Genomic DNA, 288,358 nt, shown 5'->3' with positions numbered 1-288,358 from the left:
CTGACTCTCAATATGTAGGCTGAAGGTATCTGACTCTCAATATGTAGGCTGAAGGTATCTGACTCTCAATATGTAGGCTGAAGGTACAGTATCTGACTCTCAATATGTAGGCTGAAGGAGTCTGACTCTCAATATGTAGGCTGAAGGAGTCTGACTCTCAATATGTAGGCTGAAGGTATCTGAATCTCAATATGTAGGCTGAAGGTATCTGACTCTCAATATGTAGGCTGAAGGTATCTGACTCTCAATATGTAGGCTGAAGGTATCTGACTCTCAATATGTAGGCTGAAGGTACAGTATCCGACTCTCAATATGTAGGCTGTATCTGTATCTGTCAGTATCTGACTCTCAATATGTGGGCTGAAGGTACAGTATCTGACTCTCAATATGTAGGCTGAAGGTATCTGACTCTCAATATGTAGGCTGAAGGTACAGTATCTGACTCTCAATATGTAGGCTGAAGGTATCTGACTCTCAATATGTAGGCTGAAGGTACAGTATCTGACTCTCAATATGTAGGTTGTATCTGTATCTGTCAGTATCTGACTCTCAATATGTGGGCTGAAGGTACAGTATCTGACTCTCAATATGTAGGCTGAAGGTACAGTATCTGACTCTCAATATGTAGGCTGTATCTGTATCTGTCAGTATCTGACTCTCAATATGTGGGCTGAAGGTACAGTATCTGACTCAACATGTAGGCTGAAGGTATCTGACTCTCAATATGTGGGCTGAAGGTACAGTATCTGACTCTCAATATGTAGGCTGAAGGTATCTGACTCTCAATATGTAGGCTGAAGGTACAGTATCTGACTCTCAATATGTAGGTTGTATCTGTATCTGTCAGTATCTGACTCTCAATATGTGGGCTGAAGGTACAGTATCTGACTCTCAATATGTAGGCTGAAGGTACAGTATCTGACTCTCAATATGTAGGCTGAAGGTACAGTATCTGACTCTCAATATGTAGGCTGTATCTGTATCTGTCAGTATCTGACTCTCAATATGTGGGCTGAAGGTACAGTATCTGACTCAATATGTAGGCTGAAGGTATCTGACTCTCAATATGTGGGCTGAAGGTACAGTATCTGACTCTCAATATGTAGGCTGAAGGTATCTGACTCTCAATATGTAGGCTGAAGGTATCTGACTCTCAATATGTAGGCTGAAGGTATCTGACTCTCAATATGTAGGCTGAAGGTATCTGACTCTCAATATGTAGGCTGAAGGTACAGTATCTGACTCTCAATATGTAGGCTGAAGGTATCTGACTCTCAATATGTAGGCTGAAGGTACAGTATCTGACTCTCAATATGTAGGTTGTATCTGTATCTGTCAGTATCTGACTCTCAATATGTGGGCTGAAGGTACAGTATCTGACTCTCAATATGTAGGCTGAAGGTACAGTATCTGACTCTCAATATGTAGGCTGTATCTGTATCTGTCAGTATCTGACTCTCAATATGTGGGCTGAAGGTACAGTATCTGACTCAACATGTAGGCTGAAGGTATCTGACTCTCAATATGTGGGCTGAAGGTACAGTATCTGACTCTCAATATGTAGGCTGAAGGTACAGTATCTGACTCTCAATATGTAGGCTGAAAGTATCTGACTCTCAATATGTAGGCTGAAGGTATCTGACTCTCAATATGTAGGCTGAAGGTATCTGACTCTCAATATGTAGGCTGAAGGTACAGTATCTGACTCTCAATATGTAGGCTGAAGGAGTCTGACTCTCAATATGTAGGCTGAAGGAGTCTGACTCTCAATATGTAGGCTGAAGGTATCTGAATCTCAATATGTAGGCTGAAGGTATCTGACTCTCAATATGTAGGCTGAAGGTATCTGACTCTCAATATGTAGGCTGAAGGTATCTGACTCTCAATATGTAGGCTGAAGGTACAGTATCCGACTCTCAATATGTAGGCTGTATCTGTATCTGTCAGTATCTGACTCTCAATATGTGGGCTGAAGGTACAGTATCTGACTCTCAATATGTAGGCTGAAGGTACCTGACTCTCAATTTGTAGGCTGAAGGTACAGTATCAGACTCTCAATATGTAGGCTGAAGGTATCTGACTCTCAATATGTAGGCTGAAGGTACAGTATCTGACTCTCAATATGTAGGCTGAAGGTATCTGACTCTCAATATGTAGGCTGAAGGTACAGTATCTGACTCTCAATATGTAGGTTGTATCTGTATCTGTCAGTATCTGACTCTCAATATGTGGGCTGAAGGTACAGTATCTGACTCTCAATATGTAGGCTGAAGGTACAGTATCTGACTCTCAATATGTAGGCTGTATCTGTATCTGTCAGTATCTGACTCTCAATATGTGGGCTGAAGGTACAGTATCTGACTCAACATGTAGGCTGAAGGTATCTGACTCTCAATATGTGGGCTGAAGGTACAGTATCTGACTCTCAATATGTAGGCTGAAGGTATCTGACTCTCAATATGTAGGCTGAAGGTACAGTATCTGACTCTCAATATGTAGGTTGTATCTGTATCTGTCAGTATCTGACTCTCAATATGTGGGCTGAAGGTACAGTATCTGACTCTCAATATGTAGGCTGAAGGTACAGTATCTGACTCTCAATATGTAGGCTGAAGGTACAGTATCTGACTCTCAATATGTAGGCTGTATCTGTATCTGTCAGTATCTGACTCTCAATATGTGGGCTGAAGGTACAGTATCTGACTCAATATGTAGGCTGAAGGTATCTGACTCTCAATATGTGGGCTGAAGGTACAGTATCTGACTCTCAATATGTAGGCTGAAGGTATCTGACTCTCAATATGTAGGCTGAAGGTATCTGACTCTCAATATGTAGGCTGAAGGTATCTGACTCTCAATATGTAGGCTGAAGGTATCTGACTCTCAATATGTAGGCTGAAGGTATCTGACTCTCAATATGTAGGCTGAAAGTATCTGACTCTCAATATGTAGGCTGAAGGTATCTGACTCTCAATATGTAGGCTGAAGGTATCTGACTCTCAATATGTAGGCTGAAGGTACAGTATCTGACTCTCAATATGTAGGCTGAAGGAGTCTGACTCTCAATATGTAGGCTGAAGGAGTCTGACTCTCAATATGTAGGCTGAAGGTATCTGAATCTCAATATGTAGGCTGAAGGTATCTGACTCTCAATATGTAGGCTGAAGGTATCTGACTCTCAATATGTAGGCTGAAGGTATCTGACTCTCAATATGTAGACTGAAGGTATCTGACTCTCAATATGTAGGCTGAAGGTATCTGACTCTCAATATGTAGGCTGAAGGTATCTGACTCTCAATATGTAGGCTGAAGGTATCTGACTCTCAATATGTAGGCTGTATCTGTATCTGTCAGTATCTGACTCTCAATATGTGGGCTGAAGGTACAGTATCTGACTCTCAATATGTAGGCTGAAGGTACCTGACTCCCAATTTGTAGGCTGAAGGTACAGTATCAGACTCTCAATATGTATGCTGAAGGTATCTGACTCTCAATATGTAGGCTGAAGGTACAGTATCTGACTCTCAATATGTAGGCTGAAGGTATCTGACTCTCAATATGTAGGCTGAAGGTACAGTATCTGACTCTCAATATGTAGGTTGTATCTGTATCTGTCAGTATCTGACTCTCAATATGTGGGCTGAAGGTACAGTATCTGACTCTCAATATGTAGGCTGAAGGTATCTGACTCTCAATATGTAGGCTGAAGGTATCTGACTCTCAATATGTAGGCTGAAGATATCTGACTCTCAATATGTAGGCTGAAGGTATCTGACTCTCAATATGTAGGCTGAAGGAGTCTGACTCTCAATATGTAGGCTGAAGGAGTCTGACTCTCAATATGTAGGCTGAAGGTATCAGACTCTCAATATGTAGACTGAAGGCATCTGACTCTCAATATGTAGGCTGAAGGTACAGTATCAGACTCTCAATTTGTAGGATGAAGGTATCATAAACTGAAAGAATCCACCAATGACTTGTCAGATCCAGTGGTAGTAGAGTTATATATGTGGAGAGTGCAGTTGGAATGTAACACATAGTCCTCTGGTGACCTCTTCTGGTGTGGTTTAGATACAGGAACAGAAAAATAGCAACAGTGTGTTGCACTTACAGGAAGTGCTATATAGCTACAGTGTGTTGCCCCTACAGGAAGTGCTATATAGCTACAGTGTGTTGCCCCTACAGGAAGTGCTATATAGCTACAGTGTGTTGCCCCTATTGGAAGTGCTATATCGCTACAGTGTGTTGCAAATAAAGGAAGTGCTACGTAGCAACAGTGTGTTGCCCTACAGGAAGTGCTATATCGCTACAGTGTTGTCCCTACAGGAAGTGCTATATAGCTACAGTGTGTTGTCCCTACAGGAAGTGCTATATAGCTACAGTGTGTTGTCCCTACAGGAAGTGCTATATAGCTACAGTGTGTTGTCCCTACAGGAAGTGCCATTTAACAACAGTGTGTTGCCCCTACAGGAAGTGCTATATAGCTACAGTGTGTAGCCTCTACAGGAAGTGCTATATAGCTACAGTGTGTTGTCCCTACAGGAAGTGCCATTTAACAACAGTGTGTTGCCCCTACAGGAAGTGCTATATAGCTACAGTGTGTAGCCTCTACAGGAATTGCTATATAGCTACAGTGTGTTGTCCCTACAGGTAGTGCTATATAGCTACAGTGTGTTGTCCCTACAGGAAGTGCTATATAGCTACAGTGTGTTGTCCCTACAGGAAGTGCTATATAGCTACAGTGTGTTGTCTCTACAGGAAGTGCTATATAGCTACAGTGTGTTGTCCCTACAGGAAGTGCTATATAGCTACAGTGTGTTGCCGCTACAGGAAGTGCTATATAGCTACAGTGTGTTGCCTCTACAGGAAGTGCTATATAGCTACAGTGTGTTGCAAATACAGGAAGTGCTATATAGCTACAGTGTGTTGTCCCTACAGGAAGTGCTATATAGCTACAGTGTGTTGTCCCTACAGGAAGTGCTATATAGCCCCAGTGTGTTGTCCCTACAGGAAGTGCTATATAGCTACAGTGTGTTGTCCCTACAGGAAGTGCTATATAGCTACAGTGTGTTGTCCCTACAGGAAGTGCTATATAGCCCCAGTGTGTTGTCCCTACAGGAAGTGCTATATAGCTACAGTGTGTTGTCCCTACAGGAAGTGCTATATAGCTACAGTGTGTTGTCCCTACAGGAAGTGCTATATAGCTACAGTGTGTTGTCCCTACAGGAAGTGCTATATAGCTACAGTGTGTTGTCCCTACAGGAAGTGCTATATAGCTACAGTGTGTTGTCCCTACAGGAAGTGCTATATAGCTACAGTGTGTTGCAAATACAGGAAGTGCTGTATAGCTACAGTGTGTTGCCTCTACAGGAAGTTATTTTTGCAAGAGTGTTTTGCCCCTACAGGAAGTGCTATATAGCTGCAATGTGTTGCCCTACAGGAAGTGCTACATAGCTACAGTATGTTGTCCCTACAGGAAGTGCTACATAGCTACAGTGTGTTGCCCCTACAGGAAGTGCTATACCACTACAGTGTGTTGCCCCTCCAGGAAGTGCTATATCGCTTCAGTTTGTTGCCCCTACAGGAAGTGCTCTTCATGTATTTCGCTACACTCGCATTAACATCTGCTAACCATGTGGATTTAACAAATACAATTTGATTTAGCGTGTTGTCCCTACAGGAAGTCCTATATAGCTACATGTAACAGTATAACTTTAGACCGTCCCCTCGCCCATACCCGGGCGCGAACCAGGGACCCTCTGCACACATCAACAACAGTCACCCACGAAGCATCGTTACCCATCGCTCCACAAAAGCCACGGCTCTTGCAGAGCAAAGGGGAACCACTACTTCAAGGTCTCAGAGCAAGTGACGTCACCGATTGAAACACTATTTAGCGCGCACCGCGAACTAAGCTAGCCGTTTCACATCCGTTACATACAGTGTGTTGTCCCTACAGGAAGTCCTATATAGCTGCAGTGTTGCCCCTGAATCACGCTTCAGCACCAGGCAGTCCGACGGATGAATCTGGGTTTGATGAATCTGGGTTTGCTAGGAGAACGCTACTTGCCCGAATGCATAGTGTCAACTCTAAAGTTTAGTTTAGGAGGAATAATTGTCTGGGGTTGTTTTTCATAGTTCGGGCTAGGCACCTTAATACCAGTGGAGGGAAATCTTAACAGTACAGTTACATTCTAGATGATTCTGTGCTCCCAACTTTGCTGCAACAGTTTGGGTAATGCCCTTTCCTGTTACAGCATGACAATGCCCCCCGTGCACAAAGCGAGGTCTATACAGAAATGGGTTGTTGAGATCGGTGTGGAAGAACTTGACTAGCCTGCACAGAGCCCTGACCTCAACCCCATCGAACACCTTTGGGATGAATTGGAACGCCAACTGCCAGCCAGGCCTAATCGCCCAACATCAGTGCCCGACCTCACTAATGCTCTTGTGGCTGAATGGAAGCAAGTCCCTGCAGCAATGTTCCAACTTCTAGTGGAAATCCATCCCAGAAGAATGGAGGCTGTTATAGCAGCGAAGGTGGGAACAACTCCATATTAAATGCCCATAATTTTGGAATGAGATGTTCGAAGAGCATTTTGGTCTTGTGGTGTAAATAAAAAAAATATGATACTTAAAATAAAATGTATCTTTGCTCCAGCCAACGAATATAAAATGTATCTTTGCTCCAGCCAACGAATATAAAATGTATCTTTGCTCCAGCCAACGAATATAAAATGTATCTTTGCTCCAGCCAACGAATATAAAATGTATCTTTGCTCCAGCCAACGAATATAAAATGTATCTTTGCTCCAGCCAACGAATATAAAATGTATCTTTGCTCCAGCCAACGAATATAAAATGTATCTTTGCTCCAGCCAACGAATATAAAATGTATCTTTGCTCCAGCCAACGAATATAAAATGTATCTTTGCTCCAGCCAACGAATATAAAATGTATCTTTGCTCCAGCCAACGAATATAAAATGTATCCTCTGAAAAGAGAGGATCCGTGGTCTACTAAATGTAACATATTTTAATGAGGGTTTAATTAAACAGATATATATATAACAACTATCCCAAAGTTTTTGAGCCATATTGAAACAAAAGAAAAGTTACAAAACACATAAACATTGGAAACTTGTCTTTTGAACTTGGCCACTAGGGGGCGCATGCGGACTCCCCAAACAGACTTTTACTTTATGAATGTATTACTTCGGAATGGACCAGACCTTTACTTTATGAATGTATTACTTCGGAATGGACCACACCTTTACTTTATGAATGTATTACTTCGGAATGGACCACACCTTTACTTTATGAATGTATTACTTCGGAATGGACCACACCTTTACTTTATGAATGTATTACTTCGGAATGGACCACACCTTTACTTTATGAATGTATTACTTCGGAATGGACCAGACCTTTACTTTATGAATGTATTACTTCGGAATGGACCAGACCTTTACTTTATGAATGTATTACTTCGGAATGGACCACACCTTTACTTTATGAATGTATTACTTCGGAATGGACCAGACCTTTACTTTATGAATGTATTACTTCGGAATGGACCACACCTTTACTTTATGAATGTATTACTTCGGAATGGACCACACCTTTACTTTATGAATGTATTACTTCGGAATGGACCAGACCTTTTTGGACATAACACTTTATATATATTCATAACAAATGTCATAATACATATTTCTCTAGAGGTGAAATAACAGTGTTGGACTACAACCAATTCCAGTGACATCGCTCATCATTTAGCTCAATGAGCAAATCAATGAGCATTACACTGTATGATACAAGAAATATTTAGATTTCTGCAATGAGCTCATCGATTATTGCATTATTACATTTTCCTTTTTTTTTTGCATTGAAAGGGTGGAACCCAAGATAATGAAACAGTTCTCCATTCGCTGGTGGATCGAGCCTTCATTTAGCCTCCAGTACAGATCAATGGTGAAACAACTCTCTTCAAACATCTAACAGACTTGAGAGGTACAAGAGAGCCTGGACCTTTGTCCGAAAGTTTGAGCTCTATTATCTTGCTGTACATCTGGAGATATTTTATCATGCTGTTGATCCCAAATGGAGAGATCACGATCACAATCAAAACCATCTCATCGTTGTGTTCTACAATGTTCTAGAGTTTTCTACACCATGTTTTTGAGGTGCTCTGGAGTGTTGTAGAATGTTCTAGAGTGTTCTACACCATGTTTTTGACGTGTTCTAAAGTGTTGTAGAATGTTCTAGAGTGTTCATGAATCTGCTAAACCATGTTGTTGAGTTTGGTCCACTCAAAGATGTCCTGCTCACACACAATGTCTGAGTTGATGAGCAAGTAACGGTCCCCGACACAGAAGTGTTTCTGGCAGGCCGCGCATTTAAAACACTCCAGGTGGTAGACCTTGTCCCTCACACGCATGGTCATCTCAAACGCTCTGATTCTCTTCTCACAGCTAGCACACAGCCCGTCCTGTCCAAACAGCCTGGGAGGGAAGGGAGATGAAGGTGTATAACTTCCATGGATAAGCATTAATAAACCATTATAAAGAGTTTACATGCTATTAACTAATTAATATTTTGTCATATTTGTATGAATTTTGGAAACATTTAAAATAATTTATATGTAGGCGTCATATGGGCAGGATTTCAATTACTTGTTGACTCTTGGGGGTGCCCAACAGCAAAATATCTAACTCTGTTTATGGGGGTGAGGGCATATGGTAAATGTCAACTGTAAAGTGTCTAACCTGAGATAGTCTCTGCGACAGAGCTTACGTCCCAGTTTGTAGTAGAGTCTTCGTCCCACCTCTCCCAGTCTGCAGCCACACAGGTCACAGCTCAGACAGTCCTCATGCCAGTACTTCTCTATGGCTTTCAGGAAGAACCTGTCCCCGATGCTCTGCTGGCAACCCCCACAGTTCAGGAGGGACGGGGCCATCTGTAACACCTCGTCCACCGGCTCCCTAGGGGGAACGAGGACAAGAGACAGATGAGGACATGGAAGAATACAAGTCCATAATAAGAAGGCTGTGTGTGTGTGTGTGTGTGTGTGTGTGTGTGTGTGTGTGTGTGTGTGTGTGTGTGTGTGTGTGTGTGTGTGTGTGTGTGTGTGTGTGTGTGTTCTACCATGTAATATGCACATATTATTATTATTAGTTCAACCCACAGGATGGAGCCATTGACCTATATACCAGTGAGTGCAGCACATAATCCCTATGACCTGTTCATACAGCCAAAATATGTACTGACAAAAGGGTCACGACATTCAGCAGCCTTTTAAATAGACATATTGTTCTTTATAATGATCCCTTTCCCATTTATTGGTGCTTCCTTTTTCAATGGGTTCTTTCATGATGTTGTATTTGAACTGGATTGAACTCTGAAGAGACTTTGGAAACTGCCACTGGCCTATTCCGTTTGCCTATTTCCAAGCAACTATTGTAATTTACGTAATAAGACATTCTACAGCAGTATCAAGTCAACATTGAAGGTCCTTGAATCTATTATAGCCTATTCTATTATATTTCAAGGAAACAGCCGACTGGTACGTCACTTACTCGTTAGCCTCCATCGTCTTCCTTTCAATTGCAGATGACATTTTCCCAGTATGTTTTATTTCTCTGGTTGACAACAAGATGTTCCCGCTTCTCTTCTCTGTGATCAGTCTGGCAGGCCCACACCACGTTCACAGTTAAATCTTCAGAACACGCGTATAACGGTAAATGTCGAAGGGACACACACTGCACCTGCTCTGATATAATGTCGCCCTAGACGTCAGTTGCGCGCGGAATTTGCCTTCATTTTATATGACATAATTCCCATCAGCAGTCTATGTCCAACGAAGATCATCCTGACATGTGACGCATTTTCAATGATGGAGGCTATTCTGTATATTTCCTCAGGCAATTGAGAAACCGCGGTGAAATTCGGTGTAGCCTTCGTCTTTCAGAAGTGCATTTTTTTAATCAATTGCGACTGTGTATATGTCTTCAAACCCTAGAATAATTAAAATCAGCAAAGGTTGCTTGACTGAGTCTCCCCTTCCTCTTCAGTTCTTATTTATATTCCCTTCTTCTCCAGACGCGCTCTGTCCTGAGAATGAACGTTACCGCGGTTCCGTTATTGAGCGGCTGCGTCGTGCTTTTAAATACCAGCTCCGGCCCCCTAGCTCGGTCTCTGGTTTCGTTTCACCCTTCCTGCTCACGACTACTTGACAATGGGGGGAAATCGCTCTTAAAGCGACAGATAGCCAGCCCAGAGCAGAGCTCGAGAGCTCAACTCCTTCATGCATGATTGAAGAAGTAAGTCGTGACAGAACTTGGGGTCACGAAGTGTTGTCCTCGAGTTCAAGTGGTGTTTATATGTCTAAATGGCAACACAAGTGAGATAAATAAAAGCCTTTTAGCTTATTTGTGTGAAACATTCTCACTGCACTGTGTGGTAGTCTTATTAGTGCCTGTTTATTTATTGTTTGTTTCATTCCTAATAGGTCAATTACCCAACAGTCAAAATACAATTAGGAGCAATCATAACATAAATACACTGCTCTGGGTACAGCAGCTCCTGGTGGAAAACTCCAGGTTGGATTATCATGAGCCTTGATGGTGCGTCTATTGCCTTTTATTGAAAAGCATGTTGAAATGTGCCATGGTATGTGTTCTTTTGGACAGTGCTTTTTCCCAGAAGTTTTATGATATCACATTGGAGGAGTAACATTTGCGTTATAGGAGCATTGGACTTATATATATATCATTACAGTCTGAAAAGGGATCTACAACTCCCATGTCCAAAAAAAGGTTTATTTAACCAGCAGAAAGACTCCCTATCTCTCTCTGTATAATCTGTGTTCTTACACCCATCCTCAACCAACGTCCTCAGGGAGCCTTCCTCTTATCTGCTGCCAGGGTCCCAGGCTGACTGTTAGAGGGAGGGAGACACACACAGCAGTTGGACTGAGCTGAGAGATAAAGCACCTTGCCTACTGCAACACCCGGTTTATACACACTTGTCAGGCATTAATAATCAATCATCATCAACCCCAATTTCCACTGTTACACTACTGCTGATGGTGGGTGGACCGAATACAGCCTGAGAGTGCCAGTCTGTTTGTGCTATCATGCCAACTCATTGTCACTCATTGTCATGCCACTCAAGCTGGCACTCAGGCTAGGCCGAGTGTACTCCTCCCCAGGCAGATGCTTGGTTAAATGTAGGTCGATCACAGCCTGTGGCTAGATTCTGGCTGTTAGGTTGTGTTGTGGGTATTGTTGTGTAGGCCCAGTGGCCACACAGAGACAGAAGCAGAGCTGAGAAGGCCCTGGAGCACAGCTATGTCTAGTGGAGATCTAATGCAGAACAGCTTTGAGAGACAGAGAGATTACTATTCAGAGTTACATGATCACAGAACGGAACACAATTCACAGTTAATGAGTTCTAGAACACCAACCAAGACATTTGGTTAGACAGGAATCTTAATTAAGAGGCTAATGAGTTCTAGAACACCAACCAAGACATTTGGTTAGACAGGAATCTTAATTAAGAGGCTAATAAGTTCTAGAACACCAACCAAGACATTTGGTTAGACAGGAATCTTAATTAAGAGGCTAATGAGTTCTAGAACACCAACCAAGACATTTGGTTAGACAGGAATCTTAATTAAGAGGCTAATGAGTTCTAGAACACCAACCAAGACATTTGGTTAGACAGGAATCTTAATTAAGAGGCTAATGAGTTCTAGAACACCAACCAAGACATTTGGTTAGAGAGGAATCTTAATTAAGAGGCGAATGAGTTCTAGGACACCAACCAAGACATTTGGTTAGACAGGAATCTTAATTAAGAGGCTAATGAGTTCTAAACACCAACCAAGACATTTGGTTAGACAGGAATCTTAATTAAGAGGCTAATGAGTTCTAGAACACCAACCAAGACATTTGGTTAGACAGGAATCTTAATTAAGAGGCTAATGAGTTCTAGAACACCAACCAAGACATTTGGTTAGACAGGAATCTCGGAACCTTTATTTGAAATAGGGTTTTATCTTATGACAAGTGATTTGGAGAAGAACAATAGACTTTGGAGTTACACCTTGTAACGGCTTTCTAGTGGTGAAGGAGAGTCGGACCAAACTGCAGCGTGTAGATTGCGATCCATTTTTAATCAAAACAAACGTAAACACAAAATAACAAACACTACAAAACGTAACAAAAACCGAAACAGCCTATACTTGTCAACTAACACAGCAACAGGAACAAAGACACTAAGGACAATCACCCACGACAAACTCAAAGAATATGGCTGCCTAAATATGGTTCCCAATCAGAGACAACGATAAGCACCTGCCTCTGATTGAGAACCACTCCAGACAGCCATAGACTTTGCTAGATAACCCCACTAGCTACAATCCCAATACATACACACCAAAACCCCAAGACAAAACACACCACAATACAAAAACTCCATGCCACACCCTGGCCTGACCCAATACATGAAGAAAAACACAAAATACTTAGACCAGGGCGTGACACACCTTGACTACGTTTTTTTCACTTTAAATTGTATGTCAAACAAAAATCATTGAGTTAAAATTTTAACAAACCATACAACTCTACACACAGGACTACTTTTAACAATTTCCTCAGAAAAGTGTCCAAAAACTAATTTTGTGGAAGAACTGTGCAGATGCAAACTTTGGTAATGGAAATACGGTCAAATCTACCTCAGGTTTTTATAAGACTACTACTGCTCTGAATGAAGATTTCTTTGAAACCCAAAACCCAATTTGATGAGCTCCTATTAACTTTACATGTTGGTGCTCATGGATCCTTTGATGGAAAAGGGGAATCATGATGCCCTTATCCAGAGAAACCAACAACACAAGCTTCATCATATACAGTGGCACACAAAAAGGTGCTATCTAGAACTTAAGAAGGTTAATCGGCTGTCCCCATAGGAGATGGGGAGAACCCTTTTGGTTCCAAGTAGAACCGTTTGAGTTCCACGTAGAACCCTTTCCGCATAAGGTTCTACATGGAACCCAAAATGGTTCTACCTGGAACAAAAATGGGTTTTTACCTAGAACCAAAAAGTGTTCTCCTATGGGGATGGTTGATGAATACATTTAAAATACCTTTGTCTAGGACTGTAGTCCAGTCTTCCAAGGACTATAGCCAAAGTCTAAGCCTAAGTCTAAGTCTAAGTCTAAGTCTAAGCCTAAGCCTAAGTCTAAGCCTAAGTCTAAGTCTAAGTCTAAGCCTAAATCCAAAGACTTAGAGACAACGCAGTCAGCATATCCCCAACAGTTGGTGCTGCTGTGAAGATGAATCCACTAATTAAAACCATTCACCATTTCCTGTGGATTTGACAGGGCAGGCCTAGAAGGATGTGCAATAACTAAAGGTGTCAGCATGCTTCAGTTCGGCTGGTGCCTAGCGAACCGAACGAGTGTGCTCGCATACTCCCTTAAAAACCTTTGTTTGATAAACAAGGGGAAAAAAGCGGCAATAGTACTGCTTGTCCATTTTGAGACGCCGTAGCCAGTATGCACTTCCTCAAAATAGTCTGAATTAATCTAAAATAACTCAAGAAATCTGTCATACATTTGTTTTTGCAGAGTAGATCTTAGTTGCGCAATTTTACATCACAGAAGAAGAGCTGAGGCTTTCCTGTGAGGGGTCAGGCCTACTTTTTCTACTGCTTACTCTCAATCGCTCCACTGACTCCGCTGTCTGACTGCAGTTGGCTCAAACTGACGAGGCTGGCGGCTGACGAGGCTGATAGAGCACTTGAGAAAATTGAGGTCTGTACATTAGGGCACGCAACAGGAAACAGAAAGTGAGCCTTTCTTACTGTGCAAGTCTAGATAGTCCCTAAATGTTTCAGTCCATTTTGGTGCTAAAAGTGGGAATCAGCAGTTGAAACAGTAACAAAGTGCGTCCCCGTCACTGTTTCGGTAAAAGGTTGAGGGATGGCCCTGGAGAAATGTAACCACTCTCAAATTTAAAAACAGAGCTATAGATGCAAGGACTGACCATCCATGATATCATGTTTTGAGGTTATACCATAATTGTTTACATTTACTTTGAGGCATTTTTAAGTGATATTCTTCAATAATCATTGGGTACATACTATCATTGATTTACATGTCCATAAATGGATGTCACAACTGCAGAATGCAACTTTAACGACCACAACCCTGGTTTGTTGTTCTATGTAGGTGGAAAGGTGGGAAGGAATCCATTAGTCCTCTAGGGTTTCCTTTACTGCTTCTGGTGTATGGTGTATGACATGACAACACGTTATATTACCATGGTAACGTGACAACACGTTACAATATACTGTAACTACATGGTAACATGTTATAATATACTGTAACTACATGGTAACACATTATATTACCATGGTAACGTGACAACACGTTACAATATACTGTAACTACATGGTAACACGTTATATTACCATGGTAACGTGACAACACGTTACAATATACTGTAACTACATGGTAACATGTTACAATATACTGTAACTACATGACAACACGTTATATTACCATGGTAATGTGACCACACGTTACAATATGCTGTAACTACATGGTAACATGTTACAATATACTGTAACTACATGACAACACGTTATATTACCATGGTAACGTGACAACACGTTACAATATACTGTAACTACATGGTAACATGTTATAATATACTGTAACTACATGACAACACGTTATATTACCATGGTAACATGACAACACGTTACAATATACTGTAACTACATGGTAACATGTTATAATATACTGTAACTACATGGTAACATGTTATAATATACTGTAACTACATGGTAACATGTTATAATATACTGTAACTACATGGTAACATGTTATAATATACTGTAACTACATGGTAACATGACAACATGTTATAATATACTGTAACTACATGGTAACATGTTATAATATACTGTAACTACATGGTAACATGGTAGCATGTTATAATATACTGTAACTACATGGTAACATGGTAGCATGTTATAATATACTGTAACTACATGGTAACATGGTAACATGTTATACTGTAACTACATGGTAACATGGTAACATGTTATAATATACTGTAACTACATGGTAACATGGTAACATGTTATAATATACTGTAACTACATGGTAACATGACAACATGTTATAATATACTGTAACTACATGGTAACATGTTATAATATACTGTAACCACATGGTAACATGTTGTAATATACTGTAACTACATGGTAACATGTTGTAATATACTGTAACTACATGGTAACATGCTATAATATACTGTAACTACATGGGAACATGTTGTAATATACTGTAACTACATGGTAACATGTTATAATGTACTGTAACTACATGGTAACATGTTATAATATACTGTAACTACATGGTAACATGACAACATGTTATAATATACTGTAACTACATGGTAACATGTTATAATATACTGTAACCACATGGTAACATGTTGTAATATACTGTAACTACATGGTAACATGTTATAATATACTGTAACTACATGGTAACATGTTATAATATACTGTAACTACATGGTAACATGGTAACACATTATAATATACTGTAACTACATGGTAACATGGTAACATGTTATAATATACTGTAACTACATGGTAACATGGTAACATGTTATAATATACTGTAACTACATGGTAACATGGTAACATGGTAACACGTTATAATATACTGTAACTACATGACAACATGACAACATGTTATAATATACTGTAACTACATGGTAACATGTTATACTATACTGTAACTACATGGTAACATGCTATAATATACTGTAACTACATGGTAACATGTTATAATATACTGTAACTACATGGTAACATGTTATAATATACTGTAACTACATGGTAACATGACAACATGTTATAATATACTGTAACTACATGGTAACATGGTAACATGTTATAATATACTGTAACTACATGGTAACATGTTATAATATACTGTAACTACATGGTAACATGTTATAATATACTGTAACTACATGGTAACATGTTATAATATACTGTAACTACATGGTAACATGTTATAATATACTGTAACTACATGGTAACATGTTATAATATACTGTAACTACATGGTAACATGTTATAATATACTGTAACTACATGGTAACATGACAACATGTTATAATATACTGTGACTAAATGGTAACATGGTAACATGTTATAATATACTGTAACTACATGGTAACATGTTATAATATACTGTAACTACATGGTAACACGTTATAATATACTGTAACTACATGACAACATGACAACATGTTATAATATACTGTAACTACATGGTAACATGCTATAATATACTGTAACTACATGGTAACATGTTATAATATACTGTAACTACATGGTAACATGTTATAATATACTGTAACTACATGGTAACATGTTATAATATACTGTAACTACATGGTAACATGTTATAATATACTGTAACTACATGGTAACATGTTATAATATACTGTAACTACATGGTAACATGTTATAATATACTGTAACTACATGGTAACATGACAACATGTTATAATATACTGTAACTACATGGTAACATGTTATAATATACTGTAACTACATGGTAACATGACAACATGTTATAATATACTGTAACTACATGGTAACATGGTAACATGTTATAATATACTGTAACTACATGGTAACATGTTATAATATACTGTAACCACATGGTAACATGTTGTAATATACTGTAACCACATGGTAACATGTTGTAATATACTGTAACTACATGGTAACATGGTAACATGTTATAATGTACTGTAACTACATGGTAACATGTTATAATATACTGTAACTACATGGTAACATGTTATAATATACTGTAACTACATGGTAACATGTTATAATATACTGTAACTACATGGTAACATGTTATAATATACTGTAACTACATGGTAACATGGTAACATGTTATAATATACTGTAACTACATGGTAACATGTTATAATGTACTGTAACTACATGGTAACATGTTATAATATACTGTAACTACATGGTAACATGGTAACATGTTATAATATACTGTAACTACATGGTAACATGACAACACATTATAATATACTGTAACTACATGGTAACATGGTAACATGTTATAATATACTGTAACTACATGGTAACATGGTAACATGTTATAATATACTGTGACTACATGGTAACATGTTATAATATACTGTAACTACATGGTAACATGGTAACATGTTATAATATACTGTGACTACATGGTAACATGGTAACATGTTATAATATACTGTAACTACATGGGAACATGTTGTAATATACTGTAACTACATGGTAACATGGTAACATGTTATAATATACTGTAACTACATGGTAACATGGTAACATGTTATAATATACTGTGACTACATGGTAACATGGTAACATGTTATAATATACTGTAACTACATGGGAACATGTTGTAATATACTGTAACTACATGGTAACATGTTATAATATACTGTAACTACATGGTAACATGTTATAATATACTGTAACTACATGACAACATGACAACATGTTATAATATACTGTAACTACATGGTAACATGTTATACTATACTGTAACTACATGGTAACATGTTATAATATACTGTAACTACATGGTAACATGTTATAATATACTGTAACTACATGGTAACATGTTATAATATACTGTAACTACATGGTAACATGTTATAATATACTGTAACTACATGGTAACATGTTATAATATACTGTAACTACATGGTAACATGTTATACTATACTGTAACTACATGGTAACATGTTATAATATACTGTAACTACATGGTAACATGTTATAATATACTGTAACTACATGGTAACATGTTATAATATACTGTAACTACATGGTAACATGTTATACTATACTGTAACTACATGGTAACATGTTATAATATACTGTAACTACATGGTAACATGACAACATGTTATAATATACTGTAACTACATGGTAACATGGTAACATGTTATAATATACTGTAACTACATGGTAACATGTTATAATATACTGTAACTACATGGTAACATGTTATAATATACTGCAACTACATGGTAACATGTTATAATATACTGCAACTACATGGTGATGCAGAAACAGATCTGGCTACCAAGCTTTCTGAACTTAAAGACAGTCAACCCTGTTGAATGGATATGATCTAGTATACAGGACTGTTATCCACGGGCCGAGGCTTTTGGTGTCTAACAGCAGAAAATGGGAAACAAACAGTTAATGATCTTTGCTAGATGACCTTTTGGGAAGTGGTGTCACTCATATCTGGCTTCCTGTTTTGTGCTGTTTGGCGTTGAGAGAGAGAGCATTATGGAGTTGAAGGCTGTTGGGTGGAATTTCAAGGCAAGTGGAAAATATAATGGGTCGGGGCTATTAAGCGAACAGTAAAACTATTTGTCGTTGATACCACTTGTAACTCTCTGTAATCATATAGTGAACTATGGAGATTAGGTCAAGCTCATTGATCGGCACGAAAGTTGGGGATTTTATTCGGTCACAACTAGCCTGGGCCCAGATCTGTTTGTGCTCTCTTCCCAACTCCTATGGTCACTGTGTTATAGGAGTTGGCAAGACAGCACAAACAGATCTGGGGCCTGGCTAGGTCACCACATGGACTACATCCCATACAGAACCTTTTATTTAACCTTTATTTAACTAGGCAAGACAGTTAGGAACAAATTATTATTTACAACGGTGGCCTACCAAAAGGCAAAAGGACTTATCGGGGTTAGTTTGGCAGCTGGAGTGAAAGAGGAACGATTACAATAGAGGAAACCAAGACTAGATTTAACTTTAGCCTGCAGCTTTGATATGTGCTGAGAGAAGGACAGTGTTCCGTCTAGTCATACTCCCAAGTACTTGCATGAGGTGACTACCTCAAGTTCTAAACCCTCAGAGGTAGTAATAACACCTGTGGGGAGAGGGGCATTCTTCTAACCAAACCACATGACCTTTGTTTTGGAGGTGTTCAGAACAAGGTTAAGGGTATAGAAAGCTAGTTGGACACATGTAGACTCCTTGTTTTCTTCTATTTAAAGCATACATCAACTGGCACGACACCGTGGTCATCCTTCACAGACTGTCCACACACACACACACACACGCACGCGCACACACACACACACACACGCACACGCACACACACTCAAGCACACGCACACACACACACACACACACACACACACACACACACACACACACACACACACACACACACACACACACACACACACACACACACACACACACACACACACACACACACACACACACACAGGCCTATTTCCTGTAACTAGAGAGAGAGTGCTCTGGACACTGTGGTGAAATTACAAACTCTGGAGCAACAATAGCCAGGCTACAGCTTCCTGTCTATAATCTGAAGCAAATCCATTATTGGTTTATTTTTGTTACGTTTAGTTCACTTCTCTTGGATGAAAATCCATCGGATTCATTCTGCCTTATTACACCATTACCGTGGTGAACTTTCAGAAAATAGACTGGAGAGAGAGGAGAATCGAGTTGATGGTTTGACAAACTCCTGCTGATAAGGGCAGAGGTCAGAGGTCAGAGCTTTAGCCAGGGTTGTGTTAATTATGCATAGAATGGAAGAAAGCATCCTGGAACAGGAGGGGACGACCTGGACTTGTCCAATAAGACATTGTATTTCTTGCTTATTGAACATTAAGAAATAAATACAGTAGTTTAGAAAATGGAGGACAAAAAGTACAGCCCTGCTGTCTAACTGGAACAGAGCAGGTTACCATGGAGAGGAAATGAGTCACTGGTTGAAAGGGAGCTTCACTTCCCTTAGGGAACCTCCCATAATCAGTATTATCACAAAAAAAAACAGCCTTTCAATGGGCCAATCAAAGAGCAGCATGTTAACTGCTTCCTGAATAAGCCAAACAAAACCTCATGAAGGCTGATTCCACATTCTTATGGACTCTGGTTAGTTTGTCCTGTTGGAGAGTTTGATGTTAAATACAGGCTCTGTCTTGAAGAAACAACATCCGAATGTATTTCAGAGGGACGTTCATTTTCATGGGAATAGAGAACACCCCATAGACATTGAGATAGTTTTATCTCCATTTTTTTTCCAAATGGAGGAGAATTGTTTGTGTAGGCAACTGTCATGTTTCCAAATTGTGGAAATGCCAATAATTATGTATGTTATGGCTGGGTTCTGCTGCCAATGACTGGAACGAATGGCAAAAATCGCTGAAGCTGGAGACTTATATTTCCCTCACTAACTGTAAACATCAGCTATCTGAGCAGCTAACCGATCACTGCAGCTGTACATAGTCCATCTCTAAATAGCCCGCCCAATCTACCTACCTCATCCCCATATTGTTTTTATTTTCTTTCCTGCTCTTTTGCACACCAGTTTCACCACTTGCACATCATCATCTGCTCATCTATCACTCCAGTGTTCATTTGCTAAATTGTAATTACCTCGCTACTATGGCCTATTTATTGCCTTACCTCCTCACACCATTTGCACTCACTGTATATAGACTTTCATTTTTTTCCCTACTGTAATATTGACTGTATGTTTGTTTACTCCATGTGTGTTGTTGTATGTGTCAAACTGCTTTGCTTTATCTTGGCCAGGTCGCAGTTATAAATGAGAACATGTTCTCAACTAGCCTACCTGGTTAAATAAAGGTGTTCTCAACTGGCCTACCTGGTTAAATAAAGGTGTTCTCAACTAGCCTACCTGGTTAAATAAAGGTGTTCTCAACCTGCCTACCCGGTTAAATAAAGGTGTTCTCAACTAGCCTACCTGGTTAAATAAAGGTGTTCTCAACCTGCCTACCTGGTTAAATAAAGGTGTTCTCAACCTGCCTACCTGGTTAAATAAAGGTGTTCTCAACCTGCCTACCTGGTTAAATAAAGGTGTTCTCAACTGGCCTACCTGGTTAAATAAAGGTGTTCTCAACTGACCTATCTGGTTAAATAAAGGTGTTCTCAACCTGCCTACCTGGTTAAATAAAGGTGTTCTCAACTGGCCTACCTGGTTAAATAAAGGTGTTCTCAACCTGCCTACCTGGTTAAATAAAGGTGTTCTCAACTGGCCTACCTGGTTAAATAAAGGTGTTCTCAACCTGCCTACCCGGTTAAATAAAGGTGTTCTCAACTAGCCTACCTGGTTAAATAAAGGTGTTCTCAACCTGCCTACCTGGTTAAATAAAGATGTTCTCAACCTGCCTACCTGGTTAAATGAAGGTGTTCTCAACTAGCCTACCTGGTTAAATAAAGGTGTTCTCAACCTGCCTACCTGGTTAAATAAAGGTGTTCTCAACTAGCCTACCTGGTTAAATAAAGGTGTTCTCAACTAGCCTACCTGGTTAAATAAAGGCGTTCTCAACTAGCCTACCTGGTTAAATAAAGGTGTTCTCAACTAGCCTACCTGGTTAAATAAAGGTGTTCTCAACTTGCCTACCTGGTTAAATAAAGGTGTTCTCAACTAGCCTACCTGGTTAAATAAAGGTGATCTCAACTAGCCTACCTGGTTAAATAAAGGTGTTCTCAACTAGCCTACCTGGTTAAATAAAGGTGTTCTCAACCTGCCTACCTGGTTAAATAAAGGTGAAATAAATACAAATAAAATGTAAAAGCTGAGGCATAATGTTCAATTCATCCACACCTTTGAATCAACAAACCAATAGAAGAAAATCTGGATAATCCAAATAGGACTTGTGACCAAATAAACTTGATATCACTTTTAGTAACTGGTGTATGGCCATTATTTTAATTTAATTGAACTATGCAGTAGTAATAGCAGTAGTAGTATACACATAAGGTTCAGGAACTCCACAATACGTTTGAGCTAATATTCTATAATAGGTGCAGGAACTCAAAAGAGTAGAACATTTGATGTGCCGGTCCTCAGTTCTGGTGAGCCATGGTGCACAATTTAAAAGCAAAAACAGGTCAGGAATCTTGGTCACCAATCTGACAGTCATAGGCCTACGGTATACAGTACAGTTACTTTCCATGGCAAGTGTTTGGGGAAGCTACTCTGAAAATATAGTACCAAACTACCAAAATATATACCAAACTACCAATTACTTCACATTGGAATAAGTTAAGTTTAACATTAATAAAAATATATAGTTTACTTAACTAAAGTTACCTTGATAAAGTAGTTTACTAAATCCAAAGTACTTTGCGAAAAAGTATCGTATCTAAATCTGAAACGTCATAGAATACAAATGGCAAAAAAAAAACAGATCTGGAGTCAGATGTTAACAGAATGTGTAATTTAGCCTATTAAAAACTAAGTTTCTAGTGAGAATTAGGCAAGTCTAATGCTGAAAAAGAAAGGAAATTCTTGCCTAGTTTTGTCATATTTTCTCTTCTGTTTTGCAATAAATGTAGTGTGTAGTTCCAATAGTTAGCCAGTAATTAGCCACTTCATGGCAAAAAAAGAGTAAATAACTACTGAAACACTACCAACATGTTTATTTCGTTTGTTCAACTACTACCAAGCTTCTGCAAAAAGTCAATGAAAAGACTCGTTGAACTATATGTTGTTCAGGACTCCCAACACTGTCCATGGCTCATTACTGCCCCCTGCTGATCTACAGTAGATACATCGATCTCATCACCAAACAGCTTAACACTCAAAACTGTCGACTCAACAATGTCACAATGTCATGTAGCTAGCAATAGGCTACATTAATCTGAAAAACTTCAATTTAAATCACTGCATAATAACAGACACTGTAGGAGCATTGTACAGTGCATTGTACTTAGCTTGAACAAATCAATACAAGTTATTTAGCAGATTTTGCAGATTTTTGTGGGGCGAACATTTGCTATGCACATTTTTTGGGCCGTATTAGAAAATGTTCTATCTGTTATGTACATTTGAATATTTAATCAACATCGCAATAACAGTCTTTCACAAGCTCTATATTGTGTTTTTATCTCCCAGTTGATTTGTTTAGATCAGATCAGTCTGGTTCGTTCAGTCTGGCATATCGTTGGACAGCCGTAAAGGGTCCTTCTTGTTTATAAAGGGTTCCTCCACTAATCACACTGTCTCAGTTGTCGGTGAGGCCGGCTGGGCGGAACCTCACTTTTGAAAGAGAAAATAAAGCAACACAATAAAAAATAAAAAATAATATATATTTTTTAAACAACCTTGGCTATTGCATTTCTCTCGTGAATAAGCTTCCCCCAGTGGATACATAGAGCATAAAGGTAAGGGAATATAAAGCTAGCCAAATGAACCTATGAGACAAGGAAAGCATAGCTTATTCTAGCTAATGATATGCTAACTTTAGCTAGCTGAGTTATGGGCCAGTGTGGCTGTATCACAGCTAAAGTTCCTTGTTAAAGCGATGATTTATAGCTAGCTAATGAGCCACAATTGCTAAATCGTTTAGTTATTAACTAGCTAACGTTACATCTACATTGAATTTTCTCCTTTGATCATAAGTGTGATGTATTTTTTTAGCCTAGATTTAGCTAATGTCAGTTAGCTGGGCAATCTGCATGGTTGAACATCTGCTAGCAGGTAGCTAACGGTACGGGCCATATAGACGATAAGGCTCTTGGTACACGGGCTTTATGCGATGATGGGCTCATTTAAAGTTAGCTAGCTAGCTTATCATCTCGGTGACTTTGAGCTGGACGTGTTAGCGAGCTAGGTCAACTAATATTCTTGAAATTGGTTAACAAGTTCATTAGTTATTTTTATTTTTTTAAATGGTCCGGCGGAGCTGGCTGGCAACACTTGGTCTCGTTCAATCAAGTGGATCGTGTATGTAACTAACTACTTGTTGGACTTCGATTTTATATTCCACCATGACGCTCATTGTGCACCAATCCAACGCTGCATTAAAACGGTTATACTTATTCCTCCCTCCTGGGCAAGTGAAATGGCTGAAATTATGTGAACTTTCTTATGCTCAACCACGATTTGGCTACACCGGTAGTTATTTTGTTAGATGAGTGGGTGGTTTCCTGGATACAGATTTAAGTCCAGACCTAGACTAAAAAGCAAACTTGATGAGTGTCTGGGAAAACTATAAAAATCCATCCATTGTTACTCGTCTCCACCTCCATAACTAACTTATTGATGTAGCTTTCGCTTTGTCTATTCAGATGCCCTCAGCAATGAATGGTAACAGGACAGTGCAGTCGGCCAGCCCAGATGTGGGATCTGCTCCTGGACAGATCACCTTGGGCGGAGGGCAGTCCTCTGGGGCCCAGACCGAGGCAATGAAGCAAGTCCTGGGAGTCGTCGACAAGAAAGTCCGGAACATGGAGAAGAAAAAGGCAAGTCTCCTTTTATTTTTGGGGAATGAAACTTCCACAATTGTGATGAGGGTGAAAAGTGCCTCTACCTTTTGATACCTCCATATTTGTAAATGTTATTTAGCTAGTTTTTATTTTTTAAGCTAGCTAGTCAAGTCCGTTACGAACAAATTGTTATTTACAATGGACAGCCTACCGGGGAACAGTGGGTTAACTGCTTTGTTCAGGGGCAGAAAGACATTTTTACCTTGTCAGCTCGGGGATTCGATCTAGCAACCTTTCGGTTACTGACCCAACGCTCTAACCACTAGGCTACCTCCTGCCATTGAGCAACACACCTAGCTTGGGGTGTAATCATTAGTTCAAAATGTTTTGCAATGGAAATGAGAGTTCAGGCCTTGAATTTTGTGGTTCTAATGCAGCCTAAAAAAAAATCTATGCCTTGTGGCCGTTGTGCTCTTGGGCTGAATATAATAATTAATATTCCTTTCTCCCGGCTGATGATCGCTCTGAAGCACCTCACTCGCATGGCTTTCTCAGATATCTCAATTCTTATTAGCTAATGCCATCATGTGACTGGGTTCTTTTCACACCCATTGCAGACTTAGGCAACAAGCGAAGATTGGCACATCGGACGGGGATGCAACGGCAGTATCATTATCGAATTCCAAGGCGCATATTGAAGATGTATGAACTGTCCACGTTGACCTTTTTGTCAGCCAACAAAATGAGTAACGAAGCACTAGCCTGTGTCAATCTACTATCTCCCCTAGTAGAAAAGTTGACCTATTCTGTTGGTCAACTTGTCGTTCTGTGCGAGAAATAAATATTCCAAATAAACTCTGGGACAGTTGTGGGACGATAGATCCCCAATTAATACAAGCCCCTGTTAATTTTTTTTTTTTTAAAGCAATGAGACTGGTGAAACAGATCAGAATGTTTAACCTTAAAAATGTTGTTCAACTATTAGGCTATTTCTTCACATTAGAAAAGCAGCAAATGCGCGCACAGCAGTAGGCTATAAGCACAAATGCGCGCACGGCAGTAGGCTATAAGCACAAATGCGCGCACGGCAGTAGGCTATAAGCACAAATGCGCGCACGGCAGTAGGCTATAAGCACAAATGCGCGCACGGCAGTAGGCTATAAGCACAAATGCGCGCACAGCAGTAGGCTATAAGCACAAATGCGCGCACGGCAGTAGGCTATAAGCACAAATGCGCGCACGGCAGTAGGCTATAAGCACAAATGCGCGCACGGCAGTAGGCTATAGGCACAAATGCGCGCACGGCAGTAGGCTATAGGCACAAATGCGCGCACGGCAGTAGGCTATAGGCACAAATGCGCGCACGGCAGTAGGCTATAAGCACAAATGTTCCATTGTGCAGTTTGTACAAAACAACGAGCTCAAAAGCTTGCCGCAAATGTGAGCGGTTTCATATGACCGATGAAAATGTTGCATCTTCCTTTCAAAAAAAAAAAAAAGACAACTAGCATGGGTTGATGACTAGGGTTGATGACTAGGGTCGATGACTAGGGTTGATGACTAGGGTTGATGACTAGGGTTGATGACTAGGGTTGATGACTAGGGTTGATGACTAGGGTTGATGACTAGGGTTGATGACTAGGGTTGATGACTAGGGTTGATGACTAGGGTTGATGACTAGGGTTGATGACTAGGGTTGATGACTAGGGTTGATGACTAGGGTCGATGACTAGGGTTTAATGACTAGGGTTTAATGACTAGGGTTTAATGACTAGGGTTTAATGACTAGGGTTTAATGACTAGGGTTTAATGACTAGGGTTTAATGACTAGGGTTGATGACTAGGGTTTAATGACTAGGGTTTAATGACTAGGGTTTAATGACTAGGGTTTAATGACTAGGGTTTAATGACTAGGGTTTAATGACTAGGGTCGATGACTAGGGTCGATGACTAGGGTTTAATGACTAGGGTTTAATGACTAGGGTTTAATGACTAGGGTTATCGTTGGTTTGCTGGACAACTAAAGAATGATGAAAACATGAAATACTCGTTTCAATGGCATATGAGGAAGTGTTTAAAAAAATAAAATAATAATAATCCACTTAACATTCCTATGGTCGGACCATGGTAAGACCAGCCTCAATGATAAAGAAATGTCCAGGTTTTAAACCATTTTACGTTTATGGTTAAATCGTGTTCAAAATGTTGACTGCCTCTGCTCAGTTTGCAGTGTGCAACAGACACTGACCCTTCTCTCCTAATATGAATGATTTAGTGCCTTCAGTGTGTCCACAGACTCACGTCATTAGATGTTTAATATTAGACATGATCCTACATTATATTTGTCAAACATGACTGGCGTTTAGTGGTGTGTGTGTGTGTGTGTGTGTGTGTGTGTGTCAAGTCACTTAAAAGAAATATGTTTGGATACATTTTCGGGTGCCTCCATGACAGGTTGTACCCAGTAGGCTATCAGCTACACTTTGACATGTTGAATTAAAAGGCCAAGCCCTTGTAGGCTATTTATGTACATTTACCAAAACGTACATTCACAGAATAGTGTTTTTTTTTGCCAATGAAGCCACTTATGCACTTCCCCCAGAGTCAGATGAACAGGAACAACTACCATGCTAACTGTTCCTGTAGGGGGGCGGGGCACCCTGGCAGACTGGGCACCTCTTGAAGGCCAAATGGTCTTGCTCCTAAAACCACAAAATTCCAGGCCTGCGGGAGTATCTATTGAGACAAATTCAGCTAGGTCCCTTCTCGTTTGGTTTCTAGTGATACACCCCTTGCTCTTGGGCTGATCTGGGTAATGCTTCCAGCGTCTTGTGTGTCGGGGGACTTATTGAATTTTAAAAAAAGACTGCAAACAGACACATTTTCTGTTTTGATGGACAACAGTTACTTACTTGCATGGTTTTTCTATTGACGCATGTGCTACTGCACAGGTTCAGTGCCAACATCATTGTGCTGATCATGACAGCAGTTTCCTCTCTGACAAAATCAACCAATGCAAATTGCATTATCCAATTCCTTCCAACTGTGTTTTTTGGAGGGGAGGAGGAGGGTGCTCTAAAATAGACACAGCTGTCCTAGTAAGTCATCATTGCTGCAGACACAAGCGTCTTGCTTTCTGGGTCTCACTGCTTCGTTGCAACATCATCACGTCGTCTTTGCCGACATTGTACAGTTGCACGATGAAAGTGCAGTTCCTGGCCAGCTAGCTCAGGGGTTTTCAAACTCTTCTTGCCAAGGGATCCCCGCCCAGGCAAACCGACGACGCAGGAATCCCCATATGTTAGGAGTAATCAACATTTTTTTTTAAATGAATTGATATGGGAGGCAGTTTTATTTTGACCTGGAAGAGGAAGTGTAAACTCTATCAGTCTATTAGCTAGAAGGATATCTTGGCGGTGAGCAACTTTTTTTGTCATTTTTTTGTCGTTTTAAAGCTAATTTCCTGCATTTTGGCCATGGCTAATGTGGTTTCTCTGCTCAAACATAACACAATCAATGGCATGTGCACTGAATAACACAACTTTGTATCGATTGTCCCTCATTGTCTAGCTTTTATTTGATAGTTTTCAGACGGTACTAGGATCGCAGTTGGGGGAAAACACTGGACTAGAGTTTACACACGTGGTGTTAGCCAAAGCTGTTCTGAAGAAGCTTGTGTCCATCTCATTTAACCTACTAGCTGTAAAGGCACACTTGTATTGTGTTGCTCAGAGGTGTCCAACAAACCTTGCATTTTTGTTCGTGTACCGTTACCATGGGATTAGCAGTTGAACCTGGGGATGAGGTTACCATTGGATCTCTGTTGCAGGTTTTAGTGTTTTTTTTGTTGTCGTTGACCTGATCATACACTTTAAACAACAACAAAAAATCACACTAATCCAGGAATGAGGATCGGGGCATCTGTTTCCCACTTCAACCAACAACTGAGACATTTCAGCTCTTGTTTAAAGTAAAAAAAACGTTAAAAAAACCTTTATTTAACCAGGCAAGTCAGTTTAAGAACAAATTCTTATTTTCAATGACTGCCTACCGGGGAACAGTGGGTTAACTGCCTTGTTCAGGGGAAGAACAACAGATTTGTTTTACCTTGTCAGTTCGGGGATTCAATCTTGCAACATTTTGGTTACTAGTCCAACGCTCTAACCACTAGACTACCTGCCGCCCCTCCACTCTAACCACTAGACTACCTGCCGCCCCTCCACTCTAACCACTAGTCTACCTGCCGCCCCTCCACTCTAACCACTAGACGCGCGCACTAGACGCGCGCACTATATGTTTTGAATTATACCATCAGATCAACACCCTGTTTGTTTCCATTGCAACATACTGTAATGGTTCTTTCTGTTTTATAGGGCAAGCTGGACGATTATCAATCTAAGAAGAATAAAGGGGAACGTCTCAACCAGGACCAACTGGTGGGTCAATTAACCAATAAGGCCCGAGGCGGGGGGGGGGTGTATATGGCTTAATATACCACGGCTAGGGGCTGTTCTTGGGCACGACGCAACGCGGAGTGCCTGAATACAGTCCTTAGCCGTGGTATATTGGCCATATATCACAAACCCCCAAGGTGCCTTATTTGTTGTATTTGCTGTTTATAAACTGTTTACCAATGGAATTAGAACATGGAATGAAATGTTTTGTCATACATGTGGTATGTGGTCTGATATACCACGGCTGTCAGCCAATCAGCATTCAGGGCTCGAAACACCCCAGTTTATAACGTTCAACAACATGCTGTATAAGTCATCTGTAGTCCCTCAACTAACATCACTGGATTGGTGTTTGCAAGCGTTCCACCTCATTGCTTTTCACCAATTAGCCTTCAGTTCAGTGCTTCAAGGAAGCAGGAAGAAGGGATGCAATGCATTGTAAGACTTTGAACAGTATATGTTAGGCTTTCTGTGTTAACCAGTTTCCTCTCGCTCTCTCGCTCTCTGAAGGATGCCCTGACCAAGTACCAGGAAGTGACTAATAACCTGGAGTTTGCCAGGGAGTTACAGAAGAGCTTCCTGTCACTGGGACAAGATGTAAGCAAGACGCTTGACCACTAAACTGCTCCAGGGTGCACTGCTCTGGCTGACCCTAGATTCCTGGGGGGGGGTGGTGTTTCTTTTGGAGTTTAAAATAGAAAATGGCTGGGGGTCTCTGGTGCTGGGGGTCTCTGGTGCTGGGGGGGTCTCTGGTGCTGGGGGTCTCTGGTGCTGGGGGTCTCTGGTGCTGGGGAGTCTCTGGCGCTGGGGAGTCTCTGGCGCTGGGGAGTCTCTGGCGCTGGGGGTCTCTGATGCTGGGGGTCTCTGGTGCTGGGGAGTCTCTGGTGCAGGGGGTCTCTGGTGCTGGGAGGTCTCTGGTGTTAGCCCCATGTCTTTTGGCATTGATATGGCTAACACCAAAGCTCCTGTATGCTAGAGGTACCAGGAGACTGATTTTTTTCAAATATTTTCATAACATTTGTGGTGTGACTCCCTGCCTGCCTATCTGTCTGGGAAATGGTACCGGAGAGTTGGCTCTCGGACCAACCGGCTCCCCAAGCCGTAAGACTGATTAAATAGCCAGACCACAAAATAGTCAATGAGTGGTACCAAAACTATCTGCACTGACTCTCTTGCATGAACCATGCGCATACTCACTAGACTATACAGTGTGTTCAGAAAGTATTCCAGAACCCTTGACTTACTAACTTTGTGTTGTTGGGGAAGGGCTCGTAAGCAAGAATCTCAGGGTAAAGTCTGTATCAGTCGTATTCGGGGCCAACGTGACCAATGAATTGTGATTTCTCTCCAGATCCAGAAGGCGGTAAAGAAGGCAGCGCGAAGGGAGCAGCTCCAGAGAGAAGAGTCTGAGCAGAAGAGGCTGAAGACTGTCCTAGAGCTCCAGTTTCTCCTGGACAGGCTTGGAGAGGACAGTGTGAGGCAGGAGCTGAGACAAGGGGCTGCCAGTGTTGACACACCCTCACTCCTCACCGACACAGAGCTCACTGCCCTGGACGAGCTCTATAAACTAGTGGGACCAGAACCAGACCAAAACACCAGGTTAGACAGTGGGAGAAAATATATTTGTATGGATGTTTTTGTTGTTTTTCTAGGCTACGCTGGGGCGGCAGGTAGCCTAGTGGTTAGAGTGGAGGGGCGGCAGGTAGCCTAGTGGTTAGAGTGGAGGGGCGGCAGTGTAGCCTAGTGGTTAGAGTGGAGGGGCGGCAGGGTAGCCTAGTGGTTAGAGTGGAGGGGCGGCAGGTAGCCTAGTGGTTAGAGTGGAGGGGCGGCAGCGTAGCCTAGTGGTTAGAGTGGAGGGGCGGCAGCGTAGCCTAGTGGTTAGAGTGGAGGGGCGGCAGCGTAGCCTAGTGGTTAGAGTGGAGGGGCGGCAGCGTAGCCTAGTGGTTAGAGTGGAGGGGCGGCAGCGTAGCCTAGTGGTTAGAGTGGAGGGGCGGCAGGTAGCCTAGTGGTTAGAGTGGAGGGGCGGCAGCGTAGCCTAGTGGTTAGAGTGGAGGGGCGGCAGGTAGCCTAGTGGTTAGAGTGGAGGGGCGGCAGCGTAGCCTAGTGGTTAGAGTGGAGGGGCGGCAGCGTAGCCTAGTGGTTAGAGTGGAGGGGCGGCAGCGTAGCCTAGTGGTTAGAGTGGAGGGGCGGCAGCGTAGCCTAGTGGTTAGAGTGGAGGGGCGGCAGGTAGCCTAGTGGTTAGAGTGGAGGGGCGGCAGCGTAGCCTAGTGGTTAGAGTGGAGGGGCGGCAGGTAGCCTAGTGGTTAGAGTGGAGGGGCGGCAGGTAGCCTAGTGGTTAGAGTGGAGGGGCGGCAGGTAGCCTAGTGGTTAGAGTGGAGGGGCGGCAGCGTAGCCTAGTGGTTAGAGTGGAGGGGCGGCAGCGTAGCCTAGTGGTTAGAGTGGAGGGGCGGCAGCGTAGCCTAGTGGTTAGAGTGGAGGGGCGGCAGCGTAGCCTAGTGGTTAGAGTGGAGGGGCGGCAGCGTAGCCTAGTGGTTAGAGTGGAGGGTTGGCAGGTAGCCTAGTGGTTAGAGTGGAGGGGCGGCAGCGTAGCCTAGTGGTTAGAGTGGAGGGGCGGCAGCGTAGCCTAGTGGTTAGAGTGGAGGGGTGGCAGGGTAGCCTAGTGGTTAGAGTGGAGGGGCGGCAGGTAGCCTAGTGGTTAGAGTGGAGGGGCGGCAGCGTAGCCTAGTGGTTAGAGTGGAGGGGCGGCAGCGTAGCCTAGTGGTTAGAGTGGAGGGGCGGCAGCGTAGCCTAGTGGTTAAAGTGGAGGGGCGGCAGCGTAGCCTAGTGGTTAGAGTGGAGGGGCGGCAGCGTAGCCTAGTGGTTAGAGTGGAGGGGCGGCAGCGTAGCCTAGTGGTTAGAGTGGAGGGGCGGCAGCGTAGCCTAGTGGTTAGAGTGGAGGGTTGGCAGGTAGCCTAGTGGTTAGAGTGGAGGGGCGGCAGCGTAGCCTAGTGGTTAGAGTGGAGGGGCGGCAGCGTAGCCTAGTGGTTAGAGTGGAGGGGTGGCAGGGTAGCCTAGTGGTTAGAGTGGAGGGGCGGCAGGTAGCCTAGTGGTTAGAGTGGAGGGGCGGCAGCGTAGCCTAGTGGTTAGAGTGGAGGGGCGGCAGCGTAGCCTAGTGGTTAGAGTGGAGGGGCGGCAGCGTAGCCTAGTGGTTAAAGTGGAGGGGCGGCAGCGTAGCCTAGTGGTTAGAGTGGAGGGGCGGCAGCGTAGCCTAGTGGTTAGAGTGGAGGGGCGGCAGCGTAGCCTAGTGGTTAGAGTGGAGGGGCGGCAGCGTAGCCTAGTGGTTAGAGTGGAGGGGCGGCAGCGTAGCCTAGTGGTTAGAGTGGAGGGGCGGCAGCGTAGCCTAGTGGTTAGAGTGGAGGGGGCGGCAGCGTAGCCTAGTGGTTAGAGTGGAGGGGCGGCAGCGTAGCCTAGTGGTTAGAGTGGAGGGGCGGCAGCGTAGCCTAGTGGTTAGAGTGGAGGGGCGGCAGCGTAGCCTAGTGGTTAGAGTGGAGGGGCGGCAGGTAGCCTAGTGGTTAGAGTGGAGGGGCGGCAGGTAGCCTAGTGGTTAGAGTGGAGGGGCGGCAGCGTAGCCTAGTGGTTAGAGTGGAGGGGCGGCAGCGTAGCCTAGTGGTTAGAGTGGAGGGGCGGCAGGTAGCCTAGTGGTTAGAGTGGAGGGGCGGCAGGTAGCCTAGTGGTTAGAGTGGAGGGGCGGCAGCGTAGCCTAGTGGTTAGAGTGGAGGGGCGGCAGCGTAGCCTAGTGGTTAGAGTGGAGGGGCGGCAGCGTAGCCTAGTGGTTAGAGTGGAGGGGCGGCATCGTAGCCTAGTGGTTAGAGTGGAGGGGCGGCAGCGTAGCCTAGTGGTTAGAGTGGAGGGGCGGCAGCGTAGCCTAGTGGTTAGAGCGTTGGACTAGTAACCGGAAGGTTGCAAGTTCAAACCCCCGACCTGACAAGGTACAAATCTGTCGTTCTGCCCCTGAACAAGGCAGTTAACCCACTGTTCCTAGGCTGTCAATGAAAATAAGAATTTGTTCTTAACTGACTTGCCGAGTTAAATAAAGGTTAAATAAAGGTTAAAAAAAATCTGTCAAAAATCTGTCAAATACATACCATCAACATGATGGTCAACTTGGATGTTTAGAAACTGGGGTTTCACCTTGTTTGTTTGTTGACAACTCCGATTTGAGAGGGAGTTGCAACTCAAGCCTGACCAAGACATTTGTGTCAATGTTGCACTCCATAAAACTGCAGGAGCATTGAACAGCGTGTCAGAGGGGGGGGGGGGGGGGGGGGGGGGGGGGGGGGGGAAGAGAGATTATCTTTCTTTCCTCAAGTTCCAACTTTACCACTCCCATTGCAGATTTACTGACCAGTACGAGGAGGCTTCTCAACACCTCATGGATCTGTTGGAGGGGAAGGACAAAGCTGTGGCAGGAACTACATGTAAGTCTAACCAACAACTGCCTGGGTGTGTTCAGTGATGTTGCTGAGAGGATTCTATATTCTAGCTGACAACTATTTCTGTTCTACAGCATACTTATCTTTGTTGGCATGTTCTTTAACTTGATTTACATCAGGCCCCTCTGCAGTCGTCTCTGCATCGATGGAAGCTACTGAAAAGCATTTGATTTTCATTAAAAATCTAAAATAAAAAATCTAAATGCCAGTGACTGTAAAGTAGCATTGCTGGGGGGGGGGGGGGTTCGGTGTTCCAGTTTGGCCATAGCTTGTTCCCCCAGATCTAATACATCTGGGACCAGGCTAGTTTGGCCATAGTTTGTTCCCCCAGATCTAGTACATCTGGGACCAGGCTAGTTTGGCCATAGCTTGTTCCCCCAGATCTAATACATCTGGGACCAGGCTAGTTTGGCCATAGCTTGTTCCCCCAGATCTAATACATCTGGGACCAGGCTAGTTTGGCCATAGCTTGTTCCCCCAGATCTAATACATCTGGGACCAGGCTAGTTTGGCCATAGCTTGTTCCCCCAGATCTAGTACATCTGGGACCAGGCTAGTTTGGCCATAGCTTGTTCCCCCAGATCTAGTACATCTGGGACCAGGCTAGTTTGGCCATAGCTTGTTCCCCCAGATCTAGTACATCTGGGACCAGGCTAGTTTGGCCATAGCTTGTTCCCCCAGATCTAATACATCTGGGACCAGGCTAGTTTGGCCATAGCTTGTTCCCCCAGATCTAGTACATCTGGGACCAGGCTAGTTTGGCCATAGCTTGTTCCCCCAGATCTAATACATCTGGCACCAGGCTAGTTTGGCCATAGCTTGTTCCCCCAGATCTAATACATCTGGCACCAGGCTAGCTTGGCCAATGACTTTGTCTAATATTTGTTCTCTAGACAGGAAAGACATTAATTATTCAGGAAGACATGCAGTCTTTTAGTTACACAGTAGGTGGCAGGATATTGTAGCAAATGGATTTATAACTTGGAAAAGACTGAAAGGATTCTGTGAGTGTGTTTGGGCTTTATACTGCCAGCTCTCAACAGCCAGTGGTAACTATCCACCGTCTTGTCACACAACTATTTGATGACAAGATTTCTCCTTCATATCCCGAGGTGTCTTGTCTTCAGGGAGATATCTTGGAAACCTAAAAGGCAACCCAGTTCCTGTCTGTTCTGTGATTTCCATGGCCTTGTACAGTAGTTTGAGGGTGCATTCTATATGAGTCATCAAATCAAATGTATTTATATAGCCCTTCGTACATCAGCTGATATCTCAAAGTGCTGTACAGAAACCCAGCCTAAAACCCCAAACCGCAAGCAATACAGGTGTAGAAGCATGAGTAGTCATGGCTATATGAGTGGTGGTTTGAGATTGTGTTAGGTTTAGTTGGCGGGGGGGGGGGGGGGGGTTTATTGCTGAGGTCTTGGGGGACACACACACACACACAATGATTTTGGAACTAACATATCCTGATTTCGATAAGTATTCAACCCCCTGGGTGAGCTTTGGAAGTGGTTACAGCTGTGAGTCTTTCTGGATAAGTCTCTTAAGAGCTTTTCTCACCTATAAGAGGTCGAACGATAAAAAAAAAAATTGGGCCAATTTCAAGTTTTGATAGCAATCGCTAATCAGCATTTTTAGACACTGACTAGATTGCACTCCATGGGGAGACTGCGTGGCAGGCTGACCACCTGTTACGTGAGTGCAGGCAGCAAGGAGCCATGTTAAGATGTTAGCTCGTATTAAACGTATCTTATATCAAAATAAAACAAATCAATCTTAACATAATCGCTAGTTAACTACACATTGTTGACGATATTACTAGTTTAACTAGCTTGTCCTGCGTTGCTTCCAAATGATCGTTTCCAGATTTGACCATATTCATGACCAAAGGCTCGTATTTCTGTGTGTTTTTGTTATCTTATAATTAAGTCTTATGATTTGATAGAGCAGTCTGAGTGGTGGTAGGCAGCAACAGCAGGCTCGTCAGCATTCATTCAAACTTTACTCCGTTTGCCAGCAGCTCTTAAATGAATCGTTTCTGGATTTGACCATATTAATGACCAAAGGTTCGTATTTCTGTGTGTTTATTATATTATAATTTAGTATATGGTTTTATATTTGATAGAGCAGTGTCTGAGTGGTGGTAGGCAGCAACAGGCGCGTCAGCATTCATTCAAACAGCAGCTCTTAGCCATGCCTGAATCACAGCGCTGTTTATGACTTCAAGCCAATCAACTCCTGAGATTAGGCTGGCAATACTAAAGTACCTATAAGAACATCCAGTCAAAGGTATATGAAATACAAATGGTATAGAGAGAAATAGTCCTATAATAACTACAACCTAAAACTTCTTACTTGGGAATATTGAAGACTCATTAAAAAGGAACCACCAGCTTTCATATGTTCTCATGTTCTGAGCAAGGAACTGAAACGTTAGCTTTCTTACATAGCACATATTGCACTTTTACTTTCTTCTCCAACACTTTGTTTTTGCATTATTTAAACCAAATTGAACATGTTTCATTATTTATTTGAGACGAAATAGATTTTATTTATGTATTATATTAAGGTAAAATAAGTGTTCATTGTTCATTCAGTATTGTTTTATATATATATATATATATCTCTGATATTTTAATCGGTATCAGCATTGAAAAATCCTAATCGGTTGACCTGTACTATACAATATTTGCTCATTTATTATTTGAGATTCTTCAAGCTGGTTGTTGATCATTGCTAGACAGCCATTTTTCATGTCTTGACACAGATTTTCAAGTCCACTTGGAAACATTCACTGTCGTCTTGGTAAGCAACTCGAGTGTAGATTTGGCCTTGTGTTTTAGGTTATTGTCCTACTTGAAAGTGGATTTGTCTGTCTGGGAAAACAGATTGGATTTGTGATTATCTCGATTCCGTTTCTTGTTAGCTTCGCTGGTTAGATTTGTCCACCATTATATTGTATATGTCAACAGTGTAGTGTGTTTAAAAAAGAATTGAGTTTCAATTGTTACTGATGACTCCATCACAGTTTGTGTTGGCATGATGGTTTGAAAAGGGGGTATCAGATGGTCCCTTTTGACATCAGCAGTCTCTGCCTAGCTGAGTTGAAAACATCGGCTAGGCATCGGCTAGGTGCTTCTACACCTGCATTGCTTGCTGTTTGGGGTTTTAGGCTGGGTTTCTGTGCAGCACTTTGAGATATCAGCTGATGTACGAAGGGCTATATATATATTTTTTGATTTGATTGATTTGATTCTTCTCAAATGTAGATGTCCACCATATTGTTTTGTACAATTGACATGTTTGTTAATGGTGTTTCTGATGGTATTCTCAATTCCTCTCCCTACCCAGACAAAGCTCTGAAGGACAGCCTGAACCGAGTGCTGCTAAGTGGGTACTTTGACCAAGCCCAGTCTCACCAGAATGGAGTGTGTGAGGAGACTGAGGAGCAGGCCGTCGCTCTAGTGGAGGAGACCGAGGAGCAGGCCGTCGCTGTAGTGGAGGAGACCGAGGAGCAGGCCGTCGACCCAGGTCAAAATCTTTGACGTTGGCGTTTAGAAATGTGCACGGGGTTATAAATTGACCAATGTTATACATATTATGTTAGCTGAATGAGTCTCTTTCCTTGACCATCCTTACAAATGTGCACTTATTCCCCCATTTTTTTTATTTTTTATTTTTATTTGAATGACTAAGCAATACCAATGTTAGCGAAAGTACACTTCAGTTGGTTAATTTGTAATCGAGCTGGAAGCAATACAAATGTAGTTAGCTTAAGTACACTTTAAAGTTAATTTGTAATCGAGCTGGAAGCAATACAAATGTAGTTAGCTTAAGTACACTTTAAAGTTAATTTGTAAGCCATACAAAATGTAGCTGTTAGCTTAAGTTTGTAATTGTTGTTTTATTTTACCACCACAAATTTCCCAATTGGGACAATAAAGATGATTGATTGATTGGCTTTCGTCCTGCGTTCTGAAAGTTATTTTCTCTTTCCAGAGGGCGAAATAGTTGAAGAGTACATAGAGCCCATTGAGGTGGAAGCTACAGAGGTGAGAGGCTTTCCTATCCTGGGTCGTGTTGATTAGAGCTCCGTTTTGGCCAAACTTAAAACGATTAAATAATGGCCCAGCATTTTGTGACGGAAAACTAAAATGAGTGCTTCTTATTGGACAAATTTAATTCAGAATAGTACCTCTCAAGTTCACTGATTTCGGGACGATTTCTTCCGTTTAGTGCCTACTGAACACGACCCTTCTATTTCAGTTCTTATGACTCGGCTGGTTTGTGACGGCGGCCATCTTGTTTCTGTCTTTCAGTTCGTTAACAGACAATTCATTCTAGACACCACATACAGCGACAAGGAGCAAGGAGATGAGTGGACCACTGAAACGGAGGTATTTATGCTGCTCGCCTGTTCCTGACTACCGCATCCTTCGTCCTCCATTTTGTATTGACTCTAATGTGTCCTCTTCACTGACAGTCCACTGGTTCTCTCCCTACCATCACACAACACTGATGGGTATCTTTTTTTGTTGATATAGAAACATTCATAATTTAATAAAAATGTATCTGGTCATTAACAGACAGCATCTGTTAAAGATCCATTGAACATGCTCCACACAAACCAGGTAGGTTGTAGACCGGGTCGGGAGGAAGGGGTTACATTGATTACAAAACAACATCAGTTACATTACCAGCTAACATATTGTAATCGGATACTTAAATTTAAAAAAAAACGTCTAAAATTACTTTTTAAATTCATAAAGGATGTTTGCGAAAGTTGACACCTTTCTGTTTTCGAAATGACATTCAAATCCGCATTCGGGGAAAAAAAGGTGAACGATTCTGACAAGCTAGGGGAAACTGATGACACCAAATACATTTGGATCGCGGGAAAATGGCAGGAATGGGCTTTTGTCAACTACAGTCCAAGATATGTCTTCCAATGGTGCCGACTGCTGTCGGCATCCGAAGATGATCCAACTTGAATATACGGCTTGGATGTTAGGATGACCGCAGCAGGGATGCAAATTAGTCGCGTTTCGGCGAAATTCGCCGTTTTGAATCCAAAATAGGTGACCTACGTGATTCGTGTAGATCTGATTAAGTTTTTTTTTTTGTGTGTGTGTGTGGGGGGGGTTAGATCACTACTGGCTGAAAGCGAACGAGTGATGCGCGTTTGGCGCACTACTGGCTGCTGTATCCAACGCTCAGTCAATCGTTTACATAACAGAATGCAACGCAGCACTCGACTGAAGAGACGACCAATTTACTAGTTGCAGCAGCACGTCCCCTGAACGATAACGAAGAGGTAACGTTAAGGTGAGAAGCCTGACCACGGAGACGGGGGTGAGAAGGTGATGAAGCGTACTTCATGAACTGTGACTGGGAAAAACTACTGGCACTTGGAAAGTTTGAAATAAGGGAGAAAGTGTGGTGGAACAACAATTTAATTTTTCACACGCAAATATCACTTTTCGGTATTGCACAAAGCATGCCATTCCACGAGAGCAAGCATTTATTTTTCAACTCAAGCCCAATCAGTCCTCCATGACGACAAAATCACAATCGACAGATTAGGCTAATGATTTCTTAGTTTGTGGGTTATGCTCAGGTCGAACAATGTTTTCCCTAATCTATTTCCAAGTCCAATTTTTGAAGCCCCACAAGTATTAAATGAAATGACTGAATCTGACAGACGTATTTTTTTTTAAGTATAAAGATATAGCCTTAATGGTATTACATGTAGGAGAAAGCAATGAGTTAGAAGTCTACATGACCAACACAAAGTAAAATGGAACATTGATTTATCCTGCAAAAAAATTGATAATATTGTTTGTCTTCTAATGCCTAATCTAAAAGTAAACTATTCTGATTACTTTAGTTTGGGTAAAAAGTTTAACTGATTACAACTACTAGATTACATTTAGAAAGTAACCAACTCCGGTTGTAGAGCGCCAGTTTAGGGTTGCAACATTCAAAAATATTTTTTTTTTTAAACGTTCCCATAATGCCCTTTAACTTTTTTTTTTTTTTTTTTTTAGTTCTTGTTTATAGATCAGGAAAGTATCAGGAGATTTTCAACCCCAGGTCCTCCTGGGTTTCCATGACAACCCCTGACCATATTTTCCCCCATTTATTTATTTATTTATTTGTTTATTTTTTCTCCAGGTGGTGAGAACCATCCTGCAACTGCCTGTACAGTCAGCCCCTCCCCCTATCACCACAGAGGCCCAATCCCTGAACAGGGCCACGCCCCCAGGCACACCCCCTGCAGACTCGGTGGTCAGGAAGCAGGAGGTCCAGAACCTCTTGTCACAGATGCAGGGACCTTACAACTTCATGCAGGTGAGGATTTAAACAACAACTCTATTTAAGACTGTTTTCCCACAGCGCTAAAGCCCAGGCATTATCTCTGACTGGTGACAGATGCAGGGGCCTTACAACTCCGTGCAGGTAAAGAAGCTGAGCTTTTCAGATTGAGAACTTTCATGTCCTCGAGGCAATTTATTTTGCAGCAAAGGGCATACAGACTATCTCATATTAAACTGTAAAAGACAACCGAAAAACTGATGTTTACTAAAAAACTGCAGGATAGTGCAAAGATCTTTTTAAAAAATTAGGGCTATGACAATATCACGATATTCGTTAGTGTCGTGGGAAGGAAACGGAACGTAACGCAGATTTTAACTTCTTTATGAAAAGCAACCTTAATGTTTCAATCAAACAACGTTGTTGTTGTCCAGAATCACTTGTATTTTAGGGACGAACGATATATCGGTTAACGTATCGGAATCGGACGATATTAGCTAAAAAAATGCCAGCATCTGCACCGGCCCGATGTCTAAGTTTAACACCGATGTGCAAAACCAATGTCAAAGTTGACGTGCCTGTGTAACATAGGTAGATGACGTGCGTACCTGTATAACGTAGGTAGATGACGTGCCTACCTGTATAACGTAGGTAGATGACCTACATACCTGTATAACGTAGGTAGATGACGTGCCTACCTGTATAACGTAGGTAGATGACCTACATACCTGTATAACGTTTGGTAGATGACCTACATACCTGTATAACGTTTGGAAGATGACGTGCCTACCTGTGTAACGTAGGTGGATGACCTACGTACCTGTGTAACATAGGTGGATGACCTACGTACCTGTGTAACGTAGGTGGATGACCTACGTACCTGTGTAACGTAGGTGGATGACCTACGTACCTGTGTAACGTAGGTGGATGACCTACGTACCTGTGTAACGTAGGTGGATGACCTACGTACCTGTGTAACGTAGGTGGATGACCTACGTACCTGTGTAACGTAGGTGGGTGACCTACGTACCTGTGTAACGTAGGTGGGTGACCTACGTACCTGTGTAACGTAGGTGGGTGACCTACGTACCTGTGTAACGTAGGTGGGTGACCTACGTACCTGTGTAACGTAGGTGGGTGACCTGTGTAACGTAGGTGGGTGACCTGTGTAACGTAGGTGGGTGACCTGCGTACCTGCGCCACTCCAATACCTTGACTTTGTCCTTAGCCTCCTAGTGCAGAAATCCCGTTAACGGGATCAAATTCGACAACATCCAGTGAAATCGGAGCGCGTCAGATTTCAAAAAGGCTTTACGGCGAAAGAACACCATGCGATTATCTGAGGACAGCGCCCCGCATTACAAACATTTTCCAAACAAGCAGAGGTGTCACGAAAGTCAGAAGTAGCGATAAAATAAATCACTTACCTTTTGAAGATCTTCCTATGTTTGCAATCCCAAGGGTCCCAGCTACACATCAAATGGTCGTTTTGTTCAATAAAGTCCTTCTTTATATGCCCAAAAAATCTGTTTAGTTTACGTGCTTGATTCAGTAATCCACTTGTTTCCGTCGTTCAAACGTTACCAATAAACTTCGTCCAAACAAGTCAAACAATGTTTCTAATCAATCCTCAGGTACCCTAATATGTAAATAAACAATACAATTTAAGACCGAGAATAGTATTACCGGAGATAAATAATGAAGTGCGCGCCACAATACTACAGTCAAAATGGGAGCCACCTAGAAAAATGACAAATTCTAGCTCATTTATCAAAAACCAAGCCTGAAATTCTTTCTAAAGACTGACATCTTGTGGAAGCCCTAGGAACTGCAATCTGGGAGGTATTCCTTTTGATTTTCCCAATAACAAGGATTTCAATGGGCAGACAGCTCAAAAAAATTAAAAATCTGAATGGATTCTCCTCGGGTTTTCACCTGCCATATCAGTACCGTTTTACTCAGACATTATTTTAACAATTTTAGAAACTTCAGTGTTTTCTATCCAATACTATGCATATCCTAGCTTCAGGCCCTGAGTAACAAGCAGTTTACTTGGGCACGTCAGTCATCCGAATACTGCCCCCGGCCCTCAAGAAGTTAAGCTATTTTGCCACAACTTTGGAAGTATGCTTGCGGTCATTGTCCATTTGGAAGACCCATTTACGACCAAGCTTTAACTTCCTGACTGATGTCTTAAGATGTTGCTTCAATATATCCACATAATTTTCTACCCTCATGATGCCATCTATTTTGTAAAGTGCACCAGTCCCTCCTGCAGCAAAGCACCCCCACAACATGATGCTGCCACCCCGTGCTTCACAGTTGGGATGGTGTTCTTCGGCTTGCAAGCCTCCCCCTTTTCCCTCCAAACATAACGATGGTCATTATGGGCAAACAGTTCTATTTTAGTTTCATCAGACCAGAGGACATTTCTCCAAAAAGTACGATCTTTGTCCCCATGTGCAGTTGCAAACCGTAGTCTGGCTTTTTTAGGGCGGTTTTGGAGCAATGGCTTCTTCCTTGCTGAGCGGCCTTTCATGTTATGTCGATATAGGACTCGTTTTACTGTGGATATAGATCCTTTTGTACCCGTTTCCTCCTGCATCTTCACAAGGTCCTCTGCTGTTGTTCTGGGATTGATTTGCACGTTTTGCACAAAAGTACGTGCATCTCTAGGAGACAAAGTGCATCTCCTTCTTGAGCGGTAGGCCGGCTGCGTGGTCCCATGGTGTTTATACTTGCGTACTATTGTTTGTACAGATGAACGTGGTACCTTCAGGCGTTTGGAAATTGCTCCCAAGGATGAACCAGACTTATGGAGGTCTACAATTTTTTTTCTGAGGTCTTGACTGATTTCTGTTGATATTCCCATGATGTCAAGTAAAGAGGCTCCGAGTTTGAAGGTAGGCCTTGAAATACATCCACAGGTACACCTCCAATTGACTCAAATTATGTCAATCAGAAGCTTCTAAAGCCATGACATCATTTTCTGGAATTTTCAAAGCTGTTTAAAGGCTGTCAACTTAGTGTATGTAAACTTCTGACCCACTGGAATTGTGATACAGTGATTTATAAATTAAATAATCTCTGTAAACAATTGTTGAAAAAAATACTTGTGTCATGCATAAAGTAGATGTACTAACCAACTTGCCAAAACTATAGTTAACAAGAAATTTGTGGAGTGGTTGAAAAACGAGTTTTAATGACTCCAACCTAAGGTGTATGTAAACTTCCGACTTCAACTGTATATAGCGTAGGTAGATGACGTGCATATCTGCAATTGAAGTCGGAAGTTTACATACACCTTAGGTTGGAGTCATTAAAACTCGTTTTCAGCATTGATGTTTTGTATGGTAGAGTTGCGTCAAGTCGATCACCGTCTAATTTTTTTGTTGTTGATACGTTAGATGGGTCAATGTTAGCCTGCTGAGCTAAACTCTAGGCTAAGGCCGTTAAGTGCTCAGCTGCTCTCTAGCAGGTCAACTGTGGTATAGATTAGGGACGGGCACTTCTTTTCAGATATCTGAATAGTCAACATTTTTCTATTGACTCTTAACTAATTTAGAATGACTCAAATGCACGTGGCAGATGTAGACATCGGTTTGGCTAACCACACCAGCAAAAGATGTGGTTTTCGCCATGGTAGAACTGATTCTGTTTTGCATTGAACTGTGTCGGTTATTGTGGCAATTCTGTTAAGTGAACGCCTGTAATTCATCGACCCTGCCAAGGCTTTCGACTCTGTCAATCACCATATTCTTATCGGCAGACTCAGTAGCCTCGGTTTTTCTGATGACTGCCTTGCCTGGTTCACCAACTACTTTGCAGACAGAGTTCAGTGTGTCAAATCGGAGGGCATGCTGTCCGGTCCTCTGGCAGTCTCTAAGGGGGTGCCACAGGGTTCAATTCTCGGGCCGACTCTTTTCTCTGTATATATCAATGATGTTGCTCTTGCTGCGGGCGATTCCCTGATCCACCTCTACGCAGACAACACCATTCTGTATACTTCCGGCCCGTCCTTGGACACTGTGCTATCTAACCTCCAAACGAGCTTCAAAGCCATACAACACTCCTTCCGTGGCCTCCAACTGCTCTTCAACGCTAGTAAAACCAAATGCATGCTTTTCAACCGCTCGCTGCCTACGCCCGACTAGCATCACCGACCTAGAATATGTGGACATCTATAAGTACCTAGGTGTCTGGCTAGACTGTAAACTCTCCTTCCAGACTCATATCAAACATCTCCAATCTAAAATCAAATCTACAGTCGGCTTTCTATTCCGCAACAAAGCCTCCTTCACTCACGCCGCCAAACTTACCCTAGTGACTATCCTATGTCGTGGAAAATTCCTGTATTTACCAAATCATGAGAGCAAACCACACACAAGTCAGTGTTAGTTATCACAAAGTCCATCTTTAAATATATGAGCTCCATCACAAACCTGTGACTCTCAGATCAATTCAGTGTCTATCAATGAATTCTCTGAGGGTCCCTTACACACATTGCAACTGAGATCCTTTATAGCAAAGACACACATAGCCAGACAGCATTGGCATAATTGATCGTTCAGCTTTGTCTCCTAAACTATGTTCTTTTCTCAAACTCAGAACCAAAACAAATCCTCCATATCAACAGGCATATATCAAATCCATCCTATCTTGACAAGATCACAGACACATTGACTGGCACACAGACATTGTGGAGCCAAGAGATACACGCTTGACCTCTCCCCTCTCACCGGCCCAAATAACTTAGTCTTGACATAGAACAGATAACTGCAACCCCGCCACAGTATAAACATTCTGATGAGAAGTAACTTATAAACATATGATGAATATAAAACATCTTACCTATGTTACAAACTAATTCTGATTATTCCCCAACACCTACCGATCCTCGACATCGGCGATGTCATCTACAAAATAGCTTCCAACGCTCTACTCAGCAAACTGGATGCAGTTTATCACAGTGCCATCCGTTTTGTTACTAAAGCACCTTATACCACCCACCACTGCGACCTGTATGCTCTAGTCAGCTGGCCCTCGCTACATATTCGTCGCCAGACCCACTGGCTCCAGGTCATCTACAAGTCCATATGCTAGGTAAAGCTCCGCCTTATCTCAGTTCACTGGGCAGCTAACCGAGCAGCTAACCGATCGCTGCAGCTGTACATAGTCTATCGGTAAATAGCCCATCCAATTTTACCTACCTCATCCCCATACTGTTTTATTTATTTACTTGTCTGCTCTTTTGCACACCAGTATCTCTACCTGTACATGACCATCTGATCATTTATCACTCTGCAAAATTGTTAATCTGCAATATTGTAATTATTCGCCTACCTCCTCATGCCTTTTGCACACAATGTATATAGACTCTCTTTTGTTTCTACTGTGTTATTGACTTGTTAATGGTTTACTCCATGTGTAACTCTGTGTTCCTGTCTGTTCACACTGCTATGCTTCATCTTGGCCAGGTCGCAGTTGCAAATGAGAACTTGTTCTCAACTAGCCTACCTGGTTAAATAAAGGTGTTCTCAACCAGCCTACCTGGTTAAATAAAGGTGTTCTCAACTGGCCTACCTGGTTAAATAAAGGTGTTCTCAACTAGCCTACCTGGTTAAATAAAGGTGTTCTCAACTAGCCTACCTGGTTAAATAAAGGTGTTCTCAACTAGCCTACCTGGTTAAATAAAGGTGTTCTCAACTAGCCTACCTGGTTAAATAAAGGTGTTCTCAACTAGCCTACCTGGTTAAATAAAGGTGTTCTCAACTAGCCTACCTGGTTAAATAAAGGTAAAAAAAATATATATATATATTTGTAGTGATGGAAATAACACCCCGACTTCAGGGCATTCTGGTGGGCTAAATGTCCTGCAGCTCAACGCAGTTATGAAAAACTACATTCAAAGGTTTTTGTTTTATTTAATTTGATGTCATGGTATATCCTTGTAGGTAAAAATGTCATGGTATATCCTTGTAGGTAAAAATGTCATGGTATATCCTTGTAGGTAAAAATGTCATGGTATATCCTTGTAGGTAAAAATGTCACCAAGGATAATTTAGACCTAAACTGCCTTTTTTACAAAGGGGGGAAAAATGGCTCAAATCAATACAAATGTCCAGATATTCGATTTAATCGTGCCCGTCCCTAGTACACATAAGAAGCATTGTGCTGCTATCTGGTTGACTGGTTCAGATATAGAGTGTTGGGCTGCTAGCTGGGTGACTGGTTCAGATATAGAGTGTTGGGCTGCTAGCTGGGTGACTGGTTCAGATATAGAGTGTTGGGCTGCTAGCTGGGTGACTGGTTCAGATATAGAGTGTTGGGCTGCTAGCTGGGTGACTGGTTCAGATATAGAGTGTTGGGCTGCTAGCTGGTTGACTGGTTCAGATATAGAGTGTTGGGCTCCTAGCTGGTTGACTGGTTCAGATATAGAGTGTTGGGCTCCTAGCTGGTTGACTGGTTCAGATATAGAGTGTTGGGCTGCTAGCTGGTTGACTCTGGGACAGAGAGCGTTTGGCTCCTAACTGGTTGACTGTGGGACAGATATAGAACATTGGGCTCCTAGCTGGTTGACTGTGGGACAGATATAGAACATTGGGCTCCTAGCTGGTTGACTGTGGGACAGATATAGAACATTGGGCTCCTAGCTGGTTGACTGTGGGACAGATATAGAGTGTTGGGCTCCTAGCTGGTTGACTGTGGGACACATATAGAGTGTTGGGCTGCTAACTGGTTGACTGTGGGACACATAGAGTGTTGGGCTCCTAGCTGGTTGACTGTGGTTTCTCTATTTGGACCTTGGACATGATGATCAATGAAGCATTTTTGATATTCATGTTTTATGCTTCCTGCCTCAGGACTCAATGCTGGAGTTTGATGGGCAGCTCATCGACCCGGCCATCGTATCGGCCCAGCCCATCGACCCAGCCATCGTATCGGCCCAGCCCATCGACCCAGCCATCGTATCGGCCCAGCCCATCGACCCAGCCATCGTATCGGCCCAGCCCATCGACCCAGCCATCGTATCGGCCCAGCTCATCAACCCAGCCATCGTATCGGCCCAGCCCATCGACCCAGCCATCGTATCGGCCCAGCTCATCGACCTGGCCATCGTATCGGCCCAGCCCATCGACCCAGCCATCGTATCGGCCCAGCTCATCGACCCGGCCATCGTATCGGCCCAGCCCATCGACCCAGCCATCGTATCGGCCCAGCTCATCAACCCAGCCATCGTATCGGCCCAGCTCATCAACCCAGCCATCGTATCGGCCCAGCCCATCGACCCGGCCATCGTATCGGCCCAGCCCATCGACCCGGCCATCGTATCGGCCCAGCCCATGAAGCCTCCAACACAGAACATAGACCTGCCTCAGATGGGCTGTCCCCCAGCCCACCCAGAATCCTGCCTCTCACCACACACTGTTTCTGTACAGCCTGAGCCCACACAAGTGAGTTTACAGAGGGGTTTTACCACAGCATGACAGCAGGTTGTCCTTTCCAAAAGCACCATAACATCATCATCCCACCTGGCCATATACGATCCTCTGTTTCTCCTACTGCGACCTTGTTTATTACTTGATATCTCTGTCTGTAACTCTATTGTCGACCACGTGCTTGTGGCGATTAATCCGTTTTCCCTTTTAGGGATTGTTGGAAAGTACTACTGTCTGAGGTGTGGTAGAAGTGTGATGTCTCAGTCCTCTGTTCTCCCTAGGTCCCCATGGTGTCCCCCACGCCCGAGGTCTACTCCACGCCGCCTCCCATGTTCCACTCGTCACACACAGCAGAATCCCGACCGCAGACCGACTCCATCGACACCATCCAGGTAAATAAAGGAAGTCCTGGAATATTGTTAGACTGCAGCCACCCAAAAGCCATAGGCTGTTCTCTTTGCTTCTGCACGGCAAGTGGTACCGGTGCATCGAGTCTCGCACCAACAGGCTCCTGAACAGTGGAAAAACACGCTTCAGCCCAGCTTAAACAAGAAAAAGGGGAATCGGGTGCTCGACTGAGGGACTTGAAAATCACAAAATCATTCCTTACCCCCAGGAGAATTCAACCGGTGACTGTGATCCCTTACCCCCAGGAGAATTCAACTGGTGACTGTCATTCCTTACCCCCAGGAGAATTCAACCGGTGACTGTCATTCCTTAACCCCGGGAGAATTCAACTGGTGACTGTCATTCCTTACCCCCAGGAGAATTCAACCGGTGACTGTCATTCCTTAACCCCAGGAGAATTCAACTGGTGTCTGTCATTCCTTACCCCCAGGAGAATTCAACCGGTGACTGTCATTCCTTAACCCCAGGAGAATTCAACTGGTGACTGTCATTCCTTACCCCCAGGAGAATTCAACCGGTGACTGTCATTCCTTAACCCCAGGAGAATTCAACTGGTGACTGTCATTCCTTACCCCCAGGAGAATTCAACCGGTGACTGTCATTCCTTAACCCCAGGAGAATTCAACTGGTGACTGTCATTCCTTAACCCCAGGAGAATTCAACTGGTGACTGTCATTCCTTACCCCCAGGAGAATTCAACTGGTGACTGTCATTCCTTACCCCCAGGAGAATTCAACTGGTGACTGTCATTCCTTAACCCCAGGAGAATTCAACTGGTGACTGTCATTCCTTAACCCCAGGAGAATTCAACTGGTGACTGTCATTCCTTACCCCCAGGAGAATTCAACTGGTGACTGTCATTCCTTACCCCCAGGAGAATTCAACCGGTGACTGTCATTCCTTAACCCCAGGAGAATTCAACTGGTGACTGTCATTCCTTACCCCCAGGAGAATTCAACTGGTGACTTTCCAGGAGAATAACAAAAACAGTCGCATTCTGTTTGAGTAAATCTGATTGATTGAAAACAAACAAAAGGTTTCCGCATGAATCGCCTTCATCAGAGCCTTGAGTAGGAAGAAGGTGGGTGGCACCTACATACCCTCACAGAGGGGTGTCCCGCTCATCAGGTCAATAGAGTAGCAACTAGATGGGCTTGTCCTAATGAGTATAATCATCATTTGAAGATTCCTACACACACACACACACACACACACTCCACCTGAATAACAAGAGACAAAACATATGAGAGACCGCTGTTCATTTAGAGCCTTAGTCTCGACACGATCTAAGCAGTCGATCCACAGTGCCCCTCTGTCACAATTTCCACACAATATTATAATACCAGTGTAACGGTTCTCTTGTGGTGAAGGAGAGTCGGACCAAAATGCAGCGTGTAGATTGCGATCCATGTTTAATAAACAAACGTAAAACACTAATCAAATATAAACACTACAAAACAAAGAACGTAACGAAAACCGAAACAGCCTAAACTAGTGTAAACTAACACAGAGACAGGAACAAGGACACTAAGGACAATCACCCACCAAACACTCAAAGAATATGGCTGCCTAAATCTGGTTCCCAATCAGAGACAACGATAAACACCTGCCTCTGATTGAGAACCACTTCAGACAGCCATATACTTAACTAGAACACCCCACTAAGCTACAATCCCAATACATACACACCACATACAAAAACCCATGCCACACCCTGGCCTGACCAAATAAATGAAGATAAACACAAAATACTTAAACCAGGGCGTGACAACCAGTGTGGAAAAACAAACCCTAGCAGATTTCTCACATTTTGTCTTTTAGGGCTTGACTCTCATTCTCGCTAGTGAGCCATGATGAGCCATGACTGTAGCCGTGTTCCAGGAACCTCCTTTAAAAAAATGATCACAGCACATTGGCTATATGCCTGGACTGCCAATGTTGTTCTCGGACCAGACTATATTTCAAAACTAGAGCTTTGATAACAAAATAGCTCAGTTGTATCACTTGCGAGTCATAGCTGAGCATAAATTGAAATAATTAGCTTTTTAACATTTTTTACTGGACTTGTACCTGATGTTCAGTCACGTTGGCAGAAGACCGCAGCAGAGGGCCTCTCACGGTCCTCTTTCCTCTGGTGAGACTGCAACTAAAACAAGCGTTTCTATTGGACAAGTTCGGGTAGGTCCCTCTCCTTTTCATTCCATTTAGCTTCCATTTAAGAAACCTTTTGCACCAGAATCGGTGGAATGAACACACCTCTGACCAGAGAGGGGGGACAGTCTTCCAACTGATGGCGACACTCCAGGCGCATTGCATTATTCCTATGACCTGAGGAAATAGACAATACGAGATGCTAACAATAACGCAGGCCTATCGATACACTTGGCTACTCATTCATTGCAGCTGTGGAAGTAGGGAGAAGCACTGTTGACAGTGCTGAATAAAGCTATCCTGGTCAGCTGGGTAGGCAGAGTTGGTCTCTTTAAGAGACATTTAAATGGTTCAAAATGGGAACACTTTGGCTACCTGACGCACAGGGCTTCTGAATCAAGTGCACCCACCTCTCGCCGACAGGGCTTCTGAATCAAGTGCACCCACCTCTCGCCGACAGGGCTTCTGAATCGAGTGCACCCACCTCTTGCCGACAGGGCTTCTGAATCAAGTGCACCCATCTCTCGACCGACAGGCCTTCTGAATCAAGTGCACCCACCTCTCGACCGACAGGGCTGCTGAATCAAGTGCGCACCCACCTCTTGCCGACAGGGCTTCTGAATCAAGTGCACCCACCTCTCGCCGACAGGGCTTGTGAATCAAGTGCACCCACCTCTCGCCAACGGGGCTTCTGAATCAAGTGCACCCACCTCTCGCCGACAGGGCTTCTGAATCAAGTGCACCCACCTCTCGCCGACAGGGCTTCTGAATCAAGTGCGCACCCACCTCTTGCCGACAGGGCTTCTGAATCAAGTGCACCCGCCTCTCGCCGACAGGGCTTCTGAATCAAGTGCACCCACTTCCAACAGCGTGAGACTAATAAAAAACCCAAAATAGTAGCGAAAGCCTTTCGTTGGCTTTTCTACAGAAACACTTGGTGATCTGCTAGGAAAGCCTTGAAGATCGACTAGTCTTATTGCAATCAACCCGTTGGTGACCACTGGTCTAAGGAATTGACCAGTAGGGATATTGCATTTTTAGAGGTTTAGGATGTTTACTATCATAGGAGCGTGTTCCGACAGAGAAGTTAGTGAGAAATAGTCGTTTCAAGCGTATCACCGTACCTTTAAAACAAAATATATATATATATATATATACGTTACACAAACATTGGTGAGGTCTAGGGAATTGACAGAGGAAGTGTAATGCTCTTCTGTAAATAATAAATGGAGTTTAGTGGAGTTGGTACAACACATCTACTCAAGTTGTCCTCTGTGCCCCTCCAGACTACCAGAATCTCATCACTCTATCGGAGCCACATAATTAGTGGCGATAGAACAGCTTCTATTGTCAAAACGTTGCTAAATAGATAACAACCTGGCTACACAGACGGAGTTGACCCATGTACACTGACACACTTGCTTCCGTTCAGCCACGAGCATTAGTGAGGTCGGGCACCGATGTTGAACGATTAGGCCTGGCTCTGTCGGCGTTCCAATTTATTCCCAAAGGTGTTCGATGGGGTTGAGGTCAGGGCTCTGTGCAGGCCAGTCAAGTTCTTCCACATATGGGATTCCTGTTTTCCTGAAACCTGTTTCATGAAGCTCCAGACGAACAGTTCTTGTGCTGACGTTGCTTTCAGAGGCAGTTTGGAACTTGGTTGTGAGTGTTGGAACCGAGGACACGATTTTTACTGAGTTCTAAAATAAGCCATTCGGCGAGCCAGGCCTAATCGCCCAACATCAGTGCCCAACCACACTAATGCTCTACTGGCTGAATTGAAGCAAGTCCCCGCAGCAATGTTCCAACATCTAGTGGAAAGCCTTCCCAGCCGAGCGGAGGCTGTTATAGCAGCAATGTTCCAACATCTAGTGGAAAGCCTTCCCAGCCGAGCGGAGGCTGTTATAGCAGCAATGTTCCAACATCTAGTGGAAAGCCTTCCCAGAAGAGCGGAGGCTGTTATAGCAGCAATGTTCCAACATCTAGTGGAAAGCCTTCCCAGAAGAGCGGAGGCTGTTATAGCAGCAATGTTCCAACATCTAGTGGAAAGCCTTCCCAGCCGAGTGGAGGCTGTTATAGCAGCAATGTTCCAACATCTAGTGGAAAGCCTTCCCAGAAGAGTGGAGGCTGTTATAGCAGCAATGTTCCTACATCTAGTGGAAAGCCTTCCCAGAAGAGTGGAGGCTGTTATAGCAGCAATATTCCAACATCTAGTGGAAAGCCTTCCCAGAAGAGTGGAGGCTGTTATAGCAGCAATGTTCCTACATCTAGTGGAAAGCCTTCCCAGAAGAGTGGAGGCTGTTATAGCAGCAATATTCCAACATCTAGTGGAAAGCCTTCCCAGAAGAGCGGAGGCTGTTATAGCAGCAATGTTCCAACATCTAGTGGAAAGCCTTCCCAGAAGAGTTGAGGCTGTTATAGCAGCAATGTTCCAACATCTAGTGGAAAGCCTTCCCAGCCGAGCGGAGGCTGTTGTGGCAGTAAAGGCGGGGTACCAACTCCATATTAACGCCCATGATTTTGGAGTGACATGTTCGACAAGCAGGTGTCCACATACAGTTGGTCACGTAGTGTAGCTAGGTGGGGACAACCACCATCTCTCCCTGGTGAAATACATGTTAAAGCCATTATTCCTTCCCATCCAGGTTTCCCTGTCGTCAGAGCAGCCCCCTGCCTCCTCCTCTCAGACCCAGGAGGTCTTCCAGTCTGTCAACGGCCCCAAACCCCCACACAGCTCCGGCATCAATGTCAACGCAGCACCATTCCAGTCCATGCAAACAGTAAGGTCACACACTTTTGGATACTTGGAGACGCACACACACACACACAATGGCTCACATGTTATCTTTCCTGAGACCAGGACTCTACTTTTATTTATTACTATTTTCTTTGGGGGGGGGGGATTTTACACGCAAAACCATTCTGTGATATTAGGAAAAGAAGCTAGGTCTGACACCCTATGTTAACATTACTGAACTAAGAAGAGCATTGGTTTGATTTGAGCCATGCATACGCATACCACTGAGGCTAAGCTTCCTGCCATCCAGGACCTACAGTTGAAGTCGGAAGTTCACATACACTTAGGTTGGAGTCATTAAAACTCGTTTTTCAACCCCTCCACAAATTTATTGTTAAACTATAGTTTTGGCAAGTCGGTTAGGATATCTACTTTGTGCATGACACAAGTCATTTTTCCAACAATTGTTTACAGACAGATTATTTCACTTATAATTCACTGTATCACATTTCCACTGGGTCAGAATTTTACATACACTAATTTGACTGTGCCTTTAAACAGCTTGGAAAATTCCAGAAAATGTCATGGCTTTAGACGCTTCTGATAGGTTCATTGAGATCATTTGAGTCAATTGGAGGTGTACCTGTGGATGTATTTCCAGGCCTACCTTCAAGCTCAGTGCCTCTGCTTTGACGTCATGGGAAAATCAAAAGAAATCAGCCAAGACCTCAGAAAAAAATTTGTGGACCTCCACAAGTCTGGTTCATCCTTGGGAGCAATTTCCAAATGCCTGAAGGTACCACGTTCATCTGTACAAACAATAGTATGCAAGTATAAACACCATGAGACCACGCAGCCGTCATACCGCTCAGGAAGGAGACGTGTTCTGTCTCCTAGAGATGAACGTACTTTGGTGCGAAATGTGCGAATCAATGCCAGAACAACCGCAAAGGACCTTGTGAAGATGCTGGAGGAAACAGGTACTATATTGATATAACCTGAAAGACCGATCAGCAAGGAAGAAGCCACTGCTCCAAAACCGCCATTAAAAAAAGGCAGACTACGGTTTGCAACTGCACATGGGGACAAAGATCATACTTTTTGGAGAATTGTCCTCTGGTCTGATGAAACAAAAATAGAACTGTTTGGCCATAATGACCATCGTTATGTTTGGAGGGAAAAGGGGGAGGCTTGCAAGCCGAAGAACACCATCCCAACCGTGAAGAAATCGGGGAGCACGGGGGTGGCAGCATCATGTTGTGGGGGTGGCAGCATCATGTTGTGGGGGGTGCTTTGCTGCAGGAGGGACCGGTGCACTTCACAAAATAGATGGCGTCATGAGAAAGGAAATGTATGTGGATATATTGAAGCAACAGTCAGGAAGTTAAAGCTTGGTTGCAAATGGGTCTTCCAAATGGACAATGACCTACTTCCAAAGTTGTGGCAAAATAGTTTAAGGACAACAAAGTCAAGGTATTGGAGTGGCCATCACAAAGCCCTGGCCTCAATCCTATAGAAAATGTGTGGGCAGAACTGAAAAAGCTTATGCAAGCAAGGAGGCCTACAAACCTGACTCAGTTACACCATCTGTCATGGGTGAATTTTGGCCCATTCCTCAACTTATTGTGGGAAGCTTGTGGAAGGCTACCCGAAACATTTGACCCAAGTTAAGCAATTTAAAGGCAATGCTACCAAATACACTCAATTAGTATCTAAACTTCTGACCCACTGGGAATGTGATGAAAGAAATAAAAGCTTAAATAAATCTCTCTACTATTATTCTGACATTTTCACCTTAAAATAAAGTGGTGATCCTAACTGACCTAGGACAGGGATTTTTTTTACTAGGATTAAATGTCAGGAATTGTGAAACTGAGTTCAAATGTATTTGGCTAAGGTGTATGTAAACTTCAGACATTAACTGTATATAATGTCCGAGGAAAGCCCATAAATATGTCAGAGACTCAAGTCTCCCAAGTCATAGACTGCTAGTCATAGACTGAACCGGCAAGCGGTTCCGGAGCTCCAAGTCGAGGACCAAAAGGCTCCTTTTAAACAGCTTCACCCCACAAACCATAAGACTGCTGAACAATTCATCAAATGGCCACCCGGACAATTTACAATTTGCTTTATCTTGGCCAGGTCGCAGTTGCAAATGAGAACTTGTTCTCAACTAGCTTAACTGGTTAAATAAAGGTAAAATTAAATTTAAAATAAGCATTGACCCCCCTCCCTCCCTCCCTCCCTCTTTATTTTGTACACTGCTTGCTACTCGCTGTTTATTACCTATGCAAATGTCAGTTCACCCCTACCTACATGTACAAATGACTTCAACTAACCTGTACCCCCGCACACTGACTAGGTACCGGCCCCCTGTATATAGCCTCGTTATTGTTATTCTGTTTTTATTTTTTTAACTTTTAGTTTATTTGGTAAAGATTTTCTTAACCAACAGCGCAGTTCAAGAAGAGTTAAGGGTTTCACGGCGTACTTGTATTCGGCGCATGTGACAAAGTTTGATTTGACGAGCTACACTTGGACAAGGTTGAGTAGCAACAGATTACGTTCCTTAGTTTGTGGCAGGGATTGGCCTGAAACACAAGTCCCAGATTGTGACTAACCCTGACCTTTTCTCAATCTTTTCAGGAAGTACCTATTGTTCATGGTTGAACCACAGTACTCACCAGGCTGCCTTATTCCCCTCAGGTATTCAACCTCAACGCCCCTGTCCCACCAGCCAATGAGACGGAAGCCTTGACCCAGGCCAGCCAATACCAGAACAGTTACAGCCAACAGGGCTTCAGCAGCCAATCACAGCAGACGGAGATGCAGACAGAACAGCTGCAGTCTGGTGAGCTAGCAGGGTTAGAGCAGTTTTTGGCTCTTTTCCCACTTCCGAGCAAAACCATACACCATTGTGCTACTGTAACCATCCTGGAAGTACAATGTGAACACGTTGAACAACGATATTTCATGACTGGTCTTAAAATTGCCATTTTACATAAATATATATATATATTTTTTTTTTTCCTGTAGTGGTTAGTGCCTTCCACTCCCAGGACCTATCCCTGCCCAGCCAGGACTTGTCCCACGGGCAGCAGCTCAGCCAGCAGGGTACAGGGTTTGGCCCTGGGGCCAGTCACCAGGCCCAGTCCTTCTACAACAGCAGAGGCATGACCCGCGGAGGGCCACGTAATGCCAACGGCTACAGAGGTCCAGTATCGGTCCTCTACAGTCACTGTTAACTACTGCATTTTTATATTTGACCTTTTTATTTAACTAGGCAAGTCAGTTAAGCACAAATTCTTATTTTCAATGACGGCCTAGGAACAGTGGGTTAACTGGTCTAGGAACAGTGGGTTAACTGGTCTAGGAACAGTGGGTTAACTGGCCTAGGAACAGTGGGTTAACTGGTCTAGGAACAGTGGGTTAACTGGTCTAGGAACAGTGGGTTAACTGGTCTAGGAACAGTGGGTTAACTGGTCTAGGAACAGTGGGTTAACTGGTCTAGGAACAGTGGGTTAACTGGTCTAGGAACAGTGGGTTAACTGGTCTAGGAACAGTGGGTTAACTGGTCTAGGAACAGTGGGTTAACTGGTCTAGGAACAGTGGGTTAACTGGTCTAGGAACAGTGGGTTAACTGGTCTAGGAACAGTGGGTTAACTGGTCTAGGAACAGTGGGTTAACTGGTCTAGGAACAGTGGGTTAACTGGTCTAGGAACAGTGGGTTAACTGGTCTAGGAACAGTGGGTTAACTGGTCTAGGAACAGTGGGTTAACTGGTCTAGGAACAGTGGGTTAACTGGTCTAGGAACAGTGGGTTAACTGGTCTAGGAACAGTGGGTTAACTGGTCTAGGAACAGTGGGTTAACTGGTCTAGGAACAGTGGGTTAACTGGTCTAGGAACAGTGGGTTAACTGGTCTAGGAACAGTGGGTTAACTGGTCTAGGAACAGTGGGTTAACTGGTCTAGGAACAGTGGGTTAACTGGTCTAGGAACAGTGGGTTAACTGGTCTAGGAACAGTGGGTTAACTGGTCTAGGAACAGTGGGTTAACTGGTCTAGGAACAGTGGGTTAACTGGTCTAGGAACAGTGGGTTAACTGGTCTAGGAACAGTGGGTTAACTGGTCTAGGAACAGTGGGTTAACTGGTCTAGGAACAGTGGGTTAACTGGTCTAGGAACAGTGGGTTAACTGGTCTAGGAACAGTGGGTTAACTGGTCTAGGAACAGTGGGTTAACTGGTCTAGGAACAGTGGGTTAACTGGTCTAGGAACAGTGGGTTAACTGGTCTAGGAACAGTGGGTTAACTGGCCTAGGAACAGTGGGTTAACTGGTCTAGGAACAGTGGGTTAACTGGTCTAGGAACAGTGGGTTAACTGGCCTAGGAACAGTGGGTTAACTGGTCTAGGAACAGTGGGTTAACTGGTCTAGGAACAGTGGGTTAACTGGTCTAGGAACAGTGGGTTAACTGGTCTAGGAACAGTGGGTTAACTGGTCTAGGAACAGTGGGTTAACTGGTCTAGGAACAGTGGGTTAACTGGTCTAGGAACAGTGGGTTAACTGGTCTAGGAACAGTGGGTTAACTGCCTGTTCAGGAGCAGAACGACAGATATGTACCTTGTCAGCTCAGGGATTTGAACTTGCAACCTTCCGGTTACTAGTCCAACGCTCTAACCACTAGGCTACCCTGCCACCCCTCCACTCTAACCACTAGGCTACCCTGCCAACCCTCCACTCTAACCACCAGGCTACCCTGCCAACCCTCCACTCTAACCACTAGGCTACCTGCCAACCCTCCACTCTAACCACCAGGCTACCCTGCCAACCCTCCACTCTAACCACTAGGCTACCTGCCAACCCTCCACTCTAACCACCAGGCTACCCTGCCAACCCTCCACTCTAACCACCAGGCTACCCTGCCAACCCTCCACTCTAACCACCAGGCTACCCTGCCAACCCTCCACTCTAACCACCAGGCTACCCTGCCAACCCTCCACTCTAACCACTAGGCTACCCTGCCAACCCTCCACTCTAACCACTAGTCTACCTGCCAACCCTCCACTCTAACCACTAGTCTACCTGCCAACCCTCCACTCTAACCACCAGGCTACCCTGCCAACCCTCCACTCTAACCACCAGGCTACCCTGCCAACCCTTCACTCTAACCACAAGGCTACCCTGCCAACCCTCCACTCTAACCACTAGTCTACCTGCCACCCCTCCACTCTAACCACCAGGCTACCCTGCCAACCCTCCACTCTAACCACCAGGCTACCCTGCCAACCCTCCACTCTAACCACCAGGCTACCCTGCCAACCCTTCACTCTAACCACAAGGCTACCCTGCCAACCCTCCACTCTAACCACCAGGCTACCCTGCCAACCCTCCACTCTAACCACCAGGCTACCTGCCGCCCCTCCACTCTAACCACTAGGCTACCCTGCCAACCCTCCACTCTAACCACCAGGCTACCCTGCCAACCCTTCACTCTAACCACCAGGCTACCCTGCCTACCCTCCAATCTAACCACCAGGCTACCCTGCCAACCCTCCACTCTAACCACCAGGCTACCTGCCGCCCCTCCACTCTAACCACTAGGCTACCCTGCCAACCCTCCACTCTAACCACCAGGCTACCTGCCGCCCCTCCACTCTAACCACTAGGCTACCCTGCCAACCCTCCACTCTAACCACCAGGCTACCCTGCCAACCCTCCACTCTAACCACCAGGCTACCTGCCGCCCCTCCACTCTAACCACCAGGCTACCCTGCCAACCCTCCACTCTAACCACCAGGCTACCTGCCGCCCCTCCACTCTAACCACTAGGCTACCCTGCCGCCCCTCCACTCTAACCACCAGGCTACCTGCCGCCCCTCCACTCTAACCACTAGGCTACCCTGCCGCCCCTCCACTCGAACCACTAGGCTACCCTGCCGCCCCTCCACTCTAACCACCAGGCTACCTGCCGCCCCTCCACTCTAACCACTAGGCTACCCTGCCAACCCTCCACTCTAACCACTAGGCTACCCTGCCAACCCTCCACTCTAACCACCAGGCTACCTGCCGCCCCTCCACTCTAACCACCAGGCTACCCTGCCAACCCTCCACTCTAACCACCAGGCTACCCTGCCGCCCCTCCACTCTAACCACTAGGCTACCCTGCCGCCCCTCCACTCTAACCACCAGGCTACCTGCCGCCCCTCCACTCTAACCACTAGGCTACCCTGCCGCCCCTCCACTCGAACCACTAGGCTACCCTGCCAACCCTCCACTCTAACCACCAGGCTACCCTGCCAACCCTCCACTCTAACCACCAGGCTACCCTGCCAACCCTCCACTCTAACCACTAGGCTACCCTGCCAACCCTCCACTCTAACCACTAGTCTACCTGCCAACCCTCCACTCTAACCACTAGTCTACCTGCCAACCCTCCACTCTAACCACCAGGCTACCCTGCCAACCCTCCACTCTAACCACCAGGCTACCCTGCCAACCCTTCACTCTAACCACAAGGCTACCCTGCCAACCCTCCACTCTAACCACTAGGCTACCCTGCCAACCCTCCACTCTAACCACTAGGCTACCCTGCCAACCCTCCACTCTAACCACCAGGCTACCTGCCGCCCCTCCACTCTAACCACTAGGCTACCCTGCCGCCCCTCCACTCTAACCACCAGGCTACCCTGCCAACCCTCCACTCTAACCACCAGGCTACCCTGCCAACCCTCCACTCTAACCACCAGGCTACCCTGCCAACCCTCCACTCTAACCACCAGGCTACCCTGCCAACCCTCCACTCTAACCACCAGGCTACCCTGCCAACCCTCCACTCTAACCACCAGGCTACCCTGCCAACCCTCCACTCTAACCACCAGGCTACCCTGCCAACCCTCCACTCTAACCACCAGGCTACCCTGCCAACCCTCCACTCTAACCACTAGGCTACCCTGCCAACCCTCCACTCTAACCACAAGGCAACCTGCCGCCCCTCCACTCTAACCACAAGGCAACCTGCCGCCCAGTATCTTCAATATACTACAGCTTTCTGTTCGATTTTGGAGTTGATGATATTGTGTTTGAGAAGTGAGACTTTTTAAAATGGCAGTGCATCTAACTTGAGTACCGCTCCATTCCAGGGTGTGACAGTTACCGGTCTACCTTCACCAACACTCCTAACTCTGGATACCAACAGGCCCAGTTCAACACACCTAGGGACTACTCCAACGGGGGCAACTACCAACGGGGGGTAAATAACTTTTGACCTTATCACTCACACAGGATGGATGTTGAGCTAACATGCTCAGGACCAGTTTCCCGGACACGGATTAAGCTCTGGACTAAAAAGCACTTTAAATAGGGGGAGCTGTTATTTTTTATTTTTTGGTAGTTCAAGACTAGACTTAATCTGTGTCTGGGAAGTTGGCCCTCAAAGTTGTCCTTCCCTTTGCCATAAGGGATCTTGGATGGTCGCAAATGTTCTGTTTGGCATCTATAAGAGCAGGGGGTGGCAGGTTGCCTAGCGGTTAGAGTGGAGGGGTGGCAGGTTGCCTAGCGGTTAGAGTGGAGGGGCGGCAGGTTGCCTAGCGGTTAGAGTGGAGGGGCGGCAGGGTTGCCTAGCGGTTAGAGTGGAGGGGCGGCAGGGTTGCCTAGCGGTTAGAGTGGAGGGGCGGCAGGGTTGCCTAGCGGTTAGAGTGGAGGGGTGGCAGGTTGCCTAGCGGTTAGAGTGGAGGGTTGGCAGGGTAGCCTGGTGGTTAGAGTGGAGGGTTGGCAGGGTAGCCTGGTGGTTAGAGTGGAGGGTTGGCAGGGTAGCCTGGTGGTTAGAGTGGAGGGGTGGCAGGTTGCCTAGCGGTTAGAGTGGAGGGGCGGCAGGGTAGCCTGGCGGTTAGAGTGGAGGGTTGGCAGGGTAGCCTGGTGGTTAGAGCAGGGGGTGGCAGGTTGCCTAGCGGTTAGAGTGGAGGGGTGGCAGGTTGCCTAGCGGTTAGAGTGGAGGGTTGGCAGGGTAGCCTGGTGGTTAGAGTGGAGGGTTGGCAGGGTAGCCTGGTGGTTAGAGTGGAGGGGTGGCAGGTTGCCTAGCGGTTAGAGTGGAGGGGCGGCAGGGTAGCCTGGCGGTTAGAGTGGAGGGTTGGCAGGGTAGCCTGGTGGTTAGAGCAGGGGGTGGCAGGTTGCCTAGCGGTTAGAGTGGAGGGGTGGCAGGTTGCCTAGCGGTTAGAGTGGAGGGGTGGCAGGGTAGCCTGGTGGTTAGAGCAGGGGGTGGCAGGTTGCCTAGCGGTTAGAGTGGAGGGGTGGCAGGGTAGCCTGGTGGTTAGAGCAGGGGGTGGCAGGTTGCCTAGCGGTTAGAGTGGAGGGTTGGCAGGGTAGCCTGGTGGTTAGAGCAGGGGGTGGCAGGTTGCCTAGCGGTTAGAGTGGAGGGGTGGCAGGTTGCCTAGCGGTTAGAGTGGAGGGTTGGCAGGGTAGCCTGGTGGTTAGAGTGGAGGGGCGGCAGGGTTGCCTAGCGGTTAGAGTGGAGGGGTGGCAGGTTGCCTAGCGGTTAGAGTGGAGGGGTGGCAGGTTGCCTAGCGGTTAGAGTGGAGGGTTGGCAGGGTAGCCTGGTGGTTAGAGTGGAGGGTTGGCAGGGTAGCCTGGTGGTTAGAGCAGGGGGTGGCAGGTTGCCTAGCGGTTACGAGCGGTGGGCCGGTATCCCAGAGCGGACTGGTTTTGTGTTCCTTCTCTTTGTCATTTTACTGAAGAGTCTCATTCTATTTGTTAGGAATCTATAAAGGACTACTCTCTAAGAACTGTCAATAATGTTTTGTCCCTCTTCCTCTGCCGCTTCAGGACGGTTATAATCAGGTAGACCGTGAAATGCTGAATCAGAACTACAAACGTGGTGCGGGTCAGGGATCCAGAGGTGTGTCTCGAGGAGGCAATGCCCAGGCCATCAGGTCCTGATCGGGCCTGTTTGACTGACTCCGACTGCTGGTTCCAACTCACTCCTTGTCCTTGGCCCTAAGGGATCACACACACCGTACTGAATGTTGATCTGCTGTTTGTTCAGCGACCACCTGATCGCTGGTGGACATGTGACATTTTCGTGCGACTCTACGTGTAAAATCTGTTTGCAGTCAGCACTCTGAACAGAGGTGTTAAGTACTCTCAGCTAGAAACTGGTTTGTCTGAGCCTTAAAAACGTCTGGAGACGTAAAACCGGTGTAGTGGTAGACTGACTTAGGTCTCTCTCTTTTGTTGTCCTGAGTGGGACAAGGATGCAACAATCGCATGTGGAGTTTCCACCATATTGCGTCTTACAGATCTGTAAAAAAAAAAAAATGTAAGGGTCCAAGGTGGTGGGGGGGTGTATAAGGAGCGAATTGGGACAGGTTTTGACAGAGCGACAACATGCCATACCTCACTTTTTATTTGTCATGTGGTGTTCCTCATTAGATTGTTAACAAATAAAACCAATAAAAATCCTGACTTTTGGATTAAAGTCATGCCTGCTTTGACATTTAAAAGAACAACAAGATTTGTTTTAAAATGACTCTGAATATACAAGCCAAGCTGTAAATCCGACAAATGGGTTTAAGCATTCCCTGTTTTGAAACAAATATACCTGTAAACTTGAAAGTTTTCATTTTTATGAAATAACACACATACTCACTCTGTCACTGCTGGTCCGAGTCCCCAGGAGTACTTCTCTGTTCTCTTGCCCAGTCCCCCAGGAGTACTTCTCTGTTCTCTTGCCCAGTCCCCCAGGAGTACTTCTCTGTTCTCTTGCCCAGTCCCCAGGAGTACTTCTCTGTTCTCTTGCCCAGTCCCCCAGGAGTACTTCTCTGTTCTCTTGCCCAGTCCCCAGGAGTACTTCTCTGTTCTCTTGCCCAGCCCCCAGGAGTACTTCTCTGTTCTCTTGCCCAGCCCCCAGGAGTACTTCTCTGTTCTCTTGCCCAGCCCCCAGGAGTACTTCTCTGTTCTCTTGCCCAGCCCCCAGGAGTACTTCTCTGTTCTCTTGCCCAGCCCCCAGGAGTACTTCTCTGTTCTCTTGCCCAGCCCCCAGTAGTACTTCTCTGTTCTCTTGCCCAGCCCCCAGGAGTACTTCTCTGTTCTCTTGCCCAGCCCCCAGGAGTACTTCTCTGTTCTCTTGCCCAGCCCCCAGGAGTACTTCTCTGTTCTCTTGCCCAGTCCCCAGGAGTACTTCTGTTCTCTTGCCCAGCCCCCAGGAGTACTTCTCTGTTCTCTTGCCCAGCCCCCAGGAGTACTTCTCTGTTCTCTTGCCCAGCCCCCAGGAGTACTTCTCTGTTCTCTTGCCCAGCCCCCAGGAGTACTTATGTTCTCTTGCCCAGTCCCCAGGAGTACTTCTCTGTTCTCTTGCCCAGCCCCAGGAGTACTTCTCTGTTCTCTTGCCCAGCCCCCAGGAGTACTTCTCTGTTCTCTTGCCCAGCCCCAGGAGTACTTCTCTGTTCTCTTGCCCAGCCCCCAGGAGTACTTCTCTGTTCTCTTGCCCAGCCCCCAGGAGTACTTCTCTGTTCTCTTGCCCAGCCCCCAGGAGTACTTCTCTGTTCTCTTGCCCAGCCCCCAGGAGTACTTCTCTGTTCTCTTGCCCAGCCCCCAGGAGTACTTCTCTGTTCTCTTGCCCAGCCCCCAGGAGTACTTCTCTGTTCTCTTGCCCAGCCCCAGGAGTACTTCTCTGTTCTCTTGCCCAGCCCCCAGGAGTACTTCTCTGTTCTCTTGCCCAGCCCCCAGGAGTACTTCTCTGTTCTCTTGCCCAGTCCCCAGGAGTACTTCTCTGTTCTCTTGCCCATCCCCAGGAGTACTTCTCTGTTCTCTTGCCCAGTCCCCAGGAGTACTTCTCTGTTCTCTTGCCCAGTCCCCAGGAGTACTTCTCTGTTCTCTTGCCCAGTCCCCAGGAGTACTTCTCTGTTCTCTTGCCCAGTCCCCAGGAGTACTTCTCTGTTTCTCTTGCCCAGCCCCCAGGAGTACTTCTCTGTTCTCTTGCCCTGCCCAGCCCCAGGAGTACTTCTCTGTTCTCTTGCCCAGCCCCCAGGAGTACTTCTCTGTTCTCTTGCCCAGCCCCCAGGAGTACTTCTCTGTTCTCTTGCCCAGCCCCCAGGAGTACTTCTCTGTTCTCTTGCCCAGCCCCCAGGAGTACTTCTCTGTTCTCTTGCCCAGCCCCCAGGAGTACTTCTCTGTTCTCTTGCCCAGCCCCCAGGAGTACTTCTCTGTTCTCTTGCCCAGCCCCCAGGAGTACTTCTCTGTTCTCTTGCCCAGCCCCCAGGAGTACTTCTGTTCTCTTGCCCAGCCCCAGGAGTACTTCTCTGTTCTCTTGCCCAGTCCCAGGAGTACTTCTCTGTTCTCTTGCCCAGTCCCCAGGAGTACTTCTGTTCTCTTGCCCAGCCCCCAGGAGTACTTCTCTGTTCTCTTGCCCAGCCCCCAGGAGTACTTCTCTGTTCTCTTGCCCAGCCCCCAGGAGTACTTCTCTGTTCTCTTGCCCAGTCCCCAGGAGTACTTCTCTGTTCTCTTGCCCAATCCCCAGGAGTACTTCTCTGTTCTCTTGCCCAGTCCCCAGGAGTACTTCTCTGTTCTCTTGCCCAATCCCCAGGAGTACTTCTCTGTTCTCTTGCCCAGCCCCCAGGAGTACTTCTCTGTTCTCTTGCCCAGCCCCCAGGAGTACTTCTCTGTTCTCTTGCCCAGCCCCCAGGAGTACTTCTCTGTTCTCTTGCCCAGTCCCCAGGAGTACTTCTCTGTTCTCTTGCCCAGTCCCCAGGAGTACTTCTCTGTTCTCTTGCCCAGCCCCCAGGAGTACTTCTCTGTTCTCTTGCCCAGCCCCCAGGAGTACTTCTCTGTTCTCTTGCCCAGCCCCCAGGAGTACTTCTCTGTTCTCTTGCCCAGCCCCCAGGAGTACTTCTCTGTTCTCTTGCCCAGCCCCCAGGAGTACTTCTCTGTTCTCTTGCCCAGCCCCCAGGAGTACTTCTCTGTTCTCTTGCCCCATAATGTGATTTTGGGTTCTAAAAAAGTATTGTTTTTAATTGTTGTTTTTTAAAGAATCTCTCAATTCCTCAGTTTGTAAATTGGTGTTGCATCGAAGGGTTTCAATAAAGATGATGTTGCATTATCCTTGATTTGTGGTCGTTGCGTCCAGTGTCGTCTATTGCTGAGTGATTCAGGAGCAGCAAGGATCGAACAAGATGGTTTCCTTGTTGAATTGTCTTCTCCATAGAAAAGTGATTGCAGCAGATGGATGACATGGAGTTAAAACAGGAGATGTCTTTATGGAGAGTGTGGATTACTAGAACATGTTTCCAATACACCCGATTTGACGATCATTACAAATTCTGGTGTGTGTGTATATTTCACATTGATGTTGGGTGACATGTGTGATATATATATATATATATATATATACTGCTCAAAAAAATTAAGGGAACACTTAAACAACACAATGTAACTCCAAGTCAATCACACTTCTGTGAAATTAAACTGTCCACTTAGGAAGCAACACTGATTGACAATAAATGTCACATGCTGTTGTGCAAATGGAATAGACAACAGGTTGAAATTATAGGCAATTAGCAAGACACCCCCAATAAAGGTTCTGCAGGTGGTGACCACAGACCACTTCTCAGTTTCTATGCTTCCTGGCTGATGTTTTGGTCACTTTTGAATGCTGGCGGTGCTTTCACTCTAGTGGTAGCATGAGACGGAGTCTACAACCCACACAAGTGGCTCAGGTAGTGCAGCTCATCCAGGATGGCACATCAATGCTAGCTGTGGCTAGAAGGTTTGCTGTGTCTGTCAGCGTAGTGTCCAGAGCATGGAGGCGCTACCAGGAGACAGGCCAGTACATCAGGAGATGTGGAGGAGGCCGTAGGAGGGTAACAACCCAGCAGCAGGACCGCTACCTCCGCCTTTGTGCAAGGAGGAGCAGGAGGAGCACTCCATGAGCCCTGCAAAATGACTTCCAGCAGGCCACAAATGTGCATGTGTCTGCTCAAACGGTCAGAAACAGACTCCATGAGGGTGGTATGAGGGCCCGACGTGCACAGGTGGGGGTTGTGCTTACAGCCCAACACCGTGCAGGACGTTTGGCATTTGCCAGAGAACACCAAGATTGGCAAATTCGCCACTGGTGCCCTGTGAATTTCAGATGTGCTCAGTGTGAACCTGCTTTCATGTGATAGTCTGGAGACGCCGTGGAGAACGTTCTGCTGCCTGCAACATCCTCCAGCATGACCGGTTTGGCGATGGGTCAGTCATGGTGTGGGGTGGCATTTCTTTGGGGGGCTGCATCCCTCTATGTGCTCGCCAGAGGTAGCCTGACTGCCATTAGGAACCGAGATGAGATCCTCAGACCCCTTGTGAGACCATATGCTGGTGCGATTGGCCCTGGGTTCCTCCTAATGCAAGACAATGTTAGACCTCATGTGGCTGGAGTGTGTCAGCAGTTCCTGCAAGAGGAAGGCATTGATGCTATGGACTGGCCCGCCCGTTCCCCAGACCTGAATCCAATTGAGCACATCTGGGACATGTCTCGCTCCATCCACCAACGCCACGTTGCACCACAGACTGTCCAGGAGTTGGCGGATGCTTTGGTCTGGGAGGAGATCCCTCAGGTGACCATCCGCCATCTCATCCATCAGGATGCCCAGGCGTTGTAGGGAGGTCATACAGGCACGTGGAGGCCACACACACTACTGAGCCTCCTTTTGACTTGTTTTAAGGACATTACATCAAAGTTGGATCAGCCTGTAGTGTGGTTTTCCATTTTAATTTTGAGTGTGACTCCAAATCCAGACCTCCATGGGTTGATAAATTTGATTTCCATTGATAATTTTTGTGTGATTTTGTTGTCAGCACATTCAGCTATGTAAAGAAAAAAGTATTTAATACAAATATTTCATTCATTCAGATCTAGGATGTGTTATTTTAGTGTTCCCTTTATTTTTTTGAGCAGTGTATCTATACAGTGGGGCAGCCACCAATTGTGCAAGTTCTCCCACTTAAAGATGAGAGAGGCCTGTCATTTTCATCATAGGTACACTTCAAATATGATAGACAAAATGAGAAAAAAAAATCCAGAAAATCACATTGTAGGATGTTTAATGAATTTATTTGCAAATTATGGTGGAAAATAAATTACACCAGTCTAATCTCAAGAGTTGATAGGCTTGAAGTCGAAGAGCTGCTGGCAAAACGCTGCTGCCTACCATCGCTCAGTCAGACTGCTCTATCAAATATAAAATCAGACTTAATTATAACACACAGAAATACGAGCCTTTGGTCATTATTATGGTCGAATCCGGAAACTGTCATTTCGAAAACAAAACGTTTATTCTTGTATTCAATATAAATCCATGTATTCAACGCTGAGTCCAGTGGGCTAAATCAGGGTCACACAGTGTTTCTTGGTAGTCATAAATAAATATACTTAGAAACCAAAGACCACACACATGGTTATGGGCTTACAAAAGACACCTGTATCATGTCAGATTTGAAATGTAATTACATTTTGAGTGCGTTTGTAAATTTACTCTGGCTATCTACTCGGATTTCAGAGCACTCTAGTCTGCCAGAGCGCAGAATAGCTGATGAGACCGGTTTCAGTAAACGTCGGCAAAAAAAAGCGTAATTAAAAATTGTTGCCAGCAGCAGTTACAAACGCTCTGGATAACATGAAAACAGCTTAACCAGCTCTGCTAGGGCGAGTAAAATGGTCAGTGAGGTTCTCTCATTTGTGTCTGGAAATAGCTAGTAAACGAGCCAATGTTTGCCAGTTAAGTTGTCCTGTGTGCCGTTGTGAGGTCAAAGCGTCCAGTGTGCGCTCTGAATTTATGAACGCCCTGAGAGCGAAACTCTCTGAATTTACAAATGGACAATCTGAGCACACATTGAATTTAGAGTGCTATCTGAGTACACTCTGCACTCCAGATTGAATTGACGAAAACCACCTTTATATACATCACAGAAGACTGAAATATAACACAACCGTTTGACATAAACACCCGATAGAGTTCAAAATCACAATAGTTTGATAGTTACAGTGACAGACAACCAATATCTCCTTCTTTACCATGATAATGTCGCTCTTCTGTATCTACTAAATAATGGATGACTGTGAAGCTCTGCGGGGACCAGACAAAAGTGTTTTTATACACAGTAAGGGGAACAGTATTATTTCCTGTCCGATTATCATGTACTATAGATGTTCAAATCAATGCATCATGGACTCAGAGAAACAATCTGTAAAATCTTCGTTCTCGTCCAGTGTCCTTTTCGGACCACTGTGGATCGCAGTCATTCTGTGTTAAATAGATATTCGTTTCTCAAAGGTTGAGAAGCTGACGAAGCCATTGAGATGGGAACTCCGGAGTAGATAAAGGATAACAAGCTAGCTGTTGGGAGTGAAATGTCTCGGCTTCTCGAACTGGCTGGCTATTTATTTTCACTTCTCAAAAATAACTTTGTCTTCAGCCAGGTCAAAAACAAGATATATTGTAGACTTGATTACTTAGCACTGTCGGCAGCTGTCAATAGAATACATCAGCTTCATCCAATGCACATTTTACTGGGAAATAAATGTACTCAAGGATCTTTGAACCTGCGCGATTACTTTTTCAGCGCAGATGCTTGCTTTTTGTTTTCAGTGCTCATTTCCCTGTTGCACCACTACGTTGCAACCGTGAAACAAGTCCCCCATTCCACCGGAAGCTAAATAATAGTTCCACAACTATATTCACAAACGCACATCACCAAAGAACAAAATAAGACAAGTCTCAAAACATTTAAGTGGAATGATTTAATCATCTCAGCAAAGTAAAAAATAACATTAGAATCAGGGCTTTTCATCTCACATGCACAGTTCCTTTGAGTTCTCAACTTTATTTATTTTACTCTGAATATTCCAAGACCCTTAAATTTATCTGTTACAAAATTATTATTTTTTTTCTTCTCCATAATGTATTTTCCCTCTGGTACCCATTCTCTTTGTCATGTTACAGGTCATCAAATACTTTTTTCCTGGAGGATTTGTCCTGCTTTCCAGTTTGGTAAATGTGAGATGAACACTTGTCCATAAGAGAGAAGGATGTGGAATGAAAATTAGACCATGTATAAAACATAGAAAAATAGAAAGAAATAAAAAAGGCAAGCGTGTCTGTGGGGATAGTCCTGCGTTCATTCTGGAGGCACTTTGGCACAGATTAATACCCTCTTAACCCGTATGGGTAGAGCGCAGGGACATGGGAAGAGTAATACCTGGCTCTGGGTGAATTCACACTACTGAGCCAAGCTCTACCTACTGCACTGGCCTGGTTATACATCTAATGTAAAAAAAATAACATATTTGAGCCAGCACGGTGCGAGAGTGTGAAAGGAGTATAGTACCTCACGACAGGGCAGGATTGGTTTGTTTGACACTGGGTACACACTGTAGTCAGCCAGACGGACACACCCACTACTGTACTGTAGTACAGGCAACCCTGAGGTGGGGGGGGGGGTGGGGGGGTGCCAACAAGTGGCAAAAACATTTCAACAGAATGAGAAATTATAAAACATCAAGTCAGAAAAGCAGTGAACTTTTAACACAATCGGGTGGGATTCTTTCATTTATGGAGAACAATAAAGGGAGGAAGGAAGATCTCTGACTGAGGTCTCGATAAATCTCTGACTGAGGTCTTGATAAAGGCAGGTCCCATCACAAAAGAAGAGCAATCCTTGTCTGTCCTCTCTCTCATCATAATTTCTCTACCTCCCCCCTCTTCCTCAATGAAAGGAGAGCCGCCCTTGTCCTCTCTCCCCTTCCTCCTATTCCTATCCTCTCAAAGGTAGAGCTCCTTGGCTAGGATATGATGCAGTTTCTCCCGGAGGACTCTGAAGCGGGGTCGCACCAGGGGGTCCAGGGTCCAGCACTGCTTCATGACTTCATACACCACCTCAGGACAGCCGTCCGGGGCGTCCATCTTGTAGCCCTTCTCTACGCGTGGTACCACCTCCTTCAGAGGCTGAGGGAGGAGGAGAAGGTTGGGATGAGGAAATCGGAAAATAATAAAAAGGTGAAGAGCGGAGTGGACACGGGAGTCATTTATAGAGGGTCAGAGTGGACACGGGAGTCATTTATAGAGCATCAGAGTGGACACGGGAGTCATTTATAGAGGGTCAGAGTGGACACGGGAGTCATTTATAGAGGGTCAGAGTGGACACGGGAGTCATTTATAGAGGGTCAGAGTGGACACCTTTCAGATTTACTACATCAACTCTTAACTGCTTAGATTCATATATAGTCTATAAGCTGTCACACACTTGCCAATCTGTCCAGGCAAAAAATATACTTACAATTCTGGGGTAAGGCACTCGGCCAAAGGAGTAGATCTCCCACAGCAAGATCCCATAGCTCCACACATCTGACTTGGTGGAGAATTTCTGTTGATCAAGACAGCATTTCAGCTCATGTGTAACACATACAGTACATCATTAAAATGGTGCCAATCAGCAGTACAATACCATCGATATATTCTAAAATCTCAAGTCGACCTCTAACCCCTACACTCCCTGTAGATCTCAGAGGATAAGATAAGTGTAAGCAATATGGTGGGAGCTCCATTTTGTCCTCTTGATAGGCTAGATGGATATGCTACCATATTGCTTTACACCTATCCAATCTCCTCCAATCAAACCAAGCTCCAAGAGCAGGGGGTTGGGCAAACCTTTTGGCTCAAGGAGAACAGTAACAACTAGTGAACTGTAGGTGTGCATATGCCTGCAGAACATTTTCACATCGACACAGTAACAACTAGTGATCTGTAGGTGTGCATATGCCTGCAGAACATTTTCACATCGACACAGTAACAACTAGTGAACTGTAGGTGTGCATATGCCTGCAGAACATTTTCACATCGACACAGTAACAACTAGTGAACTGTAGGTGTGCATATGCCTGCAGAACATTTTCACATCGACACAGCAACAACTAGTGAACTGTAGGTGTGCATATGCCTGCAGAACATTTTCACATCGACACAGCAACAACTAGTGAACTGTAGGTGTGCATATGCCTGCAGAACATTTTCACATCGACACAGTAACAACTAGTGAACTGTAGGTGTGCATATGCCTGCAGAACATTTTCACATCGACACAGTAACAACTAGTGAACTGTAGGTGTGCATATGCCTGCAGAACATTTTCACATCGACACAGCAACAACTAGTGAACTGTAGGTGTGCATATGCCTGCAGAACATTTTCACATCGACACAGTAACAACTAGTGAACTGTAGGTGTGCATATGCCTGCAGAACATTTTCACATCGACACAGTAACAACTAGTGAGTGAACTGTAGGTGTGCATATGCCTGCAGAACATTTTCACATCGACACAGTAACAACTAGTGAACTGTAGGTGTGCATATGCCTGCAGAACATTTTCACATCGACACAGCAACAACTAGTGAACTGTAGGTGTGCATATGCCTGCAGAACATTTTCACATCGACACAGTAACAACTAGTGAACTGTAGGTGTGCATATGCCTGCAGAACATTTTCACATCGACACAGTAACAACTAGTGAACTGTAGGTGTGCATATGCCTGCAGAACATTTTCACATCGACACAGTAACAACTAGTGAACTGTAGGTGTGCATATGCCTGCAGAACATTTTCACATCGACACAGCAACAACTAGTGAACTGTAGGTGTGCATATGCCTGCAGAACATTTTCACATCGACACAGTAACAACTAGTGAACTGTAGGTGTGCATATGCCTGCAGAACATTTTCACATCGACACAGCAACAACTAGTGAACTGTAGGTGTGCATATGCCTGCAGAACATTTTCACATCGACACAGCAACAACTAGTGAACTGTAGGTGTGCATATGCCTGCAGAACATTTTCACATCGACACAGTAACAACTAGTGAACTGTAGGTGTGCATATGCCTGCAGAACATTTTCACATCGACACAGCAACAACTAGTGAGTGAACTGTAGGTGTGCATATGCCTGCAGAACATTTCTGCCCTTGTACCATATACCTACCCCTTGTTTTGTTGTGAACACAAAATTGATATAATTTATATCATCACAGACACAGTCAAACACATACACAGATCCTGCATCTCTACCCTTGTAAAGTGCAAACTTAAAAAGAGATATATATTATATGACTGGAGACATGCAAAATGTAAAAAGCAGATGTGTAAAAAAAATTAAAGATTCTAAAATTTGAGTGAAACATCCGTTTCCTTTGGAACAGTCCGTTTCTGAAAGCATATTAAGGAACAATTCTCATCTCCGTTGTGAGCCATATTTACAGTTATCCAATCACCTCAGCCCAAATCTGACTGATTAGTTATTACCTGTATCCAGGTGCATTGCTGGATCATTCTCACTGCATCACCATCACCTTGGAAAAGCATCATCCTTGCCTACCCCAGTCACGGTTATATGAGTCTTAAAATGTGAACAATGGGTCTGGGTCACCTATCTTGGCAAAGGAATCAAAAAAGTCTATGGTCATCTTTGATATTGAGATTCTCATAAACAGCTGACAATTGGTCATTTATTAAATTTGACCTGTGATGGGATTTGTTGTAATTCATGAATGAGAATGTTTTTTTCACACACATATCTGGACCTGAATAAAAACAAGCACCATTTGGGCTTTTGTAATGTTTGGGAACTTTGTTTACATTCAGTGAGACGTAGAACTGGTGGTCTATTGTTTCCGTTTTGGACTTCTCCTTTTAAAACACTGTGTCACATTAGATGTCGATGAGCTACAATTGTGTGTGTGTGTGTCTGTGTGTGTGTGTGTGCGTGTGTGGTAGTGCTTTCTCACTCTGTCATTGAGCATTTGAATGAACCCCCTTGCCCGTATAAAGTTGACAAGTTTTACAGCTTTAACACACTTTTACACAGGGCTTCCTGATGAATAATACAGTGAATAAATATTCATTTCGAGTTAGAGTAAAAGAAAGCCCTGTCTCGTCATCTTTTTAGTAGGCCAATGTTTTACCGGTTAGATTTGTTGATACGTTTTGTCAGTTGGCTCCAAGGTAGATTCCGTTTGTTCCCATCATCGATTCCATCGTAATAAAGTTCCTCCGTTATTTCAAAGTTCTCATTTTTTATTCCTGACAAAAAAATGTCAAGTTGAGCGGTGTCTCTGATGTCAGTAGTCTCCTCCAGTAGAAAAACGATCGACGCCATCTATTTTTTTTCCTTCAACCTCGGGAGATTAGCTTCTCCTCTATGACCCCCACAGGCAACAGGTGATGTTCTGATAAACTAATGGTCTCCAATTGGTTTTTTACTCTCAGGACAAAAATTCTACTTTGTACTGTCGCGACCATACACTCTTTCAGCAAACTCCCTTTTCAGCAAAAGGTTTGCTTTGCGATTTTATCTGCCACTATGTATCTCGCCTTAGTTACGGAGTCTTGAGTAGAACACCGTTTCAGCAAACTCCCTTTTCAGCAAAAGGTCTGCTTTGCGATTTTATCTGCCACTATGTATGGGGGCCGTCCTGGGTGCTTTATGGACTTAGTTACGGAGTCTTGAGTAGAACACCGTTTTAGCAAACGTGTTTTGTTGGGCTTTTAAAATTAGTGGCAAGTTGAGGCCTTCCTTGCCTTTTCCTGAGATTTCTAGCGTAGTTATTAGCATGCTTGCTTGAAAAATAACAATTGAGATTATATTCCTTAAGGAGAAGTTTATCTAAAGTTTCATGCATAACACGTGTATTTTCATCAACGTTTATGATGAGTATTTCTGTAAATTGATGTGGCTCTCTGTAAAATCACCGGATGTTTTGGAACTACTGAACATAACGGGCCAATGTAAACTCAGATTTTTTAAAATATGAACTTTATCGAACAAAACATACATGTATTGTGTAACATGAAGTCCTATGAGTGTCATCTGATGAAGATCATCAAAGGTTAGTGATTAATTTAGCTCTCTTTCTGCTTTTTCTGACTCCTCTTTGGCTGGAAAAATGGCTGTGTTTTTCTGTGACTTGGCTCTGACCTAACATAATCGTTTGGTTTGCTTTCGCCGTAAAGCCTTTTTGAAATCAGACACTGTGGTGGGATTAACAAGACGTGTATCTTTAAAAGGGTGTAAAATACTTGTATGTTTGAGGAATTTTAATTATGAGATTTCTGTTGTTTTGAATTTGGCGCCCTGCACTTTCACTGGCTGTTGTTGAGGTGGGACGCTAGCGTCCCGAATATCCCAGAGAGGTTAAACGGCAACACTTTCTTGGCATATTATTAGTAAAACAAGTATTTTGCTGTCCATTCTTCTTTAAAACAACATTCAGTCCACTTCTCATTTTCTCAGCACTCATTTTTCACGTCAAAAGTTGTCAAGGAATGAAGTGGCTGTGATGACGGAGCGTGCCGCCAGGCCACAGCACCATCTATTGGAAATACAGAGCGCGCCGCCAGGCCACAGCACCATCTATTGGAAATACAGAGCGCGCCGCCAGGCCACATCACCATCTATTGGAAACACAGAGAGCACCGCCAGGCCACAGCACCATCTATTGGAAATACAGAGCCCGCCGCCAGGCCACAGCACCATCTATTGGAAATACAGAGCGCGCCGCCAGGCCACAGCACCATCTATTGGAAATACAGAGCGCGCCGCCAGGCCACATCACCATCTATTGGAAACACAGAGAGCACCGCCAGGCCACAGCACCATCTATTGGAAACACAGAGAGCACCGCCAGGCCACAGCACCATCTATTGGAAACACAGAGAGCACCGCCAGGCCACGATCTACAGATTCCTCCCTTTCTGAACACTACCCAGGGTAAACTTTCCATACCACGGCTCAAACTCGGGGCCCTCTGCCTCGCTAAAACGTGACCGCCCTCCTTGACAAAATTCAAACCAGTTGAGCTATGGAAAACGATCAAATTCGATAGCGACATTGAGAACATTTCCAGCTAGCTCGTTCTAGCCTACCTTTTCCCTCAGAGCCTCTGGTGAGGTCCACTTGATGGGCAGTTTGGCCGTGTCCTGATTGGATGAGGCCTCTTTGGTCAGGCCAAAGTCGCTGACCTTAGCGATGTTTTCGTCAGACACCAGAACGTTTCGCGCCGCCAGGTCTCTGTGGACAAAGTTATTGGCCTCCAGATACTCCATGGCCTCACACACGTCACTACGGAGGAGGAGGAGGGGGGAGGAGGAGGAGGAGGAGGGGGAGGAGGAGGGAGAGGAGGAGGAGGGACACAGGCAACATTTAGTTTAATTATTTAATGTACAGTTTAGGAGGAGGAGGAGGAGGAGGAGGGGAGGAGGGAGAGGAGGAGGAGGGGGAGGGGGAGGAGGGGGGACACAGGCAACATTTAGTTTAATTATTTAATGTACAGTTTAGGAGGAGGAGGAGGAGTGGAAGAGGAGGAGGGGGAGGAGGGGGGACACAGGCAACATTTAGTTTAATTATTTAATGTACAGTTTAGGAGGAGGAGGAGGAGGGGAAGAGGAGGAGGGGGGACACAGGCAACATTTAGTTTAATTATTTAATGTACAGTTTAGGAGGAGGAGGAGGGGAAGAGGAGGAGGGGGAGGAGGGGGGACACAGGCAACATTTAGTTTAATTATTTAATGTACAGTTTAGGAGGAGGAAGAGGAGGGGAAGAGGAGGAGGGGGAGGAGGGGAAGAGGAGGAGGGGGAGGAGGGGAAGAGGAGGAGGGGGAGGAGGGGGGACACAGGCAACATTTAGTTTAATTATTTAATGTACAGTTTAGGAGGAGGAGGAGGAGGGGAAGAGGAGGAGGGGGAGGAGGGGGGACACAGGCAACATTTAGTTAAATTATTTAATGTACAGTTTAGGAGGAGGAGGAGGAGGGGAAGAGGAGGAGGGGGAGGAGGGGGAGGAGGAGGGGGAGGAGGGGGAGAGGAGGAGGAGGGGGAGGGGAGGAGGGGAAGAGGAGGAGGAGGAGGAGGAGGGGGGACACAGGCAACATTTAGTTTAATTATTTAATGTACAGTTTAGGAGGAGGAGGAGGAGGGGAGGAGGGAGAGGAGGGGAAGAGGAGGAGGAGGAGGAGGGGGGACACAGGCAACATTTAGTTTAATTATTTAATGTACAGTTTAGGAGGAGGAGGAGGAGGGGAAGAGGAGGAGGGGGAGGAGGGGAAGAGGAGGAGGGGGAGGAGGGGAAGAGGGAGGGGGGACACAGGCAACATTTAGTTTAATTATTTAATGTACAGTTTAGGAGGAGGAGGGGGAGGGGGAGGAGGGGAAGAGGAGGAGGGGGAGGAGGAGGAGGGGGAGGAGGAGGAGGGGGGACACAGGCAACATTTAGTTTAATTATTTAATGTACAGTTTAGGAGGAGGAGGGGGAGGGGGAGGGGGAGGAGGGGAAGAGGAGGAGGGGGAGGAGGAGGAGGAGGAGGAGGGGGAGGGGGAGGAGGGGAAGAGGAGAGGGAGGAGGAGGAGGGGGAGGAGGAGGAGGGGGAGGAGGAGGAGGAGGAGGGGAAGAGGAGGAGGAGGGGGAGGAGGGGAAGAGGAGGAGGGGGAGGAGGAGGAGGGGAAGAGGAGGGGGAGGAGGGGAAGAGGAGGAGGAGGAGGAGGGGGAAGAGGAGGAGGGGAAGAGGAGGAGGAGGAAGAGGAGGAGGAGGAGGAGGAGGGGGGACACAGGCAACATTTAGTTTAATTATTTAATGTACAGTTTAGGAGGAGGAGGAGGAGGGGAAGAGGAGGAGGGGGAGGAGGGGAAGAGGAGGAGGGGGAGGAGGGGAAGAGGAGGAGGAGGGGGAGGGGGGACACAGGCAACATTTAGTTTAATTATTTAATGTACAGTTTAGGAGGAGGAGGGGGAGGGGGAGGAGGGGAAGAGGAGGAGGGGGAGGAGGAGGAGGGGGAGGAGGAGGAGGGGGGACACAGGCAACATTTAGTTTAATTATTTAATGTACAGTTTAGGAGGAGGAGGGGGAGGGGGAGGGGGAGGAGGGGAAGAGGAGGAGGGGGAGGAGGAGGAGGAGGAGGAGGGGGAGGGGGAGGAGGGGAAGAGGAGAGGGAGGAGGAGGAGGGGGAGGAGGAGGAGGAGGGGGAGGAGGGGAAGAGGAGGAGGAGGGGGAGGAGGGGAAGAGGAGGAGGGGGAGGAGGAGGAGGGGAAGAGGAGGGGGAGGAGGGGGAGGAGGGGAAGAGGAGGAGGAGGAGGAGGGGGAAGAGGAGGAGGGGAAGAGGAGGAGGGGGAAGAGGAGGAGGAGGAGGAGGAGGGGGGACACAGGCAACATTTAGTTTAATTATTTCAAGTACAGTTTACACTGGCAGTGAGGTCTCTGTTCAAGTTGTTGGCATTGAGATACTCCATCGCCTCACACGCAAGTCACAATGGGGGGGGGTGGGTCGACATGTAAAGAGTCTGACAATGCTAACCAAACTTGACGATGTTACAATTCCAACTGGTTGCTCTAAGCCACTGTCAACAGACTTCTGATAATATTATTGAAGATGTACAGATCAATCATTATCATACTCACAGTGAGAACTTGAGTAGACAATCCCCGAAGATCACTGTCCGGCCTCTGGAGCGCAGGTAGTCCACTAGACTGCCCTATAAAAGAGAAGTCTTCAGTGCTATCTGGTTCTTCATTTCTATAAATATATATATATATATATTTATTTATGAACTCCCTTTAACTTAACTGAATCATAAAGAGCCAACCTACCTTGGCCATGTACTCGCTGACAATAAACAGGCTTCCCGTCTCCTCAACGATGACACCTATCAACTGAACCAGGTTATTGTGTCTCAGCTGCCTGCAGAAGAGGACCAACACACATTAGCAAGAGTTCAACATTTTAGAAAAGCTGTTTAAATAGCTGCACAGTAAACCAACACGTTTCATTCCACCAAAACCTCACAGATCAAGCGAACACTGATCTAAGAAAACAATAAGGATGTTAAACACTTGACCAGAGTTGTGGTCCTCTCTCAAAGCTCTGAAACTAACCAGAGTTGTGGTCCTCTCTCAAAGCTCTGAAACTAACCAGAGTTGTGGTCCTCTCTCAAAGCTCTGAAACTAACCAGAGTTGTGGTCCTCTCTCAAAGCTCTGAAACTAACCAGAGTTGTGGTCCTCTCTCAAAGCTCTGAAACTAACCAGAGTTGTGGTCCTCTCTCAAAGCTCTGAAACTGACCAGAGTTGTGGTCCTCTCTCAAAGCTCTGAAACTAACCAGAGTTGTGGTCCTCTCTCAAAGCTCTGAAACTGACCAGAGTTGTGGTCCTCTCTCAAAGCTCTGAAACTGACCAGAGTTGTGGTCCTCTCTCAAAGCTCTGAAACTAACCAGAGTTGTGGTCCTCTCTCAAAGCTCTGAAACTGACCAGAGTTGTGGTCCTCTCTGAAACTAACCAGAGTTGTGGTCCTCTCTGAAACTAACCAGAGTTGTGGTCCTCTCTGAAACTGACCAGAGTTGTGGTCCTCTCTGAAACTGACCAGAGTTGTGGTCCTCTCTGAAACTGACCAGTTGTGGTCTTCTCTCAAAGCTCTGAAACGGACCAGAGTCGTGGTCCTCTCTCAAAGCTCTGAAACTAACCAGAGTTGTGGTCCTCTCTTAAAGCTCTGAAACAGACCAGAGTTGTGGTTCACTCTGAAACTGACCAGAGTTGTGGTCCTCTCTTAAAGCTCTGAAACTTACGTCATAACTGAGGCCTCTGCGATGAAGGCCTGTGCCGTGGCATCATGCTTGATACACTTCACAGCTACTTTGGTCCCTCTGTAGTCTCCCACCTTCACATCTGAAGAGAGAGAGACACAGACTCAGGATGGGTGTTTAACCCTTCCACATCCTGGAAATTCTTGGCTCAATAGTCATGGGTGGCCAATGAGCGGCACACTCTGTGTAAACGGTTTACACACCCATCCTGCGTCTGCGTAAGTGAGAATGAGAGCATCCATTTAAGACCATTTTTCACACACACTCCAACAGAACAGATATTGGGTCCAGTGAACTGACATCCCAGAACAGGGTGTGACGCAGAGGAGTGACTGAGCCCCCCCCCCCCCCCCCCCCCCCCCCCCCCGAGGGCCTAACATCCCCATAAAACCGCAGACATACATGGACAGGCACACACATACTTGCCTCCAAACTCTCCCTTGCCTATGGACTGCTGAATGTTGAGCTCCTTCCTGTTCAGAGCCCAGCCACTCCTAGAGAACTCATCCTGGGCTGCCACAGTTCCCTCCTCCAGCTTCGGCTTGATCAGTTTGGTGCAGAGACCATCTGCGTCTTTGGTATAGTGCTGAGGACAAGGAGAGGACAAGGAGAGAGAGAAGGCGTAGGTCAATAACATGACCCAGGAAGGGTTAAAGGTTGTGAATACTGGTTGATGCGTTAGATTTTAACCAGGTTTGGGGTCAATTCAGGAAGTAAAAATAGAGTTGATCCCAACCCTGGTAGGAACCTTAGGATTTATTCAGCAGGACCTAGCAGTAACCAACAGAGGGCAGCATTGTTAAAAACAGCAGAGCATTGGTTGGGTAAATATATATATATACATATATACGCATGTCATCAACATGTGCTTTAGGTCCATGTACAGTGAAGGAAGAGAGAGGGGGGTTTAGAAGGAAGGAAGGAAGGAAGGAAGAGGGGGGTTTAGAAGGAAGGAAGGAAGAGAGAGGGGGTTTAGAAGGAAGGAAGAGAGAGGGGGGTTTAGAAGGAAGGAAGGAAGAGAGAGGGGGGTTTAGAAGGAAGGAAGGAAGAGAGAGGGTGGTTTAGAAGGAAGGAAGGAAGAGAGAGAGAGGGGGGTTTAGAAGGAAGGAAGAGAGAGAGAGGGTGGTTTAGAAGGAAGGAAGAGAGAGAGAGGGTGGTTTAGAAGGAAGGAAGAGAGAGAGAGGGTGGTTTAGAAGGAAGGAAGAGAGAGAGAGGGTGGTTTAGAAGGAAGGAAGAGAGAGAGAGGGTGGTTTTAGAAGGAAGGAAGAGAGAGAGAGGGTGGTTTAGAAGAAAGGAAGAGAGAGAGAGGGTGGTTTAGAAGGAAGAGGGTGGTTTAGAAGGAAGGAAGGAAGGAAGGAAGGAAGGAAGGAAGGAAGGAAGGAAGGAAGGAAGGAAGGAAGGAAGGAAGGAAGGAAGGAAGAGAGAGGGTGGTTTAGAAGGAAGGAAGAGAGAGAGAGGGTGGTTTAGAAGGAAGGAAGGAAGGAAGGAAGGAAGAGAGAGAGGGTGGTTTAGAAGGAAGGAAGGAAGGAAGGAAGGAAGGAAGGAAGGAAGGAAGGAAGAGAGAGGGTGGTTTAGAAGGAAGGAAGGAAGGAAGGAAGGAAGGAAGAGAGAGGGTGGTTTAGAAGGAAGGAAGGAAGGAAGGAAGGAAGGAAGAGAGAGGGTGGTTTAGAAGGAAGGAAGGAAGGAAGGAAGGAAGGAAGGAAGGAAGGAAGGAAGGAAGGAAGGAAGGAAGGAAGGAAGGAAGGAAGGAAGGAAGAGAGAGGGTGGTTAGAAGGAAGGAAGGAAGGAAGAGAGAGAGAGGGTAGTTTAGAAGGAAGGAAGGAAGGAAGGAAGGAAGGAAGGAAGGAAGGAAGGAAGGAAGGAAGGAAGGAAGGAAGGAAGGAAGGAAGGAAGGAAGGAAGAGAGAGGGTGGTTTGGAAGGAAGGAAGAGAGAGGGTGGTTTAGAAGGAAGGAAGGAAGGAAGAGAGGGGGTGGTTTAGAAGGAAGGAAGAGAGAGAGAGGGTGGTTTAGAAGGAAGGAAGAGAGAGAGAGGGTGGTTTAGAAGGAAGGAAGAGAGAGAGAGGGTGGTTTAGAAGGAAGGAAGAGAGCGAGAGGGTGGTTTAGAAGGAAGGAAGAGAGAGCGAGGGTGGTTTAGAAGGAAGGAAGAGAGAGAGAGGGTGGTTTAGAAGGAAGGAAGAGAGAGAGAGGGTGGTTTAGAAGGAAGGAAGAGAGAGGGGGGTTTAGAAGGAAGGAAGAGAGAGGGGGGTTTAGAAGGAAGAAAGAGAGAGGGGGGTTTAGAAGGAAGAAAGAGAGGATGGTTTTGAAGGAAGAAAGAGAGGGGGTTTAGAAGGAAGAGAGAGAGAGGGGGTTTAGAAGGAAGAGAGAGGGGGGTTTTGAAGGAAGGAAGAGAGAGGGGGTTTTGAAGGAAGAGGCTGGTTTTGAAAGTGAACGCCGGATCAGGTGTCTTCAGGGGAAATGATCTAGAACCTACCACTAACAAATCGTTTCAGAGGCCAGAACACCTCACTAACAGCGAAACCATGTCTGTATAGTCAACAACGGTGCTCAGTGCTCACACACTGCTTGCAAAATAATAGACGGCTTTTTTGACCAAGTGGAAAGCTCATTGGTACCAGCTTGCTTTAGAAGCCGGTCCCAATTCCTTCCCTACATTTTTCCCTTGGCCCTTTGATGTTTACAGACCTGTAAGGTGGACGCAATATGGTGGAATTTCCACAAATACACTGTTTAAACCCATCTAGAATATTCAGATCTACTACAGTCAAAATGGTAAAGGGCCAAGGGGTCAGGTTTAGGGGGGTAGGGAGCGATTGGGTGGCTTATATATATATATATATCTTCCCCTGTACCTCTACCAGCTGCATGAGGTTCTCGAAGAACTCGTCCTCGTCGATGCTGAGCTGACCCTCCTTGTAGACGATACGGTAGTGCTCCACCTTGCCGTCACAGCTGACACACAGAGTGTAGTCTCCGGGGTAGTTGGTGCTCTCTCTGACCAGGAACAGGCCCGTCTCTGGGGGGATCAGGAGACTCTCTGCCTGCTCCCTGGTGATCTTACCATGGAACCATCTGGAAATGGGGGGCAGGGTCAACATTGTTGTCAACAGTTGTCACAAAGTGCTTTTCTTTTTACAACAAAGAGTCTCACACACACACACACGCACGCACGCACACACACACACACACACACACACTTCTCAGAACTGAAGTATGTGGCTAAATGTGGGAGATTGAAAGGAACCAACAGGAAACCTTGCAGACAGACAGACAGACAGAGATAGATAGACAGACAGACACACAGCGGTGCTGGAAACAGACAGTACACTACAATTACAGGGCTGAGTAGACAGAGACAGGACTCGGCCCAACTGGGGGTTAGATTCACATAACACACTGCCACGACAAACAGCCTATCTGCACTGCTCAATCACACAGAAACATACTGATACACAGAAACACACTGATACACAGAAACACACTGCCACGACAAACAGCCTATATGCACTGCTCAATCACACAGAAACACACCGATACACAGAAACATACCGATACACAGAAACATACCGATACACAGAAACATACCGATACACAGAAACATACCGATACACAGAAACATACCGATACACAGAAACATACTGATACATACCGATACACAGAAACATACTGATACACAGAAACATACTGATACACAGAAACATACTGATACACAGAAACATACTGATACACAGAAACATACTGATACATACCGATACACAGAAACATACTGATACATACCGATACACAGAAACATACCGATACACAGAAACATACCGATACACAGAAACATACTGATACACAGAAACATACTGATACACAGAAACATACTGATACACAGAAACATACTGATACACAGAAACATACTGATACATACCGATACACAGAAACATACTGATACACAGAAACATACTGATACATACCGATACACAGAAACATACTGATACATACCGATACACAGAAACATACCGATACACAGAAACATACCGATACACAGAAACATACTGATACACAGAAACATACTGATACATACCGATACACAGAAACATACCGATACACAGAAACATTACCGATACACAGAAACATACCGATACACAGAAACATACTGATACACAGAAACATACTGATACATACCGATACACAGAAACATACTGATACATACCGATACACAGAAACATACCGATACACAGAAACATACCGATACACAGAAACATACCGATACACAGAAACATACCGATACACAGAAACATACTGATACACAGAAACATACCGATACACAGAAACATACTGATACACAGAACATACCGATACACAGAAACATACTGATACATACCGATACACAGAAACATACCGATACACAGAAACATACCGATACACAGAAACATACCGATACACAGAAACATACCGATACACAGAAACATACCGATACACAGAAACATACCGATACACAGAAACATACCGATACACAGAAACATACCGATACACAGAAACATACCGATACACAGAAACACACTGATACACAGAAACACACTGATACACAGAAACATACTGATACACAGAAACATACTGATACACAGAAACCGTTCAACCTGAGTATCAGTCACTGAGCGGTGAACAACAACTGAAAGTCGTAAATGTTTCATAGTTTGACTTCACTTTACATTGAACGTGTTTATTCTTTAATTGATGAGAGCCCTTACAAAAACACATTCTCGCCACTGGCGAGTCCTGCAGCAACACCTCGCCACTGGCGAGTCCTGCAGCAACACCTCGCCACTGGCGAGTCCTGCAGCAACACCTCGCCACTGGCGAGTCCTGCAGCAACACCTCGCCACTGGCGATTCCTGCAGCAACACCTCGCCACTGGCGAGTCCTGCAGCAACACCTCGCCACTGACGAGTCCTGCAGCAACACGCCACTGACGGGTCCTGCAGCAACACGCCACTGACGAGTCCTGCAGCAACACGCCACTGATACACAGAAACATACTGATACACAGAAACATACTGATACACAGAAACCGTTCAACCGGAGTATCAGTCACTGAGCGGTGAACAACAACTGAAAGTCGTAAATGTTTCATAGTTTGACTTCACTTTACATTGAACGTGTTTATTCTTTAATTGATGAGAGCCCTTACAAAAACACATTCTCGCCACTGGCGAGTCCTGCAGCAACACCTCGCCACTGGCGAGTCCTGCAGCAACACCTCGCCACTGGCGAGTCCTGCAGCATCACCTCGCCACTGGCGAGTCCTGCAGCAACACCTCGCCACTGGCGAGTCCTGCAGCAACACCTCGCCACTGGCGAGTCCTGCAGCAACACCTCGCCACTGGCGAGTCCTGCAGCAACACGCCACTGACGGGTCCTGCAGCAACACGCCACTGACGAGTCCTGCAGCAACACGCCACTGACGAGTCCTGCAGCAACACGCCACTGACAGTGTATCCATGGGAAGTAATTTCAGTACAACATGGAGTGATGACTGTACTTTCCCCCGACTCAGACTGGTTTAACCAGGCTATGGAGACTGTACTGTACTTCAGCTGACTCAGACTGGTTTAACCAGGCTATGGAGACTGTACTTACGGCATTAGACTCAGACTGGTTTGACCAGGCTATGGAGACTGTACTTACGGCATTAGACTCAGACTGGTTTGACCAGGCTATGGAGACTGTACTTACGGCATTAGACTCAGCTTGCCCCCTTGCTTCACCCCTTCCCTCTTCTGGACGTAGTTAGCTGGGATGGTGCCTTCTCGACCTGCTGTGTTCTTCGCTTTGTACCAGTTGGGGTCCTGAGACAAAACATGTCACCGTTACTCCGATTAGAAGATCAGGGTTGACTGAGTAAATAACGTAGTGAGATTAAAAAAAAAAAAAATATTCTTTAGAATTTCAAGAAACACGACAAAAATGTGAAAGATTAAGCCTACGTTTCTCCTTAAAACAATAAACCATTTGGGTCTGTTTTTCTAGTCTCGCTTGCCAGAGACAATGGCAGCTGTGGTGAAAGACAACCTGCTTCCTAAACACGGAGAGTTTAGGTACGTTACCTTAGTGACAACGATAATGGTCAAGACATCTCCTTTGTTGAAGGGCAAGTCCTGCTCCGTGGTGCCCTTGAAGTTGTACTTGGCCATACACTCTGTGCCCCGTGGCCATGATGGGGTCTGAGGGACAGGAGCGAGTGAGGAAAAGGTTATCACAAAAAAGCAAAAGTGGAATTGATTTATTTTATTTATTTATTCTGGATTGAAAGTGAAGTGACCTCAACACTGCAATAAACCAGTTCAATGACAATAGGTGGTGTAGTGCAAGGGGTTCTGAAACGTCTCCTTGGGGACCACCAGACGTTTCATGTACCTCAACAGCACACCAGATTCAACTACTCCGGGGGCCAGCACACCCGATTCAACTACTCCGGGGGCCAGCACACCCGATTCAACTACTCCGGGGGCCAGCACACCTGATTCAACTTGTCGACTGATCATCAAACTCCCTGAATAGGTGAATCAGGTGAACTGGTTCAGGGCTACAACTAAAATCAAATGACATGTTGTATATAGTGTAGTGTTTTCTCTATTCAACATGAAGCCATCTTCGTCTGTGATCTCATGGTCTCACCTGGGATTCAGACATGCTGAACAAGGCAGTGGGGTCTCCTGACGCAGGCCTCACACACTAGACGTTACCATAGCACACTCACACACACACACCTGTGGAGAGACAAGAAGCGACCGTTACATACAATACAGTAGACAACCACCACCTAAACTCAACATTCAAAATGGGGCAGTCAGTAGACCCATCTGAAAGTAAAACATGTGAACAGGGAGGAGTATAAATAACAGCCGGCTGTAGAAAGCAGAAGTAAGTAGGTCTTTTGATAATTCTTTTTTTTTTTTTTCCATCTCACTTTCGCAACCGTGGGTTACCAAGTTTCCATGACGATCCAACGGTGTCACCGTGTGGTGATGGGGGGGGGGGGGGTGATCTTTGGTTCAAATCAATAATAACCATACTCCTGAGTTATCGGCAACATTTTAGTTCGGCCCAATCTAATACGGTAGACGGAACTGCAGATTAATGCTGCGTATGTAGAAGACGATTTATGGTCATTCCTGGAATCTGCATTGGGCCGTACAATATTTAGATGTGATGCGGCCTCCGCAGAAGTCAAGGCATCCCTACTTCTTCTTGCGCTCTGCAGAGCTGTTGTGAAGGAAGCTGTCAAAAGTAGTGAGTTTATACAGGACGTACCCCCCCAATCATGTCAATGCAGAGCCCTCCACATTTTTACAGAATTTGGGAGGCACACGGCAATGCGATACGTACGGAGCTCGATTTGGCCTCTGCAAGCCTCTAAAGGTACCGCAATTGCGTCACACGTACGGAGCCTCTGGGCCAGAGCTTAAAGATGAAAAAGAGATTCTCACTAGTAAATGACCAGTACGAGGGCTGTTCAAATAGATTCTTCACAGGAATATGTGGTAAACATAGAGAAAGACAGAGATATCATCTTTATATGTCCCATTATGGCGTCTGAGGGCACGGGCAGCGTCACCGAGGGCTCCGCGGTGATTTACTGCCATCTACATCACAGTTATGGAATATGTGCTTTCAAGTATAATTCATTGGTTTCTGATGACCCGGATAGAGTCATGTGATCCTTCATTCACCCACAGGAAGGCCCACCCAGTTGACTATTTTAAAATGGTGAAACCCTCATTCACCCATAGGAAGGCCCACCCAGTTGACTATTTTAAAATGGTGAAACCCTCATTGGCAATGTCCATGCCAAAACAGTTTATATCCACCTAGAGTCCTCTATCCAACTCTATGGTGGCAAATTCCCACTTGGTTTCAAACACAGTATATCTCCTCCTACTCAGTTTAAAACTAGCCTGGTCCCAGATCTGTATAAACAACTCAATGACCATAATAGTTGGCAAGAAAATACAAACAGATCTGGAACCAGGCTAGTTAAAAGCAACTATGAACCAAAACCTAAACATATAGTTTCATTCCATATGGGAAAGACATCTGGATTCCTTTTCTCACCAAAACAGAGTTGATACTTTCAGCCCCAGTGAATCTACTGTAGGGTTAATATAGTTCTCCTAAACACTGGAATGGAAACCAGTGGTTGGACCATTAAAGGATTCTTCTCATTCTTCATTTTCTAGGTAGGCAGACACTAACCATAGGGAGTGAAGCGTTTTTTAAAGCATATTTTATTCTAACAAAAAATTGGCCACAGTAAATGACATATGGATGTATTGACATAGTATTTATACACAAAACAGAGCAACATGTAGAAGCATAGATGATGTCATTAACAGAACAGACAAACCCATTCTAGTAATTCTGTTTCCATGCACACGGGGGGGGGGGGGGATGCACGGCCCATGAGTGATGTCATCATCCCGGGACAAACCACTTCCCAGCCAGGGTCAGTTGCCATGGATGAGTCCTGGGCTGTGTTCATTAGGGACCACATGAAAAGAAACGACTGAAAACAGGGAGAGACTACTTGGTCCTATTCCAATGTGAAATGCACATTTTCACTATTCCGCTGTTTTATAAAAGGTTTTCTGTTGCATGCCCTAATGAACAGGATCCTGGCTGCTGAGTAACAACGTGAGATCATTTCCTCCTAGAGACATATCACAGAGAGAACCCATTACAGCTAGAGAGGACTGCCAATGGTGAACTTCCTGTACGACAGAGAGCCAAGACTGATTAATCCACACAAGGGTAGGTTCACAAAAAAACACGCTTAGAGAGAGAGACAGAGAGAGAGAGAGAGAGAAAGAGAGAAAAGAGCGAGAGAGAAACACTAACACACTGAATCCTCAGGACCAGAACATCTAATCAATCAGAATAAAACAAATTACAACACAGTCAAAACAAAACTACATTGCTTATTGTGAAACACAAACACAAAGCAAAATGCAGTGCTATCTGGCCCTAAATCGACTGTACACCGTGGCAAACTATTAGACCATGGTTACTGATCAAAACCTTGACAAAGTATAGGCTCAGTGAGCACAGCCTTGCCATTGAGAAGGGTAGACACAGGAAAACCTGGCTCCCTGTAGAGGCAAGGCTGTGCAACCACTGCACCACAGCAGAACCTGAGACGGAGCTGCATTTCCTGACAAAATATTTTAAAAATGAAACAATTAGTGTCATTTCCCCAAATTATAAACCCTGATTCAAGGTTTCAATTCAAAAGACCTCTCTGATGAGGATAGGCTACCCGTCCTGTTGGGGGAGGACGCAGAGAGCTGTGGGTTGGCAGAGCACTACATTGCTGCCTGCCATAAGTTGAGGGACAGTGTCTGACAGACCAATCAACCTGCACATGTACTCTACTGTATGCTTATAGTTATTGTTCAATGTCTGGTTATTTTGACCCTTGGTTATTGTTGTTACTGTCGTCCCGGTTGTTTAGACCCTTGGTTATTGTTGATTCTGTCGTCCCGGTTGTTTAGACCCTTGGTTATTGTTGTTACTGTCGTCCCAGGTGTTTAAACCCTTGGTTATTGTTGTTACTGTCGTCCCGGTTGTTTAGACCCTTGGTTATTGTTGTTACTGTCGTCCCGGTTGTTTAGACCCTTGGTTATTGTTGTTACTGTTGTTATTGTTGTTACTGTTGTTATTGTTGTTGCTATTGTTGTTATTGTTGTTGCTGTTGTTATTGTTGTTACTGTTGTTATTGTTGTTATTGTTGTTGTTGCTGTTGTTATTGTTGTTACTGTTGTTATTGTTGTTGTTGCTGTTGTTATTGTTGTTATTGTTGTTACTGTTGTCCCATTGACAATGTTGATTCTTATTATCTTCATATTGTAAATATCCAAAGTAAGCTTTGGCAATATGTACATTGTTACGTCATGCCAATAAAGCAAATTAGAGAGAGAGACAGAGACACAGAGAGACAGAGGACAATCCCCATACTTTAATGATGACAGCTTCTCCATCCTGGTGGGGGAAACTCAATGGGTACATAGTCAATACATAGTCAATGTTAGGCTTCGAGGGGACTCCTACGGTAGGACACCTATAGCTCATCTCTTAGCAGTAGTACTGTAGACTACTTTATCACGGACCTCAACACAGTCTCTCTTAGAGCGTTCACAGTCAGCCCACTGACATCCGTCAGACCACAGCAAAATCACAGTCTACTTGGACAGAGCAATGCTCAATCATGCCAAATGCTATCTATAGAAGGAAAGTAGTGTGGAAACCTACCAAAAAACAATTAGGCAACAAATTCAATCCCTTCTAGACCTTCCTGGACAAAATGTTTCACTGTAATAGTGACGGTGTAAACTTGGCAGTAGAAAACCTAAACAGTATATTTGACCTCTCAGATTCTCTATCAAATCTAAAAAATGTAAGCAGACAACCTAAGAAAAAAAAAAGCTACAACAATTGTTTTGATGAAGAACGTAAAAACCCAAGAAAGACCCAGAAAACCTGAGTCTACACCTTCACTAGGGTGAATCACTAAAACAATACAGAAATACACTACGGAAAAAGAAGGAACAGCACGTCAGAAATCAGCTCAATGTAATTGAATAATCCATAGAATCTAACCACTTCTGGGAAAATTTGAATGAAAACAAACATGCAGAATTACAGTGGGGCCCCACTGTATCTATCCAAAATGGAGATGTCTGGACAAACCACTTCTCCAATCTTTTTGTCTCTATAACAAAAGAACAAACAGCAAAAGCATATACATGATCAAATACAAATTATAGAATCAACTATTAAAGACCAGAACCCACTGGATTCCAGAACCCACTGGATTCCAGAACCCACTGGATTCCAGAACACACTGGATTCCAGAACACACTGGATTCCAGAACACACTGGATTCCAGAACCCACTGAATTCCAGAACACACTGGATTCCAGAACCCACTGGATTCTCCAATTACATTGAATGACCTACAGGACTAAATACAAACCCTCCAACCCCAAAAAGGCCTGTGGTGTTGATGGTATCCTCAATGAAATGATAAAATATGCAGACAACAAATTCCAATTGGCTATACTAAAACTCTTTAACATCATCCTTAGCTCTGGCATCTTCCCCAATATTTGGCACCAAGGACTGATCACCCCAATCCACAAAAGTGGAAACAAATTTGACCCCAATAACTACTGGGGGATATGCGTCAATATGAAGGAAATATTTGACTATGTACAGACTCAGTGAGCATAGCCTTGCTATTCTTTAGGCAGACCTGGCTCTCAAGAGAAGAGCCACTGCCCACAAAATGAGGTGGAAACAGAGCTGCACTTCCTAACCTCCTGCCCAATTTATGACCATATTTTAGAGACATATTTCCCTCAGATTACACAGATCCACAAAGAATTAGAAAACAAACCAGATTTTGATAAACTCCCATATCTACTGGGTGAAATTCCACAGTGTGCCATCACAGCAGCAAGATTTGTGACCTGGGCAAAGTCCCCCCCCCATCATAGCATAGGCCAACATCATAGTGTAGGGAAACTCCGTGGATAGGCCCAACATCATAGCATAGGCCAACATCATAGTGTAGGGAAACTCCTTGGATAGGCCCAACATCATAGCATAGGGAAACTCCTTGGATAGGCCCAACATCATAGCGTAGGGAAACTCAACCCTACCCCCTAACCCCACCCCCTAACCCCACCCTAACCCCCTACCTCTAACCCAACCCAGCCCTTCCCTTTACAGGAAGACACTACACAGCCCTTCCCTTTACAGGAAGACACTACACAGCCCTTCCCTTTACAGGAAGACACTACACAGCCCTTCCCTTTACAGGAAGACACTACACAGCCCTTCCCTTTACAGGAAGACACTACACAGCCCTTCCCTTTACAGGAAGACACTACACAGCCCTTCCCTTTACAGGAAGACACTACACAGCCCTTCCCTTTACAGGAAGACACTATACAGCCCTTCCCTTTACAGGAAGACACTACACAGCCTTTCCCTTTACAGGAAGACACTACACAGCCTTTCCCTTTACAGGAAGACACTACACAGCCTTTCCCTTTACAGGAAGACACTACACAGCCCTTCCCTTTACAGGAAGACACTACACAGCCTTTCCCTTTACAGGAAGACACTACACAGCCTTTCCCTTTACAGGAAGACACTACACAGCCTTTCCCTTTACAGGAAGACACTACACAGTCTTTGTAGTCTGGTCCTACTGATCTCAGAGTGTGTGTGGGTCAGACATACTTTAGTTGCAGAGGTCTGAAGTGCAGTCGAATCTCTGCTAGCCTTGGTTCCTGACTGACAATTCAGCAAAGTGAACTCAGCCTACATACTTTCTGATGGACACCACCAGGCTTCCACCTTCACTAGGGTGAATCACTAAAACAATACAGAAATACACTACGGAAAAAGAAGGAACAGCACGTCAGAAATCAGCTCAATGTAATTGAATAATCCATAGAATCTAACCACTTCTGGGAAAATTTGAATGAAAACAAACATGCAGAATTACAGTGGGGCCCCACTGTATCTATCCAAAATGGAGATGTCTGGACAAACCACTTCTCCAATCTTTTTGTCTCTATAACAAAAGAACAAACAGCAAAAGCATATACATGATCAAATACAAATTATAGAATCAACTATTAAAGACCAGAACCCACTGGATTCCAGAACCCACTGGATTCCAGAACCCACTGGATTCCAGAACCCACTGGATTCCAGAACACACTGGATTCCAGAACACACTGGATTCCAGAACCCACTGGATTCCAGAACACACTGGATTCCAGAACCCACTGGATTCCAGAACCCACTGAATTCCAGAACACACTGGATTCCAGAACCCACTGGATTCTCCAATTACATTGAATGACCTACAGGACTAAATACAAACCCTCCAACCCCAAAAAGGCCTGTGGTGTTGATGGTATCCTCAATGAAATGATAAAATATGCAGACAACAAATTCCAATTGGCTATACTAAAACTCTTTAACATCATCCTTAGCTCTGGCATCTTCCCCAATATTTGGCACCAAGGACTGATCACCCCAATCCACAAAAGTGGAAACAAATTTGACCCCAATAACTACTGGGGGATATGCGTCAATATGAAGGAAATATTTGACTATGTACAGACTCAGTGAGCATAGCCTTGCTATTCTTTAGGCAGACCTGGCTCTCAAGAGAAGAGCCACTGCCCACAAAATGAGGTGGAAACAGAGCTGCACTTCCTAACCTCCTGCCCAATTTATGACCATATTTTAGAGACATATTTCCCTCAGATTACACAGATCCACAAAGAATTAGAAAACAAACCAGATTTTGATAAACTCCCATATCTACTGGGTGAAATTCCACAGTGTGCCATCACAGCAGCAAGATTTGTGACCTGTTGCCACAAAGAAAAGGGAAACCAGTGAAGAACAAACACCATTGTAAATACAACCCATATTTATGCTTATTTATTTTCCCTTTTGTACTTTTGAAATGTCTTTATTCACTTGGAACTTCTGTGAGTGTAATGTCTGCTGTCGTTTTTTCTTGTTCATTTAATTTTTTGCTGCACAGCTAGAGTGACTGGTAGTGAGGAGGACCTACGACATTTCCCTTTGAAAACACCTTTCATCCATGGTTACTACGCTACAGACACTCATTTTAAAAAACGCAAGTCGGGTCAACACAGCTACGGTGTGTGTAGAGCAGCAGGAGAAGTCAGGTCAACACAGCTACGGTGTGCGTGGAGCAGCAGGAGAGGTCAGGTCAACACAGCTACGGTGTGCGCGGAGCAGCAGGAGAAGTCAGGTCAACACAGCTACGGTGTGTGTGGAGCAGCAGGAGAAGTCAGGTCAACACAGCTACGGTGTGCGCGGAGCAGCAGGAGAAGTCAACACAGCTACGGTGTGTGTAGAGCAGCAGGAGAAGTCAGGTCAACACAGCTACGGTGTGCGTGGAGCAGCAGGAGAGGTCAGGTCAACACAGCTACGGTGTGCGCGGAGCAGCAGGAGAAGTCAGGTCAACACAGCTACGGTGTGTGTGGAGCAGCAGGAGAAGTCAGGTCGACACAGCTACGGTGTGTGTGGAGCAGCAGGAGAAGTCAGGTCAACACAGCTACGGTGTGTATAGAGCAGCAGGAGAAGTCAACACAGCTACGGTGTGTGTGGGGCAGCAGGAGAAGTCGGGTCAACACAGCTACGGTGTGTGTAGAGCAGCAGGAGAAGTCAGGTCAACACAGCTACGGTGTGCGCGGAGCAGCAGGAGAAGTCAGGTCAACACAGCTACGGTGTGTGTGGAGCAGCAGGAGAAGTCAGGTCAACAGAGCTACGGTGTGTGCGGAGCAGCAGGAGAAGTCAGAACACTTGAAGGCTCCCAGTCATATAATGTATGACCTACCGTTCCACATGGTGTTGTAATGATGAGGAGTAATACCACATACTGTTGCCCTTTATCGGGTCAAAGGTCAAGCACACACTTCCTACACATGCAGAAATAGATTAGCTGACGTGTCTAAAGTTATTTATGTTACATTTATTTAACTAGGCAAGTCTGTTAAGAACAAATTCTTATTTTCAATGACAGCCTAGGAACAGTGGGTTAACTGCCTGTTCAGGGGCCGAAAGGTTGCAAGTTCAAATCCCCGAGCTGACAAGGTACAAAATCTGTCGTTCTGCCCTTGAACAGGCAGTTAACCCACTGTTCCTAGGCCGTCATTGAAAATAAGAATTTGTTCTTAACTGACTTGCCTAGTTAAATAAAGGGGAAAAAAATATATAAAAAAATTAATTAAAAAAAAAAACAGATTTGTACCTTGTCAGCTCGGGGATTTGAACTTGCAACCTTTCGGTTACTAGTCCAACGCTCTAACCACTAGGCTACCCTGCCTCCCCAAACACACTAACCATGAAAACATCCCTGACCAGCCGTTCAAGACTTTTGCAAATGTAAGAACGACAGAGGAAACCCAAATCAAACGGATGCTTTTGAGATATCAATTTGATTTACTGTTGTTTACATATCGATCTGTATGACAATACATCTGGGTATGTTATATTGATAGCAACAGGAGAGGGTCTGGGCAAAGTCCCCCCCCCATCATAGCATAGGCCAACATCATAGTGTAGGGAAACTCCGTGGATAGGCCCAACATCATAGCATAGGCCAACATCATAGTGTAGGGAAACTCCTTGGATAGGCCCAACATCATAGCATAGGGAAACTCCTTGGATAGGCCCAACATCATAGCGTAGGGAAACTCAACCCTACCCCCTAACCCCACCCCCTAACCCCACCCTAACCCCCTACCTCTAACCCAACCCAGCCCTTCCCTTTACAGGAAGACACTACACAGCCCTTCCCTTTACAGGAAGACACTACACAGCCCTTCCCTTTACAGGAAGACACTACACAGCCCTTCCCTTTACAGGAAGACACTACACAGCCCTTCCCTTTACAGGAAGACACTACACAGCCCTTCCCTTTACAGGAAGACACTACACAGCCCTTCCCTTTACAGGAAGACACTACACAGCCCTTCCCTTTACAGGAAGACACTACACAGCCCTTCCCTTTACAGGAAGACACTACACAGCCCTTCCCTTTACAGGAAGACACTATACAGCCCTTCCCTTTACAGGAAGACACTACACAGCCTTTCCCTTTACAGGAAGACACTACACAGCCTTTCCCTTTACAGGAAGACACTACACAGCCTTTCCCTTTACAGGAAGACACTACACAGCCCTTCCCTTTACAGGAAGACACTACACAGCCTTTCCCTTTACAGGAAGACACTACACAGCCTTTCCCTTTACAGGAAGACACTACACAGCCTTTCCCTTTACAGGAAGACACTACACAGTCTTTGTAGTCTGGTCCTACTGATCTCAGAGTGTGTGTGGGTCAGACATACTTTAGTTGCAGAGGTCTGAAGTGCAGTCGAATCTCTGCTAGCCTTGGTTCCTGACTGACAATTCAGCAAAGTGAACTCAGCCTACATACTTTCTGATGGACACCACCAGGCTTCCACCCACACACACACACACACACACACACACACACACACACACACACACACACACACAGTTTCCTCTATACATGCTGCAGTGCATGCAGTACAGTAGAGTAGAATGCCTGTCGTGCTGCGTGACATGTGCCTGAGGCTACAACAGGAACCAGGAAGTTGGCTTCAATGAAAGCCTCTCTCAGCATGGAGACATGATGTGCTCTGTGATACAGACTGACTACAGAGGTAGAGGCACAGCTAACTAACATCATGAAATAGACAGTCCCAGAGAGAAGATATTGAAGTACGTCAACGCAACATCTCTACGATGTTGGTCGATAGTCTAAAGGCTAAGGATGGCACAACTATCATATACAGCAATCGTGTAACCAACAATTATGGACAATAACTGTTAACAAGTCCCATAGGGCAGTGCACAATTGGCCCCAGCGTCATCCGGGTTTGGCCGGGGTAGGCCGTCGTTGTAAATAAGAATTTGTTCTTAACGGACTTGCCTAGTTAAAACGTAGGTTAAATAAAACAACAAAATGAAAATGACAAACCTCCTGGCGTTGACAACTTACATGCTAATCATACTAGACAAGTCACGTGCGCGAGCACTGCAAAATAAATCTGGCCTCTCACATCTCCTCATAGGTTATGAGCATATACTAGTTGGACTAGTAACCGGAAGGTTGCAAGTTCAAACCCCCGAGCTGACAAGGTACAAATCTGTCGTTCTGCCCCTGAACAGGCAGTTAACCCACTGTTCCTAGGCCGTCATTGAAAATAAGAATCTGTTCTTAACTGACTTGCCTGGTTAAATAAAGGTTAAATAAATAAAAAATAAAAATACCCACATGGTTGATTGAAAGATGAACTTCTACTACAACCTACTGGAGTGTGACGCTGTAAAGTTGGTTGCCAACCACCCTATTAAAGTCCAAAATAATAAGAAGCAGCATGAGGAAGGAGGAGGGATGACGAGAAAGGAATTTGGTTTACCGTTTTATCTGTGGATTAATTATCAGCGTAGAGGACCTTGTGCATTTCAGGTAAAATAACACAATGTTTATATCCCAGGACAAATTAGCTAGCAACAGCAAGCTAGCTAGATAAATTGTCAAAAGTGTTTAATGCTTTTCGACCTCAAATTAATATAATTGGTTCAGAGTTTGTTTTGATATTTTAACCTGCGTGTCCTGATCGCTTCTGGTGTGGGGGAACAAAAACAATGTGCGCACGTCCAGTTTGGTCAGCATGTTAGATGGAAAGGTACTGAGGATAATAGCTGACTCTATAGCCACTCTTACCTGTCACATCTTTAAATCTGAGCCAAGAGGAAAGTCTGTTCTCAGCTACAGTAATTCCTCTACCCAAGAGTGGTAAAGTGGCCATTACTGGTTCTAACAGCAGACCTATCAGCTGGCTGCCAGCTCTTAGCAAACTGTTGGGGGAAAAAATAGTGTTTCACCAAATACAATGCTATTTCTCTGTAAACAAATTAACAACAGACTTTCAGTATGCTTATAGAGTACCGCACTGACACAAATGACTGATGATTGGTGAAAAATAAATTGATGAGACGACTGTGGGAGCTGTACAGTAAGATTTCAATGTAGCTTTTGATATTGACCATCATCTATTGTTGAGAAAACTTTATGCGTTATGGATTTTCAACCTCAGCTCTGAATCCACGATATGGCAATCTAATAGAATTCAAAGGGTTTTCTTTAACGGAAGCTTATCTAATGTCAAACATCTAAAGTGTGGTGTACCGCAGGGCAGCTCTCTAGGCCCTCTACTATTATTTTCACCAATGACCTGGCATTAAACAAAGTATGTGTGTCAATTTACGCTGATGATTAATCTATATACACATCAGCAACCACAGCTGATGAAGTCACTGAAACCCTTACAGAGTTGTAGGTCTGTTTTGGAATAGGTGGCCAGTAATAAACTGGTCCTGAACATTTCTAAAACTAAGAGCATTGTATTTAGTACAAATCATTCCCTAAGTTCTAGACCTCTGCTGAATCTGGTAATGAATGGTGTGGCTGTTGAACAAGTTGAGGAGATTAAATTACTTGGTATTACCAGATTGTAAACTGTCATGGTCTAAACATATAGACTCAATGGTTATAAAGATGGGGAGAGGTCTGTCCGTAATAAAAGAGATGCTCCGAGTTTTGACACCACACTCCACAAAACATGTCCTGCAGGCTCAAGTTTGATCTCATCTCGATTATTGTCCAGTCATATGGTCAACTGATGCAAAGAAAGACCTAGTTAAGCTGCAGAACAGAGCGGCACATCTTGCTCTTCATTGTAGTTAGAGGGCTAATATTAATACTATGTATGCTAGTCTCTCTTGGCTGAGAGTTGAGGAAAGACTGACTGTAATTTCTTGCTTTAAGAAACATTAAAGCAACACCTCATGGCACAACGCCTCTCCCCCATGTGATATACTTGTTGTTGTGTATGTACTGACATGTATGTAACTGATAGATGCACACACACATTTTTTAAATTGAAAAGTCTTGTCTGTAATGTATTTTTCGTTATATGTCGGAACCCCAGTAAAACTAGCTGTCGCCGTTGGCGTCGGTTAATTGGGGGTCCTAATAAATCACATCTACTGCTGCTGTTTCTGCTGCCACTGTTACTACTGCCGTTTCTACCGTTACTACCGCTACTGCTGTTTCTACCGCTACTGCTGTTTCTACCGCTACTGCCGCTACTGCTGTTTCTACCGTTACTACCGCTACTGCTGTTTCTACCGTTACTACCGCTACTGCTGTTTCTACCGTTACTACCGCTACTGCTGTTTCTACCGTTACTACCGCTACTGCTGTTTCTACCGTTACTACCGCTACTGCTGTTTCTACCGTTACTACCGCTACTGCTGTTTCTACCGTTACTACCGCTACTGCTGTTTCTACCGTTACTACCGCTACTGCTGTTTCTACCGTTACTACCGCTACTGCTGTTTCTACCGTTACTACCGCTACTGCTGTTTCTACCGTTACTACCGCTACTGCTGTTTCTACCGTTACTACCGCTACTGCTGTTTCTACCGTTACTACCGCTACTGCTGTTTCTACCGTTACTACCGCTACTGCTGTTTCTACCGTTACTACTGCTGCTGTTTCTACCGTTACTACCGCTACTGCTGTTTCTACCGTTACTACCGCTACTGCTGTTTCTACCGTTACTACCGCTACTGCTGTTTCTACCGTTACTACCGCTACTGCTGTTTCTACCGTTACTACCGCTACTGCTGTTTCTACCGTTACTACCGCTACTGCTGTTTCTACCGTTACTACCGCTACTGCTGTTTCTACCGTTACTACCGCTACTGCTGTTTCTACCGTTACTACCGTTACTACCGCTACTGCTGTTTCTACCGTTACTACCGCTACTGCTGTTTCTACCGTTACTACCGCTACTGCTGTTTCTACCGTTACTACCGCTACTGCTGTTTCTACCGTTACTACCGCTACTGCTGTTTCTACCGTTACTACCGCTACTGCTGTTTCTACCGTTACTACCGCTACTGCTGTTTCTACCGTTACTACCGCTACTGCTGTTTCTACTGTTACTACTGCTGCTGTTTCTACTGTTACTACTGCTGCTGTTTCTACTGTTACTACTGCAGCTGTTTCTACTGTTACTACTGCCGTTTCGACTGCAGTTTCTACCGTTACTACTGCTACTGCTGTTTCTACTGTTACTACCGCTACTGCTGTTTCTACTGTTACTACTGCTGCTGTTTCTACTGTTACTACTGCAGTTTCTACAGTTACTACTGCTGCTGTTTCTACTGTTACTACTGCAGCTGTTACTACTGCAGCTGTTTCTACTGTTACTACTGCAGCTGTTTCTACTGTTACTACTGCAGCTGTTTCTACTGTTACTACTGCTGCTGTTTCTACTGTTACTACTGCAGCTGTTTCTACTGTTACTACTGCAGCTGTTACTATTGCTGTTTCTACTGTTACTACTGCAGCTGTTTCTACTGTTACTACTGCAGCTGTTTCTACTGTTACTACTGCAGCTGTTTCTACTGTTACTACTGCAGCTGTTTCTACTGTTACTACTGCAGCTGTTTCTACTGTTACTACTGCAGCTGTTTCTACTGTTACTACTGCAGCTGTTTCTACTGTTACTACTGCAGCTGTTTCTACTGTTACTACTGCAGCTGTTACTACTGTTTCTACTGCAGCTGTTACTACTGTTACTACTGCAGCTGTTACTATTGCTGTTTCTACTGTTACTACTGCTGCTGTTACTACTGCAGCTGTTTCTACTGTTACTACTGCAGCTGTTTCTACTGTTACTACTGCAGCTGTTTCTACTGTTACTACTGCAGCTGTTTCTACTGTTACTACTGCAGCTGTTTCTACTGCTGCTGTTTCTACTGTTACTACTGCAGCTGTTTCTACTGCTGCTGTTTCTACTGTTACTACTGCAGCTGTTTCTACTGCAGCTGTTTCTACTGTCACTACTGCAGCTGTTTCTACTGTCACTACTGCAGCTGTTTCTACTGCAGCTGTTTCTACTGTCACTACTGCAGCTGTTTCTACTGTTACTACTGCAGCTGTTTCTACTGTTACTACTGCAGCTGTTTCTACTGCTGCTGTTTCTACTGTTACTACTGCAGCTGTTTCTACTGCAGCTGTTTCTACTGTCACTACTGCAGCTGTTTCTACTGTTACTACTGCAGCTGTTTCTACTGTTACTACTGCAGCTGTTTCTACTGTTACTACTGCAGCTGTTTCTACTGTCACTACTGCAGCTGTTTCTACTGTTACTACTGCAGCTGTTTCTACTGCAGCTGTTTCTACTGATGTTACTGCTGCTGTTACTACTGCTGTTACGACTGCTGGTACTACTACTACTACTGCTGCTACTACTGCTGTTACTACTACTACTAATACTACTGCTGCTGTTACTGCTGCTGTTACTACTACTACTGCAGCTGTTACTACTACTACTGCAGCTGTTACTACTGATGTTACTACTACTACTACTACTACTGTTGCTGTTACTACTACTACTACTAATACTACTGCTGCTGTTACTACTACTACTAATACTAATACTACTAATACTACTAATACTACTGCTGCTGTTACTACTATTACTACTACTACTACTACTAATACTACTGCTGCTACTAATACTACTGCTGCTGTTACTGCTGCTGTTACTACTACTACTACTGCTGCTGTTACTACTACTACTGCTGCTAATACTGCTGTTACTACTACTACTACTGTTACTACTACTGCTGCTGTTACTAATGCTGCTACTGCTGTTACTACTACTGCTGTTACTACTGCTGTTACTACTACTACTGCTGTTAGTGCTGCTACTACTACTACTACTGCTGCTACTGCTGCTGTTACTACTACTACTGCTGCTGTTACTACTACTACTGCTGCTACTACTACTACTGCTGCTACTACTACTACTACTACTACTACTGCTGCTACTGCTACTACTACTACTACTACTGCTGCTGTTACTACTGCCGTTACTACTACTACTGTTACTACTACTACTGTTACTACTACTGCTGTTACTACTACTGTGGTTACTACTACTGTGGTTACTACTACTGTGGTTACTACTACTGTGGTTACTACTACTGTGGTTACTACTGTGGTTACTACTACTGTGGTTACTACTACTGTGGTTACTACTACTGTGGTTACTACTACTGTGGTTACTACTACTGTGGTTACTACTACTGTGGTTACTACTGGAAAAAGTAAACAGTCATACTTGAGTAAAAGTAAAGATACCTTAATAGAAAATGACTCAAGTAAAAGTGAAAGTCACCCAGTAAAATCATACTTGAGTAAAAGTCAAAGTATTTGGTTTTACATACTTAAGTATCAAAAGAAGTATAAATAATTTCAAATTCCATATATAATATTATATATATTTATTATATTCCATATACAAAGCAAACTAGACGGCATAATGTTCTTGTTTTTTTTACATTTATGGATAAGCAGAGGCACACTCCAACACTCAGACTTGATTTACAAACGAAGCATATGCTTAGTGAGTCTGCAACACCAGAGGCAGCAGGGATGACCAGGGTTGTTTTACTTGATAAGTGTGTGAATTAGGAAGGAAACATCTCAGGGATTTTATCAGGAGGTCAAAGGTGACTTTAAAACCGTTAAGAGTCTAATGGAGACTAGTCAGGATCGAAGGGAAAGATGAACGGAGCAAAGTACAGAGAGATCATTGATGAAAACCTGCTCCAGAGCGCTCAGGACCTCAGACTGGGGGCGATGGTTCTTCCAACAGGACAACGACTCTAAGCACACAACCAAGATAACGGAAGAGTGGCTTCAGGACAAGTGTCTGAATGTCCTTGAGTGGCCCAGGCAGAGCCCCGACTTGAACCTAATCGAACATCTCTGAAGAGACCTGAAAATAGCTGTGCAGCGACGCTCCCCATCCAACTTGACAGAGCTTGAGAGGATCTGCAGAGAAGAATGGGAGAAACTCCCCAAATACAGATGTGACAAGCTTGTAGCATCATACCCAAGAAGACTCAATGCTGTAATCGCTGACAGAGGTGCTTCAACTAAGTACTGAGTACACGGTCTGAATACTTATGGAAACGTTATATAATTTTTCTATTTTTGGTACATTTGGTAAAAATGTCTAAATACCCGTTTTTGCTTTGTCATTATGGGGTATTGTGATGTCATTATGGGGGTATTGTGATGTCATTATGGGGTATTGTGATGTCATTATGGGGTATTGTGATGGCATTATGGGGGTATTGTGATGTCATTATGGGGGTATTGTGATGTCATTATGGGGGTATTGTGATGTCATTATGGGGGTATTGTGATGTCATTATGGGGGTATTGTGATGTCATTATGGGGTATTGTGATGTCATTATGGGGTATTGTGATGTCATTATGGGGTTATTGTGATGTCATTATGGGGTTATTGTGATGTCATTATGGGGTTATTGTGATGTCATTATGGGGTAGTGTGTGTAGGCTGAGGAGGGGGAAAAAAACAATTGAATCCCTTTTAGAACAAGTCTGTAACGTAACAAAAATGTGGAAAAAGTGAAGGGGTCTGAATACTTTCCGAATGCCCTGTAAAGTGTTTATTAGTTGGCAGGAGTCTTTAGTTCACAACATTGTTTTCATGCATTTCGAATAACTTAAAGACTTTTTCTGGTAGATGTTTCCTAACACCCCCTTGTTTCATCTGTTTGACCACAAATCTAAGCCTTTGCTTATACTTAATTATTAGGATGGACAATGGTTAAAAATGTATATATGCCCTAATATCAACAACAACTAAAAATATTGACTCTTCGCTTTCATTTGACATTCAATTTGACATGTTCCTGTGAACTTCACGCTCGTAGAAATGAAACACAGTAGAAGATATAGTTGTGGCAATACTGTGTATTTATATGTCATCTGATGTATGTTATCTGTATTTTTGTATATTTTATGATTTAATTAGGCAAGTCCGTTAAGAACAAATTCCTATTTACAATTGAAGGCCTACCAAAAGGCCTCCTGCGGGGACGGGGTCTGGGATTAAAAATAAATGAATGAAATAGAAATATAGGACAGAACACACATCACGACAAGTGACAGACAACACTACATAAAGACCTAAGACAACAACATAGAAATTGCATGTCAAATATGCCTGTCTCGAGTCAATTTCTCTATGGGATATTAAAAGTATACCAATCTATTCTAAAGCACAGTCAATCACATTAGGACAGACCATTAACTGACCTGGATATGCCTGATGATGATGATATATATATGTGACCTGGCATTATCTGATTGGCTGAGAGGTGGATATCACCTAAAGCATTAGTTAGGCAGCATTGAACATTTGAACATTTCACGGCAACTATATAGCCGGGAACTCAAACTGATATACTCCCATCGACCTGGTGAAGTGAAACGGTACATATCAGTTCAGATTCCAAGCTAGACACTACAGGCAGAGTCAGAATGCATGTTGCTGCAACCACAATAGTGCTAAGAGCTTTTGTTCTGCACAGCTCCATGTGTTGCTCAAGCTAGGCACCAGTCCGCAAGTCAGGGTAACAGTTTCACTCATTTAGTTCCATCCGGCTCGATTCTTTCCTTCACTGGTTTGCCATTTGACTATTCGCTCTGTTGTTTAGCTCCATCCGGCTACAAAGGAGCTCTGTGTGTGTGAGAACTGCAACTCTGTATGCTGGCTATTGTTTATAGAGAGGGTCAGAGCCAGAGGTCAGTGACCTAACTGGGAGAACTACTGCCTTGGCCCAAGGCGACCATTTTCTCTCGAAGACTGACACACACACTATTACTTGGCAAAAGGGTATTATATGAACCCGAGTTAGTTCCTGTGAGTGTGAATGTTGTTTTTTTTTGTGAGTGTGAATGCTTTTTTTTTTGTATGTGCAAGCTCAGCTGAGTAAGATTTCCCATGTATTTATTACGCCATAATTAACTTGAAATTTGAAAGGATACCAAACAGCAATACACCATCAACCGCAAATACAAATGAGTTGTTAAAGCCCTATCTCAGCAAAGTCCTCCAAAAACAAAGGCCGCCCACTGTCTCTACAAGCTGCTGCCCACTGTCTCTACAAGCTGCTGCCCACTGTCTCTACAAGCCCACTGTCTCTACAAGCTGCTGCCCACTGTCTCTACAAGCCCACTGTCTCTACAAGCCCACTGTCTCTACAAGCCCACTGTCTCTACAAGCTGCTGCCCACTGTCTCTACAAGCCCACTGTCTCTACAAGCTGCTGCCCACTGTCTCTACAAGCCCACTGTCTCTACAAGCTGCTGCCCACTGTCTCTACAAGCCCACTGTCTCTTCAAGCTGCTGCCCACTGTCTCTACAAGCTGCTGCCCACTGTCTCTACAAGCTGCCGCCCACTGTCTCTACAAGCTGCCGCCCACTGTCTCTACAAGCTGCCGCCCACTGTCTCTACAAGCTGCCGCCCACTGTCTCTACAAGCTGCCGCCCACTGTCTCTACAAGCCCACTGTCTCTACAAGCTGCTGCCCACTGTCTCTACAAGCCCACTGTCTCTACAAGCCGCCGCCCACTGTCTCTACAAGCTGCCGCCCACTGTCTCTACAAGCTGCCGCCCACTGTCTCTACAAGCTGCCGCCCACTGTCTCTACATGCCCACTGTCTCTACAAGCTGCTGCCCACTGTCTCTACAAGCCCACTGTCTCTACAAGCCCACTGTCTCTACAAGCTGCCGCCCACTGTCTCTACAAGCTGCCGCCCACTGTCTCTACAAGCTGCCGCCCACTGTCTCTACATGCCCACTGTCTCTACAAGCTGCTGCCCACTGTCTCTACAAGCCCACTGTCTCTACAAGCCCACTGTCTCTACAAGCCCACTGTCTCTACAAGCTGCTGCCCACTGTCTCTACAAGCTGCTGCCCACTGTCTCTACAAGCCCACTGTCTCTACAAGCTGCTGCCCACTGTCTCTACAAGCTGCTGCCCACTGTCTCTACAAGCTGCTGCCCACTGTCTCTACAAGCCCACTGTCTCTACAAGCTGCCGCCCACTGTCTCTACAAGCTGCCGCCCACTGTCTCTACAAGCTGCCGCCCACTGTCTCTACAAGCTGCCGCCCACTGTCTCTACAAGCTGCCGCCCACTGTCTCTACAAGCTGCCGCCCACTGTCTCTACATGCCCACTGTCTCTACAAGCTGCTGCCCACTGTCTCTACAAGCCCACTGTCTCTACAAGCCCACTGTCTCTACAAGCTGCCGCCCACTGTCTCTACAAGCTGCCGCCCACTGTCTCTACAAGCTGCCGCCCACTGTCTCTACAAGCCCACTGTCTCTACAAGCTGCTGCCCATCCACCCCTACAGATAACATGTTTCTGGTCTGGCGATGCTAAAGGCCCAGTGACACCCTCTTCAGAAGCAGTCCGTTTACCCTCTGCGGGATCGGCCATTCCCTCTGCCACTCTATTTTGGCCCCTTGTACCTAACAGGCATAATGCAGCCTTTCTGTGAGCTCAAAAGGAGAGAAGGAGAGGGGGAAAAGGCGAAGGGAGACGAGGACAGAGCGCAGGCTGTGTGGGAGGATGTCTGGTGGTTCTGACAGCTGCCGCTATTGCACCCAGCGAGCCAAAGGAAGTGGCAGAGAGAGCGAGAGAGAGAGGGGCATAGAGATAGAGAGGGGCAGAGAGAGAGAGGGGCAGAGAGAGAGAGAGAGAGGGGCAGAGAGAGAGAGAGAGAGGGGCAGAGAGAGAGAGAGGGGCAGAGAGAGAGAGGGGCAGAGAGAGAGAGAGAGGGGCAGAGAGAGAGAGAGGGGCAGAGAGAGAGAGAGGGGCAGAGAGAGAGAGAGAGGGGCAGAGAGAGAGAGAGAGGGGCAGAGAGCGAGAGAGAGGGGCAGAGAGAGAGAGAGAGAGGGGCAGAGAGAGAGAGAGAGAGGGGCAGAGAGAGAGAGAGAGAGAGAGAGAGAGAGAGAGGGGCAGAGAGATAGAGAGAGGGGCAGAGAGATAGAGAGGGGGGCAGAGAGATAGAGAGGGGGGCAGAGAGATAGAGGGGCAGAGAGAGAGAGGGGCAGAGAGAGAGAGAGGGGCAGAGAGAGAGAGAGGGGCAGAGAGAGAGAGAGGGGCAGAGAGAGAGAGAGGGGCAGAGAGAGAGAGAGGGGCAGAGAGAGAGAGGAAGAGAAAGAGAGTAGGGTGAATAATTATGACTTCCCATCACCATCACATTCCTTATGGTTAAGGCATGATGTATCTCCTTGGTGGGGGGTATATATAGGCGGCTACTGATATCTGCGTCGGGATAAGAGCGTCTGTTAAATCACTATACTATATTTGTGCCATACACCCGGTGCAGACAGAGTGCAATCAATCCCCTTAGCATGATGCCCAATAGGCTGGTAGGATTCAGAACAAGTGGTCATCGCAATTACATTCATAGCAGATCTCTAGGGTTTAAAACACTGCCTTTACTACCAGGCTGAGCCTAAGTATTGGATTCACACCAATATTTCAAATCACGCAATGAGATGGAAAACGATAAGTCTGAGCTTCAGTTCCTTGAACTGTGTCATCCGTTCGGCTGTGTGACTCGGCTACTGTACAAAAATGTGACTGTTTCCCAAATAGCATCCTATTCTCTACACAGTAAACCGTTTTTTTTTGGGGGGGGGGGCCAGAACCCTAAACAGGCCCCTACAACTCAAGATTCGGACCAACCAATCCCTCTTCAACTATGATAAACAGCAGCCAATACCTGTGGTTTTGGAAGATGCCGAGTGAGTAAGAACACACGATGCAAACAGCTAGATTGTTATAAGTGTTCTTCAGAGGTCCACTCATGAATCCGGATCTGTCCATTTTGTTTGTTTGACTAACAAAAATAAAGGCTAAAGGACTCTGCGGTCAATTTCAGAACACAGTAGTAATAGCAGCGGATGTTGCAACAATTTTAACAGCTTACCTATCAAATGGAACAAAACGTCAATCGATACATCTCTATGAGAAGAACGCAGAGGTGGCAAACACGTGGATGGAATAGATGTCAGAGACAGTTGTAATATACATTCGAGTCAGTTAAAACGATTCCCCAAAAAATAAATAATGGTGATGCAGTCAATTGTTCTTGAGCTTGATGAAAAACAACACCGCGGAGTCTCAACCGTCGAGCGATATAACCATCGAAACAACTCAACCCAGTCACAAAACGAGTGAGATGAAGCACAGTGTTCCTGGAAATTAATCCGACTGTGAAAACTAGCTAAATGAATGCACAAAACTTCAAATCGTGCTCCTGCGCCGTTTTGTCGGCCCTAATAGTACGAAATGCACGTAGTTAGCCAAGAGGGTCACTGAGCGCAAAGTTCAGAACGTTGAAGATAGAAATGTATCCCATTTATCATTAGAACATTGTTGCCGAGAACTGTAGCAGTTCTAGATGTTGAATTGCTATCTGCAATGTTCTGCGTGTTCCGCCCCTACCGTGAGCCCTTGCACTACGCATGCGCGCGTTGGACAACACTCTGCAGTCCATGAAAGTACAATAGCTACTCAAAAAGACCAAATTAAAATATGACCCACCCCATCACGGAAATTAATACATAACAGATTGCTCTGCTTCTCGGATAATATTTCATTATTTTGAAAAGGAAAATATCCTCTTAGATAAAACATTTAAAAATCATTTTTATGTATCATAGAGATGCATCTATTGACATGTTGTTCTGTTTGATAGATACGATGTGAAAAAACGTTACATTGTTTCTACATCCGCTGCTACACTATTGCGCAAGTGAACAGCAAACCTGGTTTAAAAAAAACAGATAAAGCAACGCCTCGCGGCACAACGCCTCTCCCTTATTGGACCCAGATCGTTTAATGTGTATGTATTGATATGCACGTGTGCCTTTCTGTATTTATTATTTTAGTTCTGTAGTTCTGTCCTTGAGCTGCTCTTGTCTATTGATGTTCTGTATTATGTCATGTTTCATGTGGACCCCAGGAAGAGTAGCTGCTGCTTTTGCAACAGCTAATGAGGATCCTAATAAAATACCAAACATGTATTACAAATGGCTGAAATAAAGTAAGCAATGAGTGAGTTAAATCAACCTTTTTATTTTTGTTAATTTTCTCATGACAAAAATAATAATAATTCCGTATGTGGACAATGAGCACAGAATAACAATTGACTTTGAGGATTGTCCATCACCCCAGAATAATACGTCATCCTCAACGAGACAGTTCATCCAGGCCAATTTAGCCAGGAAACCATCTTTATTCACCGCATGGTGGTTACTACTCCGGAAGCTGGCGTCTTTCCAGTGTGGCTCATTCCATTGCCTTAACTCTGTCCACGTGAAAACCAATTAATGCCGACATTCACAAGGCCTTTGGTATAAAATGTTTAACAAAATACTATATAGCCTGTAACTCAACAAAGCATGCTGTTATGGCCCCCTTGTGGACCAGATGGGAATAAATCAATCATTCCATATTGGTCAGATGAGTTTGAGTTTACCTTACAATACTAAGTAGACCCTGATCAAACGTAGGGCACTAACTCCTACACCCTGTAGGAGTCAGCTTCCGCCAGGTGACCCCTGTAGGAGTCAGCCTCCGCCAGGTGACCCCTGTAGGAGTCAGCCTCCGCCAGGTGACCCCTGTAGGAGTCAGCCTCCGCCAGGTGACCCCTGTAGGAGTCAGCCTCCGCCAGGTGACCCCTGTAGGAGTCAGCCTCCGCCAGGTGACCCCTGTAGGAGTCAGCCTCCGCCAGGTGACCCCTGTAGGAGTCAGCCTCCGCCAGGTGACCCCTGTAGGAGTCAGCCTCCGCCAGGTGACCCCTGTAGGAGTCAGCCTCCGCCAGGTGACCCCTGTAGGAGTCAGCCTCCGCCAGGTGACCCCTGTAGGAGTCAGCCTCAGCCAGGTGACCACTGTAGGAGTCAGACTCAGCCAGGTGACCCCTGTAGGATCACAACTTGAAATAAATTGAAATAGAAATGTGCTCTCCTTTCTTCAGGAAACTATAATGAGACCAAAATAAAACAGGTGGATTTAAATTTAAAATATCGTATTCACTATCTCGTACCCATCTCGTATTCACTAAGACCCATATCGTATTCACTATCTCGTACCCATATCGTATTCACTATCTCGTACCCATATCGTATTCACTATCTCGTACCCATATCGTATTCACTATCTCGTACCCATATCGTATTCACTATCTAAGACCCATATCGTATTCACTATCTAAGACCCATATCGTATTCATTATGATCAACAATGTAAGAAATGATCGTAGAGCAGCACTCCTACACCGAGACACGTTATGAATCTGGGCCCTGAACTGAATCCCTTTTTTTTTTTTAACACTAAGGATTCCTTAAATCACCATAACAATAAAATGTTATTCCTAAAGTCCCAGACATATTGCCATGAACTTTAGGAGTGGTATCCCAGACACAGATTAGTACTAAAAAGCACAATGGAGATTATCCATGGAAAAATTAATTAATTTCAGTCAAGGACTAGGCTTAATCTGTATCCAGGAAATCAGCCCTTATGGTTTGAATAGAAATTCAATTGATTTGCTACTCCTTTCTCAAAAGGCCGGTAGACCCACAGAGAGGGGGCCGGTAGACCCACAGAGAGGGGGCCGGTAGACCCACCGAGAGGGGGCCGGTAGACCCACCGAGAGGGGGCCGGTAGACCCACCGAGAGGGGGCCGGTAGACCCACCGAGAGGGGGCCGGTAGACCCACCGAGAGGGGGCCGGTAGACCCACCGAGAGGAGGCCGGTAGACCCACCGAGGAGGCCGGTAGACCCACAGAGAGGAGTCCGGTAGACCCACCGAGAGGAGGCCGGTAGACCCACCGAGAGGAGGCCGGTAGACCCACCGAGAGGAGGCCGGTAGACCCACAGAGAGGAGGCCAGTAGACCCACAGAGAGGAGGCCAGTAGAAGCACCGAGCGGAGGCCAGTAGACCCACAGATGAATTAGGGATGAAGTCTGGACCACAAGACTACTACAGATATAATCCCATTCATAATCACATTTGGCCATTGTTGGGGGGATAATCTGACGTTATTGGTTAATGAAATGAACATACATTTAAAAGAAAGTGTTGGAAAAGAGTGAGGGTTTGACCGGTCAACCAACCCGTATCTACAGATTGAGCTGTCCTCCCCCATCCGCCACACACTATTCAACAAGGACCCAGAGAAACTATTAGGCCTACCCATTCTCTGGAGGAAAAAAACAAACATTTAAAAATGGGTTTGATCCTTGACAACAATATTCTCACAGCACCTTTTAAACGAGGCAGTTGATAGTCTAGCTGCTCTTCTAAAAAACATGAGAGCTTGGGACCAAGGTTTCATCTGCATTTTGGTCAAATTTGAGTTATTGACATAGCCCTTGTTCTGTTACCTGTTCTCCACCTATATAGTACTCTTAAGTACTCCAATTCATGTTGTTAAATTCAAAAGAATACAAGATAAAAAAATAAAAAAATGCTGACACCATTCAAACCCTCTGAACTTTCAAGCCAATTACCTCAATCATATTCACGCAGGTTGAAATTTATAGTCCCAAACGGTCGACTTGGAAAGATCTGTTAACCACTGGGCAGGCACACAGCATGACTTTAGGGCACTCCCATGAAAACCACTGACAAAAGTTAGTGAGAACAACCCCTTTTCACTGTGTGTAAACAAGTTTCATTCACACGGTTTGAAATGTAATTGATACCAACGATAACTAGCATCTATACAGGAGAGCTTTAAAGGGATATGTGGCTCTCTCTCAAGCATGACTGAAAAAAAATATTTAACAAATATTTAAAAAGTGGAAATAACAGACAAGGTGACGTATCAACCATGCCAGCTGCCCATATCAGCACCAATATCTGCTTGGAGCCATTTCCTCATTATACAAATGTAGAAATGTACTGTAGAAATATCTAGAACCGAGTTGGTTCATATTAGCAACAGAACACCCCCCCCCCCCCAAAAAAAGTTGAACAAAAGAAATATGTTATATCATACTTTGAAACACAAAGACATATATCCTCTTATATCCTCATATATCCTCTTATATCCTCTTATATCCTCTTATATCCTCATATATCCTCTTATATCCTCTTATATCCTCATATATCCTCTTATATCCTCTTATATCCTCATATATCCTCTTATATCCTCTTATATCCTCTTATATCCTCTTATATCCTCATATATCCTCTTATATCCTCTTATATCCTCTTATTCTAATAGACATATATCCTCATATATCCTCTTATATCCTCTTATTCTAGTAGACATATATCCTCATATATCCTCATATATCCTCATATATCCTCTTATATCCTCATATATCCTCATATATCCTCTTATATCCTCTTATATCCTCTTATTCTAATAGACATATATCCTCTTATATCCTCTTATATCCTCTTATATCTTATATCCTCATATATCCTCTTATATCCTCTTATATCCTCTTATTCTAATAGACATATATCCTCATATATCCTCTTATATCCTCTTATTCTAATAGACATATATCCTCTTATATCCTCTTATATCCTCATATATCCTCTTATATCCTCATATATCCTCTTATTCTAATAGACATATATCCTCATATATCCTCTTATATCCTCTTATTCTAATAGACATATATCCTCATATATCCTCTTATATCCTCTTATTCTAATAGACATATATCCTCATATATCCTCTTATATCCTCTTATATCCTCTTATTCTAATAGACATATATCCTCTTATATCCTCTTATTCTAATAGACATATATCCTCATATATCCTCATATATCCTCATATATCCTCATATATCCTCTTATTCTAATAGACATATATCCTCATATATCCTCTTATATCCTCTTATATCCTCTTATTCTAATAGACATATATCCTCATATATCCTCTTATATCCTCATATATCCTCTTATATCCTCTTATTCTAATAGACATATATCCTCATATATCCTCTTATATCCTCTTATATCCTCTTATTCTAATAGACATATATCCTCATATATCCTCATATATCCTCTTATTCTAATAGACATATATCCTCATATATCCTCATATTCTAATAGACATATATCCTCATATATCCTCTTATATCCTCTTATTCTAATAGACATATATCCTCATATATCCTATTCTAATAGACATATATCCTCATATATCCTCTTATATCCTCATATATCCTCTTATTCTAATAGACATATATCCTCATATATCCTCTTATATCCTCATATATCCTCTTATTCTAATAGACATATATCCTCTTATATCCTCATATATCCTCTTATTCTAATAGACATATATCCTCTTATATCCTCTTATATCCTCATATATCCTCTTATTCTAATAGACATATATCCTCATATATCCTCATATATCCTCTTATTCTAATAGACATATATCCTCTTATTCTAATAGACATATATCCTCTTATTCTAATAGACATATATCCTCTTATTCTAATAGACATATATCCTCTTATTCTAATAGACATATATCCTCTTATTCTAATAGACATATATCCTCTTATTCTAATAGACATATATCCTCTTATTCTAATAGACATATCCTCTTATTCTAATAGACATATATCCTCTTATTCTAATAGACATATATCCTCTTATTCTAATAAAGACATATATCCTCTTATTCTATCCTCTTTGCACAGCAGTCACCTCAAATGCAGGTAGTAGAATGATGCAAATTGTAGCATAGTTTTAAAGACTGATTGACATTTGGTTTAGGCAAGTGTAAAGACTGTCCAAAGAAAGTCCAGGAGGCAGAAGATAAAGAGGACCACGTCAAGTGAGTCCATCTCACTATTTTACATACCAAAGAAAGCACATCTTGCAGGTAAAATGTTTTGCATGAGTGTTTTCACACAACTTTCACTAAAGGAGAGGACGTGCTAGGTGGAGTCTTTTTACTAGAACTGAGCAAAACATCCCTTCAACCTGTCCTGTGCCGTCCTCGGCCAATAGGCTCAGGCCGTCCTCGGCCAATAGGCTCAGGCCGTCCTCGGCCAATAGGCTCAGGCCGTCCTCGGCCAATAGGCTCAGGCCGTCCTCGGCCAATAGGCTCAGGCCTGTTCTTCATACTGTAGTACCAAGACACCAACAGAGAGTGATCTGAGGCACCCTCTTACTCTCATCGCATTATCAGAAAATAGCATGCCATGACATTACCATGACAACCATTACTTAGTAGAATAACATTATAGATTTTTTTTTACATCTGCAGGGGTACAGAACATAAACAAAACAATTAAAAGTTAAAAAGACAATTGTTCCGAGATCACATCTAACAAAGTAAACCTGTTGCCCTGAGACATGGCTGTAGATGGTATTTCCTGGGGAGGGGGGTCTCCAGTTTCTCCAACACTGAGATGGTATTTCCTGGGGAGGGGGGTCTCCAGTTTCTCCAACACTGAGATGGTATTTCCTGGGAGGGGGGTCTCCAGTTTCTCCAACACTGAGATGGTATTTCCTGGGAGGGGGGTCTCCAGTTTCTCCAACACTGAGATGGTATTTCCTGGGAGGGGGGTCTCCAGTTTCTCCAACACTGAGATGGTATTTCCTGGGAGGGGGGTCTCCAGTTTCTCCAACACTGAGATGGTATTTCCTGGGAGGGGGGTCTCCAGTTTCTCCAACACTGAGATGGTATTTCCTGGGAGGGGGGTCTCCAGTTTCTCCAACACTGAGATGGTATTTCCTGGGAGGGGGGTCTCCAGTTTCTCCAACACTGAGATGGTATTTCCTGGGAGGGGGGTCTCCAGTTTCTCCAACACTGAGATGGTATTTCCTGGGAGGGGGGTCTCCAGTTTCTCCAACACTGAGATGGTATTTCCTGGGAGGGGGGTCTCCAGTTTCTCCAACACTGAGATGGTATTTCCTGGGAGGGGGGTCTCCAGTTTCTCCAACACTGAGATGGTATTTCCTGGGAGGGGAGTCTCCAGTTTCTCCAACACTGAGATGGTATTTCCTGGGAGGGGGGTCTCCAGTTTCTCCAACACTGAGATGGTATTTCCTGGGAGGGGGGGGGTCTCCAGTTTCTCCAACACTGAGATGGTATTTCCTGGGAGGGGGGTCTCCAGTTTCTCCAACACTGAGATGGTATTTCCTGGGGAGGGGGGGGGTCTCCAGTTTCTCCAACACTGAGATGGTATTTCCTGGGGAGGGGGGGTCTCCAGTTTCTCCAACACTGAGATGGTATTTCCTGGGGAGGGGGGTCTCCAGTTTCTCCAACACTGAGATGGTATTTCCTGGGGAGGGGGGTCTCCAGTTTCTCCAACACTGAGATGGTATTTCCTGGGGGGGGGGGGTCTCCAGTTTCTCCAACACTGAGATGGTATTTCCTGGGGAGGGGGGTCTCCAGTTTCTCCAACACTGAGATGGTATTTCCTGGGAGGGGTGTCTCCAGTTTCTCCAACACTGAGATGGTATTTCCTGGGAGGGGGGTCTCCAGTTTCTCCAACACTGAGATGGTATTTCCTGGGGAGGGGGGTCTCCAGTTTCTCCAACACTGAGATGGTATTTCCTGGGGAGGGGGGGTCTCCAGTTTCTCCAACACTGAGATGGTATTTCCTGGGGAGGGGGGTCTCCAGTTTCTCCAACACTGAGATGGTATTTCCTGGGAGGGGGGTCTCCAGTTTCTCCAACACTGAGATGGTATTTCCTGGGGAGGGGGGTCTCCAGTTTCTCCAACACTGAGATGGTATTTCCTGGGAGGGGGGTCTCCAGTTTCTCCAACACTGAGATGGTATTTCCTGGGGAGGGGGGTCTCCAGTTTCTCCAACACTGAGATGGTATTTCCTGGGGAGGGGGGGGGTCTCCAGTTTCTCCAACACTGAGATGGTATTTCCTGGGAGGGGGGTCTCCAGTTTCTCCAACACTGAGATGGTATTTCCTGGGGAGGGGGGGTCTCCAGTTTCTCCAACACTGAGATGGTATTTCCTGGGGAGGGGGGAAGGTCTCCAGTTTCTCCAACACTGAGATGGTATTTCCTGGGAGGGGGGTCTCCAGTTTCTCCAACACTGAGATGGTATTTCCTGGGGAGGGGGGGTCTCCAGTTTCTCCAACACTGAGATGGTATTTCCTGGGGAGGGGGGGGTCTCCAGTTTCTCCAACACTGAGATGGTATTTCCTGGGGAGGTGGGTCTCCAGTTTCTCCAACACTGAGATGGCATTTCCTGGGGCGGGGGGGGGGGGTCTCCAGTTTCTCCAACACTGAGATGGTATTTCCTGGGGAGGGGGGGGGGGGTCTCCAGTTTCTCCAACACTGAGATGGTATTTCCTGGGGAGGGGGGAGTCTCCATTTTCTCCAACACTGAGATGGTATTTCCTTGTTTTTCCCCCTCTAAAACCTACCTCAGAGGATGTTGATCCCAGTCAGTGTATTAACACCAGGACTTCTTCTATGGTGTCATTCCTGTTGATGGAACAGTAGCCATTCTTGATGTTGAATCACTTGACTGTACCCAAGACAGTACATCTAGCGGTGACCTGCTTTACCCTTCACAGAAACTGAGGTTACCGATCTGGATGAAATGGGATCTCCACATCAGCAGCAGGCTGCCAGACTGTTGGTTAGTTTTCCCCTGTCTCGGCCTCATGGTTTCTGAACCCAACATTATCTGAGGATATAGTCTATATTATAAAAGGAGGTGGTCAGAGGAGTTTCCAGCCATGTCTCCATGGTTGTCATCGTCATACTTCTCCTGTCATTCCTTGGTTCAATCCTGTAAAAGTGTTGTATGAATGTATATTGGACAAGTCTTCTCGAGGGTCATTAGTAATAAAAAGGATAAACGCATTTTTAACACTTAAGTTAAATGTCAAGAATTTAAGTCCTGCTTGTAAGTCAATCCCCCAAAACTAGGGGTTGTGTTTATTAGGGCACTCCAACAAGCATTTCTTAAGTTCAGATACTAACTTCCACCAGTTTCATTTCATTTCGGAGTTTTCTTTCGTTTCGCACATAGTGAACACTACCCTGAATGGTCAGTGAGAGAGTTCAAAGTTCAATCTGAAGGTCAAAGGTCAGTGCAGTCCAGTTAAACATAGTTCAAATTACTTCTCAGAACAAACGTAGGGTACGCCCAAGAGATGTAGGGGGCGCCCAAGAGATGTAGGGGGCGCCCAAGAGATGTAGGGGGCGCCCAAGAGTCCATGTGTAATTCGAAACCCTTCAGTTACGCAGAGTGCAACGGCACCACAAACTTACAACCGAACGGAGAATGATACTTGATCCCAACTTCCTGGAACACCTGTCGGGGAACCCCAATATCACACAGGTAAACCCTACCTACTCCCTCTGACAGCGGTAGTGGGAGACCCAGAGACAGTGTCCACTTGGCTTCTACGGCGTGGCCCTGTCCGCTGACTGGAGGATCCAGGCTGAGCACGGGAGCTCTGTTCTGGTTGGCCCAGTCTACAGCGGTCTGGTACCACGGCTGGGCCATAAGGAAGGTATTCTCGTGACAGTCCAGGCAGTTGATGATAAGGTCCACGGGGCTGTCCGGAAGCTCTGGGAGGTGACATAAAACATTGTCACTTTAGGTTAACATTCAGGGACGATTTTATTTAATTTTTCTTCCTATATACAGATGAGTTGCTTTTCAGTCCAGGACTAGGTATAACGGGGGTCTGAATCAGGAAACCTGGACTGGAAAACCATCCCATATTTTATTTTTATTTAACTAGGCAAGTCAGTTAAGAACAAATTCTTATTTTCAATGACGGCCTAGGAACAGTGGGTTAACTGCCTTGTTCAGGGGCAGAACGACAGATTTGTACCTTGTCAGCTCGGGGGGTTTGAACTTGCAACCTTCCGGTTACTAGTCCAACGCTCTAACCACTAGGCTACCCTGCCGCCCATAGAGGACTGCATGCACTTTTACAGAGAGGCAATAAAAGATAAACAGGAGCAGATGGCAAACAAAACAACATCTGTATTCACAATGCCCGGACCCTACAGACTAACCCTTAAACTCCATGACACAGAATAGACACATCCATCCCGCACCTTTAACAGTGGAGACGGGTTTGCCCTCTTGTCTTGTAGAGGGAGAGCTAGCTGGAGATCTACCATTCGATAACAGCAGATCATTGGTTCATCATTTATCCAATCGCTCATTGGTTCATAATTTATCCAATCGCTCATTGGTTCATCATTTATCCAATCGCTCATTGGTTCATAATTTACCCAATCGCTCATTGGTTCATCATTTATACAATAGCTAATTGGTTTTTCATTTATCCAATCGCTGATACATCACCTTCAACACTGGAGACCTGTTTGCCCTCTGTCTTGGTGTAAAGCGTGATCTCGCTGGAGACGGCATCCAGCACCTTGACAAAGTTAGGCAGGAAGATTATGACCTCCACCTCGTGGTTGGCCAGGTGACGAGCACAGCTGATACCCTGGGCCCCCTGGACGTGAGGCCCACAGAGTAAGGCCACAGTGGGCCGCTGGTGCACATTCTTAGGGGTCAGTCTGTAATAAATGAAAGGTTAGGGTTAGGCTTGAAGTCTGGAGGGAAGAGAGCAGAGAGCAGGATGTGATGCCCTGGGCCCCCCCTGGAGACTAGGGCCACCATGGGCTGCTGGTGTACCGTCTTAGGGGTCAGTCTGGAGGGAGCGAGAGTATCATAAAAGGATTCTTTTTTTTTTTTGTGTCTAGCAATAAATATTGGATACAAATCAATAAACCATTTAACTTAGTCTGATTGAATCTGTACAACATTAAATAAGTGGACAAAATAAGCAGTATAAATCTGTAAAAAGCACAGTGATCATCTTTCCATTCATTTTGAATTGTTGTAAATACTTGCATCTACAAAACAGATTGTCTGGGACATGAGACTCATTTAGAGTACTTCCTCGAGGTCTCAAAATGGCTGACAAATGTTTATGTCCCGAGTGTAATGGTGTCCAAGGTTGTGTGCTTCTTACCTGTTGGGCCCGCCCAGCAGCGTCAAGGCCATCTGACTGGCACACACACCTGTCATCTCCAGCCTCCTCTCCAATGAGAGGCCATAACGTTCAGCTACTGACAACAGACGCTTGTGCAGCTCATAGGAAATACTGGGCACCACCAGGCCCGAGTCTACGGAGAAACACAGAGAAGGGGAAGGACATTGGCTGATAATCACAGACAGGTAACACTTCAGAAGTTTAAATACTGTTGATATTTCTTCATCTTCTCCTTGGTTAGAAAAGAGCGGTAGCAACCGACAGCACTAACGACAGTTCTAAGTCCGTTTTAAGTCAGTTAAGAAGTCAATAACGGCCTAGGAACAGTGGGTTAAACTGCCTTGTTCAGGGGGCAGAATGACAGATTTTTTTTAACCTTGTCAGCTCGGGGATTCGATCTCTCAACCTTTTCGGGTTACTAGTCCAACGCCAACGCTCTAACCATCTATATGAATGCAGGTGCCACTGTAACGAAATCAAGGTTTATCACAGCGCATTGTGCTTTATTACGGGCGATAGGTTCAGTACACATTATTGTACTGGCCCTCCTTGAAGTCCCTTAGATCTTTTAGTCTATGAAAGAGCCTCTTGCATAAAACTCCCTCCGTACTTTACCTCATTGTTAACCTTCAGACGTATAAGAAGTTAACAGAACCCGGATTCAGGGACTTCTAACCCGGGTTCGATCCCGGGCTGTATCACAACCGGCCGTGATTGGACGTACTATAGGGCGACGCACAATTGGCACCACGTCGTCCGGGTTTGGTGAGGGTTTGGCTGGGGGAGGCTTTATGTATGCAGTCATTGTAAATAAGAATTTGTTCTTTAACTGACTTGCCTAGTTAAAAAAAATTTAAAATCCCTTTCTATCTCAACCGAGTTTGGTAATTCTGCTTTTTTGATTTTATTTATTTATTTTACCTTTATTTAACCAGGTAGGCTAGTTGAGAACACCTTTATTTAACCAGGTAGGCAAGTTGAGAACAAGTTCTCATTTACAATTGCGACCTGGCCAAGATAAAGCAAAGCAGTTCGACAGATAAAACGACACAGAGTTACACATGGAGTAAAAACAAACATACAGTCAATAATGCAGTATAAACAAGTCTATATACAATGTGAGCAAATGAGGTGAGAAGGGAGGTAAAGGCTGAAAAGGCCATGATGGCAAAGTAAATACAATATAGCAAGTAAAACACTGGAATGGTAGTTTTGCAATGGAAGAATGTGCAAAGTAGAAATAAAAATAATGGGGTGCAAAGGAGCAAAATAAATAAATAAATTAAAATTAAATACAGTTGGGAAAGAGGTAGTTGTTTGGGCTAAATTATAGGTGGTCTATGTACAGGTGCAGTAATCTGTGAGCTGCTCTGACAGTTGGTGCTTAAAGCTAGTGAGGGAGATAAGTGTTTCCAGTTTCAGAGATTTTTGTAGTTCGTTCCAGTCATTGGCAGCAGAGAACTGGCAGGAGAGGCGGCCAAAGAAAGAATTGGTTTTGGGGGTGACTAGAGAGATATACCTGCTGGAGCGTGTGCTACAGGTGGGAGATGCTATGGTGACCAGCGAGCTGAGATAAGGGGGGACTTTACCTAGCAGGGTCTTGTAGATGACATGGAGCCAGTGGGTTTGGCGACGAGTATGAAGCGAGGGCCAGCCAACGAGAGCGTACAGGTCGCAATGGTGGGTAGTATATGGGGCTTTGGTGATAAAACGGATTGCACTGTGATAGACTGCATCCAATTTGTTGAGTAGGGTATTGGAGGCTATTTTGTAAATGACATCGCCAAAGTCGAGGATTGGTAGGATGGTCAGTTTTACAAGGGTATGTTTGGCAGCATGAGTGAAGGATGCTTTGTTGCGAAATAGGAAGCCAATTCTAGATTTAACTTTGGATTGGAGATGTTTGATATGGGTCTGGAAGGAGAGTTTACAGTCTAACCAGACACCTAAGTATTTGTAGTTGTCCACGTATTCTAAGTCAGAGCCGTCCAGAGTAGTGATGTTGGACAGGCGGGTAGGTGCAGGTAGCGATCGGTTGAAGAGCATGCATTTAGTTTTACTTGTATTTAAGAGCAATTGGAGGCCACGGAAGGAGAGTTGTATGGCATTGAAGCTTGCCTGGAGGGTTGTTAACACAGTGTCCAAAGAAGGGCCGGAAGTATACAGAATGGTGTCGTCTGCGTAGAGGTGGATCAGGGACTCACCAGCAGCAAGAGCGACCTCATTGATGTATACAGAGAAGAGAGTCGGTCCAAGAATTGAACCCTGTGGCACCCCCATAGAGACTGCCAGAGGTCCGGACAGCAGACCCTCCGATTTGACACACTGAACTCTATCAGAGAAGTAGTTGGTGAACCAGGCGAGGCAATCATTTGAGAAACCAAGAGTGTCGAGTCTGCCGATGAGGATATGGTGATTGACAGAGTCGAAAGCCTTGGCCAGATCAATGAATACGGCTGCACAGTAATGTTTCTTATCGATGGCGGTTAAGATATCGTTTAGGACCTTGAGCGTGGCTGAGGTGCACCCATGACCAGCTCTGAAACCAGATTGCATAGCAGAGAAGGTATGGTGAGATTCGAAATGGTCGGTAATCTGTTTGTTGACTTGGCTTTCGAAGACCTTAGAAAGGCACGGTAGGATAGATATAAAAAAACAATTAAAAAACAATGTTGAGCTTCTCATGTGGAATGATCTCTGAACGTCTTTAACATTGGAGGCTCTATAGCAGATGTTATAGAGCCTCCTTACTGGAGAAAGTTTGTTTCATACGATTGTGTTGTGTAATTTATGTGTATACACACACTGAGTGGACAAAACATTAAGAACACCAGCTCTTTCCATGACATAGACTTATCAGGTGAAAAGCTATGATCCCTTATTGATGTCACCTGTTAAATCCACTTCAAAATCAGTGGAGACGAAGGGGAGGAGACATGTAGACGAAGGGGAGGAGACATGTAGATGAAGGGGAGGAGATTTATTTTAAGTATGAAGACATGGACTTGTGTATGTGAGTGGGAAAGATAAAATACTGAATTGGCTTTGAACGGGGTAGTAGGTGCCAGGTGCAGGAAAGAGAAGATGCATACCAGTGCAATACTCTTTGGCCCCAGGCTGAGGGACAACTATCTGCCTGTAAACCACAGGTTTGGTCTCTAGAATGTTCTTGTCGTGGCGGTATTGCGACGGCTGCTGCTCTTGCGGCGTACCGCGCGACCGGGCCCCGTTACCGCGGCGATCCGACCCGGCGATCTGTGAAAACACGGCAGCTTTGTCGAACAGCGCCAGGTTCCCCTCGAAGTCAAAGTCTGTGTCAAGCCCATCGTCCATATTGTCCCCGAAACACTCATCGTCCCTGTGCTGCCTCTGACCACCTCCTCCGTTCTTCACAGCGTTCTTCTTCGGGGTGACCTGGTTGGCGCCCCGACTACTGGACGACCCTATGATACCAAAACAAAAAGAGATTAGAAAACTGATACAATGAGGAAATGAATTGAGGATTTTCATTCAAACTACCATCCTCATTAGGTATCACCCATTGTGAATGTTGTAACGTTGTTATAACGCCTATCATAAAAAGGTTCGATTTCAAAACTGGCCGACGTCATAACGTGGGAGTTTGTCTTTTCTCGAATGAGCCACTGATCATATTTTTTGCAATATTCCTACCTCGAGGAAATGTGTAATTTAACAGAGGGTCCACAACATTTCTCCTATTGGTCTGCCTCTTCAGTCCCAAGGTGCATTGCATGGTGCCGTTGTATGGCCGTCGCGAATTAACATGGTGAGATTGTAAGATTCCTAAATTGATAGCTGTAAAATCACCTAAATTAACTGCACTAACTAGCTACTTCACATGCTGATATTGACCTTGATATTATTGTGTGAAGCTACGTTTGCTTGCTAGCTAGCTATCTAGCCAGCCCATAGAGCGCATTGCATTGTGGGTTTTGTAGTCGACTTGAGCTGCAACAGATTTCCACAATGATTTTAATATGTTCCTACCAACCTTACTATAAAAATGACCAGCCGTGACCACAGTGCCGGATCTACTTCCCGAGAGTCAGATGAACCTGTAGATACCATTTGTATGTCTCTGCATCCAGTATGAAGGAAGTTAGAAGTAGTTTCGCAAGACAATGCTAACTAGCGTTAGCTAATGCTAGTGAGCAACTTAAAAATATACGGAGAGACGTAAGAATGGTATCTAGTACAGGTCAGTAGTACAGGTTAGTAGTAGTACAGGTCAGTAGTGGTAGTGCAGGTCAGTAGTACAGGTCAGTAGTACAGGTCAGTAGTACAGGTCAGTAGTGGTAGTACAGGTCAGTAGTAGTAGTAGTACAGGTCAGTAGTAGTAGTAGTAGTACAGGTCAGTAGTAGTAGTAGTAGTACAGGTCAGTAGTAGTAGTACAGGTCAGTAGTACAGGTCAGTAGTAGTAGTACGGGTCAGTAGTACAGGTCAGTAGTACAGGTCAGTAGTACAGGTCAGTAGTAGTAGTACAGGTCAGTAGTACGGGTCAGTAGTACAGGTCAGTAGTACAGGTCAGTAGTAGTAGTAGTAGTACAGGTCAGTAGTACAGGTCAGTAGTAGTAGTACAGGTCAGTAGTACAGGTCAGTAGTACGGGTCAGTAGTACGGGTCAGTAGTACAGGTCAGTGGTAGTACGGGTCAGTAGTACGGGTCAGTAGTACAGGTCAGTAGTACAGGTCAGTAGTGGTAGTACAGGTCAGTAGTACAGGTCTGTAGTGGTAGTACGGGTCAGTAGTACGGGTCAGTAGTATGGTTCAGTAGTACGGGTCAGTAGTGGTAGTACAGGTTAGTAGTACGGGTCAGTAGTACAGGTCAGTAGTACAGGTCAGTAGTGGTGGTACAGGTCAGTAGTACAGGTCAGTAGTGGTAGTGCAGGTCAGTAGTACAGGTCAGTAGTGGTAGTGCAGGTCAGTAGTGCAGGTCAGTAGTACAGGTCAGTAGTGGTAGTGCAGGTCAGTAGTACAGGTCAGTAGTACAGGTCAGTAGTACAGGTCAGTAATACAGGTCAGTAGTGGTAGTACGGGTCAGTAGTACAGGTCAGTAGTACAGGTCAGTAGTGGTAGGTCAGTAGTGGTAGTACGGGTCAGTAGTACAGGTCAGTAGTAGTAGTAGTACAGGTCAGTAGTACAGGTCAGTAGTGGTGGTCAGTAGTGGTGGTACAGGTCAGTAGTGCAGGTCAGTAGTGGTAGTACAGGTCAGTAGTACAGGTCAGTATTACAGGTCAGTATTACAGGTCAGTATTACAGGTCAGTAGTGGTAGTACAGGTCAGTAGTACAGACCAGTAGTACAGGTACCTAATGACCCTGCAGTGTTCTGGTTTCTATTGGTACCTAATGAACCTGCAGTGTTCTGGTTTCTATTGGTGCCTAATGAACCTGCAGTGTTCTGGTTTCTATTGGTACCTAATGAACCTGACCCTGCAGTGTTCTGGTTTCTATTGGTGCCTAATGAACCTGACCCTGCAGTGTTCTGGTTTCTATTGGTACCTAATGAACCTGACCCTGCAGTGTTCTGGTTTCTATTGGTGCCTAATGAACCTGCAGTGTTCTGGTTTCTATTGGTACCTAATGAACCTGACCCTGCAGTGTTCTGGTTTCTATTGGTGCCTAATGACCCTGCAGTGTTCTGGTTTCTATTGGTACCTAATGACCCTGCAGTGTTCTGGTTTATATTGGTACCTAATGACCCTGCAGTGTTCTGGTTTCTACTGGTACCTAATGAACCTGACCCTGCAGTGTTCTGGTTTCTATTGGTACCTAATGACCCTGCAGTGTTCTGGTTTATATTGGTACCTAATGACCCTGCAGTGTTCTGGTTTCTACTGGTACCTAATGAACCTGACCCTGCAGTGTTCTGGTTTCTATTGGTACCTAATGACCCTGCAGTGTTCTGGTTTCTATTGGTACCTAATGACCCTGCAGTGTTCTGGTTTCTATTGGTACCTAATGAACCTGACCCTGCAGTGTTCTGGTTTCTATTGGTACCTAATGAACCTGACGCTGCAGTGTTCTGGTTTCTATTGGTGCCTAATGAACATGCAGTGTTCTGGTTTCTATTGGTACCTAATGAACCTGACCCTGCAGTGTTCTGGTTTCTATTGGTACCTAATGAACCTGACGCTGCAGTGTTCTGGTTTCTATTGGTGCCTAATGAACCTGCAGTGTTCTGGTTTCTATTGGTGCCTAATGAACCTGACCCTGCAGTGTTCTGGTTTCTATTGGTGCCTAATGAACCTGCAGTGTTCTGGTTTCTATTGGTACCTAATGAACCTGACCCTGCAGTGTTCTGGTTTCTATTGGTACCTAATGAACATGATCCTGCAGTGTTCTGGTTTCTATTGGTGCCTAATGAACCTGACCCTGCAGTGTTCTGGTTTCTATTGGTACCTAATGAACCTGCAGTGTTCTGGTTTCTATTGGTACCTAATGAACCTGCAGTGTTCTGGTTTCTATTGGTACCTAATGAACCTGCAGTGTTCTGGTTTCTATTGGTACCTAATGATCCTGCAGTGTTCTGGTTTCTATTGGTACCTAATGAACCTGCAGTGTTCTGGTTTCTATTGGTACCTAATGAACCTGCAGTGTTCTGGTTTCTATTGGTACCTAATGACCCTGCAGTGTTCTGGTTTCTATTGGTGCCTAATGAACATGATCCTGCAGTGTTCTGGTTTCTATTGGTACCTAATGAACCTGACCCTGCAGTGTTCTGGTTTCTATTGGTGCCTAATGAACCTGACCCTGCAGTGTTCTGGTACTTACAGGAGTTGTGTCTCCGTCGGAAACCCTTGGACTGGCCCGGCACCTCCAGGTGTTTATCGCCGTAGCTTTTCGAGCACTGCTGCTGCGGTGAAGCCAGCCTGTCCTGGGTCTTATGGTGTCCTCGGTGTGGGACTGAGACCGGATCGCTGCTCTTCGGAACCACACCACCTCTACCACTCACTATATCCAGGACCTTCAGCTCCTTGATGTCCACGGCACTGTGGGAGAAGAGACAGTCACATAAAGGATGATGTCCACGGCACTGTGGGAGAAGAGACAGTCACATAAAGGCTGACGTCCACGGCACTGTGGGAGAAGAGACAGTCACATAAAGGCTGACGTCCACGGCACTGTGGGAGAAGAGACAGTCACATAAAGGCTGATGTCCACGGCACTGTGGGAGAAGAGACAGTCACATAAAGGCTGATGTCCACGGCACTGTGGGAGAATAGACAGTCACATAAAGGCTGACGTCCACGGCACTGTGGGAGAAGAGACAGTCACATAAAGGATGATGTCCACGGCACTGTGGGAGAAGAGACAGTCATAGACAGTCACATAAAGGCTGATGTCCACGGCACTGTGGGAGAAGAGACAGTCACATAAAGGCTGACGTCCACGGCACTGTGGTCGACAAGAGGGAATTCTGGACTGTGAAAATAGAATTGATCTCAACCCTTGTAGACAATCATATAGCCTTATAGGCAAATGGTTTGACAACTTTGAAGGTATTTTCTCCTGAATTAATTAATGCGGTGTACATCTGTATCATTTGACAAGAGAGAAGTGTGACACAGCCTGTCATTAGTCCTTGAAACGTTTAATTGAAATACTGTAGAATTCCATTATTTCCTGTGGTGGACTGCTCCTACTGGGGAATGCCAATATGGCCGACCAGTGGCTTCAAAGCATCTCAATGGCCAATACATAGCATCAGCAATCTAGGATTTATATACATCATTGATAATGCAACACGACATGTAGAAATGTTGAAACTGTTAATTACTGTTCCCAAAATAATGCCCAGTAGAGGCTAGAACATTACAGTGCAAGAACATCCCGGTAGCTTCCAGCTTCCTAGGCTAACTTTCCTTGCTAGCTTACAGCTGAAGCTAACATCAATTCACTACCCTAGTACATTGTTTGTGAAAATATGCTAATCATAATAAGTCAAAATATTGCTGATTACAAAACTGTATTAATTCACTTAGTCTCCTCCCCCCGTCTAACGTCTCTTTCAGTCAAGATCGTCTTTGCTTGAGCCTCGAACTGACTTTGTGTGAATGACGTCATGGGTCTTATTAAGAGGGTGGCAGGGTAGCCTAGTGGTTAGAGTGGAGGGGCGGCAGGTAGCCTAGTGGTTAGAGTGGAGGGGCGGCAGGTAGCCTAGTGGTTAGAGTGGAGGGGCGGCAGGTAGCCTAGTGGTTAGAGTGGAGGGGCGGCAGGTAGCCTAGTGGTTAGAGTGGAGGGGCGGCAGGTAGCCTAGTGGTTAGAGTGGAGGGGCGGCAGGTAGCCTAGTGGTTAGAGTGGAGGGGCGGCAGGTAGCCTAGTGGTTAGAGTGGAGGGGCGGCAGGTAGCCTAGTGGTTAGAGTGGAGGGGCGGCAGGTAGCCTAGTGGTTAGAGTGGAGGGGCGGCAGGTAGCCTAGTGGTTAGAGTGGAGGGGCGGCAGGTAACCTAGTGATTAGAGTGGAGGGGCGGCAGGTAACCTAGTGATTAGAGTGGAGGGGCGGCAGGTAGCCTAGCGGTTAGAGTGGAGGGGCGGCAGGTAGCCTAGTGGTTAGAGCGTTGGACTAGTAACCGGAACCGTTGCAAGTTCAAATCCCCGAGCTGACAAGGTACAAATCTGTCGTTCTACCCCTGAACAGGCAGTTAGTTAACCCACTGTTCCTAGACCAGTTAATCCACTGTTCCTAGGCCGTCATTGAAAATAAGAATTTGTTCTTAACTGACTTGCCTGGTTAAATAAAAGAGAGAGCACACTTTTATAAAATAAGATAATGCTTCTTCTATTGCAAATGTTGTTGAGCAGCACCATAAAATCGAATGTAAACAGATTGTTTCTCACCTGTAGCATCGTGAAATCAGTTAAAACAAGCTCATTAACTCATTGCATGGACACACTTATTGAATATGCATTCACCTGTATTGTGAATAGGCCTAAACTACATCTTGATTTACCCAGTTTATCAAGAGAGATTTACCATTCAAATAAAAAAAATTGCAGTTATGTAGTTAGATTGGCAACAAACCAAAAAATCTGATTGATTCATTCTAAAATCAAAATGTGTCAAATGTAATGATATTGAACTCAAAAGATCTATCTGGATCAAGTGCCATTCTTTGACTTTGGTCTATAAACAATTTTTGTTTTTTTTACCTTGGTATCGTTCTGGTATCAAGTATCATGATACTAAACCTGGTATCGAAGTCAAAATGCTGGTATAATGACAACAATAACCTACAATTGAGTTATGACGTTTTCAGGAAACTCTATGAAGAGAAGATCATTTCCACAAAAAATAATAAACAGCAGTACCTAAAAGTGACCTCGGGCACAGGGCACTTGACTCCATTGTGGAAGGGCTGTTTGAGGGAGATGGTCTGGCTGGACTGGTCCACAGACGACACCTCGCCTTGGTACACCCCCAGAGTTTCTCCGCAGTTTATCGACACCAGACTACCTAACCAGTCTGCAGCCATGCTGTCTGGTGACGAGTCCAAACATGGTGAACATGAACACATGTCATGAGAACATTTGAGTTTAAAGTTTAAATATTATCTAGCTAACATCTAGCTGACGTTGACAGCTTGCTAACAACATGGCCTTTGACGAGATCTAATTTTCTCGTTCAGAATGGCAATACATGTCTTATCGTTTCATGGAGATATGTAGCCTACCTTTTGTGATATTCCGTAGAACGACTGTTTTAATTTAATATTTGAACAGTTGCCCAAATGGGCTATTATAATTAAAATGATCAAAGCAAGCGTCCTTAGCTTTGTTTCAGAAGCATGAGCTAGAGTCGCACAACTTCCGGCGCGCGTAGCCAAACACATTTCAAAATAAAAGTCATCAGGGTTGCAGGGCGCATCTATTTGACCAAACATGAAATACACAATCCAAAATGACATTTGTTTTTGTTATCAAATTTAATTTCATGGAGTTAATATATATATATATATATATATTTATATATATATTATTTATTTATTAAGAGTCTAAGCCGTGGCCTCCCGAGTGCCACAATGATCTAACACTTCGAACCCACCGACAGCATCATTGCGCAAAAAATGTAGCATCACCGGGATATGTATGCAAAAGATCAACATTCACCCTCTGCTACCATTTCTGTCAAGCCGTCTATTCATACAGGTAGACACATACTTTCGATAAATCCAATTTATGCACCTCACCGAACGCACTGCAACTGCCTCGGCAACGATTCCAATTCCAGGGTTTGTCTTTATTTTCTACATTCTTGAATAATAGTGAAGACATCAAAACTATGAAATAACACATATGAAATCATGTAAACTCAGCAAAAAAAGAAAACGTCCTCTCACTGTCAGCTGTGTTGATTTTCAGCAAACTTAACATGTGTAAATATTTGTATGAACATAACAAGATTCAACATCTGAGACATAAACTGAAGAAGTTCCACAGACATGTGACTAACAGAAATGGAATAATGTGTCCCTGAACAAACGGGGGTCAAAATCAAAAGTAACAGTCAGTATCTGGTGTGGCCACCAGCTGCATTAAGTACTGCAGTGCATCTCCTCCTCATGGACTGCACCAGATTTGACAGTTCTTGCTGTGAGATGTTACCCCACTCTTCCACCAAGGCACCTGCAAGTTCCCGGACATTTCTGGTGGGAATGGCCCTAGCCCTCACCCTCTGATCCAACAGGTCTCAGACGTGCTCAATGGGATTGAGATCCGGGCTCTTTCGCTGGCCATGGCAGAACACTGACATTCCTGTCTTGCAGGAAATCACGCACAGAACGAGCAGTATGGCTGGTGGCATTGCCGTGCTGGAGGGTCATGTCAGGATGAGCCTGCAGGAAGGGTACCACATGAGGGAGGAAGATGTCTTCCCTGTAACGCACAGTGTTGAGATTGCCTGCAATGACAACAAGCTCAGTCCGATGATGCTGTGACACACCGCCCCCAGACCATGACGGACCCTCCACCTCCAAATCGATCCCACTCCAGAGTACAGGCCTCAGTGTAACGCTCATTCCTTCCATGATAAACGCGAATCCGACCATCACCCCTGGTGAGACAAAACCGCGACTCGTCAGTGAAGAGCACTTTTTGCCAGTCCTGTCTGGTCCAGCGACGGGGGGTTTGTGCCCATAGGCAACGTTGTTGCCAGTGATGTCTGGTGAGGACCTGCCTTACAACAGGCCTACAAGCCCTCAGTCCAGCCTCTCTCAACCTATTGCGGACAGTCTGAGCACTGATGGAGGGATTGTGCGTTCCTGGTGTAACTCAGGAAGTTTTTGTTGCCATCCTTTCCTGTCCCGCAGGTGTGATGTTCGGATCCTGTGCCAGTGTTGTTACATGTAGCCTGCCACTGTGAGGATGATCAGCTGTCCATCCTGTCTCCCTGTAGCGCTGTCTTAGGTGTCTCACAGTACGGACATTGCCCTGGCCACTTCTGCAGTCCTCATGCCTCCTTGCAGCATGCTTAAGCCACATTCACGCAGATGAGCAGTGTTTTTTCAGTCAGTAGAAAGGCCTCTTTATTGTCCTAACTTTTCATAACTGTGACCTTAATTGCCTGCCATCTGTAAGCTGTTAGTGTCTTAACGACCGTTCCACAGGTTCATGTTCATTAATTGTTTATGGTCCATTGAACAAGCATGGGAAACAGTGTTAAAAACCCTTTACAATGAAGATCTGTGAAGTTATTTGGATTTTTACGAATTATCTTTGAAAGACAGGGTCCTGAAAAAGTAGTCACCCTTTTGCCTTGATGACAGCTTTGCACACTCTTGGCATTCTCTCAGCCAGCTTTAAGCTTTAGGAACAGCTCAAATAAGCAAAGAGAAACGACAGTCCATCGTTACTTTAAGACATGAAGGTCAGTCAGTCAGGAAAATTTCAAGAACCGAAATAAATGCTTCAGACATAAGAAACAGACACATCTCAACATCAACTGTTCAGAGGAGACTGCATGAATCAGGCCTTCATGGTTGAATTGACGCAAAGAAACCACTACTAAAGGACACCAATAAGAAGAAGAGACTTGCTTGGGCCAAGAAACACGAGCAATGGACATTAGACCGGTGGAAATCTATTGTTTGGTCTGATGAGGCCAAATTTGCGATTTTTGGTTCCAACCGCCGTGTCTTTGTGAGACGCAGAGTAGGTGAACGGATGAGCTCCACATGTGTGGTTCCCACCGTGAAGCATGGAGGAGGAGGTGTGATGGTGTGGGGGTGCTTTGCTGGTGACACTGTCTGTGATTTATTTGGAATTTAAGGCACACTTAACCAGCATGGCTACCACAGCATTCTGCAGCGATACGCCTTCCCATATGGTTTACGCTTAGTGGGACTATCATTTGTTTTTCAACAGGACAATGACCCAACACACCTCCAGGCTGTGTAAGGGCTATTTGACCAAGAATCAGAGTGATAGAGTGCTGCATTTAGATGACCTGGCCTCCACAATCACCTGACCTCAACCTAATTGAGATGGTTTGGGATGAGTTGGACCGCAGAGTGAAGGAAAAGCAGCCAACAAGTGCTCAGCATATGTGGGAACTCCTTCAAGAAGACTGTTGGAAGAGCATTCCAGGTAAAGCAGGTTGAGAGAATACCAAGAGTGTGCAAAGCTGTCATCAAGCCACAGGTGGCTACTTTGAAGAATCTCAACGAAAAAACATATTTAGATTTATTTAACACTTTTTTTGGTTACTACATGATTCCATGTGTTATTTCATAGTTTTGATGTCTTCACTTTTATTCTACAATGTAGAAATGTAGAAATAGTTTGTCCAAAACTTTTGACTGATACTTTATAAATAAATGATTAGATAAATATTGAATTTGGCCTTTACTATTGTGTGTGTGTGTGTGTGTGTGTGTGTGTGTGTGTGTGTGTGTGTGTGTGTGTGTGTGTGTGTGTGTGTGTGTGTGTGTGTGAGACCAGATCTCCACCCAATTGAACACTTTTGGGAGATACTGGAGAGGTGCCAGCGTTTTCCCACCATCAACAAAACACCAAATGATGGATTTTTTTTCATAGAAGAATGGTGTCGTACCCTTCTGATAGAGTTCCTGACCTTAGTATTCTTTGTTTTCTTTATTGTTTTGGTTAGGTCAGGGTGTGACATGGGTGATGTATGTGTTTTTGTTCCTGTCTAGGCGTTTTGCATGTCTATGGGTGTTTACTGGTCTAGGTGTTATGTATGTCTATGGTTGCCTAGATTGGTTCTCAATTAGAGGCAGCTGTTTATCGTTGATTGGGAACCATATTTAGGCAGCCATTTTTCCTTGGGTATTTTGTGGGTTATTGTTTATGGTAGGTTGCCTGTGTCTGCACTTGTTTATATATATAGCGTCACGTTTGTTTAAGTGGTCTTCGTTAATTAATAGAATGTATTCACATCACGCCGCGCCTTGGTCTCCTCCATTCAACGAACGTGACATCCAGACACTTGTAGAATCTATGTCAATGAGCATTGAAGCTGTTCTGGAGGCTCGTTGTGGCCCCATTAAGACACTTTATGCTGGTGTTTTCTTTATTTTGGCAGGTACCTGTATGTTATGATCTCAGTGGCCTGCAGTATTTCTCACTGTCCTGTTGAGACAGCGCAAATAACAGTGTGTTATAATACAGCTCTTTGTCAAGTCATTAATCTCACACCCGTCATGTCCCATACCAACACACAAACACAACTTCCCTTATTAAAGCGTGTGCATACCATCGTCTTTATTCACATCTATACTATAGGCCTACTCATTCCAATGACGTTAAAGATCGAGACTAATGCTATATACCCGAATACATCAATCTTACTGTATTGTTTTGACAATGATTACTTTACCATAAACATGAAACACAAATATTTATTTCACGATGCTCGGTTGCAATGTGTGGGTGAATCAATTAGTAAATGTACTGTATTTTTTTTTAAATAAATTTTTTTAAATGTCAAGCATCGGTCTTGATAGACTCCACAGAGTGGAACTCCTGTCATCTCATCATGTCAACAAACAGTAGACAGGCTGCCGAAGCAGTGATGTCACAGGGAGACAATGTAGCCAAGCCCAGGATTGGACTTCAGCTCACCCACGAGTCCCTCTGTATGTAGGTAACCATGACTACCGTCTGCCAATGGCTGCACTCTCAACAGCTCCCTGGCTCCCACAATCAGGGGCAGCTGAAAGACAACAGTAGGGACAGAGCTATTGAACAAGAGAGGGCTTGAACAGCAAGGTAAGAGGCAGCTTTTCATATGGTATACTTAGTCACTAAAGATTCTGTTTTTTTTGGTTATGGGCGGTATATTTTAAAAACCTTTATTTAACCATTCTAAAATATGAGTTACTTCTTAGGGTGCTTAACAGTAGGCCACATATGAACTGTGTGTAGATGGAATACATTTACTCAGTGTACAGAAGGTTAATTCACACAGAAAACATTTGTTATACGTCCACATTTTGTTCTCCTTGTAAAGATTTTTCTAATTCTATTTGACTGCCACACAAACACAAGGCATTTGGAGTCCAGTCACAGCGGTGTTATAATTAACCGCACTGCATTGTTAAAGATTGGGTGTGAACTCAGAGCAGAACAAACAAACACTGGAAAAGTCAAACGCATTTTTTTCCTTCCATGAATAGTGGTAATAATAGCAGACTACGAACTGCCACTAACATGAGACTCGATCAATCCTTAACCCCTTTTTCCAACCCTCTGACCAGGGCCTGTGGATACAGTGTGTGCCCGGATGGACTTGGCCCGGCTATGGGGGGGTGAGAACCGCGGCCTCTCCCACGTGGAAGGCAGCGACGACTGGGGTGATGAGTTAGGAGGACTGGGTGTTATACCCTTCAGTCATTCCCTCATCCCTCTCAGAGACTCTAGTCCACTCGTCCTCACCGATCTGGACATGTGGGACAGCAGGTCTCACTTTAAATCTCAGGTAAGGAACGATTTGTGATTGATGTAGGTGACTTGTGATTTGTGTTATGAATGAATTATTTAGCTCATGGTGAGGCGATTTTTGAGTGATGTTTTGTTCTGTTAGTCCTTAGCGTGGAGTATGGCATGTAGGACTGGAGGGTTCCTCTCCAAAATGAGCACCGGGTGAGAGATGAAGCTTTTTTTTGTATCCTTAAAGACATAATGTTAGTTTTTTTTTATGTACTTCTATTCAAGGTTGCACCTTGACTCTAGGTTGGTTTGAGCACTGCCTTTCACCTTTAAAAAGGTAGGTTTACTCAAGCCGCTTGTATGATTTGATATTGATGACATCTGTTTCATGTGTCCTAGCACCTCCGTTAATGGCAGAGACAGTGGCTTCAGCAGACAGAGTGACCCAGGGCTGGGTAAAAGAAGATGGCAGTCGATGTCTCGCCTGGCCCCCGAGGGCGCCCCCCGGTCCCTCTCCCCTGTCTCCCCAGGGGTTGAGCTGAGAGCAGCCCTGGAAGAGAGTGGCTTTAGGTATGAGCCTTTATTAATGCCTTATAGCAAGGTACTTAGAGAGACATAATATATTATAACCCTTTATAATGCCTTATAACAAGGCACTTAGAGAGACATAATATATTATAACCCTTTATAATGCCTTATAGCAAGGTACTTAGATAGACATAATATATTATAAACCTTTATAATGCCTTATAACAAGGTACTTAGAGACATAATATATTATAACCCTTTATAATGCCTTATAACAAGGTACTTAGAGACATAATATATTATAACCCTTTATAATGCCTTATAACAAGGTACTTAGAGACATAATATATTATAACCCTTTATAATGCCTTATAGCAAGGTACTTAGAGAGACATAATATATTATAACCCTTTATAATGCCTTATAGCAAGGTACTTAGAGACATAATATATTATAACCCTTTATAATGCCTTATAGCAAGGTACTTAGAGACATAATATATTATAACCCTTTATAATGCCTTATAGCAAGGTACTTAGAGACATAATATATTATAACCCTTTATAATGCCTTATGGCAAGGTACTTAGAGACATAATATATTATAACCCTTTATAATGCCTTATAGCAAGGTACTTAGAGACATAATATATTCTAACCCTTTATAATGCCTTATAGCAAGGTACTTAGAGACATAATATATTATAACCCTTTATAATGCCTTATTAGATAGACATAACCTGCTGTATTATAAGCCTTATTTTTTATTTATTTTTTGTGCTTTTTTCCCCTTTATTTAACTAGGCAAGTCAGTTAAGAACAAATTCTTATTTTCAATGACGGCCTAGGAACAGTGGGTTAACTGCCTGTTCAGGGGCAGAACGACAGATTTGTACCTTGTAAGCTCGGGGGTTTGAACTTGCAACCTTCCGGTTACTAGTCCAACGCTCTAACCACTAGGCTACCCTGCCGCCCCTATAACAAGGCATTACAAATATCATGGATAAATATAAGGTATTTATGTTATCTTATTATAAGGTACTACTTAGGGTGACATAGAATGTTCGAAAGCCTTATAATAAGGTATTATAAAGTCTCGTATACACTTATAAACCTGTAATAAAGCATTGTATCTGCAGGCGAGCAGAGCTGGTGCAGAGGCTACGGGAGGCCCATGGACGTCTGGACAGCCAGACAGACCTGCTGAAGAACAGAGAGACACAGCTGCAGCATAGCAGTAGTACTGCACAGCTGCTGGAGGTGAAACACAAGGTAAGTGAGAAAGATCTCTGGACTTTAAAAAGAGATATTCTGCGGTTTAATGAATCAGAAGGTCTATGATCTCTGTGTACACTCTGAACTTAGAAACTATCTGGCTTTAATGATTCAGAAAGTCTACTATCTCTGTGTACACTCTGAACTTAGAAACTATCTGGCTTTAATGATTCAGAAAGTCTACTATCTCTGTGTACACTCTGAACTTAGAAACTATCTGGCTTTAATGAATCAGAAAGTCTACTATCTCTGTGAACACTCTGAACTGGTCTTTAATGGTCATAATGTACTCTTAACTTCTACCCAGGACAGCCAGAGTCCCCTCTCAAGGTTTCTTCCTTCTTGGAAGTTTTTCAACACCATTGTACCTGCACTTGTTTTTTGGGGTCTAGACCAGACCTTGTCTGGTCTTTGGGGTCTAGACCAGACCTTGTCTGGTCTTTGGGGTTCAGGTCAGGCCCTGTCTGGTCTTTGGGGTTCAGGTCAGACTTTGTCTGGTCTTTGGGGTTCAGGTCAGGCCTTGTCTGGTCTTTGGGGTTCAGGTCAGGCCTTGTCTGGTCTTTGGGGTTCAGGTCAGGCCTTGTCTGGTCTTTGGGGTTCAGGTCAGGCCTTGTCTGGTCTTTGGGGTTCAGGTCAGGCCTTGTCTGGTCTTTGGGGTCTAGACCAGGCCTTGTCTGGTCTTTGGGGTTCAGGTCAGGCCCTGTCTGGTCTTTGGGGTTCAGGCCTTGTCTGGTCTTTGGGGTTCAGGTCAGGCCCTGTCTGGTCTTTGGGGGTCAGGTCAGGCCTTGTCTGGTCTTTGGCGTTCAGGTCAGGTTTTGTCTGGTCTTTGGGGTTTAGGCCAGGCCTTGTCTGGTCTTTGGGGTTCAGGCCAGGTTTTGTCTGGTCTTTGGGGTTCAGGCTCACCCCTCAACCCGTTTGTCCCACAGCAGCTGGCAGATGCAGTGAGTGCTCTTGAGCAGGAGAAGGAGGCAGCTGAGTTGAGCCGGTTTGAGGAAAGTCGACGTCGAGGAGAACTGCAAGACAAGTGAGTACAATGACTAAGCCGCTAAGAATGGCATTCATGGCATTGAATGAGTTCATGCCATTCCCAAATCCCAGTGTAGATGAACAGGACAGCTATTCACCATGCAGGGGCCATTTCCATTTCAATTCAGTCATTTCAGAAAAATAGATATAATTTAACTTCCTGAATGGACTGAATTTAAATGAAATTGACCCCAACCCTGGTATTCACCTCAGTTTTCAAACCTGATATAAAGAACTCCCAAAAGAGATGTCAGTAAATTCCATTTATATGTACATTTGAAGGGTTCTTCGACTGGAGATGGACATGTTGAGGATGAAATCAAACCTGAGTGTTATCAAACCCACGGCCCCAAGAACTAACAACAACCCACTCAGCAGGACCTCACCTGTTACACAACAAGACTTGTTCAGAGAGGTACACTGTTTAAACCTCATTGGACAAAACTCTTTGGTCCCAGATCTGTTTGTGCAACTCCTCTGATTGTTGTCATAACGACCATAAGAGTTGATACAGCACAAACAGATCTGGGACCAGGTGACTTGTGGATAATCTTGTTTAGAGTAAAACCCCACTTTAAGCAGCACTAAATCCATATGGATGTGTCTGTGTGTCCATGTATCTGTGTGTCCATGTATCTGTGTGTCCATGTATCTGTGTGTCCATGTGTCTGTGTGTCCGTGTGTCCATGTATCTGTGTGTCCATGTATCTGTGTGTCCATGTATCTGTGTGTCCATGTATCTGTGTGTCCATGTGTCTGTGTGTCCATGTATCTGTGTGTCCATGTATCTGTGTGTCCATGTATCTGTGTGTCTGTGTGTCCATGTATCTGTGTGTCTGTGTGTCCATGTATCTGTGTGTCTGTGAGTCCATGTGTCTGTGTGTCTGTGTGTCCATGTGTCTGTGTGTCCATGTGTCTGTGTGTTCATGCGTCTGTGTGTCCATGTGTCCATGTGTCCATGTGTCCATGTATCCATGTGTCCATGTGTCTGTGTGTCTGTGTGTCCATGTGTCCATGTGTCTGTGTGTCTGTGTGTCCATGTGTCCATGTGTCTGTGTGTTCATGTGTCTGTGTGTCCGTGTGTCCATGTGTCTGTGTGTCCATGTGTCTGTGTGTCCATGTGTCTGTGTGTCCATGTGTCTGTGTGTCCATGTGTCTGTGTGTCCGTGTGTCCATGTGTCTGTGTGTCCATGTGTCTGTGTGTCCATGTGTCTGTGTGTCCATGTGTCTGTGTGTCCATGTGTCTGTGTGTCTGTGTGTCCATGTGTCCATGTGTCTGTGTGTCCATGTGTCTGTGTGTCCGTGTGTCTGTGTGTCCATGTGTCTGTGTGTCCATGTGTCTGTGTGTTCATGTGTCTGTGTGTCCATGTGTCTGTGTGTCCATGTGTCTGTGCATCCATGTGTCTGTGTGTCCATGTGTCCATGTGTCTGTGTGTCCATGTGTCTGTGTGTCCATGTGTCTGTGTGTCCATGTGTCTGTGTGTCCATGTGTCTGTGTGTTCATGTGTCTGTGTCCATGTGTCTGTGTGTCCATGTGTCCATGTGTCTGTGTGTCCATGTGTCTGTGTGTCCATGTGTCTGTGTGTCCATGTGTCTGTGTGTCCATGTGTCTGTGTGTCCATGTGTCTGTGTGTTCATGTGTCTGTGTCCATGTGTCTGTGTGTCCATGTGTCCATGTGTCTGTGTGTCCATGTGTCTGTGTGTCTGTGTGTCCATGTGTCTGTGTGTCCGTGTGTCTGTGTGTCCATGTGTCTGTGTGTCCGTGTGTCTGTGTGTCCATGTGTCTGTGTGTCCATGTGTCTGTGTGTCCATGTGTCCATGTGTCCATGTGTCTGTGTGTCCATGTGTCTGTGTGTCCGTGTGTCTGTGTGTCCATGTGTCTGTGTGTCCATGTGTCTGTGTGTTCATGTGTCTGTGTGTCCATGTGTCTGTGTGTCCATGTGTCTGTGTATCCATGTGTCTGTGTGTCCATGTGTCCATGTGTCTGTGTGTCCATGTGTCTGTGTGTCCGTGTGTCTGTGTGTCCATGTGTCTGTGTGTCCATGTGTCTGTGTGTTCATGTGTCTGTGTGTCCATGTGTCTGTGTGTCCATGTGTCTGTGTATCCATGTGTCTGTGTGTCCATGTGTCCATGTGTCCGTGTGTCCATGTGTCTGTGTGTCCATGTGTCTGTGTGTCCATGTGTCTGTGTGTTCATGTGTCTGTGTCCATGTGTCTGTGTGTCCATGTGTCTGTGTGTCCATGTGTCTGTGTGTCCATGTGTCTGTGTGTTCATGTGTCTGTGTCCATGTGTCTGTGTGTCCATGTGTCCATGTGTCTGTGTATCCATGTGTCTGTGTGTCCATGTGTCCATGTGTCTGTGTGTCCATGTGTCTGTGTGTCCATGTGTCTGTGTGTCCGTGTGTCTGTGTGTCCATGTGTCCGTGTGTCTGTGTGTCCATGTGTCTGTGTGTTCATGTGTCTGTGTGTCCATGTGTCTGTGTGTCCGTGTGTCTGTGTGTCCATGTGTCTGTGTGTCCATGTGTCTGTGTGTTCATGTGTCTGTGTGTCCATGTGTCTGTGTGTCCATGTGTCCATATGTCTGTGTGTCCATGTGTCTGTGTGTCCGTGTGTCTGTGTGTCCATGTGTCCGTGTGTCTGTGTGTCCGTGTGTCTGTGTGTCCATGTGTCTGTGTGTCCATGTGTCTGTGTGTCCATGTGTCTGTGTGTCCATGTGTCTGTGTGTTCATATGTCTGTGTGTCCATGTGTCTGTGTGTCCATGTGTCTATGTGTCTGTGTGTCCATGTGTCTGTGTGTCCATGTGTCTGTGTGTCCATGTGTCCGTGTGTCTGTGTGTCCATGTGTCTGTGTGTCCATGTGTCCATGTGTCCGTGTGTCCATGTGTCCATGTGTCCGTGTGTCTGTGTGTCCATGTGTCCTTGTGTCTGTGTTTCCATGTGTCCGTGTGTCCTTGTGTTCATGTGTCTGTGTGTCCATGTGTCTGTGTGTCCATGTGTCTGTGTGTCCATGTGTCTGTGTGTCCGTGTGTCTGTGTGTCCATGTGTCCGTGTGTCTGTGTGTCCGTGTGTCCGTGTGTCTGTGTCCATGTGTCTGTGTGTCCATGTGTCTGTGTGTCCATGTGTCTGTGTGTTTGTGTGTCCGTGTGTCCGTGTGTCTGTGTGTCCTTGTGTTCGTATGTCTGTGTGTCCTTGTGTCCATGTGTCCGTGTGTCCTTGTGTTCGTGTGTCCTTGTGTTCATGTGTCTGTGTGTCCATGTGTCCATGTGTCTGTGTGTCCATGTGTCTGTGTGTCCATGTGTCCGTGTGTCCTTGTGTTCGTATGTCCGTGTGTCCTTGTGTCCATGTGTCTGTGTGTCCGTGTGTCTGTGTGTCCTTGTGTTCGTATGTCCGTGTGTCCTTGTGTCCATGTGTCCGTGTGTCCTTGTGTTCGTGTGTCCTTGTGTTCATGTGTCTGTGTGTCCATGTGTCCATGTGTCTGTGTGTCTGTGTGTCCATGTGTCCGTGTGTCCTTGTGTTCGTATGTCCGTGTGTCCTTGTGTCTGTGTGTCCTTGTGTCCATGCAGGAAAAGCACAGAGCAGAGAGAGAGCTGTCTAGACTGAGAGAGGCCCTCAGAGAGGCCGAGGAGAGAGCAGAGGCCCTGGAGACAGAGAGAGACCTTCAGCAACTACACACCTCTAAAGAGGTTAGTCCAACAACTAGCCTTGTCTAATGTTGTTTCTGTCCCAAATGACACCCTGTTCCCTGTCGTGTCCACAACCTTTGACCAAGGATTAAAGGCCCTAGTCTGTCTGTGTAGTTTTGTCAACTCCTGTGTTCATTGTTAACATTTTATTTTATTTTAAATGTAACCTTTCTTTAACTAGGCAAGTCAGTTATGAACAAATTCTGACGACCTACCGGGGAACAGTGGGATAACTGCCTTGTTCAGGGGGTAGAACAACATATTTTTACCTTGTCAGCTTGGTCAATTCGATCCAGCAACCTTTCGGTTACTGTCCCCAACGCTCTAATGAACAGGCAGCTTTTAAATCATTGATGTACATCAGGAGATAAAGGGGTCAGAGAACACTGCCTTGTGGTACTCCACAGTTTATACAGACACTTCTATTCCTATTCATTTTAGTATCTTTCCCACTCTGTGTCTCCAGCCCTGTTCTCTCCCTACCTCCCACTCTGTGTCTCCAGCCCTGTTCTCTACCTACCTCCCACTCTGTGTCTCCAGCCCCGTTCTCTCCCTACCTCCCACTCTGTGTCTCCAGCCCTGTTCTCTCCCTACCCACTCTGTGTCTCCAGCCCTGTTCTCTCCCTACCTCCCACTCTGTGTCCAGCTCTGTTCTCTCCCTACCTCCCACTCTGTGTCTCCAGCCCTGTTCTCTCCTTACCTCCCACTCTCTGTCTCCAGCCCTGTTCTCTCCTTACCTCCCACTCTGTGTCTCCAACCCCGTTCTCTCCCTACCTCCCACTCTGTCTCCAGCTCTGTTCTCTCCCTACCTCCCACTCTGTCTCCAGCCCTGTTCTCTCCCTACCTCCCACTCTGTCTCCAGCCCTGTTCTCTCCCTACCTCCCACTCTGTCTCCAGCCCTGTTCTCTCCCTACCTCCCACTCTGTCTCCAGCCCTGTTCTCTCCCTACCTCCCACTCTGTGTCTCCAGCCCTGTTTTCTCCCTACCTCCCACTCTGTCTCCAGCCCTGTTCTCTCCCTACCTCCCACTCTGTCTCCAGCCCTGTTCTCTCCCTACCTCCCACTCTGTCTCCAGCCCTGTTCTCTCCCTACCTCCCACTCTGTCTCCAGCCCTGTTCTCTCCCTACCTCCCACTCTGTGTCTCCAGCCCTGTCCTCTCCCTACCTCCCACTCTGTGTCTCCAGCCCTGTTCTCTCCCTACCTCCCACTCTGTGTCTCCAGCCCTGTTCTCTCCCTACCTCCCACTCTGTATCTCCAGGCCTGTTCTCTCCCTACCTCCCACTCTGTGTCTCCATCCCTGTTCTCTCCCTACCTCCCACTCTGTGTCTCCAGCCCTGTTCTCTCCCTACCTCCCACTCTGTCTCCAGCCCTGTTCTCTCCCTACCTCCCACTCTGTGTCTCCAAGGCTACAAAACACACGCTGAAGCACTTTTCACCGACCTTTCCCTCCCTACCTCCCGCTCTGTTTCATCCAGGCTCAGAGGACTGTGTTGAACCAGACAGAGGAAGTGAACCAGAGACTGGGTCGTGCCTTGCAGACCCACAGTGAGCTGCAGGACCAGCTGAGTGAGGCACGCAGTAAGCTGGGTCAGGCCACTCTGGTGAGTGGCAGGGTTGGGATCAATTCCATTTCATTTCAGGAAACCTTTGTTCATCACTCAAAGGGACATACAGCATGAACTCTAGTGTGGACTAGAAAAAACATAGTCAATGGACGTTCTTTTTAATCCCAAGGACTGAGCTTAATCAGTGTTTGGGAAACCAACCCAAAGTCCTCTTTCACTTCACCGACTGGTCCTAACCACCCTCTCTGTCGAGCAGGAGAGGGACCTTCTGACCTCCAAGGTGTTGCGGCTGGAGGACAGTGTGGAGGACCTGAAGATCAAGCTGACCGGGGCCATGTCTGACAAGGACCGCTTACTGCAGGTCTCCATACATCCTCTGTCTACTAGCTAAACACTGTGGCCCCAATCCTAACTTCACATCCATGCATGATGAGTTATCGTGCAAATCTTCCATTAACATCCAAAGTGTGATCGTGATCATCGAGATAAGGGCATGCATCTCGAGTATAACGATGCAAAGATCCAAAAGTATTTGTGCATAGATGCTTTGTCTTGATGAACACCTGCGTATGTTCTGTCATGTATGCTGTACAGGACAAGGCAGACCTGCACCAGCATGCTCAGGATCTGGAGCTGCAGTTGGAGAGGGCCCAGAGAGGCAGGGAAGGCTACACAGACCAGGTGTGTGAGCTCAGCAACCAGCTGGCTGAGGCCAAGGCTCACACCAACAGGCAGGGGCAGGAGACTGTGCAGATGAAACAGGAACTTCTGACTGTGACAGAGGTGGGAAGTTTGAAAGAACTTGTTTTGGTTATGGACTGTGACGTAGCAGGTTTAAAAAATTCTGGGAATAAAATGTTTAAAAAAAGGTGAAACTTTCTATTGAAACATATCTGAAACGTTCCGTATATATTTACCAGAACAATGGACCCTAAAAGGTGAAACTTTCTATTGAAACATATCTGAAACGTTCCGTATATATTTACCAGAACAATGGACCCTAAAAGGTGAAACTTTCTATTGAAACATATCTGAAACGTTCCGTATATATTTACCAGAACAATGGACCCTAAAAGGTGAAACTTTCTATTGAAACATATCTGAAACGTTCCGTATATATTTACCAGAACAATGGACCCTAAAAGGTGAAACTTTCTATTGAAACATATCTGAAACGTTCCGTATATATTTACCAGAACAATGGACCCTAAAAGGTGAAACTTTCTATTAAAACATTTCTGAAACGTTCCGTATATATTTACCAGAACAATGGACCCTAAAAGGTGAAACTTTCTATTAAAACATTTCTGAAATGTTCCGTATATATTTACCAGAACAATGGACCCTAAAAGGTGAAACTTTCTATTGAAACATATCTGAAACGTTCCGTATATATTTACCAGAACAATGGACCCTAAAAGGTGAAACTTTCTATTGAAACATATCTGAAACGTTCCGTATATATTTACCAGAACAATGGACCCTAAAAGGTGAAACTTTCTATTGAAACATATCTGAAACGTTCCGTATATATTTACCAGAACAATGGACCCTAAAAGGTGAAACTTTCTATTGAAACATATCTGAAACGTTCCGTATATATTTACCAGAACAATGGACCCTAAAAGGTGAAACTTTCTATTGAAACATATCTGAAACGTTCCGTATATATTTACCAGAACAATGGACCCTAAAAGGTGAAACTTTCTATTAAAACATTTCTGAAACGTTCCGTATATATTTACCAGAACAATGGACCCTAAAAGGTGAAACTTTCTATTGAAACATATCTGAAACATTCCGTATATATTTACCAGAACAATGGACCCTAAAAGGTGAAACTTTCTATTGAAACATATCTGAAACGTTCCGTATATATTTACCAGAACAATGGACCCTAAAAGGTGAAACTTTCTATTGAAACATTTCTGAAACGTTCCGTATATATTTACCAGAACAATGGACCCTAAAAGGTGAAACTTTCTATTGAAACATATCTGAAACGTTCCGTATATATTTACCAGAACAATGGACCCTAAAAGGTGAAACTTTCTATTAAAACATTTCTGAAACGTTCCGTATATATTTACCAGAACAATGGACCCTAAAAGGTGAAACTTTCTATTGAAACATATCTGAAACGTTCCGTATATATTTACCAGAACAATGGACCCTAAAAGGTGAAACTTTCTATTGAAACATATCTGAAACGTTCCGTATATATTTACCAGAACAATGGACCCTAAAAGGTGAAACTTTCTATTGAAACATTTCTGAAACGTTCCGTATATATTTACCAGAACAATGGACCCTAAAAGGTGAAACTTTCTATTGAAACATATCTGAAACGTTCCGTATATATTTATCAGAACAATGGACCCTAAAAGGTGAAACTTTCTATTGAAACATATCTGAAACGTTCCGTATATATTTACCAGAACAATGGACCCTAAAAGGTGAAACTTTCTATTGAAACATATCTGAAACGTTCCGTATATATTTACCAGAACAATGGACCCTAAAAGGTGAAACTTTCTATTGAAACATATCTGAAACGTTCCGTATATATTTACCAGAACAATGGACCCTAAAAGGTGAAACTTTCTATTGAAACATATCTGAAACGTTCCGTATATATTTACCAGAACAATGGACCCTAAAAGGTGAAACTTTCTATTGAAACATATCTGAAACGTTCCGTATATATTTACCAGAACAATGGACCCTAAAAGGTGAAACTTTCTATTGAAACATATCTGAAACGTTCCGTATATATTTACCAGAACAATGGACCCTAAAAGGTGAAACTTTCTATTGAAACATATCTGAAACGTTCCGTATATATTTACCAGAACAATGGACCCTAAAAGGTGAAACTTTCTATTGAAACATTTCTGAAACGTTCCGTATATATTTACCAGAACAATGGACCCTAAAAGGTGAAACTTTCTATTGAAACATATCTGAAACGTTCCGTATATATTTACCAGAACAATGGACCCTAAAAGGTGAAACTTTCTATTGAAACATATCTGAAACGTTCCGTATATATTTACCAGAACAATGGACCCTAAAAGGTGAAACTTTCTATTGAAACATATCTGAAACGTTCCGTATATATTTACCAGAACAATGGACCCTAAAAGGTGAAACTTTCTATTGAAACATATCTGAAACGTTCCGTATATATTTACCAGAACAATGGACCCTAAAAGGTGAAACTTTCTATTGAAACATATCTGAAACGTTCCGTATATATTTACCAGAACAATGGACCCTAAAAGGTGAAACTTTCTATTGAAACATATCTGAAACGTTCCGTATATATTTACCAGAACAATGGACCCTAAAAGGTGAAACTTTCTATTGAAACATATCTGAAACGTTCCGTATATATTTACCAGAACAATGGACCCTAAAAGGTGAAACTTTCTATTGAAACATATCTGAAACGTTCCGTATATATTTACCAGAACAATGGACCCTAAAAGGTGAAACTTTCTATTGAAACATATCTGAAACGTTCCGTATATATTTACCAGAACAATGGACCCTAAAAGGTGAAACTTTCTATTGAAACATATCTGAAACGTTCCGTATATATTTACCAGAACAATGGACCCTAAAAGGTGAAACTTTCTATTGAAACATATCTGAAACGTTCCGTATATATTTACCAGAACAATGGACCCTAAAAGGTGAAACTTTCTATTGAAACATATCTGAAACGTTCCGTATATATTTACCAGAACAATGGACCCTAAAAGGTGAAACTTTCTATTGAAACATATCTGAAACGTTCCGTATATATTTACCAGAACAATGGACCCTAAAAGGTGAAACTTTCTATTGAAACATATCTGAAACGTTCCGTATATATTTACCAGAACAATGGACCCTAAAAGGTGAAACTTTCTATTGAAACATATCTGAAACGTTCCGTATATATTTACCAGAACAATGGACCCTAAAAGGTGAAACTTTCTATTGAAACATATCTGAAACGTTCCGTATATATTTACCAGAACAATGGACCCTAAAAGGTGAAACTTTCTATTGAAACATTTCTGAAACGTTCCGTATATATTTAGAATGTTTAACCACATTATCTCTTTGATATTGGACAGATGAATGAAAAGATGACATCAGAGCTAGAGATGGTCAGACAGAGGCTGGAGTCCTCATTGGCTCAGCTGCATGAGCTGGGGGCGGAGAGAGTCATCCACACCAATCAGATCGCAGCTCTGGAGACGGAGCGCTCGCAGCTGATTGGAGAGAAGCAGGAGATGACAAGTGCTATTGGACGGGATGGAAGACAGGAGGAGGAAGTGACAAAGTTGAGGGAGAGTTGTTGTCAGCTCAGGTGAGAGGAATAACAGACTGCAGATGTAAATTTGGAGATCACCACTTGGTATCATAGCCTTATGTTCAAATCAACCCCTAACTGTGACCCCGACCCCTAGGCCAAGATCCTAGATGACAATTTCACCAGAGTGCGAGATAGAGATACTACCCGTTGTTGCGGTGACTGTATTGCCGCCACACTGGCAGTCATGAGTCATGACCGCAGTAAAATTCCACGTGACCGTTGAGTCGCAGTAATCTCCTCTTGTTCGCTTTGTACAGGCGTTGGTAGTACCCAACTCGCTAATGACCATCAGGTCACTAATGGCCTGGTACTCAGGTCTCTATTGTTCCTCCATCAGGTCCTATTGCCTGGTACTTAGGGCTCTATTTTTCCTCCATCAGGTCACTAATGGCCTGGTACTCAGGGCTCTATTGTTGCTCCATCAGGTCCTAATGGTCTGGTACTCAGGTCTCTATTGTTCCTCCATCAGGTCCTAATGGCCTGGTACCTCTTGATACTAGCCATCCCGGATCCGGGATCGTGAATACAGCCTCAAGCTATTACCATAACGCAAAGTTAACTATTCATGAAAATCGCAAATAAAATAAAATAAATATGCTAGCTCTCAAGCTTAGCCTTTTGTTAACAACACTGTCATCTCAGATTTTCAAAATATTAAATTTTCAACCATAGCAAAACAAGCATTTGTGTAAGAGTAGTGATAGCCTAGCATAGCATTTTGCCTAGCATCCAGCGGGCAACATTTTCACAAAAACAAGAAAAGCATTCAAATAAAATAATTTACCTTTGAAGAACTTCGGATGTTTTCAATGAGGAGACTCTCAGTTAGATAGCAAATGTTCAGTTTTTCCAAAAAGATTCTTTGTGTAGGAGAAATCGCTCCGTTTTGTTCATCACGTTTGGCTACCAAAAAAAAAAGAAAATTCAGTCATCAAAACACCGAACTTTTTTCCAAATTAACTCCATAATATCGACTGAAACATGGCAAACGTTGTTTAGAATCAATCCTCAAGGTGTTTTTCACATATCTCTTCGATGATATATCGTTCGTGGAAGTTTGGTTTCTCCTCTGAATCACATGGAAGAATACTTGCAGATTACGCACCAATTTCGACAAAGGACACCAGGCGGACACCTGGTAAATGTAGTCTCTTATGGTCAATCTTCCAATGATATGCCTATAACTACGTCACAATGCTGCAGACACCTTGGGGAAACGATAGAAAGTGTAGGCTCGTTCCTTGCGCATTCACAGCCATATAAGGAGACATTGGAAAACAGCGCCTCAAAAATTTTGCTCACTTCCTGTTTGAAGTTTCATCTTGGTTTCGCCTGTAGCATCAGTTCTGTGGCACTCACTGATAATATCTTTGCAGTTTTGGAAACGTCAGAGTGTTTTCTTTCCAAAGCTGTCAATTATATGCATAGTCAAGCATCTTTTCGTGACAAAATATCTTGTTTAAAACGGGAACGTTTTTCATCCAAAAATGAAATACTGCCCCTAGAGTCTCAAGAGTGATTAGTCTGATATATTCCGCTTGACAGGCGATATTCCGCTTGACAGGCGATATTCCGCTTGACAGGTGATATTCTACTAGCCTATTCTCCAAAATTAAACCAATTCTAGTAATCCCCTTTGATTGTGGACAGTATTATTATGCATACTGGATGGACTGGTTACCTTGTGCTACAATGCAAACGTTCTATCCATGAGTCTGGGAGAGAACGTAAGCCATGGCGATGCAATTGGTTCATTGATTTTGCAGGGCGGCTTACAGTTAGCCTCCATCCCTCTACCCACTCGATGAGATGGAAACGCACGGTGTTGAGATATTCTGTAACTAAAAGGTAATTGTGTCAGCCTATTAATTATAAATGACATACATACTACTAGGCTATTCAAAATTGTTCATTTATCAGACTAGATACTGTATGTTATCTGGCTATGCTCCATACCATAGGCAGTAGACTTGTTCATTTAGCTGATAAGATATACTTACAAGTCCCATGCCATTATTTTAAATCATAGGATTTTTATAGTAAGAAGAATATAATTGAATGTTTTTCCCATTCCAGAGCGGGTGGGCATATGAAGTGGATATGTTGAGTGTAAAGTGATCATTTGAAACAGGCCCTAGAGGCTAGATTTCTAGAGTTCTAGTTCTCTCATCAAGTGATCATTTGAAACAGGCCCTAGAGGCTAGATTTCTAGAGTTCTTTGGAAACTTTAGTTGTGAATAGTAGTTCTCTCATCAAGTGATCATATTTTCACCCATTTAGACTATTCAATTTAATCTTGTCTTAACTATTATGCAAAATTTGTTTTGATTTAGAATGGCCCATTATCAAGCAGGGGGGGGGGAGTAATCGGTTTGTACTCCACTTGCTAAATGAGGCTGTTTTTCCACCAGTACATTTTTCAATCATGCAGTGTAAACTACTCCGGTTATTTCACTCCACCATCAACCACTGTTTGAGTAGCATGCAGCTTCTTGCTGCATGACAGGTGATATTCCTCTTGACAGATGATAATCCTCTTGACAGGTGATATTCCTCTTGACAGGTGATATTCCTCTTGACAGGTGATATTCCTCTTGACAGGTGAAATTCCTCTTGACAGGTGATATTCCTCTTGACAGGTGATAATCCTCTTGACAGGTGATATTCCTCTTGACAGGTGATATTCCTCTTGACAGGTGATATTCCTCTTGACAGGTGATATTCCTCTTGACAGGTGATAATCCTCTTGACAGGTGATATTCCTCTTGACAGGTGATAATCCTCTTGACAGGTGATATTCCTCTTGACAGGTGATATTCCTCTTGACAGGTGATATTCCTCTTGACAGGTGATATTCCTCTTGACAGGTGATATTCCTCTTGACAGGTGATATTCCTCTTGACAGGTGATAATCCTCTTGACAGGTGATATTCCTCTTGACAGGTGATATTCCTCTTGACAGGTGATATTCCTCTTGACAGGTCATATTCCGCTTGACAGGTGATATTCCGCTTGACAGGTGATATTTCCGCTTGACAGGGGATATTCCTCTTGACAGATGATATTCCGCTTGACAGGTCATATTCCGCTTGACAGGTGATATTCCTCTTGACAGGTCATATTCCGCTTGACAGGTGATATTCCCCTTGACAGGGGATATTCCGCTTGACAGGTGATATTCCTCTTGACAGGGGATATTCCTCTTGACAGGGGATATTCCTCTTGACAGATGATATTCCGCTTGACAGGTGAGATAATAGCCAGATAACATACAGTATATAGTCTGATAAATGTACCAGCCTACAGTCTATAGCCAGATAACATACAGTATCTAGTCTGATAAATGTACCAGCCTATAGCCAGATAACATACAGTATCTAGTCTGATAAATGTACCAGCCTACAGTCTATGGCCAGATAACATACAGTATCTAGTCTGATAAATGAACCAGCCTACAGTCTATAGCCAGATAACATACAGTATCTAGTCTGATAAATGTACCAGCCTATAGCCAGATAATATACAGTATCTAGTCTGATAAATGTACCAGCCTATAGCCAGATAACATACAGTATCTAGTCTGATAAATGAACAAGCCTACAGTCTATAGCCAGATAACATACAGTATCTAGTCTGATAAATGTACCAGCCTACAGTCTATAGCCAGATAACATACAGTATCTAGTCTGATAAATGTACCAGCCTACAGTCTATAGCCAGATAACATACAGTATCTAGTCTGATAAATGTACCAGCCTATAGCCAGATAACATACAGTATCTAGTCTGATAAATGTACCAGCCTATAGCCAGATTACATACAGTATCTAGTCTGATAAATGAACAAGTCTATAGCCAGATAACATACAGTATCTAGTCTGATAAATGTACCAGCCTACAGCCAGATAACATACAGTATCTAGTCTGATAAATGAACAAGTCTATAGCCAGATAACATACAGTATCTAGTCTGATAAATGAACCAGCCTACAGTCTATAGCCAGATAACATACAGTAGGACCAACTCATTTTCTGTTCTTCTGAAATACATTTTCTTCATATCATAATGTTTCTTTAGACCTGAATAAAATAAATAATGGATTTATTGTGATGGTGTAATATTAAATTGATTTATTAGACTTAAAAAAATACATGTTTTAATGTAGAGGGTCCAAAGGCTTGTTTGTGTGGAGGCCTGGAGTTGTTAAGCGTGTTTATGTTAATTAACGGTCCATTACCGTGAGACCTGTTTTTTGACTTTTTTATGACAATGACCGGCTGACACAATTTCACGACTGCCACAGGCCTATTTACACCTATCCAATCCTCTCAGATCTACACAAGTGCATTGTGGGTAGAGGCTATGGGGTTGATTTGTGTTTCGTAATGTCTTTAACACAACAACTATGGACATGTATTAATGATAGGATTGTCATCGTTAACGTCAATAACATCACATCACATCACCAGTGAATCCCAGGATGCCTTGGAGTCAGAGAACCAGAGGCTGCACGAATGCTGCCTGACCTTGGAGGCGGAGCTCCTGGAAAAGGAGGAGGGGCTGTGTCAGAAGGGGGAGGAGCTGCAACGGTTGGAGGCTGAGTCTGCTCAGAACATGGAGGAGCTGAGGGGTGTGGCCTCACACTGGAGCGAGAAGTGGCAGGATGTGGCTATGGCGTTACAATCCACCCAGGCAGAACTAGAGGAACTCAGAGAGAAGAACCCTGGAGATACAGTAAGATGAGATTGTCTCTAAAGTACCGTGGCTGCAGAATAAATAAAAACAGTAAATTAAATCAAATCGGGCAATCAATTGATCAAGCAGCAATCACCTTATTTTACGTACTCTAGCTGTAGACACACAAACACTATTTCAATGTGATCGCTTCTTGATCCTAAGTGTTCTGTATTGTTGAGATCCGTGTAGTTGTGTGATTTGTGGCTTTCAGCTTCAAGAGGAGGTGGTGGGACGGCTGAAGGTGGAGGTTGAGAGACTTCAGACACAGGGACAGAGAGACAAGTGAGCGTGGACAATCCGGACGGACATTTCGATTCGACCGATTTATGAATCCCAGACATTTCAAAAGTCTATAATTTTAACCATTACATGAATGTGTTCTTCGTCCAGGGAAGAGATCCAGACTCTTCATCAGCACTGGACCAGTAAAGAGGCAGAGCTGAGCAGAGTCATTAAAGATGCCGGTTCTCTGCTGAAGGTGGAGCTGAACGCTTGTAAACAACAGTTGGAGCTGGAGAGGAGCCGGACTCAGGCTCTACACAACAGACTCAAAGTTAAAGACAACGCTCATATATTGGGTAAAATGTTTAATTTATTTATTAATTTGTTCAGCAATTCATTTATTCATAAATACATTCAAAGGGAATAGAGCAGTGATAGGAAACCGTGGCCCTGGAGGGCCGCAGGTACGTCATGTTTTGGATTTAACCGACCTGGAAGAGCAGGTGTGAAAAAATGTAGACAATCACTGATAATGATCAATTAACTAAGTTTTTCAGTGTGCTGCCTAGTTGTCTCAAAATCCTGCAGTACCGATGGCACTCCAGGAACAGGGTTTACCAAACCCCTGGAATAGAGTGAGGATCTCTCTGTCTGTGGTGCCAGTGGTGCACTACAAAACACAAGGAGTTGACACTGTTGTCCTCTGCAGGTAGGGGAACGGTAGAAACGTTTGATAAAGGGACAGAGACAGAGTGAGTATGATCCCATTCTTCTATTAAATATATCACAATATTTTCTACGAACGTAGAACCAGGACTACTTGCACAAGCATAGTAATGTATGAATTATGAAGAATCTAAATATCGTCTGTCTCTAGATTCTGAATGCACTTAAATGCATCTTGATTTACCCACAGAGACGCAGAGAGACACAGAGAGACACAGACACAGAGACACATTACATGGAGACATAGAGTGACACAGAGAGATACAGAGAGACACAGAGTGACACACGGATACAGAGACACATTACACGGAGACACAGAGAGGCACAGAGAGACACAGAGAGACGGGGACATGGAAACACAGAGACACAGACACAGAGACACATTACATGGAGACACAGAGAGGCACAGAGAGACACAGAGAGACGGGGACATGGAAACACAGAGACACAGACACAGAGACACATTACATGGAGACACAGAGAGGCACAGAGAGACACAGAGAGACGGGGACATGGAAACACAGAGACACAGGAACATTTTCATTTTGTCTTTCCTAGTATACCACCACAGGCACGGGATGAACAGGTCTCGCTGGAGGAGCTGGGCCAGGTGAGGGCAGAGCTACTGGAGGAGGTGGATGGGGGCCAGGTGAGGGCAGAGCTACTGGACGAGGTGGATGGGAGCCAGGTGAGGGCAGAGCTACTGGAAGAGGTGGATGGGGGCCTGGTGAGGGTAGAGCTACTGGAAGAGGTGGATGGGGGCCAGGTGAGGGCAGAGCTACTGGAGGAGGTGGATGGGGGCCAGGTGAGGGCAGAGCTACTGGAGGAGGTGGATGGGAGCCAGGTGAGGGCAGAGCTACTGGAAGAGGTGGATGGGGGCCTGGTGAGGGTAGAGCTACTGGAAGAGGTGGATGGGGGCCAGGTGAGGGCAGAGTTACTGGAGGAGGTAGATGAGGCCCAGGTGAGGGTAGAGCTACTGGAAGAGGTGGATGGGGGCCAGGTGAGGGCAGAGCTACTGGAGGAGGTGGATGGGGGCCAGGTGAGGGCAGAGCTACTGGAAGAGGTGGATGGGGGCCAGGTGAGGGCAGAGCTACTGGAAGAGGTGGATGGGGGCCAGGTGAGGGCAGAGCTACTGGAAGAGGTGGATGGGGGCCAGGTGAGGGCAGAGCTACTGGAGGAGGTGGATGGGGGCCAGGTGAGGGCAGAGCTACTGGAGGAGGTGGATGGGGGCCAGGTGAGGGCAGAGCTACTGGAGGAGGTGGATGGGAGCCAGGTGAGGGCAGAGCTACTGGAAGAGGTGGATGGGGGCCTGGTGAGGGTAGAGCTACTGGAGGAGGTGGATGGGGGCCAGGTGAGGGCAGAGCTACTGGAGGAGGTGGATGGGGGCCAGGTGAGGGCAGAGCTACTGGAGGAGGTGGATGGGGGCCAGGTGAGGGCAGAGCTACTGGAGGAGGTGGATGGGGCCCAGGTGAGGGCAGAGTTACTGGAGGAGGTGGATGAGGCCCAGGTGAGGGCAGAGTTACTGGAGGAGGTGGATGGGGCCCAGGTGAGGGCAGAGCTACTGGAGGAGGTGGATGGGGGCCAGGTGAGGGCAGAGCTACTGGAGGAGGTGGATGGGGCCCAGGTGAGGGCAGAGCTACTGGAGGAGGTGGATGGGAGCCAGGTGAGGGCAGAGCTACTGGAAGAGGTGGATGGGGGCCTGGTGAGGGTAGAGCTACTGGAGGAGGTGGATGGGGGCCAGGTGAGGGCAGAGCTACTGGAGGAGGTGGATGGGGGCCAGGTGAGGGCAGAGCTACTGGAGGAGGTGGATGGGGCCCAGGTGAGGGCAGAGCTACTGGAGGAGGTGGATGGGGGCCAGGTGAGGGCAGAGCTACTGGAGGAGGTGGATGGGGCCCAGGTGAGGGCAGAGCTACTGGAGGAGGTGGATGGGGGCCAGGTGAGGGCAGAGCTACTGGAGGAGGTGGATGGGGGCCAGGTGAGGGCAGAGCTACTGGAGGAGGTGGATGGGGCCCAGGTGAGGGCAGAGCTACTGGAGGAGGTGGATGGGGGCCAGTTGAGGGCAGAGCTACTGGAGGAGGTGGATGGGGGCCAGGTGAGGGCAGAGCTACTGGAAGAGGGGAATGGGGCCCAGGTGAGGGCAGAGCTACTGGAGGAGGTGGATGGGGCCCAGGTGAGGGCAGAGCTACTGGAGGAGGTGGATGGGGGCCAGGTGAGGGCAGAGCTACTGGAGGAGGTGGATGGGGGCCAGGTGCGGGCAGAGCTACTGGAGGAGGTGGATGGGGGCCAGGTGAGGGCAGAGCTACTGGAGGAGGTGGATGGGGGCCAGGTGAGGGCAGAGCTACTGGAGGAGGTGGATGGGGCCCAGGTGAGGGCAGAGCTACTGGAGGAGGTGGATGGGGGCCAGGTGAGGGCAGAGTTACTGGAGGAGGTGGATGGGGCCCAGGTGAGGGCAGAGCTACTGGAGGAGGTGGATGGGGGCCAGGTGAGGGCAGAGCTACTGGAGGAGGTGGATGGGGCCCAGGTGAGGGCAGAGCTACATAAAGGTGTGGGACATGTTGAGGGACAGAGACACTAAACTGGAGGAGCAGCAACATGAGCTACAATCAGCTAGGGGACAGGTGGGGTAGACAGTTAATCAATCAATTAAACAATCAGACAATTTGTTCATGTGTTTCCCACTTCTGCACATCCTGACTGTCATGAGGTGTCACAGCTAAATAGTGAACTTCAGAGGCTGGAGCTGGAAGTGGCAGAGAGAGAACAGCACCTGAGGGAGAAGTATGTTGAGCCTTATCTGTAACATGTACATTTAGAAAATTAACAGCTAAATTATAAATCTCTCACAGCTAATCCAAAGATGACCCACGACGAGAGAATGTAGTCTGACGTGTCATTGTCCCGTTTGCAGGGAACATGCTCTGAGGAGTCTGGAGAGACTGAGAGATGCCGAGAGGACAGAGGCGCAAATCAAGGTTTCTACACTGGAGCTGAAGGTATTGAAGGGCTCTGATCACTTTTCAAGGGAATTACTGTATATCTTTGACGTTTTGTCCATTATGAAAGATACCTCCCACTTTCTCTCTCTCTCTCTCTTTTGCTTTTTCTATCACTCTTTCTCCTCCCCCCGTTCTCTCTCATTGCCACAGTTGATTAACCTAAAGGAGAAGGCCGGTGGAGAAGGTCTATGTCATGGAGGCCAGGAACAAGCTCAGCACACTGACTCACTGAGGTCTCAGCTAGAGGGTAAGGGGTTTCTATGGGAACAGCAGGAGAAGCCAGTGGAATCATTGCACTTCAGCGTTGAACTTCTCTCACACACTTTGTCTTGCTCACAGAGAGCAGGAGGAGAGCCAATCAGCTGCAACAGGAGAGAGACCAGGCAGTTCAGAGGCTACAGACTCTACGCCGGCTACATCAGGTAGACTATACACAGACAGTGTTCCATCAGGTACACTATACACATAGACATTGTTCCATCAGGTAGACGATACACATAGACAGTGTTCCATCAGGTACACTATACACACAGACAGTGCTCCATCAGGTAGACTATACACACAGACAGTGCTCCATCAGGTAGACTATACACATAGACAGTGTTCCATCAGGTACACTATACACATAGACAGTGTTCCATCAGGTACACTATACACACAGACAGTGTTCCATCAGGTAGACTATACACACAGACAGTGTTCCATCAGGTAGACTATACACATAGACCGTGTTCCATCAGGTAGACTATACACATAGACAGTGTTCCATCAGGTACACTATACACACAGACAGTGCTCCATCAGGTAGACTATACACATAGACAGTGTTCCATCAGGTACACTATACACATAGACAGTGTTCCATCAGGTACACTATACACACAGACAGTGTTCCATCAGGTAGACTATACACACAGACAGTGTTCCATCAGGTACACTATACACACAGACAGTGCTCCATCAGGTAGACTATACACATAGACAGTGTTCCATCAGGTACACTATACACATAGACAGTGTTCCATCAGGTACACTATACACACAGACAGTGTTCCATCAGGTAGACTATACACACAGACAGTGTTCCATCAGGTAGACTATACACATAGACCGTGTTCCATCAGGTAGACTATACACATAGACAGTGTTCCATCAGGTACACTATACACACAGACAGTGCTCCATCAGGTAGACTATACACACAGACAGTGTTCCATCAGGTAGCCTATACACACAGACAGTGTTCCATCAGGTAGACTATACACATAGACAGTGTTCCATCAGGTAGACTATACACATAGACCGTGTTCCATCAGGTAGACTATACACATAGACAGTGTTCCATCAGGTAGACTATACACATAGACAGAGTTCCATCAGGTAGACTATACACATAGACAGTGTTCCTTCAGGGAGACTATACACATAGACAGTGTTACATCAGGTAGACTATACACAGACAGTGTTCCATCAGGTAGACTATACACATAGACAGTGTTCCATCAGGTAGACTATACACACAGACAGTGTTCCATCAGGTAGACTATACACATAGAAAGTGTTCCATCAGGTAGACTATACACATAGAAAGTGTTCCATCAGGTAGACTATACACATAGACAGTGTTCCATTAGGTAGACTATACACATAGACCGTGTTCCATCAGGTAGACTATACACACAGACAGTGTTCCATCAGGTAGACTATACATACAGACAGTGTTCCATCAGGTAGACTATACACATAGACAGTGTTCCATCAGGTACACTATACACATAGACAGTGTTCCATCAGGTACACTATACACACAGACAGTGTTCCATCAGGTAGACTATACACACAGACAGTGTTCCATCAGGTACACTATACACACAGACAGTGCTCCATCAGGTAGACTATACACATAGACAGTGTTCCATCAGGTACACTATACACATAGACAGTGTTCCATCAGGTACACTATACACACAGACAGTGTTCCATCAGGTAGACTATACACACAGACAGTGTTCCATCAGGTAGACTATACACATAGACCGTGTTCCATCAGGTAGACTATACACATAGACAGTGTTCCATCAGGTACACTATACACACAGACAGTGCTCCATCAGGTAGACTATACACACAGACAGTGTTCCATCAGGTAGCCTATACACACAGACAGTGTTCCATCAGGTAGACTATACACATAGACAGTGTTCCATCAGGTAGACTATACACATAGACCGTGCTCCATCAGGTAGACTATACACATAGACAGTGTTCCATCAGGTAGACTATACACATAGACAGAGTTCCATCAGGTAGACTATACACATAGACAGTGTTCCTTCAGGGAGACTATACACATAGACAGTGTTACATCAGGTAGACTATACACAGACAGTGTTCCATCAGGTAGACTATACACATAGACAGTGTTCCATCAGGTAGACTATACACACAGACAGTGTTCCATCAGGTAGACTATACACATAGAAAGTGTTCCATCAGGTAGACTATACACATAGAAAGTGTTCCATCAGGTAGACTATACACATAGACAGTGTTCCATTAGGTAGACTATACACATAGACCGTGTTCCATCAGGTAGACTATACACACAGACAGTGTTCCATCAGGTAGACTATACATACAGACAGTGTTCCATCAGGTAGACTATACACATAGACAGTGTTCCATTAGGTAGACTATACACAGACAGTGTTCCATCAGGTACACTATACACATAGACAGTGTTCCATCAGGTAGACTATACACATAGACAGTGTTCCATCAGGTAGACTATACACATAGACCGTGTTCCATCAGGTAAACTATACACATAGACAGTGTTCCATCAGGTAGACTATACACATAGACCGTGTTCCATCAGGTAGACTATACACATAGACAGTGTTCCATCAGGTAGACTATACACAGACAGTGTTCCATCAGGTAGACTATACACACAGACAGTGTTCCATCAGGTAGACTATACACACAGACAGTGTTCCATCAGGTAGACTATACACATAGACAGAGTTCCATCAGGTAGACTATACACATAGACCGTGTTCCATCAGGTAGACTATACACATAGACAGTGTTCCATCAGGTAGACTATACACATAGACAGAGTTCCATCAGGTAGACTATACACATAGACAGTGTTCCATTAGTTAGACTATACACAGACAGTGTTCCATCAGGTACACTATACACATAGACAGTGTTCCATCAGGTAGACTATACACATAGACAGTGTTCCATCAGGTAGACTATACACATAGACCGTGTTCCATCAGGTAGACTATACACATAGACAGTGTTCCATCAGGTAGACTATACACATAGACAGTGTTCCATCAGGTAGACTATACACAGACAGTGTTCCATCAGGTAGACTATACACAGACAGTGTTCCATCAGGTAGACTATACACACAGACAGTGTTCCATCAGGTAGACTATACACAGACAGTTTTCCATCAGGTAGACTATACACAGACAGTGTTCCATCAGGTAGACTATACACAGACAGTGTTCCATCAGGTACACTATATATATAGACAGTGTTCCATCAGGTAGACTATACACAGACAGTGTTCCATCAGGTAGACTATACACAGACAGTGTTCCATCAGGTACACTATATATATAGACAGTGTTCCACACTCTAGTACGAGAAACCTTTAGCTTAGTCCCAGATTGTTTTTTGCGGCATACCAAATGACAAATAGGCAAGGGTAAAACACTACCATGTCTCATTACAGCTACTGAGGAAAGAGTCAGTTTATCCAGACAATATGAGTCATGCCTTTCCTTATCTACAGGCTACGGAACAGGAAGCAGCTGCCGGCAGCAAGAAAGAGAGAATGGTTTGTGTGGATAACATAGTGAACCAGGATAAACAGAGAAGACTGGTAACAGAACAGGTACAGTAGACTGTTAGAACAGGTACAGTAGACTGTTAGAACAGGTACAGTAGACTGTTAGAACAGGTACAGTAGACTGTTAGAACAGGTATAGTAGACTGTTAGAACAGGTACAGTAGACTGTTAGAACAGGTACAGTAGACTGTTAGAACAGGTACATTAGACTGTTAGAACAGAACAGGTGCAGTAGACTGTTAGAACAGGTACAGTAGACTGTTAGAACAGGTATAGTAGACTGTTAGAACAGGTACAGTAGACTGTTAGAACAGGTACAGTAGACTGTTAGAACAGAACAGTAGACTGTTAGAACAGGTACAGTAGACTGTTAGAACAGGTATAGTAGACTGTTAAAACAGGTACAATAGACTGTTAGAACAGGTACAGTAGACTGTTAGAACAGTAGACTGTTAGAACAGGTACAGTAGACTGTTAGAACAGGTACAGTAGACTGTTGGAACAGGCACAGTAGACTGTTAGAACAGGTACAGTAGACTGGTAGAACAGAACAGGTACAGTAGACTGTTAGAACAGAACAGGTACAGTAGACTGTTGGAACAGGTACAGTAGACTGTTAGAACAGAACAGGTACAGTAGACTGTTAGAACAGAACAGGTACAGTAGACTGTTGGAACAGGTACAGTAGACTGTTAGAACAGGTACAGTAGACTTTTAGAACAGGTACAGTAGACTGTTAGAACAGGTATAGTAGACTTTTAGAACAGGTACAGTAGACTGTTAGAACAGGTACAGTAGACTGTTAGAACAGGTACAGTAGACTGTTAGAACAGAACAGGTACAGTAGAATGTTAGAACAGAACAGGTACAGTAGACTGTTAGAACAGGTACAGTAGACTGTTAGAACAGGTACAGTAGAATGTTAGAACAGAACATGTATAGTAAGACTGTTAGAACAGGTACAGTAGACTGTTAGAACAGGTACAGTAGACTGTTAGAACAGAACAGGTACAGTAGACTGTTAGAACAGGTACAGTAGACTGTTAGAACAGGTACAGTAGACTGTTAGAACAGAACAGGTACAGTAGACTGTTAGAACAGGTATAGTAGACTGTTAGAACAGAACAGGTACAGTAGACTGTTAGAACAGGTACATTAGACTGTTAGAACAGGTACAGTAGACTGTTAGAACAGAACAGGTACATTAGACTGTCAGAACAGGTACATTAGACTGTTAGAACAGGTATAGTAGACTGTTAGAACAGAACAGGTACAGTATACTGTTAGAACAGAACAGAACAGGTACAGTAGACTGTTAGAACAGGTATAGTAGACTGTTCGAACAGGTACAGTAGACTGTGAGAACAGGTACAGTAGACTGTGAGAACAGGTACATTAGACTGTTAGAACAGAACAGTAGACTGTTAGAACAGGTATAGTAGACTGTTCGAACAGGTACAGTAGACTGTGAGAACAGGTACAGTAGACTGTGAGAACAGGTACATTAGACTGTTAGAACAGGTACAGTAGACTGTTAGAACAGAACAGGTACAGTAGAATGTTAGAACAGAACAGGTACAGTAGACTGTTAGAACAGGTACAGTAGACTGTTAGAACAGGTACAGTAGAATGTTAGAACAGAACATGTATAGTAAGACTGTTAGAACAGGTACAGTAGACTGTTAGAACAGGTACAGTAGACTGTTAGAACAGAACAGGTACAGTAGACTGTTAGAACAGGTACAGTAGACTGTTAGAACAGGTACAGTAGACTGTTAGAACAGAACAGGTACAGTAGACTGTTAGAACAGGTATAGTAGACTGTTAGAACAGAACAGGTACAGTAGACTGTTAGAACAGGTACATTAGACTGTTAGAACAGGTACAGTAGACTGTTAGAACAGAACAGGTACATTAGACTGTCAGAACAGGTACATTAGACTGTTAGAACAGGTATAGTAGACTGTTAGAACAGAACAGGTACAGTATACTGTTAGAACAGAACAGAACAGGTACAGTAGACTGTTAGAACAGGTATAGTAGACTGTTCGAACAGGTACAGTAGACTGTGAGAACAGGTACAGTAGACTGTGAGAACAGGTACATTAGACTGTTAGAACAGAACAGTAGACTGTTAGAACAGGTATAGTAGACTGTTAGAACAGAACAGTAGACTGTGAGAACAGGTACAGTAGACTGTTAGAACAGGTACAGTAGACGGTGAGAACAGAACAGGTACAGTAGACTGTCAGAACAGGTACAGTAGACTGTTAGAACAGAACAGTAGACTGTTAGAACAGGTATAGTAGACTGTTAGAACAGAACAGTAGACTGTGAGAACAGGTACAGTAGACTGTTAGAACAGGTACAGTAGACTGTTAGAACAGAACAGGTACAGTAGACTGTTAGAACAGAACAGGTACAGTAGAATGTTAGAACAGAACAGGTACAGTAGACTGTTAGAACAGGTACAGTAGACTGTTAGAACAGAACAGGTACAGTAGACTGTTACAACAGGTATAGTAGACTGTTAGAACAGAACAGGTACAGTAGACTGTTAGAACAGGTACATTAGACTGTTAGAACAGGTATAGTAGACTGTTAGAACAGAAAAGGTACATTAGACTGTTAGAACAGGTACATTAGACTGTTAGAACAGGTATAGTAGACTGTTAGAACAGAACAGGTACAGTATACTGTTAGAACAGAACAGAACAGGTACAGTAGACTGTTAGAACAGGTATAGTAGACTGTTAGAACAGGTACAGTAGACTGTGAGAACAGGTACAGTAGACTGTGAGAACAGGTACATTAGACTGTTAGAACAGAACAGTAGACTGTTAGAACAGGTATAGTAGACTGTTAGAACAGAACAGTAGACTGTGAGAACAGATACAGTAGACTGTTAGAACAGGTACAGTAGACGGTGAGAACAGAACAGGTACAGTAGACTGTCAGAACAGGTACAGTAGACTGTTAGAACAGAACAGTAGACTGTGAGAACAGGTACAGTAGACTGTTAGAACAGGTACAGTAGACTGTTAGAACAGAACAGGTACAGTAGACTGTTAGAACAGGTACAGTAGAATGTTAGAACAGAACAGGTACAGTAGACTGTTAGAACAGGTACAGTAGACTGTTAGAACAGGTATAGTAGACTGTTAGAACAGGTACAGTATACTGTTAGAACAGAACAGGTACAGTAGACTGTTAGAACAGGTATAGTAGACTGTTCGAACAGGTACAGTAGACTGTGAGAACAGGTACAGTAGACTGTGAGAACAGGTACATTAGACTGTTAGAACAGAACAGTAGACTGTTAGAACAGGTATAGTAGACTGTTAGAACAGAACAGTAGACTGTGAGAACAGGTACAGTAGACTGTTAGAACAGGTACAGTAGACGGTGAGAACAGAACAGGTACAGTAGACTGTCAGAACAGGTACAGTAGACTGTTAGAACAGAACAGTAGACTTTTAGAACAGGTATAGTAGACTGTTAGAACAGAACAGTAGACTGTGAGAACAGGTACAGTAGACTGTTAGAACAGGTACAGTAGACTGTTAGAACAGGTATAGTAGACTGTTAGAACAGGTACAGTAGACTGTTAGAACAGAACAGGTATAGTAGACTGTTAGAACAGGTACAGTAGACTGTTAGAACAGAACAGGTACAGTAGACTGTTAGAACAGAACAGTAGACTGTTAGAACAGGTACAGTAGACTGTTAGAACAGAACAGGCACAGTAGACTGTTAGAACAGGTACATTAGTCTGTTAGAACAGGTACAGTAGACTGGTAGAACAGAACAGGTACAGTAGACTGTTAGAACAGGTACAGGTACAGTAGACTGTTAGAACAGGTACAGTAGACTGTTAGAACAGGTACAGTAGACTGTTAGAACAGAACAGGTATAGTAGACTGTTAGAACAGGTACAGTAGACTGTGAGAACAGAACAGGTACAGTAGACTGTTAGAACAGATCAGGTACAGTAGACTGATAGAACAGGTACAGTAGACGATGAGAACAGAACAGGTACAGTAGACTGTCAGAACAGGTACAGTAGACTGTTAGAACAGAACAGTAGACTGTTAGAACAGGTATAGTAGACTGTTAGAACAGAACAGTAGACTGTGAGAACAGGTACAGTAGACTGTTAGAACAGGTACAGTAGACTGTTAGAACAGAACAGGTACAGTACACTGTCAGAACAGGTACAGTAGACTGTTAGAACAGAACACTAGACTGTTAGAACAGGTACAGTAGACTGTTAGAACAGAACAGGTATAGTAGACTGTTAGAACAGGTATAGTAGACTGTTAGAACAGGTATAGTAGACTGTTAGAACAGGTACAGTAGACTGTTAGAACAGAACAGGTATAGTAGACTGTTAGAACAGGTACAGTAGACTGTTAGAACAGAACAGGTACAGTAGACTGTTAGAACAGAACAGTAGACTGTTAGAACAGGTATAGTAGACTGTTAGAACAGAACAGGCACAGTAGACTGTTAGAACAGGTACATTAGTCTGTTAGAACAGGTACAGAAGACTGGTAGAACAGAACAGGTACAGTAGACTGTTAGAACAGGTACAGTAGACTGTTAGAACAGGTACAGTAGACTGTTAGAACAGAACAGGTATAGTAGACTGTTAGAACAGGTACAGTAGACTGTGAGAACAGAACAGGTACAGTAGACTGTTAGAACAGGTACAGTAGACTGTGAGAACAGATCAGGTACAGTAGACTGTTAGAACAGGTACAGTAGACTGTGAGAACAGAACAGGTACAGTAGACTGTTAGAACAGGTACAGTAGACTGTTAGAACAGAACAGGTACAGTAGACTGTTAGAACAGAACAGTAGACTGTTAGAACAGGTATAGTAGACTGTTAGAACAGAACAGGTACAGTAGACTGTTAGAACAGGTACAGTAGACTGTTAGAACAGAACAGTAGACTGTTTAAACAGGTACAGTAGACTGTTAGAACAGAACAGGTACAGTAGACTGTTAGAACAGGTATAGTAGACTGTTAGAACAGAGCATGTATAGTAGACTGTTAGAACAGGTTCATTAGACTGTTAGAACAGGTACAGTAGACTGTTAGAACAGAACAGGTACAGTAGACTGTCAGAACAGGTGCAGTAGACTGTTAGAACAGAACAATAGACTGTTAGAACAGGTATAGTAGACTGTCAGAACAGGTGCAGTAGACTGTTAGAACAGAACAATAGACTGTTAGAACAGGTATAGTAGACTGTTAGAACAGAACAGTAGACTGTTTAAACAGGTACAGTAGACTGTTAGAACAGAACAGGTACAGCAGACTGTTAGAACAGGTATAGTAGACTGTTAGAACAGGTACATTAGACTGTTAGAACAGGTACAGTAGACTGTTTGAACAGAACAGGTACAGTAGAATGTTAGAACATAACAGGTACAGTAGACTGGTAGAACAGAACAGGTACAGTAGACTGTTAAAACAGGTACAGTAGACTGTTAGAACAGGTATAGTAGACTGTTAGAACAGGTACAGTAGACTGTTAGAACAGGTACAGTAGACTGTTAGAACAGGTACAGTAGACTGTTAGAACAGGTACAGTAGACTGTTAGAACAGAACAGGTGCAGTAGACTGTTAGAACAGGTACAGTAGACTGTTAGAACAGGTAAAGTAGACTGTTAGAACAGGTACAGTAGACTGTTAGAACAGGTACAGTAGACTGTTAGAACAGAACAGTAGACTGTTAGAACAGGTACAGTAGACTGTTAGAACAGGTATAGTAGACTGTTAGAACAGGTACAGTAGACTGTTAGAACAGGTACATTAGACTGTTAGAACAGGTACAGTACACTGTTAGAACAGGTATAGTAGACTGTTAGAACAGGTACATTAGACTGGTAGAACAGAACAGGTACAGTAGACTGTTAGAACAGGTACAGTAGACTGTTAGAACAGGTACATTAGACTGTTAGAACAGAACAGGTACAGTAGACTGTTAGAACAGAACAGGTACAGTAGACTGTTGGAACAGGTACAGTAGACTGTTAGAACAGGTACAGTAGACTTTTAGAACAGGTACATTAGACTGTTAGAACAGAACAGGTACAGTAGACTGTTAGAACAGAACAGGTACAGTAGACTGTTGGAACAGGTACAGTAGACTGTTAGAACAGAACAGGTACAGTAGACTGTTAGAACAGAACAGGTACAGTAGACTGTTGGAACAGGTACAGTAGACTGTTAGAACAGGTACAGTAGACTTTTAGAACAGGTACAGTAGACTGTTAGAACAGGTACAGTAGACTGTTAGAACAGGTATAGTAGACTTTTAGAACAGGTACAGTAGACTGTTAGAACAGGTACAGTAGACTGTTAGAACAGGTACAGTAGACTGTTAGAACAGAACAGGTACAGTAGAATGTTAGAACAGAACAGGTACAGTAGACTGTTAGAACAGGTACAGTAGACTGTTAGAACAGGTACAGTAGAATGTTAGAACAGAACATGTATAGTAGACTGTTAGAACAGGTACAGTAGACTGTTAGAACAGGTACAGTAGACTGTTAGAACAGAACAGGTACAGTAGACTGTTAGAACAGGTATAGTAGACTGTTAGAACAGAACAGGTACAGTAGACTGTTAGAACAGGTACATTAGACTGTTAGAACAGGTACAGTAGACTGTTAGAACAGAACAGGTACATTAGACTGTTAGAACAGGTACATTAGACTGTTAGAACAGGTATAGTAGACTGTTAGAACAGAACAGGTACAGTATACTGTTAGAACAGAACAGAACAGGTACAGTAGACTGTTAGAACAGGTATAGTAGACTGTTCGAACAGGTACAGTAGACTGTGAGAACAGGTACAGTAGACTGTGAGAACAGGTACATTAGACTGTTAGAACAGAACAGTAGACTGTTAGAACAGGTATAGTAGACTGTTAGAACAGAACAGTAGACTGTGAGAACAGGTACAGTAGACTGTTAGAACAGGTACAGTAGACGGTGAGAACAGAACAGGTACAGTAGACTGTCAGAACAGGTACAGTAGACTGTTAGAACAGAACAGTAGACTGTTAGAACAGGTATAGTAGACTGTTAGAACAGAACAGGTACAGTAGACTGTTAGAACAGAACAGGTACAGTAGAATGTTAGAACAGAACAGGTACAGTAGACTGTTAGAACAGGTACAGTAGACTGTTAGAACAGAACAGGTACAGTAGACTGTTACAACAGGTATAGTAGACTGTTAGAACAGAACAGGTACAGTAGACTGTTAGAACAGGTACATTAGACTGTTAGAACAGGTATAGTAGACTGTTAGAACAGAACAGGTACATTAGACTGTTAGAACAGGTACATTAGACTGTTAGAACAGGTATAGTAGACTGTTAGAACAGAACAGGTACAGTATACTGTTAGAACAGAACAGAACAGGTACAGTAGACTGTTAGAACAGGTATAGTAGACTGTTAGAACAGGTACAGTAGACTGTGAGAACAGGTACAGTAGACTGTGAGAACAGGTACATTAGACTGTTAGAACAGAACAGTAGACTGTTAGAACAGGTATAGTAGACTGTTAGAACAGAACAGTAGACTGTGAGAACAGATACAGTAGACTGTTAGAACAGGTACAGTAGACGGTGAGAACAGAACAGGTACAGTAGACTGTCAGAACAGGTACAGTAGACTGTTAGAACAGAACAGTAGACTGTGAGAACAGGTACAGTAGACTGTTAGAACAGGTACAGTAGACTGTTAGAACAGAACAGGTACAGTAGACTGTTAGAACAGGTACAGTAGAATGTTAGAACAGAACAGGTACAGTAGACTGTTAGAACAGGTATAGTAGACTGTTCGAACAGGTACAGTAGACTGTGAGAACAGGTACAGTAGACTGTGAGAACAGGTACATTAGACTGTTAGAACAGAACAGTAGACTGTTAGAACAGGTATAGTAGACTGTTAGAACAGAACAGTAGACTGTGAGAACAGGTACAGTAGACTGTTAGAACAGGTACAGTAGACGGTGAGAACAGAACAGGTACAGTAGACTGTCAGAACAGGTACAGTAGACTGTTAGAACAGAACAGTAGACTGTTAGAACAGGTATAGTAGACTGTTAGAACAGAACAGTAGACTGTGAGAACAGGTACAGTAGACTGTTAGAACAGGTACAGTAGACTGTTAGAACAGAACAGGTACAGTAGACTGTTAGAACAGAACAGGTACAGTAGAATGTTAGAACAGAACAGGTACAGTAGACTGTTAGAACAGGTACAGTAGACTGTTAGAACAGAACAGGTACAGTAGACTGTTACAACAGGTATAGTAGACTGTTAGAACAGAACAGGTACAGTAGACTGTTAGAACAGGTACATTAGACTGTTAGAACAGGTATAGTAGACTGTTAGAACAGAAAAGGTACATTAGACTGTTAGAACAGGTACATTAGACTGTTAGAACAGGTATAGTAGACTGTTAGAACAGAACAGGTACAGTATACTGTTAGAACAGAACAGAACAGGTACAGTAGACTGTTAGAACAGGTATAGTAGACTGTTAGAACAGGTACAGTAGACTGTGAGAACAGGTACAGTAGACTGTGAGAACAGGTACATTAGACTGTTAGAACAGAACAGTAGACTGTTAGAACAGGTATAGTAGACTGTTAGAACAGAACAGTAGACTGTGAGAACAGATACAGTAGACTGTTAGAACAGGTACAGTAGACGGTGAGAACAGAACAGGTACAGTAGACTGTCAGAACAGGTACAGTAGACTGTTAGAACAGAACAGTAGACTGTGAGAACAGGTACAGTAGACTGTTAGAACAGGTACAGTAGACTGTTAGAACAGAACAGGTACAGTAGACTGTTAGAACAGGTACAGTAGAATGTTAGAACAGAACAGGTACAGTAGACTGTTAGAACAGGTACAGTAGACTGTTAGAACAGGTATAGTAGACTGTTAGAACAGGTACAGTATACTGTTAGAACAGAACAGGTACAGTAGACTGTTAGAACAGGTATAGTAGACTGTTCGAACAGGTACAGTAGACTGTGAGAACAGGTACAGTAGACTGTGAGAACAGGTACATTAGACTGTTAGAACAGAACAGTAGACTGTTAGAACAGGTATAGTAGACTGTTAGAACAGAACAGTAGACTGTGAGAACAGGTACAGTAGACTGTTAGAACAGGTACAGTAGACGGTGAGAACAGAACAGGTACAGTAGACTGTCAGAACAGGTACAGTAGACTGTTAGAACAGAACAGTAGACTTTTAGAACAGGTATAGTAGACTGTTAGAACAGAACAGTAGACTGTGAGAACAGGTACAGTAGACTGTTAGAACAGGTACAGTAGACTGTTAGAACAGGTATAGTAGACTGTTAGAACAGGTACAGTAGACTGTTAGAACAGAACAGGTATAGTAGACTGTTAGAACAGGTACAGTAGACTGTTAGAACAGAACAGGTACAGTAGACTGTTAGAACAGAACAGTAGACTGTTAGAACAGGTACAGTAGACTGTTAGAACAGAACAGGCACAGTAGACTGTTAGAACAGGTACATTAGTCTGTTAGAACAGGTACAGTAGACTGGTAGAACAGAACAGGTACAGTAGACTGTTAGAACAGGTACAGGTACAGTAGACTGTTAGAACAGGTACAGTAGACTGTTAGAACAGGTACAGTAGACTGTTAGAACAGAACAGGTATAGTAGACTGTTAGAACAGGTACAGTAGACTGTGAGAACAGAACAGGTACAGTAGACTGTTAGAACAGATCAGGTACAGTAGACTGATAGAACAGGTACAGTAGACGATGAGAACAGAACAGGTACAGTAGACTGTCAGAACAGGTACAGTAGACTGTTAGAACAGAACAGTAGACTGTTAGAACAGGTATAGTAGACTGTTAGAACAGAACAGTAGACTGTGAGAACAGGTACAGTAGACTGTTAGAACAGGTACAGTAGACTGTTAGAACAGAACAGGTACAGTACACTGTCAGAACAGGTACAGTAGACTGTTAGAACAGAACACTAGACTGTTAGAACAGGTACAGTAGACTGTTAGAACAGAACAGGTATAGTAGACTGTTAGAACAGGTATAGTAGACTGTTAGAACAGGTATAGTAGACTGTTAGAACAGGTACAGTAGACTGTTAGAACAGAACAGGTATAGTAGACTGTTAGAACAGGTACAGTAGACTGTTAGAACAGAACAGGTACAGTAGACTGTTAGAACAGAACAGTAGACTGTTAGAACAGGTATAGTAGACTGTTAGAACAGAACAGGCACAGTAGACTGTTAGAACAGGTACATTAGTCTGTTAGAACAGGTACAGAAGACTGGTAGAACAGAACAGGTACAGTAGACTGTTAGAACAGGTACAGTAGACTGTTAGAACAGGTACAGTAGACTGTTAGAACAGAACAGGTATAGTAGACTGTTAGAACAGGTACAGTAGACTGTGAGAACAGAACAGGTACAGTAGACTGTTAGAACAGGTACAGTAGACTGTGAGAACAGATCAGGTACAGTAGACTGTTAGAACAGGTACAGTAGACTGTGAGAACAGAACAGGTACAGTAGACTGTTAGAACAGGTACAGTAGACTGTTAGAACAGAACAGGTACAGTAGACTGTTAGAACAGAACAGTAGACTGTTAGAACAGGTATAGTAGACTGTTAGAACAGAACAGGTACAGTAGACTGTTAGAACAGGTACAGTAGACTGTTAGAACAGAACAGTAGACTGTTTAAACAGGTACAGTAGACTGTTAGAACAGAACAGGTACAGTAGACTGTTAGAACAGGTATAGTAGACTGTTAGAACAGAGCATGTATAGTAGACTGTTAGAACAGGTTCATTAGACTGTTAGAACAGGTACAGTAGACTGTTAGAACAGAACAGGTACAGTAGACTGTCAGAACAGGTGCAGTAGACTGTTAGAACAGAACAATAGACTGTTAGAACAGGTATAGTAGACTGTCAGAACAGGTGCAGTAGACTGTTAGAACAGAACAATAGACTGTTAGAACAGGTATAGTAGACTGTTAGAACAGAACAGTAGACTGTTTAAACAGGTACAGTAGACTGTTAGAACAGAACAGGTACAGCAGACTGTTAGAACAGGTATAGTAGACTGTTAGAACAGGTACATTAGACTGTTAGAACAGGTACAGTAGACTGTTTGAACAGAACAGGTACAGTAGAATGTTAGAACATAACAGGTACAGTAGACTGGTAGAACAGAACAGGTACAGTAGACTGTTAAAACAGGTACAGTAGACTGTTAGAACAGGTATAGTAGACTGTTAGAACAGGTACAGTAGACTGTTAGAACAGGTACAGTAGACTGTTAGAACAGGTACAGTAGACTGTTAGAACAGGTACAGTAGACTGTTAGAACAGAACAGGTGCAGTAGACTGTTAGAACAGGTACAGTAGACTGTTAGAACAGGTAAAGTAGACTGTTAGAACAGGTACAGTAGACTGTTAGAACAGGTACAGTAGACTGTTAGAACAGAACAGTAGACTGTTAGAACAGGTACAGTAGACTGTTAGAACAGGTATAGTAGACTGTTAGAACAGGTACAGTAGACTGTTAGAACAGGTACATTAGACTGTTAGAACAGGTACAGTACACTGTTAGAACAGGTATAGTAGACTGTTAGAACAGGTACATTAGACTGGTAGAACAGAACAGGTACAGTAGACTGTTAGAACAGGTACAGTAGACTGTTAGAACAGGTACATTAGACTGTTAGAACAGAACAGGTACAGTAGACTGTTAGAACAGAACAGGTACAGTAGACTGTTGGAACAGGTACAGTAGACTGTTAGAACAGGTACAGTAGACTTTTAGAACAGGTACATTAGACTGTTAGAACAGAACAGGTACAGTAGACTGTTAGAACAGAACAGGTACAGTAGACTGTTGGAACAGGTACAGTAGACTGTTAGAACAGAACAGGTACAGTAGACTGTTAGAACAGAACAGGTACAGTAGACTGTTGGAACAGGTACAGTAGACTGTTAGAACAGGTACAGTAGACTTTTAGAACAGGTACAGTAGACTGTTAGAACAGGTACAGTAGACTGTTAGAACAGGTATAGTAGACTTTTAGAACAGGTACAGTAGACTGTTAGAACAGGTACAGTAGACTGTTAGAACAGGTACAGTAGACTGTTAGAACAGAACAGGTACAGTAGAATGTTAGAACAGAACAGGTACAGTAGACTGTTAGAACAGGTACAGTAGACTGTTAGAACAGGTACAGTAGAATGTTAGAACAGAACATGTATAGTAGACTGTTAGAACAGGTACAGTAGACTGTTAGAACAGGTACAGTAGACTGTTAGAACAGAACAGGTACAGTAGACTGTTAGAACAGGTATAGTAGACTGTTAGAACAGAACAGGTACAGTAGACTGTTAGAACAGGTACATTAGACTGTTAGAACAGGTACAGTAGACTGTTAGAACAGAACAGGTACATTAGACTGTTAGAACAGGTACATTAGACTGTTAGAACAGGTATAGTAGACTGTTAGAACAGAACAGGTACAGTATACTGTTAGAACAGAACAGAACAGGTACAGTAGACTGTTAGAACAGGTATAGTAGACTGTTCGAACAGGTACAGTAGACTGTGAGAACAGGTACAGTAGACTGTGAGAACAGGTACATTAGACTGTTAGAACAGAACAGTAGACTGTTAGAACAGGTATAGTAGACTGTTAGAACAGAACAGTAGACTGTGAGAACAGGTACAGTAGACTGTTAGAACAGGTACAGTAGACGGTGAGAACAGAACAGGTACAGTAGACTGTCAGAACAGGTACAGTAGACTGTTAGAACAGAACAGTAGACTGTTAGAACAGGTATAGTAGACTGTTAGAACAGAACAGGTACAGTAGACTGTTAGAACAGAACAGGTACAGTAGAATGTTAGAACAGAACAGGTACAGTAGACTGTTAGAACAGGTACAGTAGACTGTTAGAACAGAACAGGTACAGTAGACTGTTACAACAGGTATAGTAGACTGTTAGAACAGAACAGGTACAGTAGACTGTTAGAACAGGTACATTAGACTGTTAGAACAGGTATAGTAGACTGTTAGAACAGAACAGGTACATTAGACTGTTAGAACAGGTACATTAGACTGTTAGAACAGGTATAGTAGACTGTTAGAACAGAACAGGTACAGTATACTGTTAGAACAGAACAGAACAGGTACAGTAGACTGTTAGAACAGGTATAGTAGACTGTTAGAACAGGTACAGTAGACTGTGAGAACAGGTACAGTAGACTGTGAGAACAGGTACATTAGACTGTTAGAACAGAACAGTAGACTGTTAGAACAGGTATAGTAGACTGTTAGAACAGAACAGTAGACTGTGAGAACAGATACAGTAGACTGTTAGAACAGGTACAGTAGACGGTGAGAACAGAACAGGTACAGTAGACTGTCAGAACAGGTACAGTAGACTGTTAGAACAGAACAGTAGACTGTGAGAACAGGTACAGTAGACTGTTAGAACAGGTACAGTAGACTGTTAGAACAGAACAGGTACAGTAGACTGTTAGAACAGGTACAGTAGAATGTTAGAACAGAACAGGTACAGTAGACTGTTAGAACAGGTACAGTAGACTGTTAGAACAGGTATAGTAGACTGTTAGAACAGGTACAGTATACTGTTAGAACAGAACAGGTACAGTAGACTGTTAGAACAGGTATAGTAGACTGTTCGAACAGGTACAGTAGACTGTGAGAACAGGTACAGTAGACTGTGAGAACAGGTACATTAGACTGTTAGAACAGAACAGTAGACTGTTAGAACAGGTATAGTAGACTGTTAGAACAGAACAGTAGACTGTGAGAACAGGTACAGTAGACTGTTAGAACAGGTACAGTAGACGGTGAGAACAGAACAGGTACAGTAGACTGTCAGAACAGGTACAGTAGACTGTTAGAACAGAACAGTAGACTTTTAGAACAGGTATAGTAGACTGTTAGAACAGAACAGTAGACTGTGAGAACAGGTACAGTAGACTGTTAGAACAGGTACAGTAGACTGTTAGAACAGGTATAGTAGACTGTTAGAACAGGTACAGTAGACTGTTAGAACAGAACAGGTATAGTAGACTGTTAGAACAGGTACAGTAGACTGTTAGAACAGAACAGGTACAGTAGACTGTTAGAACAGAACAGTAGACTGTTAGAACAGGTACAGTAGACTGTTAGAACAGAACAGGCACAGTAGACTGTTAGAACAGGTACATTAGTCTGTTAGAACAGGTACAGTAGACTGGTAGAACAGAACAGGTACAGCAGACTGTTAGAACAGGTACAGGTACAGTAGACTGTTAGAACAGGTACAGTAGACTGTTAGAACAGAACAGGTATAGTAGACTGTTAGAACAGGTACAGTAGACTGTGAGAACAGAACAGGTGCAGTAGACTGTTAGAACAGATCAGGTACAGTAGACTGATAGAACAGGTACAGTAGACGATGAGAACAGAACAGGTACAGTAGACTGTCAGAACAGGTACAGTAGACTGTTAGAACAGAACAGTAGACTGTTAGAACAGGTATAGTAGACTGTTAGAACAGAACAGTAGACTGTGAGAACAGGTACAGTAGACTGTTAGAACAGGTACAGTAGACTGTTAGAACAGAACAGGTACAGTACACTGTCAGAACAGGTACAGTAGACTGTTAGAACAGAACACTAGACTGTTAGAACAGGTACAGTAGACTGTTAGAACAGAACAGGTATAGTAGACTGTTAGAACAGGTATAGTAGACTGTTAGAACAGGTATAGTAGACTGTTAGAACAGGTACAGTAGACTGTTAGAACAGAACAGTATAGTAGACTGTTAGAACAGGTACAGTAGACTGTTAGAACAGAACATGTACAGTAGACTGTTAGAACAGAACAGTAGACTGTTAGAACAGGTATAGTAGACTGTTAGAACAGAACAGGCACAGTAGACTGTTAGAACAGGTACATTAGTCTGTTAGAACAGGTACAGAAGACTGGTTAGAACAGAACAGGTACAGTAGACTGTTAGAACAGGTACAGTAGACTGTTAGAACAGGTACAGTAGACTGTTAGAACAGAACAGGTATAGTAGACTGTTAGAACAGGTACAGTAGACTGTGAGAACAGAACAGGTACAGTAGACTGTTAGAACAGATCAGGTACAGTAGACTGTTAGAACAGGTACAGTAGACTGTGAGAACAGAACAGGTACAGTAGACTGTTAGAACAGGTACAGTAGACTGTTAGAACAGAACAGGATACAGTAGACTGTTAGAACAGAACAGTAGACTGTTAGAACAGGTATAGTAGACTGTTAGAACAGAACAGTAGACTGTTTTAAACAGGTACAGTAGACTGTTAGAACAGAACAGGTACAGTAGACTGTTAGAACAGGTATAGTAGACTGTTAGAACAGAGCATGTATAGTAGACTGTTAGAACAGGTTCATTAGACTGTTAGAACAGGTACAGTAGACTGTTAGAACAGAACAGGTACAGTAGACTGTTAGAACAGGTACAGTAGACTGTTAGAACAGAACAGTAGACTGTTTAAACAGGTACAGTAGACTGTTAGAACAGAACAGGTACAGTAGACTGTTAGAACAGGTATAGTAGACTGTTAGAACAGAGCATGTATAGTAGACTGTTAGAACAGGTTCATTAGACTGTTAGAACAGGTACAGTAGACTGTTAGAACAGAACAGGTACAGTAGACTGTCAGAACAGGTGCAGTAGACTGTTAGAACAGAACAATAGACTGTTAGAACAGGTATAGTAGACCGTCAGAACAGGTGCAGTAGACTGTTAGAACAGAACAATAGACTGTTAGAACAGGTATAGTAGACTGTTAGAACAGAACAGTAGACTGTTTAAACAGGTACAGTAGACTGTTAGAACAGAACAGGTACAGCAGACTGTTAGAACAGGTATAGTAGACTGTTAGAACAGGTACATTAGACTGTTAGAAACAGGTACAGTAGACTGTTTGAACAGAACAGGTACAGTAGAATGTTAGAACATAACAGGTACAGTAGACTGGTAGAACAGAACAGGTACAGTAGACTGTTAAAACAGGTACAGTAGACTGTTAGAACAGGTATAGTAGACTGTTAGAACAGGTACAGTAGACTGTTAGAACAGGTACAGTAGACTGTTAGAACAGGTACAGTAGACTGTTAGAACAGGTACAGTAGACTGTTAGAACAGAACAGGTGCAGTAGACTGTTAGAACAGGTACAGTAGACTGTTAGAACAGGTAAAGTAGACTGTTAGAACAGGTACAGTAGACTGTTAGAACAGGTACAGTAGACTGTTAGAACAGAACAGTAGACTGTTAGAACAGGTACAGTAGACTGTTAGAACAGGTATAGTAGACTGTTAGAACAGGTACAGTAGACTGTTAGAACAGGTACATTAGACTGTTAGAACAGGTACAGTACACTGTTAGAACAGGTATAGTAGACTGTTAGAACAGGTACATTAGACTGGTAGAACAGAACAGGTACAGTAGACTGTTAGAACAGGTACAGTAGACTGTTAGAACAGGTACATTAGACTGTTAGAACAGGTACATTAGACTGTTAGAACAGGTACAGTAGACTGTTAGAACATGTACAGTAGACTGTTAGAACAGGTACAGTAGACTGGTAGAACAGAACAGGTACAGTAGACTGTTGGAACAGGTATAGTAGACTGTTAGAACAGGTACAGTAGACTGTTAGAACATAACAGGTACAGTAGACTGGTAGAACAGAACAGGTACAGTAGACTGTTAGAACAGGTACAGTAGACTGTTAGAACAGGTACAGTAGACTGTTGGAACAGGTACAGTAGACTGTTAGAACAGGTACAGTAGACTGTTAGAACAGAACAGGTACAGTAGACTGTTAGAACAGAACAGGTATAGTAGACTGTTAGAACAGGTATAGTAGACTGTTAGAACAGGTACATTAGACTGTTAGAACAGGTACAGTAGACTGTTAGAACAGGTACAGTAGACTGTTAGAACAGGTATAGTAGACTGTTAGAACAGGTACAGTAGACTGTTAGAACAGGTACATTAGACTGTTAGAACAGAACAGGTGCAGTAGACTGTTAGAACAGGTACAGTAGACTGTTAGAACAGGTATAGTAGACTGTTAGAACAGGTACAGTAGACTGTTAGAACAGGTACAGTAGACTGTTAGAACAGAACAGTAGACTGTTAGAACAGGTACAGTAGACTGTTAGAACAGGTATAGTAGACTGTTAGAACAGGTACAGTAGACTGTTAGAACAGGTACAGTAGACTGTTAGAACAGGTACAGTAGACTGGTAGAACAGAACAGGTACAGTAGACTGTTGGAACAGGTACAGTAGACTGTTAGAACAGGTACAGTAGACTGGTAGAACAGAACAGGTACAGTAGACTGTTAGAACAGAACAGGTACAGTAGACTGTTTGAACAGGTACAGTAGACTGTGAGAACAGGTACATTAGACTGTTAGAACAGAACAGTAGACTGTTAGAACAGGTATAGTAGACTGTTAGAACAGAACAGTAGACTATGAGAACAGGTACAGTAGACTGTCAGAACAGGTACAGTAGACTGCTAGAACAGAACAGTAGACTGTTAGAACAGGTACAGTAGACTGTGAGAACAGAACAGGTACAGTAGACTGTTAGAACAGAACAATAGACTGTTAGAACAGGTATAGTAGACTGTTAGAACAGAACAGTAGACTGTTTAAACAGGTACAGTAGACTGTTAGAACAGAACAGGTACAGCAGACTGTTAGAACAGGTATAGTAGACTGTTAGAACAGGTACATTAGACTGTTAGAACAGGTACAGTAGACTGTTAGAACAGAACAGGTACAGTAGACTGTTAGAACATAACAGGTACAGTAGACTGGTAGAACAGAACAGGTACAGTAGACTGTTAGAACAGGTACAGTAGACTGTTAGAACAGGTACATTAGACTGTTAGAACAGGTACAGTAGACTGTTAGAACAGGTACAGTAGACTGTTAGAACAGGTACAGTAGACTGTTAGAACAGAACAGTAGACTGTTTAAACAGGTACAGTAGACTGTTAGAACAGAACAGGTACAGTAGACTGTTAGAACAGGTATAGTAGACTGTTAGAACAGAGCATGTATAGTAGACTGTTAGAACAGGTTCATTAGACTGTTAGAACAGGTACAGTAGACTGTTAGAACAGAACAGGTACAGTAGACTGTCAGAACAGGTGCAGTAGACTGTTAGAACAGAACAATAGACTGTTAGAACAGGTATAGTAGACCGTCAGAACAGGTGCAGTAGACTGTTAGAACAGAACAATAGACTGTTAGAACAGGTATAGTAGACTGTTAGAACAGAACAGTAGACTGTTTAAACAGGTACAGTAGACTGTTAGAACAGAACAGGTACAGCAGACTGTTAGAACAGGTATAGTAGACTGTTAGAACAGGTACATTAGACTGTTAGAACAGGTACAGTAGACTGTTTGAACAGAACAGGTACAGTAGAATGTTAGAACATAACAGGTACAGTAGACTGGTAGAACAGAACAGGTACAGTAGACTGTTAAAACAGGTACAGTAGACTGTTAGAACAGGTATAGTAGACTGTTAGAACAGGTACAGTAGACTGTTAGAACAGGTACAGTAGACTGTTAGAACAGGTACAGTAGACTGTTAGAACAGGTACAGTAGACTGTTAGAACAGGTACAGTAGACTGTTAGAACAGGGTAAAGTAGACTGTTAGAACAGGTACAGTAGACTGTTAGAACAGGTACAGTAGACTGTTAGAACAGAACAGTAGACTGTTAGAACAGGTATAGTAGACTGTTAGAACAGGTACATTAGACTGGTAGAACAGAACAGGTACAGTAGACTGTTAGAACAGGTACAGTAGACTGTTAGAACAGGTACATTAGACTGTTAGAACAGGTACATTAGACTGTTAGAACAGGTACAGTAGACTGTTAGAACATGTACAGTAGACTGTTAGAACAGGTACAGTAGACTGGTAGAACAGAACAGGTACAGTAGACTGTTGGAACAGGTATAGTAGACTGTTAGAACAGGTACAGTAGACTGTTAGAACATAACAGGTACAGTAGACTGGTAGAACAGAACAGGTACAGTAGACTGTTAGAACAGGTACAGTAGACTGTTAGAACAGGTACAGTAGACTGTTGGAACAGGTACAGTAGACTGTTAGAACAGGTACAGTAGACTGTTAGAACAGAACAGGTACAGTAGACTGTTAGAACAGAACAGGTATAGTAGACTGTTAGAACAGGTATAGTAGACTGTTAGAACAGGTACATTAGACTGTTAGAACAGGTACAGTAGACTGTTAGAACAGGTACAGTAGACTGTTAGAACAGGTATAGTAGACTGTTAGAACAGGTACAGTAGACTGTTAGAACAGGTACATTAGACTGTTAGAACAGAACAGGTGCAGTAGACTGTTAGAACAGGTACAGTAGACTGTTAGAACAGGTATAGTAGACTGTTAGAACAGGTACAGTAGACTGTTAGAACAGGTACAGTAGACTGTTAGAACAGAACAGTAGACTGTTAGAACAGGTACAGTAGACTGTTAGAACAGGTATAGTAGACTGTTAGAACAGGTACAGTAGACTGTTAGAACAGGTACAGTAGACTGTTAGAACAGGTACAGTAGACTGGTAGAACAGAACAGGTACAGTAGACTGTTGGAACAGGTACAGTAGACTGTTAGAACAGGTACAGTAGACTGGTAGAACAGAACAGGTACAGTAGACTGTTAGAACAGAACAGGTACAGTAGACTGTTTGAACAGGTACAGTAGACTGTTAGAACAGAACAGGTACATTACACTGTTAGAACAGGTACATTAGACTGTGAGAACAGGTACAGTAGACTGTGAGAACAGGTACATTAGACTGTTAGAACAGAACAGTAGACTGTTAGAACAGGTATAGTAGACTGTTAGAACAGAACAGTAGACTATGAGAACAGGTACAGTAGACTGTCAGAACAGGTACAGTAGACTGCTAGAACAGAACAGTAGACTGTTAGAACAGGTACAGTAGACTGTGAGAACAGAACAGGTACAGTAGACTGTTAGAACAGAACAATAGACTGTTAGAACAGGTATAGTAGACTGTTAGAACAGAACAGTAGACTGTTTAAACAGGTACAGTAGACTGTTAGAACAGAACAGGTACAGCAGACTGTTAGAACAGGTATAGTAGACTGTTAGAACAGGTACATTAGACTGTTAGAACAGGTACAGTAGACTGTTAGAACAGAACAGGTACAGTAGACTGTTAGAACATAACAGGTACAGTAGACTGGTAGAACAGAACAGGTACAGTAGACTGTTAGAACAGGTACAGTAGACTGTTAGAACAGGTACATTAGACTGTTAGAACAGGTACAGTAGACTGTTAGAACAGGTACAGTAGACTGTTAGAACAGGTACAGTAGACTGTTTAGAACAGAACAGGTACAGTAGACTGTTAGAACAGGTATAGTAGACTGTTAGAACAGGTACAGTAGACTGTTAGAACAGGTACAGTAGACTGTTAGAACAGGTACAGTAGACTGTTAGAACAGGTACAGTAGACTGTTAGAACAGGTACATTAGACTGTTAGAACAGAACAGGTGCAGTAGACTGTTAGAACAGGTACAGTAGACTGTTAGAACAGGTACAGTAGACTGTTAGAACAGGTACAGTAGACTGTTATAACAGGTACATTAGACTGTTAGAACAGGTACAGTACACTGTTAGAACAGGTGTAGTAGACTGTTAGAACAGGTACATTAGACTGGTAGAACAGAACAGGTACAGTAGACTGTTAGAACAGGTACAGTAGACTGTTAGAACAGGTACATTAGACTGTTAGAACAGGTACATTAGACTGTTAGAACAGGTACAGTAGACTGTTAGAACAGGTACAGTAGACTGTTAGAACAGGTACAGTAGACTGGTAGAACAGAACAGGTACAGTAGACTGTTGGAACAGGTATAGTAGACTGTTAGAACAGGTACAGTAGACTGTTAGAACATAACAGGTACAGTAGACTGGTAGAACAGAACAGGTACAGTAGACTGTTAGAACAGGTACAGTAGACTGTTAGAACAGGTACAGTAGACTGTTGGAACAGGTACAGTAGACTGTTAGAACAGGTACAGTAGACTGTTAGAACAGAACAGGTACAGTAGACTGTTAGAACAGAACAGGTATAGTAGACTGTTAGAACAGGTATAGTAGACTGTTAGAACAGGTACATTAGACTGTTAGAACAGGTACAGTAGACTGTTAGAACAGGTACAGTAGACTGTTAGAACAGGTACAGTAGACTGTTAGAACAGGTATAGTAGACTGTTAGAACAGGTACAGTAGACTGTTAGAACAGGTACATTAGACTGTTAGAACAGAACAGGTGCAGTAGACTGTTAGAACAGGTACAGTAGACTGTTAGAACAGGTATAGTAGACTGTTAGAACAGGTACAGTAGACTGTTAGAACAGGTACAGTAGACTGTTAGAACAGAACAGTAGACTGTTAGAACAGGTACAGTAGACTGTTAGAACAGGTATAGTAGACTGTTAGAACAGGTACAGTAGACTGTTAGAACAGGTACAGTAGACTGTTAGAACAGGTACAGTAGACTGGTAGAACAGAACAGGTACAGTAGACTGTTGGAACAGGTACAGTAGACTGGTAGAACAGAACAGGTACAGTAGACTGTTAGAACAGAACAGGTACAGTAGACTGTTTGAACAGGTACAGTAGACTGTTAGAACAGAACAGGTACATTACACTGTTAGAACAGGTACATTAGACTGTGAGAACAGGTACAGTAGACTGTGAGAACAGGTACATTAGACTGTTAGAACAGAACAGTAGACTGTTAGAACAGGTATAGTAGACTGTTAGAACAGAACAGTAGACTATGAGAACAGGTACAGTAGACTGTTAGAACAGGTACAGTAGACGGTGAGAACAGAACAGGTACAGTAGACTGTCAGAACAGGTACAGTAGACTGTTAGAACAGAACAGTAGACTGTTAGAACAGGTACAGTAGACTGTGAGAACAGAACAGGTACAGTAGACTGTTAGAACAGAACAATAGACTGTTAGAACAGGTATAGTAGACTGTTAGAACAGAACAGTAGACTGTTTAAACAGGTACAGTAGACTGTTAGAACAGAACAGGTACAGCAGACTGTTAGAACAGGTATAGTAGACTGTTAGAACAGGTACATTAGACTGTTAGAACAGGTACAGTAGACTGTTTGAACAGAACAGGTACAGTAGACTGTTAGAACATAACAGGTACAGTAGACTGGTAGAACAGAACAGGTACAGTAGACTGTTAGAACAGGTACAGTAGACTGTTAGAACAGGTACATTAGACTGTTAGAACAGGTACAGTAGACTGTTAGAACAGGTACAGTAGACTGTTAGAACAGGTACAGTAGACTGTTAGAACAGAACAGGTACAGTAGACTGTTAGAACAGGTATAGTAGACTGTTAGAACAGGTACAGTAGACTGTTAGAACAGGTACAGTAGACTGTTAGAACAGGTACAGTAGACTGTTAGAACAGGTACATTAGACTGTTAGAACAGAACAGGTGCAGTAGACTGTTAGAACAGGTACAGTAGACTGTTAGAACAGGTACAGTAGACTGTTAGAACAGGTACAGTAGACTGTTAGAACAGAACAGTAGACTGTTAGAACAGGTACAGTAGACTGTTAGAACAGGTATAGTAGACTGTTAGAACAGGTACATTAGACTGTTAGAACAGGTACAGTAGACTGTTAGAACAGGTACATTAGACTGTTAGAACAGTAGACTGTTAGAACAGGTACAGTAGACTGTTAGAACAGGTACAGTAGACTGTTAGAACAGAACAGGTATAGTAGACTGTTAGAACAGGTACAGTAGACTGTTAGAACAGGTACAGTAGACTGTTAGAACAGAACAGTAGACTGTTAGAACAGGTACAGTAGACTGTTAGAACAGGTATAGTAGACTGTTAGAACAGAACAGGTACAGTAGACTGTTAGAACAGAACAGTAGACTGTTAGAACAGGTACAGTAGACTGTTAGAACAGGTACAGTAGACTGTTAGAACAGGTACAGTAGACTGTTAGAACAGAACAGGTGCAGTAGACTGTTAGAACAGGTACAGTAGACTGTTAGAACAGGTAAAGTAGACTGTTAGAACAGGTACAGTAGACTGTTAGAACAGGTACAGTAGACTGTTAGAACAGAACAGTAGACTGTTAGAACAGGTACAGTAGACTGTTAGAACAGGTACAGTAGACTGTTAGAACAGAACAGGTACAGTAGACTGGTAGAACAGAACAGGTACAGTAGACTGTTAGAACAGAACAGGTACAGTAGACTGTTAGAACAGAACAGTAGACTGTTAGAACAGGTACAGTAGACTGTTAGAACAGGTATAGTAGACTGTTAGAACAGAACAGGTACAGTAGACTGTTAGAACAGGTACAGTAGACTGTTAGAACAGGTATAGTAGACTGTTAGAACAGAACAGGTACAGTAGACTGTTAGAACAGAACAGTAGACTGTTAGAACAGGTACAGTAGACTGTTGGAACAGGTACAGTAGACTGTTAGAACAGGTACAGTAGACTGGTAGAACAGAACAGGTACAGTAGACTGTTAGAACAGGTACAGTAGACTGTTGGAACAGGTACAGTAGACTGGTAGAACAGTACAGGTACAGTAGACTGTTAGAACAGGTACAGTAGACTGTTGGAACAGGTACAGTAGACTGTTAGAACAGGTATAGTAGACTGTTAGAACAGAACAGGTACAGTAGACTGTTAGAACAGAACAGTGGACTGTTAGAACAGGTACAGTAGACTGTTGGAACAGGTACAGTAGACTGTTAGAACAGGTACAGTAGACTGGTAGAACAGAACAGGTACAGTAGACTGTTAGAACAGGTACAGTAGACTGTTAGAACAGGTACAGTAGACTGTTAGAACAGGTACAGTAGACTGTTAGAACAGGTACAGTAGACTGTTCGAACAGACTTATAGAAGCTCCTCTCTTTGGTGTATTATTTGACATTTACATCATTGTTTGGATGACCAGCTGAAGAGTCTATTTAAGGAGCGTGAGCAGTTGGGTCAGGTCTATGGTAGATCAGCAGGAGGAGGAGTTCTGCAAGACTGGGCACCGAAGTCGAAGGTCATCAAGGTAAGCTCAGATGTACAAAATATTGATGTTTTGTTCCCCGAGCCACTTAGTTATCATTTTTGCCTTATGGCAAGGTGCTCCATCATGCTGGGAAAGGCATTGTTCGTCACCAAACTGTTCCTGGGTGGTTGGGAGAAGTTTCTCTCGGAGGATGTGTTGGTACCATTCTTTATTCATGGCTGTGTTCTTAGGCAAAAATGTGAGTGAGCCCACTCCCTTGGCTGAGAAGCAGCCCCACACATGAATGGTCTCAGGATGCTTTACTGTTGGCATGACACAGGACTGATGGTAGCGCTCACCTTGTCTTCTCCGGACAAGCTTTCCGGATGCCCCAAACAATCGGAAAGGGGATTCATCCGAAAAAAGGACTTTACCCCAGTCCTCAGCAGTCCAATCCCTGTACCTTTTGCAGTCTGTCCCTGATGTTTTTCATGGACAGAAGTGGCTTCTTTGCTGCCCTTCTTGACACCAGGCCATCCTCCAAAAGTCTTCCCCTCACTGTGCGTACAGATGCACTCACACCTGCCTGCTGCCATTCCTGAGCAAGCTCTGTACTGGTGGTGCCCCGATTCCGCAGCTGAATCAACTTTAGGAGACAGTCCTGGCGCTTGCTGGACTTTCTTGGGCACCCTGAAGCCTTCTTCACAACAATTGACCCTCTCTCCTTGAAGTTCTTGATGAGCCGATAAATGGTTGATTTAGGTGCAATCTTACTGGCAGCAATCTCCTTGCCTGTGAAGCCTGTTTTGTGCAAAGCAATGATGACGGCATATGTTTCCTTGCATGTAACCATGTTTGACAGAGGAAGACAGAGGAAGAACAATGATTCCAAGCACCACCCTCTTTTGAAGCTTCCAGCCTGTTATTCGAACTCAAATCAGCATGACAGCGTGATCTCCAGGCTTGTCCTGTGTTAACGAGAGAATCACTGACATGATGTCAGCTGGTCCTTTTGTGGCAGGGCTGAAATGCAGTGGAAATGTTTTTTGGGGATTCAGTTCATTTGCATGGCAAAGAAGGACTTTGCAATTCATCTGATCACTCTTCATAACATTCTGGAGTATATGCAAATTGCCATCATACAAACTGAGGCAGCAGACTTAGTGAACATTAATATTTGTGTCATTCTCAAAACTTTTGGCCACGACCGTACACTACGGGTCAAAAGTTTTAGAATACCTACCTATTTCTTTATTTTTACTATTTTCTACATTGTAGAATAATAGTGAAGACATCAAAACTATGAAATAACACATATGGAAACATGTAGTAACCAAAAAAGTGTTAAACACCAGAAGGCGCAGTGCATCTGAAGAGGCGAAGGTCGAGAGCCATGCGTCCTCCGAAACACAACCCAACCAAGCCGCACTGCTTCTTGACACAACGCACATCCAACCCGGAAGCCAGCCGCACCAATGTGTCGGAGGAAACACTGAACACCTGGCGACCTGGTCAGCGTGCACTGTGCCCGGCCCGCCACAGGAGTCGCTAGTGCGCGACGAGACAAGGATATCCCTGCCGGCCAAACCCTCCCTAACCCGGATGACGCTGGGCCAATTGTGCGTCTCCCCATGGACCTCCCGGTCGTGGCCGGCTGCGACAGAGCCTGGGCTTGAACCCAGAATCTCTGGTGGCACTGCGATGCAGTGACTTAGACCACTGCACCACCCGGGAGGCTTATTGGGTCATTGTCCTGTTGAAAAACAAATGATAGTCCCACTAAGCCCAAACCAGATGGGATGGCATATCGCTATAGAATGCTATGGTAGCCATGCTGGTTAAGTGTGCCTTGAATTCTAAATTAATCACAGACAATGTCACCAGCAAAGCACCCCCATATCATAACACCTCCTCCTCCATGCTTCATGGTGGGAAATACACATGCGGAGATCATCAGTTCACCCACACCACGTCTCCAAAGACACGGCGGTTGAAACCAAAAATCTCCAATTTGGACTCCAGACCAAAGGACAGATTTCCACAGGCTAATGTCCATTCCTCATGTTTCTTGGCCCAAGCTACCAACAAATTTAGTTAATCCTGGTGTCCATTAAAATAACATAAAATTGATCAGAAATACAGTGTAGACATTATTAATGTTGTAAATGACTATTGCAGCTGGAAACAGCTGATTTTTAATGGAATATCTACATAGGCGTACAGAGGCGCTGTCACGATCGTTGTTGTAAGACTCGAACCAAAGTGCAGTGTGGTATGGTTCCATCATCTTTTATTAGAAGTGAAACACACAGAAAACAATAAAGTGCAAAAACTAAACATGAAGCTAATGTAGTGCTCCCAGACAACTATACATAGACAAGATCCCACAACAAACAGGTGGGGAAATGGCTGCCTAAATATGATCCCCAATCAGAGACAACGATAGACAGCTGCCTCTGATTGGGAACCATACCAAGCCAACCTCTTTAGACTAGTTGAATATCTGGAGTATCAGCATTAGTGGGTTCGATTACAGGATCAAATAATTTTCTTCGGAAACTCGTCAGTCTATTCTTGTTCTGAGAAATTTCACAAGGTATTGGAGTGGCCATCACAAAGCCCTGACCTCAATCTTATAGAACATTTGTGAGCAGAACTGAAAAAGCGTGTGCGAGCAAGGAGGCCTACAAACCTGACTCAGTTACACCAGCTCTGTCAGGAGGAATGGGCCAAAATTCACCCAACTTATTTTGGGAAGCTTGTGGAAGGATACCTAAAACGTTTGACCCAAGTTAAACAATTTAAAGGCAATGCTACCAAGTACTAATTGAGTGCACGTAAACTTCTGACCCAGTGGGAATGTGATGAAAGAAATACAAGCTGAAATAAATCATTCTCTACTATTATTCTGACATTTCACATTCTTAAAATAAAGTGGTGATCCTAACTGACCTAAGACATGGCATTTTTACTTGGATAAAATGTCAGGAATTGTGAAAAATTGAGTTTAAATGTATTTGGCTAAGGTGTATGTAAACTTCCGACTTCAACTGTATGTAGTAGGTATATCTAGCAGGTATATGTAATAGGTATCAGGTATATGTAACAAGTATATGTAGCAGGTATATCTAGCAGGTATATGTAGCAGGTGTGTCTAGCAGGTATATGTAGCAGGTATACGAGTGTCTTGCGTCAATCTACTCCTCTTTCTCTCTATCAGAACTCCCTTGACACACTACACAGCCAGAGGAAGAGAGAGAAGGAGCTGATGAGGGAGCAGCAGCAGCAGTTTGCAGGACTGAGGCCTGTGTCTGAGGAGCAAGAAGAGGAGGACGACCCAGAGAGGGAGGTGGAAGAGGAGGTGACTTGCCTTAGGGAGGAACTCCACAGCAAGACCCACGCGGTAAGAAATCCTTCAAACATGTAGTATGACGGAATTTATGTAGTGTTTATGAAAACTTAATGAATGACCCTATAAAGCCTTTATATGGCAGGCCTTAATAATGCCACCCCCGGGTGTTTACTATACTAACTGAGTGATAAATTAGCATCTGGACCCAACATGCAGAAACTAATATAATTAAAATGGCAGCATGATATTGCATGTAGCTGCTTACACACTGAGAGAGAGACTCCATAATCACTCCTCTGTGAAATACAGCACAATAATAATCTGACATTACTTGTTATACTGGGAGGAATAATCCCATTTGTGGCTGAGGAGACTGGCTGACCTGGCCTGAGGCACTGATACCGATACCACAATGGACCCCTTTTCCCTCTATAGTGCACTACTTTTAACCAGAGCCCCATAGGTGCACCATATAGGGAATAGGGTGTCATTTGGGACTCCGACCACATATGACTGACTAACTAACTCCCCCCTAAGAGTAGAAGAGGCCTGGACAAGGAGTTGACTTGCTTCCAGGAGATGACGCTACAGAGTAATGTTTTTTGCCTTACAAAACATGCCTCAAATTGGGACACATTTCTCGTCAGACCCCCCCCCCCAAAAAAAAATCCCACATTTGAAAAATGTAACTAAGCGCACGGCATCGTTCCTTTGCCGTACACTCTTAGGAGGTGCTATCTAGAATTTAAAAGGGTTATTCGGGTGTACCCATAGGAGAACCCTTTGAAGAACCCCTTTTGGTTCCGAAAATGGTTCTACACGGAATCAAATAGGGTTCTCCTATTTGGGAGAACCATTTTGAAACCTTTTTTTCTGAGTGTAGAAATTCTGGTCAAATGAAAGGAGTAGATCTGTAGATTCAACCTTCAAGTTCAGCTTAAAAATCAACCATTTCCCTCCATACCAGATGTCAGCGATGAGTGTGGAAATCAGCGATCTGAAAGAGAGAAATGAAAACCTCCAGAAAGGTGAAAGATGTGAATGAATCAGTCCCATTAGAAATCTATCTAGGCTTCTGATCTGTGTGTGGAAGTCTTAGATCTCAGTGGGTAGTGGCAGTGTACAGTACCAGTCAAACGTTTGGACACACCTACTCATTACAGGGTTTTTCTTAATTTTTTAAAACTATTTTCTACATTGTAGAATAATAGTGAAGACATCAAAACTATGAAATAACACATATGGAATCATGTAGTAACCAAAAAAGTGTAAAACAAATCAAAATACATTTTAAATTTGAGATTCTTCAACCTAGTCACCCTTTGCTTTGATGACAGCTTTGCACACTCTTGGCATACTCTCAACCAGCTTCATGAGGTAGTCACCTGGAATGCATTTTTGATTTGTTTAACACTTTCTTTGGTTACGACATGATTCCATATGTCTTATTTCATTGTTTCGATGTCTTCACTATTATTCTACAATGTAGAAAATAGTTTTAAAAAATTAAGAAAAACCCTGTAATGAGTAGGTGTGTCCAAACTTTTGACTGGTACTGTATATACAGCTGGCAGATTTGGAATGGTTTCAGATGGCAGTTTTCTGACCCTGGCTATGCCTAACCCTAACCATACCTTAACATTAACCTTACCTTAACCAATTCCGATCACTCTGCTTGACCTTAACCATTGGATCTGCTGACTGAATATCCACTGCTTGGGATTAATGTGTGTGCTTAAAATCCATGTGCTTATGTCCTCCAGAACAGGGGCATACCAGTACCCAAAACTGGACTAGTACAGTATAATTGTCAGCTTAGCATTTGATAATCAAACTGAGATAATGCAAATCAAAAACTGCTCAGGCTTCCTTCTGTTTATTATTCCAGACACATAAAAATGTTCGGGTGAAGAGAACTCAGAACCCAGAGAAGGCAACACAATTCATTAAACAATCTCAGAACCCAGAGAGGGCAACACAATTAATTAAACAATCTCAGCACATTACAGCACTTATTTTTCCGATGGAATGCTTCCAGGTTGAAAGAAGCATTATGACATCACTTGACGTGACCCTCCCCTCAGAGTGGTTATGGGTAAAGCCTCTGTTCTGGATCTCCGCTGCTTTTTCTGATCTGAAATGGCTTCGGAAATGATCGTGTTTGACAACATTACATCAACAGACCGTCATCTACTAAACTGAAAAAAATATTTAAATGATGTTGAATTAATCTGATTCCATGTGTGCTGTTATGTTGACCTGACCTAACCAAGCAAGGTCACAGTAAAACCCCTTATGAAGGCTTTATGCCGAAATGTTTTTAAAGTGATCAATGCCCATTACATCTAAAAAATCCATTTGGGTGTCTAGAACTTGGGATTTTTTTAATTACTCAACGCTTTTAGTTGGGTTTGATTTCCCTGTTTTCCTGACCCAGCCAAGCTAAGGTTTCAGCCACAGATCCAAGGGTTGGGCGCCACAGCGTCTAACTCTTCAGAGAAGACCACGTCAGAGAGCGAGGAGCCTCTTCTATTGGAAAGAGACATGCAGAGGGGATCATCATCATCACCACCACCCCGCTGGGAAGATGGAGTGTTCCTGGCTAGGCAGGTGCAGATCGGCAGCCCTGAATTGGAGGGGGAGGAAGAGGAAGATGGAGGCTGTGGCTGATGCATACCTGGTCCTAATTTGCTCCCTACCCCTTCCCCTTGGCCCTTAACTATTTCAAGGTTGTCAGATCTGAAGCATCTATATACGTAGAAGCAGTATTGTTGTAGAGCTTCCACTATATTGCTTCCACTATATTGCTTCCACCCCTACAGATCTGTAAACATTGAAGCTAATGGAGTCCTCCATCTTCGTGTGAAGTCTTACTATGGTCACGCAATGATACAAATCCTAAAAAGGTTGTACAAACCAGTGTTAATGTCAATCTACTGATTAGTGGTTATAAATGTGGTGCTTTTGTTGAGGATTAACAATGAAACAGGAAGTGAAATGTGTTCCATTGATAATAGTGAGATGACAACAGAGGATGATTTTCTGTAATACGCCTACGCTATATAAGCTAATGATCCAATGAATAGGGCTGTGTAATAGTAGTAATGTTAATGTGGTTAATACATTAAAACTACAATGTTACCACATACAACACAACAATTCTGGAGGTTTGTGATTTGACAATTTTGTTGTAATTTAAAAAATGATTGCATTAACTCACGATTGTTTGCAATTGATTTAGAATGAGAACGATCTGTCATCCAACTCCCTGAATAAGGACAAATGTAAGATCTCATTAGTCTTGAGTTGAACAACTCTTTTTATTTCAGATAATGTACAACTCACAAAGCTACAAAAATAATTGTATGCAGTGTAATCCACTCATATGATATGAGGCCTTATACAGTGGCGAGAACAAGTATTTGATAACCTGCAAAATCGGCAGTGTTTCCTACTTACAAAGCATGTAGAGGTCTGTAATTGTTTTTATCATAGGTACACAACTGTGAGAGACGGAATCTAAAACAAAAATCCAGAAAATCACATTGGATGATTTAAGTAATTAATTTGCATTGTATTGCATGACATTAGTATTTGATACATCAGAAAAGCAGAACTTAATATCTGGTACAGAAACCTTTGTTTGCAATTACAGAGATCATATGCTTCCTGTAGTTCTTGACCAGGTTTGCACACACTCCAAACCTCTATTGGGTTCAGGTCTGGAGACTGGCTAGGCTACTCCAGGACCTTGAGATGCTTCTTATGGAGCCACTCCTTAGTTGCCCTGGCTGTGTGTTTTGGGTCGTTGTCATGCTGGAAGACCCAGCCATGACCCATCTTCAATGATCTTACTGAGGGAAGGAGGTTGTTGGCCAAGATATCGCGATACATGGCCCCACCCATCCTCCCCTCAATATGGTGCAGTCGTCCTGTCCCCTTTGCATAAAAGCATCCCCAAAAAATGATGTTTCCACCTCCATGCTTCATGGTTGGGATGGTGTTTTTGGGGTTGTACTCCTCCTTCTTCTTCCTCCGAACACGGCGAGTGGAGTTCAGACCAAAAACCTCTATTTTTGTCTCATCAGACCACATGACCTTCTCCCATTCCTCCTCTGGATCATCCAGATAGTCATTGGCAAACTTCAGACGGGCCTGGACATGTGCTGGCTTGAGCAGGGGGACCTTGCGTGCGCTGCAGGATTTTAATCCATGATGGCGTAGTGTGTTACTTATGGTTTTCTTTGAGACTGTGGTCCCAGCTCTCTTCAGGTCATTGACCAGGTCCTGCCGTGTAGTTCTGGGCTGATCCCTCACCTTCCTCATGATCATTGATGCCCCACGAGGTGAGATCTTGCATGGAGCCCCAGAACGAGGGTGATTGACCGTCATCTTGAACTTTTTCCATTTTCGAATAATTGCGCCAACAGTTGTTGCCTTCTCACCAAGCTGCTTGCCTATTGTCCTGTAGCCCATCCCAGACTTGTGCAGGTCTACAATTTTATTCCTGATGTCCTTACACAGGTCTCTGGTCTTGGCCATTGTGGAGAAGTTGGAGTCTGTTTGATTGAGCGTGTGGACAGGTGTCTTTTATACAGGTAACGAGTTCAAACAGGTGCAGTTAATACAGGTAATGAGTGGAGAACAGGAGGGCTTATTAAAGAAAAACTAACAGGTCTGTGAGAGCCGGAATTCTTACTGGTTGGTAGGTGATCAAATACTTATGTCATGCAATAAAATGCAAATGAATTACTTAAAAATCATACAATGTGATTTTCTGGATTTTTGTTTTAGATTCCGTCTCTCACAGTTGAAGTGTACCTATGATAAAAATGACAGACCTCTACATGCTTTGCAAGTAGGAAAACCTGTAAAATCGGCAGTGTTGTCAAATACTTGTTCTCCCCACTGTATATATGGGGATATATATATATACAGTGGGGGAAAAAAGTATTTCGTCAGCCACCAATTGTGCAAGTTCTCCCACTTAAAAAGATGAGAGAGGCCTGTAATTTTCATCATTGGGTTACCTGGTGCTCCCAGTGTGTGTAAGGTTGGGTTACCTGGTGCTCCTAGTGTGTATGAGGTTGGGTTACCTGGTGCTCCTAGTGTGTGAGGTTGGGTTACCTGGTGCTCCTAGTGTGTGAGGTTGGGTTACCTGGTGCTCCTAGTGTGTGAGGTTGGGTTACCTGGTGCTCCCAGTGTGTGTAAGGTTGGGTTACCTGGTGCTCCCAGTGTGTGTAAGGTTGGGTTACCTGGTGCTCCTAGTGTGTATGAGGTTGGGTTACCTGGTGCTCCTAGTGTGTATGAGGTTGGGTTACCTGGTGCTCCCAGTGTGTATGAGGTTGGTTTACCTGGTGCTCCCAGTGTATGAGGTTGGGTTACCTGGTGCTCCCAGTGTGTATGAGGTTGGGTTACCTGGTGCTCCCAGTGTGTATGAGGTTGGGTTACCTGGTGCTCCCAGTGTGTATGAGGTTGGGTTACCTGGTGCTCCCCGTGTGTTTTTAAGGTTGGCCAGGTTAACTGCTCTGGGGACAATGGCCAGGGTCTGATACTGGAGCAGGATAAACAGCTGGACCTGGACCTGTGGGCTGAGGCTCAGTCCTCTACGGCTCGACATGTCCTGGGAGGTCAGGCTCTACATGGGGTCAAAGCTGAAAAGGTCAAACAATCTGATGGCCGACTGAAAGCAATCTATATGGCATGATATTCTGTCACAGACATTCTGTAGCCTTACAAAACATGAACCATACCTCCCAGCTGAACCGTACCTCCCAGCTGAACCATACCTCCCTGCTGAACCATACCTCCCATACCTCCCTGCTGAACCATACCTCCCAGCTGAACCATACCTCCCTGCTGAACCATACCTCCCTGCTGAACCATACCTCCCAGCTGAACCATACCTCCCAGCTGAACCATACCTCCCATACCTCCCTGCTGAACCATACTTCCCAGCTGAACCATACCTCCCATACCTCCCTGCTGAACCATACCTCCCAGCTGAACCATACCTCCCAGCTGAACAATACCTCCCAGCTGAACCATACCTCCCTGCTGAACCATACCTCCCAGCTGAACCATACCTCCCATACCTCCCAGCTGAACCATACCTCCCAGCTGAACCGTACATCCCTGCTGAACCATTCCTCCCATACCTCCCCGCTGAACCATACCTCCCAGCTGAACCATACCTCCCATACCTCCCTGCTGAACCATACCTCCCTGCTGAACCGTACCTCCCTGCTGCTTGGTGAACAGGACCTGTATGAGAAGCCAGCAGAACCATGATGCTCTCCATCGAAAGGTGTCATAATGTATTTGATTTCTGGCTTCTTTTCCTTTCGCAATGTAAAAGTAATCCAACAAGTCATTAAGTTTTCATAAAGTATGTGTAATCTGATGACAAGATTTGACATTTAATCAGTTACTAACCAGTCCCCAACTCCTGTCTAGAGGGAACCACACCTCCATAGAGCTTACTCCATTGTTAAACCCCTACTCTAGTAAACTGGATTCAGAACACTACTCCATTGCTAAACCCCTACTCCAGATTGCTCGATCCAGAAGACTACACCATAGCTGAACCCCTACTCTAGTAAACTGGATCCAGAAGACTATTCCATAGCTAAACCCCTACTCTAGTAAACTGGATCCAGAAGACTATTCCATAGCTAAACCCCTACTCTAGTAAACTGGATCCAAAAGACTATTCCATAGCTAAACCCCTACTCTAGTAAACTGGATCCAGAAGACTATTCCATAGCTAAACCCCTACTCTAGTAAACTGGATCCAGAAGACTATTCCATAGCTAAACCCCTACTCTAGTAAACTGGATCCAGAAGACTACTCCATAGCTAAACCCCTACTCTAATAATCTGGATCCAGAAGACTACTCCATAGCTAAACCCCTACTCCAGTAAACTGGATCCAGAAGACTACTCCATAGCTAAACCCCTACTCTAGTAATCTGGATCCAGAAGACTACTCCATAGCTAAACCCCTACTCTAGTAATCTGGATCCAGAAGACTACTCCATAGCTAAACCCCTACTCTAGTAATCTGGATCCAGAAGACTACTCCATAGCTAAACCCCTACTCCAGTAAACTGGATCCAGAAGACTTCAGGGTGAATATGTGGTTGTAAAGGGACGGTCTAGGGTTCCTATAAGTCCTACTGGGACATGATGTATTTATTTTAGCTTCAAGTGGAGCAGAGGGCCTCAACATTGGTCTAGTCTTCAGTGATCCCCCAGGGAAGCTCCAAGGAAATATGGGGCCTGGGAGTCGGAGCTCACTCCCATCTGAACAGCCATGATCCAGTTCACGACTAAGAGTTAGGACTCATTGCAGAGTTAGGATGGATGGTACATTCTGTTTAGATATGAGGTATCTGAAACCATCCACAGCAGAATACAGTCCCCAGGCTCCAGCAGACCACTGGCTTGGGATGGATATGTCATTCTGTGCAGCAAACAGAAGAGCTTTAGATTCAATCCGGTAGGTATTCTACTCCATTTCGAAACATCCAGTCCAGTTCACAGAATCCAAAACGGTAAGGACGGATTGCTGAGTCAGGACGGATTGCTGAGTCAGGACGGACTGCTGGGTCAGGATGGACTGCTGGGTCAGGATGGATTGCTGAGTCAGGACGGATTGCTGAGTCAGGACGGACTGCTGGGTCAGGATGGATTGCTGAGTCAGGACGGATTGCTGAGTCAGGACGGATTGCTGAGTCAGGACGGACTGCTGGGTCAGGATGGATTGCTGAGTCAGGACGGATTGTTGGGTCAGGATGGATTGCTGAGTCAGGACGGATTGCTGAGTCAAGATGGATTGCAGGATGCTTGCATTCTGCGACGCGAAGAGCCTGCGTTCTGATCCTTGAGGTCCTTTCTGTCCTCCTGACCAATCCGATGCCTCTTTCTCTCCTCCTGACCAATCCGATGCCTCTTTCTCAGGCTCCTGACCAATCCAATCCAAGACTTAGTTTCACCTCATTAGAAAGTCACATAGAAAAGCAAAACAAAAAAATGTGTGTTTGTGTCTGACAACATCACATGGTCTTCCTTGATGTCTGGATGACATGACAGTAGACGGGAAGATCCAACCGATACATTATGCAACTGGTGCCAATCAGCTTGGGTCATCGGTGGTCCAATACTTATATCAGCATCCACAAGTTCAACTTCCATTTGTCATGGTGCATCTCCCTTGCATTGTGTAAAAGACACCCTTTCGTTTGTGCATTGAGATAACAAAATAAATGAATAAAACTTTGATGCTTCAACGATGGGTTAGCCAATCTTCTGTCAGTTCTCCAACATCCTCTGATTCAGACTCAATTCAGACAGGACAGTAATTCCAGAGATGATACAGGCTTTGGTAATACCCTCTTCAACAGAGACTTAGCAGTCCGTTAGTCTGTTGTGGTGTTAGTCCTCCCCAGTGAGTGATGCAGGGGCCGGGAGAGGGGGGGTGGGGTTAGAGGGTGAATGATACCGGTGCTCCAGATGCCATTCCAGCAGGGTCACTAGTACCGACCTCACACACACACACTACACCGCCCCTCCACATCGCCCCTCCACATACACACACACCATCCCTCATCCCTACGACCAACAAGAGGTCACTTCCACTAGCATGTCCCCAGCCATCCATCTTTCGTGCATCAGAGTTCAGGAAGTAAAGCTCACATTCCACACACTCTTCCCAAATACCTCTCTCTCACACACACACACACACTAAGATCTTGTGGAGGTTGATGTATGTGTGTGAGGTTAGGGTGACATGACCACACAATTTAACTTCATTATAATTTTTTTTAACTACTAAAAAGCTCTCTGTGTGAGGCTACTCTAAATAATCACATCTAGATCGGTTTAAATACCACAGTAACAACAGGAACAACACATTTTAAATAAACAGATAACAGAGATGATGCATTCTGCTAGAGATGTCCCTGGATAAGAGTCTCCGTACGGGAGGCAATGCCAACCATCAACGGGCCACTAGTTCATATACTGCAGTCTAAACAGTAACACTCTTTAGTCTTTATACTGTCTCTTCAGAATGCATTATAAGCACACATATCTATGTCAGGCTCTAATAAACGTCATAAACATTTATAAACTGCCTTTGTAAAAGCATTAAGGCCAACCAGGCCTAGAGACTACGTAAACACGAATAACAATACTAAGTGAGAAAACTATTTTACACCAGACTTATTTCCTCAATGAGTTTTATTTAGTTCCTCCTCCTGTTCACATCAGAATACTTTGAGAAAAACAAACCCCCCCACCAAAAAAAACAGCTGACTTGTTTCCTCATTAATACACGAAACAGGTCGTTTGGTCTGTCTATAGTACAGCTGGAGAGTCTATAGTACAGCTGGAGAGTCTATAGTACAGCTGGAGAGTCTATAGTACAGCTAGAGAGTCTATACTACAGCTGGAGAGTCTATAGTACAGCTGGAGAGTCTATAGTACAGCTGGAGAGTCTATACTACAGCTGGAGAGTCGAGGCATTCTGTGTGTGAGATAAACATGACTGTTGGTTAAACCAGACGGAATGTTTCTGTAAAGTGAAAGTGGTGAGCTGACAACATTCAGTAGGGTTTTAATCAAGTTATGATTGTACGTATACAATTCTATTAAATAAGATCCCTGACCAATGACTGGTCTGAAAGACAGACAGACAGCTTAGCCCATCCCCTGAGTGTTATGGTTCTGCCCAGTGGGTCATAAGTACTCCAGGGTCATGTTAATTAGGCACCAAACAAGAATACCCGGTCTTGTCCCATAACTAAATTGTACGTTGTTTCTTCTTCTCCAGTTTCAAAGCATTTTGTCCGAATGAACACAATGCAGCTCCCATGACGCAGATGTCATGAGGTAAACATCAAAAGAGACTCCATTTCAGTGTCACATTGTACGAATGCTGAATGTTTTACCTCAGGAGTATTCTAAAGACACATTCTGTGTTTGGTATTATCTGTGCCGAGTCCTCCCTGGTCCATAAGGAGTTCCTGAGAAAGTCACTTCCTGAAAAGGAAAGCCATTTTTTTTTTAAAAGGGCAAGTTCAGTATTTTACAAACTAACGGTAGATGGTTCATCATCCTGAAAGTACAGTTTCTCAAGGGTGAGGAACCATCTAACGTTAGTTTGTAAAATACTGAACTTCCTCTTCAAAATGAGGTAAGAGGTTACCTCAGCCTGTGAACAAGTTGGGGGAGCTTACTCTTTAGGATGGTGTAGACTCTACCCATCAGGCACCCAGGAAACTTCAAATGAATGGTTGATGGTTATAACAACATATTTTGTTAACAGAAGTGATGATTGCTACCATAAACAAATCAGTTCAGGAGTATAGCCAATCACCATACAGTATTTTTTATTTTTTTAAACCTGCTTTTATACAAACCTTTGCTATCGTGATTTTTGCTTTCTTCTAAAAATGTTTAAACCTGATCAGAAAACTAAAATCTAATCTTCAGTCTTCCTTACTTGACTTAAATTCATTAGTCTGTTCATAAGCAGTTTGTGTATGTGGCACTATGGGAAACATGTCCTCGCTAGCGCTGTAGCGTTCAAAGACGATGAATTGACGTACACAACGAAAACAGCAGTTATGAGAATTACATGAATATACATGATAATCACCGAATAAAAACATTGGAGAATAAAAAACATGCATCTACTAATAAAACCAAAATAAATATAAACTATTCAAGTTGCTTCTTCACCTGGCTGTAAGATTAGATTAGATTTTCCCAGAATGCATTGCTTTCCATGCAAACAAATGTGTATTCAGAGAAGGACCATGGAGAAAGTGGTAGTTCTAGATATTTAACTAGAGACAGTCAGTCAATACCTTGACATGTACATTTGTTTTTTTAAGAGGTACTTTCTCAAAATCCAACCCTATTTGTCTTCCATAACACAGATTAGTCCAGTTTGACTAGAGAAGAGGTCATTTGATTGAACACCAGTTCTGTCCTCAACACAGGACAACAGAATAACATGAGTTTACTAGAGAGAGACTGGTGGTGTCCAGTGTTGGACCTCTGCGGTCAGTTGGGCCCCTTGGAGGAAGAGGAGGATGTGGAGGAGAGGACATCACAACCACTCTGTTCAGCAGGAGGCATGGTCTCAGACGTCACGGAGGCTGCACTAGGAGTGTTCTGGGCAAACAGCATTCCTACAGGGGAGACAAGAACACAAATTGGTAGTCAGTAGTGGGACTCTGTGTGTCAAGTTAAAATGTCATAGTGACCTACGGGGTAAAGAGCTATGTATCCTTTCTGGACGGATCTAAAAATGTATCAAGAATTTTTTATTTATTTAAAATACATTGCAGCATCGTTTACTAACCTGAATAGAGTGTTCCGTTGACCTCCACAGACACACTGATGCTGGCAACCCCATTACTGGAGATTGTGTGAGACAGGTCCTGCTGAGCAGGATTCTCTGAGGTGGGACAAAGATACAGTCAGGAGTTAAAAGTTTACAATTCAATTATGTGAGTAAACATGTTTGGCTCGACAATGAATACAAAAAAAAGATCTGAGATCAGGTTAGAGCAGACTATTGTAAGCCCTAGAATATGCCAACTAACGAACTGCTTTTCCATGCCTTCCATGGGAATGGTGCGTCACTGACGTGATCTTCCTGTCCGGGTTGGCGCCCCCCCCCCCCCCCCTTGGGTTGCGCCGTGGGGGAGATCTTTGTGGGCTATACACTGCCTTGTCTCAGGATGATACGTTGGTGGCTGAAGATATCCCTCTAATGGTGTGGGCGCTGTGCTTTGGCAAGGAGTGTGGGGTTATATCCTGCCTGTTTGGCCCTGTCCGGGGTTATCGTCGGATGGGGCCACAGTGTCTCCTGACCCCTCCTGTCTCATTCTCCAGTATTTATGCTGCAGTAGTTTATGTGTCGGGGGGGCTAGGGTCAGTTTGTTATATCTGGAGTATTTCTGGAGTATTTCTCCTGAAAAGCCAACTGACATTTACTCCTGAGGTGCTGACTTGCTGCACCATCGACAACCACTGTGATTGTTATTATTTGACCCTGCTGGTCATCTATGAACATTTGAACATCTTGGCCATGTTCTGTTATAATCTCCACCCGGCACAGCCAGAAGAGGACTGGCCACTCGTCATAGCCTGGTTCCTCTCTAGGTTTCTTCCTAGGTTCTGGTCTTTCTAGGGAGTTTTTCCTAGCCACCGTGCTTCTACACCTGCATTGCTTGCTGTTTGGGGTTTTAGGCTGGGTTTCTGTACAGCACTTTGAGATATCAGCTGATGTAAGAAGGGCTTTATGAAGACATTTGATTGATTGAACTAATTGGTAGCCAACCAGCCCAGTACTGACCATGTCTGCTGTTATTGTTGTTGAGTTGCTTCATGCCGGGGTTGAAGTGAGAGGCCATAGCCAACAGGTTCTGTTGGAACGCCTGTTGCATCAATCTCTGCTGTTCCTCCATGACCAAGCGAGTCATCTTCCTGTCTGGGCCCTCTCCTCCTCTTCCTCCTCTCTCCAGTTTCTCTCGGAGGTGGTCCAGGGTAGCGGCCTGAGCCAGCTGCTGCCCGAGGGAGAGAGCGTTGGCCATGGGTAGACGGCTTGACGTCATGGGGGTCGACATCGCCTCTGAGAGGGACCAGACGGGGAGTACTTTTTTCATAGATTAATGTCACACCGCAAATGTCAACATTTGAAATATTCAACATTTAACAAATGTTTTCAAAACAAGGCCAATAGATTAAAAAACATGGTCAGTCATTTGTTTCCTTATCAAGTACATGCTATGTGGATGGTCAGTGATGTCTGAATAAATCTGACAGTAGAGGGCGCCATAACACCACATTTACTATGTATAAATGTGGTGTCAGAACTATGTAGCCCATCACAAGTTAGTCACATGTTGGTGACAGGAAATCATCCATGTTGTTCACCTAACTACATATCAAAAACATTTATGTGTTAAAAACCCGCTAAAACACCTGCAGATCTCTTCAGAGATGGGCTGGGGGAGGTGTGCAGGCCGTTGTGACCGGCTGAGGAGTGGTGGGGCATCTTGGAGGGAGAGAGGAGGGGCATCTTGGAGGGAGAGAGGAGGGGCATCTTGGAGGGAGAGAGGAGGGAGTGGTGGGACATCTTGGAGGGAGAGAGGAGGGGCATCTTGGAGGGAGAGAGGAGGGAGTGGTGGGACATCTTGGAGGGAGAGAGGAGGGGCATCATGGAGGGAGAGAGGAGGGGCATCTTGGAGGGAGAGAGGAGAGGCATCTTGGAGGGAGAGAGGAGGGAGTGGTAAGGACATCTTGGAGGGAGAGAGGAGGGGCATCTTGGAGGGAGAGAGGAGGGAGTGGTGGGACATCTTGGAGGAAGAGAGGAGGGGCATCTTGGAGGGAGAGAGGAGGGAGTGGTGGGGCATCTTGGAGGGAGAGAGGAGGGGCATCATGGAGGGAGAGAGGAGGGGCATCTTGGAGGGAGAGAGGAGGGAGTGGTGGGGCATCTTGGAGGGAGAGAGGAGGGGCATCTTGGAGGGAGAGAGGAGAGAGTGGTGGGGCATCTTGGAGGGAGAGAGGAGGGGCATCTTGGAGGGAGAGAGGAGGGAGTGGTGGGGCATCTTGGAGGGAGAGAGGAGGGGCATCTTGGAGGGAGAGAGGAGGGGCATCTTGGAGGGAGAGAGGAGGGAGTGGTGGGACATCTTGGAGGGAGAGAGGAGGGGCATCTTGGAGGGAGAGAGGAGGGGCATCTTGGAGGGAGTGGTGTGGGTGGCCAGGAGCGGTGGAGGGGAAGTGGTACAGGCTGTTGCTGGGTCTTCGGCCTTCCCTCCGGTTACCGTCTATAGCAGCCTGGCGCTCGCCTGGAAAGCTCAGCCCTTTCTTCTCACACTCGTACGGGTACAGGTACTTCATATACCTGGGTGAACGTGGGGGGACGAGGCAGTGGTTGGAATTTTTTCTTCTTCATGTATTTAGAAGTACTTTTCCGTCATGAGGTGATTGGCCTAGCTAGGTCCTATGCAGCTTCGCTGACCTCTAATTAGCTTGCTTTTCACACTTCCCATTTCATTGAAGATGAGCACATCTACGCCGCAAATGAGGAAATCTTGCTCAGGCCAATCCTTTTTTTGAACACAAAGACCCATTTACGGATTACCTCCATGTTTAACTCAATTTCACAGCATTTTCTTCTGTTTGGTGTTTAACGCCCAGGTGTAGACTCGTTGTGTGCGGAGAGTGAAGGCTGCTGAGGTGATGGAGGTGGGCAGGTTGAGTCCTCTCGGGATCTCTCTCCAGATCTTCTTGTTGATGACCTCCACCAGGCCGCCCTTCTCCGTCACCAGCTTGTAGAGCATGTACAGGTCCAGCACCTGGCAGCGAGGCCAGTGTAGTTGGTAAATGACAGGGCCTCACCTCCCCTGACCGCTGCCTGCGGGCATCATAGGCTTGATAGCTACACCCCCCCCCCCCCCCCTTGTAATAAGACAAAGCCTACTTGAAAAGCTGTGCCTCTTTCACCGTTTTAATTTGCCAACGTTAAGGTTTTTGCAACATTCGTGTTGGTCAATTCTACCACAGCGCTTGTCTGATAGCAAGTGAAATAGCATGCTATACACTATGAACAGTGTTTCTAGAATCAATTATGTCTACTGTAGCTTGCTATGCAGGCTGTTTTTCATAGCAGAGCTTTTTAACTTACTAACCAACACCATCAGCAATATTGATATAATGTATTTTGTAAAGTTATAGATTTCTTTGTATTCCACATGTATAATCATTAACTATAAACATACCATGTTTGTGCAATAATGTTTTTAATAATTGTGAGAAGAAAAAAACGACATAAAGACGTATCTTCTTTGCCCTTGTTGATGTCGTCTCCCCATCAATGCGCTTCAGCCCAATACGCGCATATACAAATCCGTACAATACTATTCTGCTCCCTGGTGGTAAGAAAATGCACTTGCACCAATGCAATACCAGGTGCGTCTGGTCGACTTAGTTCATTGACTTTCATTGAACCAGGAAAAAAAAGAAAGAAACAGCGAGTGGGATGTAAATCGCTTCTTCTTCCGTCTCTGACCAGACAAAATTATTTTTCATTTAAAATGGACAAAGTTATTGTATCATATCGTATAAATGACACTAAGAAACACTTATGGCTGATAAATACTGATATTTCTTTCCAATAATTGGACTTTTGACCAATTACATTCACATCAGATTGTTAAAAATACCAATTAGTGAAAACGCAGCCGGTGACACATTCAATAGATATATTTTCTTTATTAGGTTCATCAATATTTTACAAACAAAAGGCCCAAATTAAATATCACACACATATTTATACAAGGAGGCAAAGACTAAGTACAAGGTTCCCAGAGACATCAACAGCAGTCCTGAGAAAACCTGGGAGCGAGAAACAGTCAGAAGAATTTCAGTTAGATAAGAGGCCTAGTTTTCATCTCAAAAGACTAACCCTGAATCTCAAGTTGACCCCTGATCTGAAAGGATTGGATAGGTCTAAAGGCGTACGCTTCCTAGCCTAAACAAGTCGGTAGTGTTCCTGCATATACTATGACGACATCGTGTGACATTTTTGGACACACAAGACACAAGTTCGGACCCATAGTCTACGCCCCTTTGTCAGTGATTGGTCAACAGTTTATTTTTTTTACTATATATTTTTTTACCTTTTTCTACACAATTTCATGATATCCAATTGGTAGTTGGTACCGGAGCGCCAGGTCTAGGTCCAAGAGGCTTCTAAACAGCATAAGAACGTCTAATCAAATGGCTACCCAGACTATTCGTATTGCCCCCCCCCCCCCCCCCCTTATACTGCTGTTGCTCTATCATCTATGCATAAGTTACTTTAATAACTCTGCCTACATGTACATATGATCTTGACACTGATGCCCCCCGCACATTGACTCTGTACCGGACATAGCTACATTGCCATAAATGTTTAATGCTTTTCGACCTGGCCCCAAATTAATATAGTTGGTTCAGAGTTTGTTTTGATATTTCAACCTGCGTGTTCTGATCGCATCTGGTGTGTGTGTGTGTGTGTGGGGGGGGGGGCATTTTTTATTGAAAAATACTGCACTTATCTTAGAGATTTTACATCTTCGGGAAAAACTTCAAAATTAATGACCGATTTCTTGAGTAATCTTAGATTAATTCGGAATATTTTGAGAATATCTACAGCGTCTCAAAATGGACAAAAAGTACTATTGCCACATTTGTTTTTCAAGCAAAGATCTTTTAAAACTTCTTCGGGATCGGTGTCCCTACCACCGGACGACTGAGCTAACATATGCTAATCGCATTAGCCTGAGGTTGTAAGCAACAAGAACATTTCCCAGGACATAGACATATCTGATATTGGCAGAAAGCTTAAATTCTTGTTAATCTAACTGCACTGTCCAATTTACAGTAGCTATTACAGTGAAATAATACCATGCTATTGTTTGAGGAGAGTGCACAGTTTTGAACATGAAAAGTTATTAATAAACAAATTTATTTATTTTTATTTTACCTTTATTTAACTAGGCAAGTCAGTTAAGAACAAATTCTTATTTTCAATGACGGCCTAGGAACAGTGGGTTAACTGCCTGTTCAGGGGCAGAAGGACAGATTTGTACCTTGTCAGCTCGGGGATTTGAACTTGCAACCTTCCGGTTACTAGTCCAACGCTCTAACCACTAGGCTACCCTGCCGCCCCAAATGAGGTACATTTGAAATGAAATGAAATGGTTCATTGGATCAGTCTAAAACTTTGCACATACATACACTGATGAAATCTAGTGGGCAACATCTAAATTGCACTTGGGCTGGAATAATACATTATGGCCTTTCTCTTGCATTTCAAAGATGGTACAAAAAAATATATATGTTTTTTTCTTTGTATTATCTTTTACTAAATCTATTGTGTTATATTCTCCTACATTCATTTCACATTTCCATAAACTTCAAAGTGTTTCCTTTCAAATGGTACCAAGAATATGCCTATCCTTGCTTCAGGGCCTGAGCTACAGGCAGTTAGATTTGGGAATGTCATTTTAGGTGAAATAACATTTTTAAAAAGGGGGCTAATCCTTATTAAGGGAGTATTGCACCAGCCGAACTGAAGCCTTAAGCATTTCCAGATGGCGTCACTTCTAGCCGTAGTGCTGCCGGAGCACAGAGGAGTGGCACTCCCTCACTTTGTTCAATTTGAGACAACATGAAGCTGGTAAAAATATTTCTTGAAAATGTATTCTGATAAATTCTAAATAAATTCTATTTAATTACAACTAAAATTTTATTTAAAAAACTATAGGAATGACAAACCAAGTAAATATGTATAGCAGCCTAGTGGTAAATGGTGGTTTGTTCTCCGTCTTCTCTGCGACTGTGACCAGAATGATGAAGAACTGTAGACTGTGTGTGTCCCGTCGGAGGCTTGACCACTTTGGCGTATCAGAACATTAAAAAAAAAAATCCAAATTCACTGTGTGTCTACCTTGATGTTCATACAATTCCACGGACCCAGAACGATGTGATAACTTGGGTTACAGTGACACCGGTCGAGGACAACGAAACCAGAGTGGCAACCGCAAAGGAACCTAACACCTGGAAGCTGCTGTGTAGCCCTGCTTGGGATATTTAGCATTGGCTATTGGTTGAGATGCAGGGCCCGTTCTAGCTTGGTATGTCAGGATGGGAAAGTGGAAATGAGAATTGGGCCAAGCTGGGAGGTAATAATGTCTTTCGGTTATAGTTGATTGAGATGCATGAATACAGCAACACCAAAAGATAGATTTTTATAGCCGCTTTAAAATTATTTTCCTTGCAATTCTACGTAGTAATGCTTTATGTTGACTACTTTTGCAATTGATTTGATAAATTAAACACGTTACGTAAATACACTATGAATTGATAAATGCACCATATTAGTTTGTTAACACCGCGTGCTCGAATTCACTCACGAAAGTGATTGGCAAAGAGAAAGAGATGTAGTTTGGACGTTTCACCAGTAAAAAATGTCCAAACATTCAAAACTGGCATCGATTTTATGGCCTATTTTGAAATTAGGTAGCCTATGCCGAACTTAGTGTTTGAGGGTATTTAAAAATAAAAAATGTTATTGAGACAATGTGTGTGGGCAAAGGCAGACGTTACAATTGGAGAATACATTTCAATATTGATAGGCTTTTCAACAAACTTTGAGGAAATTATGGCATTGGTTAAAAAAAATGGGTGGGAGGGGATGTGTGCTCCCTCACCTATAACAATAGCACTAACCCACTGGGTATTTCCACCAGGCCAATCAAAGATGAAGCTTACCGCCACATTGCTTACACCTATCCAATCATCTCAGGTCTACAGACTGCCTAGGGTGTAGGTCTGTAGGTGCTGGGGGGGGGGGGGGGGGGGGGGGTAAAGGTCTTCACGGGTCCACAATTCTACCTCTCAGATCCGGGCCTTGTTTGATTGTCATCAGGTCTATGTAACTACAGTTGATAGAGCGGAGTGGACTCGACCACAGCTCAGCATAGCATATAGCATATTTATTTTATGCTAATATGGTGCATTTATGGACTTATAGAAAGCCTAGCCAACATATGAAGACCTATTTGTTAACCAGAAGAGCAACTTAACCGATGAACTATTTTTTGTCACTCTGGTCCAAAATCGGGTCGAGGTCTGGTTGTCCTCGTCTAACTTTTTAGACCCGCGAAGACCTCTACCTCGGGGTTAATCTGGAATTCCGGTTGCCAGTCAGTGCATGTCCATTCGATACCTACCCATTTATAATTTGTCCATGCCAAGCTCTTCGGGTGTGGAAATACCAAGCTCATCTAGTGTTGGCCGCAGCTCCTGAATTAGGTATGGGTAGATGTCTTTGTGGGGGCCAGATTTATCCTGGGGAGACAATAAATAAACAGACTGCTTTGACCAATGAGGTGACGGCTAAAGATATAAGAAATAGTTGGTGTTGCAAAACTACTGGTAATTTACAGGTAATCTACGGTAATCTATGGTAATTTATACTTGAATAACTTAAAACAATGTATTCAATGAAAAAACTAAGCATTAATCATCAATGGCATGATTTTAAATTAACTCTGCAATTCTCCCAACCACATTGACTTTTGGAGATTCACACCTCTACTCAATACAACACATTGAATTGAATGTCTTACAGTATAATAGGAAAGGCTACTGCAGAAAATAGCCGATTTGCTCATAACCAAAGGCCTACCTGTGATTGGCAGGAGGAATGGAGTACGGAATTTAAATGCATAATCATCTGTATTTTCATTGCGGCAGTAAGAGGAAATCTCGCTCAAATTATTTTTTTTTAATTAACAAAAAACAACTTTGAATCTGATTTAGATTGATTAAGGCATATTAATCCTACCATTGAAGTATTTATCCCTTTTTCTGTGCCATCCACATTTTTGCATAGACAAAATTATTGTTAGCTAACTAGCCAGGTAACATGACTAAACAAGATCATTTGTTATCAAATTGGCAGATTGGCAGTGGCACAGACCGGAAGGCTGCTTGACAGCGAAACCTAGTCAGATTGGCAGTGGCACCGACCGGAAGGCTGCTTGACAGCGAAGACTAGTCAGATTGGCAGTGGCACCGACCGGAAGGCTGCTTGACAGCGAAGACTAGTCAGATTGGCAGTGGCACAGACCAGAAGGCTGCTTGACAGCGAAGCCTAGTCAGATTGGCAGTGGCACTGACCAGAAGGCTGCTTGACAGCGAAGCCTAGTCAGATTGGCAGTGGCACCGACCAGAAGGCTGCTTGACAGTGAAGCCTAGTCAGATTGGCAGTGGCACCGACCAGAAGGCTGCTTGACAGCGAAGACTAGTCAGATTGGCCAGCTTCTTCTTACAGGATATGTCTTTTTTTTAAATACGGATCCACTTCGGTCCAACAATTAAACCAACGTAACAACAGAAACCCCATCACTGCCTCCACATCCCAGCTCGCCATAACGGCAAAATAGCATTTTAAAAATGAATGGAGATGAGCGGGAAAGAACCCCCCCAAAAAACGGAGAGAAGCAGCGGAGTAGATTTGTGTCTGGTTAGGGGATGCAGCTGGCTGCTCACAGCTGTCAAACACGGTATTGGATGAAGCACTCTGAACGATGCTATTCTATATGTAGGATGCATGCATTTAGTTTCATAAGAGAAGGTAGTGATGATCACACAGGGAGAAGATGTGTGTCCCCCCCTCTCCTTTTCCCCCCCCATTTATAGCTCAATGGTGATACATCTGTACACTTTTTATATTCACGGATCGACAATGATTCACGTAGATGACATTTTGAGAGCGCTGAAAAGCGACGAGTTTGCATCCCTGAGGATGTTTTGTATTGTCTATTTGAACATTCATCTTATTTTGGATTATTTTATATATTTTACACGTGATAAGGCCACACAGAGGGTTCAAAGGTCATTACAGACATTTGTCATGATCTGACGTACCCCAAAAAAGACCAGTAGAGAAAATTCCACAAAAATGTTTGAAAAAGTTATCACAATTCTGGTGGTTTACCGGTACACATAGAAAGTAATATAGACCTTCCCAAACCTACAAGCTACTTTCAAGTGTTACCCTCACCTGAGTGCAATTATGGATTTATTGTGAAGATGTAGGCTATATTACATAGATGTATTATTCAGACTTTTTTAAATGTAGATGTTCCACAGGTCTGCATCAGTGGCTTTGTAGGCTGTGTGTTCGAAGCCAGGAGTTGCTAAATATGTTTACGTTAATTAACTGTCAATTACCGGCAGACCCGACAGTTATTTGCTTGACAATCACCAGCTGACGAAATTTCGTAACCGCCACACAGCCCTACATATATATATCTCCCTTTTGTTACAAACTTCTGATGAAAAGGTCATGTTAGGATTGAATGAAAATACGTAGTAAAATATTGGAAGATTGGCTAGTAGAGTTGTGGAGAGCTTCCACAGTGGACTGTTGGTCACAATACTAGGACTTAAAGATAAATTTATCCATCAAGGGAATTTTCTACGCTTCCCCCCCCCCCACCTTGACAGCCTCCAGGATGCGAATGGCACTAGCCAGGTCATCTAACCCGCGACAGGCTCGGAGGGCAGCGTCCAGGATCTTTGGCTCAGGTACCAGGTCGTATCCAATCAGCGTGTTCATCCCTGGACAAACGGTGAATATAGGGTCAGTTACCACAGGATTGTAGAAGGGGTAGACCCCAATACAAATGTAAAATAAACAAACAGTTGCATCTCTCAAAGACTGAGGCTGGGTCTCTTGGGTCTGCAAGACTCCAAAATTATATATTTTTTGACCCGAAATCATCCCTCTAATTTTGCTAGGGCAGTAACCCTGGGGAAGACTCATAAGAGGGCAGAGCAAAATGGTGATTGGGGTTCAGTAACCAAAACACGTTGACAACTACTGCTCTCTAGTCAACTGTAAATCTGTGAACAGACTACCAAGTCACCAATGCAGCAGTGCACTATGCTCCTCTTTATAATCCCAGGGCTACCAGGTGATTTTTCTCGTCACTCACCTTTCCTCAGCTCCCATGCATCAATATCTGCCTTGTTAAAATAGTTAACCCAGCGGGCATCAAACTCCTCGTCCGTCTCCTGCTTCCCACCATGTGAGTAACACCTCTTGGCCAGGGGAGCTGAAGAATGAACAGAACAGATTAGGAAGAGAAAAAAACCCACCCATTATTAAAAACAAAACATGTCAAGTCAGAAATCCGGGTGGCAGGGTAGTCTAGTGGTTAGAGTGGAGGGTTGGCAGGTAGCCTAGTGGTTAGAGTGGAGGGGTGGAAGGGTAGCCTAGTGGTTAGAGTGGAGGGGCGGCAGGTAGCCTAGTGGTTAGAGTGGAGGGGCGGCAGGTAGCCTAGTGGTTAGAGCGTTGGACTAGTAACCGAGCTGACAAGGTACAAATCTGTCGTTCTGCCCCTGAACAGGCAGTTAACCCACTGTTCCTAGGCCATCATTGAAAATTAGGGGTTCGCGCCCAGGCTCTGTCGACGCACAATTGGCCTAGCGTTTTCCGGGTTAGGGAGGGCTTGGTCGGTAGGGATGTCCTTGTCTCATTACGCACCAGCGACTCCTGTGGCGGGCCGGGCGCAGTGCGCGCTAACCAAGGTTGCCAGGTGCACGGTGTTTCCTCCGACACATTGGTGCGGCTGGCTTCCGGGTTGGATGCGCGCTGTGTTAAGAAGCAGTGCGGGTGGGGTATCGGAGGACGCATGACTTTCAACCTTCGTCTCTCCCAAGCCCGTACGGGAGTTGTAACAACGAGACAAGATAGTAGCTACTACAACAATTGGACACCACGAAATTGGGGAGAAAAAGGGGTAAAAAAAATTTATAAAATAAAAAAATTAGAATTTATTCTTAACTGACTTGCCTAAGTTAAATAAAGGTTACAAAAAATTTTAAATGACACAAATATTTAATTCACAGAATAAGAGACGAGATGTATAGCTACTTTCACTGAAAAGTGCTTTGCAATTTGCATCACACAGGTATCACAAAGCCAAAAGGTTCTGTACAGTGCTATGTATGACCTAGTCTGTCATGTATATTCAGGAAAAACTCATGACGTCACACCCAGTCAAGGGTATCCACTTCCGCGTATTGTTGGCTCGATCAAGTCCATGCTGGATCCTTGCAAGTGTCTATGACCTACCTAACTACTAAGCTAGATGGCAGTAATGCTTAACTGGATACTCTCTATATATACACAAAAGTATATTAAGAACACCAATCACTATGTATTATTCAGTTGAAGGACTGAGGCCAGATGTTTCACATTCAGCTAGGCATTTGAGGATCGAACCCTTTTCCGATGATGTTGCTACCACTTAGCTTAGCTAGCTAAATCAGTACAGGCATTTGATATGGCAAGAGTGGCATAGCTATGCAGTGTACTGCAGAATCAAAATAAATCAGCAGTTTATAAGAAGTAGGCCTAGCTAGTGGCTAGCTAGCCAAGCTAGGGTGTAACGTCTTTCACTAGGAACCAAACAGTATGAAACGGGGAGGGACCTAGCTAGCTTCCCGAATTTGTCCAATAGAAACTCTAGTTCTTTGTAAAAATGTTTTCTGTTTGCTAAATTTTTGGACTACGGACTTCACCTCTGGTTTGTTATTTAGTTATGCTGCCTGCTGCTAGTAGCTACAGTTCTTAGTTCATAAACGCAATCAATCAGCATTGAGTTGAACAACAACTCCTGTCTGTATGTAACATGAACATTTTTCTTGCTAAAACAGACATTGGTGACTAGCCATCTGCTAACAAATGCTAACAAGCCAGCTAGTTAGGATTCGCCATATACTAACCACCAGAGTTTTTAAACCCAGAGGAGCAATATGGCAACTCTTGCATTCAGACCAGGTTTGAGAAGTCAACAATTCTTCTTTAGATGTACAATTTTTTTAAAGGCACAACCTAGATTCGAGCTTAATGTCTTAAGTTGTTGAACATGTTATTACGCCAACCTCGTGGAAGTGACAAACGTTACAATTTTCATCAAAAACAACTTCATATCAAAATGGGTGACTTAAGATTTTTACGGCCTGCACATGCGCAGTTCGGCGTGAGACGATCGTTCTTTTTACATATTTGAGCCGTTCTTGCCATAATATGGACTTGGTCTTTTACCAAATAGGGTTATCTTCTGTATACCAGCCCTACCTTGTCACAACACAACTGATTGGCTCAAACACATTAAGAAGGAAATACATTCCACAAATTAATGAACACCTGTTAATTGAAATGCATTCCAGGTGACTTCCTCATGAAGCTGGTTGAGAGAATGTCAAGAGTGTGCAAAGCTGTCATCAAGGCAAAAGGTGGCTACTTTGAAGAACCTAAAATATATTTTGGTTTGTTTAACACTTTTTTTGGTTACTACATGATTCCATGTGTTATTTCATAGTTTTGAGGTCTTCACTATTATTCTATAATATAGAAAATAGTAAAAAATAAAGAAAAACCCTGGAATGAGTAGGTGTGTCCAAACTTTTGACTGGTACTTTATGCTTCGGAAAGATTGGATTTTTAGCATTTATAGTCTTGGTTATCAATTATACTGCAGTGTTGGAACGTAAGTCACAGAAAATTGTGGTTGTTGTGGCAGATAAAGAGAGGTATTTGGGTGTGCAAGACTTGATGTCAGAAGAGTTACTGGGTGTTTTATGTGGTAGTGTCCAATCTTTTCAGGCTGTTAGCTTGAGGTAGAATTGCATATATTTAAAATAGTGGACTAGGGTGATGTTTTTTTTTTGTGATAGATGGTAGTGTAGTTGTTGATTGATATTTTTCAAGCAAAGTACAAGGGAGTTTACACTCCAGTCCGGTAGGTGGCGGTAATGACATTTATCGCCAACCACCGTTACACCACATCGAAGAAGAACTGCGATATTGGGCGACACGCCATCTTAAATCCCCCACATTTATTTAATTGGTTGAAAAGTGCAACCCCCTACTCATCAAGACTAGGTTCTCGTTTCAGGCGTTTAATTAACGCCTACTACGTTACCCAAATATATGCAATGGAATTAACTAGTCTACTAACGTTAACTAGTTAGCAGCAAGCCCAAGGCACTCGGTCATTGCAAGAACATTGGGGGGGGGGGGGAAATCCAGTTTAATATTTAACCGCGCTTTCAAACATTTAGTAAATATCTTATTCGTAACCTAGAACTGTGTACTCCCCCAAAACGTTAGTAATTTCGCAATCCATCGGTCACTGATTGGATGCCAATAGCAATGTGCTAACTAGTCAATAACTCCTACCGACCCTGATTTCCTTTCGAAACACCACGTGTCCTAAACGACGACATTTGGACATAAAAGTAATAAAACGCAAGAATACCTGTACACCCAAGCCGTGTCCAGGTCAAACTCCGGGCCCCGGACACTGAAAGACGGACGGCGGCTCTGAACATGATGAAGGGTCAGCCAGCTATAGGAGACTTGGCGGAACAACGTGGTTGTCACTAGTTAAGACACCCAATAAGACAAGAATAGCTATATCGTAAAAAATATTAAAAACACAAAATCTGTTGTTTTTTTTGTATTAATTTAATCTAAGGCATAAGACTAGCAGTGTGGTTAGGTTTCAAATCGGATTTTTAGAAGAGAAATTGTAGAAATGGGCGAGGTTTATGACTTTGTGGCTGTGGGAACTAGTGACGAATTCAAGGACGTTAGCTAGCAGCTGAAGACCATGCTTATAAGCATGCACAAGGTCCTAAAATTACGGAGGGGGTGCACGTTATCATAACATACATTACATTTATTTAGCATTTTACCATAATTTTATGAGACATTTTTCCTAAACCTGAAGTATAATTTGAAAAAGTAGGGGTTTACTAGTTGTTCCTAACCCACTACACCTTTTAGAATCTATTCTAGAGCCTAAACTTTTACTCAAAAGCAATCTCTTCCAGTTGTCTCCTCTGTTTCTCTGTTGTGTCTAACAGGAGCACAGAGTAGATGGAACTCAGGTTTCTTTCAAGTTGAGGGAGTCGAGGGGAACAGGTGGTTCTCCATACAGGTTCTCTTGGCTTCAGGACCAGGCAATATGTATGAACAAGGACTGTAAAGTATCTCTCCTCCTGCTGTTTTCCTCTCTTTCTCCGAGGCGGCACACAGGTGTGGCGTACAGCTCTGTGCATCTCTACTGCCCTCCTGAGACCTAGAGGTACCGGCACTCTGGAACCAAAAAGGGCTTTGGCTTTTCTGGGTCAGTGGTATTGACAACAGTTGTGTTTTGCGGAGTTCGAGCTGTGGTCGAGGTGGAATTTTCACACTGTCACATAGCGTCACTGGGGGCTGATACCTAGGAGGCTGGTACCCTTGGGGTTGGTAGCTAGGATCATGCTGGGTTTCTGGGGGCTGATACCCAGGCTCACTTGGGTCCAGTGGGTGTTTGGAGAGCAGGATACTGATAGCAGGAACAGTCTTATGAACCGTCATCCTGGACATGGGTGTCATGTCAGTCTCCTGACTCTCCCACACCTCACTCACAGTCTTGTAGTGGAGCTTGGATAACTGGTGTAGTCCTCCCAGTTTCCGTTTCAGGATCTCAACACATGTTATGGTTTTGGTGATCCCTTTTCCTGATCCAGTGAAAACCACCTGTCTCACTCTCAGCCCGGTCCGGGTCTGACTCCGGCCAATGTCCATGACTCCCTCTCCTTGCCTCTTCCCCATCTGAATCCTGTCCACTGTCACTCCCTCTTTCACACTCAGCATTGTCTGAATCTGACTCCCATCCACTTCCTGTTCCTCCCTCTGCATACGAGCCATTACAAATCCCAAGAGGTTTCGGATCTTGCTCCCTTCCTTCACTCTCATTTCGAGCACGCCTGCTGCCAGTCCAGGGATTGGACAGGCAGTGGGTTCATCTGTGGTGCAGACTCTCCTGAAGCCGCTCTGGCCACCCAGTTGAGGCAATGAGGAAGAGGATGAAGAAATGGAAGGCAGTTCTGTGGTCGTTCTAGGGAACGCAGACTGGGTTGGTTTCATACTGGTAAAAGTACATGTAGTCATGGTGGGTGAGATGCTGTTGCTTTGTTAGAGCAGGGGTCGGCAACAGGCCAAAACAAGCCCACAAGTGATTTTTTTGTTGTTGTTGCCCCCCCAAAGTCTTTAGTAAAAATAAAATAAAATGTTTTTATGTATTCTTATTTTTTGGGGGGATTTTTGTTTTTTGGGATTAAAAAAGACAGTAGAATCAATGTAATCAAAGTAGGAAATTATTGTTATTTTCAAATTTCAATCTCTATTTGGGTTTAGTTGTGGTCAATTTGTAATGTACAAATTATTATAATTATGTTCCGACCCTCCAACCATCCGCTCCAACAAAAATCGTCCCCCAGCTGAATCTAGTTGCCTACCCCTGTGCTAGAGGGTCCCTCAACTTCCATTTCCATTCCAGTCCTTTTCTAATCCTTTGAAAAATGCATGCCAGTTTTTAAAAGCTGAATTCTGTTAAATCCCTTTTTTTTTGGTTTTCAGGAAGCTACGACGACGATGATAATCTTCCTCCTTCTCCAAACCACTGGACGAGATGGAAATAAGTTTACCTCCGACTTCGACTGATGCTGGGGTTTGTCTGTATGGTTTACCTCCGACTTCGACTGATGCTGGGGTTTGTCTGTATGGTTTACCTCCGACTTCGACTGATGCTGGGGTTTGTCTGTATGGTTTACCTCCGACTTCGACTGATGCTGGGGTAAGTTGTAGCACAGAGAGAGAACGAGGAGGAGAGAGAGAGAGAGAGAGACATTCCATTGGCTGTCCTATCCTGAATCAGTGTGTGTGTGTGTGTGTGTGTGTGTGTGTGTGTGTGTGTGTGTGTGTGTGTGTGTGTGTGTGTGTGTGTGTGTGTGTGTGTGTGTGTGTGTCTGTCTGTTATTCCATTGGCTGTCCTATCGTGTGTGTGTGTGTGTGTGTGTTTGAACATGCCTGATTAAACATTGTTTTTAATATGATGCAATGAGGCATTAAAACAAGACTAAGCTGTGGAAACATGAAATGAGAGATAGTACCTAGTCATGTATTACACTGTCTCTCAACTGGGTTGTCAAAAACAAGGCAGACACCTGGCTGGAAGAACCTGCAGTTAATGAGTAAAAGACAGTTCAGAGAGGTATTGTCTATTTCTTTTCTGCCGCTTTGGCAGCATGATAACATGAGAGACATAAGATCATTTGGAAGTCATTAAAATATGAACATCTGACATAGCCTATGGTTAGTAGGTCTCCTACACACACACACACACACACACACACACACACACACACACACACACACACACACACACACACACACACACACACACACACACACACACACATACAGACACAGAGAGAGAGAGAGAGAGGGCCATCTGGTGTTGGGGAAATGACTGCCTGGAGGATCTCTTTTTGAGGGGAGTGGAACACAGGGGGAGTGTGGTGAACACCTCAGCAGTCCCCATCCTCATCACACCTCACAGCCCTCACTGCTGAATGACCCAGAAAAGCAAAGTAGTTTGGCACATTAAAAGGGGGAAGTTTACTTATCAACTATTAAGATGATTGCACTCAAGTTCATTGTTTTAATATGGTTAGTAGTAAGAGCCCAGAAAAAGGTAGAAAGATCTTTGTCAGAACATACAACCCTTTCATATTTCTCTGTTGTGGCGGGGAACCTGCCCATCACCTCACCTCACCTTGCGTTTATCTACACAATAGCCACCCTGATTCTCCTGCTCCCTCATCCCAGAGTAGTAGAGTGATTTGACATGAGGCAGCTGCTGAAGAGCTCATATGGAACCATTGCAGTGTTATAATGCTGAATTTATGCCTCACAGAATGCACAGACCCATCTCCCCAGACAGCCAATCACTGTCTCTCACACTGAGCACAAACATTCAGTCCCTGGAGAGAACAGGCAAAAGCAGAATCACACAGCACAGCTGCCGACACGTCTGTATCTGCCTCTTGTGGACATTGATGGCACTCGGCTGTGCTGTGAAATTGGAGCACTCGGCTGATGTCACCTGCCGTACACTCTGCATAACAGCCCGCAGTGCTGAGCATCCCCACCTTGTGGCAAAATACTGAAATGGTTCAGTATTTTTGTTGCCAACATGTTTGACAACGACCATAGGAGTTGACAAGACAGCATAGAAACCAGGCTAATATGACATTGATTAGACCTGTGTGGGGCTTCCAGTAGGTACTGTAGGTCCTGGCCATACTAGGTAGGTAGTTGAGGATAGGTCCTGGCCATACTAGGTAGGTAGTTGAGGATAGGTCCTGGCCATACTAGGTAGGTAGTTGAGGATAGGTCCTGGCCATACTAGGTAGGTAGTTGAGGATAGGTCCTGGCCATACTAGGTAGGTAGTTGAGGATAGGTCCTGGCCATACTAGGTAGGTAGGTGAGGATAGGTCCTGGCCATACTAGGTAGATAGTTGAGGATAGGTCCTGGCCATACTAGGTAGATAGTTGAGGATAGGTTCTGGCCATACTAGGTAGGTAGTTGAGGATAGGTCCTGGCCATACTAGGTAGGTAGTTGAGGATAGTTTCTGGCCATACTAGGAAGATAGGTGAGGATAGGTCCTGGCCATACTAGGTAGGTAGTTGAGGATAGGTCCTGGCCATACTAGGTAGGTAGTTGAGGATAGGTCCTGGCCATACTAGGTAGGTAGTTGAGGATAGGTCCTGGCCATACTAGGTAGGTAGTTGAGGATAGGTCCTGGCCATACTAGGTAGGTAGTTGAGGATAGGTCCTGGCCATACTAGGTAGGTAGTTGAGGATAGGTCCTGGCCATACTAGGTAGGTAGTTGAGGATAGGTCCTGGCCATACTAGGTAGATAGTTGAGGATAGGTCCTGGCCATACTAGGTAGATAGTTGAGGATAGGTCCTGGCCATACTAGGTAGATAGTTGAGGATAGGTCCTGGCCATACTAGGTAGGTCGTTGAGGATAGGTCCTGGCCATACTAGGTAGATAGTTGAGGATAGCTGAGGATAGGGCCATACTAGGTAGGTAGTTGAGGATAGTTTCTGGCCATACTAGGAAGATAGGTGAGGATATGTCCTGGCCATACTAGGTAGGTAGGTAGTTGAAGATGGGTGAGGATAGGTCCTGGCCATACTAGGTAGGTAGGTAGTTGAGGATAGGTGAGGATAGGTCCTGGCCATAAAATGTAGGTAGTTGAGGATAGGTCAGGATAGGTCCTGGGCATAAAAGTTAGGTAGGTAGTTGAGGATATGTGAGGATCCTGGCCATACTAGGTAGGTAGGTAGGTAGGTAGGTGGGTGGGTGGGTAGGTAGGTGAGGATAAGTCCTGGCCATACTAGGTAGGTAGGTAGTTGAAGATAGGTCCTGGCCATACTAGGTAGATAGTTGAGGATAGGTCCTGGCCATACTAGGTAGATAGTTGAGGATAGCTCCTGGCCATACTAGGTAGGTAGTTGAGGATAGTTTCTGGCCATACTAGGAAGATAGGTGAGGATATGTCCTGGCCATACTAGGTAGGTAGGTAGTTGAAGATGGGTGAGGATAGGTCCTGGCCATACTAGGTAGGTAGGTAGTTGAGGATAGGTGAGGATAGGTCCTGGCCATAAAATGTAGGTAGTTGAGGATAGGTGAGGATAGGTCCTGGCCATAAAAGTTAGGTAGGTAGTTGAGGATATGTGAGGATCCTGGCCATACTAGGTAGGTAGGTAGGTAGGTAGGTAGGTAGGTGGGTGGGTGGGTGGGTAGGTAGGTGAGGATAAGTCCTGGCCATACTAGGTAGGTAGGTAGTTGAAGATAGGTCCTGGCCATACTAGGTAGATAGTTGAGGATAGGTCCTGGCCATACTAGGTAGATAGTTGAGGATAGCTCCTGGCCATACTAGGTAGGTAGTTGAGGATAGGTCCTGGCCATACTAGGTAGATAGTTGAGGATAGCTGAGGATAGGGCCATACTAGGTAGGTAGTTGAGGATAGGTAAGGATAGGTCCTTGCCATACTAGGTAGGTAGTTGAGGATAGGTCCTGGCCATACTAGGTAGGTAGTTGAGGATAGTTTCTGGCCATACTAGGAAGATAGGTGCGGATATGTCCTGGCCATACTAGGTAGGTAGGTAGTTGAAGATGGGTGAGGATAGGTCCTGGCCATACTAGGTAGGTAGGTAGTTGAGGATAGGTGAGGATAGGTCCTGGCCATAAAAGGTAGGTAGTTGAGGATAGGTGAGGATAGGTCCTGCCCATAAAAGTTAGGTAGGTGGTTGAGGATAGGTGAGGATAGGTCCTGGCCATAAAAGTTAGGTAGGTAGTTGAGGATAGGTCCTGGCCATAAAAGTTAGGTAGGTAGTTGAGGATATGTGAGGATCCTGGCCATACTAGGTAGGTAGGTAGGTAGGTAGGTAGGTGGGTGGGTGGGTGGGTAGGTAGGTGAGGATAAGTCCTGGCCACACTAGGTAGGTAGGTAGGTAGGTAGGTGGGTGGGTGGGTGGGTAGGTAGGTGAGGATAAGTCCTGGCCACACTAGGTAGGTAGGTAGGTAGTTGAAGATAGGTCCTGGCCATACTAGGTAGGTAGGTAGTTGAAGATAGGTCCTGGCCATACTAGGTAGGTAGGTAGTTGAAGATCGGTCCTGGCCATACTAGGTAGGTAGGTAGTTGAAGATAGGTCCTGGCCATACTAGGTAGGTAGGTAGTTGAAGATAGGTCCTGGCCATACTAGGTAGGTAGGTAGTTGAAGATCGGTCCTGGCCATACTAGGTAGGTAGGTAGTTGAAGATAGGTCCTGGCCATACTAGGTAGGTAGGTAGTTGAAGATAGGTCCTGGCCATACTAGGTAGGTAGGTAGTTGAAGATAGATCCTGGCCATACTAGGTAGGTAGGTAGTTGAAGATAGGTCCTGGCCATACTAGGTAGGTAGGTAGTTGAAAATGGGTGAGGATAGGTCCTGGCCATACTAGGTAGGTAGGTAGTTGAAGATAGGTGAGGATAGGTCCTGGCCATACTAGGTAGGTAGTTGAGGATAGTTGATAGGTCCTGGCCATACTAGGTAGGTAGGTAGTTGAGGATAGGTAAGGATAGGTCCTGGCCATACTAGGTAGGTAGGTAGTTTAAGATAGGTGAGGATAGGTCCTGGCCATACTAGGTAGGTAGGTAGTTGAAGATAGGTGAGGATAAGTCCTGGCCATAAAAGGTAGGTAGGTTGTTGAAGATAGGTGAGGATAGGTCCTGGCCATACTAGGTAGGTAGGTAGTTGAGGATAGGTGAGGATAGGTCCTGGCCATAAAAGTTAGGTTGGTGGTTGAGGATAGGTGAGGATAGGTCCTGGCCATAAAAGTTAGGTAGGTAGTTGAGGATATGTGAGGATCCTGGCCATACTAGGTAGGTAGGTAGCTAGGTAGGTAGGTAGGTAGGTGAGGATAGGTCCTGGCCATACTAGGTAGGTAGGTAGTTGAAGATAGGTGAGGATAGGTCCTGGCCATACTAGGTAGGTAGGTAGTTGAGGATAGTTGATAGGTCCTGGCCATACTAGGTAGGTAGGTAGTTGAGGATAGGTAAGGATAGGTCCTGGCCATACTAGGTAGGTAGGTAGTTTAAGATAGGTGAGGATAGGTCCTGGCCATACTAGGTAGGTACAGTGCCTTGCGAAAGTATTCGGCCCCCTTGAACTTTGCGACCTTTTGCCACATTTCAGGCTTCAAACATAAAGATATAAAACTGTATTTTTTTGTGAAGAATCAACAACAAGTGGGACACCATCATGAAGTGGAACGACATTTATTGGATATTTCAAACTTTTTTAACAAATCAAAAACTGAAAGATTGGGCGTGCAAAATTATTCAGCCCCTTTACTTTCAGTGCAGCAAACTCTCTCCAGAAGTTCAGTGAGGATCTCTGAATGATCCAATGTTGACCTAAATGACTAATGATGATAAATACAATCCACCTGTGTGTAATCAAGTCTCCGTATAAATGCACCTGCACTGTGATAGTCTCAGAGGTCCGTTAAAAGCGCAGAGAGCATCATGAAGAACAAGGAACACACCAGGCAGGTCCGATATACTGTTGTGAAGAAGTTTAAAGCCGGATTTGGATACAAAAAGATTTCCCAAGCTTTAAACATCCCAAGGAGCACTGTGCAAGCGATAATATTGAAATGGTAGGAGTATCAGACCACTGCAAATCTACCAAGACCTGGCCGTCCCTCTAAACTTTCAGCTCATACAAGGAGAAGACTGATCAGAGATGCAGCCAAGAGGCCCATGATCACTCTGGATGAATTGCAGAGATCTACAGCTGAGGTGGGACACTCTGTCCATAGGACAACAATCAGTTGTATATTGCACAAATCTGGCCTTTATGGAAGAGTGGCAAGAAGAAAGCCATTTCTTAAAGATATCCATAAAAAGTGTTGTTTAAAGTTTGCCATAAGCCACCTGGGAGACACACAAAACATGTGGAAGAAGGTGCTCTGGTCAGATGAAACCAAAATTGAACTTTTTGGCAACAATGCAAAATGTTATGTTTGGCGTAAAAGCAACACAGCTCATCACAATGAACACACCATCCCCACTGTCAAACATGGTGGTGGCAGCATCATGGTTTGGGCCTGCTTTTCTTCAGCAGGGACAGGGAAGATGGTTAAAATTGATGGGAAGATGGATGGAGCCAAATAAAGGACCATTCTGGAAGAACCTGATGGAGTCTGCAAAAGACCTGAGACTGGGACGGAGACAATGATCCAAAACATAAAGCAAAATCTACAATGGAATGGTTCAAAAATAAACATATCCAGGTGTTAGAATGGCCAAGTCAAAGTCCAGACCTGAATCCAATCGAGAATCTGTGGAAAGAACTGAAAACTGCTGTTCACAAATGCTCTCCATCCAACCGCACTGAGCTCGAGCTGTTTTGCAAGGAGGAATGGGAAAAAATTTCAGTCTCTCGATGTGCAAAACTGATAGAGACATACCCCAAGCGACTTACAGCTGTAATCGCAGCAAAAGGTGGCGCTACAAAGTATTAACTTAAGGGGGCTGAATAATTTTGCACGCCCAATTTTTCAGTTTTTGATTTGTTAAAAAAGTTTGAAATATCCAATAAATGTCGTTCCACTTCATGATTGTGTCCCACTTGTTGTTGGTTCTTCACAAAAAAATACAGTTTTATATCTTTATGTTTGAAGCCTGAAATGTGGCAAAAGGTCGCAAAGTTCAAGGGGGCCGAATACTTTCGCAAGGCACTGTAGGTAGTTGAAGATAGGTGAGGATAGGTCCTGGCCATAAAAGGTAGGTAGGTTGTTGAAGATAGGTGAGGATAGGTCCTGGCCATACTAGGTAGGTAGGTAGTTGAGGATAGGTGAGGATAGGTCCTGGCCATAAAAGTTAGGTTGGTGGTTGAGGATAGGTGAGGATAGGTCCTGGCCATAAAAGTTAGGTAGGTAGTTGAGGATATGTGAGGATCCTGGCCATGGTAGGTAGGTAGGTAGGTAGGTAGGTGAGGATAAGTCCTGGCCATACTAGGTAGGTAGGTAGTTGAAGATAGGTCCTGGCCATACTAGGTAGGTAGGTAGTTGAAGATAGGTGAGGATAGGTCCTGGCCATACTAGGTAGGTAGGTAGTTGAGGATAGTTGATAGGTCCTGGCCATACTAGGTAGGTAGGTAGTTGAGGATAGGTAAGGATAGGTCCTGGCCATACTAGGTAGGTAGGTAGTTGAGGATAGGTCCTGGCCATACTAGGTAGGTAGGTAGTTGAGGATAGGTGAGGAAAATTCTGCTGTCTATGTCAGTAAGTTCAGCCAGGCTAGTCTTCTATGTTACCGGTTGTAGCTGACAGAGACAGCTGTGTCAGCGTAGATGGCCTTTACTGAATCTATATCGGTGTCCAGCTGAGGACGTCTTTAGAGGTCAGTAGCACAGGCCTTCTACAGAGACAACCCAGTTAGTGAACTACCTTAAACCCAGGATTAAACAGTACTAGACACAACACCTTCAATAATAACCGAGAGAGAGAGAGAGAGAGAATGCAACCAGTTAAACACTGCAGCACTGTCACACAACCACACACAATATATTTACCTCAGGAAACCAGTTAAACACTGTCACACAACCACACACAATATATTTACCTCAGGAAACCAGTTAAACACTGTCACACAACCACACACAATATATTTACCTCAGGAAACCAGTTAAACACTGCAGCACTATCACACAACCACACACAATATATTTACCTCAGGAAACCAGTTAAACACTGTCACACAACCACACACAATATATTTACCTCAGGAAACCAGTTAAACACTGTCACACAACCACACACAATATATTTACCTCAGGAAACCAGTTAAACACTGTCACACAACCACACACAATATATTTACCTCAGGAAACCAGCTACTGACCCCGGAACTGACCCTGTATATAGCTACTGACCCTGGAACTAACCCTGTATATAACTACTGACCCTGGAATGTGATGAAAGAAATAAAAGCTGCCCGATGCGGGCAGCAATCGGTTGAAGAACATGCATTTAGTTTTACTAGCATTTAAAAGCAGTTGGAGGCCACGGAAGGAGTGTTGTATGGCATTGAAGCTCGTTTGGAGGTTTGTTAACACAGTGTCCAAAGAAGGGCCAGATGTGTACAGAATGGTGTCGTCTGTGTAGAGGTGGATCGGAGAATCACCAGCAACAAGAGCAACATCATTGATATATACAGAGAAAAGAGTCGGCCTGAGGATTGAACCCTGTGGCACCCCCATAGAGACTGCCAGAGGTCCAGACAACAGGCCCTCTGATTTGACACACTGAACTCTTTCTGAGAAGTAGTTGGTGAACCAGGCGAGGCAGTCATTTGAGAAACCAAGGCTGTTGAGTCTGCCGATAAGAATGCGGTGATTGACAGAGTCGAAAGCCTTGGCCAGGTTGATGAAGACGGCTGCACAGTACTGTCTTTTATCGATGGCGGTTATGAAATCGTTTAGGACCTTGAGCATGGTCAGTGATCTGTTTGTTAACTTTCGAAGATTTTAGAAAGGCAGGGCAGAATGGATATAGGTCTATAACAGTTCGGGTCTAGAGTGTCTCCCCCTTTGAAGAGGGGGATGACCGCGGCAGCTTTCCAATCTTTGGGGATCTCAGACGATACGAAAGAGAGGTTGAACAGGCTAGTAATAGATGTCGCAACAATTTCGGCGGATAATTTTAGAAAGAGAGGGTCCAGATTGTCCACTTTTTGGAATTAGTGCTACAGGATGCAAATTTCTGTTTGAAAAAGCTAGCCTTTTCTTTCCTAACTGACTGTGTATACTGGTTCCTAACTTCCCTGAAAAGTTGCATATCGCGGGGGCTATTCGATGCTAATGCAGTACGCCACAGGATGTTTTTGTGCTGGTCAAGGGCAGTCAAGTCTGGAGTGAACCAAGGGCTATATCTGTTCTTAGTTCTACATTTTTTGAATGGGGCATGCTTATTTAAGATGGTGAGGAAAGCACTTTATATAGCTACTGACCCTGGAACTGACCCTGTATATAGCTACTGACCCTGGAACTGTGTCTGTGTATAGCTACAGACCCTGGAACTGAGCCTGTGTATAGCTACTGACCCTGGAACTGACCCTGTGTTTTTGCTACTGACCCTGGAACTGACCCTGTGTTTTTGCTACTGACCCTGGAACTGAGCCTGTGTATAGCTACTGACCCTGGAACTGTCCCTGTATATAACTACTGACCCTGGAACTGAGCCTGTGTATAGCTACTGACCCTGGAACTGTCCCTGTGTATAGCTACTGACCCTGGAACTGTCCCTGTATATAACTACTGACCCTGGAACTGTGTCTGTGTATAGCTACTGACCCTGGAACTGAGCCTGTGTATAGCTACTGACCCTGGAACTGAGCCTGTGTATAGCTACTGACCCTGGAACTGAGCCTGTATATAGCTACTGACCCTGGAACTGAGCCTGTGTATGGCTACTAACTCTGGAACTGAGCCTGTGTATAGCTACTGACCCTGGAACTGAGCCTGTGTATAGCTACTGACCCTGGAACTGTCCCTGTATATAACTACTGACCCTGGAACTGTCCTTGTATATAACTACTGACCCTGGAACTGTGTCTGTGTATAGCTACTGACCCTGGAACTGACCCTGTATATAGCTACTGACCCTGGAACTGAGCCTGTGTATGGCTACTAACTCTGGAACTGAGCCTGTGTATAGCTACTGACCCTGGAACTGAGCCTGTGTATAGCTACTAACTCTGGAACTGACCCTGTATATAGCTACTGTCCCTGGAACTGAGCCTGTGTATAGCTACTGACCCTGGAACTGAGCCTGTGTATAGCTACTGACCCTGGAACTGTCCCTGTATATAACTACTGACCCTGGAACTGTCCCTGTATATAACTACTGACCCTGGAACTGTGTCTGTGTATAGCTACTGACCCTGGAACTGACCCTGTATATAGCTACTGTCCCTGTATATAGCTACTGACCCTGGAACTGACCCTGTATATAGCTACTGACCCTGGAACTGACCCTGTGTATAGCTACTGACCCTGGAACTGTGCCTGTGTATAGCTACTGACCCTGGAACTGAGCCTGTGTATAGCTACTGACCCTGTATATAGCTACTGACCCTGGAACTGACCCTGTATATAGCTACTGACCCTGGAACTGACCCTGTATATAGCTACTGACCCTGGAACTGAGCCTGTGTATGGCTACTAACTCTGGAACTGAGCCTGTGTATAGCTACTGACCCTGGAACTGAGCCTGTGTATAGCTACTAACTCTGGAACTGACCCTGTATATAGCTACTGACCCTGGAACTGAGCCTGTGTATAGCTACTGACCCTGGAACTGACCCTGTATATAGCTACTGTCCCTGTATATAGCTACTGACCCTGGAACTGACCCTGTATATAGCTACTGACCCTGGAACTGAGCCTGTGTATGGCTACTAACTCTGGAACTGAGCCTGTGTATAGCTACTGACCCTGGAACTGAGCCTGTGTATAGCTACTGACCCTGGAACTGTCCCTGTATATAACTACTGACCCTGGAACTGTCCCTGTATATAACTACTGACCCTGGAACTGTGTCTGTGTATAGCTACTGACCCTGGAACTGACCCTGTATATAGCTACTGACCCTGGAACTGAGCCTGTGTATGGCTACTAACTCTGGAACTGAGCCTGTGTATAGCTACTGACCCTGGAACTGAGCCTGTGTATAGCTACTAACTCTGGAACTGACCCTGTATATAGCTACTGACCCTGGAACTGAGCCTGTGTATAGCTACTGACCCTGGAACTGTGCCTGTGTATAGCTACTGACCCTGGAACTGAGCCTGTGTATAGCTACTGACCCTGGAACTGTCCCTGTATATAACTACTGACCCTGGAACTGTCCCTGTATATAACTACTGACCCTGGAACTGTGTCTGTGTATAGCTACTGACCCTGGAACTGACCCTGTATATAGCTACTATCCCTGTATATAGCTACTGACCCTGGAACTGACCCTGTATATAGCTACTGACCCTGGAACTGAGCCTGTGTATGGCTACTAACTCTGGAACTGAGCCTGTGTATAGCTACTGACCCTGGAACTGAGCCTGTGTATAGCTACTGACCCTGGAACTGTCCCTGTATATAACTACTGACCCTGGAACTGAGCCTGTGTATAGCTACTGACCCTGGAACTGTGCCTGTGTATAGCTACTGACCCTGGAACTGTGCCTGTGTATAGCTACTGACCCTGGAACTGAGCCTGTGTATAGCTACTGACCCTGGAACTGAGCCTGTGTATGGCTACTAACTCTGGAACTGACCCTGTGTATAGCTACTGACCCTGGAACTGAGCCTGTGTATAGCTACTGACCCTGGAACTGAGCCTGTGTATTGCTACTGACCCTGGAACTGAGCCTGTGTATAGCTACTGACCCTGGAACTGAGCCTGTGTATAGCTACTGACCCTGGAACTGAGCCTGTGTATGGCTACTAACTCTGGAACTGACCCTGTGTATAGCTACTGACCCTGGAACTGAGCCTGTGTATAGCTACTGACCCTGGAACTGTCCCTGTATATAACTACTGACCCTGGAACTGAGCCTGTGTATGGCTACTAACTCTGGAACTGACCCTGTGTATAGCTACTGACCCTGGAACTGAGCCTGTGTATAGCTACTGACCCTGGAACTGAGCCTGTGTATAGCTACTGACCCTGGAACTGAGCCTGTGTATAGCTACTGACCCTGAGCCTGTGTATAGCTACTGACCCTGGAACTGAGCCTGTGTATAGCTACTGACCCTGGAACTGAGCCTGTGTATAGCTACTGACCCTGGAACTGTCCCTGTATATAACTACTGACCCTGGAACTGAGCCTGTGTATGGCTACTGACCCTGGAACTGAGCCTGTGTATAGCTACTGACCCTGGAACTGAGCCTGTGTATAGCTACTGACCCTGGAACTGAGCCTGTATATAGCTACTGACCCTGGAACTGAGCCTGTGTATAGCTACTGACCCTGGAACTGAGCCTGTGTATAGCTACTGACCCTGGAACTGAGCCTGTGTATAGCTACTGACCCTGGAACTGAGCCTGTGTATGGCTACTAACTCTGGAACTGACCCTGTGTATAGCTACTGACCCTGGAACTGACCCTGTGTATAGCTACTGACCCTGGAACTGAGCCTGTGTATTGCTACTGACCCTGGAACTGAGCCTGTGTATAGCTACTGACCCTGGAACTGAGCCTGTGTATAGCTACTGACCCTGGAACTGAGCCTGTGTATGGCTACTAACTCTGGAACTGACCCTGTGTATAGCTACTGACCCTGGAACTGAGCCTGTGTATAGCTACTGACCCTGGAACTGTCCCTGTATATAACTACTGACCCTGGAACTGAGCCTGTGTATGGCTACTAACTCTGGAACTGACCCTGTGTATAGCTACTGACCCTGGAACTGAGCCTGTGTATAGCTACTGACCCTGGAACTGAGCCTGTGTATAGATACTGACCCTGGAACTGAGCCTGTGTATAGCTACTGACCCTGGAACTGAGCCTGTGTATAGCTACTGACCCTGGAACTGAGCCTGTGTATAGCTACTGACCCTGGAACTGAGCCTGTGTATAGCTACTGACCCTGGAACTGTCCCTGTATATAACTACTGACCCTGGAACTGAGCCTGTGTATGGCTACTGACCCTGGAACTGAGCCTGTGTATAGCTACTGACCCTGGAACTGAGCCTGTGTATAGCTACTGACCCTGGAACTGTGCCTGTGTATAGCTACTGACCCTGGAACTGAGCCTGTGTATAGCTACTGTCCCTGGAACTGAGCCTGTGTATGGCTACTGACCCTGGAACTGAGCCTGTGTATAGCTACTGTCCCTGGAACTGAGCCTGTGTATGGCTACTGACCCTGGAACTGAGCCTGTATATAACTACTGACCCTGGAACTGACTCTGTATATAACTACTGACCCTGGAACTGACCCTGTATATAACTACTGACCCTGGAACTGACCCTGTGTATAGCTACTGACCCTGGAACTGTGCCTGTGTATGGCTTAGTTTTCTAGTGTTCTTATTATTTCCATTTCTTGTGTGTTTTTGTTCTGCTTTACTTTACTTTATAGTACTACTGATATTGATTACTACTGATATTGATTACTACTGATATTGATTACTACTGATATTGATTACTACTGACATTGATTACTACTGATATTGATTACTACTGATATTGATTACTACTGATATTGATTACTACTGATATTGATTACTACTGATATTGATTACTACCGACATTGATTACTACTGATATTGATTACTACTGATATTGATTAGATATTGATTACTACTGATATTGATTACTACTGATATTGATTACTACTGATATTGATTAGATATTGATTACTACTGATATTGATTACTACTGATATTGATTACTACTGATATTAATTACTACTGATATTGATTAGATATAGATTGCTACTGATATTGATTACTACTGATATTAATTACTACTGATATTAATTACTACTGATATTGATTACTACTGACATTGATTAGTACTGACATTGATTACTACTGATATTGATTACTACTGATATTGATTACTACTGATATTGATTACTACTGACATTGATTAGTACTGACATTGATTACTACTGATATTGATTACTACTGACATTGATTACTACTGATATTGATTACTACTGACATTGATTAGTACTGACATTGATTACTACTGATATTGATTAGATATAGATTACTACTGATATTGATTAGTACTGACATTGATTACTTCTGATATTGATTAGATATAGATTACTACTGATATTGATTACTACTGACATTGATTACTACTGATATTGATTACTGCATTGTTGGGAAAGAGCTGGCTAGAAAGGTATTTCACTGTACTTGTGCACATGACAATAAAACTTGAATCTCTAGGTTCCTAGGCAGATACACTATACCGTACAGAGTATTTATAGAATAGCACCCAGTGGGCAGTCAGCCTGAATGTGGTGCACAGACACCTTTGGGGAAATGACAGGAATGGGAGGAACATGTAAGACAATGCTTTGAGTGGCACACTATGTTCCTATCATGCCACACCACATGCCACACGTCATGCCACACCACATGCCACACGTCATGCCACACCACATGCCACACCACATGGCACACCACATGACATACGTCATGCCACACCACATGCCACACCACATGGCACACAACATGCCATACGTCATGCCACACCACATGCCACACGTCATGCCACACCACATGCCACACCACATGCAACACGTCATGCCACACCACATGCCACACGTCATGCCACACCACATGCCACACCACATGGCACACAACATGCCATACGTCATGCCACACCACATGCCACACGTCATGCCACACCACATGCCACACCACATGCCACACCACATGCCACACGTCATGCCACACCACATGCCACACGTCATGCCACACAACATGCCACACCACATGCCATACGTCATGCCACACGTCATGCCACACGTCATGCCACACGTCATGCCACACCACATGCCACACCACATGCCACAAATCATGCCACATGTCATGCCACACGTCATGCCACACCACATGCCATACGTCATGCCACACGTCATGCCACACCACATGCCACAAATCATGCCACACGTCATGCCACACATCATGCCATACGTCATGCCACACATCATGCCATACGTCATGCCACACATCATGCCATACGTCATGCCACACGTCGAGCCACACATCATGCCACAAATCATGCCACACCACATGCCACATAGAACCCTCCTCCAGCAAGCTGTGGTCCATCTGTGGTAACTGACTCCACCCCCCCCCCCAAATTTTTTAAAATCATAAGTAGGTCATTTTGTTAATGACCTGGGGTGTATTTCAAGTGGGGACACACAGACAGTATAGTTTTTACTATTGACCAGGGCCTCTGTATTGAAAAGACACGCAGACATACAGCGCGTTGCTATTCATTTACAGTACCGTCTTATCAAATATACAATGTCATGTCCATTCAGCAGCAGTTTTACTGGCCCATAGGGGGTATATGGTTATTACATAACTACACAGATTTATAGTAAGCCATTGGCCAGACCTGGGTTCAAATGCTATTTGGAATCATTTTAAATACTTTAGCTGTTCTTGATTGAGCTTGTCTGGCGCAATGGAACCAATAGAAGAGTCCCAGAAGTGCAAACCACGCCCACCTGACACTCCAGGCAGGCTTATGTAATAGCTCAACTTATTTGAAAGATTGATAGTTGTGCCCACTTCCCACACAGTATAGCATCCTTTACTATATAGTCCAATATGGTAATGAGGCAGTGGTTCCCAATGTTTTTTGAACTGTGGCACAGCTTGATGGGATATAACATTGATTTATATAGTTTACTATTACTATTTATATAGTGGTAATGACCTACACTGCAAACCATCTAGGTTCTGGTGACAAACGGTGTTATTAAAAAGGATTTACTTGAAATATTATTTATAGTTTTCCCTACTCATGATGGTTAATTTGTGTGTACCTATTTAAAAGCGTCTCGCAAATCTGCCCAAGAAGAAAAACCTCAATTGTAGCTCCGGTAAAATAGGTATTTAATTTTGAACCCGCTTGGGCTACAGACAAGTGGGGTTTCTGCATTGTAAAGGTGTAACCACGGATACAAAGCCATGCTCCGTTTGTTTCTATGGCAGAGGGCTGTAGTATAGCTAAGTTCAGAGTCATATTAATAAATACTGTAACTGACTTCTGGCTAAAGCCTAATCAGACTTGAATGTGCTAATGGTTTTCAGACTAATCAAAATTAAACACATGACTTTGCTAACAAATGATTTGCTCTATTCAAAATTATAACAAACTCATTGGCAGCATTACCGCAAAAAATGGAAGGTGGAAGGTGGAGAAGTGAGGAACTTGTCTGTCGGCCTGAGTCCTCTATCTATCTCTATGCCTTTGTCTCATTTGAGGGCACAGGTATGAAGAGATATGAGAGGACTCATCTTCATATCTGTGCCCGCAAATGAGACAAATGCATAGAGATAGATAAGAGGACTCATCTTCATATCTGTGCCCGCAAATGAGACAAGCATAGAGATAGACAGAGGACTCATCTTCATATCTGTGCCCTCAAATGAGACAAATGCATAGAGATAGATAAGAGGACTCATCTTTATACCTGTGCCATTATAGCGTATGTGACAGCATTGGCAGCGCTATTGAGGCTACAACCCATAGGAATCCCCACCCAGATGACGACGTTAATAACTACTTTAAAATGGTGGAAGCCCTCAATGGCACTGGCCATACTAAAAATGGCCCTTTGGCCACTAGAGGCCTCTATCATTCTCTATGGAGTGACTCTATTACCATCCAATCGTTAGGGAACATATTCTCTACATACAAATGTAACCACAGCCTGAGCGCGCCAGACTTGAATCAACGATACAGATGTAACCACGTGCTATTTTATGTTTTAATCTGACCAGCACTAGGTGCTTGCAATTCTAAATTACATGTGCTTTCTACAGGTCACGTTTTCTCAAGGCACATAAATGTGCCACAGCACACTGGTTGGGAACCACTGCAGTATACAGTAGAATAGCCCATGCTTATTTGTATGTTCGGTATGAATGCAATTCATCGACTGGGCACCTGTACATTTCACTTTTGGTTTTTATTTTTATATATTTATTATTTATTGTGATAAAAATGTCAAAGTAAAGCAAGCGACCAATGTCAAAACACATTCAAACTACTCATTTTCACAATAATAGTGTTTTGACTTAGACTAATTTGGGGAATTTTAGGCTGTCCAGACCATACTTTCTATACTACAAAATCCATAAAACAGACCAGGAAAACGCACCCCCTGCTCTGCTCTAGTCTCGACAACACGAACTACTACCTTCAGTTGAACTCACTATCCATGGTGTCGTTTGCAAACATACCTCCAGTTCATATTTTAAGTAGCGCAGGGAAGCTTTCTGATTTGTCAACGAGAAGGCCCTAGAACGCTTGTATTTAGTTTTTATGTAACGTTCCTCTCTGCTGGTGAAAATTATGTCTATAATCCCCCGAAATACTCGTAGACTTGAACATATATCATACTAAATACATATTTTTATCAATACTTCAACATTTGGTGTACAATTAACGGATTATAACTGGAATATCGTCATTACCGTTCCGCCCTATAGTCACCCCACTTGACATCGGAGGGATACCCTATGTTCAGCTGGGGAAGTAGTCCCGGTCAGTTGGGGGGGTTATCTTTCGCCAGAGCTCGGCTGGGGGGCGCATTGGTCCCTGCAACGTTCACCCGGTAGGTGAGTCACTGCGTCCTCATCTGGAAATGGTCAACTTTACATTTATCATAAAATGGACAATTATTGCTAAATAATATTAACTTAGCTGCTTCGAGTTAATTACATTGTTCTATCAGTTTTGGTTATAGAAAAGTTGTAATAGACTTTTAACTATTGATTGTTACTTTACTTCCATTACGTTTTGAATCAAATTGTTATGGTGTGATATGGGGTATTTAGTTGTATATTTCAGTCTGAATAGCCTATTTGTGCACAATTAAAAGTAATGACAACTACTTATACCTGTGATCCACATTTTTACAGTGAAATAATAGGGTTTGTTTCATGCATTGGGATACCTACATGACTGAAACTGAGCTACATTATTAAGCAAAACAATTTGGTTTTTGACATAATTAATTGACTTAATTGTAAGTCGCTCTGGATAAGAGTGTCTGCTAAATGACTCAAATGAAATAATACATTTATATTTGATATGCACTGACACCATCCTGTTCCTTCTCTACTATAGCAACAACAAATACATACATTAATCTATACTTACTGTAAGTCAAAGAGCCAGGAACAATTTTACTATTTTAATGACATTGTATTCGGAAGTGTGATACAGTGTGCTAATAAACCACTGTTCAGTTTCACTAGAGCTGTAGGTGACATAGCCCGACCACTCGGTGTGCATTACTAAACCACTATTGAGCTCCTGAAATCATAGCTCTATAATTCAATATCCTCGTAGAGTAAAAAATAAAATCCTATAGAATGGAACCCACTTGGATGTTGTTTTATTCTCTCCAAACTTGTGAATGAATCGATGTCTCACTGAAAGTCTGCTCACGCCAGTGACCGTGTCACCCAGATAATGTAGCTCTTCTTATAGGCAACAGTCTGCTAAGGTTTTTATCTACGAGGAAAAAGGAGTAGCACTTTAGCAGTTGATAGCTGGACTGGTGTCACAGTACATGTCAGGTTCTCTAAGATAGATGGGATTGTGTCACAGTACATGTCAGGTTCTCTATGATAGATGGGATTGTGTCACGGTACATGTCAGGTTCTCTATGATAGATGGGATTGTGTCACGGTACATGTCAGGTTCTCTATGATAGATGGGATTGTGTCACGGTACATGTCAGGTTCTCTATGATAGATGGGATTGTGTCACGGTACATGTCAGGTTCTCTATGATAGATGGGATTGTGTCACGGTACATGTCAGGTTCTCTAAGATATTTATGCCAACCTATGTGTATAATGTTGCTCTGACTAGTTAATGAATAATTTTGAGGTTGAAAATAATATCCCCCAACGTTGAATTAATATGTGATATTTGCTAAATCCTTTTTTGACAACTCAAGTTTCCCACCAACTGTGAGAACCACCTCCTAAAAAAGTGGCCACTGGCCAGTTCCTCTTCAAGAGCCTATGCCCCTGGTCATTATGGGTGACTGGAATGTGGGGGCGTTATCTGGGTGTGCCTGTCCGTACGTGTGTGTGTGTGTGTGTGTGCAGTCACGCAGTCACACATGCTCTCATTGTTGCGGTCCTAGTTTGGTGGTGCTGCTACAGTGTGTGTGGCCAGCTGGCCAACTGAGTCCCTATCCCCTTCAGGCTGAACTTCCAGAGCCACTGTCAGTTGAGTTGGTGCACCTCTAACGTTGTAATAAAACCTCTATTACAATAGTCCCAATCAATAAATCAGTAACTCAAGCGGAGTTGAGGTAAATTTACGACAATTTATTATGAATAATCTTAGCCCCCCCCACCCACCCACCCCTCTCTCTGAAATGTTCCAGGTTTTCATTCTCTTTCACAGTATAAAGTGAACCCGAAAACTTCAGCTAGTCCATGTTCCATTGCTACAGTATGTCTCTAGCATGAATATGCTATGTTTGTTGGTAGGTAGCATGGCAGTGCAAAGATCTAGTGTCAAAGCCTGATTCAGTGGGATAGACTCAGAGCAGCTGTGTAAGCCAAGTGTCACACACACACACAGACACACTATGAATAGACTTGGCATGAAAAATGATATCAAGACCTCTCCAACCTCTAACTTTCAGGAGTATCTAGAGAGGCTTGGTTCAATATGTCAGAGGTGGTTGTAGAACATTAACCCAGTGTCAAAAGATCTCCTCAACACCTCTATTCTCGCTCTCTGTCTCAAGGATTTCTCAGATACCGATCCAATCATGTCTAAAGGAAAGGATATGGGCTCTGCCTTCATCCAGACGCAGCAGCTCCACGCTGCCATGGCCGACACTTTCCTGGAGCACATGTGTCTTCTGGACATCGACTCCGAGCCAGCCGTGGCTCGCAACACCGGAATCATCTGCACCATCGGTACAGCTCAACAACACCCCTCATTAGTCAACAACACCCTTCCTCATTACTCACACCGCCCTCACTCCCTTCACTATTCACTACTTCCTCACCTCACTGTCCAACCCTACCTCACCCCTCATGGCTTCTCACTCCCTCACCACTGAACACCCTCACTACAATACTCTACCAACATCCTGTATACACATGTATTTTGTGTGAGGTGCTCATACTAAAATGGCCCTTTTTGCCGCTAGAGGCCTCTATCATTCTCTATGGAGTGACTCTATTACCATCCAATCATTAGGGAACATATTCTCTACATACAAATGTAACCACAGCCTGAGCGCGCCAGACTTGAATCAACGATACAGATGTAACCACGTGCTATTTAATGTTTTAATCTGACCAGCACTAGGTGCTTGCAATTCTAAATTACATGTGCTTTCTACAGGTCACGTTTTCTCAAGGCACATAAATGTGCCACAGCACACTGGTTGGGAACCACTGCAGTATACAGTAGAATAGCCCATGCTTATTTGTATGTTCGGTATGAATGCAATTCATCGACTGGGCACCTGTACATTTCACTTTTGGTTTTTATTTTTATATATTTATTATTTATTGTGATAAAAATGTCAAAGTAAAGCAAGCGACCAATGTATTTTGTGTGAGGTGTGCCTACAGAAGGCCACAGAACCTTCACAGTAGAGGTATATCCCTCCAGAACCTTCACAGTAGGGGTATATCCCTCCAGAACCTTCACAGTAGGGGTATATCCCTCCAGAACCTTCACAGTAGGGGTATATCCCTCCAGAACCTTCACAGTAGGGGTATATCCCTCCAAAAACCTTCACAGTAGGGGTATATCCCTCCAGAACCTTCACAGTAGGGGTATATCCCTCCAAAAACCTTCACAGTAGGGGTATATCCCTCCAGAACCTTCACAGTAGGGGTATATCCCTCCAGAACCTTCACAGTAGGGGTATATCCCTCCAAAACCTCCACAGTAGGGGTATATCCCTCCAGAACCTTCACAGTATTCCTCTATAAGCTTTGCTTGTCTTGTCCACATGCAGGACCCGCCTCCCGATCAGTGTCCATGGCCAAGGAGATGATCAAATCTGGGATGAACATTGCAAGAATGAACTTCTCTCACGGAACTCATGAGGTCAGTAGTAGGACTACACTAGTACTGAAGGGAAAGGACACTAGTACTGAAGGGACAGGACACTAGTACTGAAGGGAAAGGACACTAGTACTAAAGGGAAAGGACACTAGTACTGACGCCACCACAGCTGTTCTAGGATTTAGACTAGTGCTGAATTCCAAACGGACCCCATAGCCCTTTCTCCCTGGCAACTCAGGGTAGTCTGAAAGGAAAGGTGAAAGCAATATGGTGACATTCACTCAGCCGAATATAAAGACCAGTTTGGATGTTGGCTTACTATAACCTTTAGTGAGTCTGCAGCACCATCCATCCTCATACTATAACCTTTAGTGAGTCTGCAGTACAAGCCACCCTTATCCTATAACCTTTAGTGAGTCTGCAGTACAAGCCATCCTCATCCTATAACCTTTAGTGAGTCTGCAGTACAAGCCACCCTCATACTATAACCTTTAGTGAGTCTGCAGTACCAGCCATCCTCATCCTATAACCTTTAGTGAGTCTGCAGTACCAGCCATCCTCACTATGACATTATCACTGTACCATTTAAATGTCAGTCTGTAAGCTGATCTGAACGCTCTTACGTGCACTTTAGTGGCTCCTCCTCCTCCTCCTCCAACCTCCTCCTCCTCTTCCTCCTCCTCCAACCTCCTCCTCCTCTTCCTCCTCTTCCCCCTCCCCCTCCTCCAACCTCCTCCTCCTCCTCCAACCTCCTCCTCCTCCTCCAACCTCCTCCTCCTCCTCCTCCAGTCTGTCTTCTAGTGCCGCCAGATGGCAGTCAGGGTTCTGGGGTTCACACTACTGACCTCTCCCCTTTAAAAGTCATGGCTTTTTGACCTGTTTCACCCTGGCTGGGTCGGGAGTGCACCCCCTAAACCATACAGCAGTATTAGATATCGAAGCGATACGTTTGATATTTGAATTCGTTGCCCCTTTTCAAAGGTCATCAGTACTGTTAATTGCTTGTCCGAAGAAGACGTTCTACTCTGAAGTTCAGTACTGTATCTATGTATCGGCACTAGATGACGTTTCGTGTACATGTGTTTCAAAGTTATAATTAGGTCAGGATTTCCCAGTCCATTCCGCGATTACTTCCATGACTGGACATTTTGCCTCAGGCCAGAAATAATGCACGCAATTCCATCGAACAAGTACTCGGCCTGCATTGATGATTGGTTGACTCGTTGAATCAGGTGAGCTAGTTCTAGGGCTAGAGATAAAACGTGTTGGTATGTCAAGGGTTAGCAATCTGACGCCGTAGGAGCCTACAGCCATGTCACAGGGCAAGTGTGGTGGCACCATTTTAGCGTCTGTTTGGGAATGCTACTGGTGCATGAAAACTAAGATAGACAGAGCAATTCCCATTGGCAGGAACTCCCGACAGACATCTGAACTTATGTTTGTTTACATGGCATCTGTCATGTGTTGAGGTCAGAGACATTATCAGAAGGGCAAAAGGAAACTCTACCTCTGCCTCTGGTCAGGTGGTCGGAGCCGATGTAAAATAGCCACGTCTCAGGTTCTCGCAGAATGTTTTTAGATGGACCAGGAGCTAACGCTAAGCTACTTGGCTATGCTAAAATAGCTAAGACTTTGCTATTCTAAAATACCCCAAAGATAAAACATTTTAAAAATCATTACATTTCTACCTGGCTAATTGTCCTATGTCTGTCTACTATAGAACACTGTTAAGTGAGTGTCATTGAGTCTCTGAGTCTGTCTCTCTCCTATAGGCAGAAACTGTTTAGGAACCAGAAGCTAGCTAACACTACTTAGTTATATTCTATGTGGCTATGCTACTTGGCTAACATACTTGGTTAAATGCTACATGTTTACCTTCTACTTGGCTAACACTACTTGGTTTTCCTACTTGGCGAATCTACATGGTTATATGCTATGTAGCTATGCTACATGGTTATAATCTACTTGGCTATTCTACTTGGTTATATTCTACATGGTTATTCTACTTGGATATTCTACATCGTTATAACCAACGTGGCTATACTACTTGGCTATTCAATTTTGTTAAATCTACTTGGCAATGCTACGTGGTTATATGCTATGTGGCTATGCTATGTGGCTATGCTATGTGGCTATGCTATGTGGCTATGCTATGTGGCTATGCTTTGAGGCTATGCTTTGAGGCTATGCTTTGAGGCTATGCTTTGAGGCTATGCTATGAGGCTATGCTATGAGGCTATGCTATGAGGCTATGCTATGTGGCTATGCTATGTGGCTATGCTATGTGGCTATGCTATGTGGCTAGGCTATGAGGCTATGCTATGTGGCATATTAAATTGCACTTTGCCAGCTTCTACTTAGTACTGCTGAGTGAATGTCGTTGGGCTTTCAACACTGATATACCAGGAGGCAGTGAGCATTTAATGGATGTACAGTGCCTTGGGAAAGTATTCAGACCCCTTGACTTGTCCGCATTTTGTTACGTTACAGCCTTATTCTAAAATGGATTATATAAAAAATTTATATCCTCATCAATCTACACACAATACCCCTATAATTTACTAAGTAAAATGAGGTTTTTAGAAATTTTTGCAAAAAAAAATATAAAAATAAGATATACCTTATTTACATAAGTATTCAGACCGTTTGCTATGAGACTCCAAATTTAGTTTACATTGATCATCCTTGAGATGTTTCTACAACTTGATTGTAGTCCACCTGTGTTAAATTCAACTGATTGGACATGATTTGGAAAGGCACACACCTGTCTATATATGGTCTGCCTGAAAATCGTCACACGTCTCTGAATGATTTGACTTTCCCTACAGTAAATCAAATCAAACTTAATTTAAAGTGTATTTAAAATCTCAACACACTTCGCTATCTGAGCACTACGATTGGTCTGGCTAGTTGGCAAATCATCTGAAAGTTCCAAAGTTACATTTGGCGTTCCTCAGGTCTCTACGCTCAGACCCATAGAATTTGTTTTCCATAGTATATGCAGTGTCATGGCATGCTAAAACCTCTGTCTCTAAGTGATACTATCCAGGCTGTATCACATCCGATCGTGTATCACATTTGTTCTTAAAACCTGTCTAGGACATACATCCCGCTAGGGGAACGGTTGGCCGGAAATGGCCTGATATGTCATTATTAAAAGTAGGGGGGTAGCCTTAACAGGTTTTAACTGACTTGCCTAGTTAAATAAAGGTTAAATAAATAAATAAAATACAAATATGACACCCCCTTATTTTCCAGACTCTCATCGGTGTGGTGTTTAAGGGGTTTAAAATTTAATTGAATGAATTAAAAAAACGGATACATTTCTGTGTCGATGGGAAGAAAAAATATTATCTTCTGTTCTATTCAGTATCATGCTGAGACCATCAAGAATGTCCGTGAAGCCACCGAGAGCTTCGGTTCCGGCACCATCGAGTACAGACCAGTGGCCATCGCTCTGGACACCAAGGGACCCGAAATCAGGACTGGACTCATCAAGGGCGTGAGTAGTCATTCACCATGAACTAGTGTAAATCTTTATGAAAAATCCAACTTCAGTTCCAAGTGTATCATCACAAATACACTTAACAGACAAATTAAAACAGAGACAAGCAGCTACGTTTCTTGACTGTAGTACCAAATTACCTAAATCCTATCGTGTAGGCCTACCTTTTGAATTGGTCAAAAGGAAGGCATTGGCCAAGCTAGGAGCAAGAAATACAACAACAAGCAATGATATCCTAAAGCTGATATACATCATCTCTGTAGAGATATAAAGTACATAATACTATAATCCCTGCCCTTCTCCGTACAGATATACAGTACATGATACTATAATCCCTGTCCTTCTCCGTACAGATATACAGTACATGATACTATAATCCCTGTCCTTCTCCGTACAGATATACAGTACATGATACTATAATCCCTGTCCTTCTCCGTACAGATATACAGTACATGATACTATAATCCCTGTCCTTCTCCATACAGATATACAGTACATGATACTATAATCCCTGTCCTTCCCCATAGACATAGACAGTACATAATACTATAATCCCTGTCCTTCCCCATAGACATAGACAGTACATAATACTATAAACCCTGTCCTTCCCCATAGACATAGACAGTACATAATACTATAGTAATAGTTGTGTAATCATATGATTCTTCCTGTGTACAGAGTGGCGAAGCTGAGGTCGAGCTGAAGAAGGGAGGTCACATCAAGCTGACCTTGGACGACAAGTACAAGGACAACTGTGACGAGAAGCACCTGTGGTTGGACTACAAGAACATCACCAAGATCCTGAAGGTCGGAGCTCACGTCTACATCGACGACGGCCTCATGTCCCTGAAGGTCAAGGAAGTCGGTGAGTATCCTAGCAACATCCTACTGTAGCAACAGAATAACACTCTCACAACCTGACTAGTGACAGGAAGTAGCTACACGCTTAACCAAAGTTAAGTTCTTCTACTTTGCCTGTTGTTAGGAATTTTATGAATAATGACTAAACAATATCTTTATTTGAAATAGAACTATAACTAATTAAACTCTACTCTGTTTTATTATATCTGATTAATAATGTTAATTCATAAGGAAGGGATTGTGGGGCATGAAACAGGGGGTAATTAAACATAATAAACACCATTCCAGCTAGGTTGGGGAGGAAATGGATTGTGGGTTTTTAAGTAAGCAGAAAGGATCGTTAACCTATGGTTGAACGACTCAACTTAGCTCTGGGATGTTTAGATAAGGCAGAGAGTGTTTTCCTGGGTTTTCCATTATCTGGAACTGTCTTCTAAATAGTGATGGATGAAGGTGAAGATTGCAGAAGTGAATCTTGATAAGTGTGTGTCTGGAGTGAGCGAGCTAGTGGGTTGGAATAAACTTTTGAACCTGTTTTGTCCTGGTCGATAGGAGGAAGGACATTTTATAACCTATGATGTCATATTTTGTATATAAACTGTTGTTCGTGGTTTCATGGGAGCGCGCTCCGAGAATAAATCCTATTATCTAATTTTGATAAGACTGGTCTCTGTCTATTTAATGCAAATAAGAATCTTACAAATTCTTATAAAATAGACTGAGGGTATTTAATGAATGAACACATATAGGAATTATGAAATTCCGATGACACCTGTTGTAACGTGTTACTGGACCGTTGTTCTGGCTGTGGCATTGTGATTGACACACATGATTGTCCCCGTAGGCGCTGACTTCCTGGACTGTGAGATTGAAAATGGTGGTACTCTGGGCTCTAAGAAGGGTGTGAACTTGCCCGGTGCTGCTGTGGACCTGCCCGCTGTCTCTGAGAAGGACATCCAGGATCTGCAGTTCGGTGTGGAACAGGGAGTGGACATGGTCTTCGCCTCCTTTATCCGTAAGGCAGCTGATGTACACGCCGTCAGGAAGGTGCTGGGAGAGAAGGGCAAACACATCAAGATCATCTCCAAACTGGAGAACCACGAGGGCGTCCGCAGGTGTGTGTGTGTGTGATATTGAGAGAGGCCTCACTGACTACACGATAGTATTGTAGTAAAACGTATTAAGGACATTTTCAGTACTTTCAAAAGCAAGAAAAAAGGATCCTACTGTCTTGAGCATCAGTTTAGCCTCTTGGAAATATAGATACCCAATGCCGGATAATACTGACTTGTAATAACTATCTGTCTGTCTCTGTGTAGATTCGATGAGATCCTGGAGGCTAGCGATGGCATCATGGTTGCCCGCGGTGACCTGGGTATTGAGATCCCCACAGAGAAGGTGTTCATCGCCCAGAAGATGATGACCGGACGCTGCAACAGGATCGGCAAGCCCATCACCTGCGCCACACAGGTCCGACACGTTGCCCGCAGACTAGACCTCCTTATAGATGACTAGACCTCCTTATAGATGACTAGACCTCCTTATAGATGACTAGACCTCCTTATAGATGACTAGACCTCCTTATAGATGACTAGACCTCCTTATAGATGACTACCAGACCCCCTCATACATGACTACCAGACCCCCTCATACATGACTACCAGACCCCCTCATACATGACTACTAGACCCCCTCATACATGACTACTAGACCCCCTCATACATGACTACTAGACCCCCTCATACATGACTACTAGACCCCCTCATACATGACTACTAGACCCCCTCATACATGACTACTAGACCCCCTCATACATGACTACTAGACCCCCTCATACATGACTACTAGACCCCCTCATACATGACTACTAGACCCCCTCATACATGACTACTAGACCTCCTCATACATGACTACTAGACCCCCTCATACATGACTACTAGACCCCCTCATACATGACTACTAGACCCCCTCATACATGACTACTAGACCCCCTCATACATGACTACTAGACCCCCTCATACATGACTACTAGACCCCCTTATACATGACTACTAGACCCCCTCATACATGACTACTAGACCCCCTCATACATGACTACTAGACCCCCTCATACATGACTACTAGACCCCCTCATACATGACTAGACCCCCTTATACATGACTAGACCCCCTTATACATGACTAGACCTCCTTATACATGACTACTAGACCTCCTCATACATGACTACTAGACCTCCTCATACATTAGCATGTCACTGTGTTCTGTTATATTCGGCACACGTGACAAATAAACTGATTAGACCCCCCCATACATGCTTCATTTCCATCCCTGTCACCCAAAGCACACCCAAAGCACACCCAAAGCACACCCAAAGCACACCCAAAGCAGGGTCTGATAACCTGTTAAGACTCAAATACACTGAATTCAATGGCAGATAACAGCAGGGTTCCTAGTCCGGAGTGTTTGAGGTTTAAGAGGAGCTCTGCTTTGACGAAACCTTAGAGGAAAGGGCAGAGATTTATGCCTAATAAGGGCAGTCTCTATAAATGAATCAATGTAAATAATCTATCCTGTCGTTGATTGGTGCCTAATGATCTCTCCTCCCTCTCCTGATTGGTCCAGATGCTGGAGAGCATGATCAAGAAGCCCCGCCCTACTCGTGCTGAGGGTTCCGATGTCGCCAACGCCGTTCTGGACGGTAACGACTGCATCATGCTGAGTGGTGAGACCGCCAAGGGAGACTACCCGCTTGAGGCTGTCCGCACACAGCACAAGGTGAGAGACTGAGACCAGAGCGCCCCCCCCCCCCCCCTCTATAGGTCTTGACTTGGCTCCTCCCAACACAAGGTGAGAGACTGAGAGCACCCCCCCCCTCTATAGGTCTTGACTTGGCTCCTCCCAACACAAGGTGAGAGACTGAGAGCAGAGCGCCCCCCCCCCCTATAGGTCTTGCCTTGGCTCCTCCCAACACAAGGTGAGAGACTGAGAGCAGAGCGCCCCCCCCCCCCCCCCCCCCCCTCTATAGGTCTTGCTTTGGCTCCTCCCAACACAAGCACAACATCCACAATATTTCCTGTAGCAGCCCCGCGAGCCACTGATTCAAAGGTCCTGAGTGGTCAATGTGATCAGGTTTCCATCCAATTGGGCGACCAGGTTTTTCATCCGAACATGACTCAAATCTGCATGTAAAAAAAAACAATATGCGCGTTTTCCCACCAGAGCTGTGTTCCCATCAACATTTGACTTGTTGCAGATGTAAAGGCTGTGATGGCGTCGTCCAGCTCATCACCGTGGACTTTCACCACCCTGTGAAGTTTATTTCATCACCTAATAAACTGCTTTTCCCGACAAGTCGTAATATATATCAATATTTGTGCATAATTCATTTTACAGACACGCCCTTGGCTAGCGTATTTTGTTTTGTAGACATTTTAGAAAATGTTCTGTTTCCGTCAGGCCTGTCATGTACGTTGTGGTGTTGGTTGTGTTTGCCGGGCTGCCTCAGGGGAATTAACTAAAAGTAGCTGTAATATAACAGTAATGTATTTCTGTGTGTTTTTGGTTTGTGATCTATGTACTAACGACTTCTACACACTCACCATGCTACTGGCTCTGTGTGTTACTACTTCTCTCTCCATCCCTCTGTTCTCTCCTCTCCATCCCTCTGTTCTCTCTCCTCTCCATCCCTCTGTTCTCTCCTCTCCATCCCTCTGTTCTCTCCTCTCCATCCCTCTGTTCTCTCCTCTCCATCCCTCTGTTCTCTCCTCTCCATCCCTCTGTTCTCTCTCCATCCCTCTGTTCTCTCTCCTCTCCATCCCTCTGTTCTCTCTCCTCCCCCATCCCTCTGTTCTCTCTCCTCTCCATCCCTCTGTTCTCTCTCCTCTCCATCCCTCTGTTCTCTCTCCTCTCCATCCCTCTGTTCTCTCTCCTCTCCATCCCTCTGTTCTCTCTCCTCTCCATCCCTCTGTTCTCTCTCCTCTCCATCCCTCTGTTCTCTCTCCTCTCCATCCCTCTGTTCTCTCTCCTCCCCCATCCCTCTGTTCTCTCTCCTCTCCATCCCTCTGTTCTCTCTCCTCTCCATCCCTCTGTTCTCTCTCCTCTCCATTCCTCTGTTCTCTCTCCTCCTCCATTCCTCTGTTCTCTCTCCTCCTCCATTCCTCTGTTCTCTCTCCTCCCCATCCCTCTGTTCTCTCTCCTCCCCATCCCTCTGTTCTCTCTCCTCTCCATCCCTCTGTTCTCTCTCTCCATCTCTCTGTTCTCTCTCCTCTCCATCTCTCTGTTCTCTCTCCTCTCCATCCCTCTGTTCTCTCTCCTCCCCATCCCTCTGTTCTCTCTCCTCCCCATCCCTCTGTTTTCTCTCCTCTCCATCCCTCTGTTCTCTCTCTCCATCTCTCTGTTCTCTCTCCTCTCCATCTCTCTGTTCTCTCTCCTCTCCATCCCTCTGTTCTCTCTCCTCTCCATTCCTCTGTTCTCTCTCCTCTCCATTCCTCTGTTCTCTCTCCTCCTCCATTCCTCTGTTCTCTCTCCTCCCCATCCCTCTGTTCTCTCTCCTCCCCATCCCTCTGTTCTCTCTCCTCTCCATCCCTCTGTTCTCTCTCTCCATCTCTCTGTTCTCTCTCCTCTCCATCTCTCTGTTCTCTCTCCTCTCCATCCCTCTGTTCTCTCTCCTCCCCATCCCTCTGTTCTCTCTCCTCCCCATCCCTCTGTTCTCTCTCTCCATCTCTCTGTTCTCTCTCTCCATCCCTCTGTTCTCTCTCTCCATCCCTCTGTTCTCTCTCCATCTCTCTGTTCTCTCTCCATCTCTCTGTTCTCTCTCCTCCTCCATCCCTCTGTTCTCTCTCCTCTCCATCCCTCTGTTCTCTCTCCTCTCCATCCCTCTGTTCTCTCTCCTCTCCATCCCTCTGTTCTCTCTCCTCTCCATCTCTCTGTTCTCTCTCTCCATCTCTCTGTTCTCTCTCCTCTCCATCCCTCTGTTCTCTCTCCTTCTCCATTCCTCTGTTCTCTCTCCTCTCCATCCCTCTGTTCTCTCTCCTCTCCATCCCTCTGTTCTCTCTCCTCTCCATCCCTCTGTTCTCTCTCCTCTCCATCCCTCTGTTCTCTCTCCTCTCCATCCCTCTGTTCTCTCTCCTCTCCATCCCTCTGTTCTCTCTCCTCCTCCATCCCTCTGTTCTCTCTCCTCCTCCATCCCTCTGTTCTCTCTCCTCCTCCATCCCTCTGTTCTCTCTCCTCCTCCATCCCTCTGTTCTCTCTCCTCTCCATCCCTCTGTTCTCTCTCCTCTCCATCCCTCTGTTCTCTCTCCTCTCCATCCCTCTGTTCTCTCTCCTCTCCATCCCTCTGTTCTCTCTCCTCTCCATCCCTCTGTTCTCTCTCCTCTCCATCCCTCTGTTCTCTCTCCTCCTCCATCCCTCTGTTCACTCTCCTCTCCATCCCTCTGTTCACTCTCCTCTCCATCCCTCTGTTCTCTCTCCTCTCCATCCCTCTGTTCTCTCTCCTCTCCATCCCTCTGTTCATCCTCCTCCTCCATCCCTCTGTTCTCTCTCCTCCTCCATCCCTCTGTTCTCTCTCCTCTCCATCCCTCTGTTCTCTCTCCTCTCCCATCCCTCTGTTCTCTCTCCTCTCCCATCCCTCTGTTCTCTCTCCTCTCCCATCCCTCTGTTCTCTCTCCTCTCCATCCCTCTGTTCTCTCTCCTCCTCCATCCCTCTGTTCTCTCTCCTCCCCATCCCTCTGTTCTCTCTCCTCCCCATCCCTCTGTTCTCTCTCCTCTCCATCCCTCTGTTCTCTCTCCTCCTCCATCCCTCTGTTCTCTCTCCTCCTCCATCCCTCTGTTCTCTCTCCTCCTCCATCCCTCTGTTCTCTCTCCTCCTCCATCCCTCTGTTCTCTCTCCTCCTCCATCCCTCTGTTCTCTCTCCTCCTCCATTCCTCTGTTCTCTCTCCTCTCCATCCCTCTGTTCTCTCTCACTGCATCTGTTTTCTGCATCATGTTGCATTGGATGGGGACGTTGGGGTCGTCAGATTGCTCAATCAGCATGTGTCTCAGGATCAGCATCACAACACCTCAGGTATGCAGACCACAGTGATTCTATATTTACTAGTGGACTAGAGGAGACTGCCTCTCTTTTATGTTCCCCTTGCCCCTTCAGAGAAACTAGAATGAATCTAGCTTTTGAATGTTGCTGTCTGAATCTGTCTGACTGTTGCTGTCTGACTGTTGCTGTCTGACTGTTGCTGTTTGACTGTTGCTGTCTGACTGTTGCTGTACGACTGTTGCTGTACGACGGTTGCTGTCTGAATCTGTACGACGGTTGCTGTCTGAATCTGTACGACGGTTGCTGTCTGAATCTGTACGACGGTTGCTGTCTGAATCTGTACGACGGTTGCTGTCTGAATCTGTACGACGGTTGCTGTCTGAATCTGTACGACTGTTGCGGTCTGAATCTGTACGACTGTTGCGGTCTGAATCTTGAAGTTTTTAATTCCCTGGACTTTACATTAGCGGTGTACCAAACCAACTAGCTTAGGAAAAGGCAGAGCCACAAAAAATGAGTCATTCTGGTCTAAATCTGTACCGACCTTCATTGCTTTCTGTTCATTACTGTAGTTGAATAGCAGGAATCTGACACCTCTCTCTCTGTCTCTCTCTGTCTCTCTCTCTGTCTCTCTGTCTCTCTGTCTCTCTGTCTCTCTCTCTCTCTGTGTCTCTCTCTGTGTCTCTCTCTGTGTCTCTCTCTGTGTCTCTCTCTGTCTCTCCCTCCCAGATTGCTCGTGAGGCAGAGGCCGCCATGTACCACAGGCAGATGTTTGAGGAAATCCGTCGTACCTCCCACCTGACCCGTGACCCCACTGAGTCCGTTGCCATTGGCGCCGTCGAGGCTTCCTTCAAGTGCTGTGCCAGTGCCATCATCGTGCTCACCAAGACTGGCAGGTACGAACCAGAGAGTCACACAGCAAACCTCTGTACTTCTCCAACCTGCTTCTGAGGGGAAGGACAGACATGTACATGACGTTATTGACACCTTCTCTGAGCCCAGTCAAATTCCCTGTTCACACTACTGAGCTGAGCCGAGCCGTGCTAGTCTGGTTACGCATTCACCACAGGTGCTGGAGACTTTAGTTGATTTAATCTGAGAACGCAGGTGAGGGAAGATGTTCCGTTCTGTACTCATTTTCTGTTCAGTTTCTGTTCACAAGAACCACGTCCTTAACCATAACTCTCCCATCATCCTTCCCTCTCACCTCAGCCCTGTAGCAGAGACCCAGTACCCTCCCAGCCCTGTAGCAGAGACCCAGTACTCTCCCAGCCCTGTAGCAGAGACCCAGTACTCTCCCAGCCCTGTAGCAGAGACCCAGTACTCTCCCAGCCCTGTAGCAGAGACCCAGTACTCTCCCAGCCCTGTAGCAGAGACCCAGTACTCTCCCAGCCCTGTAGCAGAGACCCAGTACTCTCCCAGCCCTGTAGCAGAGACCCAGAACTCTCCCAGCCCTGTAGCAGAGACCCAGAACTCTCCCAACCCTGTAGCAGAGACCCAGTACCCTCCCAGCCCTGTAGCAGAGACCCAGTACCCTCCCAGCCCTGTAGCAGAGACCCAGTACCCTCCCAGCCCTGTAGCAGAGACCCAGAACTCTCCCAACCCTGTAGCAGAGACCCAGAACTCTCCCAACCCTGTAGCAGAGACCCAGTACCCTCCCAGCCCTGTAGCAGAGACCCAGTACTCTCCCAGCCCTGTAGCAGAGACCCAGAACCCTCCCAGCCCTGTAGCAGAGACCCAGAACTCTCCCAACCCTGTAGCAGAGACCCAGAACTTTCCCATCATGCCCTCTCTCACCCCAGCCCTGTAACAGAGACCCAGAACTTTCCCATCATGCCCTCTCTTACCCCAACCCTGCAGCAGAGACCCAGAACTTTCCCATCATGCCCTCTCTCACCCCAGCTCTGTGGCGGAGACCCAGAAATCTCCCATCATGCTGCCCTCTCACCCCAGCCCTGTAGCGGAGACCCAGAACTTTCCCATCATGCCCTCTCTCACCCCAGTTCTGTAACAGAGACCCAGAACTCTCCCATCATGCCCTCTCTCACCTCAGTCCTGTAGCAGAGGCCCAGTCTGTGTAGTCCTTTGTGTCACTTAAACCCAATTCATAGATGCTTAGATGCATAGATGACCTTTAGTACCTATTGATGAAGGTGTCTTCTTCCTGGAGGGACTTTGGTTAAGAGCCCATACCTATTGATGAAGGTGTCTTCTTCCTGGGGGGACTTTGGTTAAGAGCCCCTACACTCACTCTAAACGTGAACACGCACCGCTTGGGAAACATAAAGAACGTATCTTTCATATCAGCAAGAAGGCAGAAGGTTAAATTACTACACACCTTTATAGGGATCCAGACGGACAACAGATATTTCTAGCATGTTCCTCGAATACCCATGTGTAACGGAAGAAGGTCTCCAGAAACGTGTTGTCACTGAAAAATACTGTCGTCCGCAACTTATGAAGCTGGTTAAAACTGTGAAGTGTATATTTAGCATTTGCTAAATTCTTATTTTGATGTGATATGAAAGTAAAGGGATTTATGTTTCTAGAACCGTATCGCAATTGAGAATCGATTCAAGTTTAGGTGGAGTATTTGGCTGTTTTGGTTGGCAGAGCCAGTTTCCCTCAGAAAAGAAGGTCGTTGGACTTTAAGGTGTAGACTCCTTAAGAGTACATTCTCCTTAGTGTGTCTCCAGATTTCTCCCATGCTTCCCTCTGACCTCAGCCCTACAGCAGAGACCCATGACTTGTTCCCAACCTTTACAGTCCTGAACCCTGACATTTAGGAAGTTAAATATAACTCTCCAGTACTGTCCTCTTCACTCCTCTCCCCACTCCCCACTGTCCCTCACTCCACTCCTCTCCTGTCCCTCACTATACTCCTCTCCCCTCTCCACTCCACTCCTCTCCTGTCCCTCACTCCACTCCTCTCCTGTCCCTCACTCCACTCCTCTCCTGTCCCTCACTCCACTCCTCTCCTGTCCCTCACTCCACTCCTCTCCTGTCCCTCACTCCACTCCTCTCCTGTCCCTCACTCCACTCCTCTCCTGTCCCTCACTCCACTCCTCTCCTGTCCCTCACTCCACTCCTCTCCCCACTCCTTCTCCACTCCTCTCCTGTCCCTCACTCCACTACACTCCTCTCCCCTCTCCACTCCTTCTCCAATCCTCTCCTGTCCCTCACTACACTCCTCTCCCCTCTCCACTCCACTCCACTCCTCTCCTGTCCCTCACTCCACTACTCTCCTGTCCCTCACTCCACTCCTCTCCTGTCCCTCACTCCACTCCTCTCCTGTCCCTCACTACACTCCTCTCCCCTCTCCACTCCTTCTCCACTCCTCTCCTGTCCCTCACTCCACTCCTCTCCCCTCCTTCTCCACTCCACTCTTCTGTTATCCCTCACTCCACTCCTCTCCTGTCCCTCACTCCACTCTCACTCCACTCCTCTACTGTCCCTCACTCCACTCCTCTCCTGTCCCTCACTCCACTCCTGCGCCACTATACAGTATTGGCCAGAGGAGGCTGGTGGTGGGATCTATAGGAGGATGGGTTCATTGTAATGGCTGATGTGTCCGGAGTTTGGATCTTGGATTGGTATAATATTACATTAGATATAGTATAATTGTACATTAGATATAGTATAATTGTACATTAGATATAGTATAATTGTACATTAGATATAGTATAATTGTACATTAGATATAGTATAATTGTACATTAGATATAGTATAATTGTACATTAGATATAGTATAATTGTACATTAGATATAGTATAATTGTACATTAGATATAGTATAATTGTACATTAGATATAGTATAATGTCTTCCCCTTATAGAAGTATTCTAATGTGCTACATAATAATTACGGTTTTAAGTTTACCATGAAGCAGTTTCACATAGCAATATATGTTTTCATTCCACACCCTAACCTGCTGTTCCTTCCTGTGTCTGGTTCCACACCCTAACCTGCTGTTCCTTCCTGTGTCTGGTTCTAGGTCCGCCCATCTGCTGTCCAGGTACAGGCCCCGTGCCCCCATCATCGCTGTGACCCGCTGCGGCCAGACCGCCCGTCAGGCCCATCTGTACCGCGGTATCTACCCAGTGCTCTACACCAAGCCTGCCAATGATGTCTGGGCCGAGGATGTCGACCTCCGCGTCAACTTCGCCTTGGAGATGGGTGAGTTAAATTCCAATGTGTAAGACGTAATACTGAACTTTTATTTGTAGAGCACATTTCATACAGAAAGACCAAAATAGAAGTATAAGACTTGAAGATTTCTCTCTCTGTGACCGTATGATTATCAAATATGGCTCTATTTCTATGGTTGGAGAGAACCTTGGTGGCTCTGGAGCCCCACCAAAAGACCAAAATTAACACCCCCGTGTCTCCCCTCTTCCCTCCAGGCAAACACCGTCACTTCTTCAAGTCTGGAGATGTCATCATTGTCGTGACCGGATGGCGTCCAGGCCCTGGTTACACCAACACCATGCGTGTTGTGCTTGTTCCTTGAACAAACTCCAAAGGACATTACTCCTCCCCTCTTTACCCATCTCCTGTTCCTATAACTCCTCCCCTCTTTACCCATCTCCTGTTCCTATAACCCCTCCCCCAATACCCATCTCCTGTTCCTATAACCCCTCCCCCTTTACCCATCTCCTGTTCTTATAACCCCTCCCCCTTTACCCATCTCCTGTTCCTATAACTCCTCCCCTCTTTACCCATCTCCTGTTCCTATAACCCCTCCCACTTTACCCATCTCCTGTTCCTGTAACCCCTCCCCCAATACCCATCTCCTGTTCCTATAACCCCTCCCCCTTAACCCCCCCCCCCCTCCACCCTCCACCGGAAGACATCTATTTGTCCTCTACGATTCTCTAGACTCCACCTTTGTAACCAAGACAACCGAACAGCAACACCAGGCCACTTCTTCAAAGGACGTTTGGGTGGTGCCATTCATACACAGACAGTCACTTTCCAACACTCCTTTAATTCCTATGTTACTATTACATAGGTGTTTCACCTCCTGTGTCCAAGTCATCCTTCAACAGGTTACACACCCTACTGAAAACACACACCTATCCTGACTGAGTTTTCACAGTGAACAATATGAAGTATGTTTTTTTTTCCTTCTATATGTACATTGTACCGTAATCACACCTCTGCATGTCAGAGTCACTCGTTGTCAGTGGCTTTGTGGTCCAGTACGTTGACGTGGATTATGAATATATAACGAGGATCCTGCTCTATGTGGGTCTTCTCCTCACCTGGTAGACAGGTAAGACTCCACTGACATGTTGAAGGCAACGGTAACATCATGTTGTTGCTGAGGGTTATGGGGGATCTGGGCATGACTGGGTTTCCATTAAAAAGATGAACACCTGATTCTCTTGTTGTTGTTGTTGTTTCCACCCCTCTATTAAGTTTATTAAGTATACTTTTGTTGACCTCAGATGTTGGCGTGGCGACTGTATGGTTCATTAACATTAATATAATAACATTTCTTATGCCGGTGTCGAAACCACCCAACATTTGCGACACTAAAGATTGGCAATGAAAAGTAATGCTGCGAGTTCTGAAGCATTGTGAAGTCACTTTTTTAGAACCCATTGTCTGGTGCTATTACAGTCATTTCAGCAGACACTAACATAAGAGATGACACCTACACTTACTTAGTGGTCTCGGGTTGAAAGGGTTCCTGATTCTGGAGTAAAACTCCAAAGTGTGTCTGAGCTTACTCATTGAAAACACGTCTTGGGGTGCGTTCAGTTCCATTCAACGTTTGCTACATTCCGTGACTGTTTGTATTGAACAACACACGTTTCCCCCAGAAAACAAAAAAAATTTGAGAACAGGAGAAACGGGAAACACACTGGTATGACCTGACAAAAAACCCGAACTGGCAACAGACAAATAGAACACGCAGGTATAAATACACGTGAAAATGCGGACGACTAGGAGACACCTAGTGGAGGGTGGAGACAAGCCGCCTGTCGTCGATACCTAGAGGTGGTCTTAAGAGGAGCGTACCGGGCATCTTCTTCTTCCAGGTACGCTGACAGCTGGGGGATGAACATCTGGGCCGAGGGTATGCTGACTTCTTCCTCTTGCTCAGGGAAGAGCGGAGGCTGGTAACCCAAGGAACACTGGAAGGGCGAGAGACCAGTGGCCGAGCAGGGAAGGGTGTTCTGCCAAGCAGGGAAGGGTGTTCTGCCAAGCAGGGAAGGGTGTTCTGCCAAGCAGGGAAGGGTGTTCTGCCGAGCAGGGAAGGGTGTTCTGCCAAGCAGGGAAGGGTGTTCTGCCAAGCAGGGAAGGGTGTTCTGCCGAGCAGGGAAGGGTGTTCTGCCGAGCAGGGAAGGGTGTTCTGCCGAGCAGGGAAGGGTGTTCTGCCAAGCAGGGAAGGGTGTTCTGCCAAGCAGGGAAGGGTGTTCTGCCAAGCAGGGAAGGGTGTTCTGCCGAGCAGGGAAGGGTGTTCTGCCAAGCAGGGCAGGGTGTTGCGGGCGTATTCCACCTTTAACCAAGACAACAAGATAAAAGGCGAACGGACCCAAAGAGCAACACCAGGCCACTTCTTCAAAGGACTTCTGGGTGGTGCCATTCATACACAGACAAGGTGAGGCAATGAGTTGTCTCCAGGTCCTGGTTGGCTAGCTCCGACTGGCTGTTAGATTGGGGCGGAAACCCGGAGGACAGGCTGGCCGATGACCCAAAGAGGGTGCAGAACGCCTTCCAGAATCGGGACGAGAACTGAGGACCACGATCGGAGACCATGTCGACCGGAAGTCCATGGATCCGGAAAGACGGGCTGCACCATGAGCTGGGCCGTCTCCTTGGCTGAGAGTAACTTGGAAAGGGGAATGAAATGGGAGGCTTTGGGGAACCTATCCACCACCTGATGGAGGGAAGCCAGTGACAAAGTCCAGGGATATATGGGACCAGGGGCGGTGAGGTGGCCTGCCCCAGCTTGCCGCGGAGTCTTATTCTGCACACATTAGATGCAGAACGGCGATGAACGTGGAGACATCAGGAACCATGTTGGGACACCAAAACCGTTGTCGGAGGAAAGTCAGGGTCCGTCAGAAGCCGGGATGGCAGGTAAGGTTATAGGAATGAGCCCATTCCAGTACCAGGGACCGGGCAGAATCTGGGACAAACAAACGGTTAGCCGGGTCTGGCTGAGAACGCTGCGCCTTGCGGACCAGGCTCTCGGTACCCCAGACGAGTGTAGCTACCAGACAGGAGGTAGGGAGGATGGTCTCTGGATCAGACGGTGTAGCTGCGGAGCTATACAAGCGAGAGAGGGCATCAGGCTTCACATTATTGGACCCAGGGTGGTGGGAAATGGCCAAATTATAATGAGAATATAACAAGAGCCCAAAAAGCCTGCCTTGAGTTAAGGTGCTTGGGGGTGCGGAGATATTACAGGTTCTTATGGTCGGTCCACCCTAAGAATGGATGTTCTGCCCCGATTTCTCACGTCGTAGTTCCTCTCAGCGGGATTAAGACGTTGGGCAGGAAAGCGCAGGGATGCAGCTTTTAGTCCCGGGCAGAATGCTGGGACAGGACGGCAACCCAGTCCAGTGTCTGAGACGCCGATCTCCACCGCGAACTGATGGGACGGGTCTGGATAGATTCAGGTGGCGGCTGTAGTGAATCGACTGCTTGAGATCCGAAAATGCACGGTCAGCAGAACCAGAACCTTGGGTGAGGTGAGTGCAGAGAGGGGGGAAGCCAGGGTGCTGTAGCCCCGGAGGAAGCGGCAATAGAAATGAGCAAATCCCAGGAAACGTTGAAGCTGCACTCTGGATGTGGGTTCGGGCCACTCCACCACCGCTCTCACCCTGTTAGGATCCATCTGAATGTTCCCTGCAGCGATGACGTAACCCAGAAAATAGATAGTGGAGCGATGGAACTCACATTTCACAGCTTTAACAAACAACTAGTTCTCCGGGAGACGCTGAAGGACTTGTCGGACGTGTTCCTGAACCGAACGGGAAAATCAAATCAAATTTTAGTTATAAAGCCCTTCTTACATCAGCTGATATCTCAAAGTGCTGTACAGAAACCCAGCCTAAAACCCCAAACAGCAAGCAATGCAGGTGTAGAAGCACGTGGTTAGGAAAAAACTCCCTAGAAAGGCCAGAACCTAGGAAGAAACCGAGAGAGGAACCAGGCTCTGAGGGGTGGCCAGTCCTCTTCTGGCTGTGCCGGGTGGAGATTATAACAGAACATGGCCAAGATGTTCAAATGTTCACAGATGACCAGCAGGGTCAAATAATAATAATCACAGTGGTTGTCGAGGGTGCAACAGGTCAGCACCTCAGGAGTAAAGTTGGCTTTTCATAGCCAATCATTCAGAGTATCTCTACAGCTCCTGCTGTCTCTAGAGAGTTAAAAGCAGCAGGTCACGGACAGGTACGGACCACATCGTTGACCAGGGTCTGGAACACAGCGGCAGCGTTGATCAGTCCGAATGGCATAACCAGGTACTCCAGGTATAGTGCCCACTAGTCGGGTTAAAGGTTGTCAACCGTTCGTCTCCTTCCCGTATCTGAACCAGATGATAGGCGTTCCTAAAGGTCCAACTTGGAGAAAATGGTCGACTTCCTTGAGAGGTTTGAAAGCCTTATGAAATGATACAGCGTACACCTCCACTACTTTGATACGCATCCTGGGGATTAAGAAGTGAGTATAGGCCACTAAAATAACAGGAATATATGGCATATAACTGCATATACCCACTGGGACAAGTGGTTGGGTAACCAGGTAACCAGGTCATTTCAGCCATGTGTAGTCGTGGTCACACCCTGGACCAGAGCGAAGTCACGTGGTACAAAATGTAGCGCAAACATAAGTATATATTCGACTCAATATTACCTGAATAAATGTCCAATCTTTTACTTCCTGTCTTTCATATGCAATAACAACAATCTAACATCTTTCAGAGAAGTCTCACACCATCTAGTGGTTCTTTGTAAAAATAAAAATAAATCCCAGAGTGCCGTTAAAAACCATCTAACTGAAGGCATTTAGTTTATCCATCAAAGCCACAGAGAAAAATACCATTAGCAAGTGTGTATATTAGCGTGACACGGATAAATGACCTTGATAGTCATACGGTATGTACTAAACAGGTCTGACAGCTGCATTACAGGCAGAAGATTAGAGGAAAACTGGTAATCAGTAATCAGACAATTACCCAAAGCAGTGGCTTCGTTGGACACGTGTGAATAACTACAGTATGAAAACAATAAAATAAAAAATATATTTTTTATCATACACAAATGTCCGATCCTTTTCAGTATATTCGATGACAGAAAGAATGTCCTGAAATAAAAACGAAATAATAATAATCCTGTCCAACACTAGATGTCTCGGGGCAGTTAAAAACAGAATTATAATCTGGATTAAAAGCTCTGCGACTTTTCTAATGGAATTTCACCAGATGTTCAAATCTCACGCCGTACCTACCCCACTGCTCATCTTTATACAGGGAATCACAACAGCATAGACAGATGCCAGTCGTTCACCAGAAATGTGATTTTATTATTGCATCCAATTCAACATCATTCAAAAAAATATATATATATATATGATTTTGTTTATCATTGGTCGTCATGGAAACATACGGGACGAGGAAGTCAAAAGGAACAAAATAAAATACATATTTATGAAATAAAACACACATTAACACATTAACACCATCTTAAAGGTACAATCTGGGAATAATCTTGAAATATAATATAATGAATTCCAGATTGTAGCTTTACTAACTAGGCTGAGAGCTGATCTGATATTCATTCCAAATCTACGCGGCGCCTCTGTTGTAGTGGAGAGGGGTAGGACAGGGGGAGAGGAGTGGAGAGGGGTAGGATAGAGGAGAGGAGTGGAGAGGAGTAGGACGGAGGAGAGGAGTGGAGAGTGTTAGGACGGACGAGAGGAGAGGAGTGGAAAGGGGTAGGATAGAGAAGTGGAGAGGGGTAGGAGGAGAGGAGGGGTAGGAGGAGAGGAGTGGAGAGGGGTAGGACGGAGGAGAGGAGTGGAGAGGGGTAGGACAGAGGAGTGGAGTGGGGTAGGACAGAGGAGAGGAGAGGAGTGGAGAGGGGTAGGACAGAGGAGAGGAGTGGAGAGGGGTAGGACGGAGGAGAGGAGAGGAGTGGGGAGGAGTAGGACGGAGGAGAGGAGAGGAGTGGAGAGGGGTAGGACGGAGGAGAGGTGAGGCCTGGAGAGGGGTAGGACGGAGGAGAGGTGTGGAGAGGGGTAGGACGGAGGAGAGGAGAGGCCTGGAGAAGGGTAGGACGGAGGAGAGGTGAGGCCTGGAGAGGGGTAGGACGGAGGAGAGGTGTGGAGAGGGGTAGGACGGAGGAGAGGAGAGGAGTGGAGAGGGGTAGGACGGAGGAGAGGAATGAGAGGAATAGTAATGGAAGGTTGATCCACCACCAGTAGCAGGCCCAGTGACTGAGGAGTGACTGAGTAGTGACTGATGTGATTTATATCCTGCCTATAGGGTCAGACAGAGAGTCACTACAGGACTGTGTGTGTACACCTGCCCTCACCTGCCAGCTCAGGCTCCCAGGGACCCCCAGTAACCAGGCAACTGAGGCGTTTGGATTGGATTCTCAAGGGCATGACCTTGCGATCAGTTTAATATTCGCCCAAGTCAGAGATCAGATAACAGGGTCAGAGGTCAGATAAATAAAATAGTCAAACATAAACACATGTTATTATATACACAAATAGCAGGATATATAGATATGGAGATACTGGGTGAAATCTAGAGGCCTTTGGTTTGTTGACCTTTTCAGAATAAAAGTAACCTTTTCAAAATAAGAGTTAGTCATTGATCAATCATGATCAATTCAATTCCTATGTCTGTGGACAACGTGATTTAGAGAACGTCGTCAAGGCGACCAGAACAATCATTTCTATAACTGGACAAGGGGATAGTAAACCTTGTATAAGATAATAATAATGACTAGATAATCTTAAATCATAAAACAACAAAAAACAAAAGGAAAATATACAGAAAAATGACACCCAGGAGTTTATTATCTTTGTTCGCAAAGTAACAACTTTTCTGACCCTTTTGATTTGGTGCAATATAAACATCATCGTTGTCTCTCAGACATTAAACTGTTCAGTGGTGACACCATTCACAGACCTTGGGCTCTATTCAATCCGTTATTTTTTTAAATTCATTTTAAATTGATTGAATTTTAGAGGCCGTGTTCCCGCGTTAGCTGAGACCGCATTCAAGGTAAACACTGCATATATCGGCGCAATCTGAAAAATGAACGTTACATTTCTACCAGCGAAACAGACTCAATAGAGCCCCTTGTGTATCCAAACCTGAGTCTTGTTCATTAGGCCACACAATGGAACATTTAAATTAAATTAAATAAAAAACATTTTTGCAACAGAAAACAAAAAATTAGCCTTTCTTATTGGCCAAGTCCAGATAGTCCCTCCCCGTTTCTCTTCTGTTTGGTGCCTGATGAACACACCTCTGTCTCCTGTTTATCTCGTGTTTAAGTCGAGCGAACGTCTCTGTTGCCCATCTGTCCACTGTTGTTATGGACAAAGAGACTGTTCCTCTGACTGTACTGTCTGTATAGCCACACAAACACAAAGATTACTGTGTCGATTACTGTGTCGAGTCACTCCAACCAGTCCACACACAGACCTCACATGTACCTCTGACTGTACTGTCTGTATAGCCACACAAACACAAAGATTACTGTGTCGAGTCACTCCAACCAGTCCACACACAGACCTCACATGTACCTCTGTAAAATCTCTGTATCTTTATCGTCCCATAGGGGAAACAAGGTTATCATTCAGTGGGAAACAAGGTCATCATTCAGTAGGAAACAAAGTCATCATTCAGTAGTAAACAAGGTCATCATTCAGTCGGAAACAAGGTCATCATTCAGTAGGAAACAAGGTCATTATTCAGTAGGAAACAAGGTCATTATTCAGTAGGAAACAAGGTCATCATTCAGTAGGAAACAAGGTCATCGTTCAGTAGGAAACAAGGTCATTATTCAGTAGGAAACAAGGTCATCGTTCAGTAGGAAACAAGGTCATTATTCAGTAGGAAACAAGGTCATTATTCAGTCGTAAACAAGGTCATCGTTCAGTAGGAAACAAGGTCATCATTCAGTAGGAAACAAGGTCATTATTCAGTAGGAAACAAGGTCATTATTCAGTAGGAAACAATGTCATCATTCAGTAGGAAACAAGGTCATTATTCAGTAGGAAACAAGGTCATCATTCAGTAGGAAACAAGGTTATCATTCAGTAGGAAACAAGGTTATCATTCAGTAGGAAACAAGGTCATCATTCAGTGGGAAACAAGGTCATCATTCAGTAGGAAACAAAGTCATTATTCAGTAGGAAACAAGGTCATCATTCAGTGGCTGATGTTCAGGCTACAATGGCAGAAGTTGTTCAATTGTGTGTGTGTGTGTGTGTGTGTGTGTGTGTGTGTGTGTGTGTGTGTGTGTGTGTGTGTGTGTGTGTGTGTAGTGTAGTGTAGTGTAGTGTAGTGTAGTGTAGTGTAGTGTAGTGTAGTGTAATGTAGTGTAGTGTAGTGTAGTGTAGTGTAGTGTAGTGTAATGTAGTGTAGTGTAGTGTAGTGTAGTGTAGTGTAGTGTAGTGTTGGCAGAGGAGTTACCCTGCAGGAAATATGACAGACAGACAATGGCCAAAGCTGAATTACTTATTTTCTAAATGCAACTTTTTTCCTCACTGTATTCTCACTAGGCTTACTGTATTCTGACAATGATTACTGTATTCTCACTAGGCTTACTGTATTCTGACAAGGATTACTGTATTCTCACTAGGCTTACTGTATTCTGACAAGTATTACTGTATTCTCACTAGGCTTACTGTATTCTGACAAGGATTACTGTATTCTCACAATGCTTACTGTATTTCTTTCATCCAAAACCCAATGATTAATTTCCAAACAATTTACTTTAAAATCCACAGTCACTTGTCAAAAACATGTATTCATGTCTTTTGATGAGATATTATTATGTTTAGATATCTAGTTTAAAAATTTGTACAGAATGTAGACATATATTCTTAGAACACATACACAAGGATCCATCCAATATGGCTGAAACAAGATATTGATAGACATACCATCTACATTTTTTTTCAGTTAATCTCTGAAATTGACCAAAGTGCAGTTCAGTCATGGTCCTTTACTTTGGGCGGCCTCACGTTCTCCACACTTCCACAACAGGAAGTGAAAAAGGGAACCACAATACACTGAGAAAATATCATATTATTAAAAAAGGTCAATATTTTTTGTTGTTATAATCTCTATAAGGGTCAAAGGTTAGATAAATATGCATGTTTAACAAATACTTAAAACACAAAATTACAACGTGAGGATATAGGCTAGAATATATATTTTATGTGATTGGAAATTGGTCAATATATTTTCTTGTGGTTTAATATTATCCAGCAATCCTTATTGGTACAGTACCTCCACATTCAACATAGTACAGTAGTAGTAGCATTGTACTGTAGAAAAATACTTAACCCAGTGGGCAAAGATGGCTGAAATGACATCATTACCAATTGTTTACAACCAGAACTGGTTTCGCCCGCTGGGAACTCACTCTGTTCTTTCACTCTGCATAAAAAATACATCTTTCTCCTAAGTCTTTTTCCTGCCATATAGATATGTACTCCTTCGCACCCTCCTTGAATAATATAAAACCTACACTAGCAATTAAAAAAACCCAATGCCAATAAGGAAGACAATTTCCCCATAGTTGAAGCATCGCAGGAGGGTGTTTTTAAACCTCACAAGTTGGAAGGGAGATTGGAGACTGTGTACTCTGCCCCGGATGTAACAGGACGACTGCGTTTGGGATGCGAAGAGTTCGGTGCTTCTTGGCTCACGGCAGTTGGAGGTTCAGATCCCATGGGAGTGTAGTGACTCAGAGGAGTGGCGTGCCCTGGGGTGGGGCTGTACCATTTATTACTGCTACCACCCACCATGGGAAGAGAGGAACCAAGCCCCCCTGAAGATATGGAGAGAGGCGATATGGAGAGAGCCCCTTCCTGGGGTAGATAGGTGTGTGAGCCCGAGGTGGAAACAGTGGGGATAGTCCTGACATCCTGCGTGAAGAGATCCACCAGAGACTCTGCCCTCTGCCCTCTCCCATCTACCTGGGGAGGGCATGATGTCTGTGGGGTGAGGGAGCTGTGAGAGCCATTGGCGCTGGAGGGTTGGCTGTGGAGCTGGCTGTGGAGCTGGCTGTGGAGCTGGCTGTGGAGCTGAAGCACCGTCCTGCCTGTCAGCGGGCTCTGGATGGTGGGGCTGTGTGTTACTGGTGGGGTACAGGCCGGGGAGCCATTCCCTGACCCGTACTGGGCCAGCGAGGCCAGGGCAAAGTGGGAAGAATGAGCAGAGTGCTCTGGGAGAACCTGTGGGAGGAGACTGGGGTGGAGGCCGGGGTGGAGGCCTGCCAGACTGTGATGCACCAGGGAGGATGGTACTCCAACACCTCCAACGCCTCCAACACCTCCAACGCCTCCGACACCTCCAACACCTCCAACCCTGGCCTGTTCTGGGATAGATATAGATAGAAACCCACTGGAGCTGTGGTGCTGGGTGGGGTTGCTAGGGCTTGTGGTCGTGTAGGGACAGTGGGGGAGGAGGAGGTGGCCTGCTCTCTCCTGATGACCAGGTCCCATCTTGACGTGCTGCTGCTGCTGCTGAGCGCTGGTAGTGTGAGAGTTCTGTAGCTGACTCAGGATGGGGCTGACAGGGCTACAGATGAGAGGGCTTAGGGTGGAATCAGAGGGGGCTGAGTGGGCTGGGTATCTCGGCGTGCCCATGGTGGGCCTCCCTGATGCCTCCTGCTGGTGGGTCCCTGGTGGGCCGTATGGGTGGTGGTGCTGGAGCTGGGCCATGCAGGTGGAGGTGGAGGAGGAGGGTGGATACTCCCGGATGGAGGCCTGGCCCATGGGGAAGGGAGAGGCTTTGCTGGGCTGAGCCTGGGAGTCGGTGGAGGTGATGGAGGAGGTGGGCTGGTACATGGAGGTCAGAGGTGACAGAGGACACATGGAGGAGGCTGTGGAGACTAAATGCTGCGCCCGGAGCGAGGCTAATATCGGAGTGTCCACTCCAGAACGGAACATCACAGAACCGTCCGGAGACGCAGCCCCGGAGCCACAGCCACTGGACACACCCACAAACATGCCCCTCTGCAGACGCTGGCCTCTAGGATCCTTGAATGACTCGGAGACAGAGAGCGGACGGTGAAAGAGGATCGGAGGGAGCTGGGCGTGGAGATGGGAGTGGGAAAAGGCCAGAGCCAGAGAGGTGGTGGCTGCAGCGGTCTGGAGGGGGCCCTGGACCAAGGGAGCCCAGATGACCCCCGGGGTGGAGGTGGGAGATGGGGCGTCGGGATCCAGGGACAGGGGAGAGATGTTGCTCTGGATGGCCATGTCCCGGTCTTGTTGTACGATCCTCTGGATGATCGCGTTCTCCAGGAGGTTCACAGCTCCTGAGTTCTGGGTGACTTTGTGTTGGAGCACAGAGTTCCTCTTTCCTGTAGAGAAGAAAGTCAAAGAGAGAACGATTAGTATGTGTATCTGTTGCAGTCATCTTTGGGTGTGGCTGTCATATTTGATTCATCATCAGAGAGAACCAGAATTAGAGTGAACCAGAATGAGAGAGAACCAGAATTAGAGAGAACCAGAATTAGAGGGAACCAGAATGAGAGAGAACAGAATGAGAGAGAACCAGAATTAGAGATAATGAGAATTAGAGAGAGGCCTTGGTTCTGCACACTATAGTAGGGCTTATCAAACCCTGCCTGTCATCCATTAAACCACAGCTAAATGAGGGCGTTTTTTACACAATGCTTTCACCTCCGGGCAACGAGATATCTCTCCCCTTCTGAATTAAAACAGTCAAATGTGCTGACATAAGAGATCACCATCGGCTTGCCTGAATTTAATTCTCACACTTTCTTTTCACATATTCAGCCAGTTAAAATCCTTCCAGGTTACAATTCAAATGCATTAAGAACAGTACAGAGATAACCTATAGTGCAGTAGAGCTGCTCTAGGACCGGCACAGTGACAGGCACAGTACAGAGATAACCTATAGTGCAGTAGAGCTGCTCTAGGACCGGCACAGTGACAGGCACAGTACAGAGATAACCTATAGTGCAGTAGAGCTGCTCTAGGACTGGCACAGTGACAGGCACAGTACAGAGATAACCTATAGTGCAGTAGAGCTGCTCTAGGACTGGCACAGTACAGAGATAACCTATAGTGCAGTAGAGCTGCTCTAGGACTGGCACAGTACAGAGATAACCTATAGTGCAGTAGAGCTGCTCTAGGACTGGCACAGTACAGAGATAACCTATAGTGCAGTAGAGCTGCTCTAGGACTGGCACAGTACAGAGATAACCTATAGTGCAGTAGAGCTGCTCTAGGACTGGCACAGTACAGAGATAACCTATAGTGCAGTAGAGCTGCTCTAGGACCGGCACAGTGACAGGCACAGTGCAGAGATAACCTATAGTGCAGTAGAGCTGCTCTAGGACCGGCACAGTACAGAGATAACCTATAGTGCAGTAGAGCTGCTCTAGGACCGGCACAGTACAGAGATAACCTATAGTGCAGTAGAGCTGCTCTAGGACCGGCACAGTACAGAGATAACCTATAGTGCAGTAGAGCTGCTCTAGGACCGGCACAGTACAGAGATAACCTATAGTGCAGTAGAGCTGCTCTAGGACCGGCACAGTGACAGGCACAGTACAGAGATAACCTATAGTGCAGTAGAGCTGCTCTAGGACCGGCACAGTGACAGGCACAGTACAGAGATAACCTATAGTGCAGTAGAGCTGCTCTAGGACTGGCACAGTACAGAGATAACCTATAGTGCAGTAGAGCTGCTCTAGGACCGGCACAGTACAGAGATAACCTATAGTGCAGTAGAGCTGCTCTAGGACCGGCACAGTACAGAGATAACCTATAGTGCAGTAGAGCTGCTCTAGGACCGGCACAGTGACAGGCACAGTACAGAGATAACCTATAGTGCAGTAGAGCTGCTCTAGGACCGGCACAGTGACAGGCACAGTACAGAGATAACCTATAGTGCAGTAGAGCTGCTCTAGGACTGGCACAGTACAGAGATAACCTATAGTGCAGTAGAGCTGCTCTAGGACTGGCACAGTGACTGGCACAGTGACGGGCACAGTGAGTGGCACAGTGACGGGCACAGTGACAGGCACAGTACAGAGATAACCTATAGTGCAGTAGAGCTGCTCTAGGACTGGCACAGTACAGAGATAACCTATAGTGCAGTAGAGCTGCTCTAGGACTGGCACAGTACAGAGATAACCTATAGTGCAGTAGAGCTGCTCTAGGACCGGCACAGTGACAGGCACAGTGCAGAGATAACCTATAGTGCAGTAGAGCTGCTCTAGGACCGGCACAGTACAGAGATAACCTATAGTGCAGTAGAGCTGCTCTAGGACCGGCACAGTACAGAGATAACCTATAGTGCAGTAGAGCTGCTCTAGGACCGGCACAGTACAGAGATAACCTATAGTGCAGTAGAGCTGCTCTAGGACCGGCACAGTACAGAGATAACCTATAGTGCAGTAGAGCTGCTCTAGGACCGGCACAGTGACAGGCACAGTACAGAGATAACCTATAGTGCAGTAGAGCTGCTCTAGGACCGGCACAGTGACAGGCACAGTACAGAGATAACCTATAGTGCAGTAGAGCTGCTCTAGGACTGGCACAGTACAGAGATAACCTATAGTGCAGTAGAGCTGCTCTAGGACTGGCACAGTGACTGGCACAGTGACGGGCACAGTGAGTGGCAGAGTGACAGGCACAGTGACAGGCACAGTACAGAGATAACCTATAGTGCAGTAGAGCTGCTCTAGGACCGGCACAGTGACAGGCACAGTGCAGAGATAACCTATAGTGCAGTAGAGCCGCTCTAGGACTGGCACAGTGACAGGCACAGTACAGAGATAACCTATAGTGCAGTAGAGCTGCTCTAGGACTGGCACAGTGACGGGCACAGTGACGGGCACAGTACAGAGATAACCTATAGTGCAGTAGAGCTGCTCTAGGACTGGCACAGTGACAGTCACAGTACAGAGATAACCTATAGTGCAGTAGAGCTGCTCTAGGACCGGCACAGTGACAGGCACAGTACAGAGATAACCTATAGTGCAGTAGAGCTGCTCTAGGACCGGCACAGTGACAGGCACAGTACAGAGATAACCTATAGTGCAGTAGAGCTGCTCTAGGACCGGCACAGTGACAGGCACAGTACAGAGATAACCTATAGTGCAGTAGAGCTGCTCTAGGACTGGCACAGTGACAGGCACAGTGACGGGCACAGTACAGAGATAACCTATAGTGCAGTAGAGCTGCTCTAGGACCGGCACAGTGACAGGCACAGTACAGAGATAACCTATAGTGCAGTAGAGCTGCTCTAGGACTGGCACAGTGACAGGCACAGTGACGGGCACAGTACAGAGATAACCTATAGTGCAGTAGAGCTGCTCTAGGACTGGCACAGTGACAGGCACAGTACAGAGATAACCTATAGTGCAGTAGAGCTGCTCTAGGACTGGCACAGTGACAGGCACAGTGACGGGCACAGTGACGGGCACAGTGAGTGGCACAGTGAGTGGCACAGTGACAGGCACAGTGACAGGCACAGTGAGTGGCACAGTGACCGGCACAGTGAGTGGCACAGTGAGTGGCACAGTGACAGGCACAGTGACCGGCACAGTGACGGGCACAGTGACCGGCACAGTGACGGGCACAGTGACTGGCACAGTGGCCGGCACAGTGACTGACACAGTGACCGGCACAGTGACTGGCACAGTGACCGGCACAGTGACTGGCACAGTGACCGGCACAGTGAGTGGCACAGTGACAGGCACAGTGACCGGCACAGTGACGGGCACAGTGACGGGCACAGTGACCGGCACAGTGACGGGCACAGTGACCGGCACAGTGACGGGCACAGTGACCGGCACAGTGACGGGCACAGTGACCGGCACAGTGACTGGCACAGTGACGGGCACAGTGACTGGCACAGTGACCGGCACAGTGAGTGGCACAGTGACAGGCACAGTGACTGGCACAGTGACCGGCACAGTGACTGGCACAGTGACCGGCACAGTGAGTGGCACAGTGACAGGCACAGTGACCGGCACAGTGACGGGCACAGTGACCGGCACAGTGACGGGCACAGTGACGGGCACAGTGACAGGCACAGTGAGTGGCACAGTGACCGGCACAGTGAGTGGCACAGTGAGTGGCACAGTGACGGGCACAGTGACAGGCACAGTGACAGGCACAGTGACGGGCACAGTGACAGACACAGTGACAGGCACAGTGACAGGCACAGTGACGGGCACAGTGAGTGGCACAGTGACAGGCACAGTGAGTGGCACAGTGACCGGCACAGTGACAGGCACAGTGACAGGCACAGTGACTGGCACAGTGACGGGCACAGTGAGTGGCACAGTGACGGGCACAGTGAGTGGCACAGTGACTGGCACAGTGACAGGCACAGTGACCGGCACAGTGACTGGCACAGTGACCGGCACAGTGAGTGGCACAGTGACGGGCACAGTGAGTGGCACAGTGACGGGCACAGTGAGTGGCACAGTGACAGGCACAGTGACAGGCACAGTGACCGGCACAGTGACAGGCACAGTGACTGGCACAGTGACGGGCACAGTGAGTGGGACAGTGACAGGCACAGTGATGGGCACAGTGATGGGCACAGTGATGGGCACAGTGACAGGCACAGTGATGGGCACAGTGACTGGCACAGTGACAGGCACAGTGACAGGCACAGTGAGTGGCACAGTGACGGGCACAGTGACAGGCACAGTGACTGGCACAGTGACTGGCACAGTGACCGGCACAGTGAGTGGCACAGTGACGGGCACAGTGAGTGGCACAGTGACGGGCACAGTGAGTGGCACAGTGACAGGCACAGTGACAGGCACAGTGACCGGCACAGTGACAGGCACAGTGACTGGCACAGTGACGGGCACAGTGAGTGGGACAGTGACTGGCACAGTGATGGGCACAGTGACTGGCACAGTGACAGGCACAGTGACAGGCACAGTGACCGGCACAGTGACAGGCACAGTGACAGGCACAGTGACAGGCACAGTGACTGGCACAGTGACGGGAACAGTGAGTGGCACAGTGACTGGCACAGTGACCGGCACAGTGAGTGGCACAGTGACGGGCACAGTGAGTGGCACAGTGACAGGCACAGTGACAGGCACAGTGACCGGCACAGTGACAGGCACAGTGACGGGCACAGTGACTGGCACAGTGATGGGCACAGTGACTGGCACAGTGATGGGCACAGTGACTGGCACAGTGACAGGCACAGTGACCGGCACAGTGAGTGGCACAGTGACGGGCACAGTGACAGGCACAGTGACTGGCACAGTGACTGGCACAGTGACCGGCACAGTGAGTGGCACAGTGACGGGCACAGTGAGTGGCACAGTGACGGGCACAGTGAGTGGCACAGTGACAGGCACAGTGACAGGCACAGTGACCGGCACAGTGACAGGCACAGTGACTGGCACAGTGACGGGCACAGTGAGTGGGACAGTGACAGGCACAGTGATGGGCACAGTGACTGGCACAGTGACAGGCACAGTGACAGGCACAGTGACCGGCACAGTGACAGGCACAGTGACAGTCACAGTGACAGGCACAGTGACTGGCACAGTGACGGGAACAGTGAGTGGCACAGTGAGTGGCACAGTGACCGGCACAGTGAGTGGCACAGTGAGTGGCACAGTGACCGGCACAGTCACACTTTGGTAGAACAGCAATATGCCTAATTTTTACAAATTGTGTTAGGTTGTTGAGAGGTTGTTGAGAGGTTCTTGAGAGGAATATCATACTACTGTAGCTACGAAGGCTTTGGGAAACCAATCCTAGGTTGATGGCCCTCTGTAAAGTTGTCACCTATGCGGTCCAGCCGGTCCAGAGCCACGGTCTCGAAGGCCCGTCTCATCATGGGGTACTCCTCCAGGACCTGGTTAAAGTTGTCCACAGACAGAGAGTACAGCCGGCAGTAGGTCTCAGCGCGAACACTGGCCGTTCTTCTGCCTCGAGTCAGCAGGCAGATCTCTGCAGGGAAAAGAAGAATGATTCAGTTCTAGATGTCAACCGACCACTTGGCTTTTGTTTTGTCCGCACATGTAGCATGAAAAATTAAACCTATTTCAGAGAATTATATTTTTTGATATTGAGGAGAGGAGCACTGTCATGCCCTATTTCTATGGAAAACACATTATACAGTATGAGTATTTGATTTCTAAAATAAACTGTTACAAAACGGCTGATATTCTCATTATGAAACAGAGCTGTTTGTGTTGGGCTCCATGTACTGTACTGTTACGCACCAGAAGACAGGGAGTCAGAATTTAATGATCATATCGTCAATATGAGTCGATAAAACACACAAAACAAGAGTAGTGTTTTCTGGACTAATTCCACAGATGGAGGACTTAACGTTCTGACCTCGTCTGGTCCTTCTATCGTCAGATCAGCAAAATAAAAACAACCCAAGCTCCGTTCTAGTAAAAAACAATGTAGGAGTATTATCAAGGGAAGCTGTCTGTCTGTTTGTCTGTCTGTCTGTCTGTCTCCCTCCCTGTCTGTTTGTACGTGACCTCGTCTGGTCCTTCTATCGTCAGATCAGCAAAATAAAAACAATGTAGGAGTATTATCAAGGGAAGCTGTCTGTCTGTCTCCCTCCCTGTCTCCCTCCCTGTCTCCCTCCCTGTCTCCCTCCCTCCCTCCCTCCCTCCCTCCCTCCCTCCCTCCCTCCCTCCCTGTCTGTCTGTCTGTCTGTCTGTCTGTCTGTCTGTCTGTCTGTCTGTCTGTCTGTCTGTCTGTCTGTCTGTCTGTACGTGACCCTGTCTGTTTGTCTGTCTGTCTGTCTGTACGTGACCCTGTCTGTCTGCCTGCCTTCCTGCCTGTCTGTGTCTCTCTCTCTCTTTCTGGCCTCCTTTAGTTCTATTTAGTTTTTTTATCTATTTATGAATGCTTGTTCAATACAGTGCACAGGCATAACACAAATTTCAGGTTTAATCTTCGTGTTGAATGGATTATATTCTCATGTTACAGTTTAATAGACACAGTGGAAACAACTCCATCACAAAGCTCAACCTCAACTAAATCCAAAGCCCTTGTGAGATGATTGGTATAAATTATTGTCTTGTCTGTAACACAGAGTCATGTAAATTAATCTAATGAATCAATGGATTATGTTTGGAGAAGAACATCCCTGGGAATCTCCCCCGGAACCTCCAGCACCCATGTGAGGTCCCCCGGGGTTCCGTTTCGACAACATTCTATTTCCACTCCTCATCTCCAGGGACTATGGTCCAAATGGAGCTAAATCTGCCTATGTGGCTAACGCTGGTACATTAACATTGATATTAAGTGAACACTGAAATATTGATTAATGGCAAATGTCTCTGTCAAATAAATTCCATAAATAAATCAAACGAATATCCCGGAACGATGTGGGGTCCCCCAGGGGCGGGTATTGACACGATGTGGGGTCCCCCAGGGGTATTGACATGATGTGGGGTCCCCCAGGGGTGGGTATTGACACGATGTGGGGTCCCCCAGGGGCAGGTATTGACACGATGTGGGGTCCCCCAGGGGTATTGACATGATGTGGGGTCCCCCAGGGGCGGGTATTGACATGATGTGGGGTCCCCCAGGGGTATTGACACGATGTGGGGTCCCCCAGGGGCGGGTATTGACACGATGTGGGGTCCCCCAGGGGTATTGACACGATGTGGGGTCCCCCAGGGGTGGGTATTGACACGATGTGGGGTCCCCCAGGGGCAGGTATTGACACGATGTGGGGTCCCCCAGGGGTATTGACATGATGTGGGGTCCCCCAGGGGCGGGTATTGACATGATGTGGGGTCCCCCAGGGGTATTGACACGATGTGGGGTCCCCCAGGGGCGGGTATTGACACGATGTGGGGTCCCCCAGGGGTATTGACACGATGTGGGGTCCCCCAGGAGTATTGACACGATGTGGGGTCCCCCAGGGGTATTGACACGATGTGGGGTCCCCCAGGGGTATTGACACGATGTGGGGTCCTCCAGGGGTATTGACACGATGTGGGATCCCCCAGGGGCGGGTATTGACATGATGTGGGGTCCCCCAGGGGTATTGACACGATGTGGGGTCCCTCAGGGGCGGGTATTGACACGATGTGGGGTCCCACAGGGGTATTGACGCGATGTGGGGTCCCCCAGGGGTATTGACACGATGTGGGGTCCCTCAGGGGTATTGACACGATGTTGGGTCCCCCAGGGGCAGGTATTGACACGATGTGGGGTCCCCCAGGGGTATTGACACGATGTGGGGTCCCCCAGGGGTATTGACATGATGTGGGGTCCCCCAGGGGTATTGACACGATGTGGGGTCCCCCAGGGGCGGGTATTGACACGATGTGGGGTCCCCCAGGGGTGGGTATTGACACGATGTGGGGTCCCCCAGGGGCGGGTATTGACACGATGTGGGGTCCCCAGGGGCGGGTATTGACATGATGTGGGGTCCCCCAGGGGTATTGACACGATGTGGGGTCCCCCAGGGGTATTGACACGATGTGGGGTCCCCCAGGGGTATTGACACGATGTGGGGTCCCCCAGGGGTGGGTATTGACATGATGTGGGGTCTCCCAGGGGTATTGACACGATGTGGGGTCCCCCAGGGGCGGGTATTGACATGATGTGGGGTCCCCCAGGGGTATTGACACGATGTGGGGTCCCCCAGGGGTATTGACACGATGTGGGGTCCCCCAGGGGTATTGACACGATGTGGGGTTGCCCAGGGGCGGGTATTGACACGATGTGGGGTCCCCCAGGGGTATTGACACGATGTGGGGTCCCTCAGGGGTGGGTATTGACACGATGTGGGGTCCCCCAGGGGCGGGTATTGACACGATGTGGGGTCCCCAGGGGCGGGTATTGACATGATGTGGGGTCCCCCAGGGGTATTGACACGATGTGGGGTCCCCCAGGGGTATTAACACGATGTGGGGTCCCCCAGGGGTATTGACACGATGTGGGGTCCCCCAGGGGCGGGTATTGACATGATGTGGGGTCCCCCAGGGTTATTGACACGATGTGGGGTCCCCCAGGGGTATTGACACGATGTGGGGTCCTCCAAGGGTATTTACGCGATGTGGGGTCCCCCAGGGGCAGGTATTGACACGATGTGGGGTCCCCCAGGGGTATTGACACGATGTGGGGCCCCCCAGGGGTATTGACACGATGTGGGGTCCCCCAGGGGTATTGACACGATGTGGGGTCCCCCAGGGGTATTGACACGATGTGGGGCCCCCCAGGGGTATTGACACGATGTGGGGTCCCCCAGGGGTATTGACACGATGTGGGGTCCCCCAGGGGTGGGTATTGACATGATGTGGGGTCCCCCAGGAGTATTGACACGATGTGGGGTCCCCCAGGGGTATTGACACGATGTGGGGTCCTCCAAGGGTATTTACGCGATGTGGGGTCCCCCAGGGTCAGGTATTGACACGATGTGGGGTCCCCCAGGGGGATTGACACGATGTGGGGTCCCCCAGGGGTATTGACACGATGTGGGGCCCCCCAGGGGTATTGACACGATGTGGGGTCCCCCAGGGGTATTGACACGATGTGGGGTCCCCCAGGGGTGGGTATTGACATGATGTGGGGTCCCCCAGGAGTATTGACACGATGTGGGGTCCCCCAGGGGTATTGACACGATGTGGGGTCCTCCAAGGGTATTTACGCGATGTGGGGTCCCCCAGGGTCAGGTATTGACACGATGTGGGGTCCCCCAGGGGTATTGACACGATGTGGGGTCCCCCAGGGGTATTGACACGATGTGGGGTCCCCCAGGGGTATTGACACGATGTGGGGCCCCCCAGGGGTATTGACACGATGTGGGGCCCCCCAGGGGTATTGACACGATGTGGGGTCCCCCAGGGGTATTGACACGATGTGGGGTCCCCCAGGGGTGGGTATTGACATGATGTGGGGTCCCCCAGGAGTATTGACACGATGTGGGGTCCCCAGGGGTATTGACACGATGTGGGGTCCTCCAAGGGTATTTACGCGATGTGGGGTCCCCCAGGGTCAGGTATTGACACGATGTGGGGTCCCCCAGGGGTATTGACACGATGTGGGGCCCCCCAGGGGTATTGACACGATGTGGGGTCCCCCAGGGGTATTGACACGATGTGGGGTCCCCCAGGGGCAGGTATTGACACGATGTGGGGTCCCTCAGGGGCGGGTATTGACACGATGTGGGGTCCCTCAGGGGCGGTTATTGACACGATGTGGGGTCCCTCAGGGGCGGGTATTGACACGATGTGGGGTCCCTCAGGGGCGGGTATTGACACGATGTGGGGTCCCTCAGGGGCGGGTATTGACACGATGTGGGGTCCCTCAGGGGCGGGTATTGACACGATGTGGGGTCCCTCAGGGGTATTGACACGATGTGGGGTCCCTCAGGGGTATTGACACGATGTGGGGTCCCTCAGGGGCGGGTATTGACACGATGTGGGGTCCCTCAGGGGCGGGTATTGACACGATGTGGGGTCCCTCAGGGGTATTGACACGATGTGGGGTCCCCCAGGGTCAGGTATTGACACGATGTGGGGTCCCCCAGGGGTATTGACACGATGTGGGGCCCCCAGGGTATTGACACGATGTGGGGTCCCCCAGGTGTATTGACACGATGTGGGGTCCCCCAGGGGCAGGTATTGACACGATGTGGGGTCCCTCAGGGGCGGGTATTGACACGATGTGGGGTCCCTCAGGGGCGGTTATTGACACGATGTGGGGTCCCTCAGGGGCGGGTATTGACACGATGTGGGGTCCCTCAGGGGCGGGTATTGACACGATGTGGGGTCCCTCAGGGGCGGGTATTGACACGATGTGGGGGTCCCTCAGGGGCGGGTATTGACACGATGTGGGGTCCCTCAGGGGCGGGTATTGACACGATGTGGGGTCCCTCAGGGGCGGGTATTGACACGATGTGGGGTCCCTCAGGGGCGGGTATTGACACGATGTGGGGTCCCTCAGGGGCGGGTATTGACACGATGTGGGGTCCCTCAGGGGAGGGTATTGACACGATGTGGGGTCCCTCAGGGGAGGGTATTGACACGATGTGGGGTCCCCCAGGGGTATTGACACGATGTGGGGTCCCCCAGGGGTATTGACACGATGTGGGGTCCCTCAGGGGTATTGACACGATGTGGGGTCCCTCAGGGGTATTGACACGATGTGGGGTCCCTCAGGGGTATTGACACGATGTGGGGTCCCTCAGGGGTATTGACACGATGTGGGGTCCCTCAGGGGTATTGACACGATGTGGGGTCCCTCAGGGGTATTGACACGATGTGGGGTCCCTCAGGGGTATTGACACGATGTGGGGTCCCTCAGGGGTATTGACACGATGTGGGGTCCCTCAGGGGCGGGTATTGACACGATGTGGGGTCCCTCAGGGGCGGGTATTGACACGATGTGGGGTCCCCCAGGGGTGGGTATTGACACGATGTGGGGTCCCCCAGGGGTGGGTATTGACACGATGTGGGGTCCCCCAGGGGTATTGACATGATGTGGGGTCCCCCAGGGGCGGGTATTGACATGATGTGGGGTCCCCCAGGGGTATTGACACGATGTGGGGTCCCCCAGGGGCGGGTATTGACACGATGTGGGGTCCCCCAGGGGTATTGACACGATGTGGGGTCCCCCAGGGGTGGGTATTGACACGATGTGGGGTCCCCAGGGGCAGGTATTGACACGATGTGGGGTCCCCCAGGGGTATTGACATGATGTGGGGTCCCCCAGGGGCGGGTATTGACATGATGTGGGGTCCCCCAGGGGTATTGACACGATGTGGGGGTCCCCCAGGGGCGGGTATTGACACGATGTGGGGTCCCCCAGGGGTATTGACACGATGTGGGGTCCCCCAGGAGTATTGACACGATGTGGGGTCCCCCAGGGGTATTGACACGATGTGGGGTCCCCCAGGGGTATTGACACGATGTGGGGTCCTCCAGGGGTATTGACACGATGTGGGATCCCCCAGGGGCGGGTATTGACATGATGTGGGGTCCCCCAGGGGTATTGACACGATGTGGGGTCCCTCAGGGGCGGGTATTGACACGATGTGGGGTCCCCCAGGGGTATTGACGCGATGTGGGGTCCCCCAGGGGTATTGACACGATGTGGGGTCCCTCAGGGGTATTGACACGATGTTGGGTCCCCCAGGGGCAGGTATTGACACGATGTGGGGTCCCCCAGGGGTATTGACACGATGTGGGGTCCCCCAGGGGTATTGACATGATGTGGGGTCCCCCAGGGGTATTGACACGATGTGGGGTCCCCCAGGGGCGGGTATTGACACGATGTGGGGTCCCCCAGGGGTGGGTATTGACACGATGTGGGGTCCCCCAGGGGCGGGTATTGACACGATGTGGGGTCCCCAGGGGCGGGTATTGACATGATGTGGGGTCCCCCAGGGGTATTGACACGATGTGGGGTCCCCCAGGGGTATTGACACGATGTGGGGTCCCCCAGGGGTATTGACACGATGTGGGGTCCCCCAGGGGTGGGTATTGACATGATGTGGGGTCCCCCAGGGGCGGGTATTGACATGATGTGGGGTCCCCCAGGGGTATTGACACGATGTGGGGTCCCCCAGGGGTATTGACACGATGTGGGGTCCCCCAGGGGTATTGACACGATGTGGGGTCCCCCAGGGGTATTGACACGATGTGGGGTTGCCCAGGGGCGGGTATTGACACGATGTGGGGTCCCCCAGGGGTATTGACACGATGTGGGGTCCCTCAGGGGTGGGTATTGACACGATGTGGGGTCCCCCAGGGGCGGGTATTGACACGATGTGGGGTCCCCAGGGGCGGGTATTGACATGATGTGGGGTCCCCCAGGGGTATTGACACGATGTGGGGTCCCCCAGGGGTATTAACACGATGTGGGGTCCCCCAGGGGTATTGACACGATGTGGGGTCCCCCAGGGGCGGGTATTGACACGATGTGGGGTCCCCAGGGGCGGGTATTGACATGATGTGGGGTCCCCCAGGGGTATTGACACGATGTGGGGTCCCCCAGGGGTATTAACACGATGTGGGGTCCCCCAGGGGTATTGACACGATGTGGGGTCCCCCAGGGGCGGGTATTGACACGATGTGGGGTCCCCCAGGGGTATTGACACGATGTGGGGCCCCCCAGGGGTATTGACACGATGTGGGGTCCCCCAGGGGTATTGACACGATGTGGGGTCCCCCAGGGGTGGGTATTGACATGATGTGGGGTCCCCCAGGAGTATTGACACGATGTGGGGTCCCCCAGGGGTATTGACACGATGTGGGGTCCTCCAAGGGTATTTACGCGATGTGGGGTCCCCCAGGGTCAGGTATTGACACGATGTGGGGTCCCCCAGGGGGATTGACACGATGTGGGGTCCCCCAGGGGTATTGACACGATGTGGGGCCCCCCAGGGGTATTGACACGATGTGGGGTCCCCCAGGGGTATTGACACGATGTGGGGTCCCCCAGGGGTGGGTATTGACATGATGTGGGGTCCCCCAGGAGTATTGACACGATGTGGGGTCCCCCAGGGGTATTGACACGATGTGGGGTCCTCCAAGGGTATTTACGCGATGTGGGGTCCCCCAGGGTCAGGTATTGACACGATGTGAGGTCCCCCAGGGGTATTGACACGATGTGGGGTCCCCCAGGGGTATTGACACGATGTGGGGTCCCCCAGGGGTATTGACACGATGTGGGGCCCCCCAGGGGTATTGACACGATGTGGGGTCCCCCAGGGGTATTGACACGATGTGGGGTCCCCCAGGGGTGGGTATTGACATGATGTGGGGTCCCCCAGGAGTATTGACACGATGTGGGGTCCCCCAGGGGTATTGACACGATGTGGGGTCCTCCAAGGGTATTTACGCGATGTGGGGTCCCCCAGGGTCAGGTATTGACACGATGTGGGGTCCCCCAGGGGCGGGTATTGACACGATGTGGGGTCCCCAGGGGCGGGTATTGACATGATGTGGGGTCCCCCAGGGGTATTGACACGATGTGGGGTCCCCCAGGGGTATTAACACGATGTGGGGTCCCCCAGGGGTATTGACACGATGTGGGGTCCCCCAGGGGCGGGTATTGACACGATGTGGGGTCCCCCAGGGGTATTGACACGATGTGGGGCCCCCCAGGGGTATTGACACGATGTGGGGTCCCCCAGGGGTATTGACACGATGTGGGGTCCCCCAGGGGTGGGTATTGACATGATGTGGGGTCCCCCAGGAGTATTGACACGATGTGGGGTCCCCCAGGGGTATTGACACGATGTGGGGTCCTCCAAGGGTATTTACGCGATGTGGGGTCCCCCAGGGTCAGGTATTGACACGATGTGGGGTCCCCCAGGGGGATTGACACGATGTGGGGTCCACCAGGGGTATTGACACGATGTGGGGCCCCCCAGGGGTATTGACACGATGTGGGGTCCCCCAGGGGTATTGACACGATGTGGGGTCCCCCAGGGGTGGGTATTGACATGATGTGGGGTCCCCCAGGAGTATTGACACGATGTGGGGTCCCCCAGGGGTATTGACACGATGTGGGGTCCTCCAAGGGTATTTACGCGATGTGGGGTCCCCCAGGGTCAGGTATTGACACGATGTGAGGTCCCCCAGGGGTATTGACACGATGTGGGGTCCCCCAGGGGTATTGACACGATGTGGGGTCCCCCAGGGGTATTGACACGATGTGGGGCCCCCCAGGGGTATTGACACGATGTGGGGTCCCCCAGGGTATTGACACGATGTGGGGTCCCCCAGGGGTGGGTATTGACATGATGTGGGGTCCCCAGGAGTATTGACACGATGTGGGGTCCCCCAGGGGTATTGACACGATGTGGGGTCCTCCAAGGGTATTTACGCGATGTGGGGTCCCCCAGGGTCAGGTATTGACACGATGTGGGGTCCCTCAGGGGCGGGTATTGACACGATGTGGGGTCCCTCAGGGGCGGGTATTGACACGATGTGGGGTCCCTCAGGGGCGGGTATTGACACGATGTGGGGTCACTCAGGGGCGGGTATTGACACGATGTGGGGTCCCTCAGGGGCGGGTATTGACACGATGTGGGGTCCCTCAGGGGTATTGACACGATGTGGGGCCCCCCAGGGGTATTGACACGATGTGGGGTCCCTCAGGGGTATTGACACGATGTGGGGTCCCTCAGGGGTATTGACACGATGTGGGGTCCCTCAGGGGCGGGTATTGACACGATGTGGGGTCCCTCAGGGGCGGGTATTGACACGATGTGGGGTCCCTCAGGGGTATTGACACGATGTGGGGTCCCCCAGGGTCAGGTATTGACACGATGTGGGGTCCCCCAGGGGTATTGACACGATGTGGGGCCCCCCAGGGGTATTGACACGATGTGGGGTCCCCCAGGGGTATTGACACGATGTGGGGTCCCCCAGGGGCAGGTATTGACACGATGTGGGGTCCCTCAGGGGCGGGTATTGACACGATGTGGGGTCCCTCAGGGGCGGTTATTGACACGATGTGGGGTCCCTCAGGGGCGGGTATTGACACGATGTGGGGTCCCTCAGGGGCGGGTATTGACACGATGTGGGGTCCCTCAGGGGCGGGTATTGACACGATGTGGGGTCCCTCAGGGGGCGGGTATTGACACGATGTGGGGTCCCTCAGGGGTATTGACACGATGTGGGGTCCCTCAGGGGTATTGACACGATGTGGGGTCCCTCAGGGGTATTGACACGATGTGGGGTCCCTCAGGGGTATTGACACGATGTGGGGTCCCTCAGGGGCGGGTATTGACACGATGTGGGGTCCCTCAGGGCGGGTATTGACACGATGTGGGGTCCCTCAGGGGGGTATTGACACGATGTGGGGTCCCCAGGGGAGGGTATTGACACGATGTGGGGTCCCCCAGGGGAGGGTATTGACACGATGTGGGGTCCCCCAGGGGAGGGTATTGACACGATGTGGGGTCCCTCAGGGGCGGGTATTGACACGATGTGGGGTCCCTCAGGGGCGGGTATTGACACGATGTGGGGTCCCTCAGGGGCGGGTATTGACACGATGTGGGGTCACTCAGGGGCGGGTATTGACACGATGTGGGGTCCCTCAGGGGCGGGTATTGACACGATGTGGGGTCCCTCAGGGGCGGGTATTGACACGATGTGGGGTCCCTCAGGGGCGGGTATTGACACGATGTGGGGTCCCTCAGGGGAGGGTATTGACACGATGTGGGGTCCCTCAGGGGGGTATTGACACGATGTGGGGTCCCGTCCCCCAGGGGTATTGACACGATGTGGGGTCCCCCAGGGGTATTGACACGATGTGGGGTCCCCAGGGGTATTGACACGATGTGGGGTCCCTCAGGGGGTATTGACACGATGTGGGGTCCCTCAGGGGTATTGACACGATGTGGGGTCCCTCAGGGGTATTGACACGATGTGGGGGTCCCTCAGGGGTATTGACACGATGTGGGGTCCCTCAGGGGTATTGACACGATGTGGGGTCCCTCAGGGGTATTGACACGATGTGGGGTCCCTCAGGGGGTATTGACACGATGTGGGGTCCCTCAGGGGCGGGTATTGACACGATGTGGGGTCCCTCAGGGGTGGGTATTGACACGATGTGGGGTCCCTCAGGGTATTGACACGATGTGGGGTCCCCCAGGGGTATTGACACGATGTGGGGTCCCTCAGGGGTGGGTATTGACACGATGTGGGGTCCCTCAGGGGTGGGTATTGACACGATGTGGGGTCCCTCAGGGGTGGGTATTGAATGGGGTCCTCGAGGGGGTATTGACACGATGTGGGGTCCCTCAGGGGTGGGTATTGACACGATGTGGGGTCCCTCAGGGGCGGGTATTGACACGATGTGGGGTCCCTCAGGGGTGGGTATTGACACGATGTGGGGTCCCTCAGGGGCGGGTATTGACACGATGTGGGGTCCCTCAGGGGCGGGTATTGACACGATGTGGGGTCCCTCAGGGGCGGGTATTGACACGATGTGGGTCCCTCAGGGGCGGGTATTGACACGATGTGGGGTCCCTCAGGGGCGGGTATTGACACGATGTGGGGTCCCTCAGGGGCGGGTATTGACACGATGTGGGGTCCTCAGGGGCGGGTATTGACACGATGTGGGTCCCTCAGGGGGGGTATTGACACGATGTGGGGTCCCTCAGGGGCGGGTATTGACACGATGTGGGGTCCCTCAGGGGCGTGTATTGACACGATGTGGGGTCCCTCAGGGGGCGGGTATTGACACGATGTGGGGTCCCTCAGGGCGGGTATTGACACGATGTGGGGTCCCCCAGGGGTATTGACACGATGTGGGGTCCCACCGGGGTATTGACACGATGTGGGGTCCCCCAGGGGTATTGACACGATGTGGGGTCCCCCAGGGGTATTGACACGATGTGGGGTCCCCCAGGGGTATTGACACGATGTGGGGTCCCTCAGGGCGGGTATTGACACGATGTGGGGTCCCTCAGGGGAGGGTATTGACACGATGTGGGGTCCCCCAGGGGTATTGACACGATGTGGGGGTCCCCCAGGGGTATTGACCACGATGTGGGGTCCCCCAGGGGTATTGACACGATGTGGGGTCCCCCAGGGGTATTGACACGATGTGGGGTCCCTCAGGGGTATTGACACGATGTGGGTCCCTCAGGGGTATTGACACGATGTGGGGTCCCTCAGGGGTATTGACACGATGTGGGGTCCCTCAGGGGTATTGACACGATGTGGGGTCCCTCAGGGGTATTGACACGATGTGGGGTCCCTCAGGGGTATTGACACGATGTGGGGTCCCTCAGGGGTATTGACACGATGTGGGGGTCCCTCAGGGGCGGGTATTGACACGATGTGGGGTCCCTCAGGGGTGGGTATTGACACGATGTGGGGTCCCTCAGGGGTATTGACACGATGTGGGGTCCCCCAGGGGTATTGACACGATGTGGGGTCCCTCAGGGGTGGGTATTGACACGATGTGGGGTCCCTCAGGGGTGGGTATTGACACGATGTGGGGTCCCTCAGGGGGGGTTATTGACACGATGTGGGGTCCCTCAGGGGCGGGTATTGACACGATGTGGGGTCCCTCAGGGGTGGGTATTGACACGATGTGGGGTCCCTCAGGGCGGGTATTGACACGATGTGGGGTCCTCAGGGGTGGGTATTGACACGATGTGGGGTCCCTCAGGGGCGGGTATGACACGATGTGGGGTCCCTCAGGGGCGGGTATTGACACGATGTGGGGTCCCTCAGGGGCGGGTATTGACACGATGTTGGGTCCCTCAGGGGCGGGGTATTGACACAATGTGGGGTCCCTCATGGGGCGGGTTATTGACACGATGTGGGTCCCTCAGGGCGGGTATTGACACGATGGGGGTCCCTCAGGGCGGGTATTGACACGATGTGGGGTCCCTCAGGGGTGGGTATTGACACGATTGGGGTCCCTCAGGGGGCGGGTATTGACACGATGTGGGGTCCCTCAGGGCGGGGTATTGACACGATGTGGGTCCCTCAGGGGCGGGATATGACACGATGTGGGGTCCTCAGGGCGGGTTATGACACGATGTGGGGTCCCCAGGGGTATTGACACGATGTGGGGTCCCCAGGGGTATTGACACGATGTGGGGTCCCCAGGGGTATTGACACGATGTGGGGTCCCCAGGGGTATTGACACGATGTGGGTCCCTCAGGGCGGGTATTGACACGATGTGGGGTCCCTCAGGGGAGGGTATTGACACGATGTGGGTCCCCCAGGGGTATGACACGATGTGGGGTCCCCCAGGGGTATTGACACGATGTGGGGTCCCCAAGGGTATTGACACGATGTGGGGTCCCCAGGGGTATTGACACGATGTGGGGTCCCTCCAGGGGTATTGACACGATGTGGGGTCCTCAGGGGGTATATGACACGATGTGGGTCACTCAGGGGTATTGACACGGATGTGGGGTCCCTCAGGGGTATTGACACGATGTGGGTTCCCTCAGGGGCGGTATTGACACGATGTGGGGTCCCTCAGGGGGGTATTGACACGATGTGGGGTCCCTCAGGGGTATGACACGATGTGGGGTCCCTCAGGGGGGTATTGGACACGATGTGGGGTCCCCTCAGGGGGTGGGTATTGACACGATGTGGGGTCCCCAGGGGGGGTATTGACACGATGTGGGGTCCTCAGGGGTGGGTATTGACACGATGTGGGGTCCCTCAGGGGTGGGTATTGACACGATGTGGGGTCCCTCAGGGGGGGTATTGACACGATGTGGGGTCCCTCAGGGGCGGGTATTGACACGATGTGGGGTCCCTCAGGGTGGGTATTGACACGATGTGGGGTCCCTCAGGGGCGGGTATTGACACGATGTGGGGTCCCTCAGGGGCGGGTATTGACACGATGTGGGGTCCCTCAGGGGCGGGTATTGACACGATGTGGGGTCCTCAGGGGCGGGTATTGACACGATGTGGGGTCCCTCAGGGGCGGGTATTGACACGATGTGGGGTCCCTCAGGGGCGGGTATTGACACGATGTGGGGTCCCTCAGGGGCGGGTATTGACACGATGTGGGTCCCTCAGGGGCGGGTATTGACACGATGTGGGTCCCTCAGGGGCGGTATTGACACGATGTGGGGTCCCTCAGGGGTGGGTATTGACACGATGTGGGGTCCCTCAGGGGCGGGTATTGACACGATGTGGGGTCCCTCAGGGGCGGGTATTGACACGATGTGGGGTCCCTCAGGGGCGGGTATTGACACGATGTGGGGTCCTCAGGGGTGGGTATTGACACATGTGGGGTCCCTCAGGGGGCGGTATTGACACGATGTGGGTCCTCAGGGGTGGGTATTGACACGATGTGGGTCCCTCAGGGGCGGGTATTGACACGATGTGGGGTCCTCAGGGGCGGGTATTGACCACGACTGTGGGGTCCCTCAGAGGGCGGTATTGACACGATGTGGGGTCCCTCAGGGGCGGGTATTGACACGATGTGGGGTCCCTCAGGGGCGGGTATTGACACGATGTGGGGTCCCTCAGGGGCGGGTATTGACACGATGTGGGGTCCCCAGGGGGTATTGACACGATGTGGGGTCCCCAGGGGTATTGACACGATGTGGGTCCCCAGGGGTATTGACACGATGTGGGGTCCCCCAGGGGTATTGACACGATGTGGGGTCCCTCAGGGGCGGGTATTGACACGATGTGGGGTCCCTCAGGGGGCGGTTATTGACACGATGTGGGTCCCCCAGGGGTATTGCACACGATGTGGGGTCCCTCAGGGGGCGGGTATTGACACGATGTGGGGTCCCTCAGGGGCGGGTATTGACACGATGTGGGGTCCCTCAGGGGCGGGTATTGACACGATGTGGGGTCCCTCAGGGGCGGGTATTGACACGATGTGGGGTCCCTCAGGGGCGGGTATTGACACGATGTGGGGTCCCCTCAGGGGCGGTTATTGACACGATGTGGGGTCCCCCAGGGGTATTGACAGATTGGGGTCCTCAGGGGCGGGTATTGACACGATGTGGGGTCCCTCAGGGGCGGGTATTGACACGATGTGGGGTCCTCAGGGGCGGTATTGACACGATGTGGGGTCCCTCAGGGGCGGGTATTGACACGATGTAGGGGTCCCCCAGGGGTATTGACACGATGTGGGGTCCCCCAGGGGTATTGACACGAGTGGGGTCCCCCAGGGGTATTGACACGATGTGGGGTCCCCAGGGGTATGACACGATGTGGGGTCCCCAGGGGTATTGACACGATGTGGGGTCCCTCAGGGCGGGTATTGACACGATGTGGGGTCCCTCAGGGGAGGGTATTGACACGATGTGGGGTCCCCAGGGGTATTGACACGATGTGGGGTCCCCAGGGTATTGACACGATGTGGGGTCCCCCAGGGGGTATTGACACGATGTGGGGTCCCCAGGGGTATTGACACGATGTGGGGTCCCTCAGGGGTATTGACACGATGTGGGGTCCCTCAGGGGTATTGACACGATGTGGGGTCCCTCAGGGGTATTGACACGATGTGGGGTCCCTCAGGGGTATTGACACGATGTGGGGTCCCTCAGGGGTATTGACACGATGTGGGGTCCCTCAGGGTATTGACACGATGTGGGGTCCCTCAGGGGTATTGACACGATGTGGGGTCCCTCAGGGGCGGGTATTGACACGATGTGGGGTCCCTCAGGGGTGGGTATTGACACGATGTGGGGTCCCTCAGGGGTATTGACACGATGTGGGGTCCCCCAGGGGTATTGACCGATGTGGGGTCCCTCAGGGGTGGGTATTGACACGATGTGGGGTCCCTCAGGGGTGGGTATTGACACGATGTGGGGTCCCTCAGGGGTGGGTATTGACACGATGTGGGGTCCCTCAGGGGCGGGTATTGACACGATGTGGGGTCCCTCAGGGGTGGGTATTGACACGATGTGGGGTCCCTCAGGGGCGGGTATTGACACGATGTGGGGTCCCTCAGGGGTGGGTATTGACACGATGTGGGGTCCCTCAGGGGCGGGTATTGACACGATGTGGGGTCCCTCAGGGGCGGGTATTGACACGATGTGGGGTCCCTCAGGGGCGGGTATTGACACGATGTGGGGTCCCTCAGGGGCGGGTATTGACACGATGTGGGGTCCCTCAGGGGCGGGTATTGACACGATGTGGGGTCCCTCAGGGGCGGGTATTGACACGATGTGGGGTCCCTCAGGGGCGGGTATTGACACGATGTGGGGTCCCTCAGGGGCGGGTATTGACACGATGTGGGGTCCCTCAGGGGTGGGTATTGACACGATGTGGGGTCCCTCAGGGGCGGGTATTGACACGATGTGGGGTCCCTCAGGGGCGGGTATTGACACGATGTGGGGTCCCTCAGGGGCGGGTATTGACACGATGTGGGGTCCCTCAGGGGTGGGTATTGACACGATGTGGGGTCCCTCAGGGGCGGGTATTGACACGATGTGGGGTCCCTCAGGGGTGGGTATTGACACGATGTGGGGTCCCTCAGGGGCGGGTATTGACACGATGTGGGGTCCCTCAGGGGCGGGTATTGACACGATGTGGGGTCCCTCAGGGGCGGGTATTGACACGATGTGGGGTCCCTCAGGGGCGGGTATTGACACGATGTGGGGTCCCTCAGGGGCGGGTATTGACACGATGTGGGGTCCTCAGGGGCGGGTATTGACACGATGTGGGGTCCCCCAGGGGTATTGACACGATGTGGGGTCCCCCAGGGGTATTGACACGATGTGGGGTCCCCCAGGGGTATTGACACGATGTGGGGTCCCCCAGGGGTATTGACACGATGTGGGTCCCTCAGGGGCGGGTATTGACACGATGTGGGGTCCCTCAGGGGCGGGTATTGACACGATGTGGGGTCCCTCAGGGGTATTGACACGATGTGGGGTCCCTCAGGGGCGGGTATTGACACGATGTGGGGTCCCTCAGGGGCGGGTATTGACACGATGTGGGTCCCTCAGGGGCGGTTATTGACACGATGTGGGGTCCCCAGGGGTATTGACACGATGTGGGGTCCCTCAGGGGCGGGTATTGACACGATGTGGGGTCCCTCAGGGGCGGGTATTGACACGATGTGGGGTCCCTCAGGGGCGGGTATTGACACGATGTGGGGTCCCTCAGGGGCGGGTATTGACACGATGTGGGGTCCCCAGGGGTATTGACACGATGTGGGGTCCCCCAGGGGTATTGACACGATGTGGGGTCCCCCAGGGGTATTGACACGATGTGGGGTCCCCCAGGGGTATTGACACGATGTGGGTCCCTCAGGGGCGGGTATTGACACGATGTGGGGTCCCTCAGGGGCGGGTATTGACACGATGTGGGGTCCCTCAGGGGTATTGACACGATGTGGGGTCCCTCAGGGGCGGGTATTGACACGATGTGGGGTCCCTCAGGGGCGGGTATTGACACGATGTGGGTCCCTCAGGGGCGGTTATTGACACGATGTGGGGTCCCCCAGGGGTATTGACACGATGTGGGGTCCCTCAGGGGCGGGTATTGACACGATGTGGGGTCCCTCAGGGGCGGGTATTGACACGATGTGGGGTCCCTCAGGGGCGGGTATTGACACGATGTGGGGTCCCTCAGGGGCGGGTATTGACACGATGTGGGGTCCCTCAGGGGCGGGTATTGACACGATGTGGGGTCCCTCAGGGGCGGGTATTGACACGATGTGGGTCCCTCAGGGCGGGTATTGACACGATGTGGGGTCCCTCAGGGGCGGGTATTGACACGATGTGGGGTCCCTCAGGGGAGGGTATTGACACGATGTGGGGTCCCTCAGGGGAGGGTATTGACACGATGTGGGGTCCCCCAGGGGTATTGACACGATGTGGGGTCCCCCAGGGGTATTGACACGATGTGGGGTCCCCCAGGGGTATTGACACGATGTGGGGTCCCCCAGGGGTATTGACACGATGTGGGGTCCCTCAGGGGTATTGACACGATGTGGGGTCCCTCAGGGGTATTGACACGATGTGGGGTCCCTCAGGGGTATTGACACGATGTGGGGTCCCTCAGGGGTATTGACACGATGTGGGGTCCCTCAGGGGTATTGACACGATGTGGGGTCCCTCAGGGGTATTGACACGATGTGGGGTCCCTCAGGGGTATTGACACGATGTGGGGTCCCTCAGGGGCGGGTATTGACACGATGTGGGGTCCCTCAGGGTGGGTATTGACACGATGTGGGGTCCCTCAGGGGTATTGACACGATGTGGGGTCCCCCAGGGGTATTGACACGATGTGGGGTCCCTCAGGGGTGGGTATTGACACGATGTGGGGTCCCTCAGGGGTGGGTATTGACACGATGTGGGGTCCCTCAGGGGTGGGTATTGACACGATGTGGGGTCCCTCAGGGGCGGGTATTGACACGATGTGGGGGTCCCTCAGGGGTGGGTATTGACACGATGTGGGGTCCCTCAGGGGCGGGTATTGACACGATGTGGGGTCCCTCAGGGGTGGGTATTGACACGATGTGGGGTCCCTCAGGGGCGGGTATTGACACGATGTGGGGTCCCTCAGGGGCGGGTATTGACACGATGTGGGGTCCCTCAGGGGCGGGTATTGACACGATGTGGGGTCCCTCAGGGGCGGGTATTGACACGATGTGGGGTCCCTCAGGGGCGGGTATTGACACGATGTGGGGTCCCTCAGGGGCGGGTATTGACACGATGTGGGGTCCCTCAGGGGCGGGTATTGACACGATGTGGGGTCCCCCAGGGGTATTGACACGATGTGGGGTCCCCCAGGGGTATTGACACGATGTGGGGTCCCCCAGGGGTATTGACACGATGTGGGGTCCCCCAGGGGTATTGACACGATGTGGGGTCCCTCAGGGGCGGGTATTGACACGATGTGGGGTCCCTCAGGGGAGGGTATTGACACGATGTGGGGTCCCCCAGGGGTATTGACACGATGTGGGGTCCCCCAGGGGTATTGACACGATGTGGGGTCCCCCAGGGGTATTGACACGATGTGGGGTCCCCCAGGGGTATTGACACGATGTGGGGTCCCTCAGGGGTATTGACACGATGTGGGGTCCCTCAGGGGTATTGACACGATGTGGGGTCCCTCAGGGGTATTGACACGATGTGGGGTCCCTCAGGGGTATTGACACGATGTGGGGTCCCTCAGGGGTATTGACACGATGTGGGGTCCCTCAGGGGTATTGACACGATGTGGGGTCCCTCAGGGGTATTGACACGATGTGGGGTCCCTCAGGGGCGGGTATTGACACGATGTGGGGTCCCTCAGGGGTGGGTATTGACACGATGTGGGGTCCCTCAGGGGTATTGACACGATGTGGGGTCCCCCAGGGGTATTGACACGATGTGGGGTCCCTCAGGGGTGGGTATTGACACGATGTGGGGTCCCTCAGGGGTGGGTATTGACACGATGTGGGGTCCCTCAGGGGTGGGTATTGACACGATGTGGGGTCCCTCAGGGGCGGGTATTGACACGATGTGGGGTCCCTCAGGGGTGGGTATTGACACGATGTGGGGTCCCTCAGGGGCGGGTATTGACACGATGTGGGGTCCCTCAGGGGCGGGTATTGACACGATGTGGGGTCCCTCAGGGGCGGGTATTGACACGATGTGGGGTCCCTCAGGGGCGGGTATTGACACGATGTGGGTCCCTCAGGGGCGGGTATTGACACGATGTGGGGTCCCTCAGGGGCGGGTATTGACACGATGTGGGGTCCCTCAGGGGCGGGTATTGACACGATGTGGGGTCCCTCAGGGGCGGGTATTGACACGATGTGGGGTCCCTCAGGGGTGGGTATTGACACGATGTGGGGTCCCTCAGGGGCGGGTATTGACACGATGTGGGGTCCCTCAGGGGCGGGTATTGACACGATGTGGGGTCCCTCAGGGGCGGGTATTGACACGATGTGGGGTCCCTCAGGGGTGGGTATTGACACGATGTGGGGTCCCTCAGGGGCGGGTATTGACACGATGTGGGGTCCCTCAGGGGTGGGTATTGACACGATGTGGGGTCCCTCAGGGGCGGGTATTGACACGATGTGGGGTCCCTCAGGGGCGGGTATTGACACGATGTGGGGTCCCTCAGGGGCGGGTATTGACACGATGTGGGGGTCCCTCAGGGGCGGGTATTGACACGATGTGGGGTCCCTCAGGGGCGGGTATTGACACGATGTGGGGTCCCTCAGGGGCGGGTATTGACACGATGTGGGGTCCCCCAGGGGTATTGACACGATGTGGGGTCCCCCAGGGGTATTGACACGATGTGGGGTCCCCCAGGGGTATTGACACGATGTGGGGTCCCCCAGGGGTATTGACACGATGTGGGGTCCCTCAGGGGCGGGTATTGACACGATGTGGGGTCCCTCAGGGGCGGGTATTGACACGATGTGGGGTCCCTCAGGGGTATTGACACGATGTGGGGTCCCTCAGGGGCGGGTATTGACACGATGTGGGGTCCCTCAGGGGCGGGTATTGACACGATGTGGGGTCCCTCAGGGGCGGTTATTGACACGATGTGGGGTCCCCCAGGGGTATTGACACGATGTGGGGTCCCTCAGGGGCGGGTATTGACACGATGTGGGGTCCCTCAGGGGCGGGTATTGACACGATGTGGGGTCCCTCAGGGGCGGGTATTGACACGATGTGGGGTCCCTCAGGGGCGGGTATTGACACGATGTGGGGTCCCCCAGGGGTATTGACACGATGTGGGGTCCCCCAGGGGTATTGACACGATGTGGGGTCCCCCAGGGGTATTGACACGATGTGGGGTCCCCCAGGGGTATTGACACGATGTGGGGTCCCTCAGGGGCGGGTATTGACACGATGTGGGGTCCCTCAGGGGCGGGTATTGACACGATGTGGGGTCCCTCAGGGGTATTGACACGATGTGGGGTCCCTCAGGGGCGGGTATTGACACGATGTGGGGTCCCTCAGGGGCGGGTATTGACACGATGTGGGGTCCCTCAGGGGCGGTTATTGACACGATGTGGGGTCCCCCAGGGGTATTGACACGATGTGGGGTCCCTCAGGGGCGGGTATTGACACGATGTGGGGTCCCTCAGGGGCGGGTATTGATACGATGTGGGGTCCCTCAGGGGCGGGTATTGACACGATGTGGGGTCCCTCAGGGCGGGTATTGACACGATGTGGGGTCCCTCAGGGGCGGGTATTGACACGATGTGGGGTCCCTCAGGGGCGGGCATTGACACGATGTGGGGTCCCTCAGGGGCGGGTATTGACACGATGTGGGGTCCCTCAGGGGTGGGTATGACACCGTCCACATTCAAACTTTTCTATATTTTTTGCTGTTTCTTGTGTTTTCTTGTGTTTTTATTGTTTTTCTTGTGTTTTATTGTGTTTTCAGACCCTGGTTCGATTCCAGGCTGTATCACAACCCGGCCGTTATTGGGAGTCCCATAGGGCGGCACACAATTGGCCCAGCGTCGTCCGGGTTTGGCCGGTGTGTGTGGATATTGTAACAGAGGCTCTGTGACATCTTTCCTACCTCCAAAGTAGGACCCGTCAGACAGCTTGGTCTCTTTGTTGCCCTTGGCGATGACGCAGACCACCCCGTGTTGGATGAAGTACATCTTTCTGCCGACAGTCCCTTCCATAACCACGCTATCCATGGGCTGGAACACCTCAAAACGCAGCTTGGTCAGCATCGACGTCACAAAGTGGGGGTCGGCGTTGGCGAACAGAGGCATCGAAGCCACCAGCTTACGACAGTTGAAGTTGACGATCTCCTGCAAAGACAGAAATCATGAAATAGAAGAAAACTATATTTTAAGTACACAAAAAAAAACGTGTTCCGTAAGGAGAATAAGATTCAGGACACTAGCAAGGTGGTTTCGTGATAAACATTTTGACACTTCTAAGAGACGTATGAACAGAGATCTATTGGTATATATCATATGTATAGGTTGTCAGATCTACATTATACAATTCAATCATTGTTTACACAAGTGGTATCATGATAAACATTTTGTAGGCAGGTAGCCTAGTGGTTAGAGTGGAGGGGCGGGCAGGTAGTCTAGTGGTTAGAGTGGAGGGGCGGCAGGTAGCCTAGTGGTTAGAGTGGAGGGGCGGCAGGTAGCCTAGTGGTTAGAGTGGAGGGGGCGGCAGGTAGCCTAGTGGTTAGAGTGGAGGGGCGGCAGGTAGCCTAGTGGTTAGAGTGGAGGGGCGGCAGGTAGCCTAGTGGTTAGAGTGGAGGGGCGGCAGGTAGCCTAGTGGTTAGAGTGGAGGGGCGGCAGGGTAGCCTAGTGGTTAGAGTGGAGGGGCGGCAGGTAGCCTAGGGGTTAGAGTGGAGAAGCGGCAGGGTAGCCTAGTGGTTAGAGTGGGGGGGTGGCAGGTAGCCTAGTGGTTAGAGTGGAGGGGCGGCAGGGTAGCCTAGTGGTTAGAGTGGAGGGGCGGCAGGTAGCCTAGTGGTTAGAGTGGAGGGGCGGCAGGTTAGCCTAGTGGTTAGAGTGGAGGGGTGGCAGGTAGCCTAGTGGTTAGAGTGGAGGGGCGGCAGGTAGCCTAGTGGTTAGAGTGGAGGGGCGGCAGGTAGCCTAGTGGTTAGAGTGGTGGGGCGGCAGGGTAGCCTAGTGGTTAGAGTGGAGGGGTGGCAGGTAGCCTAGTGGTTAGAGTGGAGGGGCGGCAGGGTAGCCTAGTGGTTAGAGTGGAGGGGCGGCAGGTAGCCTAGTGGTTAGAGCTTTGGGCCAGTAACCGCAAAAGTTGCTAGATCGAATCCCCCGAGCTGACAAGGTAGAAATCTGTTGTTCTGCTCCTGAACAGGCAGTTAACCCACTGTTCCTAGGCCGTCATTGTAAATAAGAATTTGTTCTTAACTGACTTGCCTAGTTAAATAAAGGTAAAATACACTATGTCCCTTATTTGCAGCAAACATAAACTCTGTCCCAAATGACTCCCTACGTAGTGCACTACTTTTTGACCAGAGCCTAATGGTCCCTGATCAAAAGTAGGGCACTAAATAGGGAATAGGGTGCTACACAGAATATTGAACGGATGCGTCCCTCAACAAAGTCAGAATGTGTCCTATCTACTAGCCAATGAGATGAAGGCATCACGCCCTGCCATCATTAGGGTGATAAATCACTGCAGTCATAGGGGTCCCAAATGGAACCCCATCCTCTACATACTGTAGTGCACTACATGCCAGAGCCCTGTGGGCTAGAAAGGGAATAGTGTGACATTTGGGACTCCGTCATTGAGATGATGGAGATTAAGGCGTGATTGAGACAGAACCAGCAAAGGTTATTATTATCATGATAATGTGTCTGACATCACGCACACACACACACACACACACACACTGACCTCTCTGAGCGGTTCGTTCAGCTCCCCCAGAATGCTCTCCTCGTCAAACATCTTGCCCTGGAAGCGATGTTCGTAGTAGTCATGGACCCGCTGTCGCATGCCGGCAGGAAGCTTGTGGAAGGACATGTACTGCTCCACCTGTTTATACTGCACAAGACAAAGATAATTGATTAGTTGATTCATCGATTGATTAATTAAAAAGGCATGTACTGCTCCACCTGTTTATACTGTCATGACGTTGGCCTGGGGGTCGGTTTATGACAGTCATAAATACCTCTCCCGCCCTTATCCTCTCTCTACCCTAGAGATTCTGGGAACATCAGAAGGTGGGGGGAAATGAACTATATTCTGGTAATCCGACCAATTGAACATATGCGGTGGTACTTAATGAATATGATGTCAGTTCGGTTGTCATCTGAGACATTCTCAGCAATGATAGGATGACATAAACTCTACAGTGGAAAGTCTACACATTGTAGTTATCGGATTCACATGGAATTTTTGTTCAATATAAATGTTTGAATAGAAAATTATTGGTGAAGAGATTAAATGTAATTTTAGCTTTCAAATGAGAGATTTGGGTTTTCATAAGGTTATAGGGCTCTGCTCAATCAGTGGCCCGCCCCTGTGAAGAGACATGGGTTATAAAACTTTTCAGACACACCCTTCTCCCTCCACGATATAAAGCCTTGACGGAAATGTAACCTCCTGTTCCAAGTACGCGAGGGCTGCAGCCTCTGCGTTAAAAGGGCAAATAACTTGCTGTTCCGAGGATGTGAGGACGACGGTCCGATGTCAGAATGGTTTAGATAATAACTACAGAACGAAGCCAACCTCTGCGTGAGCTTTTGTTGCGAATGGTATGAACTTTGAACTCTTATTCACTACAGAAGTGATACCTCCTAGCCGTTGAGTAAGCAACAGCAGCTGCAGACGTGGGCTAGGAAAGAACAGACAGAGTATTCCGTCTACCACACAATGACGTTACTACAACGTATCCAATTTACCGCCAGAGACATTCTTCAAAGGATTCGGTTGGGCAACACGGCCTTCCATCTACCACCAACCTACTGATGCCCAGCTCAGAGTAAGAATTTATGGGCGGTAATTTAGAATGCATAAGATACTGTATTTATGATAGCATCGCTTCTCCCTTAGTTCCTCAAGTCTTCCCGCTCTTTCACTCAAACCCCGCCCCTTTTCTTTTGTGTAACCAGCTGTCATATCTGTTCCGTCCACTAGGGACGTTTCCCTTTATGACATCATTTGTAATCAATGTATGGTTCATTCTGTGTATATGTAATTCTGTGTGATTAGTTAGGTATTTAGTAAATACATAATTAAACCCAATTTTGTATTGCTGATTCAACTTGTTAGCCAGGGTTCGTGAAGATAACCAAGAATTTACTCAACTTTTAGATGAGACTGAAATAAGGTGACGATTAAAGTTGACTGCTATTGATGTAAAATATTACTAGGTCTTTAAGAGTTTATTCAGAAGATAACAGCTCTATAAATATTATTTCGTGGTGCCCCGACTCTCTAGTTAATTACATTTACATGATTAGCTCAATCAGGTGATATTAATTACAGAGAAAGGATTTTATAGAATAGCATGTCATATCACTTAAACCGGCATAGACAAAGACACGACAATACTCAAATCAAATCAATCAAATAAATGGTATTTGTCACATGATTCGTAAACAGGTGTAGACTAACAGGTAGACTAACAGTGAAATGCTGACTGACAGGTCCTTCAAAACAATGCAGAGAGAAAAATACAGAAAAATAATAGCACAGGGAATAAATACACAATGAGAAACGATAACTTTATACACGGGGTACCAGTATTGAGTCAATGTACGGGGTACCAGTACTGAGTCAATGTGCAGGGTACCAGTACTGAGGTAATAACTAGACTATATACACCGGGTACCAGTACTGAGGTAATAACTAGACTATATACACCGGGTACCAGTACTGAGGTAATAACTAGACTATATACACCGGGTACCAGTACTGAGTCAATGTGCAGGGTACCA

The 288,358-nt window shown here is 45.7% G+C and overlaps 10 protein-coding genes across 20 annotated transcripts; 5 read left to right on the top strand and 5 right to left on the bottom strand.

The window, feature by feature from the left end:
* Positions 1 to 7,015: 7,015 nt before the first annotated feature.
* Positions 7,016 to 10,325, bottom strand: lmo2 (LIM domain only 2 (rhombotin-like 1)). The gene is made up of 3 exons (XM_020473120.2): positions 9,578 to 10,325; positions 8,768 to 8,983; positions 7,016 to 8,503 (listed from the first exon to the last, which is right to left on the bottom strand). Exons 1-3 carry the CDS (start codon positions 9,616 to 9,618, stop codon positions 8,284 to 8,286), a joined length of 477 nt encoding a protein of 158 aa, XP_020328709.1. The 5' UTR covers positions 9,619 to 10,325; the 3' UTR covers positions 7,016 to 8,283.
* Positions 10,326 to 18,296: 7,971 nt separating this feature from the next.
* LOC109880936 (caprin-1) lies at positions 18,297 to 61,805 on the top strand. Of its 3 annotated transcripts, XM_031801555.1 has the most exons (18): positions 18,297 to 18,446; positions 24,219 to 24,392; positions 28,730 to 28,792; positions 29,321 to 29,407; positions 30,162 to 30,409; positions 33,185 to 33,267; positions 36,637 to 36,770; positions 36,804 to 36,816; positions 37,285 to 37,337; positions 37,605 to 37,682; positions 39,460 to 39,636; positions 46,464 to 47,054; positions 47,321 to 47,431; positions 52,244 to 52,378; positions 55,042 to 55,186; positions 55,372 to 55,548; positions 59,472 to 59,581; positions 61,150 to 61,805. In XM_031801555.1, exons 1-18 carry the CDS (start codon positions 18,414 to 18,416, stop codon positions 61,261 to 61,263), a joined length of 2,526 nt encoding a protein of 841 aa, XP_031657415.1. In that variant the 5' UTR covers positions 18,297 to 18,413; the 3' UTR covers positions 61,264 to 61,805. The 3 variants fall into 3 exon arrangements, with proteins under 3 accessions (XP_031657415.1, XP_031657413.1, XP_031657414.1); XM_031801553.1 differs by having other exon boundaries at positions 36,637 to 36,816; XM_031801554.1 differs by lacking the exon at positions 18,297 to 18,446 and adding an exon at positions 23,146 to 23,312 and having other exon boundaries at positions 36,637 to 36,816.
* Positions 61,347 to 64,427, top strand: LOC116356309 (putative protein FAM47C). The gene is made up of 4 exons (XM_031801459.1): positions 61,347 to 61,386; positions 62,060 to 62,136; positions 63,117 to 63,385; positions 63,646 to 64,427. The coding sequence occupies exons 1-4, from the start codon at positions 61,347 to 61,349 to the stop codon at positions 64,346 to 64,348; spliced, it is 1,089 nt and encodes a 362-aa protein (XP_031657319.1). The 3' UTR covers positions 64,349 to 64,427.
* Positions 64,428 to 68,081: 3,654 nt separating this feature from the next.
* LOC109880940 (tyrosine-protein kinase CSK) lies at positions 68,082 to 106,052 on the bottom strand. The gene is made up of 12 exons (XM_031801581.1): positions 105,524 to 106,052; positions 84,645 to 84,736; positions 84,074 to 84,190; positions 83,703 to 83,815; positions 80,834 to 81,053; positions 78,411 to 78,570; positions 77,967 to 78,066; positions 76,998 to 77,088; positions 76,809 to 76,882; positions 74,283 to 74,478; positions 69,637 to 69,723; positions 68,082 to 69,305 (listed from the first exon to the last, which is right to left on the bottom strand). Exons 2-12 carry the CDS (start codon positions 84,657 to 84,659, stop codon positions 69,123 to 69,125), a joined length of 1,356 nt encoding a protein of 451 aa, XP_031657441.1. The 5' UTR covers positions 84,660 to 84,736; positions 105,524 to 106,052; the 3' UTR covers positions 68,082 to 69,122.
* Positions 106,053 to 113,857: 7,805 nt separating this feature from the next.
* Positions 113,858 to 126,412, bottom strand: edc3 (enhancer of mRNA decapping 3 homolog (S. cerevisiae)). Its single transcript, XM_031801578.1, has 7 exons — positions 126,274 to 126,412; positions 125,912 to 126,080; positions 123,376 to 123,593; positions 119,676 to 120,026; positions 116,563 to 116,716; positions 115,887 to 116,104; positions 113,858 to 115,135 (listed from the first exon to the last, which is right to left on the bottom strand). The coding sequence occupies exons 2-7, from the start codon at positions 126,073 to 126,075 to the stop codon at positions 114,801 to 114,803; spliced, it is 1,440 nt and encodes a 479-aa protein (XP_031657438.1). The 5' UTR covers positions 126,076 to 126,080; positions 126,274 to 126,412; the 3' UTR covers positions 113,858 to 114,800.
* Positions 126,413 to 130,730: 4,318 nt separating this feature from the next.
* On the top strand, positions 130,731 to 187,539 carry LOC109880938 (golgin subfamily A member 6-like protein 22). Of its 8 annotated transcripts, none has more exons than XM_031801537.1 (26): positions 130,731 to 130,828; positions 131,317 to 131,537; positions 131,643 to 131,701; positions 131,888 to 132,058; positions 133,155 to 133,287; positions 134,220 to 134,314; positions 134,599 to 134,731; positions 137,879 to 137,998; positions 139,473 to 139,598; positions 139,819 to 139,923; positions 140,157 to 140,345; positions 143,690 to 143,925; positions 148,401 to 148,665; positions 148,880 to 148,950; positions 149,059 to 149,246; positions 149,600 to 149,642; positions 150,175 to 150,226; positions 152,330 to 152,394; positions 152,525 to 152,609; positions 152,763 to 152,859; positions 152,952 to 153,034; positions 156,430 to 156,531; positions 180,678 to 180,782; positions 183,943 to 184,125; positions 185,042 to 185,102; positions 186,512 to 187,539. In XM_031801537.1, exons 2-26 carry the CDS (start codon positions 131,343 to 131,345, stop codon positions 186,742 to 186,744), a joined length of 3,195 nt encoding a protein of 1,064 aa, XP_031657397.1. In that variant the 5' UTR covers positions 130,731 to 130,828; positions 131,317 to 131,342; the 3' UTR covers positions 186,745 to 187,539. The 8 variants fall into 8 exon arrangements, with proteins under 8 accessions (XP_031657397.1, XP_031657394.1, XP_031657396.1 ...); XM_031801534.1 differs by having other exon boundaries at positions 150,175 to 150,304; positions 152,321 to 152,394; XM_031801536.1 differs by having other exon boundaries at positions 134,217 to 134,314.
* An 11,805-nt stretch (positions 187,540 to 199,344) lies between these two features.
* On the bottom strand, positions 199,345 to 209,244 carry LOC109884273 (cytochrome c oxidase subunit 5A, mitochondrial-like). Its single transcript, XM_020476261.2, has 5 exons — positions 208,983 to 209,244; positions 205,650 to 205,769; positions 205,151 to 205,272; positions 202,875 to 202,992; positions 199,345 to 199,491 (listed from the first exon to the last, which is right to left on the bottom strand). The coding sequence occupies exons 1-4, from the start codon at positions 209,053 to 209,055 to the stop codon at positions 202,879 to 202,881; spliced, it is 429 nt and encodes a 142-aa protein (XP_020331850.1). The 5' UTR covers positions 209,056 to 209,244; the 3' UTR covers positions 199,345 to 199,491; positions 202,875 to 202,878.
* Positions 209,245 to 209,352: 108 nt separating this feature from the next.
* Positions 209,353 to 210,827, bottom strand: LOC109884272 (uncharacterized). Its single transcript, XM_020476260.2, has one exon. It carries the CDS (start codon positions 210,662 to 210,664, stop codon positions 209,624 to 209,626), a length of 1,041 nt encoding a protein of 346 aa, XP_020331849.1. The 5' UTR covers positions 210,665 to 210,827; the 3' UTR covers positions 209,353 to 209,623.
* A 14,416-nt stretch (positions 210,828 to 225,243) lies between these two features.
* LOC116356308 (uncharacterized histidine-rich protein DDB_G0274557-like) lies at positions 225,244 to 225,987 on the top strand. The gene has a single exon (XM_031801458.1). It carries the CDS (start codon positions 225,244 to 225,246, stop codon positions 225,985 to 225,987), a length of 744 nt encoding a protein of 247 aa, XP_031657318.1.
* A 2,396-nt stretch (positions 225,988 to 228,383) lies between these two features.
* On the top strand, positions 228,384 to 247,725 carry LOC109884269 (pyruvate kinase PKM). 2 transcript variants are annotated; one of them, XM_031801567.1, is made up of 11 exons: positions 228,384 to 228,507; positions 230,666 to 230,840; positions 231,899 to 231,990; positions 235,319 to 235,450; positions 236,132 to 236,318; positions 237,159 to 237,429; positions 237,634 to 237,784; positions 238,937 to 239,089; positions 243,073 to 243,239; positions 246,338 to 246,519; positions 246,747 to 247,725. In XM_031801567.1, the coding sequence occupies exons 2-11, from the start codon at positions 230,690 to 230,692 to the stop codon at positions 246,851 to 246,853; spliced, it is 1,593 nt and encodes a 530-aa protein (XP_031657427.1). In that variant the 5' UTR covers positions 228,384 to 228,507; positions 230,666 to 230,689; the 3' UTR covers positions 246,854 to 247,725. The 2 variants fall into 2 exon arrangements, with proteins under 2 accessions (XP_031657427.1, XP_031657428.1); XM_031801568.1 differs by having other exon boundaries at positions 228,435 to 228,503.
* Positions 247,726 to 288,358: the final 40,633 nt, after the last annotated feature.

This window comes from Oncorhynchus kisutch, linkage group LG22 (assembly GCF_002021735.2).
Source record: "Oncorhynchus kisutch isolate 150728-3 linkage group LG22, Okis_V2, whole genome shotgun sequence".
Lineage (NCBI taxonomy): Eukaryota > Metazoa > Chordata > Actinopteri > Salmoniformes > Salmonidae > Oncorhynchus > Oncorhynchus kisutch.
Note: the sequence above shows the minus strand (reverse complement) of the source record. Positions and strands in the feature narration are given on the sequence as shown.

What these genes read in the sequence shown, in the direction of transcription:
- LOC109880938 (XM_031801532.1), top strand. Translation starts at nt 131,343, where the DNA reads ATGGACTTGGCCCGGCTATGGGGGGGTGAGAACCGCGGCCTCTCCCAC. An exon ending in ACAAGGACCGCTTACTGCAG is followed by an intron (nt 139,924 to 140,156) that starts GTCTCCATACAT and finishes TATGCTGTACAG; the next exon opens with GACAAGGCAGACCTGCACCA. An exon ending in AGAAGAACCCTGGAGATACA is followed by an intron (nt 148,666 to 148,879) that starts GTAAGATGAGAT and finishes TGTGGCTTTCAG; the next exon opens with CTTCAAGAGGAGGTGGTGGG.
- lmo2 (XM_020473120.2), bottom strand. Translation starts at nt 9,618, where the DNA reads ATGTCATCTGCAATTGAAAGGAAGACGATGGAGGCTAACGA. An exon ending in AAGACGATGGAGGCTAACGA is followed by an intron (nt 8,984 to 9,577) that starts GTAAGTGACGTA and finishes CGTTCCCCCTAG; the next exon opens with GGAGCCGGTGGACGAGGTGT. An exon ending in TGTCGCAGAGACTATCTCAG is followed by an intron (nt 8,504 to 8,767) that starts GTTAGACACTTT and finishes CTTCCCTCCCAG; the next exon opens with GCTGTTTGGACAGGACGGGC.
- LOC109884273 (XM_020476261.2), bottom strand. Translation starts at nt 209,055, where the DNA reads ATGTTCAGAGCCGCCGTCCGTCTTTCAGTGTCCGGGGCCCGGAGTTTG. An exon ending in GACACGGCTTGGGTGTACAG is followed by an intron (nt 205,770 to 208,982) that starts GTATTCTTGCGT and finishes TTCATTCTTCAG; the next exon opens with CTCCCCTGGCCAAGAGGTGT. An exon ending in GCATCCTGGAGGCTGTCAAG is followed by an intron (nt 202,993 to 205,150) that starts GTGGGGGGGGGG and finishes TTGTCTCCCCAG; the next exon opens with GATAAATCTGGCCCCCACAA.
- LOC109884272 (XM_020476260.2), bottom strand. Translation starts at nt 210,664, where the DNA reads ATGACTACATGTACTTTTACCAGTATGAAACCAACCCAGTCTGCGTTC.
- LOC109884269 (XM_031801567.1), top strand. Translation starts at nt 230,690, where the DNA reads ATGTCTAAAGGAAAGGATATGGGCTCTGCCTTCATCCAGACGCAGCAG. An exon ending in GGACTGGACTCATCAAGGGC is followed by an intron (nt 235,451 to 236,131) that starts GTGAGTAGTCAT and finishes TCCTGTGTACAG; the next exon opens with AGTGGCGAAGCTGAGGTCGA. An exon ending in CAACTTCGCCTTGGAGATGG is followed by an intron (nt 246,520 to 246,746) that starts GTGAGTTAAATT and finishes TCTTCCCTCCAG; the next exon opens with GCAAACACCGTCACTTCTTC.
- LOC116356309 (XM_031801459.1), top strand. Translation starts at nt 61,347, where the DNA reads ATGTTGATCTGCTGTTTGTTCAGCGACCACCTGATCGCTG. An exon ending in CAGCGACCACCTGATCGCTG is followed by an intron (nt 61,387 to 62,059) that starts GTGGACATGTGA and finishes TCTCTTGCCCAG; the next exon opens with TCCCCCAGGAGTACTTCTCT. An exon ending in TCTTGCCCAGTCCCCCAGGA is followed by an intron (nt 62,137 to 63,116) that starts GTACTTCTCTGT and finishes GCCCATCCCCAG; the next exon opens with GAGTACTTCTCTGTTCTCTT.
- LOC116356308 (XM_031801458.1), top strand. Translation starts at nt 225,244, where the DNA reads ATGCCACACCACATGCCACACGTCATGCCACACCACATGCCACACGTC.
- LOC109880940 (XM_031801581.1), bottom strand. An exon ending in CCATTATCGTTGTCACTAAG is followed by an intron (nt 83,816 to 84,073) that starts GTAACGTACCTA and finishes GTTTTGTCTCAG; the next exon opens with GACCCCAACTGGTACAAAGC. An exon ending in TCAGCGAGTACATGGCCAAG is followed by an intron (nt 76,883 to 76,997) that starts GTAGGTTGGCTC and finishes TCTCTTTTATAG; the next exon opens with GGCAGTCTAGTGGACTACCT.
- LOC109880936 (XM_031801553.1), top strand. Translation starts at nt 18,414, where the DNA reads ATGGAGTTGAAGGCTGTTGGGTGGAATTTCAAG. An exon ending in CTGTTGGGTGGAATTTCAAG is followed by an intron (nt 18,447 to 24,218) that starts GCAAGTGGAAAA and finishes TTGTCTATTCAG; the next exon opens with ATGCCCTCAGCAATGAATGG. An exon ending in AGTGGACCACTGAAACGGAG is followed by an intron (nt 37,683 to 39,459) that starts GTATTTATGCTG and finishes TTTTTTCTCCAG; the next exon opens with GTGGTGAGAACCATCCTGCA.
- edc3 (XM_031801578.1), bottom strand. Translation starts at nt 126,075, where the DNA reads ATGGCTGCAGACTGGTTAGGTAGTCTGGTGTCGATAAACTGCGGAGAA. An exon ending in CCGACGGAGACACAACTCCT is followed by an intron (nt 120,027 to 123,375) that starts GTAAGTACCAGA and finishes TTGGTATCATAG; the next exon opens with GGTCGTCCAGTAGTCGGGGC. An exon ending in CTGCTGGGCGGGCCCAACAG is followed by an intron (nt 116,105 to 116,562) that starts GTAAGAAGCACA and finishes CATTTATTACAG; the next exon opens with ACTGACCCCTAAGAATGTGC.